This window comes from Mytilus trossulus, chromosome 3 (genome assembly GCF_036588685.1).
Source record: "Mytilus trossulus isolate FHL-02 chromosome 3, PNRI_Mtr1.1.1.hap1, whole genome shotgun sequence".
NCBI classification, from domain to species: domain Eukaryota; kingdom Metazoa; phylum Mollusca; class Bivalvia; order Mytilida; family Mytilidae; genus Mytilus; species Mytilus trossulus.
Window position 1 is genome coordinate 75477085 of NC_086375.1, and position 288358 is coordinate 75765442.

The window sequence follows — 288358 nt, forward strand, 5'->3', positions numbered from 1 at the left end:
TATTGAAATGTAAGTTGTATTTAATGATAATACATAACATATATAAAGGTCGAGGATGAACACCGATCCAGCCACTTTCATTTTTGACAAAAACCATATGAATAGTGACAGTTTTTGGCATATTTGATAGATTTTTCATATTCAAGCTTGAGTGGGAGCGTTTTTAATGAGTGAATTAGTAAAACTCTTTCACAAAAAATAATTGAATCAATTGAAATAGACATTTAAGTGTTTAAAAAGTGTCCAAAAACAGATGAACTTGAATTTGAGGCCTAAAACTGGCCCTAATAGGAACTACTCCTTTCAAAAATAAGTACTACATTTGTATTTCAATAATGAAATATTTATAGAGTCATTATATTATTATTTAAAACTTTATTTATAAATAAAATTTCTGTTTCTGTTTCTGTTTATCTTTAATTTTGCCCTCTAAGTCATTAAATTCAGGGAAATATGACTATTCATGATTCTAAATTAACAATAACTACAATTTCTTATATGAGCAGCAGATTTAAACTATTAGAAAAAAATTCTTCACGTGTATCTTTTTTAAAGAGAGTTGTTTTTGCGTTTTTGCATGTTTGATGGAACTTCATTGTCTACTAACAACTCCATGAATTTCTGAACAAATGTTTTATTATACGATTCTTTGTTTGCGTCCACTGCCTTTTCTTGGTACTGTCATATTCCTCTTTATAAACATCCCTCCATCATCATTGGTTTTCTTTGCTTTGACAACTTTCTTCACTCTTCTGGTCCTTTGGACATATTCATCTTCATCACTTGACTGGTACTATTGAAAAAAAATAAAACAGATAGAAACAAATTTTGCGGAAAGTTCCATCTGTTGGAAAAGGGTAAATATACTTAAACAATTCCATAAAAGCAACATGTGTGCAATTTATCTGTAGATCTTTAAGTATCTCACTTGAAAAATGGAGATTAACAAAATAGGTAGAGTTTTTTGGAAAAATTTGATGAAAAAATCACTAAGTTGGAAAGTTTGAAAAATTCACAAAATGTTTCATGCATATTACGAACAAGAACATATTTAACATGTATCAAAAATAAAATCCAAAATAATAGTTACTACTGTACAAACAGAATGAAATCATGCATGCTATGATTAGATTATACAGTATTAATCTTAATCAATATGCTGATTGTTTTTTTGACAAAAGAATTTGAGCTAACTATGTACTGCCATTTTTTATTATAATTTTATTGTTTGGGCCTAAAATCTGAATTCTTGTTCATGGTTGTGAGGTTTATCACAAGGAATATTGAAAGAATTTTCATTAAGAACATGTAAACAATCAGGTTTTTTTTAACAATATTATAATATTTTCTGATATTAAAAACAGAAACTTTTCTTTTTACCAATCCACAACAGGAGGATAATTGCTACAATCCTAAATCGTCCTTTGCCATAATGATTTGAGTTCTCAATACAGGGGAGATAAATGCTTACATCCAAAATCATCCCTTACAAGAATGATTTGAGTTCACAATACAGGGGAGATAATTGCTTACATCCTATATCATCCCTAACAAAGAATGATTTGAGTTCACAATACAAGGGAGATAATAACTTACATCCTGGTCACTACCATATGTTCTAGCCTGTACTTCATACTTCAAGTCAGCTATTTCTCTCCTGTACTGATCTAGTTGTGCCTCTAACTTCTCTCTTCTCAATCTTTCATAGTCTAATTGTGCTTCTAACTCACTAATAGTCCTAAAAAATATACAAGTAGATTAAAAAGATATCATACTTTCTAGAGAAAATGTCAAATCAAATCATAAGTCTTTCTTTTTCTTTTTCAATTTTAATTGTTTACTTTTTTTAAATGAAAAGAACATTTTCAATATGTATTCAAAATTTTCAAGAAAGTTTGAAGGCTTTGATTTAAATTCTTTTGGAGAATGAATACACAAAACAGATATCCCCTGTTCCATGTATACCCACCCTCCCCTAGCCTTATTGTAAATATACCATAACGATAGATTTGAACTCAAATGTTTTTATTCCACATTCTAATATGACGTCCTTATTACGCTTTGTTAACAAAGCCGTGTTCTAATGAGCACAAAAAATATGTTTGACACATACGCACAGACTTTTTATATTCATGTTATTTCCATCGTTATCCTTTTAAATATTTACAATTAAGCAGCTAGCATAAACTTTTATTATATATTTTTTTATCAAACAACATATATTTACCCTGCTCGTAGTTTTTAAACTTATCAAATATGTAATGTAATATACAGACTCCTTGGGGAGGAAACAGAAACAGCCAAACATTCTTACGGTATTTTCGTACGCTTCGACCTATAAATAAATTGTATTTGTCATGTTAAAATCAAAATAATTCCTTCATGTCATGCTCTATGTTCATTTTAACATGGGTAGTCATTATATTTGACCACATTTTACACCTCGCTAACGCTCAGTGAAAAATATCGACAAATATAATGCCTACCAATGTTAAAATGAGCATAGAGCATGACATGAAGGAATTATTTCTTAAATATTGATTGTTGCTTGTTCCATATTATAATTGCTTTACCTTTACATAATAACCAAAGATTCTATAAATATATTACTTACTTGTCTTTATCTCTTATTTCTTGCAGACGTTTTCTGTCTTCAGACAAACGTCCTCCTAATTGTGTGTAGTTCTTTTTGGCAATTTCCAATAATCTGTCTAATTCCTCAAGTTTTTCTTTTGCCCGTACTATAAAAAAAAATGCATTCCTCTTGATATAGTAAACAAATTTACTACCTTTATCTTTTAACTTGGTCTTCATCCTATCATGCATGTCTTGATTAAAAATCGGTGGCCAAGGTCCTCTCAGACATTTTTCTATTTTGTTACTTGGCTTTTTTGCATTTGTAACAAAAGACATTGAAACAAATCAATTTGCCAACTTGAAAATAAAGTGAAAGAATTTGCTCACAAAACAAGTTAGTGGCTACTTCTATATTCCTTAAACTGATAATGCATTTACTATTGGATGAATTATCAGCACACATTAGAATGCTTTTCATTTTGCAAAATACATCGATTCAGATAGTAAACCATTAGTCTTTTTAGTTTTTTTAAATGAAGGTTTTCCATACTACATGTGTCCGGAATAGTAAGTCTATCTAATAAACAATTTGACATATACCTTTCTGTTGTTTCCTCTGTTTTTCTGTGAGATTAACACCTTTAGAATCAGTGTTACCATCCTCATCTTCTGACCCCTCTCCTGCTACTGTTGATGATTCTTCCTCTAAAAATGTAGCAAATATTACCTTAATGTAAATAACAATAAACATTGCATTTAAACAAGTGTTCAAATACCTTCATTTTTTGTTCTTTAAAAATCAATTACTTTATTCATGCACTTAAAATAAGTCTCTTATGTTTTTTTATTGATAGACATGCAAATGTCTATCAATTTTCATAATAATTTTTTGTTCAGAATACAAAATTTTAATATGAAATACTTTTTCTTATTTCCTGTAATAAATAAAACAAACAAAAAATATTCTACTGATACTGTTTAACATACCAGGTTCTCCCCCCAGAATCTTGACACAAGCTAACTGTCCAAATCTCCTGGCGATGTCACGAGGAAGTTCTCCAGCTTGATTGGCTATCGACATGTTGGCACCCATCTCTATTAACCATTGTAACACATGGATATGACCCTGTCCAGCAGCTAAAAGAAAAGCATGATGTTCATAGTAAAGATTTCACAAGCAGATATGATTAGCTAATTATAACTTTTAATAAAAGAAAATATGCTATGATTGTGCATTAAACAATTCTCCACCAGAGACCAAATGACATTGTTCTAATGCTTGTTTCAAGTCATGAATATGACAGTTTGCTGTGTTTTATCATTTGATTTAACAATTTGATTAGGGACTTTCTTTCTTTTTTAATTTTCCTTGTAGTTCAGTACTTTTGTGATTTTACTTTTTTCATAACAGCACTAGTTTTGGTCTTTGTTTGAGCTAAAAGTTCAATTACATGTACAGTATAAAGTCAGAAATAACAGTATATTGACAATATGTTTATCTGTAATATTATAATTAATTAAGTAAGTTTAAACTTATCATATGGAAACTGTGTTACAGTCTGAAATACTGACAGACTAAAACGTGATTATATGCACTTACAAATATATCTTCAACATTTTGTAAAAAACAATATAACACACCTTTATGTGCAGGTGTAGCACCTTTGTCATCTCTCTCGTTGATGTTTACAACACCATTTTCTATCAGCATGCGTAGATGTCCTAAGTCTCCATTGTAGGCTGCTACATGGGCTGGGAATGCTAAATCTATATGTAATAAACAGTGGTTTGAAATTAATTTCTATTCATGTGATAGTTGTTCCTTACCAATGCAAAACCAGTCATAATATAGCATATGATTTAATGTTAAAAAGTCTATCTAGTTAATGTTCGATTTCTATATCAATTGATGAAGAAAACAACACAAATGCAAGACAAAAACCTCATTAATAGTATAATAAGGTGATTTGGAATATAATAGTGTAAATACAAAATCACTATAACTAATTCTTCCAGATTTTTCTCTGGACAGATCTGAGCAAACATATTCAACATCTTTATATTTTGTTGTAGTTTAATATATACTACCCTACTCACAAAAAGTTTTTGCTTTGGTTTCCTTAATGTGTGTATGTTCTTTAATTTATAGTCTACTGTACTATAGAAACAGTACCAATTGTTTCCCTTTAACATTTTCTTAAATAAAAGTAACTATAACATAGCAGTGACCTACTTTCAGTCTCCTCTGGGTGATCTCTTTCCCATTCTAAACCATTGATATAATCAATGACATTTTCTTTGTAAAACTGTTGTGCCAGATCTTTTGGTGTCTCTCCTTGATCATTCCTGGCCCCTAACACATGAAGTGGTGTAACCCCTATACTGACTAGGTACTTGAGACAAGGAAGCTGTCCTTCTGATCCTGCTAAATGTGCTAGATAAAACAAACAGAAGAAAGTTATTGAGCCATTTCAATATTTGACGGATGAGAAATTAGTTCTCATTATATAAGTAAGATTTATCAAACAAATATTTTTTACTTCTAAAGTGACAAAGTATTGTATGTAGTACTCCCACAGACAGAAATAAATAAACATTAGATTTTATATTCATGGCTATAAATACTTTGCCCTGGATGACTGACAAGGGTTTGATGAAATAGTGTATAAGTGTAGAAGGGAGTTACCGGTCCTGAGAGTGTCTGACATGAACTTTCGGGGGTCCGGAAAAATAGTAATTTAAGTATATTGCAAGCATCCCAGAGTTATGAAATTTGACACATATGCAGATTAAGTGTTACTAACGATGATTTAATATTCAAATCGTCGAAAAAATCGGATTTATGACTTTTACTGATATTGTGATTTGGACATCTATCTGAGGAGTACTCACTACTAGTAGAAAATGGGCGATATCAATAGAGACTTATCTATCCACTTCTCAACAAAGTATTTATACGGTTTAAAACACAGCGAAGTACTCTGTGCAATTGACGATGTGATCTCTAGAGAATCTATTAACTCTATACAACTTACAGAGAAAAACTGTGTTGTTACTGTGAAAGAAAAAAATCAAAGGGATAGATTGATCACTGTTGGAATTAAAATTCGAGACAGGTCAGTTAATTTTGTTGAAATAGATAAACAGTTAACAAATGTCACAATTAAAGATTTGCCCTACGAACTTAGTGACAGTTTCGTTACAACACAAATGTTGCAATTCGGGCAAGTGGTCCAAGGTTCGATCAGGAGAGGTGTCATTAAAGACACCAGTATTGAGAATGGTACTAGATATTTGCAGCTTAAAAACTGTGTACCTTTACTTCCTAATAAGGTATCATTTGGTAAACATGAAATCAGACTATTTGCCGATAATAATAGAACATCCTGTAAATTCTGTAATGGAACTGATCACCCCTCGTTCAAATGTAGAGAAAAACCCCAACAACTTCGTAAATGTTTTAATTGTCATCAGCCTGGACATATATCTAAAAACTGTCTGGAGGAGGTTGTATGCAATTATTGTTTGTTAGCGGGGCATATAAAGCGGGACTGTGAAAAATACAAGGATGACGAGACAAGGCGAGAAATGGGAGAATACGCGGATGAAATCATCGAAGGGAGACGTGGTCAGTCACAAAGCTTTGACGAATCCATAACACCGTGTGACACAGGTATAGAAGACACATATGTGATTCCAAAATCAAAAACTCTAATACTTGGAGCATCAAATGGTAAACGGTTGGGAGATTTCAGCCCTGATGTTATAAATGCGTCTGTATCTGGTGCCTCCTTCGAGAATATAGATGAGCTTCTTAATCATGCTCTGTCCGTCATGGATGACACAGATGCAAGTGTCGAAAAGGTGGTCATTTGTCTTGGGACAAATGATATCACTCGTAATAGAAGTGACCCAGATGAAGTGAATGTAAACGCTACGAGTGCTGTAAAAAAATCAAGATTTCCAACTGCAAAAATAGGTCTCTGCACTATCATTCCTCGTAAAGGCAAAGGACAGAGCATACTAAAATTGAATGAAACAACACACTCTGTAAACAATTTTCTTGCTAAATTATGTAAAAAGGATAGTTCTGTATCTTTGATTGACACCTTCAATATATTTTGTCAAAATGGTAATGCTGTGAGGCCACTCTATGACATCAATGACCCAAGCGGGGTACATATCAGTGATAAAGGGGTAGATAAATATATTGTTGAATTGTCCTCATTTTTTGGTAATACTCATGTCGTTGAGGCAACCGTTCACACACCAGCTCTGCGAAAACGCAATCTGAGTTCAAATACTACCCCTTCATCTACTGAAAAGCAAGGTAAACATCATAAAAGTACCTAGGATGGACTCCGTAGCAGGAGTGATCTGTTGAGTACAGAGAATAAAGGTTTTTCAAATAATACTCTGAAATGTATTTGCCTAAATGTATGTGGGTTGAGATCGAAGCTTAAGTCTCCTGAATTTCAGGAACTGATGCTGATGTATGATATACTTATATTTTTGGAATCAAAGACTGATGAATTTGACATTCTAGGGATGCCTGATGGGTATAAGTATTTTGCTAAGCATAGAACAAAATTTAAAAAGAAGTCGGGTGGTATAATTATTTGTTTTAAGAGTAATTTCGAAAAATTTTTGAAATTTCCAAAATCTAATTCTGAATTTGTACAGTGGGTAGTATTAGAAAAGGGGTTAGTTGATTTTGATAAAAACTTGTTAATGGGATGTATGTATCTTCCACCTGAAAATACTAAGTATACAAGCAATGAGGCGTTCACAGAGGTTGAAATTGAAATGATAGAACTTGCTAATAAGTATAATGGTCAACCTCTAATTATTGGTGATTTGAATGCCAAAACCAAATTGTTAGATGATGTTGTCGTCCCTGATGACAGTCTTTTTGATATACTGGATGATTTTGAAGATGACAGTTTTGTGTCATATTTGTACGATTATCAAAATTTATGTGACAGCAATGTATCATTAAAGCGATGTTCAGAAGATAGCAGTGTGCCCAATAACTATGGGTACAAACTTATAGATTTTTGTAAACGTAACAATTTGTATATTGGTAACAGTAGGTTACCAGGTAATGACCATATGATAGGTTTGACTACATGTAATAGTGTATCTCTTATTGATTATTTATTACTGTCATCCAGTGTATTTCCATTGATAAAAGAATTCAATGTTCTCGAATTCAACCCACTTTTTTCTGACGTTCATTGTGGTCTTTGTTTTTGTTTTCATGCTTCAGTGAACATTTTTACTACACATTCCGATGATAATTGTAGTAGTCAGCGTGGTCATGCACGATGGGTCCCAGACAAGGAAAACCGGTTTATTGAGACACTCGTTAGTGACGTTACTAAATTTGACGAGATATCACTGCTTTTGTCGGAGGACAGTAGTACTGATCCAAAAGAACGAATCAACACCGCCGTTGATAAAATATGTGATCTTTTTAAAAGCACCGCTAATCGTGTATTTAAACCAAAGGGAAGATTCTATCTACCTGGTACTTCTAACCAACTGTGGTTTAATAAACAATGCAGAGATAAGCGAAAGGGTTTCCATAAAGCGAAAAACCGTTACAGTTTAAATAAGAATAAAGAGAACCGAGATGAGATGAAAAAGTCCGGGAAAGTTTATAGAACCGAAATGAATAAAAGTTTTGAGAGTTTTCAACATGCACTAGAATCTGACATGCGCAAACTTTCGAAAAAAGATTCTGGTAAATTTTGGAAAATCTTGAAAAGATTTGATAGAGGGGGGTCTGATAAAGATATTAAAATTACTATTGATCAATTATATGAGTATTTTAAGTCATTAAATAAGAGCGATGTTCCAGATGATGATATTGATTTTGAGGATTTAGCTAAAAGTATAAAAGATCAGGGTTTTATTGAAATTATAGATCAGGAAATCACACAGGACGAAATACTGTCAGCTGTTAAAAAGTTATGTAATGGGAAAGCCCCAGGGGAAGATGAGATTGTCAACGAATTTATAAAAAGCACGGTGAATCAATTTTTGCCTATTTACACTAAGTTATTTAATTTAGTGTTTGATTCTGGAATCGTTCCAAATTCATGGCTTATTGGTATCATTAAGCCGTTATTTAAAAATAAGGGGGATCCAAACAATTTGGATAATTACAGAGCTATTTGTCTTACATCGAATTTAGGAAAAGTGTTCACCTCTATACTTAATTCAAGACTTAATGCTCTGTCAGACGAGATCGGGATTATAACTGATGCCCAGGGTGGTTTTCGTAAGGGATATTCTGTCCAAGATAGTATGTTTATCATGCATGCTTTAATTTCATTATATTTGAGTTCGGGAAAGAAATTATTTTGCGCTTTTGTAGATTTTAGAAAAGCGTTTGACACAGTGTGGAGGGTGGGACTATGGCAAAAACGATTAAAATATAATATTGGTGGGAAAATGTTTAAAGTTATATTGAGCATGTATACAGATATTAAGTCTTGTGTTAAAAATGGAGAACTGAAAACAGATTTTTTCCCGTGTGAGGTAGGTGTAAGACAGGGAGAAAAAATGTCACCTTTTCTCTTTGCCTTATACCTTAATGACTTGGAGGAATATCTGGAGGAAAACTCTGTGGATGGTCTAAAATTTATTAATGGAAAATTTACAGAGAATCTTGATTTGTATATCAAGTTATTTATTCTTCTGTACGCCGATGACACAATCATTTTTGCGGAGTCGGCAGAAGGGTTACAAAAGGCTCTGGATGTTTTTGAGCAATATTGTTTTGAGTGGAAACTCACTGTTAATGTTACAAAAACAAAGATTGTAATTTTTTCAAAGAGAAAGTATAATAAGAATGTTACTTTTAAACTATGTAATGAAATTATTGAAATTAAAGATTCATATGTTTATCTTGGTCTGCTGTTTAATTACAACGGAAATTTCTTTCAAGCTCGTAAAAAATTGGTAGACCAAGCTCAAAAAGCACTTTATGCTCTTTACAAGAAGATACAAAATATCTCACTTCCGATTGATCTACAGCTAAAATTATTTGATGCTTTGGTGGTTCCTATTTTGACCTATTCCTCGGAAATATGGGGGTTTGAAAATAAAAATAATACTGAAAAGTTACATCTACAGTTTTGTAAGCGCACTTTGGGTGTGCGATCATCTACGCCAAATTTTATGGTATATGGGGAACTTGGAAGATTTCCGCTTGAACTGCAGATCAAGTTAAAAATGGTATGTTTTTGGCACAAGCTAGCAACAAATGATAAAAAACTATCGGGTAAACTTTATAAGTTACTTTGGTACATGCATGAGAATGAAGGTTGTAATTTTAAGTGGTTTAACTATGTAAAATCGGTGTTTAATGATTGTGGCTTTTGTGAACTATATAATTTTCCGGAGCAAGTTGATTATAATTATATTAAAATTAATGTAAGGCAGCGTCTCCAGGACCAGTTTATTCAAAAATGGTTCTCAGATATAAACAATTCATCAAGGGGGGAATTTTATCTACACTTTAAAGAAGAGTTTTGCTTGGAACCATATCTGTTAAAATTAAGGCGGGGTCATAGGGTAAACATATGTAAATTAAGGGTATGTAATACAAAGTTTCCCATCGAAACAGGAAGATGGAGAAATGTACCACGAAATGAGAGGATTTGTCCACTTTGTAAAGCTGGTCTTGGAGATGTATACCACTATATATGTAAATGTACCAACTATGAAGTTAAGGATTTAAGGGGGAAGTTCATACCTCCATATTATTTAAAATATCCAAATGAAAAAAAAGTACTTGGCATGCTTAAATATAGTTATAGTAATGTGCTGTCTAAGCTGTCAATTTTTATTCAAAAGGTAGAAAAGATGCTTGTCTAATTTAAAACTGTAATAAACACAAACTTATTTTTGAAGATGCATAATTTAAAAATGTATTATGTTTGTATGATGAACTATGTTGTAATTAATATTGTGTATATAAATATGCTCCTGTTACGCAGTCTTCTGCGGCTGAGTTTTCTCTAATAAACTATAAACTGTATAACATAACTTAGTATTAAATGGTAGTTGATCAGTTAAATGGTAGTTTAATACAAGTATTTTTTTTTGGTTCGTTTTGGCTAATGTTCAAACCAATTTATTTATATATCAAGATAGCTAATTTAATGATCCTCCATTAGGCTCAGTAACAGTACTTCATAGTACAATATATTCACTGGTCACAGCAAATCTTAATCAAACTATGTACAAACCTGGGGTATTTCCACAGTTATCTGTATGGTCTACTTCAGCGCCCCACTTAATCAACATCTGTAGACATCCCAGACGGCCATGGTAGGAAGCACAATGCACTGGGGTCCAACCATTCTTATCTGTCACATTCACATCCTATAAAAAATGTTATATAAATTTGGATAATTTCCTGGTCACTTAATTTGAGTCAATAAACAAAATAAAATGTTAAACTTTAAATTTTTAGGATATGCAATGATAAAAATTTTGTGAATTATTTTCTCTTCTACTATATTTGTATTACCGACCGATTACCGTATTTAGCAGAAGGTGTTTACTGATCAAGGCTTAGGACAGTGTTTTGACATCATATTTTTGATATATACGACTTTATGCATGTGTTTTAAATTCTCATTGGTCATTCCCTGGCTGTATAAATATCATCAGGCAGAGTATGGAAATAACTGCACCTAAAATACTTATCAGACTGTCCTATATAAGTCAGCAGCTCTATAGCTATTCTTTTTGCTGAAGACATTTAAACAACCATAGAAAGAAGCTTTTCCTCAGTTACATGAATATTTTCTAAGTATATTTTTGTCTAAATACATCATTTAAGAATTTTGTTATCTATCACACTTACAACCCCAGCTCGTAGAATGGTACATAATGTGAATGAGTTGCCATGTGCTGCTGCTAGATGTGCTGGTTGACTTCCTCTCACGTCTTTTGATGTCATACTTACACCATTATTTACTAATGCCTACAAGTAATGTAAATAAATAATGATTAATACAAAAATAAATGGGTAATGTGTCCATGGGACATAGATGATGCCCTCCTGCTTGCATATAATGTAATAAAGGGACATAAATCAAGAACTGTAAAAGGGGCGCTACCCAAATTTGTAATTGTTCTGATGTTGTGGTAATAAGCATTGTGCATACGTTTTATAACATTTCGTTGAGGCAAACTCAAGTTAAAGAATGGATACAAAAAATTCAGCAGTTAGTCCATTTGTAAAGGGGCATAACTCTAGAACGGTAAAAGTAACTCAACCAAAAAAAGTAGGTTATAATGGAATACACAGAGCATAATAACTATGGAGTAGTTTGTTATGATGATCAGTTTATATTGCCTTAGCTTAAGTTTTCAGTATTGTCTGTTGTGTATCTGTTGTGTATCTATTGTGTTTTATTATTTTGTTTTCTTCTTATGACAGAGTTTTGTTGCTAATGTAACCTTTTTTAAGGATATGCAATCTAAATTTGTTTCAATTATTTTTTACTGTTACATCCTTTTTTTTAATTACATTTAAGAGGGGGCTGATGGGTTAATTTCGTTCTTCGTGATCCAGGATGTTTTCATTTCGTGATCCGTGAAAGATGCCATTTTTTATCGTGATCTGTGATTTTGAGGAAATTAAGTCGTGATTTGGTAATGTTAATTTTTTGTGAATTGTGATTGATATTTTTTGTTTTCCGTGATCCGTGATGAGGACCCCCATTAGGCCCCTCATTTAAGAGTCTTTGTCTCCTGTGTTGATCATTGACTGAAATATAATATGTTCTTTACCTTTAGTCAATAGAGTACAAAACTCTATAATAATTTGGTATCTTTCTTGTGAATTAAAGACATATTCAACACAACAATATTAAAAAGCGAAAAATCAGCTGCTGATCCTTTTACTTTTTACACCATACACTTGAGTTACCTGCATACAAGCATCCTGCCCTCTGATAGCGGCTATATGTGCTGGTGTCCATCCTCTAGATGTTGCTACTGTAGCATCGGCTCCATGCCATAGCAACCAATGTAAACACTGAAACAAAACAAAAATCGGTTGTGACATAACATAACATAACATAAATTTAACATTTCATGGGTAAAGTTTCAAACTAGATGTTACTACTGTAGCATCGGCTCCATGCCATAGTAACCAATGTAACACTGAAACAAAACAAAAAACGGATGTGACATAACATAACATAAATTTAACATTTCACCGGTAGTTTCAAAATCAATAGTGAAACAATGCTGGTAAAGATACTGATTCATAGGGGTTTTTTTTCTTTAAAGAATAGTTTTAGATTGCTTTGCAATAATATTAAGTGTGCACTTAATACAGACACATATTTGTTTCAAAAGAATCATTCAATTATATTTCAGAGAGAAAAATGAGGTCACTTTTTCAAATTTAGTACAAGTTTAAAAATCTGTGACCCATTAAAGCATTTTTAATTAATTTATTGTTCTTTGACCGTAAGATTATAAATTAAGATAAACTACCTCAAGTGCTCCAGAATTAGCAGCAGTGTGTAGTGGTGTGAATTTATCTTTCTCTTCAACTTCATTGATACTGGCCCCATTCTTCACCATAGCTTCCAGTTCCAGTACATCTCCAACCTCAACTGCTCCATGGATACCTGTATACTTCTTCTTTGCTCCTGTAAACAATGTATCTATTTTAATTGGTCTTTGAAAAAGTAAAATCATACATATACTTTCATTAGGTTTTATTTTGTATGGGTATTATTAATCTAATCAACCATTATCGATATCTAAATTTCTGTGTAATACCTTGCCCTTAGTGGGTCTATTTATACCCCAATTTTTTAATTTTGTTTTGGATGGCTGTTGCCTGTTAAGTATACAAAAACTTTATTTTGTTTTGGATGGCTTTTGCCTGTTAAGTATACAAAAACTTTATTTTGTTTTGGATGGCTGTTGCAGGTTAAGTATATAAAAACTTTATTTTGTTTTGGATGGCTGTTGCAGGTTAAGTATACAAAAACTTTATTCAATAATCAAATAAGTGATAACCAATCCATATTACATCATATTATGTAGGTAAAATGTAGTTCATAAGGCATGTGGCATTATTCAACATTTTAGTGCAATGTCAGTTACACATGCATGTCAGCCGTACAAAACTTATCTTGTGAATCTATTGCTTACTCAACGTTTTTCCAGTAACTTTCAACTGATTCACAGTCATTGCTTATTCTCCTGTTAATATAATCTGGTCTTTTCTTAAATGCAGAAGGATTGATTTCCAGTGATCAGTGGTTTTTTTACTAACAAAGGGGCTTAGTTAAGGTTACGGATGAATTAATATTTTTTCATAAGTTCAGGGGGCAAATTCCTTTTAGGAAAGATAAATAAAGCTACCCAATTATTGACAGGTACATTTACATGTATCTGTGCATGTAGGTCAATTACAGAGTTCGCGAAATCTTTTTTCCCCTGGTGGTCCTTGAAGAAAATCTGCTGGTCCTCACTATTAATCTATTGAAAATACTAAAATTGTGTCAGACCTATGCAAAAATTTGGTGGTGAAATCCTGAGGACTGACACTTTTCACGAACTCTGCTTGAATTACGTCAGAACGTAGTTTAAAAGTAATATTCTGTGTATAAGTAATTGTTGTGAGTTTGTTTATTCCACTTTGGATTAAGGTTTAGGGGAAGGATTGACATTTTAAACAACATTTCCAAAGAAAAGGCCCTCTAGCTTTAAAAAGAACAGTGGAGAACAAACTAGGATTCAGCTGTGTACTGCTCTTGGTCTTGTTGGTACATATTTCTTTGAAATATTTCACATTTTCATTCTTATCTACAATGTTGTGCATTTTATTGTAAAAGGGGCAACACAAATATTATATGATATGTATTATAGAAGTTTGTTTCTTCTAACAATTTCCAGTTGTAATAATGCCATTTCTTAGCTAGTTCAGTTATAAATTATACATGTAAACTTGTAAGTCGTTGGAAAATCTGTAACAACATGGGTTTTCCTCCTTCCTGTTACGAGTCAAACTCTGTAGTAAAGTGTAATTGACTCGGGCGCATCTCAAACAGACAGGAGGCCACTCCTCTGGCCAAAAGTAAAACTCCAGGAAAATAAACGGACGATATTTACAATAAAATATTGATCTTAATTACATCTATGTACACTGGTTATCCTGATGTCTATTTCAGATGTGGCTGGGTCCAGGTAATGGTATTCACTGTGGCCCTGAAGTCCTCTAGAGATCTGGACTCCACTTATTATTATTCAATTCTCTGGTTGTTCTTGGGAAGAATGAGTGGTAGTAAACATCCCTCTTCATTCTATTCTGTCTAAACTTGTGGTTGCCCTTGGTCCTACTGTCATATGATGTATAGTATTTGGCTGGATCAATGGCAACAATGGTGTTGGAGTCTTGTAACACAGCACCAGACTGTTTCCAGCGTCTGTGCTGCAGTGATTGCCATTGAAGTTAAAAGGTTTAAAGTGGAAGAAAAGGGTGGGTAGAGGGATGGTATCCCCAATATTGCACTATTTTTTATAAACCTTAAGACAAATAAGATATTTTTACCTGGCATCTCAACAGCTTGGTTACCAGCACTGTTTACATCAATTTAAAGGCTCGCAGAAAAGAATAATGGATAGATTTTTTTTAATTAAATTTAAAATTATCGTTCGTTCTTGCATCAATTTCAATATAAACATTTTTTATAAAATTTAACATTTTAATTTTATGGTTTTTAAGACATTTTTTAAGCAATGAAGTGCGGACGTCGTGGAGAGCACCCTCAACTATTTCTTCTTTTTTTTTTTATTAAAGCGTTTTAATGTTTAAATTTTTAATAGCTTTAGATTATTGCATATTTTAAATAATAAGTTTTACCATAAAGAGATATATTGTTATCTTAACAAAATGTTTTAAAAATGTAAATAAAAACAAATAAAGCTATTAATTGCGGACAACCGGAAGTAAGGAAATAAACAAACTGGGAGACCTCGTGGGAAAGCACATTTCCAGGAGACCTAGCAGTAATAAGAATACCGTTAATTTTTTAATGCATTTATGCTTTGTAGAATCCGTTTCTTTCAATACAATTGCAGAAAAAATAGCTTATTGTCATAGCTTTACTATTTCGTTAGAATTTCTCATACGTTACTGAAGTCTGAACCAGTTCGACCGTAAGTCGTTTCGGTCACACTACCTAACCAGGTCGGCCATAGACGATTCGTCTGTCTTTGGCTTCACTATTTCATCTAGATAATCATAGATATTCAACAACTAAAAAGTGTCGGTAACAAAGGCAATTTTGACAAAGACAACATCCTCAATTTACTGTGGGTCTCATTTGGGGTCTAAGCTAGTCCAAATAATTATGACGTCTGGCAAGGCTATTTTATTTGTTTTCAGAAAAAAATTAAAATAGCCTTTCCAAACGTCATAATTATTTGGACTAGGTCTAAGCGAGATGAGGGACTACCGATTTTTGGTATCAGGTCCGTTCGCGCCCAATATACTTTCGCACCCTACACGTTCGCGCCCAATTTTAATTCCAATTCCAGTTGAATACTTGGAAAATCATGATTGTTCTTTTTAATTGCTTTCAGGTAAATACTGAATGTATTTATAGCTTAGTATGAGTAAATATTGAAGATTTTAAATGACAAACACAAAAGATAATTGTTTTAAAACAGCTTGGTCCCTTTGATCTGAAACAATGAAACAATAAAATAAAGCAATACACTATTATAACCAAAACATGATCAAACAATTTACCATGATAAAATTTATTCAACACACACATAAAAAACGTAGTCAGAATCTCACTCCATTGTGAAAAAAGTCAACGAAACAAAGTTATAGCAATACACTAACCAAAACATGATTAAGAGTTATTCAACACAAAATAAAACATTGACAGAATCCCACTTTATTTAGAAAGGAATATTATTATTTTTAACAATACACTATCCAAAAAATAATTAAGATTTATTCAAGACAACACAAACAAAATGCTGTCTCACTTTATATTTTTGAGACAACGAAAACAATTATACTTAAAAGAATACTTCTTGCCAAAACTTGATTACAAAGTTATTAACCCAAAACCAATTAAAATTAGGTGCGAACATGTGGGGTGCGAAAGGACTTTGGGTGTGAACATGTAGGGTGCGAAAGTGAAAGGTGGCGAACATGAGTGGGGGCGAACACGAATGGGCGCGAACGGACCCGGATTCCCGATTTTTCGTAAGCGTGAAACGTGGAAGTCAAATTATCGTGTCATGAAAACTGGAAATGAGGTATTGCAGAACCAGGAAATTGACAAAAAATTGAGAATTGCTTATGCATATAATGTTAGCAGGATACGGAAATCTAACAATATAGTAGTTTTTGTCGAGCCTGCAACTTTTGTTGCAGAAAGCTCGACATAGGGATAGTGTTCCGGCGGCGGCGTTAGCTAACTTCTTAAAAGCTTTATATTTTAGAAGGTGTAAGACCTGGATGCTTCATACTTTGTATATAGATGCCTCTTGTTACGAGGTTTCCGTCAGTCACATGTCCAATGTCCTTGACCTCATTTTCATGGTTCATTGACCACTTGAAAAAAAAGTTCAAATTTTTTATAATGTTGAATTCTCTCTTATTATAAGTAATAGGATAATTATATTTAGTATGTGCGTATCTTGCATGGTCCTCATGCCCGTCAGACAGTTTTCACTTGACCTCGACCTCATTTCATGGATCAGTGAACAAGGTTAAGTGTTGGTGGTCAAGTCCATATCTCAGATACTATAAGCAATAGGGCTAGTATATTCGGTGTATGGAAGGACTGTAAGGTGTACATGTCCAACTGGCAGGTGTCATCTGACCTTGACCTCATTTTCATGGTTCAGTGGTTATAGTTAAGTTTTTGTGTTTTGGTCTGTTTTTCTCATATTTTATGCAATAGGTCTACTATATTAGTTGTATGGAATGATTGTAAGGTGTACATGTCTAGCGGGCAGATGTCATCTGACCTTGACCTCATTTTCATGGTTCAGTGGAAAAAGTTAAGTTTTTTAGTTTTGGTCTCTTTATCTAATACTATAAGCCATAGGTCAACTATGACTGGTGTATAGAAATATTTTATGATCTATATGTCAGTGGCGCAGGTTTTATTTGACCGTGACCTTAAATTTGACGGTTCATTGCACAGTGTTAAGTTTTTGTGGTTTGGTCTATTTTTATTAAACTATAAGTAAAAGGTCAACTATATTTGTTGTATGGAAGCATTGTTAGCTGTTCATGTCTACCTGGCATCTGTCATTGACCTCATTTTCATGGTTCATTGGTCTTTGTTTAGTTATCTTGGTTAATGTTAGGTTCATGTGACAGTTGTAATAAAGCTTTATACTTAGGACTATCAACGTAATATCAATGATTAGTAAAGAAGGCGAGACATTTCAGTGTCCACTCTTGTGTTTAGTTTAAACATATTTATTTATAGTGGATTGGGAAACAAGTTTTGCAACTTATATTAATCCCTTTCCACTTTGTGGGTGCAAGTGCTGCCTTGTAGCGGCATTAGCCTACTCTTTTTTTGAAATCTACAAGGGTGTCTTTAATGTGCAAGAGATATGGCTCTCTTAACACGGGTCAGCCATTTATCGTCCCCTTCCGAAGGACTATCATAGTTTCCTCAAGACCATACTTGCAAATGGTGTCAACAAAAATGCATGTTAGCAGTTGTTTATCTAGAAATTTGAATAAAAGACGACAGCTATAATTCTATCCAGGGCACTTTGGCTTCCTCCACCCATAATTACTGGACTGTCACTAAATAGCCATAAAGTGGCGCTTAAAAATGGTGTTAAAAAGTGGCAATCAATTGATCAATCATAAATGCAAATTATTCTACATCTTGAAAATAAATCACTTGAGAAAATAAGGTAGTTTACAGTACATATATAGAAAAAATCTTTCAACCTCTTTGAAAGAATAAAAGAAATGTTGTTTAAATGTTAAAGTGTACATTTTTATATGTATTCAGTTATTCATTACAGGTTTTGACTAAGAATTATGGCTAATAATTCCTATTTTGGACAACAAGTGCCCCAGCAGTCAAATCAGAACTATACATATCAGCCTTGGGGAAGTGGGACTGCATCTCAGCAACCAGCTCCTAATTTTTCTGGCAATGGTAACCAACAACAACAGTATCAGCAGTATGGAAATAATTTCCAAAGAACCAATAGTAATGACGGAAACTGGTATCCAGGAAATAGCTATGGACCAAATCAACCACAGAATATCAATCAAAGAGGAAATTATTATCAAAGCAGACCACACAGTTCAAATAATAATTTAAATCCATCTATTGGTCAGAACAGACCACACAGTTCAAATAATAATTTAAATCCATCTATTGGTCAAAACAGACCACACAGTTCAAATAATACTTTAACTCAATCTATTGGTCCAAATTTTGATAGTACACCACCTCCTTCCAATTACAACTATGGACAGCAGAATTGGACCGATTCTGATTATGGAAATGAGTATAAATTTTACAGTGGAGGAAGTATAAATACATATGGAAGTAGTGATAGTTATTCCCCTCAAAATACAAACTTTTCTGGTAATAAAAGGGGGACTTTCAATGAGAGACCAAACCAGACCATGATGGGAATCAAAAATCAGAATCCATATTCAAATTCAGCTGGCAGTGGTAAACAAAATCCATTTATTAGAAATAACCCAAATTTGGTTGGCAGCGGTAAACCAAATTCATATACGAACAATAATCCAAATCAATTTGGAAAGAACAAGATAAATCAATTTAATAACAACAATAGCCATCAACATAATCCATTTGGAAACAGTAATCCTAATCAACATGATCAGTTTGGATATGGAAATACAAATCATTTTGAAAATAAAAATCATCAATTTGGAACTACTAATGGAAACAATCATAAAAAAAATCCCAAACAGATGCATAAAAAGCAACAGAAACAGAAAAAGAAAATGAAGAAGGCAAGTTTAGCTTTAACATTCAAGGTTAGGTGAGTTTATCTATATCATTTAAGGTTAGGCAAGTTCAGCTATAACATACAAGGTTAGGCAAGTTTAGCTTTAACATACAAGATTAGGCAAGTTTAGCTGTAACATTCATTCATGAACATTATTTGATTGCATGTAACACAATATAGAGAACCTGCAAGTACCACACTGTCACATCTGTTGTTTTAGTAGATAAATATTTAATAACAGTTTATATGATTATCTACCTTTTTAGAGGTACAAACAAAATTTAATTCATATTGAGAATTGTTATCCATTTAGTCATCAGTTTGAGTTTGCTCACCCACCATTATTTCAATATTTTCATCAGTAGATCCAACAATATTTTGTTTTTATCTGTTTTAATCTTCATAATTGATTAATTTTGTTTTGTAGGAAGAAGTTGTCAAGGGAGATAATCCAGAGGCCAACAATTTTTACTGTGACACATGCGACAGGGGATTTAGTCAGGAATGTCATTACACGGAACATTGTGGCTTTCATGAAAAGGTATAAAACTCCTCAAATTAATGATTTGTACATGTAGTTGATTTCTTACATGAACTCTAATAAATATAAGGTACTAACTATTTTTTTGTTGACTTGGCTTTGGTGCCAGTAGCCTTTTTCCCAAAACATCTTGAGTTTAAAATTAATCCTACGATAAAAATATTTAGTTGAAATGTAAAGGAATATTAAGATATGTGAAAAGGGCTTCAGGTCCTCTAGCTTCATACAATCTTTATTTGGTAAAAAAGAGTCAATATAAATTTATTCAGATTTGCAAATTTTCAAAATTCTTATCTTAAACATCAAAATGAAATGTTTCAGTATTGTATAGGATAAATGACCGAGAGATCCTGTTTAATTCTCCATAAATATGATTCCAGAGCTCCAGATAAGAATTCACAAATTGGGGTTTTTACCCACCATTTTCTTATGTATTGGGTGATACAGATTTTTAATTGCATTATCAATTCCAATTCACCCCTCAAGTTAATATCAAATTGGGTTTTTCACCACCAAGCTCCTTAATGTATTGGGTTTTTTCATCAACACACTATTGAATATTTAGGCAATATCAACCCCGGATGTTTTTCCATGTTAAATATGTTTCTTTATTTGAATAATATGTGCTATAGCTGTTTTATTTTCTTAATTCACTGACGAGCAATTGTAGGTTTAATTTGTGTCCCTTTTCAATCTTCTGCCAGTTTTGTTTTTTCTCACAACTTATGTAAACTGTAAATAACGGGTATGTCTATTCCAAGGCACTCGTCTCAGATCTTTTTTTCTCTTATATACCTTTATATAAAAATTCCGAGAGGAATGCCTGTGTGTGCATTCACTCATTAACCATTAATCATTTACAAATTAGTATATAAACTCTAATTATACTTGAATGTTTTTGTTTTATTCAATTTACATAAATCTGGGTTAAGTTATCCCTTATTAGAACTTTTGGTTTCCAATTACATATCATTTCATAATTGATATCGTTTGGCCTTTCACATTTTCTAACGGCAATTAACTGATTCAGTTTTTGACGAAGTCCCGTGTTTATTAGCAATATTCTTGTTAGGGTACGCAAACACGCCCATGCGTTTGATGGACGCTTCCTAAAAACACTGGCTGAGTGTTGTTATCGTCATATCTTTCCCTCAGTTATTCAAAAGAAGCTGAAAACATGCTTCTATTCAATATTTTTATCGGACATTCACTTTCGTTTTAATTCAATGTATGTTACGATAAATCTCGAGCAATTCGAAAAAAATATGACAACACAACATGACACACACTACTTGGATAAACGCTGAGAAGATCGAAATGATTCAAAACCACGTGTACCTTTTGAGCAAGGGAAAATTCCAACAGAACAGGGACCCATTTCAGCTACTTGATGCAGGGAACTATTTTTAGAACGAAAGGACATCTCCAATTATAAATATAATAAAAATAGATTTACGCAACAAGTGAAAACAGATAAGGGTAAATAACGCAAACGGTAGCCAACAAAAGGGTTGAGAACTCATGGTTTTGGCATATAAATTGGGTTTCCTTTGAATTGATGGGGTTATTGAACCCTGCAATGGGCAATTGCATTGGGTTTTCTATTATTTGTATTGCGTGATCACGCAAATACGCAGCTTATCTGGAGCTCTGTGATTCCACTAAATAATCCATTAAACTCCTGTTTTGAACATTTACTCATTTGATTTGGACTTCAATAAAAAAAAAATGTATGTTGTTTACATGGATAATTTGAACTGCACAAGATTTTATGATCCATTCTTATTTCAGGATTATAATGGCACAGCTATTTTTTGTAAGAGAGCTTTTTTGAAAGTGTTGAAACAAGGGCATTATATGCTGTCTTGGTATTGGGAAATGTTTGACCCATATAATGTAGTACAACATATAATGTTGATTTTAAAATTTTATATTTATAGCTGTAAAAATTCAGGAGAAAAACCTTCTGTGAAAGGTACATGCAGTATTGCATATTTAAAATACTGTATAAGAATAGAACAACATATAGTAAATTTCTTATCGCCTACACAAAAAGAATATACAGATAAAAAAATGGTTGCCATTACAATCTGTCCTAGGTCATTTAAATATTTTATAACTGCTACAAAAATTATAGTTATATTTTGTTTTATGTCTTGCTATTTAGAGTTGTCATATAATAATAATATCTTTAAGACCATACTTGAAACTGTACATGTGTGTAATCCTGCTTGTCAGATTGTTTTCTGTCTTTATGTCAAAAATAAACAAATTACAAAAAAGTATGCTGTCTTGGTTAATGTATGGTATATATGTGCATGTATAGATTGTACTTATTTTCATACAAGCAAACTTTACCAAAGGTTTTGGTTTTAGTATTCATTGTTTTGTGTTTAAGGAGTCTTTCTAGAAATAACTATTGCATAAATAGCTTGAATACCCCCCAATCAATTAAATAATTATCCTTTTACTCATTTATCATCTTTTATGGTAAATTAATTATAGTGTCTATTTTAATTACAGTTTTAATGTAAAATTATTTCAGTGTTCCTATACTGGCTGTTCCTTTGTAGCTGCTCCAAAACTTGTCAAACTCCATGTTCAGATGGTAAGTAGCTTACTTTATTTCATTATACATGTACTCTAAAAAAAATTGGGATTGTATGACACAGGGTTCTCGCTAAGACGCGTATACGCGTCCTGGACGCATGGAAATCAAGCTGGACGCGTCATTTTTGAAACACGTGAGTCCCTGGGACGCGTCCTCGTTATATCCCCTGAGTCCCAGACACATCGTTTTCCATAGAAGATTCTTGATTCCGACTTTGTTTTGACAGGAAACTATACCGGAAGTTGACATTTTTTTGATATGCGCGGAACAATATTTTTGTTGACTGATACGATTTTTTTTAAATTAAACGTATTTCATACTAAAATTTCATAATTCTATTCAAAATGATCAATAGATATGATAAAGTTACCTATAACTTTATCGATTTTGTAATTTTACGAGTATTTGAAAGGCTTGACTACTTCCACGTGTTGAACATCATGTACTTATCGATTGAAACATAGAAAGTAAAATATTTATGTGAACTTGAAAGCAAATAATAAAATATTTCGTTAATGATTCTTGGTGTATAAAATACGTAATAAAACAGTGTAGATTAAAAAAAAATACGGATGAGAACAATTTTACTTGTCTTCGAATGATTTAACAATTTTACTTGTCTTCGAATGATTTAACAATTTTCTCGTATTGTGCATGTTGAACATCACGATCGTAAACAAAGGTAAAAATTGATTGGAAAATCTGAATAAAACATAATTAAAATATAATCACTATTTACCCAAGCTCATTATGTTGAACAGAGTTCACTTTATAGTTGCTTGCTTTTATTAAATATAATGATAATTATCATGATTCAAACATCAAAGTGATTATTAACTCAGTGATTAAATTAATTAAAATTAATTAATAATAATTAATATGAACTATGTTCATACAATCGAAATTTCTTATAAATACTGGCTTGACCAACAAAATCATATCAGTATCAAAATGAGCCAGTCAAAGTTAAAGTCCTTCTTTAAAAGAAAACATGATGACATTGAATCATCAGTACCAAGTAAAAGACCAAGAGTCACTGACCCACTACACCAAGAATTGATAGACATAGAAAGATCTGCAGAAACAACTACGTCAGTCACTACACCAACTAAGCCAAAGAAAGAGAGGAAATGGCAGTCTATCTGGGAGACAGAATTCCAATGGTTACGCAAACTCACACTACCAGAGGGTGACCAAGGCTACTGTGAATGGTGCAGAGATAAAAAGAAATCGAACTCTGTTGCCAATGGTTGTACTAACATACAACGCAGTACTTGGGTTCGTCATGAAAATCACCCAGATCACAAGATGGTCACACTAGCCAAACAGCCTAGTAAACAACAGCCTACACTAGAGAAGACTACTGACATTGCCACTACTCACCCATGCAAAGAGGCTCAGCTTAGAACTATGTCAGGGGCGTAGCTAGGATGAAACGATGTGCAAGCACCTACCGCCGAGCGGAGCGAGGCGAAAAAATTTTGGGACCCTTTTATGCAGGAAAATGCGTTTTTTTCGGTTTTCGGTCATAGGGCAGTTGAAAGAGGAGCTACATGTAGATAGGACTTATAAACAATTTATGAATGTAAAAATATTCATAAAGCTTCTGAATAAAGTAAATCATGGTTAATTGAAAACATAAACTACACATTTTTCTCATTCAAAATTTACTCAAAATTGTCCAAAGTCTAGGCAGAAACGAGCTTCTCTATTTATTTGTCAATATTCACACTAAAATCTCGTTGAATATGCAGTAATGCTAGCGATGATAACCTGTCATTATTCATTGTTGATCGTACATTTTATTTCAACAGACGTAGTACACTGATAGATCACCGCGGTAGCCTCGCGAGATGTTATAAACCAGTGTACGTGTTTGCCATCAAGCGAGCTCCCGCCAATTGAATACGTCAAAATTACATACCAGGTCAATTGACAATGTTGAGATTTGTTCGTTTGTTATATTTCCTACAACACGAGGAAGCAGATACGACACAAAGAAGCGATTTTCTGATAATACCAGACGCGACTCCACTCTCCAGTTCCATTATCATATGGTCTATAAACGCAAAATATAATGAGACTTTCCAATACTGTTTTGGCATGTTTGCAGGATGAGTGGATCTGGTAGTCCCTCGAACACATCGCGGTGGCATAATTTCAACGATATCGAAGGGTTTAAAGCTAATGCCGATTGGTACATCTCATTCCAAACAGATAAACCGTACTCTGTAAAAAGTACTCCGAAACTACATGTATTAGACTGAGTATAACAAATTCAAATCTTGTAAAAGATACAAATTACAGTGTCCGATTTTGTCATGCATGATCTCCCATAAAACTTCTATTTTGAAACCAAATGCCGTTATTTAATGACATTTCTTCAATCAAAAAAGTGACAACATATGTGTTTCCTTTGAAATCTAATTTATAAATTTTTAATTTTGCAATATTTTTTTTGCATGCCGAACCGATGTGCACGCAACTGCGTGTTGGCGTATAGTGAGCTACGCGCCTGTATGTTCTTTGTAATAAAGGCTAACTTACCAATGCACCTACTTACAGGCCTACTCAATCTTCAGAGAGGTAATGGTTGTCCACATCTACAAGATACTACTAAGTACTACACCAGTCACCAATCACAAACAGACATGGTAGATGCCATCAATGACTCAGTTGAAGATACTATACTCAGAGACATCAACTTCAGTCACCAACTTGGACTCATCATTGATGAGACCACTGATATCACAGTACACAAGAAACTCTGTATGTACATCAAATGTTTGTCAGAGAACAACACACCAGTGCTTCACTTCCTTGACAATGTTGCTGTACTGGATGGCAAGGCAGTTACTATTGTAAAAGCCATTGAGAACTCACTCAAAAGCAAAGCCATACCAATTAAAAAGATATCTTCATTAGCAACTGATGGTGCTAGTGTGATGATGGGGAAGCATGGTGGAGTAGGGGCCTTACTCAGACAACAACACAACCCAACCTTAGTACAGATCCACTGCATTACACACAGAGTTGCCCTAGCAGCAGGTCAAGCTTGCAGAGATGTACCCTACTTCACAGAATACCAATTGATACTCAAGCAGATATTCAAGTTCTTCAATAACTCAGCCGTGAGGTACAATGAGTTACGCCAACTACAAGAACTACTAGACACTGATGACAACCTCAAGACGTTATCACTCAAGCAACCTGCTAGTTTCCGGTGGCTATCACTAGGGGCAGCAGTAGACGCCATATTCGCATCATACCCAGCAATCTACTCAACACTAGATTCCTTGGCTGCAGGGAAAGACTCACCAGAGGCTAAAGGCTTACTTCAGAAGATCAAGACAGTATCATTCCTCCTAATGACAGCATTCTTAAAAGATATATTGGTTACTGTCAATAGGTTGAATGTCATCTTCCAGAGAGACAACTTAGATGTTTCATCAGTCATGTCACTTGTATCATCTACTCAGGAACGACTCAATTTCTACAAACAGAAAGATGGTCCAACTCTCACTGCTGTGTACAGTCAAATCAACAACTCACAATACAAAGATCTACCACTCAATGACAAGCAAACACTACGTATGCAGTTCCAGAACTCAGCAACAGCCTATCTCACCAACATCAACAACAACCTGCAGCAAAGATTTGAACCTGAATCTCTGAGCCACCTTGGTACCATCAACAACTTGTTAAATCCAGAACACATGCCAACTGACAACACTATACTCACATATGGAGAAGATAAACTGCCTGAGATGTTAAACCACTTCAAGGACAGTCTACCAATAGATGTTGATAGAGCAACATCCAACTACCTAGATCTGAAACTACTACTTCGCCAACAGAAATCTCTCACCCTTCAACAGATGGCCACTCAAATTCTTAACAACTACTCAGATGAATATCCAGACTTTGCTTTACTATATGAACTTTTACTTGTTTCTCCTGTAACCAGTGTAGCATGTGAAAGAGGTTTCTCCTGCCAGAACAGAATAAAGACAAAACTAAGATCAAGACTCCAACCAGAGACAGTATCCAAACTGATGAGAGTTCAACAAGATGGACCACCACTAGATGACTTCAACCCATCATCCTCACTGACAAAGTTCCTTGACCAAAGAAACAGAAGAAAGTAAAGATATTGTCATAGACTTTCAAAATGAACAAAAGTGTTTCAATTATTGTATTGTGTAACTGTTATTGTGAAATATATGTACATATTAACTGTTGTATGTTTTATCTATGTAGTGCTTCTTTAGTCTAAAATGTAGTGCTTTTATATATCTGCTTTGTGTTTTATTAATGATCTATAGTGCTTTTATAATAAATGCTTTATTGTGTATGTACTGTAGTGCCTTTTAAATGCCTGTAATACATGTTGTAGTGAACAATATCAAGATACAATAACATGATTTATTATCAGATATAATAAAAATTATCAATCAAACACGCATCGTTCTAGTTTTATTTCTTCATATTTCTTCATATTGAGACACAAAAAATTACATGCATCCTGGACTCATCAAAATCTGCTGGGACTCACCATTTCTAAAAGTGATGAGTCCCAGGACTCACCATAAAAAATTCCTAGTGAGAACCCTGTGACATGTATGATGTTGTCATCTGCGTCGTTGTCGTTGTCCGAAGACACATTAGTTTCTGGATAATAACTTTAGTTTAAGTGAATAGATCTTTATGAAACTTTTTCAGAAGGTTCAATACCACAAAATGAAGGTTGGGATTAATTTTGGGGATGATGGTCCCAACCGTAAAGGAATAAAGGGCCCCAAAGTGGCCCGAAACAAGCATTTTTCTAGTATCAGGATAATAACTTGGGTACAAGTATTTGAATTGCTCTGAAATTATATTGCAATGTTTAAAACCACAAGTAGAAGGTTTGGATTCATTTTCAGGGTTATGGGGCCAAAGTTTAGGAATTAAGGGGCAAAAAGGGGCCAAAACAACATTTTTCTAGTTTCCAGACAATAACTTGTGTGTACTTTTATGGATCTCTCTGAAATTCTACCACAACTTACCATATAACAAAGGGGAGGCTGGGATTAAGTTTTGGGTTGGTTGCCCAAAATATGCAGGATTTAGGGGCCTAAAAAGGGCCAAAAAGAAGCATGTTTTAGTTTCCAAACAATTATGACGATAACTTGTGTTTAAGTGTATGGATCGCTCTGAAATTGTACTACAAGGTCCAATGCTACAAAAGAAAGCATGTAATTGAGTTTAAGGATTATTTCTCCAATAGGGGTTTCAAAAAAGTGGGGGAGGGGGATTTTCCCAATAAAAAAGGGTAGAGGTAGTTTTGAAAAAAAGCCAACAATATCACTGCAACAATATGTTCTATAAATTTGCATTACTATCAGTTTGATGACTGTTTCAAGAGTAAATCAAGACCCCTAGCAATTTCAAATATAAGTTTTCTGCTCAAGAGAGTTTGAAAGGAAAAAATTGTGATAGATCAATGTATTTTCTATTAAGTTACAACACTATCAGTACATAAACTTTTTAAGATTATTTTCAGGTCCTACTTTTGTGAATCATAGTTCAGTGACTTTTAATTAATTAGTAATTTTCAATGTTAAGGTTTCTTCTTAAAGATAGTTTGATAGGCACTACTTTTGATAGAAAATGATATTTTCTATAAAGTTGCATAACTTTCTATCTTTCTTTGTGTGTCATAATCCAGCAAATTCTAGTTAAAGTAGCCATTTTGCTGTTCATTAGATATTTTTTTTCCTGAATTTTCTACAGAAAATGATGCATATTGCTGCGTCAACAATCTATTAAAAAACAGTTGTTCAAAGTAGACTTAATTATTTACCAACGCTGTAAAATATGAAACCATGCAAATAACTATTCTGTATACAAAACTGTATAACACAGATATTTGTAATTTTCCAGCAACATAAAAGTGGACTAGCTAAGAAGATTTGGAGTGTTGAATCACAGGAGGATATAGAGAAATGGAAGGAAGAGCGCAGAATGTAAGAAAATTATGTGGCGGGTATGGGAGGATAGACATTAAGAGATACAGCATTAAAAGCTTATAACAGTGAAAAATCATTGAAAAATGCTATAGATTTGTTGGAAACCCCTTAAAAGGTAAAAACACGTGGGAGACCATTTTAGATACTCTATAGAAAATGTGAGATACAAGTTAAACCAAAGGCTGTAATGGTTGGTTGCATCCTGAAATATTAGAAAAGAATTTCAGCTGTAAAAGTTACACTTTGAAAGTCAGTAGAACAACCCAAATGTTGTCCGTGCATTTACCCATGAACCCTTCAACCAAAATTTAAATATGTTGTAGTGACAACAAAATGGAGGTCAAGTTCAATAATGACTATATTGACTTTTACTGTTCAGGAGTTATTGTGTTTGAAAGATTGGAAAATGGTGTTTCCAATCGTGTCTGTGCATTTACTCGTGAATCGTTCAACCAAAGCTTTCAAAATTTCACAATGTTAGTACTGTTGTCAAAATGGAGGTCAAGTTTGATATTGATGATTGTAACTTTTACCATTTAGGAGTTTTGGTCCTTGTGATATTGGCAAATGCCAAGACACAAAAGATTGTTAAAAATCTGGTTTTCTGTCATTCTGTCAGTTCTTGTTTAGTAAAACAGAGATATACAGAAAAACTAGGCTATTTTAGATAGTTGTTATAAGCAATGTCTTGGTAAATTTATTTCAGGAAATTTCCAACAACTTTTAATATAGAAAAGAAGAAGGCTATTTTAGAGGAGAAGAAATCAAGAGGAGAGGTTCTAGAGACAAAATACTTTGGGTAAGGAGATCTATACTAGTTTCCTTTGACTGGTATTACTTATATTGCATACTAATTAACAGGTGAAGTGTATAGAAAAGTACCTTGATTACTTCATTTTGTCAGGGGTTGTTTTCTCAAATAAATAATCCTTCATCTCATTATAGTTTTTAACCGGATTTTTGTGACAAAAATGTCGGTTATTGATTTGGGGATGTACGGCAGGCGGTCGGTCAGTCCGAAGGGCGGGAGGCAATCAAATGTTGTCCATGCATTAACTCATGAACTGTTCAACCAAAGGTTTTAAAATTTTGATATGTTGTTACTGAGAACTAAATGAAGGTCAAGTTCAATAATGATGATTTTGACTTTTACCGTTCAGGAGTTATGGTTCTTGAAAGATTGAAAAAATGGAGTTTCCAGTCGTGTCAGTGCATTTACTCATGAACTGTTCTACCAAAGCTTCCCAAATTTTAATATGTTGTTAGTGATGACAAAATAGAGGTCAAGTTCAATAATGACGAATTTGACTTTTACCATTCAGGAGTTATGGTTCTTGAAAGATTGAAAAATGGTGTTTCCAGTTGTGTCTGTGCATTTTCTAATGAACCATTCAACCAAAGCTTTTGAAATTTTTATATGTTGTTACTGAAGACAAAATAGAGGTCAAATTTAATGATAACGACTTTGACTTTTACCGTTCAGGAGTTATGGTTCTTGAAAGATTGTAAAATGGCGTTTCCATTCACGTTGTTGCATTTACTCTTGAACCATTCAATCTAAGCTTTTCAAAATTTAATATGTTGATACTGATGACAAAATGGAGGTCAAATTTGATATTGACGATTTTCACTTTCACCATTCTTCAGTAATGGTTCTTGTGATATTCATACCTGTCAACTCACCCGTTTTTTGCGGGTGACACCCGTTATTTTCACCTCTCACCCAGGAGTTTTTCTTTACCCGGCGGGTCCCGGTAATTTCTAACATTACCCGTTTCACCCGGATTTCTGACTGGAATTGTTTCCGGTATTTAGAAGTAATACGACCTTCGGTTTTATCGGTCTTTTTCAATGTAACCAAAAGTCAAAATGTAGGACTGTTTACCTGAGCTATGTAACGATATTTTCAACAAGCTACAAGATGAGTTCAGTGACTATCAGTTGACCCCATTAGATGAACTTCCACTTTGCACTTCCCCTGAAACTGACATTGGTACATTTTGGGGAGAAATGTCCAAGTTGCATGACATTTTTCTTAACAAGCCAAGATTTTTTGTTTTGACAAAACTTGCTAAAACATTACTGGTTTTGCCAAACAGCAATGCAGACAGTGAGAGGGCATTTTCTTTAGTAAAGAAAATAGCTACATAGTTTAGGGCTGATCTTAATAAGGATACACTGTGTGCTCTTCTTTCTTGTAAAATGAATACACATTTGCATTGCTATGAACTGAAACCAAGTGCAGTTCTTTTAAAGAATGCCAAGTCTGCTACTATGGAATATAACAATAGTCTGAAATAAACTTGTATACATGTTCTAACTGTTTCATATACATATTGACTATATAAATTATATGTAAACACCCATATTTTTGTTCTTCAATTGAGCCCGCAAAATGTCGTACGCGTTATGACCTGAGATTTTTTTTCTCAATGCAGGTCATGACCTGACTTTTCATTTTCAGAGGTTGACAGGTATGGATATTGCCAGGACACAAATGAATATAAATAAATCTGGTATGCTGTCGTTGTGACAGCCTCTTGTTTTTTAATTGAATAAGCTTATTTATTGTCTTTTATTGTTGTGTATGTGAATGAAAATCTCAATGAGACAGCAACTAAACAACACAAGTTAATCATAATATACATCTTGATGTACATGTATTTATACCTTATGCCGTATCACCCTCGACCAATATCATCCCTCGGGACTAAAGGCCCTTGGGCTGATATTGGTGTCTCGGAATGATACGACATATGATATGGATTTTGCCATGTATTATTCTCTATGTTATATCTTTTGTTAGTTATTATTAGGTCTTTCCACTTTTCTGTGGAAAGACCTATTGTTTTTCTTCTGATTATTTTTTTTTTTCTTTTTTTCTTCAGCCTAATTTTGTTCTTGCGATAAACATTTGTTTCGCAATATGTCGCTTAGATATTTGGTATATGATATCGAACAATTGATGCGCTTTTGAAATTTACCATGCGTAACCGAAAACTTTTCTTTGTAGGAGTTATCTCCCCAAACACTGTTTTCCTTGTGAGCGCAACTCCTTCGCAACCGTAAAATATTATGACAAATTTATTTTAAAAAATTGCTCGTTATATCCTTCGCATGATTTGTCCTATTTTGACCGAAGTGATATGAACGCTCCATATGAGAGTTATTTCCCCTTATTCATTTGATATAAGTGAATTGCATTTCTAACTGGTAAACCATAATTGATAGAGACCTAGGATCTTTTGATTTGAGGTCCTTGGTCCAAAAAAATGAAAATTAGGTCAAGGTCAAAGGTGAAGGTCATATTCTAATTTTTGAATATGGCTCATTTCCACTCATTTCCAGAAAACGTATAAGATATCGACAAATTATTTTTTCTAAATTGTTTGTTGCGACATGTCGTAACATGTAAATTTTGATTGCAAGGGTACGTTGAATGTAAAAGGGAGTTTTCTCCCCTTTGGTATTTAAAAATACGCGTATGGTGATATAACTCATTAACTAAACATAATTAAGACCTATGGTCTTTTGATTTGAGGTTCTTGGTTAATGACCTTGAAATTGATCTCAAGGTCATAGCTTAATTTGACGTTCTAGATTGTGACCTTTGCTTTTACCTCATGTGTATACATAATAAAGTCATGACACTTTTGACAAACGGTATCAAACCATTTTACCTTGCTATTTATTGTACTTTATTATAAAAATATATATAGAACAAGATATTTTTGGAATCAGTGTCAAGTAAATAGTCAAATATTATCAGAAATAGAGTTTTTCAAACCGGAAGTAAGAAATTATCTCCCTTATCTAAAAAAAATATTGTTTAGAAACCATATATTTTTGGAATCAGCGTACAATAAGCTATCATTTGACGATTGAAATGACATTTTAAACCTATTTTTACACCTTTCATATTAAAATACATTGTTTTGGTGGAAAGACCTTCAATTGTTCTCTCAACAATTGGTTTTTAATTTATATTTTTTATTATTTGGAATTAGACATATCTCTGAGAAATGATTATTCAAACCTTGAGTTTCAAAATAAATAACTGTTGTTTTATGCTCACCTATTTAAGACATCCTGAGGCTATACACATTCAGTTGAAAGGTGTTAAAAGTTTAGATATTTGTCTATCTGTTACTTGAACCATTTACTTCTTATACTTACAGGAAAATGAAAGGGAAGAATTTTAATGGACAACAAAATAATGGAGATGATGCCTGTCCTGGAGACAAGAATGTAAGAGGAAAGAGAAACAGAAGGAGAAAGAAACCTATGATAGAGATGATGGGAGATGCTAAAGTACCAAAACTTGACCAGTCTGAAGGTCATGAAGGTCACATCTCTGACCAGTCAGATAAGGAGGGGGTAGATAAACCATTCATAACAGACGAAATCAAGGCCATGATTAAACAAAGAAATACACTTCATTATAAAGCAAAAAGAACGGGAGACCAGGACGATTGGAGTAAATACAGGATTATAAGAGCTCAATGCAGGAGATTGACCAGAATTGAGAAAGAACAACTTGGAATGCCAACTCAAAGGACAAAAAGAGTTCTAGGTGATTTCCATTTTCTTTGTTTAAAGACTGAATTGTGAAGCATGGGTTTATAAATGTAAGAAGATGTGATATGATTGCCAATGAGACAACTCTCCAACAGCGATTAAATAAAGTAAATGTAATCAACTTATGTCACTGTACAGCCTTCAACAATGAGCAAACACATACTATGTAGTAAGCTATATGAATGGTCCCAATAACCAAATTTAAAACAAGAAAAAAACGTCCTGAGATATTTACTATGCAATAAATGAAAAATCAATATGACAGACTGAAACCAACAACAACATGCACTGATATTAAGTTATCATTTATGTTATGTTATATGTATGATATATAAAGATGATTCACTCTGTAGATTGATTCCAATGCTCTTCTATAGACAACACTATCTGGGTAAATGAATCAAAGAAGTAATCAATCAGAATTTAAGTAAATCTGATAAAAGCTATGGTCCAGGAAAGATTGTTCTACCAGAAGTTAAAATAATGATCTATAGAGGTAATCTTAGATGAAGAAATTTTTAAGAATTTTTATGTGCAAACAAATATTGATGTTACAGAGTTCATTAAAGATTTGTTCCAGAGTGTGTTTTAAAATGAAAAATTTATGTTTTTCAGAGAAGTCTGAAGCTGGTGATGCAGAGGCTGATGGTATGTATATTACATGTTTAGAAAACATAACTAGGGTCTATGGCTTATAAAGAAAAATGTAAATGAGGCTTTTAAAATATCTTAAAATGTCAAGCAAGAGAAAAATTAAAAATCAATCAACATGAAAGAAGTTGTCTTTGACTGTTTATAGTGTGTTTGTCTTTGATAATGATCCCAATCACGCTTATAATGGGAAAGATGGCTGTCATTATTTTTAGAGGTATAGTGTTGAATATTTTGCAAGATTCAGGGATTTATAAAGATTGAAGCCTAAATAGTCATTATAAGAACAATTTTTTTTTAAACTATGTTTGATAATGCCCTTTTTGGTGAAGGAGACACATGAGTTGTATGTCCAAAGATCAAGGTCACACGCATATTTGTTAGACATAAATTGGGTCATAATTTTATTTTAGGATGATATCTGTTGCATTAAATGTCCCACTTTCAGCAAACAAGTGTGAAATATGATAAAAACTTTTGCTACTGAACAAAACCCATTTATTTGAAGGTCACTGGGTAAAAAATCAAGGTCATATTTGACAGCAGTTTTAGACAAGCAGATTTGACAGTTGATGACTTGACACAATAAAACTGATACCTTATTATTAAAGTTGTAGAGATTGCATCTTAGGTTGTTTGTCCATGACTTTTCTGTAATGAAGTGGGTTAAAGTTATATATTGGGTGAAGAATGGTATATAGGTGACTGACTGCTAACATTTTCTGTGCAATAACTTACAAACCTTTCAACCAATGCTTTTTATGCCCCACCTACGATAGAAGAGGGGCATTATGTTATCTGGTCTGTGCGTACGTCCGTCTGTCCCGCTTCAGGTTAAAGTTTTTGGTCAAGGTAGTTTTTGATGAAGTTGAAGTCCAATCAACTTGAAACTTAGTACACATGTTCCCTGTGATATTATTTTTCTAATTTTAATGCCTAATTATATTTTTTACCCAATTTCACGGTCCATTGAACATGGAAAATGTTAGTGTGAGTGTGGCATCCGTGTACTTTGGGCACATTCTTGTTTAATTTTCATTCAGTAATTTAAGAAACCTAATATTTGTTTGATGTTTTGCTGTATAATTTTCCTTTATAAATATTTTGAAGATGTTTGATTTTAATTCAAACATTAAAACTAAATGCATATGAAATTCATATTTATAAACCTGAAAGTGAATGGCAGTGCCTTCACAATGTAGATGAGTTTGTTTGCAATCCCTCGTTTCTTTCTTTCTAACATGATCATTTATTTCATAATATTCAGATAAAAGTGAAGCACCAGTACATGTTGAAGAAAAGACAACAGATAGTGTGAACAAAGATGTAAAATGTAGCATCTCAAAAGATGAAGAAGGCCTTGAAGAACAGGACAAAGAAAGTTGGGATTGGAAAAGGGGGAAAAGGAAATATCCTCAGAGAAGAAGATCAGATAAAGCTAATAAATTTGGATCAGATGTGAGGCAATCACTTAAAAGTACACCGTCTTTGTTGGAAAAGGTAAAAATTCATGATTTTCTTTGAAAATGACAGGTCATTCTTTGAAGAATCAACCTGAATGAAACCATGTTTCAATGAAATGTGTTTTAAGGGACAATATAATGACATCTGTTTTTATTTTCATCAATTAATAAGCAAACTAAAATTTGTTAAAACATCAATTGATAGTAATACTGTTATTTACAATTAAGGGGTTTTAATACACTTTTTCATCTTAGACATTACTTATAGGTTTTACTCATAAACAAAGCCTTCATTTATTAGATTGAAATACAAGTACCAGAACACATCTTTAAAGGGGAATTAGCTGTCAAATTAATATTGACTCAAATTTTCATACTTGATTTTATAACATAAACTGAAGTGTGTATACAAATGATAAAAAAAAAAATAACAATGCACAGACTATGATATGTATCAGATTTCCTATGTATTTTAGTCTAGACTTCATCTAACAAACGATCCAGATGACCTTAAGTTTACACATACAAAAAGAATTTCCCACTTTACAGTTAAAATAATAAAGCATGCAAACCAAGAATTTAATGCTTTGCTTGCCAACTTTGTTTGGTTGTTTGCTCAGACATTGTAATTAAGATTGACACCTAAATTCAATGGGTAGGTGGAGTATAACAGTCTGTTTACTATACACAAAGGTTTGATTGGTCAATGAATATCAAAATTGTTTCCAATATAATATGCATTGTTCAATCAACTCTTTTTATGCCCCACCTACAATAGTAGAGGGGCATTATGTTTTCTGGTCTGTGCGTCTGTTCGTTCGTCAGTCTGTCCCGCTTCAGGTTAAAGTTTTTGGTCAAGGTAGTTTTTGATGAAGTTGAAGTCCAATCAACTTGAAACTTAGTACACATGTTCCTTATGATATGATCTTTCTAATTTTAAAGCCAAATTAAACTTTTGACCCCAATTTCACGGTCCACTGAACATAGTAAATGAAAGTGCATGTTTCAGGTTAAAGTTTTTGGTCAAGGTAGTTTTTGATGAAGTTGAAGTCCAATCAACTTGAAACTTAGTACACATGTTCCCTTTGATATTATCTTACTAATTTTAATGCCTAATTATATTTTTTGTCCAATTTCATGGTCCTTTGAACATGGAAAATGAAAGTGCAAGTGGGGCATCCGTGTACTTTGGACACATTCTTGAATTTATATAGTAAACAAACAGTTACTCGGTCTCTCCATTGAATTAAGGCGTCAATCTTAATTACAATGCCTTAGCAAACAACCAAAAAAAAGTTAAGAAGCAAGAAATTTAAACTCTTGGTTTGCATGCTTTATTATTTTAACTGTAATGTGATGGATAAAATATGATACAAATCCTGTAAATCCTTGTAGAAAATTATATTTTTGTTGGTATATAATTCGGATAATGCATACTTTAAAAAATAGGGAAGGAAATGGAAGGGTGTTTTTGTGGATAGTTGTAAATGCATACAGACAAGACTAATATTCAAAGTGTCATATATGTTATGAATTGGAATTAGACTTAATTTATTTTTATAGTCAGGGAAACTCCTTCAAAATTGATTTTGAATCTTATAGTTGTGTGTCAATTCTTAGAATTCACGTCACACATATTTTGGCCACACAGAATACACACAAAATACAAAAACAATATAGATATTAAATAGTGGTATCAAAGTACATGTTTTATAACATTATTTGCTCATATAGCCTTAAGGGCCAGTGAAGCTACTGTTACTACTTCTCGTTAACTTTACAGAATCCTTTTTCTCTGACACTCCTTCAATACATCTCAGATGCAAGTATGTCAAGATTTGAAAATATATGAAACTTATTTTTTGTATGTTTAGTGTAAATATTTTTTTGGGATATTTTATCAACATGAAAATTAAGATGTTGATTGAAAGTTTTTGTGAACATAGTTCTAGAGAAGAAAAAACATAATGGTAATACTATCTCCTTTAATAATTCAGTTTACTGTAAATTTTCTTTTTTAGCTCCTTGCCAATGATATCCGACATGAAAGAAATGTCATATTACAGTGTGTTCATCATGTTGTTAAGAACATTTTCTTTGGTATTGGAGACAAATCATCAACCAATGAGATAAATAAACAGTCATCATGTGACAAGTCAGTCACCAATGAAATTAACAGTCAGTCAGACTGTGAGACAGGACCATCTGAAAACAAAGTTAGAAGGATAGATACCAAATGTGAATCTACTAGTGTAAATCATGTAATGCAGTGCAGCAAAGACAATACCACATCCAATGAAACAGCAGAACAGCCTAATGATGAAAAAATGATAACCAATGAAAATACAACTGAGGCCAGTAACAAAACAGTAACCACTGAAAATATTACACAGTCTGATGAAAAAGCAGAGCTGCGTAGTGATGACAAAACAATATCCAATAGAAATACAAAAGAGACCAGTTATAATTCAGTAACCAATGGAATTATAGAACTGTCTAGTGAGGATAACGCAGTATCCAATGAAAAAGCAGAGCAGAGTAGTGATGACAAAACATTATCAAATGGAAATACAAAAGAGACCAGTTATAATTCAGTAACCAATGGAATTATAGAATGGTCTAGTGACGATAATACAGTATCCAATGAAAAAGCAGAGCAGAGTAGTGATGACAAAACATTATCCAATGGAAATACAAAAGAGACCAGTTATAATTCAGTAACCAATGGAATTATAGAACTGTCAAATGAGGATAATACAGAATCCAATGAAAAAGCAGAGCTGTGTAGTGATGACAAAATAATAGCCAATGGAAATACAGATGAGACCAGTGAAAATACATTAAACAATGAAATTATAGAACTGTCTAGTGATGACAATATGGAACAGTCTAGTGAAGACAATATCGTAATCAATGAAAATGCAGAGCAGGCTTGTCAGAAAAAAGTATCTAACCGACAAAATTTTCCTGGAAATCCAGGAACAAGAATGTTACTACAAAATGTACATACATTTCTCAATCTAAATAAATAAGATTTATGTAAGTTAGCATAACCAAAGAACAACTACAGATGTACATGATGTAAAAATATTTCTTCATTAAAGAAAAATTCATAGAATGAAATGATCATTCAAACATTGACAAATGATTAAAGTAGCTTATTTCATTTTTGCAGATGTTTTATTTTATTTTGTGAAATATAGTTCTTTGATGAACATTTTTGGATAAAATATGTCACTGTTAATATGAAACTATGTATGAGTCGACTATCATTCCAATGCTTCATTGAGGTTGCAAGTCTTTCCTTCACATTATATATGTGAGTTTAAGTGCTTTTACAACCATGACATCAAATAAAAAAAGGAGGGTGCATATTCATTACTTTCTGCAGATCTGTTTTATATTATTTTGTAAAATATAGTTCTTTGATGAACATATTTGGATAAAATCTGGTCGTTGTTAATATGAAACTATGTTAAATGTATGTCATGTTTGTATGAGTTGACTATTATTCTAATGCTTCATTGAGGTTGAAAGTCGTTTCTTCACACTATATATGTGAGTTTGATAATAAGTGCTTTAACAACCATGTCAAATAAACAAAAATATGAGGCTGCATATTCATTACTTTCTGTTTGTTCATTAGAATTAAAAAAACAACAGAAGCAAGGCATTTTTAAAATTATTCTTTATATCTCAATAAACATTCATGACTGTAGGTGCTTCTCATCACAAAGTTAAAGCAATTCATTTCAAAAGGATAACCAAACAAAAGCTTGAAATAACTTGTAAGTTCATGGTTGTAGCATAAAAATCTTGTTATTTAGAATTAAATGCTTCTTTAATATTTTACAAGGTTGTAAAATTATTGACTGTGTGCACATTTTAAGTATTAAGTGCTTCCTTACTTAATACAAATTCAAAATGTACCTACCTATAGTTCAACACTTTTAAATACCAAAATAAAATTACAAAAAGAAGCATTATACATAACATTCTCTTTAAAATAATTACCAATAAATAAAATCATTGACCTGTTTTATTTTCCCCTGTTACTAATAATTTTATGTTAGATCTCTTCCCATGTTTACATATAAATGTATGATATTCACAAGCAAATACACATTAAATGGAGAAGTTTAATTTATGATGCATCATATATTGTCAGCATGGTCAGTACACACAGTATCCAATTCAGCTGTATCATCTAACAGACTTCTATCTGAATTTCTGTAATGTATAACAATAAGGAGATTTTGATATGCACTGAGAAAGCTATTCTTAAAAGGCCAATAGATTTGGATGAAAATAACTACTGATACATAAAGCCATAAAAAGTTCATTCTTTGATTAGTTGGGTAATGTATCTACAATACTTCACAAATGTATCTTTCATTTATTGATTTCATGGCTTACAGTATGGCTGTCACATTTGAATTTCAGTCGAATTTCAGTCATGCCTGATTTCAAAATTTTAAAGTCGACAAGTTGAACAACAGACCCCATGTAACTTTATAGTAATAATTGTTTATGCATATTTATCTAGCAGTTATAGTAATAATTGTTTATGCATATTTATCTAGCAGTATTTATGACAAAAAGAATGATATTGCAACAATATGATCCCTCAGTTTCAGTTTGTGAGGATTCAACTGCATATCATGCTTCAAACATATTTTTTTTGGACTTCAGATTTTGTTCAAATGTTTTTTATTTGTTGTCTTTCATGGAAAAAGCTTCTTGACTAAAGATATGTGGTATTCAGGTCATTTAGTGTCCATGTGGTCCAAGACACTGATTACCAATTATTTGAACAATTACTCAAGCCAATAATCAAGACAGCAATGGTTTCTTTCTTTGACAAAGATTCATTATACTGTGACATTAAAGACGGCAACAAAATAGATAATAAGTTTACAAAAACTATATTAATAATTTAATAGATACTGTGTACATTTTGATAGGTATTGGATATGTGTCATTAAAACAGAACACAACATAACAAAACACATCAGTGACATGTGTAGATGTCAACAAACTTCAATCAACACTAGATAGATACATGTGTATAAGAAGATGTGGTATGAGTGACAATAAGGCAATTCTCCTTTCAAATTCACAATTTGTTAATATATAACCATTATAAGTCAAAAGTTATGTCTTCAACACAGAGCCTTTGCTCACACCGAATAGCAAGCTAAAAGGGGCCCAAAAGATGACTAGTTTAAAACCATTTAAACAGGAAACCAATGGTCTAATCCATATAAAAAAAACCAGAACCACTTTATATGATCAACAAACTACAACCACTGGACATCAGGTTCCTGACTTAAAATTCATCAAGATAATATAGCCATTATCAGGATCTGCTCACCCTCCTGGTTTTTGATCAGGTTGGTGTTGTTTAGCCTAGTTTGTCTATTGTCATTTTTATCCAACGATGTAATCAGCTTCTCTTCAACTGGAAAGTTTTGAACTTCCCCTTTTGGTATCTTTAACTTCTTTTTTCACGAAATTAGTTAATCATTTGGTACAGCCAAACCAATTCCTCTAAAGTCATATGAAACTTCAAATCTAAAACATATTAGAGGCTGTTTATACTTTTGCTTTAGTTTCAGAGATATAAGTAAAAAAAAACTCCATTTCCCCCCATGTTTTATGCTTATAACCACTAAAAACAGATCTGATCTGAATTTTGGTTGCATCACTTTTATAGTTAAGAGTTTTGACCCTTTACAAATGGAAAAAATGCTTAGTTTCGTTTCTGTTCTACTTTATTTTGCCTCAACCAAATTCTATGAAACTTATACACAATGCTTATTACTACAATATACAGATCAAGTTTGAATTTTGGTGCCGTCACTTCTGCTGTTCTAGAGTTTTGCCCTTTTTTACAAATTCAAAAATTGCTGGGGAAAAATAAAAAATTTCAATCAAGTACATTTTTTTAAATTGGAGTTATCTTCCTTTGTCCATGATTGTATATGAATCAATAACAGTCCATAGTTATCAAAAGTACCAGGATTATAATTTTAAACGCCAGACGCGCGTTTCGTCTCCATAAGACTCATCAGTGACGCTCAGATCAAAAAAGTTAAAAAGCCAAACAAATACAAAGTTGAAGAGCATTGAGGACCCAAAATTCCAAAACGTTGTGCCAAATACGGCTAAGGTAATCTACTCCTGGGGTAAGAAAATCCTTAGTTTTTCGAAAAATTAAAAGTTTTGTGAACAGAAAATTTCTAAAATTGACCATATAATTGATATTCATGTCAACACCGAAGTGCTGACTACTGGGCTGGTGATACCCTCGGGGACGAAACGTCCACCAGCAGTGGCATCGACCCAGTGGTGTAAATCGTTATCAAAAGTACCAGGATTATAATTTTAAACGCCAGACGCGCGTTTCGTCTCCATAAGACTCATCAGTGACGCTCAGATCAAAAAAGTTAAAAAGCCAAACAAATACAAAGTTGAAGAGCATTGAGGACCCAAAATTCCAAAACGTTGTGCCAAATACGGCTAAGGTAATCTACTCCATGCTTTTAAAAAAAATGAAGTTATCTTTCTTTGTCCAGAATTATAGTTGAATCAATTAAAACCAATGCTTCATACGATGAATTATTCAATTTTACTACCAACTGATAAATTAAAGAAATCTTTACCAATTAGTGCTTACAAGCACTTTGATTACCATTCTATGGCTATGCCCCTTTACAAATGGAAAAATTGCCGATTGTTTTCCCTTCTGTTCTCTTAACTTAAGTTTGTCTCAACTAAATTTAATGAAATTTATATATAATGCTTAATACCACTAAACTTAGTTTAAATTCAAATTTTGGCAGCTTCAATGAGTTATTGAGTTATGTCCTTTTATAAAGTTATATATATGCTAGCGGACGCATCATCTGTGTCCAAATGGACACATTCCTCATTTATTTTAACTAGATACCATAATGGCCAAGTTTGGTTAAGTTTGTCTCAGTTGTTTCAGGAGAATACTTGTTAAAGATTACAAAAAATTACGAGTTGTTAAATTTGACTTTGAAGGGCAATACTTCCTTATGGGAACAATTGACATTTTTGGTCATGTTGACTTATTTGTAGATCTTACTTTGCTGCACATTATTGCTGTTTAAAGTTTATCTCTAAAAGACTATAATGATATCCAAGACAATTAACAAAAACTGCAAAATGGGCAGCCACCCAACAACGGCTTGTCTGATAATTTCAGGACAGATAGATCTTAACCTGGTGAATATTTGTACTCATTGTCAAAGCTCTTAATGCTTAGTTTCAAAGATATAAGCAAAAAACTGCAAAATCCCCTATGTTCTATTTTTAGCCATGTCGGCCATGTTGGTTTCAGGCATGGTCGTAGGACACATTTTTTTAACTTTATACCATAATAAAGATGGTGACCAAGTTTAGTTCCTGTACTGGAAGGGGACAATGAAAATAGGAAGAGGTAAAGATAATATGGAGAGAATCGGCTGCATAAACAAATGAGAAAGAAAATAAAAATTCAAGAACAAAGAGGATTACAAATTATAGTTGGCGCATTTTGCGTCAATCAGACAAGTCGATTAACTGACTTTCAAAATGTAAAATAACAAAAATATCGAACTTCGAGGGAAATTCAGAACTGAAACCAAAAGACAAACACAAAAGCTGATACTCTTCAAACGAACGGATACAACTCTCATATTTCTGACTTGTTACAGGCATTTTCTGACAAATAAAATGGTGGATCAAATCTGGTGTAATAGCTAGCTAAACCTCCCAATGGCATGATAGTAGCATAAATTCCCTTATATTGACAACAATGTGTGATTAAAAAACAAACATACATACCATAAGGTATGCTGAAAATGCATGGTGGATTATAAACCTGTTGTTTTACCTAGCTAAAACTCTTACTACGTACTTGAATGTATGAGTCTGACAGTGGCATAAAACTCCATTTTATCGACAGAATGTTTGAACAAAACAAACGGACATACTAGTATTAGGTTAGATTTTTTTTTAAATGGTGTACAGCCAAGTGATCACAGTTGTCCAAATGCAAATGTCCATTCAAATGAGATGAATGGTACAGTGATCGAGTCTTGTGCCGGTAAATTTGGACATGAACTTACAGATGGAGTTCTTGTACTTGTATGCCAGGGCAGGCATTTGCTGCTGCACTTACTTACATGTACTCCGTCTGATTTTTAGTCTGTTTTTAAATGTTTACTGATTCGTGTTGTCTTATGGCTATTGGGTTTATCGTTATAATCCCTTCTGATAACATATATTTAAACGTATCAGGACATGAAATACAGGCCATTTGAACATTTGAACCCAGAGACGATCATATTATAATTATAATTCAGGTTTTATTTAAAAGAGGTTGAAGTAAGATGAATGGTAATGATAATTTCATAAAATGCAATGCTATATTTACTTATTTAAAAGGAACAGCACTTTGTTATGTATAATGACTTATATTATACCATACCACTTTTCATTCATGTCGTCGGAGTCCTTGGTTATGGCATAGAAGTATTATATCAAAATAAAATATGTTACCAAAGTTTGTATTTGCAAAATTGAGCACCTAACGACAAAGATCAAATATACATGCATTCAAACAAAGGTGACCACTTGACCCAATATTTGGGGTAAGACGTCACATTTGTTGGTCTTGTGCCATCAACATTATCCATATGCTGAAGTTATCAAAGTGCTAAAATTTACCACCAAAAGAAGGCTAGTAAATGTTTTATAGATTAAAACACAATAATTACTCTGCAAACTCGTTTACGGTGACGGTTCTGTAATTCTTAACCTAAGCTAGTTGATCACAGAGACATATAACATTATATGCCTCTGGTGACCAGTAACCCTAATTCCATTATCATTTTACCTAAATAAGGATGAGTTCGTTGGCTAGATCACTGCCTCAACGGAATAATTATTTCTATGGTCTTAACCGTTTCCCTTTTCAATGTTGATATTCTTTTCTTATTTAAAACAATCGAATGAACCACTTTCAGAAAACCCGTGTTCCTCTAAAGGTCAAATTAAGGATTAAACTTTAACTTATACATGGACTTATTTTGGCGAACATTACATGAACTGAACTGACAGTTAAATAGCGAAATGTTATTTCTTTGTGCCACAAAAATGGCAATTGAAACCAAAACAAATATTAGTATGTCCGCGAAATCGTAGCTATTTATCATCGCCAGTATTGCATGAGACCGTCACGAATATCTGAAAATGTATAATTTTTTGTATAAGAAGAAATGTCTTTGAACCAGTATTTTAATAGCTCAAATCGAAGAACGCACATTGAAATATCTAGGAACTTTTCTCTGTAATTCAAACAATTTTTAAATAAAGTAATAATTGCAATTTAAACTAGAGGCTCTAAAGAGCCTGTGTCGCTCACCTTGGTCTATGTGCATATTAAACAAAGGACACAAATGGATTCATGACAAAATTGTATTTTGGTGATGGTGATGTGTTTGAAGTTCTTACTTTACTGAACGTTCTTGCTTCTTACAATTATATCTATAATGAACCTTGCCCATTAGTAACAGAGAAAAATATTTGGTAAAAATTTACATAAATTTACCGAATTAATGAAAATTGTTAAAAATTGACTATAAAGGGCAATAACTCCTTAAGGGGTCAATTGACCATTTAGGTCATGTTGACTTATTTGTAGATCTTACTTTGCTGAACATTATTGCTGTTTACAGTTTATCTCTATCTATAATAGTATTCAAGATAATAACCAAAAACGGCAAAATTTCTTTAAAAATTACCAATTGGAGGGCAGCAAGCCAACAACCGATTGTCCAATTCATCTGAAAATTTCAGGGCAGATAGTTATTGACCTGATAAACATTTTTATCCCTGTCAAAGTTCCTCAAAATGCTTTGGTTTTTGAGTTATAAGCCAAAAACTGCATTTTACCCCTATGTTCTATTTTTAGCCGTGGCGGCTATCTTGGTTGGTTGACCGGGTCACGCCACACATTTTTTAAACTAGATACCCCAAAGATGATTGTGGCCAAGTTTGGATTAATTTGGCTCAGTAGTTTCAGAGGAGAAGATTTTTGTAAAAGATTACTTAGATTTATGAAAAATGGTTAAAAATTGACTATAAAGGGCAATAACTCCTAAAGAGGTCAACTGACCATTTCGGTCATGTTGACTTATTTGTAAATCTAACTTTGCTGAACATTATTACTGTTTACAGTTTATCTCTATCTATAATAATATTCAAGATAATAACCAAAAACAGCAAAATTTCCTCAAAATTACCAATTCAGGGGCAGCAACCCAACAACAGGTTAACCGATTCATCTGAAAATTTCAGGGCAGATAGATCTTGACCTGATAAACATTTTTACCCCATGTCAGATTTCCTCGAAATGCTTTGTTTTTTGAGTTATAAGCCAAAAACTTCATTTTACCCCTATGTTCTATTTTTAGCCGTGGCGGCCATCTTGGTTGGATGACCGGGTCACGCCACACATTTTTTAAACTAGATACCCCAATGATGATTGTGGCCAAGTTTGGTTTGATTTGGCCCAGTAGTTTCAGAGGAGAAGATTTTTGTAAAAGCTAACGCCGGACGACGGCGGACGACGGACGCCAAGTGATGGGAAAAGCTCACTTGGCCCTGTGGGCCAGGTGAGCTAAAAAATGGTACTAACAATATCAGTTCTTTCCTGTTACCAAAGTGAATCAATTTTAAAAAGTTTCTAATGGGTATATGGAACAAGTTAAAGATACTATTTGTTGCTTACTAGTCACATCCTGCAATGGTTTATTAAATGCCAATTATTTATTTTAGCATTTTCAATACAACAGGTTAAGAAATATACTAAAATATAGTCCGATATGTCGATAACATGAAAGATTCATGAGTAACCGGACACGTAACAGGACAGTATTGGTAACAGGAAGGAATTATTATTTTTTTCAAAATAAAGTGCTTTATTTCATATTAAAGGTAAAATACATGATTTCAAATTGGTCAGAATTGGAAGATAATAGCAAACAAGGTCATTTATGTTTTAAATTGTAATTACATTTGCGAGATGGGAAATCTGTCTAGAGATAATGATTTTTTTTAAACTATGATAAATTCCTTTCTGTCACCATCTACTATGATAGAATGGCACAATGTTCTCTGCTGTTATCAAAAGTAAAAAAAAAAAAAAACATTGTCTTTTCATTTAATATACATGTACTATATATTATGTTGAGATTTATTTAATATGATGTTCATAACTTATATCAAATGAAATGGTTGGCATATAGTGAATTAACTTTGTGATACATCAGTAAAATTGTCTTTACATCCTTCCGGCTGTTACTGATTAAGGCTATACTGTTACTTTTTATCAGGTAACATGACAGAACGTAACAGAAAGGAATTACGCAGTGCTTTTTGTCCTTTTATTGGAATTGTGTGGAAGTTTACTTCCATCTACCGTGATATCAATTTAATAAAATACTATAAAAACACATGTACTGTTATAGTGCTGACAACGAAATATGCTCAGAAGGTACACAGAAAGGCTGGAACAGGAGAGAACAACAAAATTATTCTTATCTAAATTCGAAACTTTGGGGAGTTCAGATTTTTCAAACTGGCTGCCAATCGCTTATACATGTGGAGTAATACATTCAGGAATTGATGCTCTTATTGCATTACCAGAAGTAAAATCTTGGTTTTTTAAACATTAAAAACAGCGGTAACAGGAGAGAAATTATCCCTTGGGACAACCTTTAAAAGACCTTTAAAAATGCAAAATTTTATCATATGCTGAAACCAGTAATTTAAAAGGGACAAGTTTTCTATATAGGATCAAGGAATTACTTACTTATAGTTGATTTCCAGTACAGGATCCCTCAAGGTTCCTCTTCACCAGACTCGTAGTTTAATGTGTTTCTTATACTATTTTGACCGTGACTTCCGGATATTTCTGCTCTATAGTCATTATAGTATAATTCTTCTCTGACCAATATTTGTCTAGTCGATTTTTGAATGCATTTATCGATGGTGACTTTGTTATTTTATCTGGTAGTTTGTTCCAGGTTTTAGCAATTCTAACAGAGAAAGAGTGTTTACGGATATTAGATTGGAATCTTTGATGAACTACTTTATTACTGTTGGTCCTACTACTACATCTTTGTTGAGAATCGTCTGCCTTTCTTAAAAATGAGCTAACTTCTTTGTCGTAGTATCCGTTCATTGTTTTAAAGGTTTCGATCATGTCTCCTCTTATTCTCCTATAGGATAATGTAGGTAAGCCTAGTTTTTTTAGTCTCTCTGGGTAGCTCATGTCTTTTAGTCCTGGTAGTTGTTTTGTTACCCTTCTTTGGACACCTTCTAATTTATCTATATCTTTCTTTTTGTATGGGGACCATACTGAGCTGGCATAGTCTAGGTGTGTTCTAACCATGGTTTTGTAAAGTGGCATGAATGTCTCTATTCCCAGGTATTTAAATGTTCTTCTAAGAACTGCGAATATGGAGTTTGCTTTGTTTACTTTTTCACTAATGTGGTTTTCGAATGTGAGTTCTGCATCAATGAGAACTCCAATATCTTTTTCCTCTTTAACTTGTGCTATAGGATGATTTAGTAGGCTATAGATTGGTGGATGGTCAGTGCTATTAGATTTCTTACTTATTTTCATATATTTGCATTTTTCTGGGTGAAATTTTAGTAGCCATTTGTCACTCCAGGATTCCATCTTATTAAGATCTTCTTGTAAAATTTGTCTGTCATTTTGTGTTTTAATTATTCTGAAGATCTTAGTGTCATCTGCAAATAGGTATGCATCAGAATCTACTTGGTCTGGGAGATCATTTATATATAAAACAAATAGGAGTGGTCCTAATACTGATCCCTGGGGTATCCCAGATGTAACGTTAGCACAGTCTGACTCTTCACCATTCACTACGACCTTTTGTTTCCTATCTTCTAAAAAGCTCGTTATCCACCCTACTATATCTTCATGGACACCTAGATTTTTGATTTTGGCTATTAATCTTTTATATGGTACCTTATCAAAGGCCTTCATAAAGTCTGTATAAATGCAGTCTATGTCTAATCCTTGATCTAGTGCCTCTGTCCATTTATCAATCACTTCTAATAATTGGAGACCAGTTGACCTTCCTGCAATAAATCCATATTGCTTTTTAGAGAATAGGTTGTTCTATTTCATATGCTCTATTATAAATTCACGTAATATTTTCTCCATTAGTTTAAATACTACTGATGTCAAACTGACTGGTCTATAGTTTTTGGCTAGTGATTTATTACCCTTTTTAAATATTGCACTTATCATAGCATTCTTCCAATCGTTAGGTACGGTCTTACTTTCAAGTGATTGATTATAAATGATACATAGAGGTTTTGCCAATGATTCAGCGATCTCTTTTAACAGTCTGGGGTGTAGTTTATCCATCCCTGGAGATTTGTCTATTTTTAATGCATTTAAATGCTTCAGCACTACTTCTTCCTTAATTTTTTTATATGGCATATCATTAATTACTAATACAGGCGTTGGTGATGGTACCTCGCCATCAGGTTCCTTTGTGAAGACACTGGAAAAGTATTCTACTAGTAATTTGGCCTTTTTGCTGTTATCTTCCGTTTTATCTGATTTTGTGTCTTCTGTATCCAAATGTAAGTCCCCAATTCCTTCTTTGGTTTTTGTTTTTGACTTGATATAGCTCCAGATAGCTTTAGGGTTTTCTTTAGCTTTCTGTGATAGATTTTTCTCATATTCCCTCTTCAACTTATTTACCTTACTTTTTACTTGATTCCTTATCTTATTGTATTCCTTCCTCACTTCTGGGTCGTTATTATGGGTAATCTTTTTTGACAGGATGTTTTTCCTTTTTATTTTATCTATGGTGTTCTTGTCCATTGGGAATTTATTTTCCCCTCTACCGATTTGTTTCCTTTCTTTTGTTGGTATATACTTTTTGTCCATATCTTGAATTATACTTAAAACTGATTTCCAGTTTTCATTTATATCATTTTCTTTCTGTAGTAATTCTGGCCATTTAATTTTATTTAATTCTTCTTTTATTTTTATGTAGTTTCCTTTACTAAATAATTTAATTAATTTAGGTTTGCTATTAATATTTGTGTAGCAATTGAAGTCAAATTTCATGGTACAGTGATCACTTTTTCCTAGTGGACTTTGGTATTCTAAATTTGAGACCATATTCTCCTCATTGGTTAAAATCAGGTCCAGGGTATGTGGTGTATTGGTGCCTCTCCATCTTGTTGGTCTTGTAACATGTTGAAATAAGAAGTTTTCTTGTAGATTTTCTAAAAATCTGTATTCATTACTTTCTGTACTATCACCTGGTGAATTCCAACTATCCCAGTTTATTTCTGGATAATTATAATCTCCCATTATTAAGATATGTGAGTAGCCTTTTTTACACGCTTCAGTAGTGAGTAAATTTAATTGTTTAGTGTACTCCTGTGATCTATTTGATGGTGACCTGTATATTAATCCTAATAATAGCTGGTCTGACTGATTTAAATTGATCTTAATAAATAAGTTTTCTTGGAATTCTGTATTCATATGGACCTGTGATGCGTCCAGTTGTTTATCTATGTACAATAAAAGACCTCTGCCTATGTCGACGTCTAGGTTTTTACCAAACATGTTGTAGTCAGATACCTCGGCTAAAGAATATTCTGAGATTCCTGGTTTATAACGATTGTTTTTTGGTTTAACCTCTGTGATACCAATTATTTTTGGTTTTTCGTCTCGTGTTCGTACTATTAGTTCAGGCAGCTTGTTAAATAACTGATCTGCATTTGTGTATATACAGCTCAATTTGGGTAAAACTGTAAAATTATCTGTTTTTACATTTTTAAAAACCTTTTTACCATTAAAATTATTTACATCCTCTTTTCCTCTTTTTCCTTTTAGGAGTCTAGCTTCTTTAATCTGACAACCTTCCTTGCCCAAGGTGGGCCCCTTACTCTGAAGTGGTAGTCCCCCGAAATCTCTTCCTCAGTTTGTTTTTTTGCTTGTTCCCATAATCTTTTCTCTTGCTCTCTTTCTGCTTGGGTTAGGTCGTTACTAACTCCCACTTTTGCATATTTTGGATTTGTTTTTATGTAGTGTATATTTCTGAATAAGGTGATCTTAGGCTCTGCACTTGGTAATTTTACTAGGATTGGTCTATTTAGTTTTTCTGTATTAAATTTCCCAAGTCTTTTAATTGTCTTCAAGTTTTCCTTATCCAATTGTATTTTGCAATCTTTAATTAGCTCATTTAGTCTTTCTTTGTCAGTGTTTTCTCTTTCTTCTTTGTTCTCTTCGTCTATTTCCGGAATCCCAAAGATGATCAAGTTATTTTCTCTGGACTTTCTCTCGTTGATTTCTTCAAGGACATTTGTAACAGTCTTATTGTATATTTGAATATATACAATTCCTTGATCCTATATAGAAAACTTAGGCTCGTTTATTATTATTGAAATTAAATAACTCGAGTTGATATCAATCGATATCTAATTCTCACTCGTTATGAAACCTATAAATATCACGTCATGGCATAAAAATCATATGTTTTAAAAATGGCAAAATTGGTGCATTTGGTGCACTCTAGTTAATACTGAAACTAAAGACTAATATTTTCCAAAAATTTCAAATAACAAAAATAATTGCTGGTGAAAGATGGAACATGGAAATTATACTTTTTCAGATATGTTGTCTTTAATATATGTCTGTCTGGAGATAATAATAAAACGAGACAAAAATGCGGAAGTCATTTTCCTGTGTTGACTTAGTAGCTTAGTATCAGTTGCAGCTGGTACCAACCCTACTTGGAAACCAGTCAATATCCACGTTGCACCTGTCACTCTGTTCAGAATGTCATCTTTGTGGTGGCAGTCGTTTGTTCTTCTAATCAGCTTCTTATCCTTTTCTCAGGTATATTTCTTTTTATAAAGTCACTTAATTCTGTCGGTCAGGAATGATGTAGAGGGTTTATAATATAATACCTCATTAAAAAATCCTTTAAGTTGCACAAAAATAAAATCAAGCATAGATAACTTTTACCAGAAACCGAAAAAGGCAGAACGAAACGCCTTTCATTATATGTTACTTATAACTTTTAGCTTAGGGCTCATTCGGGCATGCATATATTTAATTTGTATGTGTTCACCTTATTTGAATTAGCCCAGCTTTGCCAAATTGGGCATGAAAAATGTGTTGACTTGTGTATGTGCATTAGCTTTTGACTTGATTTATATTGTACTAGAAAAATATTGACTTTTATATAGAAAGCATTTGATTTAATTGATACTGAAATAAGTAGCTTTTGACATGTTTGAGAGAAAAATAATAATCCCATCTTGGCTGTGTTGCAGAGACTAAGTACTGCTGTGTTAAAGTAGTCTGAGGATCCATGCCACTGTCTTTTAATAAATTCTTACTACATATTTTAATCATTCTGAGAATGCAACCAAAAACTTTATTGAAAGAGGGTCGTAAACGGGGGTATTTGCTTGGAAGAATGTGAAATAAATTGCACAATGAATGAACAATTTAAATATGTCATGCATGTTGACCTTTTTACCGATTTCATGAAAAACAATGAATTATGAATCTTTATCATGTGATGCATGTTAATAAAAATGGCATAACATGTTGCACGCAAATAACCCTTTACCACCCTCTTAAAAAAATATGAAAAGATAACTGTCATTCGGTAATATAAAGATATTCAAAAATGCTTCAGTATTTGTTTCAAAGTTAATCAAAGTATTACAAAGTATAGAAATTAATAAATTATTCCATTTTTAAGTTGTTTTATTTCTTTAAAAACCATGTTTGTTTTCTGTATACATGTATATGTTTATCTCTTTTTCCACATGTGAATGTGACTGAGTGTTTTGAAATAAATAAAATTGAGAATCGAAATGGGGGATGTGTCAAAGAGACAACAACCCGACCAAATGAAAAAACACAACAGCAGAAGGTCACCCACAAGTCTTCAATGTAGCGAGAAATTCCTGCACCCGGAGGCGTCCTTCAGCTGGCCCCTAAACAAATATATACTAGTTTAGTGATTATGAACGCCATACTAATTTCCAAATTGTACACAAGAAACTAAAATTAAAATTATACAAGACTAACAGAGGCTCCTGACCTGGGACAGGCGCAAAAATGCGGCATATTATATTGTATTGATTAAGGAATTTTTAGAATATTCTGTTAATTATTCATTGAGTGCAACTATCCATGCTCACCATACAAATAAATTGCAAAATAACAATCACAGGTAAAAAGTTAAATCACAAAAATACAGAACTCCTAGGAAAATTCAAAACAAAAAATCCTTTTTGACAAAATCAAAAGCTCAAACACATCAAATAAATGGATAACAACTGTCATATTCCTGACTTGGTACAGACATAGAGGTTATAAAATGTTATGGCATCATTTTTGTTTGAGTTAAATCAATATCAGGGTGGAAATTTAACTGGTGAGTAAATGAAATAATGGGTAGGTTTGAGTTATTTACCTTAACCAACATTTAGGAACCTATATAAGAACATGTAAATGGTTACTTAATCATGTTAATGCAATTAAGTAAAAAAACATTTAATTTACTTGTGGCCCATGCATGTTTGCTTTCTACAAAAGTGATATTTAAATACATTGCTGTGGTTTATTTGCTTTAGTTGCACCTGGTTTTCTTTTATATATAATCATATTTCACTGTGTATTGATTTCCAGGCTGGAGACCTTACAGTTACTAAGAAAGTATTTTTTGACATCTCTATTGGAACTAAACCAGTAGGGAAGATAGTCATTGGTTTATTTGGTGAAGCTGTACCCAAGACAGTAGAAAACTTTGTTGGATTATCAACCCATAGCAAAGGATTTGGATACAAAGGCAGCAAATTTCATCGTGTCATTCCAAATTTTATGATACAAGGTAAATCAATTTTTAATATTCTGTGTCGGTAATCTCAAGTAAAAAATGGCTATATATCTAAGTATTTAGATTCTGGTTAGGGTAAGAATTAATAAGCCTATTGAAACACTTAATTTTCATACAAATACATGTGTGTGTATGCATGTTTTCAAAATAGCATTGGTTCAAACATGAGATAAATTAACTTGCCTTTTCTTCTGGAGAGAAAAGTCAACATTCACATTTTTGTTTTGATATGAGTCATATGAAATATACAGATACTGAAGGCCTGTCTTTACCCTTTTTTCACTTTCACAGATCACTTCTTTCACTATTCCTGCTATTTACAGACATCTGTTTATGTTGATGAACAGAAACCAAGTGGATTATGCCTGCTTGACATCCTGCTTAGATGGAGAGTTTTCTCATTGGCACTCATAGTCATACCACATCTTCTTCTATCTGTTAATAGTATGCCTGTTTTGTTCATACAGGATCAATACATATATGGTCTCTTGTTGTTATAAAAAAGAAGATGTGGTATGATTGCCAATGAGACAACTATCCACAAAAGACCAAAATGACACAGACATTAACAACTATAGGTCACCGTACAGCCTTCAACAATGAGCAAAGCCCATACGGCATAGTCAGCTATAAAAGGCCCCTATAAGACAATGTAAAACAATTCAAACGAGAAAACTAACAGCCTTATTTATGTTAAAAAATTGTTCCTTATAACAAAGTTGATAACTTTATTTTTAAAAACTGTACTTAAATAACAATAACTTTATTTTAACATGTTTAATAGGTGGAGATTTTGAGACAGGCAATGGTTATGGTGGGAAAAGTATATATGGAAAAAAGTTTCCTGATGAGAACTTCAAACTGAAGCACTATGGGGCTGGATGGTTGAGCATGGCTAATTCAGGTATTGATGATAAAATTGAGAATGGAAATGGGGAATGTGTCAAAGAGACAACAACCCGATTTCTACATGAGTTTGATAAAGTGTAGTAATTCATCTTTATTTTAAGCACGTATTATTCTAATTGGGTTTTAATAGTTTTTTACTGTTTTTAATGGGTTTTACTGTCAGAAATTAGCCTGGCAAATTTTTATATGAAAAATGAATTATTGATTGTTGTTTAACTTCAAGTGTGAAAAGTCTGACATGGGGGATGAATTCCATTATGTAATGTCTTGTCCTTTTCAAAAAAGATCAATATAAAAATGTATTCACTACAGTCAATATTGTCTTACTAGAAAAATTGTGCAGATTTATAAACTATATATCAGTGAAAGTCTGTCCTCCTGGTTAAACTACATTTATTTATGTATATATCTCACATGCAAAATATGTTGTATTGTATAAATTACCATCTCTGTAACTACATCAAGCCTAGGTATTTGTCATTGACCTTATCGTACATGGTAAGTTGTGCTGATACTAAAAACAAAAAGGAAAAGATATGAGACTTGTGCAAACCATATTCTTTTTAAAAAATGCTAAGATCTTTTTTTCTTCTTTTTTTATGCAGGTCCTGATACCAATGGATCACAGTTTTTCCTGACTACTGTAGAAACGACTTGGTTAGATGGTGCTCATGTTGTGTTTGGCAAAGTATTACAAGGAATGGATGTTGTTAGGCAGATAGAAAATGTAGCAACTAATTCTGGTGACGCGCCAATTGAACCTGTAACTATAACAGACTGTGGCCTTGAACCTGCATTTACTCCATATGATGAAACACCTACTGGGGTCACTGGTTAGGGATCTTATTGCCTTCTATTGAATTTTGTTTTTCATGCAGTTTAAATTCATTGCATAATAAGAACATGTCAAAATATTTTGTTTCTAATGTATAACTGTTTAACTAGTTTGTTTAATATTTGATATAAGAATAAAAGAACACTTAGATTTGTTTTTTCAATTATTTGTTGTAAAAATTTTCTGAACACATATCGGACTCCAAAAATTCAAAGAAAAAATATGTTTCTTACCTTAAAGCCGCTGCCAGTATAAATATATTTATTTATGTAAATATTTAAGAAAGTTAGGTTTAAATTGTTAGGCAATAGTCATTGGAAACAAGACATTTTATGTGATTGTTTTTTATTTAATCTAGAGCTTTAATTCGGCAGTTCCTATAAATGTGCTTTTGACAAGTAGTAAAATTATTTTTTGTGTGTTTCATAGTTTAATAATAATACCTTATTTAGAACAGAGAGGTGGTCAATAAATGATTTGGTAAAAGAAAATATGGAGCTTGATGGAAGAATCTCTGAATAAACATTTTTCCCACCAATACTAAGTACTGATGTTTTTAGTTTATGCTTTAATTATATCCTTCAGAATGTGCTGCCTTGTCTCAAAACTGTCCAAACTCAGGTGAATAAAATTGTAGATAAACTGAGAACTAAAATAAATGTAATGATATGTTGATCAGTTGGAGCAGGTGGTCAGATGTTCTTGAATTTTTGTTGTTGAAGCATTTGAAATAGTTTCTTGCATTTTTGGTTGGGATAGTTAAGTTCATTAATTGAAAATCAATATTAAGAAGACTTTTATAAAAACTGATTTGCATTGATTTTATTGAAATGTTTATGAGCAGATCTATTTACAAAATTTATAGAAAATGAATGACAAAACATAATTGTTTTTAACTCTGTGAAGTTTATTTAGAATAACCTTTTTTGTACACTTTTTAAAAAAAGCAATGGTAGTCATCACAATTACATAATTCCCTTTAGCAGATATCTCTACTTCTTTACTGGCTGAAAGTATAAACTTTATGGACAAAGTCCTTTTATCAATGTAATTTATCACAGAGTGTTTTTGGTTAACTGCCTATAGCACTTACAGTGCTTTGATCATTGAAATTTATCACAGAGTGTTTTTGGTATAAGGTTGAAATGATTAGTGCCTTTATATTTATTGTGTTCACGTTTGTTTTGTATTTATAATTTCATGTTAAAAAAAGTTTTTATACTATAAACCTACTAGTCCATATGACATATTTTACATGGTGTATGTCATATATTTTTTTACATGTTTTACTCTATTGTGCAAGTAATTTTGTTTTGTTGTAAAAGTATGATTTAGAATAGATAAAAATATAGTCTTGATTTTGTAGAAATTTAATTACCACTTATTAATAGTTCTTTTTTAAATTAGTGATAGTGTTATTTTCGTATTTTTTATTTAAAATATCAGTACATAAATTTCGAAACATGATGATTTTTACACCATTTTTACAACTATGCAATGTATTGTACAAAAAAAAATGGCATTTTATGAATAAACTTTACATGTTCTTATTTGTTGATTATTTGTTGTTTATATGGTCTAACATGAAAACTAGATGTGAATATCTCAATAAGACAGCAACCCAAAGACATCAGTCAATATACAGTGTCTATATAATATCTTAAGCCTAAATCCTCCTTTGTGTAAACAAGTTGTTGGAGAATTCATTGCTACCTTTGCAATACTATGAAAAAATCACCTATGTGTACCTAAGTTCCTAAAGGACATAACCAGAATAAACAAAGGTCAACCACTGACAATGTTCCTCATTATAGAGCTACACTAACATGTGGAGAGGATAACTTTTTTTGAAAGAATTCAATACTCCCTTTTGAGAGTTGATTGCTGTTCCCTTGCACACAGAAATTTCACCAAACTCTAATAGTGGTGACATATTGCAATCACTTTTTCTGTCTGTCTGTTAAACAGATATTTCCATCACACCTTCTTAGAAACTACTAAACAGAATGAGTTCACATTTGATTTATAGCAGCTCCAAGTGAAAGTTTTAACCTTTAGATTTTTTTATTATTTAAACCAGACATATTCTATAACCCAGATTACTAGTGATTTGATTTGATCAACTCCTGAAATACTTGTCATTTACTAGCAATATTTTCAGTGATAAGTTTACTTGTTATGTAATTTTTTGGTGCACCAGTCAAAAACGCTACTTTTTAGCTCACCTGGCCTGAAGGGCCAAGTGAGCTTATGCCATCACTTGGCGTCCGTTGTCGTCTGTCGTCGTAAACTATTTCAAAAATCTTTTCCTCTGAAACTACTAGGCCAAATACTTCCAAACTCTAACTGAATGTTCCTTAGGGTATCTAGTTTATAAATTGTATCCGAAGTTTTGATCTATCAACAAACATGGTCGCCATTGCTAAAAATAGACCATAGGGGTCAAATGCAGTTTTTGGCTTATATCTCAAAAACGAAAGCATTTAGAGCAAATCTGTCATGGGGGTTTTAGTGTTCATTAGGTTAAGATCTATCAGCCCTGAAATTTTCAGATGAATGACACAACCCATTGTTGGGTTGCTGCCACTTAATTGGTAATTTTAAGGATTTTTTGCAGTTTTTGGTCATTATCTTAAATATTATTATAGATAAATTGTAAGCAGCAAAAATGATCAGCAAAGTAAGATCTACAAATAAGTTAATATGACCAAAATTGTCAATTGAACCCTTAAGGGGTTATTTTCCTTTAATGACAATTTTTCACAATTTTTCACAATTTGTTCATCATATTTGCTAACTTTAAAAAATCTTCTCCTCTAAAACAACCAAATTCAACCAAACTTCAACTGAATGATCAGTAGGGTGTATAAAATAAAGTTAGTGTTTTATTTTCTATTTCGTCAAAAAACATGGCCGTCATGGCTAATTAATAGAACACAGGGTAAAATGCAGTTTTTGGCTTATATCTAAAAAAATCCAGCATTTAGAGCATATAAGACAAGAAGTTTAAGTATTTATTAGGTCAAGGTCTACCTGTCCTGAAATTTTCAGCCGAATTGGGTAACTGGTTTTTCAGGTATAATGCCCCTGAATTGATGATTTTAAAGAAATTTTGCAGTTTTTGGTTATTATCATGAATATTATTATATTAACATATCTTTGCGTTCTAATCTTTTTGCTTATCTAAAAGACTATGTACCATTATTTCAGCATCTTGATGCATTCAATAAACTTAAACACATTCTAAACCCCATTCCTGAACTTGTTTGTCATATTGGAGTCTTCATTAAACAGTCTTTAGAACTGAGGGAGTCAGACCCGTGTCAGGCAAGGTTATGATGGTGTTTTTTACATACATTTATAATTGAACTCTAATGTTCTATTATTCCATATATTGTATTGTATTATTTTGTATTTCATTGTATTTCATTGTATTGCATTGTATAGTATAACATTATTATTTCATTGTATTGCTTAACCCTCATGGGTGTTTTTTTGCAATAAAGATATATATTATAGATACAGATAAACTGTTAATAGCAAAAATGTTAAGCAAAGTAAGATCTACAAATAAGTCAATTGACCCCTTAAGGAGTTATTGCCCTTTAAAGACTTTTTTCACAATTTGTTCATCATGTTGACTTACTTCAAAAAATCTTCTCCTTTGAAACTGCCGTATCGATTTCAGCCAAACTTAGGCTAAATGAGTTTCAGAGTATCTAGTATAAATTTTATATTTTATTTCCTTGTATGTCAAGAAACATAGCTTCTATGGCTAAAATAGAACATAAGAGAAAATGATTTTTTTTTTTGAAGAAAATGTGATAATTCAAAGAACATGTAAATAAATTGAAAAGCCAAAATAATCATTGATGAGAGATTTAACCAAAAAATTAAGGTGAGCGATTCAGGCTCTTGAGAGCCTCTTGTTTCTTTATTGCTATCTTAATTCGATGATGGGCATAACCGATTAATTTATCCTGTTATGGTGACAGTTTTATATGACTACATTTTCTGGCATGGGTTTATTAACCCCTGTGGATAACCATGATTGAGATGGTGTGTATATATTGACAACTATGTGTAATGTCTATTTCCAATCTTTTATATAAGTAACATGCTGAGCGACGGCATCTTCTGTAAACAGCATGAAATGTCCTACAAAAATCGTTTAAAGAATGGATTGCGTCATGTACTAAGCTTGCCACCCGCGGGTTTATGCTCTGCGGCCACAGATAAGAGCGAAAACCAGCAGGGGGCCACTTAAGTTATACTTTCATGGTAACTGCAATTACAAATACCTTTACAAAACGTTTCAATTACGGGGAAGAGATAATCTTTAACTAAATTATACAGAGATAAAACAATATGCAATGAAGAATTTGTCGCTAGTCTTTCTTGAATGTTAAAATAAAAAAACAAAAGATTTTTTTTTCAAAATTAATGTCGTATTCTAAAACGAACTTCTTTTTATCAAGAAAGTAAGAATTACACAATTAATATATATTAAAAATCAGTGAATAACTATTTATTGTTGTTGTTGTAACCTTAACCATTGACCCAAAAGTAAAAAAAGGGTTTTTCGCTCCCAAGAAGAAATAAAGCTTAGAACACCGGGGTAAAATTGCAAGCCACGAATGATTGAAACGGACTGTTTTATCAAAGTTAATATAGAGCGTTAAACCATGGAAGTAATATCTAAATATTACTTCCATGGTTAAACTTTACACAAATCAATTGATATTTAAATAAAAGTGTATTTCAATGATTGCTGCTGTAGCTTTTTTTATATTATAAATAGATTGATAGGAACTTTAAAAACCAAGAATAATGACCAAGACTAGATATACAACTATAAGTAAAATTTTGCCGAAATTGACTTATTGGAATGAATGCCCTTAAATGAGTTTCTTTATCGTTTTTTTTAGTGTTATGAGCAAAACTAAATAAGACAGCCAGGGAATAAAAACTGTATCAGCATATGTAAGTTAAAGAATGAGTATTTTGTCAATAACTTTATTCTAGTCTACAATTTTGGAAAGCGTCCATTGTTGAAGGTATCTCGTTGACCATTTTTTAGTAATTTAGTACTACGGTCATATATAATATTCCATTTAAAACATGATGCCCAAGATCCGTACTAATTGTTAATGGTAAAACTTTTGTGAAAAGATTCACAAAACATTTCAACTGCAATTTTAAAGAAACAACCCATTGTTATCTCCAAAGAAAATCCCAATGGAACTAAATCATTGTAAATGTCGGTGAATTGTTCCTAAATTGATATTTCACTGACAAGAGAAGTTCAATATCATGTTCTTAACAATACCTGATTGGAGGTTAAACGATTACATTCAAGAATACAATAAGTATTTGTTATATAATACATTTTTTAGAACCACTCACATACCAACTTGTACGCGTTATAAGTGGCAATATACATAATCATCCCAATACACCGGATATGAATGACTGTCGCAATTATTTAACAGTATTTATAATATATGTAAGGGAATTTATAAATTCCAACAAAGTTCAGTGGTTTGTAAGATGATTTTTGTCATAAGTATTGGGAAGCTGGGGCCTAAACAGGGGTAACTAAACATGTTTTAGAAGTAGAAATGTTTCTACATATGTTTCATGATTTATGATGCGCATCTAGAATTCAAATGCAATATTTGATAAAGTGAGTTTTGACTTGTGATGCATGTATATCTATAATACAAGCAATTTTTGTTTATGCCAACGCAGGTTTACACGTGCAGTCATGTGGCAAAATGAAAGTTTACTAGTCTACTCATGCGCCGATTGCACGGCGGATTATGTTACTCAACTGTTTAGACTGTAAACGTGGCATTCTTTTCACATCAGCATCAAGACATGGCGACTTTCAGTTGGAACCGATCTCTTCTTTTCTTCAGTTTTATAGCTCTTTCACTGGTAAGAATTTTAACATTATTTATTTTAAACAATGCTTTAAGGTGAAAGTTTTAGCATAACTTCTAATTAGTATAACTTCGATGGGATAACTTTCTGTAAGTTATCAAAGTCTGTAAAAGCTACATTCATTTTGCATACGTTCATGAATATATGTTAATACTATGCCTACACGGGATAACTTTGATTGTTTGTTTAAAACTACGAATATGACAGTCAGATTGAAGGGCTATATAAGTGACAAAGATTCAAATTAAGCTATCATTGATTTGCTCCTTATAAGCAACCTTTTTCAACAAATTTCTGTCATATATAAATTATCCCTCTTTTCAATAGGGTGCAATGCCCGTTCTTATTTGTTTTGTTTCTATTTTACGTCCATTTCTCTGGAGTCTCTCTTTCTCTCTCTGTGTTTATGTTTTGGAGTTCCGTGAATAATTGTAAATGCTATCTCTCGACATTAAGCATGTTTTACCGGAAGTGTATACAAGAACCATTATCTGATGATATAAACCAGAGACGTATATATGTCTCTGTATAAACTATATATTTTTTCTGTACTTTTTTTTAATTCACGTTCCCCCGATTGTACGCCTCCATGAACCTCCTACTGTGGAGAAATCTCATTATGATAAATCCTTGTACAACAGCTGATCTGACCAAGACAGCTGGAGAGAGTTCGTGAAATTTAATCTGGTACTATTACACTATTACATTAGTATTATCCTTTATTGATAAATAATCATTAATGAATTTGTATGAAATTAACATGTCTACGTATTAAAGATAAGGTTTGTTCAGTACTTTTTTATACACCAAGTGTGTATGAACAATATTTCAAAAATAAACCCACAAAGCCAACATGGAATTGTGACAATAAACAATCAGATAAGTGCATAAGTACAACCGTAAAAGAAAGAACTACTTGTTGATGTAGAATGTTAAGGAGATAAGACAAAAAAAACATAATGTATATTGACACATATTAATAAAACATGTTCATAATGTTGAAAACATTTATAAAAAATACACTTACTGGCATATATATGTTAAGGATTATATGTTTATTTGTGAAATTAAAAAAAAATCCTCGTCATAGATAAAAAAAAAAAAAATGTGCAATGCGTTGCAAATAACAACATTTTGGCCAATTTTACACGATTAAAAAATTACGTTCCCTTACGTCATCCGCGGATATCCGTTTCATAATGGCTTACATGAGTAAGCTGAGTCGAAGCTTTTTTTGAAAAGCTATTATTATTCAAAAAGCATTATATTTCAAAACTGAATTAGTTTTTAAAAAAGTGCTATTTTGCAAAACTATTAGATTCTCTAAACAGCCTGCATACTCAAAGCTACTGCTTTTGTAAAACAGTGACATGTTTGTGCATGCATAAAAAAAAGTAAATACTTTTTATGCTCACAATTTCTTTTTTAGGTGATATATTATAGATACCTTGGAAAGGCATGTCTTTTTATAAATTACCTGCGTTTTTATAACCTTTTTGTCATTCGGTGTACTTATTCTGCCTTTTGTTTATATCAATTGCAATATCTATCAGATTATATTAAAAAATTACTATATATAGTTTGTTGCTTATATATAAAACCTCTTTGCTTATATTGTGTATGCATTTAAGTATACTAGCAGTTGTTATTGGTATACAACCCTTGTAGGGACTTGGTTTCTATAAAAAATATATGATATCATAATATGTAAATCTAAAGTCATACAAGCTTTTTTGAAAAGCTTGTATATGTTTATGTCTCATATATGTTTCCAAATAGTTCATGTGTCAGAGTTCTTTATCACAACTGATATGATGATTCTTTTTAATTTGATATAAAGCTGCAACTCCATCAAGGAAAGATGACCGTGGTTAGATGGTTGTGGCTTTTCATGTGTCTTTGGGTTATAAAGTAAAACCTCCCTACGTAGATATCTCTTTGACTTACGCAATTGTTTGCTCCTGTCAACGTTAATAAACTACCGGTTTCATGAATGAGTGACTCTTTAATTATTGCTACTAGACATGTCTAAACACAAACGGATTTTCTTATCTCTATCAGCATCATCAGCAGACGTAACTTGTTTAATGGATTAACTCAGATTGTTACAATCTGATATATCTCTTATCTTGGACTAATACATTTATTTATTAATCCCAGTTCCTATATTTTAGAAAGGAGTTTTGGGACTATTCCGAAACTAAAAGACTGTCTTCGTGCACGTGAAGTGGCTTCTGATGACTCGTAAAGTTATGAAACGAGTTTCTTACAATAAATGCTTTGGTTGCCAAATGTTACGGTCGACTTTGTTTGAAAAGACATCAAGTACCACAGATTTTTTTCACGAAATAAAATAATATATATTAACGTCATCCGGAAAATTAATCTTAAAAAAGTATTCTCCCCTAAACAGGTTTAATGGATTAAAACCAAATTATACTGCTTAACTCATATGGTGTCAGCTGATTAATTAGTTTGTGATTTTCATCAAGTTTTAATCAACCAACATGGCCGCTCTTTCTAAAAAACGCTATTTCTACCCTGAAAATTTAAGCGCTATTTGTCTTAATTGTTTTTGAACATTATTTGTGGCATGTTTTGCCAATCATTTCATAAACTATTCATGAGCTATGTTAAAATATTAATTAAAAAAATGGTCAGATTTTACAACTTGTAATCTGAAGTAATTCACTTGTATTGAGTTATTGGCCTGGCATTTTTTTAAACAATTTAATAGTTTTTTTATACCACCGCAAACATTTTAATTTTTCGTCGTATATTGCTATCACGTTGGCGTCGTCGTCGGCGTCGTCGTTGTCGTCCGAATACTTTTAGTTTTCGCACTCTTACTTAAGTAAAAGTGAATAGAAATTTATGAAATTTTAACACAAGGTTTATGACCACAAAAGGAAGGATTGATTTTGGAAGTTTTGATCCCAACATATTAGGAATAAGGGGCCAATAAGGGCCCAAATAAGCATTTTCTTGGTTTTCGCACAATAACTTAAGTTTAAGTAAATAGAAATCTATGAAATTTTGAATCAAGGTTTATGACCTCAATAGGAAGGTTGGAATTGATTTTCGGAGTTTTGGTTCTAACAGTTTAGGAATTAGGGGTTAAAAAAGGGCCTAAATAAGCATTATTCTTGGTTCAATGACTTTAGTTTAAGTAAATAGAAATCAATTGGAGTTATATTTCTTTGTATAGAATAGTAGTTGAATCAACTTTAATCATTGTTTTATACAATATACAATGTATTATCATTTTTAGTACCAACTGATGAATTAAAACAACCTTTACCATTCAGTGATAACATGTTCTTTTTATTACATTTTAATATTGTATGATGTATGTAAATGAGCAGTTATTGTCAAAAAGGGCCCAAATAAGCATTATTCTTGGTTTTTGCACAATAACTTTAGTATAAGTAAATAGAAATCTATGAAATTTAAATACAAGGTTTATGACCATAAAAGGAAGGTCAAGATTGATTTTGGGAGTTTTGGTCCAAACAGTTTGGGAATAAGGGTCCCAAAAGGTCCAAAACTAAACTTTGTTTGATTTTATCAAAAATTGAATAATTGGGGTTCTTTGATATGCCGAATCCAACTGTGTATGTAGATTTTTAATTTTTGGTCCCATTTTCAAATTGGTCTACATTAAGGTCCAAAAGGTCAAAAATTAAACTTAGTTTGATTTTAACAAAAATTGAATTCTTGAGCTTCTTTGATATGCTGTATCTAAACATATACTTAGATTTTTGATTATGGACCCAGTTTTCAAGTTGGTCCAAATCAGGATTCAAAATTATTATATTAAGTATTGTGCAATAGCAAGAAATTTTCAATTGCACAGTATTCAGCAATAGCATGAAATCTTCAATTGTACAGTATTGTGCAATAGCAAGAAATTTTCAATTGCACAGAATAGTTCAATAGCAAGAAATCTTCAATTGACAGTATTGCAATCAATTTTCAATTGGAGTTATCTTTCTTTGTCCAGAATAGATATTTGTGCAATAGCAAGATATTTTCAATATTCTTTGAAAATTTGAGTTATCTTTCTTTGTCCAGAATAGTAGTTGAATCAACTTAAATGATTGTTTTATATAATATACATTGAATTTTCACTTTTACTACCAACTGATAAATTAAAACAATCTTTACCATTTAGTGATAACAAGCACATTTTTTTTTTTACATTTTAATATTTTATGATGTATTTAAATGAGCAGTGATTGTTGCAAACTACTTTAGAAATTTGAATTGAGATCAGTTTTGGAATAAGGGAAAGGGGGATGTGAAAACAAAATTATATTTTTTTTTTGGGGGGGTCAATTTTTCTCATTTCAGATTTTATAACTAAAAAGAAAATCTCTTCAAACACATTTTGAGAGGATTAATATTCAACAGCATAGTGAATTGCTCAAAGGCAATTTTTCATTAGACCACATTCATTCTGTGTCAGAAACCTATGCTGTGTAAACTATTTAATCACAATCCAAATTTTGAGCTGAATCCAGCTTGAATGTTGTGTTCATACTTTCCCCAACCGTTTAGGGTTCAACATCTGCGGTCGTATAAAGCTGCGCCCTGCGGAGCATCTGGTTTGCTATTATCTCTTCAACTGTAAGAACTTAGTTAGCATTGTGAGTTGCAAGAATAATACAGAGTAAATGTTCAGCACAACATGGTCTAACAAAAACATGCGAATTCGGTTAAAATTGTAAACTGCAAAGTGACCAGCATGAAAAGGTGTATTCATCCGGAAATTTGGAAAATGATCCAACCACTTGATTTGGAGTTAATGCCCCTGAAATAATTTTGGCTGTTAATTTGCAAACTATACAGGAAATAGTTTAAAAATAGAAATACAAAAAGATAAACAGCCTTTTTGACACGATTTATCTCATTCGAAAGTTTGACAAACATTTGCAGTTATTTTCCCTCAAAATGTTTTTTTTCTAGTTTTGGGTGTTATTTCAAAAACTAAAGGATCTAGTTTAAACATATAAATTACAAAAAAATGATCAACAACACATGTGTATTATTTGACTGAATATTTTTCCGCCAGATGAGCTTCCAATGTTTCCTTTCGTCCTATGTTAGTATTCGAAGAAATTCTGTCTTTGCTTACACTTCTTTCTTTTTTAAACTAAAGTTTTGCGGAATTAACAGTAGATACATTGGACACGTGGGTTTTTACTCACATGTGAGTATATTATGATATATAGTAATATTGTATCATTCTGTTTATAACTATTTATATATTTGTATTCAAGTGTTTCCCCCCAATGATAATGCAAATAAAGGCATGTCACGTTCAGCGGCGATGAATATTGCAGTCATGATTTTTTTTACCCTTTATACTACCATGCTACACTACCTCATAATTTGAGTAAGAGAGGTGTCTAGCCAGTGAAATGGTTTTCTATGAATCTGGGTGCAACTATATCTGGTGTAGTCGAAACATTATTATTTTTTCCGGTAATAAAACTTCTAGCTTATGTTATGAATTCTATTTGATATAAACCTTTATACGGTCCAATTTGATATTATATGCTCTGTAAACAATCCATTTTTTTTAATTTACACATTTTATAGGTAATTCTGAAATCTATTAAACAAATAATATCTTGATTAACTATGTTTACCATGGTATGTTTTTATACCTTGAAATAGTATTTCACATGGTCACATCCATACCATTTTTTTTTTTTATATAAAACGGATGTTTTTTTGTATCCTATCATTTTCAATTCCTAAAGGGTTTTGTTCCGTTGGCTCAATCTTAAGATAGTGTATTAAATGCTGCTTTTGTTTAGTCACCGCGCTCGTATTTTTTTCTCTTATGTTTAGTTTAGGTAGCACTCCACAGTTAGAAAATAAAGTTAAAAATGAGCCGCAAAATGTTTTATCATCTCCTATTCCTTGATTTCTAATACATTAACCTAACTGTTTGTGTTGTACATGTGCATATGTATGTAATCAGTATCTTCCATAGATTCAATTTTCAAAAGTTAAAAGGATGAAAGTTAATTCCTTTCATGTGTATCCATGGCAACATTCTGCATTTATTTACCATAGAATATTGAAAAAAGGGGGGTGAACATGTCATGTATCCCCCCAAAATTTGGATCAAACTAGAATTTCAATGCCTTTGAGTGATACCTTTTTAGAAACTGTTTTCTTAAATCTTCCTTATGATCAAATAAAAATTGGGTGTCTTTCGCCTCATTTTTTCGTAAAATCCAATCACAAAGTTCGTGCGATAAAAAGTTGGAAAAAAACATTGCAATAATTGCCGGACCAATGTATGGTATGGACATGCAAATACGGACTGTCATACAGAAAACAGCCTATATTACATACATAACATAACCTTGATGTTCATATAAACCCAATACAAAGGCTATTTTAATACTCAGCTATCCAAAAATGAATTTTATTGCACACTAGCTCTCATATTTGAAAAATCCACAGGGGCCAAAATGCGAAACTACACACCTAACTGTGGAGTGCTACCTTAAGGTGAAATTTTTCCCCTTCTGCACCAACATTTTTTATATTTTCTGTGTTCTACTAGCTGTTACGATGAAAGTGGTACCTTAGTTTTTAAAATTGGTTTAGTAATAAAGATTTTATGAAGGTTAGCAGTTGATGTTGAAACGCGACAAAAAGTGATTTAAAAATAAATGCTGGATCATAGTGAAAAACCCCAAGTCTGTCTCATTTTTGGGGTAAATTTCTAAAACTTTCCCCTTTTTTTTATTTGAAATTATAAAATTACCTTATAAGAGGACAAATTGTACAAATTTTAGGTGTTTGAAAGCACTTATAGGTAATTTTTGCTGTGAATAGCATACCTAACCTTGGTTTAGAAGCTCTCAAACAGGGTATAAATTTCTAACAGTACTGGCATCATTAAATTTAATTAATGCCAAATTATAATATAAAATCCTGCTAAAAATGTTTATTTGACTTATTCGCATTCAAACATATAAAGCGATACATTCTGAGATTATCATATAAAGCGCAATCTTTGGTTACAAGGGCAAAGCTTACGGAGTAAAAATTTAAGACCGCAACATGTCTAAGTGTCAAAATGTGTATACTTGGTTGCTAAGGACAGTAAACAATAAAATTAACATAAAATGCATTCCTAGCAGTTTTTTTACCTTCAGAACTAAAACAAGAACATAAAAGACTAAAGATTTGTGGTCAATCTTATCTTAAAAAGTGCATTTCTGTGCTTTCTGATGTGCCATAAGGTAGCACTCCACAGTTAGAAAATAAAGTTAAAAATGAGCCGCAAAATGTTTTATCATCTCCTATTCCTTGATTTCTAATACATTAACCTAACTGTTTGTGTTGTACATGTGCATATGTATGTAATCAGTATCTTCCATAGATTCAATTTTCAAAAGTTAAAAGGATGAAAGTTAATTCCTTTCATGTGTATCCATGGCAACATTCTGCATTTATTTACCATAGAATATTGAAAAAAGGGGGGTGAACATGTCATGTATCCCCCCAAAATTTGGATCAAACTAGAATTTCAATGCCTTTGAGTGATACCTTTTTAGAAACTGTTTTCTTAAATCTTCCTTATGATCAAATAAAAATTGGGTGTCTTTCGCCTCATTTTTTCGTAAAATCCAATCACAAAGTTCGTGCGATAAAAAGTTGGAAAAAAACATTGCAATAATTGCCGGACCAATGTATGGTATGGACATGCAAATACGGACTGTCATACAGAAAACAGCCTATATTACATACATAACATAACCTTGATGTTCATATAAACCCAATACAAAGGCTATTTTAATACTCAGCTATCCAAAAATGAATTTTATTGCACACTAGCTCTCATATTTGAAAAATCCACAGGGGCCAAAATGCGAAACTACACACCTAACTGTGGAGTGCTACCTTAAGGTGAAATTTTTCCCCTTCTGCACCAACATTTTTTATATTTTCTGTGTTCTACTAGCTGTTACGATGAAAGTGGTACCTTAGTTTTTAAAATTGGTTTAGTAATAAAGATTTTATGAAGGTTAGCAGTTGATGTTGAAACGCGACAAAAAGTGATTTAAAAATAAATGCTGGATCATAGTGAAAAACCCCAAGTCTGTCTCATTTTTGGGGTAAATTTCTAAAACTTTCCCCTTTTTTTTATTTGAAATTATAAAATTACCTTATAAGAGGACAAATTGTACAAATTTTAGGTGTTTGAAAGCACTTATAGGTAATTTTTGCTGTGAATAGCATACCTAACCTTGGTTTAGAAGCTCTCAAACAGGGTATAAATTTCTAACAGTACTGGCATCATTAAATTTAATTAATGCCAAATTATAATATAAAATCCTGCTAAAAATGTTTATTTGACTTATTCGCATTCAAACATATAAAGCGATACATTCTGAGATTATCATATAAAGCGCAATCTTTGGTTACAAGGGCAAAGCTTACGGAGTAAAAATTTAAGACCGCAACATGTCTAAGTGTCAAAATGTGTATACTTGGTTGCTAAGGACAGTAAACAATAAAATTAACATAAAATGCATTCCTAGCAGTTTTTTTACCTTCAGAACTAAAACAAGAACATAAAAGACTAAAGATTTGTGGTCAATCTTATCTTAAAAAGTGCATTTCTGTGCTTTCTGATGTGCCATAAGGTAGCACTCCACAGTTAGAAAATAAAGTTAAAAATGAGCCGCAAAATGTTTTATCATCTCCTATTCCTTGATTTCTAATACATTAACCTAACTGTTTGTGTTGTACATGTGCATATGTATGTAATCAGTATCTTCCATAGATTCAATTTTCAAAAGTTAAAAGGATGAAAGTTAATTCCTTTCATGTGTATCCATGGCAACATTCTGCATTTATTTACCATAGAATATTGAAAAAAGGGGGGTGAACATGTCATGTATCCCCCCAAAATTTGGATCAAACTAGAATTTCAATGCCTTTGAGTGATACCTTTTTAGAAACTGTTTTCTTAAATCTTCCTTATGATCAAATAAAAATTGGGTGTCTTTCGCCTCATTTTTTCGTAAAATCCAATCACAAAGTTCGTGCGATAAAAAGTTGGAAAAAAACATTGCAATAATTGCCGGACCAATGTATGGTATGGACATGCAAATACGGACTGTCATACAGAAAACAGCCTATATTACATACATAACATAACCTTGATGTTCATATAAACCCAATACAAAGGCTATTTTAATACTCAGCTATCCAAAAATGAATTTTATTGCACACTAGCTCTCATATTTGAAAAATCCACAGGGGCCAAAATGCGAAACTACACACCTAACTGTGGAGTGCTACCTTAAGGTGAAATTTTTCCCCTTCTGCACCAACATTTTTTATATTTTCTGTGTTCTACTAGCTGTTACGATGAAAGTGGTACCTTAGTTTTTAAAATTGGTTTAGTAATAAAGATTTTATGAAGGTTAGCAGTTGATGTTGAAACGCGACAAAAAGTGATTTAAAAATAAATGCTGGATCATAGTGAAAAACCCCAAGTCTGTCTCATTTTTGGGGTAAATTTCTAAAACTTTCCCCTTTTTTTTATTTGAAATTATAAAATTACCTTATAAGAGGACAAATTGTACAAATTTTAGGTGTTTGAAAGCACTTATAGGTAATTTTTGCTGTGAATAGCATACCTAACCTTGGTTTAGAAGCTCTCAAACAGGGTATAAATTTCTAACAGTACTGGCATCATTAAATTTAATTAATGCCAAATTATAATATAAAATCCTGCTAAAAATGTTTATTTGACTTATTCGCATTCAAACATATAAAGCGATACATTCTGAGATTATCATATAAAGCGCAATCTTTGGTTACAAGGGCAAAGCTTACGGAGTAAAAATTTAAGACCGCAACATGTCTAAGTGTCAAAATGTGTATACTTGGTTGCTAAGGACAGTAAACAATAAAATTAACATAAAATGCATTCCTAGCAGTTTTTTTACCTTCAGAACTAAAACAAGAACATAAAAGACTAAAGATTTGTGGTCAATCTTATCTTAAAAAGTGCATTTCTGTGCTTTCTGATGTGCCATAAGGTAGCACTCCACAGTTAGAAAATAAAGTTAAAAATGAGCCGCAAAATGTTTTATCATCTCCTATTCCTTGATTTCTAATACATTAACCTAACTGTTTGTGTTGTACATGTGCATATGTATGTAATCAGTATCTTCCATAGATTCAATTTTCAAAAGTTAAAAGGATGAAAGTTAATTCCTTTCATGTGTATCCATGGCAACATTCTGCATTTATTTACCATAGAATATTGAAAAAAGGGGGGTGAACATGTCATGTATCCCCCCAAAATTTGGATCAAACTAGAATTTCAATGCCTTTGAGTGATACCTTTTTAGAAACTGTTTTCTTAAATCTTCCTTATGATCAAATAAAAATTGGGTGTCTTTCGCCTCATTTTTTCGTAAAATCCAATCACAAAGTTCGTGCGATAAAAAGTTGGAAAAAAACATTGCAATAATTGCCGGACCAATGTATGGTATGGACATGCAAATACGGACTGTCATACAGAAAACAGCCTATATTACATACATAACATAACCTTGATGTTCATATAAACCCAATACAAAGGCTATTTTAATACTCAGCTATCCAAAAATGAATTTTATTGCACACTAGCTCTCATATTTGAAAAATCCACAGGGGCCAAAATGCGAAACTACACACCTAACTGTGGAGTGCTACCTTAAAAGAATATTCAAATACAATATAGTAGTTTTCTGTATAAGTGTTTGTTTTTGGTATTTTATTAATACCATGTCTTACATGACGACATGCTTTCTTATTTACAGGTTTATTACTTCAGTTTACTTTCAGTAACCATGGTTACTGCTTGCATTCTTTTATACGATACATTTTATGGTTAGATATCTTCGTGTATTGTATGATCTTTACTTTATAATAACTATTCCTTTTTTCAATTCAGGCTGGTAATCTGACAGTAACAAAGAAGGTGTTCTTTGATGTTTCTATAGATGGCAAACCTCAAGGAAGAATAGTGATGGGATTATTTGGGAATACCGTTCCAAAGACAGTAGAAAACTTCGTTGCCTTGACAACACATAGTAAAGGTTATGGTTACAAAGGCAGCAAATTTCATCGTGTCATTGAAGATTTTATGATTCAAGGTAAAATAATAAATATCATCTACATTGTTCTAATTAAGTGCAATAATATAAAAAGCATTTTGCTCCCACAAAAATTTGAAATGCACAAATTTGGGCATTCGTAATAAACACAAAACCTATATTTAAGCAGACAACGCTCCATTTTTATGTTTTATAAAAATAAGAAAATGTGGTTTGATTGTCAATGAAACTACACTCTACAACAGACCACATGACATAGAAGTTAACAACTATTGGTCACCATACGGCCTTCAACAATGACTTTAATTTACAAATAAATTAACATGAACGAAGACGTCAGTTGACTCCTTTTCTGTCATGTCTCTTCCAATTCTATTTTTTTTTTTGGGGGGGGGGGGCACTTTGTGATATTTTCTTGCAAATTATATAGAAAGAAAGAAAACAACAGAATTTATAAGCTTTATCTGATCTTCTAGCTGATTGCGATAAAGTAGATAATAAAAATAAAAATGGCGTATTTTGACAATTGAGCAATTAAGGCTCTTAAAAGCATCATGCTCAAATAATTATGCAATACAATCTATTACCAAAACGTCTTGAAATATACCGAATTTGATAGGGTTGTCAATACCTTACGTGTCTGTCCAACCTTTCTCTTATCTACTATTGCTTTCATTTCTAAGAAATTAACAAAAGTTGAATTGATCAGACATTTCATGCTTTTCAATTATTCTAAAATCCCTTTTTATTTACATACTATATCTGCTTAAACAATGTTTTACAAGAGAATTCTTTGATATGTTATAGGTGGTGACTATGAACTTGGTACAGGTTACGGTGGAAAGAGTATTTATGGAGAATTTTTCCCCGATGAGAACTTCAATGTCAATCATTATGGACCAGGATGGTTGAGTATGGCCACTATGGGTAAGTGATGTGTACTTAAAATATCAACCAGTACAAAAATAAAGGTTACAAAAAGCACTGGAATTGTTAAACAATAGAAAGTATTCATCATGTCTGAAAAAATAAAGATCTGGTCAAAGGTTTAACCAACAAGGTGAAACACTAAAACATAGAAAAAACCAATAAAAGCTTAAAAGATGGAAAACGATGACCAACGGTATTTCAACATGTCAAAGTTATTTATCCAGTTAAATTTAAAAGAGAATATAAGCCAATCGGTGCTTTTTTGAGTGATATTGATAAAACGTCCAGTGACAAATGTTTCATGTTTAGAATGTAAACAAAATCACAAATATAAAAAATGGGTAGGTTCCGAAGTAAAGTTTTGATAACCAGGATAAAAGGCGAGAATTTCGATTGCATTGCAACTGGAAATTTAGGGTAAATTGGATAATGGGCAGAATTTGTTTGACGGAACATCGGGGAGTGTATTTAGTACATCTCGCACAACTAAATTTCCCCTCACTTTTGATGTCAGCTTTTTTCTGTCAGACTGAAGCAATCCAAAGAATGTATGTGTATGTCCCAATCGGGATCAAACATTTTTAGTCTAAACTTTGTTTGACTTTTTGTTTTGCATGTTTCAAGGCTTATCCCTTTTTCTTTTAAACTTGGTGGTTGTAATTTTCACTTGAATTTTATTCCTATAACAATGTTACAACATTACTATTGTAATCTTGTGTTTCATAAGTTTTACCAACATTATGTTAGTTTACTATGTAGCAAAAGTTCTTTGCAATATACATGTATGTAAAATTTTTAAGCACATTAGTGAAAATTGGAATGGGTGATATAAAGTATATACATACACAATACTTAACTGTTGCCATTAAGCTCAGATATTGTTCGAAAATACACATTTTTAGCTAACTAATCGCCCATGAAATATGCATTTGATAAAGCTTTATTAACATACCGGTAGATGATTCAAATTTGAATTCATTTATTTTGCAGGTCACATACTTTTTGGTGTGATATCTCTATTTCAAATTTTACAAGACAATAGGTCCAGTTTTCAGGAAAAATAACAAATCCATGTTAAGTTTATGGGGCTCGGAATTCTGTTAAATTGGGAAGACTGCTGATTTTTTCTTCAATTATTTTACCAGCTTAAGACAGTAGTAAGTATACAGAGAAGTCATTTCTCCACAGAACAGCTTTTAACACCAACTGATAGTCAATACCGAATTAGGGATTCTAAATTCATTAAAACGTTGCAAAGTTTTAGTTTTCTATGTAATTTGATGCAATTTCACTACATATACGATAAAAGTTTCTGATCATGAAAATGTGTTTCTTACTGTAGAATGTTTAGAGTCCTTAATAACATGATTACAAATATGATAATTGATGATTTTGGACCGTTTCCTGAACATTGAACTAAATATACTCAATGGACACTTACGAGAGTGAAACAAGCACATGAACAAATTTCAAAATTGCGGATTTAGTATACATTAGAAATGATTATTTAGATGGTTTGGTAAAAGTTTGCTTATATCTCTTTTACTGGTTAAATTCTCTTTTACTGGTTAAATGACCAATTATGGCTTTTATTATCCTGCATATTTTATTTTGATATGGAAACTACATTTCCTCGCACCCACTTTGTTACTTTATGGATCTCATTCTCGAGTTTAGAATAAGTATGTTCTTTTTAAAAACGACATACTCTTTATTACATAACTTGTAATTGATTATTGAATTTTCCAGGAAAAGACACCAATGGATCCCAGTTTTTCATCACAGCTAAGAAGACCTCTTGGTTAGATGGTAAACATGTTGTTTTTGGAAAAGTCCTTGAAGGAATGAAAGTAGTAAGAAAGATTGAATCTCAAAAAACAGAGGAGGAAAAGCCTTTAACTGACATTGTTATTACAGACTGTGGACTTATAACAAAACCATTTAAACCATACGAAGAAACCGCTGAGGGTGTACCAGACACAGTTTAGAGGAGCAACAATTTATAATTCACAATCTCTCTACAATGTCATAGTTGTTAACTGAAACTTTTGCAGGGATATTTTTATTTTGTTCAGCAATTTAGCTTCATCTTCATCTTCAAAAAACAAAAACTTACAAAATATTGGAGAATTCACAGAGAAAAACAATTACTTAATTATATGTGGTCATTCATACATGTATCATCTAACCGATATATAATTGACATCAACATCAAGAGTTATAAAGAGTGGAAGTTATATCATTTTTGTATTATAACTAATTTCTAGATCTATTCTAGAAGAAAACTATTTTTTGAATTAATAACATTAATTATATGTATATTAAATAAGGGACAAACATTCCTTTTTTTCATTTTTAACTTGCAAATATTGTAGCATTGTTGTATTTTTTTTTAAATACTTGTATTATGTGATATGTCTATGCAATGTGTCATAATGAATTTTAAAAGAACAATAAATTACATATTTTGTTATTTCACATATTTTGTTATTAATAAACTGAAGGAATATCATTAACAGCGAAAAACAAAAAAAATATTTTGGAAAAGGTGTATAAAACATCCTCAAAAATGAGGCAAATGGAAACAAAGCCAAACAAAAATCCTGAAAACACTTTAAAACTAGAGTCGTACACTGAAATGTCTCGCCTTCTTTACTTATCATTGATATTATTTTGATAGTCCTCAGTATAAAGCTTTATTACAACTGTACATAAAAATGACATTAACCAAGATAACTAAACAAAGACCAATGAACCATGAAAATGAGGTCAAGGTCAGATGAACCATGCTAGGCTGACATGTACAGCTAACAATGCTTCCATAAAAACAAATATAGTTGACCTAATACTTATAGTTTTTATAAAGAAAAATAGACCAAAACACAAAAACTTAACACTGAGCAACGAACCGTGAAAATAAGGTCAAGGTCAAATAAAACCTGCGCGACTAATATCTAGATCATAAAATATTTCCATACACTTAAAATAGTTGGCCTATGGCATTGAGTATCAGATAAAAAGACCAAAACTGAAAAACTTAACTTTGACCACTGAACCATGAAGTCAAGGTCCGCTAGACATTTTCACCTTACAATCATTCCATACAACAAATATAGTAGACCTATTGCATAAAATATGAGAAAAACAGACCAAAACACAAAAACTTAACTATAACCACTGAACCATGAAAATGAGGTCAAGGTCAGATGACACCTGCCAGTTGGACATGTAATCCTTACAGTCCTTCCATACACCGAATATACTAGCCCTATTGCTTATAGTATCTGAGATATGGACTTGACCACCAAAACTTAACCTTGTTCACTGAGCCATGTAATGAGGTGGAGGTCAAATGAAAACTGTCTGACGGGCATGAGGACCTTGCAAGGTACGCACATACTAAATATAGTAATCCTTATACTTATAATAAGGGAGATTTCAACATTACAAAAAATCTTAACTTTTTTTTCAAGTGGTCACTGAACCATAAAAATGAGGTCAAGGACATTGGACATGTGACTGACGGAAACTTCGTAACATGAGGCATCTATATACAAAGTATAAAGCATCTAGGTCTTCCACCTTCTAAAATATAAAGCTTTTAAGAAGTTAGCTAACACCGCCGCCGCCGCCGCTGGATCACTATGTCGAGCTTTCTGCAACAAAAGTTGCAGGCTCGACAATAAGGAAGATGCCTTAATATAAAAAAAAGATCTGGTATGATCGCCAATGAGACAACTCTCCCCAAGAGACCAAAATGACACAGAAATTAACAATTATATGTCACCATACGGCCTTCAACAATGAGCAAAGCCTATACCGCATAGTCAGCTTTAAAAGCCCCCCCCCCCCCCCCCCATGGCGAGACATCAATCTTAAAATCAGTGCATGGCCAACTGTAATAAAATTGCACACATCACACTAAGTTCAAGATGGCACAAAAGGCGCTCAATCACTCTTTGATCATTTTGAATTATGTATCCTTCTGGTACACAGCTTTACAGTAACACATGTCTAGATCAAACCATAACGAAAGTCTTAATTTCGACAACATAAATGTTCATTTCTAGTTTTATGATTAATATCATATGCTGTTCATAAATCATTTTCTTGTTTTAAACTTGCCATGGAAGTTGTTGCAAAGGATTAAAATAAACTTATTTTGCATGAAACTTGTGGTAGATAAACTTGAAGCCGTAAACAGTCAACGTGGAGATGATTCTGGACTGTGTAACCTAAACCAAACATTTATTTTCTGATCTGGACACAACACACCTATATGAAAAAAATCCAATAATACTTTTTGAGGCAGATAATTATGAAGTGAACTTATTTGTATCTAAACTGGCCAGAGTGAGATTGTGACACTTTATTTATCAAGGCCTTATCACCTTTCCAGAACACATGAGTTTTGTTTGTGTCTTGTTGCATAATCCTTGGTGTTATGTTTTTTGCTCAGTAGTTTGTCTTTTTGTTTTTGACTATGGTATTGTCTGTCCTTTTTTCTGATGGATTTTGATTTTCTCGTGTTAACTTCCTCTTTTTCACAAAATATGGCTTAGCCTCTAAAATAAAGAAGATGTGGTATGATTTCCAATGAAACAACTCTACACAAAATACCAAATAATAGAGTTATTAACAGCTATAGGTCACGGTACGGCCTTCAACAATGAGCAAACCCCATACCACATAGTCAGCTATGAAAGACCCCGAAATGACAAATGTAAATCAATTTAAACAAGAAATCCAAGCCTTATTTATGTACAAAATAATGAACGAAAAACAAATATGTTAAACAGTAACAAACGACAACAACTCAGTGAAATACAGGCTTCTGACTTGGGATAGGCGCATACAGAATACAGCGGGGTTTAAAATCATTTGAATGCACCAACCCTTCCATAACCCGAGACAGTGGTGTAACAGTACAACATAAAAACAAACTATTATAATAGGTTGAAAAGGGATGGATACAAATAGCAATACATCTAAAAAATAACAGAGTAGATGTGGACAGGTACTGATACATCCCATAAGAAAAAGACACGTAATACATATATATTTTATTTATGTTGTAATTAAGATTACTCGCAGGAGTATCTATATACTAAGGATCTGGAGGAAGCATTCATAAAATATGACAGCTATATGCAGATCGAATTTGAATTTCATTTTCCAGATGGAACTTCTTAAAATATTACTTAAAAAACAGATACGTGTAGTTGTATTTCAGTAATAGAATTGTACATGTGCCGATTGTTTATAGGGTTGAGCATGCAATCTATTGAAATAAAACCACTTAAAGATGTGCTGGTGCTATGAGCTATTTCCCTCACATAAAATTGTTCTTCTTCGTCGATATCTGTTTTGTGTTTTTTTAAGTTCTCTGAAACCGACTACATTCAAACAATGTTTGGCTGGGTGATTTAATGGGTATCTAGTATAAAGTTTGTCACGACCAATCGACCAACATGCCCATCGTTACTAAGCACATGCATTTACTTTTACTTGTGGGGTACCAACTTTAGTAGATGACGTGGGTATAGGTAAACCATTATGTTCAACGGAAGGAAAATTTGCTATAAATTTGAATGCCTTTAATTTTCAAAAAACACGAAATCGAGTACAAAAAACCCCCCAGATATATGCTTAATCCACGAAAATGTAAATTAATCATGAGTATTACAGAATTGTCTAAAATATTAACATTAAAAACATGTATAAATGATAGACACAGCATGTTCATAACATCATGTATATTGAGAGTTTAAGGAGTCAATTGACTCAATGAACGAGACGAGGGAGAATTTAGGGGAGCATAGTGGCCAGTACCCCGCATTGCTGTCAATAAAGTGGATTTTGATGCGACTGTCATACAAGTGAGAGGTTTTGCTAGCTATAAAACATGGCTCAATCCACCATTTCCTACATAAGAAAATGAGTGTACCAAGTTAGGAATATGACAGTTATCCGTTAATCGTTTGATTTATTTTAGATTGATTTTGCCATTTGATTAGAGACTTCGTTTTGAATTTCCCCCGGAGTTCAGTATTTTCGTGATTTTACTTTTTATAGATTCTACATGTTTACCTGTTCCATTCCAAACTGACTAATTCGGGGCCCGCCCCTTTCAAAATCCTGATCCAGATCATGCAGGTTTCCAAATCATCATTCATATCAACTTTAGTCCAGACAAGCCACATGCATCATTTAAGCGATTTAAAAATAGAGTAAACAACTGCGTCATGAGCGCATGAGGCTTCCGTCTTATTATCAAAGAATAAAGTTCAATTACTTCTCAATGTCATATTTGAAATTTATGAAAATCAAAAGGGAGCTTACATTTTTATATATAAACAATTCACCATTTGTTTCATTCTTTAATATTAAAACTAATTTTAAGAGAGTTGCTTAAGAATTTTTGAGTCATTGTCCGAAAACTGGAAAATCACACTCTTTTAATGAATAGAATCCCGTGACTCGGAAATGTAAATAAAGAATTAATAAAATTTTGAATGTAGCTTACATCCATGTATCACCTTTTTACTGTAACATATATAAACAATTCATCAAAGTTTCATGGGTGATATTTGAATTATTGTCCAAATTCTGGAAAATCCCCCTTTTTTATGAATAAAACCCTGTAATTCCGAAACGTAAAATCTAAAATTTATAAAAATCGAAATGGTACTCATGTCAATAAACATAAACAATTCACCAAAAAAGCATTCTTTAGTTATTGTTCGAAAACGGGAAAATCTTCCTTTTTAATGAATAAACACCCATAACTCGGAAACGTAAAAAAAATCCAAAATTTATAAAAAAAAAAAACGAAATGGAGCTCACGTCAATAGATATAAACAATTGTTTGTTTTTCTAACAATTGTTATAATTTTATAAACTTAAATAAATCTTCTAAATTTTTGTGGCTCTTGACCCAAGAAAATGTTACTCTTATGGAGACAGACAGATACCAAGTGAAGGAAAAAGTAGAACTGATCATTTTGCCTTGTTGAATAAAATATATTTGGAGAGACACGACAACTAGTCCGATGCCAAATGAATTTAAGGCAATGGAAGCTCTGAGTCATCGAACTTGTATAATTCAACTTTAACGGAGAGACAGGACAGATACAAAGGCACATACAGGGGAAGGCCTGTGTCCCCTTTCGTTGGAAAAATTTGGTTGATTATATAAGGAATCACTGAAGCATGGCTAGAGCTGGTCCCCTTTTGTCAGTCAGCGGGCTCCCTCTTATGAAAAGTTCTGAATCCGACATTGAGATACCAAGTGAAGACAGTCTTATTTTCGACCCTTTGGTCTTATAGAATAAAACATCAATGAGACAAGACGGGCAGATACCAAATGATGGCAATTGTAGCACTGACGTTTTGGTCTTTTTGGCAAAATATAAATGGAGAAATTAAGAGACATATATCAAGTGAAGGCAGTATTATCATCGATCATTTGACCTTGTAAAATATATAAATGATGGAGATACAAACCTTACAGATACCAAGTGAAGATAATAGTAGCTCTGGCTCATTGATTTTATATTTAAACATTAATGGAGAGACAATACGGGCAGGTACCAAGTGAAGGTAAAAGTAGCACTGACCCTTTATCATTAAAATAGGAAAAACGATAAAGGACTAGTAACGCTGACCATTTTGTCCTGTAAAATTAAACATGTTTTGCAATACAGGACAAACAGATATCAAGTTAAGGCAGTATTATTGAGTATTATTGATGACCCTTTAACCTCGTAGAATAAAACGGAAATTGAGAGACAAGACAGAGAGATACCAGGTGAAAGCAATTAAAGAAGGTTTTGGTGTTGGAGAGTAAACTTAAATGTAGAGAAAAGACAGAAAGATATCAAGTGAAGGCAGTATTAATATCATCAACCATTTGTCCTTACAAGATAAAACTTTAACGAAGATACAAAACAGAAAGATACTAAAATTTAAGGCAATAGTATCTTAGACTCTTTGGCCTGGCTTCTAGTATAAAACTGTAAAACCTTAATGGAGTGACAAAACAGAAAGATAGCAAATGATGGCAATAAAAGCACCAATTATATGGCCTTGTAGAATAAAACATTTAATATGAAAAGACAAGCCAGACAGATACCAAGAAGGTAATGACCATTTTTCTTTGTAGGATAAAAGTTTAAAGGAGAAACAAACAGAAAGATACTAAAATCAAGGCAATAGTAGCACTAACTCGTTGCCTTGAAGTATAAATAACAAGATGCACAAAAGGGTACAGCTTTATAAGGCCGCAGAGGTCGAACACTGAATAGTAATACTCTGCTTTTAAATTGTCTTAATTGTCCTTAAACCAGAAAAAAAACCTTGTTTCCTCCTTTTATTTGGCCCCTAATTGCAAAATGATTTGAGCAATAACCCCCAATAACCATCCCTTAGTAGTATGGAAACTTGTGGTATAATTTCGGAGAAATTTATACACTTAAACACAAGTTATTGGCTGAAAACTGCAGAAATGCTTATTTGGGTCCCTTTTTTGTCCCTCATTCCTAAACCATTCGAACCATAACTCCCAAAATCAATCCCAACCTTCTTTTTTTGTGGTTATAAACATTGTGTTGAAATTTAAATGATTTCTATTAACTTATACTTAAATTATTATCCGGAAACCATCTGTCTTCTAAGCAGATGACGACAACACAGAGAACAGCGACACAATACCAATATACGACCAAATTTTTAAAAATTTTTGCAGTCATATATTAACAACCAAGAGACAAAAAAGAAACTACCAAATGGTGGTAATTATAGCAACAACTCTTCAGCCTGGAAGAGAATAAAACATTAACTTAGAGACAAGACAGGTAGATGGAAGAAATAGCACCGACGTTTTTGGGTTTGAGCTAAAACATTAATGAACAGAAAAAGACAGAAACCAAGTTAAGGCAGTTTTATAACTGACACTTTGACCTTGTAAAATATAACCATTAATGGAGAGACTAGACACACAGATACCAAGTGAAGACAATAGTAGCACTGACTCTTTGGGCTTGAAGAATAAAATATCAATGAAGAGACAAGTCAGATAGATACCAAGTGATATCAATAGTAGCAATGACTCTTTGGTCTTATGAATACTGGTTAAACATAAACCGAGACAACATACAGATACAAAGTGAATGAAATAGTAACACTGACCCTTTGGCCTTGTTTAATAAAACATTAATGAAGAGACAAGACAGACAGATACCAAGTGAGGATTGTATTATAACCAACTATTTAGGTTGTAGAATAAAATATTGATAGAGAGACAATACAGACACCAGGTAAACCAGTAGTAACACCACCTCTTTGAAATTGCAGAAATTCACAAACAAAGACCTTGAAATAATATGTAGTTTAATGGAAAAAATCGTGAAAAAATATAACAAACTAACCACTGAAAAAAATAAACAAATAAAACCACAATAAATACATACATATATAATAGATATATATTAAATATAATGCTGTATATGGCAAACATTAAATAAACAATTATATAACTGCTTTAAAACTCATCAATCTGCAATTAAAGGCAGTTTAAAACCTTCTTTATAGCCTTAAGGTTTGTATAAAAAGTCAAATAAACTCTGAAGTCATTTTTGAGTTCAAATAGATTGATATAAATTATAACATCACAAAGAGAACACTATTTATAAATACCTATTTCTTATCTAGTCATTATTGAGATGTGTGTGAGGCAAATAAGAATTTGATGAGCTAGAAAACTAGAGGCTCTAAAGAGCCTGTGTCGCTCACCTTGGTCTATGTGCATATTAAACAAAGGACACAAATGAATTCATGACAAAATTGTATTTTGGTGATGGTGATGTGTTTGAAGTTCTTACTTTACTGAACGATTTTGCATCTTACAATTATATCTATCATGAACTTTGCCCATTAGTAACAGAGAACTATATTTGGTAAAAATTTACATAAATTTACCAAATTAATGAAAATTGTTAAAAATTGACTATAAAGGGCAATAACTCCTTAAGGGGTCAATTGACCATTTAGGTCATGTTGACTTATTTGTAGATCTTACTTTGCTGTACATTATTGCTGTTTACAATTTATCGCTATCTATAATAGTATTCAAGATAACCAAAAACGGCAAAATTTCTTTAAAAATTACCAATTGGAGGGCAGCAACCCAACAACCAGTTGTCCAATTCATCTGAAAAATTCAGGGCAGATAGATATTGACTTGATTAACAATTTAACTTCTTGTCAGATTTGCTCTAGATGCTTTCGTTTCATAGTTATAAGCAAAAAACTGCATTTTACCCCTATGTTCTATTTTTAGCCGTGGCGGCCATCTTGGTTGAATGGCCAGGTCATCGGACACATTTTTCAAACTAGATACCCCAAAGATGATTATGGCCTAGTAGTTTCAGTGGAGATTTTGTAAAAGATTACTTAGATTTATGAAAAATGGTTAAAGATTGACTATAAAGGGCAATAACTCCTAAAGGGGTCAACTGACCATTTTGGTCATGTTGACTTATTTGTAGATCTTACTTTGCTGAACATTATTGCTGTTTACAATTTATCTGTATCTATAATAATATTCAAGATAATAACCAAAAACAGCAAAATTTCCTCAAAATTACCAATTCAGGGGCAGCAACCCAACAACGGATTGACCGATTCATCTGAAAATTTCAGGGCAGATAGTTCTTGACCTGATAAACATTTTTATCCCCATGTCAGATTTGCTCTAAATGCTTTGGTTTTTGAGTTATAAGCCAAAAACTGCATTTTACCCCTATGTTCTATTTTTAGCCGTGGCGGCCATCTTGGTTGGTTGACCAGGTCACACCACACATTTTTTAAACTAGATACCCCAAAGATGATTGTGGCCAAGTTTGGATTAATTTGGCCAAGTAGTTTCAGAGGAGAAGATTTTTGTAAAAGATTACTTTAATTTACGAAAAATGGTTAAAAATTGACTATAAAGGGCAATAACTCCTAAACGGGTCAACTGACCATTTTGGTCATGTTGACTTATTTGTAGATCTTACTTTGCTGAACATTATTGCTGTTTACCGTTTATCTCTATCTATAATAATATTCAAGATAATAACCAAAAACAGCAAAATTTCCTCAAAATTACCAATTCAGGGGCAGCAACCCAACAACCGATTGACCGATTTATCTGAAAATTTTAGGGCAGATAGATCTTGACCTGATAAACATTTTTATCCCATGTCAGATTTGCTCAAAATGCTTTGGTTTTTGAGTTATAAGCCAAAAACTGCATTTTACCCCTTTGTTCTATTTTTAGCCGTGGCGGCCATCTTGGTTGGTTGACCAGGTCACGCCACACATTTTTTAAACTAGATACCCCAAAGATGATTGTGGCCAAGTTTGGATTAATTTGGCCAAGTAGTTTCAGAGGAGAAGATTTTTGTAAAAGATTACTTTAATTAACGAAAAATGGTTAAAAATAGACTATAAAGGGCAATAACTCCTAAACGGGTCAATTGACCATTTTGGTCATGTTGACTTATTTGTAGATCTTACTTTGCTGAACATTATTGCTGTTTACAGTTTATCTCTAACTATAATAATATTCAAGATAATAACCAAAAACAGCAAAATTTCTTCAAAATTACCAATTCAGGGGCAGCAACCCAACAACCGATTGACCGATTCATCTGAAAATTTCAGGGCAGATAGATCTTGACTTGATAAACATTTTTACCCCATGTCAGATTTGCTCTAAATGCTTTGGTTTTTGAGTTATAAGCCAAAAACTGCATTTTACCCCTATGTTCTATTTTTAGCCGTGGCGGCCATCTTGGTTGGTTGACCGGGTCACGCCACACATTTTTTAAACTAGATACCCCAATGATGATTGTGGCCAAGTTTGGTTTGATTTGGCCCAGTAGTTTCAGAGGAGAAGATTTTTGTAAAAGTTAACGACGACGGACGACGACGACGGACGACGACGACGGACGACGACGGACGACGCCGGACGCCGGACGCCAAGTGATGAGAAAAGCTCACTTGGCCCTTCGGGCCAGGTGAGCTAAAAAGGTGAAATATTGGGGCCTTATAATAACATACATCAAATTCAATGATAATATGCAAACTTCAATTGTTTTGTTTTTACCAGACTGGATCTTCAGACATATTTTTTCTTAGATTAGTTAACACACAGATAATTTGTTTCGCTGGCCTTATATTTTTAATGAAAAATCTGTTATCTTAGTGCAAGTGAAATACATTTGGATGACCTTTAATGAATAGTTTATCAAAATAAACCAAAAAAAAATCAAAATATTATCATCAACTTGAGAAAAATATATGATTTAAAATTGCTGATAAAAATGACCTTTGTGACTGATCTATAACTCTTTCAAAGAGTATAAGAGCAGGTTTGTATAAAATAGTCAAATAAACTCTGAAGTGGATTTCTTTGTTATGCAAACAAATGTAAATACAAAAAACTTGTTGACACAGAGATATGTCTTGCCATTTTGTTATTTTGCTATAGTATAATGCAAACATTGGAGACCCATCGATTCCTAATGGAAATATTTAATAATGCAAAACATTCAAAGTCTTTAAACCATGACTGATGGAGAGGGGCCATATAATATGTACGGAAATGAAACATAGAAAAAGCTAATACTGCAAACTGACCTAATCACAAGTTTAACATGTAAAAAATTTGGCAAAAATTTCAAAGTCAGAATCCGTGACTGAGGGGGCAGGGTCAAATAATTGTGCTAATGCTTAAAAATTTACATACTAGATAAATAAATTCATTGCTGTTGCTACCCCAACCTCAAAAAGTTTTGCTTACAATTCTTGACCTCACAATGAATGTAATTTAATGACCAAATCCTAAATTTGATCAATTTTTAAGTAGCTTATGACCAATAAATAATAAGGACATGCAAAAACCAACAAGCTTATCTATCACTTAACTTGCTGGTATAAACTTAACTCCTTTTAATATAATCAGGTTTTTGGAACTTGCATGTGCTTAATATTTCCCACACACAAATACTGGTTTGTGTCAAAATATGTCATTTTGTATAAATAAATTAATTAAGGCTGTCTTTAGACTGCAAAATGTTAGTGTATGTTTTTAACTTTGTTTAAGATATTAGAGCTTAAAACTTTGCACATACTTTTCAATTATGTACAGCCATAAATTAGCTGATTTTGTAATACCTCAATTTTTAGATAGCAAAATGGGCCTTTAGAACACTTCCTCTTTTACAAGGAAGCAGCTCATAAATTTCCCATCAAAATCGTTTCAGTAACAGAAGTTTGACTACATTTAACATAAAGAAACCAATGAAGATATCTGCGAATCGTGGGACTTATCTACAAGACATTGGCTGAATACAAATGGCCTCAGGAACAGTTGAAGCCAGATTTTCTAATTGGCCTCTATACTTTTCTCGTTTTCTATTTGTCTCCAGTTCAATCCTCTCTAACTGTCTCTCCATGAGTGCTAATTCATGTTCAATGTCAACTGCTGGCACTGATTGTTCTTGTGGTGTCACATGACTTGATATATGGCTAGATAAATTGGATAGTTTTTTACTGTTGTTCTTTGTTAACAAAAAGCGAGTTTCTTTTTGATTGCGTAAAATGTCTTCTGTACTGTCAAGAGCAAGATTTGCCCTCTGAAGTGAAATTTCTGTATTGATAGAGGATAACAAGTTGTCTAGTTCTCTTTCTGATATTGATGAACGCTGAAATGATACAAATTTGTCACTTAGGGTTAATGGTAAAAGCTTTGTTATATTTGCGAAAACTTTCTATGTATCAAGTAAATGAGAAAGATACTGCGTCAATACGAAAACTGAAAACTTCTTGAAGAAAAAAAAAGCAAATTTTCTTTTGAATGACAAAAATGAACATTATATGTATGCATCATTATGCCAACACCCCTCATCTTGATATTATGTCAGGTTAACTCTTGTATTTGGTGGTCTCATTTTCAGCTGTCAAAAACCATAAAGCATTTGTAAACCTTGAACCCTTTGAAAATGCTGACACCTATCGCGACAAAAGATTTAACAGAAATATCACTTATACCTCTACATGATATGTACTATATGCACTTTTAGTATCCCAAAATTGTTTTTGATGTCCGCTAATTGGACAGAGATTTGTTTAATATTTTTACTGATTATTATATCTAGCAAATATGACTCTCCATAAAGAAGACAATGTTGAAATATTAAAGAGATGCTCGATATAAAAAAAAAATCTATGTCAACACAAGTAACATAACTCTACCTTTGATTCCCATATTTCCTCAATCTCCTCAATTATTTGTTCATACTTCATAATGGCGTCCTCTAACTGTTGTTTAGCTGACTCCATCTTGATGACAGCATCTGGTGGTATGTTGTAAAATGTCATCCTCCCAGGACTCATGTCCTCTACTTTATCTTTCAGTTTGTGATCTAGAACACTTTCCTGAAAAAAAATAGAAAAAAATACTATTCTTTTCATATCTTGTTTAAAAAATTATATGTTTTTGAAATTGGTTCTTACAAAATATAACTCCTTAAATATTACTGTTTCGTCACTTAAAGTTTGAAAGTCCTTTTCATTTACAATTTTCTTTATCTTTTATATGGTATTATACATGAAACATGGTTCAATTTAACTGTGCTCATAAATCAAGATGCTCTAAGAAGCATGAATCAATAATCCAGATTGCTTTGGCTAAAAAAAAGATAAATCACAATAGAAACAGTATTTCAGTTTTATTATGGATCCGGTACTAGATACCTTTTTTGTGTAGTGATTTTCAAATTTATATGTTATCTATAATGCATATGATAATTTTCTTTTAGTTTTATGAAGTATTACCATCCATTTCCAAAAGACTTCTTCTTGATCTTTCCATGACAACATGTTTTGTAGTCTTTCATTGTCTTTTTCCAACAACTTTAATATCTAAAATAAACATCAGCTTAAGATAATGCAAGAGATAGATGGGTTATGATCCAACTATATATAAACTCAAATGATCACAAAACAATTATTTATTGTAAATTTCCCAATACAGCTCCACTTCACTTTATGTGAAAATAAAATCTAAAAGTATTTTTTACTTTCATCACTGTTATAAGGTTTTCTACAAAAGATCATTATGATGTTCCAATGAGATGAAAATATGGCCAAAAAGGCATACCGGTATATAAATTATAGTATGATGTGTTGATACAAACAATGTATATGGATAGATAGTTTAACTTTATTAAGCCATAATGACCCTAGTCTTTGATGGACTTTTTAAAATTGTGTATTTTCTTTGTGATGTGACAAGGCATGGTTTTCTTCTCATCTTGCCACAATGATTTAATCAGAGTATCACAATCTTGATGTGATAAATTGAAATTCCACCAATTACCAGCTGATAGCAATCGAACCACACTTTGATAAGAAAAAAGTGTAAATCAGTTAAGATTGTTAGACCAACCTTTTTCATTAACTCGGGGTGTTTTAATAGATGGACCTCCATAACAGACAGGTGGTTCCTCTCTGGGTTCAGTGATACACCATATGTACTATCATGTACCTAGTTGATAAATAAAATAACTTCATAAATATATCATAAAATGTTCAAAATTTAGATACTATGAACTGATGGTTCTGAGGAGTTAGTGGTGAGTCATATTGACAGACTGGTACTACAGTAAGAGATTCATAGTATGAAAATAAGATGCTATGCTCACAATTTAAAAGAAATTCTCTTACAGTTGATGTCAAATGTTAGTTAAACAAAGTGATAAGTAGCTACTAGTAATAGATTTATGACATTTACAGTAGGGAAAAAATGTTTATTATTATAATACATTCATGTCCAACCTTGTTTAGGATATGTACATGGACTGAAGTTAAAATTTTGGCATAATAGCTCACATCTTATATTTTGAACACAATAATATATATATATATTTCCATACATGAAAAGCAGAAATTTTAGTAGCCCACACCAACTTTTAGGGGCAATTGGCAAGTGGGCCCCTGCTAATTTCAAACCCTGATGTGTTTCATTTTCATCTATAGGGTTATATTTCAATGAAACAGTAACCAAATGACAATAACAAAAAATTCCAAAAGTCATCTTTAGAACTTAACTATGCTTTAATAACATTGCAATTCAAACAACTCCTATTCCATTTTTAAATTCATTATCCACTTAATTTTATTTGTGGCTGATCTCAAATTGAAAGAAAAAAACTTTTTTTATTCGTCAACAGTTAATCTATTTCTATTTCATCAAGAGCTATTGAAAAGATTTTCTAACTTTTAAACCAACACTGCTCAGTATGAGCTCAAGTTTAACTTACTTAAGTTGATTTTAATTGTTTCACTTCAGCAATACAGATTGTAATGCCTAAATCTGTATAGCCCAACTAAGTTGTAAAGGTTTTTTTTATATTAAAGTTAACTGCATGAACCACAATATACTGTTCTTAAAACCAATAAATGAAAAGTTGATGTCACTATGATTATATGCAGTAAGTCAGGAGCCAAACCTTAAAAGGCAGTGAGACATTTAGTATTCCAGTAATAAAATAAATCTATCTTAAAATAAAACAAAATAAACCTACCCTGTTTTGAAGCTTTGCCTTTTCTCTCTGTAAAGCTTGCAGCTGCCTAATATTAGATCTAAGTTTACCATTCAAAAGTCTTAAATGTTGAACCTTCTGTCCAGGGGAAATAACTCTCTGTGTTTGCATTTGCTTTGATGGTTTGGTCATTTCTTCAAATTCAAACTGGAAAAAAATGATACCCGTACAGTGGATCATGAAAATATAAAAACAAACACATACATGGTTTCAATCAATTAAAGTATGTGCATGCACTAAAGGGTAGAAATTGCTTAAATTGCAAAAACTAAATATCAGCATGTGCCAGGGGGCATAATCAACATTTATTAATAAATTAAATCACTACCTTTATAAATTATTAACAGTTTACCAAGAAATTAATTTGAATTATTACAATGAACTTTAAATAATAAAAGGGTATTTATATTGTTGTTTTTGTTCTTACCTCATACATAAAAGATGGATCTTCTTCATCTAGAGGTGATGAGCAGGATTCCATAAATTTATCAATCAGACCTTCTTTACAAAGCAACCAAGCAAACCCTAATAATATTTCTCTACTACCACTACTCATGTCATTAGGCAGAGAAGCAAACTCTCGGGACAGGAACCCTTTTCTCTGCATTTCTTGTTTTACATAGACCACCAATTCTTCTACAATGGAAAAAAAACTCAACATATTATTACAATTATTTGTGTGATTTTATAATCTATGTACAATGAGTGCTGGTAATATCTAATTTATTGATCCCCTTGAAATTTTAACTGAATATCTTGTGTGTTGATGAATAATTCATTTTAACAGTATTTTTCCTTAAACCATTAATAACCATGATGACCTCAACCTTGAATCAAGAACTGTAACTATATAAATATATGAGGATACACTATGTGCCAAGTGAAGTCAGTACACAGCATGTGGTAAAACCTCACATTGAAGCCAGTACACAGCAGGTGGTAAAGCCTCACATTGAAGCCAGTACACAGCATGTGGTAAAGCCTCACATTGAAGCCAGTACACAGCATGTGGTAAAGCCTCACAGTGAAGCCAGTACACAGCATGTGGTAAAGCCTCACATTGAAGCCAGTACACAGCATGTGGTAAAGCCTCACATTGAAGCCAGTACACAGCATGTGGTAAAGCCTCACATTGAAGCCAGTACATAGCATGTGGTAAAGCCTCACATTGAAGCCAGTACACAGCATGTGGTAAAGCCTCACATTGAAGCCAGTACACAGCATGTGGTAAAGCCTCACATTGAAGCCAGTACACAGCATGTGGTAAAGCCTCACATTGAAGCCAGTACACAGCATGTGGTAAAGCCTCACATTGAAGCCAGTACACAGCATGTGGTAAAGCCTCACAGTGAAGCCAGTACACAGCATGTGGTAAAGCCTCACATTGAAGCCAGTACACAGCATGTAGTAAAGCCTCACATTGAAGCCAGTACACAGCATCTGGTAAAGCCTCACATTGAAGCCAGTACACAGCATCTGGTAAAGCCCCACATTGAAGCCAGTACACAGCATGTGGTAAAGCCTCACATTGAAGCCAGTACACAGCATGTGGTAAAGCCTCACATTGAAGCCAGTACACAGCATGTGGTAAAGCCTCACATTGAAGCCAGTACACAGCATGTGGTAAAGCCTCACATTGAAGCCAGTACACAGCATGTGGTAAAGCCTCACATTGAAGCCAGTACACAGCATGTGGTAAAGCCTCACAGTGAAGCCAGTACACAGCATGTGGTAAAGCCTCACATTGAAGCCAGTACACAGCATGTGGTAAAGCCTCACATTGAAGCCAGTACACAGCATGTAGTAAAGCCTCACATTGAAGCCAGTACACAGCATGTGGTAAAGCCTCACATTGAAGCCAGTACACAGCATGTGGTAAAGCCTCACATTGAAGCCAGTACACAGCATGTGGTAAAGCCTCACATTGAAGCCAGTACACAGCATGTGGTAAAGCCTCACATTGAAGCCAGTACACAGCATGTGGTAAAGCCTCACATTGAAGCCAGTACACAGCATGTGGTAAAGCCTCACAGTGAAGCCAGTACACAGCATGTGGTAAAGCCTCACATTGAAGCCAGTACACAGCATGTGGTAAAGCCTCACATTGAAGCCAGTACACAGCATGTGGTAAAGCCTCACATTAAAGCCAGTACACAGCATCTGGTAAAGCCTCACAGTGAAGCCAGTACACAGCATGTGGTAAAGCCTCACATTGAAGCCAGTACACAGCATGTGGTAAAGCCTCACAGTGAAGCCAGTACACAGCATGTGGTAAAACCTCACAGTGAAGCCAGTACACAAGCCTCACATTGAAGCCAGTACACAGCATGTGGTAAAGCCTCACATTGAAGCCAGTACACAGCATGTGGTAAAGCCTCACATTGAAGCCAGTACACAGCATGTGGTAAAGCCTCACATTGAAGCCAGTACACAGCATCTGGTAAAGCCTCACAGTGAAGCCAGTTCACAGCATGTGGTAAAGACTCACATTGAAGCCAGTACACAGCATGTGGTAAAGCCTCACAGTGAAGCCAGTACACAGCATGTGGTAAAGCCTCACAGTGAAGCCAGTACACAAGCCTCACATTGAAGCCAGTACACAGCATGTGGTAAAACCTCACAGTGAAGCCAGTACACAGCATGTGGTAAAGCCTCACAGTGAAGCCAGTACACAGCATGTGGTAAAGCCTCACAGTGAATCCAGTACACAAGCCTCACATTGAAGCCAGTACACAGCATGTGGTAAAGCCTCACATTGAAGCCAGTACACAGCATGTGGTAAGGGTGCAATCAACAGTTTTTTTCTATAACGTCATGTTTTGAGGGACCATTCATATGAGACCCATACTGGTGTATTGATTAATAAAGATACTTGTATAAAACTAGATATCACTGGAATCAGAATGTTCTCTTGTTTATAATGAAATAAAAATAATGTGTACTTTTAATATATTATAAAAATTCATCCAATGAACATGGGGGAAAAAAGGTATAATTTTAACATAAAAACCTTGAAATCAGGTCATGTGCACACCCATGAAGACATGATCCATGCACATTTTTTATTATCAAAACTGTATGAATTTTGTAGGTTTTTACCTGGCCTTTCAAAAAAATCTTGTTTCAGGGTACGGTTTCCTGCTCCGAAAAGAGCTACAGTGGCTGCAAATAAGTTTTCAATTTTCACTGCTAAAAAAACAGACTGTTTACAGTGTTGTCTCCCCTCGAAACATGTATATTAAATATAATTTTTAAAATTATTTCAATCATTCAACCTGTTTTAATTGAAAGCTAATTAACTTATTTTTACAATCAAATACAAAAAACATGATACTTTTTCACCAAGTAAGTAAATAAACAGGGGTTTCCCTCCATGGTTATTTTTGGTCGGGGAATAACCCCTAGTTTTTAGTACGAAACTGTTTATAGCACCCTAAAGCCTCACAGTGAAGCCAGTACACAGCATGTGGTAAAGCCTCACATTGAAGCCAGTACACAGCATGTGGTAAAGCCTCACATTGAAGCCAGTACACAGCATGTGGTAAAGCCTCACAGTGAAGCCAGTACACAGCATGTGGTAAAGCCTCACAGTGAAGCCAGTACACAGCATGTGGTAAAGCCTCACAGTGAAGCCAGTACACAGCATGTGATAAAGCCTCACAGTGAAGCCAGTTCACAGCATGTGATAAAGCCTCACAGTGAAGCCAGTACACAAGCCTCCCATTGAAGCCAGTACACAGCATGTGGTAAAGCCTCACATTGAAGCCAGTACACAGCATCTGGTAAAGCCTCACAGTGAAGCCAGTATACAGCATGTGGTAAAGCCTCACAGTGAAGCCAGTATACAGCATGTGGTAAAGCCTCACATTGAAGCCAGTACACAGCATGTGGTAAAGCCTCACATTGAAGCCAGTACACAGCATGTGGTAAAGCCTCACAGTGAAGCCAGTACACAGCATGTGGTAAAGCCTCACAGTGAAGCCAGTACACAGCATGTGGTAAAGCCTCACAGTGAAGCCAGAACACAGCATGTGGTAAAGCCTCACAGTGAAGCCAGTACACAGCATGTGGTAAAGCCTCACAGTGAAGCCAGTACACAGCATGTGGTAAAGCCTCACAGTGAAGCCAGAACACAGCATGTGGTAAAGCCTCACAGTGAAGCCAGTTCACAGCATGTGATAAAGCCTCACAGTGAAGCCAGTACACAAGCCTCACATTGAAGCCAGTACACAGCATGTGGTAAAGCCTCACATTGAAGCCAGTACACAGCATGTGGTAAAGCCTCACAGTGAAGCCAGTACACAGCATGTGGTAAAGCCTCACAGTGAAGCCAGTACACAGCATGTGGTAAAGCCTCACAGTGAAGCCAGTACACAGCATGTGGTCAAGCCTCACAGTGAAGCCAGTACACAAGCCTCACATTGAAGCCAGTACACAGCATGTGGTAAAGCCTCACAGTGAAGCCAGTACACAGCATGTGGTAAAGCCTCACAGTGAAGCCAGTACACAGCATGTGGTAAAGCCTCACAGTGAAGCCAGTTCACAGCATGTGATAAAGCCTCACAGTGAAGCCAGTACACAAGCCTCACATTGAAGCCAGTACACAGCATGTGGTAAAGCCTCACATTGAAGCCAGTACACAGCATCTGGTAAAGCCTCACAGTGAAGCCAGTTCACAGCATGTGATAAAGCCTCACATTGAAGCCAGTACACAGCATGTGGTAAAGCCTCACTTTCAAGCCAGTACACAGCATGTGATAAAGCCTCACATTGAAGCCAGTACACAGCATGTGGTAAAGCCTCACTTTGAAGCCAGTACACAGCATGTGGTAAAGCCTCACATTGAAGCCAGTACACAGCATGTGGTAAAGCCTCACAGTGAAGCCAGTACTCAGCATGTGGTAAAACCTCACATTGAAGCCAGTACACAGCATGTGGTAAAGCCTCACAGTGAAGCCAGTACACAGCATGTAATAAAGCCTCACATTAAAGCCAGTACACAGCATGTGGTAAAGCCTCACAGTGAAGCCAGTACACAGCATGTGGTAAAGCCTCACATTGAAGCCAGTACACAGCATGTGGTAAAGCCTCACAGTGAAGCCAGTACACAGCATGTGGTAAAGCCTCACAGTGAAGTCAGTACACAGCATGTGGTAAAGCCTCACATTGAAGCCAGTACACAGCATGTGGTAAAGCCTCACAGTGAAGCCAGTACACAGCATGTGGTAAAGCCTCACAGTGAAGCCAGTACACAGCATGTGGTAAAGCCTCACAGTGAAGCCAGTACACAGCATGTGGTAAAGCCTCACAGTGAAGCAAGTACACAGCATGTGGTAAAGCCTCACAGTGAAGCCAGTACACAGCATGTGGTAAAGCCTCACATTGCAGCCAGTACACAGCATGTGGTTAAACCTCACAGTGAAGCCAGTACACAGCATGTGGTAAAGCCTCACATTGAAGCCAGTACACAGCATGTGGTAAAGCCTCACATTGAAGCCAGTACACAGCATGTGGTAAAGCCTCACATTGAAGCCAGTACACAGCATGTGGTAAGGCCTCACAGTGAAGCCAGTACACAGCATGTGGTAAAGCCTCACATTGAAGCCTACATCTTTTATCATGGGCCGTGTTCACACCAAACGCCGTGTACAGTAAACATGTTTACAATTAGTTTAACGTAATGGACACTGGTTTCACATTACATTTGTTCACATCTATACATCTTGTTTAGCTACCTGTACATAAGTTTTGTTCACACTTGTAAACTATATGTCATTTAAATGTTCATTACATAGAACAGAATTCGAAGTTTTCGGACAACTTTTCTAGCAGAAAGGGAACGACCATTTGACTTCAAAAAGGGGGATGGAAATATTCCAATCGCAAATTTGATAAAAAAAAAATAATCTGGTCATACAGATGATAAAAAATTTATTCTGAATCAAGAGTTTCCCGTTACATTATAGTGTTAAATATTGAAAAAAAAGATTTTGATCACCAGCATCGAACAAGAAATCGGGATAAAAAAACGTACGTGCGAAAAACTATCTGACTCAGATAAAAAAAAAATAACCCTCCCCCTTTTTGAAGTTAAGTGATTGCTACTTTATGAAAGCCATTTTTATAATTTGCAGTTGTTTGAATATACTAGAGATGTCTCGATTACGCAGTAGAAAACGTTAGCTGCAGCAGCATGCTTACAGCCGAAAAAAATGATTGAGATATAAGGGATAACTACATTGTTATCTTTTCTGTTTGTTTCAAATGGTATTTCTTCTCCAAGGAGTATTTGGTAAGGGAATAGGGTGACGTTTTTTTTTTATTATTATTTCAAGTGTAATTTGACGGATCTGATACTAGACAAACATATCATTTACCTCACACTTTGTTTAGTAATGTATTTATGCGTGAATCGTTGTTTGAGTAAAGACCAGTGGCGAATATTTCTGTGTACGACAAGTCGATTCGGGAAGACCTTTTCAAATGAATCAGGCAGCAACTATTTATTTCATTTGTTTTGATTTTTTTTTGGGGGGGGGGGGGGGAAGGGGATATTAGGCTACAGATTTTTTTCTACAAGTCGAAATCAGTTTTAGCATTAAATAAAGTGGCAGCTGAGGATGAAAAAAAAACCAAAAAAAAATCAGGGACAAAACTGGAAACAAATTTTTTCTCCAAAAAGTAAATCCATAGCCCAGCACCCCACCCCTCCCCCTCCTTTATGTTTTATACTCAACTATAATAGCCAACCCCCCTACCTGAAAATTAATTGGTTGCTGCCTGATGGGTTCGGCAATGGTGCTGCTTTGGGTCTTGATCAGAAATTGATAAAATTGATAAAATTTAGACAACAATTTCTGTAAAGAACTATACTAATATTTATCAAAACTATCAATTTTACTCAAAAATAGTTTCCTCCTTAAATATATACACTGTAAAACTAATGTCCTAAATGCATAGATTTGTGTACACTTAACCTACACAAGGCCTACATTGACTATCGACTGTGTGTAGATAAAACATGATTTACACTACATGTAAACATTGAGTTTTATCAATGGGAACGCAATTGTGTTTAGTTTACGTGTGAGTTACACTAACACAACACCGAATTTAGGTCAATGTGAACGCGGCCATGGTGAATGTTTACATACATGTACTATCGTTTGTTGACTCTTTTCTCTGCTAGTCCCTGGATACTTAAGAAATAATTCCTTCATGTCATGCTCTATGCTCATTTTAACATGGGTAGGCATTATATTTGTTGATATTTTACACTGAGCGTTAGCGAGGTGTAAAATGTGGTCAAATATAATGCCTACCCATGTTAAAATGAGCATAGAATATGACATGAAGGAATTATTTCGATTCTAACATGACAAATACAATATATTTATAGGTTGAAGCGTACAAAAATACTGTAAGACTGTTTGGCTGTTCCCGTTTCCTCCCCCAGGAGTTTGTATATTACATTTCGTATTTGATGAGTTTAAAAACTACGACCAGGGTAAATATATGTTGTTTGATAAAAATATATAATAAAAATTTATGTTTGCTGCTTAAATGTAAATATTTAAAAGGATAACAATGGAAATAACGTTAATATAAAAAGTCTGTGCGCATGTGTCAAACATATTTTTTGTGCTCATTAGAACACGGCTATGTTAACAAAGCGTAATAAAGACGTCATATTAGAATTCCCAATTTGGCCATGCATTATAAAAAGTCAAAATTTTTGACATTTGAACCTTAAAGCATAAATACAGAATGTCTCAATGATTAACTATTTTAATATATTATATATATATTTTATAAGAGAAATACAGTGACCAACTGGTGAAACCTTTTATCAAGAGGAACAATTTTCAAAAATAACATTGAACATAACCAGTTGCTTCGCAGGGCGCAGCATTATACGACCGCAGATGTAGAACCCTGAACAGATGGGACAAGTATGGACACAACTTTTAAGTTTGATACAGCTTTAAATGTGGATTGTGATTAAATAGTTGACACAACATAGGTTTATGTCACATTATGATTTGGACCCTTTGGACCTTAATGTAGACCAATTTGAAAACTGGACCAAAAATTAAGAATCTACATACACAGTTAGATTTGGAATCCCATTTATTCAATTTTTGATGAAATCAAACAAAGTTTAATTTTGGACCCCGATTTGGACCAACTTGAAAACTGGGCCAATAATTAAAAATCTAAGTACATTTTTACATTCAGCATATTAAAAAATTCGAAAGGGTTCCGCGGAACCCAGTGTCTCGCCTACTTTTGCTGTAACTCCTAGGCTCAACAAAAATGAGGAAAACAACCAATAAAAATATTCCTCTTGATACTATCTTTTCATTGTAGAAGCTTCTGTCCAAGTTTGGTAAAAATTTCAGGATAGTTTATGAATCGAATAAATGTTTTAAAACTGCAGACTGTATGTAATGTTAACTGGAAGAAAAACTAAGTCCATTTATAAGTAAAATACAGATACACAGGTACCAAATATTAACAAAATTTCTTATAGATACTAGCTTTTGATTTAAAACAAGCTTCTGTCCAAGTTTGATACAAATTTAAAATAGTATAAAAAAGTCATTAGATTTTTAAAAAATTTAACCACAGAGTGAATGTTTTGTTTCCTGGCAGAAAACCTAAGTCCATTCAAAAGTATAATACGGAATTTTTTTTTTATTTTTTTACAAAATTTACTTCTGGATACTATCTTATGATCATAAACAAGCTTCTGTCCAAGTTTAGTACAAACCCAGGATAGTTAAAGAAAGTTATTAAAATTTTAAAAACTTTAACCACAGAGTGAATGTATTGTTTCCCCACAGAAAAACTAAGTCCATTTATAAATAAAAAAAAAAGAAACAATGGAATTTCATTTTTGCAAACTTTACTTCTGGATACTATCTTATGATCATAAACAAGCTTCTGTCCAAATTTAGTAGAAATCCAGTATAGTTTAAGAAAGATATTCAAATTTTAAAAACTTTAACCACAGAGTGAATGTAATATTTCCCCGCAGAAAAACTAAGTCCATTTATAATAAAAAACAGAAAAAATGGAATTTTATTTTTATAAAATTTACTTCTAGATACTATCTTATGATCATAAACAAGCTTCTGTCCAAGTTTGGTAGAAATCTAGTATAGTTTAAGAAAGTTATTAAATTTTCAAAAACTTTAACCACAGAGTGAATATTTGTTGACGCCGCCGACGACGGAATGTAGGATCGCTTAGTCTCGCTTTTTCGACTAAAGTCGAAGGCTCGACAAAAACCACAAGGATTCAATTTTTGTCAAAATCAAACAAAGTTTAAGTTTGGACCCTTTGGACCTTAATGTAAACCAATTTGAAAACGGGACCAAAAATTAAGAATCTACGTACACAGTTAGATTTGGCATATCAAAGAACCCCAATTATTCATTTTTTGATGAAATCAAACAAAGTTTAATTTTGGACCCTTTGGGCCCCAAATTCCTAAACTGTTGGGACCAAAACTCCCAAAATCAATACCAACCTTCCTTTTATGGTCATAAACTTTGTGTTTAAATTTCATAGATTTCTATTCACTTATACTAAAGTTATAATGTACTGATTTCAATTCAAATTTCTAATGAAGTTTGCAACAATAACTGCTGATTTAAATACATCATACAATATTAAAATGTAATAAAAAGTGCTTGTTATCACTGAATGGTAAAGATTGTTTTAATTTATTAGTTGGTAGTAAAAATGAAAATACATTGTATATTGTATAAAACTATGATAAAAGTTGATTCAACTACTATTATATACAAAGAAAGATAACTCCAATTGAAAAAATTAATTGCTATTTCACAATATTGTGCAATTAGATATTTCTTGCTATTGTGCAATACTGTGCAATTGAAAATTTCTTGCTATTGCACAATACTTAATATGATAATTTTGAATCCTGATTTGGACCAACTTGAAAACTGGGCCCATAATCAAAAATCAAAGTACATGTTTGGATAAAGCATATCAAAGAAGCCAAAGAATTTAATTTTTGTTAAAATCAAACTTAGTTTTATTTTGGACCCTTTGGACCTTAATGTAGACCAATTTGAAAACTGGACCAAAAATTAAGAATCTACATACACAGTTAGATTTGGAATATCAAAGAACCCCATTTATTCAATTTTTGATGAAATCAAACAAAGTTTAATTTTGGACCCCAATTTGGACCAACTTGAAAACGGGGCCAATAATCAAAAATCGAAGTACATTTTTAGATTCAGCATATCAAAGAACCTCAAGGTTTCAATTTTTGTCAAAATCAAACAAAGTGTAAGTTTGGACCCTTTGGACCTTAATGTAAACCAATTTGAAAACGGGACCAAAAATTAGGAATCTACATACACAGTTAGATTCGGCATATCAAAGAACCCTAATTATTCAATTTTTGATGAAATCAAACAAAGTTTAATTTGGACCCTTTGGGCCCCAAATTCCTAAACTGTTGGGACCAAAACTCCCAAAATCAAAACCAACCTTGTGTTTAAATTTCATAGATTTATATTCACTTATACTAAAGTTATAATGTGAATACCAAGAAAAATGTTTATTTGGGCCCCTTTTTGGCCCCAAATTCCTAAACTGTTCAGATCTCAACTCCCCAAATCAATACCAACCTTCCTTTTGTGGTCATAAACCTTATGTTTAAATTTCATAGATTTCTATTCACTTAAACTAAAGTTACTGTGCGAAAACCAAGAAAATGCTTGTTTGGGCCCTTTTTGGCCCCTAATTCCTAAAATGTTGGGATCAAAACTCCCAAAATCAATCCCAACCTTCCTTTTGTGGTCATAAACCTTGTGTTAAAATTTCATAGATTTCTATTCACTTTTACTAAAGTTAGAGTGCGAAAACTAAAAGTATTTCGGACGACGACAACGACGACGCAGACGACGACGCCAACGTGATAGCAATATACGACGAAATTTTTTTCAAATTTTGCGGTCGTATAAAAACATACCTATGGATAGTTCGGCTTTTGCTTTAAATGCCACTTCATCAATTGTACCATATTTACAAAAATACAGCAACTCAAACAACAAACTCCAAAAGGTTTCAGTCTGAAAATAGAAAGATAAAGCTAAATTTATTTATGTAAATAAATTTTCTAGTATGATTTTGAAAGCTGGCTGTGCAACATTCTCATTGGTAGTCACTTGGCCATTAAACACACTACCTTGAAGTAACCCAAAACACTTAATTAAATACACATTAAAAGTGTAAAAAAAAGTATTATTGTTATCATGTTAGAGCTGATACAAGTTCAACCATACAATACAAAGACACATTTATGTGTTTGATACATGCAGTAAATATTTTACCTATTCTCTAATGCAATGATACTGTATACATATTGTTTCTAAGGGGAAATAGTAAATAATTGTCAGGTTCTTTATTTACAAACTCTATGTGAAGAATGCTCTTAACATGTTGTCAATTTTCAAAGAGTTCCTTCTGAGAAAAAATTACCCTACCATTTATCAAATGCTGCAGGAAAAACTAAGCATAGCAATGAATGTTATTTCCTGTTCTTTATTTATATAACAATTCCGGTCATTTTCCTGGATTTTTTTATATATTATATATATTTACAATTAATTAATATATTTCCTGTTCTTTATTTATATAACAATGCAGGTTATTTTCATGCTCTTTGAGTATATAACAGTGTATATAGTTATCATTAGTTATATTACAATGATTTTTATTTACATTTACACATTGCAATTCCTTACCTGTTTTTTATTTATACAAAGTACAACAATGTATGCTGTTTAAGATTTGCATGTTTAAATGTAGGTTATTTTCATGTTATTATTTTAATATTTATTTTATATAACAAAGCATTTCCCTTTTAGTGTGCATCTTAACTTTTGACCTTGTTTTTTAATTAAATTGATATGACTTTAAAAATGTGGACTGTAATGAGCACCCCAATGTGATTTAACTATTTCAAAATATATGATAATGTAAAACTAATTTTGAGACGGACAGAAAAAAAACAGACAATCAAGGGTAACATTTAATACACCAAATGTGCCCACTTTAACCACCTTGAGCCTAGGACATACAAATGTTTATTTTGTTTACAATGTGAGTCATTTTCATGTTCTTTATTTATACAATTGTTTTAAACTAATATTTTACTAAAATGAACTGTTATCACAGAGATAATATGTCTAGCTTTTTTGTAATTTCAACAATGTGAATGTTGAAATTAAAATAGCAACACTTTTAAAACAAGTAAGTTTTGCAAATATTTAGAGTCAAAGAATCATGACTGAAGGTACATGGCTAAACAATCGACCTGTATTTTTGTCCATCTTATAGTTCATTTTTATGTTGTACTTACTGTTATACCACTGTCCCAGGTTAGGGGAGGGTTGGGATCCCGCTAACATGTTTAACCCCGCAACATTATGTAAGTATGTACCTGTCCCAAGTCAGGAGCCTGTAATTCAGTGGTTGTCGTTTGTTTATGTGTCACATATTTGTTTTTCCTTAATTTTTATATAAATAAGGCTGTTTGTTGTCACCTTTGAATTGTTTTACACATTGTCATTTCAGGGCCTTTTAAAGCTGAATATTCAGTATGGATTTTGCTGATTGTTGAAGGCTGTACGGTGACCTATAGTTGTAAATTTCTGTGTCATTTTGGTCTCTGGTGAGGAGTTGTCTCATTGGCAATAATATCACATCTTCTTTTTATATCTATAACAAGTATGTGTCCTCAGTACACGAATGCTCCACTCGCACTATCATTTTCCATGTTCAGTGGACCGTGAAATTGGGGTAAAAACTCTAATTTGGCATTAAAATTAGAAAGATCATATCAAAGGGAACATGTGTACTAAGTTTGAAGTCAATTAGACTTCAACTTCATCAAAAACTACCTTGACCAAAAACTTTAACCTGAAGCGGGACAGACAGAAGAATGGACGAATGGACGAACGAAAAAGCTAATTTTGGTAAAAACAAAGCCATAATTTATTAATCTTAATATTTAAAAGAATTTAGACAAGTACAGTTTATCATCTGTAATTTGATAACATAGTTATAGACAAGTGTCCTTTCTCTATGTCAAAGATGTAACTATGTTTTTTTTCTACAAATTTTAAACAACTGCCCAATTCACAAACGTCAAACATGGACAAATAATGAAAAATCAAATAAGTATAGCTATTTTGTCTGTGAGGACATAATTGACACATCCATAAATGTTTTTACAGGTGTTAATCACTATTTCTATTTTTTAACAAACAATAGGTGAGCTTGGGTATCAAATTTTATTGTCTTAATTGAAATATCAATAAAGTTATAAGTGGTTAATTGTCATAATTTGTTTGAAAATTTTGAATACATATATATATATCATAATACTTATTGAAAACAAAACTATTATAATTGTTAAAATATGAAATATGATTTTAAGTTCTATTTTGAATTAAAATGGCCCCTGCAGTTATGTATGTTGACCCTCAAAGTCAAATTGGAACTAAATGTTTCTGCTTTTGAATTTTATTGTAGTTTTATAAAAATATTGTGCATACTTTCAAGACATACTCTTATATCATAAGAGCTCAATCTCACAAACACTGCAAAGCAAATTCCTTAAGTAAACTGTTAACAAAACACTTGGTTATACAAAACTTTTTATATAGATGATACTTTTTATCACATTAAACAAAGTTTCATCATAGTGAAAACTAGTTTCATGATTTTTATTCATGGTTTACATTCTCATATTGTCTATCAAATACTATTTTTCTATTTACCAATATACAAGATTTGTAATCAGCAAGAAATCATATGAATCATAATGTAATCTTAAAGTAATCATGATTACACCTGTTTTTGGCAATGTAATTGATAACATTACGATTACATGTAATCAGAAATGGCATGATTACTGATTACATAGGATTACACTGCAAAATTTAATCGATTACAGCTGATTACAATTACTGATTATGAATTTACCCCATGCCTGCCATCAAGCGAGACAAAAATGAGGTAGTTCTTCATAAATGTACATCTGTTCTCCTTAGAAAAACTTTTGAGCCCGTTCATTTTTGCCCCCTTTCACTTTTGCACCCTACAAGTCCCCTCCCTATGTCAGTTTTCACTCTTTTTATGGGTTTATGTTATTATTTTGAAATCAAGTTTAGGTTAGTGTATTGCTAAGACTGTTTTTTCTTCATGGTTTCATAATACAGTAAGATTCTGACAGCTTTTTTACTATGTTGAATAAATATTTATCATGTTTAATTACTACAAGAACCGAGTAGGTCAAACCAACGCCATAGAGTCATGGATATGTGGAGCACCTGAAACCACTCACCATTTCCTTCTGGAGTGTCCCTGCTATGAGCAAGAACGAGAAGAGATAAAGAGGTCGGGTCAGAAACCTGAATTTAGCTACTATGCTAACAAGACTGGACGGTGAGAACACAGGAGAAACAAAAGCCAAACTACAAACAGTGGCACCTTACATTGATGGAAAAGGCAGATTTAATACTGCTGTTCCTCAATTCCAATCTTAACCAGCGCATATAAATATAAAGCACAGAGAAGAAAATATGTAGAGGAAAATGCACCAGAAAGGAAAGCTGCACATTGGGACAATTTGTGCCAACACTGAGGCCTTCAGATTGAAGATTGAGGATGTTAGCAGTTAGTGTAATGCTAAAAAAAAATGTTTCAAAATGAGGTGAGATTAAAGATAAGCTTACTTAAATTTGAACTACCGGTAGTGTACAAGGGAATTTAAATAAACAAAATTGTGTGAACTAGTTATAAATTCGTTCATTGCTTCTCAAAGGGGCCAAGCTGCTAAAAACCATTATGTTTCATGTTTTTCATTTTTTAAATGATCTACAATGTTTTACTCGTACATTTGTACCAAGCTAAAATACATGCAATATTTACATCAAAGCAAGTGAAAACAGCAATTATAATTTCTAGTAAATCAACTGATTTAAGATCAGGTGTGAATGTGTAGGGTGTGAACAGACCTCTGCAGCAAATGTTTCTTTGGCATGAACGGAGCTCAGTAACACAGAGGTTCCATGTTTAAGTTTCTAAGTAGCCAGAGACTATTCTGACATCCAATGGCTGTTATGCCAGATAAGCTGGAATTGTGGTGGCTGGGGCCATGGGACCACAGCCTCTATTTTGTCTGGCAAAACAGCCATTGGACCAAGCTGATTTTGTATGTATTTTAATGATCTCAAGTTACATTTGATACCCAACTTGAAACCTAATGTGATAAGAGATGGGTATAAACTAAACTTGTTCACTGTTTCTAAAGTCTATAAATGAGGGTGGTAAAGGGTTATTTTCTTGCAATGTGATCGCCGTTTTTTATTTCACGTTCCACATGATTTTACTTTTTTATTTGACGTTCAGTGGTGCAAGACGGATGCCTTGTTCACATGTTCTGTTTATTTAATATTACGTGCATCATGATTTTCAAAGTCTTATTTAGCGTGCTAGTTTTTTTCAAATAGAATTCAAACACTTGGCAGGGATTGTCAAGAAATACTTTTTTAAAAGCCGTAAACCAATTATATCATAAATATGTATACTAAATCGGGAATATCAAGTAAAACAAAGAGTTAATATATACAAGAAGACAGTGACTCAGTCACAAAAGGTTCACATAAAAGTATTTATTTTTCGTGCAATGTTCATTACAGAAATAATTTCATGTTCAACGGGAAATAATGACTTATTTCACATTTTTTTCGTGCACGCACTTCCCCTATACCACCCTCATAAATGACAATTTGTTAAATTTTCAATGCCTGTTTGGTAGCACCTATGTGTTAGCACAGGAGTTTGAAATCCTATCTCTCTTCGAGAGAAGCTCTACTGTGATAGTCGACTTTGGTATATTTTTACCCCCTTACTGATAGGATTTCAAACTCCTGTGGTGTTAGGGACTTACTGCGGTGTCATTGTTAAATTTAGCAAGTCTAAAGCTTTCTGCTTTTATCTTTGACGTTCCATTTCCTCTCAGAACTTTGACCAAAAGTTCGATTGTTTCTCTGACTTGTGCCATGCATAGATAAGCACAAAAATCTACTGGTAATGTTTTTGTCTTCTTTTTTACCACAAACCGGAAGTTGATATAATATTTGTTTCAACCGTGATATTCCCGATAAAAGTTTTTAAATTTGTAGTAGAACAAAATTTACTTTATCAATTTGATATCCTTATAATCATCTGAAGTAAAGATGCGATAAAGCTATTTAAACAAAATAGCAAATCTAGGATTTCAATTTTGAAAAAGTCACAATGAGGGTGAATATCACGTAAATGATGTAAAATCAAAACCGTTATCTTTATACCACCAAATATAGAAATATATGAGAAACGAGAAGTATTTTGAGACAAAAGTTAATAAGTAGCTAGGAAGAGCAAGTCTAAGGTAAGGGGGAGGGTGGATTACAGAAATATCTCATGAAAAGTTGATTTTATTTTTACTTTGATTTATTCAACCATAATTATGTTTCTTGGGAAATTGAATGCCTGTAAAGTTTTAGACTGCACTTTTAGGTATTAATTATAAAAAAAGAAGATGTGGTATGCTTGCCAATGAGATGACCCTCTATAAGAGAACAAATGACACAGAAATTAACAAATATAGGTACTGCCTTTAACAATGAGCAAAGCCTTTACCACATGGTCCGTTAAGGCCTAGTCCTATAATATAAGACTCTGGAGGTTCATATCATTTACATTCAACGTTTTTTTATCGGATATTTTTTTTTTACTATCAATGTTGAACCCCAGAGTCTTATAAAATTTGTCATTTTTTCTCGTAGCAAAAATTAAAATTAATAATCCACTGCCAAAACAAATAAAATTATTAGGAACAACCTAAATATGAATGAAAGTAACTTCTTACCGTATTGATTGTTAAAAATAATGTTCCTAATCCATCACTTTTATCCTGAGTTGACAAACAATTTTTTTCACGCCATTTTATTTCAAATATATGTGCCGATTCTTTATTTTAAGGATTTCGTGAACGAAACGAATTTGACGATAATATTTTTAACCAGTATAGAACAACGAACGAAAACCCGTCCAATTGTAATGGTGTCATGCAATTATTGAGATAACCATAAAAAGTGCTGAGAGATTACGAATGGGGTTAACAGAATAGAGAACAACATAAAGATTAAAAAAAATTGGCACGGTTCTATTTTAACACCCCCCTCCCCCCCGAAAAAAACGGTATAAGTATATTGTTTACAGTTGAAAAGAACAATGTCCAAAATACAGTTATAATGTATCAACAGATTAGTAAAAAAGTTCTCCAAGTTGTTAATTGAGCATCAACAGAAATCATGGGCGAGTTGTGATAGCGGGGGAGGTTATAAATGTCTTTGAAAATATGAGTTCATGTAACGGAGGCGTGCGAGCCAAATTCACAAAAGAAATGTTCTCTATTCAATAGAACGGGCGATGCGATTTCTTTCGAAATACGAGTTCAAATGTTCATGAAATCTGCTAGCTGCTAACGGTATAAAGTTGAAATGTTCCGTGAGAGTGCACCAGTGTGAGAGCGTGCAATACATGATTTTCCAAGTACAGCTTCATAAAACAGAGGTGAGCTATTCACATTCACCAAATGTTCTTTAGTAAGTTGTTAAGCATCACAAGATATTAATTTTAAGTTATGAGAGCGGGCCATACATGTCCTTCAAAATATGAGTTTATACAACGGAGTGAGCAAGCCAGTTATCTTGTCCAAGTTGTTAAGAATGAACATTAATCAATTGCGAGTCGTGAGAGCGGGCGAGGCGATGATCCTTTGAAATACGAGTTCATACAACAGTGAGCGAGCCAATTCTCATTCACCAAAAGTTCTCTTGTCCAAGTTGTTATTAAAGCATCAGTAGAAGTTAATTTCTAGTTGTGAGGGCGGATGAGTAGATAAATATCTTTCAAAATACGAGTTCCAACAACGGGGTTGAGCGAGCCAATTCTCATTCATCAAACGTTTTCTTGTATGTATAAATAGAAATTAATAATAGCTGGCGAGGCAAAAATCGAGTTGTTACAAAGAATAATAGCAAGTTGTTAGAGAAGGAAGTTCTAGAAAGAATGCAATTTAAATCTCTGGGTGTTTTTAGAAACTCGTCCACTAAATTTGCTCCTTTCTCGACAAGTACATTTTTTTAAACACTTTGCACAACATTTACAAGAAGGACACCGACAGTGCTGAAAATCGCATCGTTCGTCTTTCTTTGTATATGATTTATCTTCTATGAAGTTATCTACGGTCAATGCATTTACAATTTAACATCTGATACAAGTGCTGGTGCAGTTTATGATATCGCTTATATATTGCCGGTGGCTTTAAGCGACAAAGTAAAGTTATCATGATAAAATCAAACTTAATCCATCCCTAGCGCATCTGTCAGCTTATTGCCAATATACGGTAATAGGCCAACACTGATTTTGGACATTTGATATTTAGCAAGTCGACCAAAGCTTTACTCTACAAGCATTATGCAATTAGCCCTAATCAAAATTGCAAGGTGATGTGGTATTGAAGCCGATGAGACAAAATAATGTTACATCAACAAGAGTTTAAATAAAATTGATGTAAGCAGTTTATACCACATGGCCAGTTCCGCGAGAGGAAAAAAAAACGCTGTAATGGCAAATCTCCAACATGAAAAAAAATCTCTAAAGAAAGTAAATCGAGAAAGCCAACTACCTTATTCGTGTATGTAATAATAGTCACCATTTCCAGCTTTGACCATTATTTTAATTACACAGTTTTTCTTTCTTTCAATAACTGAGGGGGGTAGGATCTTTATCGGGACTCCGGGTGTTTTTAAGCTCGGGATTTCGGGATTGACCCTTTCGGGATCCGGGAATTCTTTATTCGAATTTCGGGACCTCGGGATGATGTTGTTTTTAAGGCCGGGATTTCGGGATTTCGTGTTTTTAAGCTCGGGATTTCGGGATTGGGACCCCTCCTACCCTCCCTCATAAGTCTTTGTAGAAATTATCACCGTGTAATTCATGTTATCATCGGGACATAGCATTCATTTATACAACCATCCTTTTACCTTTTTATGAATACTAAATGGTCGCCTCTTAAGGGTTTAGAAAGATTTGATGGTAAGCTTCCTTTTCTATTGATGACGAAATAAAAATGAATTTAATCATTTCAACATTTATAATCATCTTAAAGTCATAACAAAATTCGTTTTCCAATGAATATTCTGAAATATGTACAACTGATTAACATTCGGAAAGACCTGCGGAACTTCTCGTACTTGATCCGCTTGACAATTTGAAATAAGGGGGGACAGTTTGAAAAGTGGCTAAAAAAAAAGGATATAAATCCAACATATGATAAGGTAAGACATTTTATTTATTATTTGAGATGTTCACTTGAAAGGATAATGACATCAGTAAACTTAAAACTTTCGTAAACATTGTCAAATTGTCGTTCAAAGTTCCCACAAAAATTCGTTGGGAATCCACTACGAGAAAATGGATACTTGTTATAAGACTCTGGGGTTCAACATTGATAGTAAAAAAAAAATATCCGATAAAAAAACGTTGAATGTAAATGATATGAACCTCCAGAGTCTTATATTATAGGACTACGTTAAGGCCCAGAAATGACAAATGTAAAAAAAAAAAACCTAGAAGACTAATGGCCTTTTTTTATGTACAAATAATGAACGAAAAACAAATGTGTTGAACCTGATTGTACTTTTGAAAAAGTCCAAAGTAGATCTTTTTTATTAGCTTTTTAACATTTATGTTTCTGGTGGACAGTTGTGAGTTGTTTGATCAACTTTGGCAATGTTTGATCCTAAGGAGTCCTGATTCTTACAATTTTAATTATTCTTCATTTTTGTAGTAATGTAGATATAAACATCTTATTTGTCTTTGTTACTATGCATAGTGTATTGTTTATTTAGTCCGAGATTACTCTGACGTCTGGGGCCTAGCTTGTCTGGCAAACAGCCGTCGGACGTCAGAGTAATCTCGGACTATGTTTATTATATTTGTAAAAGAATAGTATTAATTTATAATGATATTATATAATGCTCCTTGTGAGCCCATTTTATGGAAATAAAGCATCCTCTTCTTCTATAAAGTACAACTTATAAATCATTTTTGTAAATACAGACTGGTGTGGAAACATTTGTTTAGGTATGCTACCCCACTTCTTTGGAATTTTATTCATTTTGCATGCTCTGTTCTTTATAATTAATCTGTTTAAAAACCGGTTTAAGCTCATCATGATTATGTTTTTTATTATATATCTTGCTGACTTTAAAAAAAGTTATGTACTTGATTTGATAATTATTATATATTATATATAAATTTCTTGTAATACATTTTATGATATCATGAATGTCACAGCTATATAATAAATGTCCTTTCTGCACTACAGCAGCAAACCACTAGGCTTATTATTAACATTTTGATGTATCAAAAAGATTGACATAATATATATTAACTACCTAATTATGTTTTTTTTTAGCCATTGCAAATATGGAATGGTCTACATCTCAGTATAAGTCAGAGTCATTAGCTGCAGAATCTTTGGCATGTGATATGGATAGATGGATAACTTACAGACAGACAGATCAACCTTATGAAGTATTTGAACAATGGTTAAATACAAACTTACCATCATGCCATTACAGGTATTACTTGTGAAAAGTGAGTCACATAGTATCAGGCCTCAGTACATGTCCTTTACACTTCTAAGGAGTAAATTTATAATCAGAGTATATGGTAGTGCATGTATAACAAAAAGACATTTTGGCTTTATAAATCAAAGTGATGGAAATCACTCATGGAAAGATTAGAAGAGTAGTTTGAATTACTTCATATTAAGGTATGGTGGGGAAAAATAAACATTTGTAAAGCACTATTGCTGAAAATTGCATTAACAGCAGGTCTTTAGAAGGAAACTTGTTTGATAAAATGAGCTCAATTTATATAATATGGGTCTCTTAATTTGCACAATTTTATTTAAACTGCAGTTTATATATTATCGAAATTATGTTGCTTGTTCTGAACATGTTTAAAAAAAAAACAAAAAAAAGGCAAATCATAAAATTCTTTTAGTAAATGGTACCACCTATCCTTGTAAGACGTACATCTAGACCAACAGCCAAAAACTTTATTAAAGTGTCAACAAAAATAATCTAAAAATGTTGTTTTTGGGCATTTTGTAATTTGAAAGGGAGGTTATATGACATTGAAGATTAAAAGTTTAAGAGTGCCTTTTGATCAATTTTTATAAAGTATTTTTCAACACAGGGCATTGAAAAAGAACTTTTTCAATGAAAACCGATTAAAAAACTTATTTTTTTGCAAAAATATATATTCATTTGTAATAAAAATTCAAATGACTAAAATAGATATAATGATTGATGGGAAATAAACTAATAAACAATGGTTTGTTATAATTTAAAGTTTTAAAATTTAAAAATTGTTTCAGACCAATTCCTGATAAAAAAAAAAGTGAACTAATCTAAATTGTTGATTAATTACAGATGATTATTGGAAATTTATCAAGTAAATTATACGCCTTACTTCAATACCTTTTATATAATCATATTTATACTTACATTTCATTTCTTTCAAGATTTTGTCAATCCATTAATCATTTTTATTACATTGGTTGCAATGAATTACATTGATTTCCCAGTTAGATAAATCCGATAATTTCACATGTGAAATAAACGTGGTTATTTCACTCTCTGACGTCATACAACAATAGGCGTTGTCAAGACGTCGATAACGTCGAAACAAAACATGCGTAGGAAAACCATATAGTTCCTTACATTTTCTACATTAATTTCATAAATAAAAGCCATTTGACAATGTAATAAAAAGTATAACTAATCGCCGTATTTGAATATAAAAAATAAGACAACTTGTAACCGAACGCCGCTATGGATTAAACTCGTGCTGCGCACTCGTTTAATCCATGCGTCGTTCGGTCACGCGTTGTCTTATTTTTTATATTCAAATACGGCGATTAGTTATACTATAAATATTTTGAACAGATATAATTCACTTTATGTAATGTAGATCAAAAGTAATTAGCAATATAAAAAATCTATCATTTTTAAAAATACTAAACATCTAATATACACATTTGTGTATTCAATTATGAGGTCAAATACTTTTGTATTTAGAATTAGATGCATATTGAGTGGTCTGTATAATTATGTAAGACTGAGGTTGATAGGTAATGTGGTCAATTTGATTGACAGTTATTGAGTTAAGGAGATGGGGCATTGTAATTAAAGGTCCACCTTGTCTCTGATTGTTTAGAGATAATGACAGTTGTCAATCATACTAGTACTGTCTTGAATCAATACCCACTTATTTAATCAAAACAAAATTTAAAATACCTGCACATCAACACACCTTAATGACATACATTCTTGAATGAACTGCTCCAATAATATATCTATTTTTTCACAGTTTATATGTGTTTTATGTGCACATACATGATAATCATAGGGAACTATATTTCAGTGTGAATACATTTAGTAACAGTAGCTAACCTGTCCTGTTGTTAGGGAGGCTGGTGCCTAAGTAAAGATTTAGAACAAGTTCTAATCTTTCCAAAAATACTAGAACACACCTGTGATATCCCGGGTCCTTGACTGAATTAAAGTATATAACTATGTATATTATATGATTAAAGTCATGCAGTTTTCTCTGCTTTAAAAAGCTTTCTGTTTGAACCCCCTGGAACTTATCAATTATTGGTAATATTTATTATTTGGAAAACAAAAGTGCCTGGAATGGAGTATTTTTATACCCCTGCTTTAAACAAGGGGGGTATACCCCCCTTTTAAAAGCGGGGGGATATACTGTTTTACCTAGTTTTTGGTGGGGTTCGTGTTGTTTATTCTTTAGTTTTCTATGTTGTGTCATGTGTACTATTGTTTTTCTGTTTGTCTTTTTCATTTTTAGCCATGGCGTTGTCAGTTTGTTTTAGATTTACGAGTTTGACTGTCCCTTTGGTGTCTTTCATCCCTCTTCTTTTACATCTGTCTGTCAGTCCGTCCGTCCCATGAATATTTTTCGTCGCAATTTTCTCAGGAACTACAATACAAGGATTTCTGAAATTTGGTTTCAGGGTTTATCTAAGTCAGCTATACCATGTGATGTGTTTTCAGATTGATCACTTGACAACTTCCTGTTTACCGAACACTTGTATGATTTTACACATGATAGCCAAGTTGAAAATTTTTGTCACATTTTTCTCAGGAACTACAATACAAGGATTTCTGAAATTTGGTTTCAGGATTTATATAAGTCAGCTATACCGTGTGATGCGTTTTCAGATTCATCACTCAACAACTTCCTGTTTACCGTGCACTTTCATATTTTTACACTATTAATATTATCCACTTGCTGCGGGGGTATCATCAGTGAGCAGTAGCTCGCAGTTTCACTTGTTTAATCAATAGCATTGTCCTATATAAGTTATCCCTTTCCTCCATAATGACGCCTTTTGACGCCACCCCCTTTACTACATAATGACGCCTTTTGACGCCTGTGTAGTACCTCAGTTGAAATGATTTGATTACAAAATGTCTGCATCAAACTTAATAAAATTTGTCTTCAATATGAAAAGGATATTCATAAGAATGTCAGACTTCAATTTATTTGATGAAATATTTGTTTTTTGCAATGCATTAATACTTCAATCCTGAGGATTTTATTTTATTGAAAAAATCCTATGCGAATCATGCATCTTAAAAAAATATACCATGGAGGAAAGGGTTAAAAATATTTAAAATAAAGTTAAATTCTTTGATTCACTGTTTTACGTCATGCATGTCATGCTGGCTAACAAATTGAAAACTGTACCTATACGCCTTAATTTAAGTCCAGATTTTTAATATTCGTAACGGTATGGTCATCTTAGAAAGTCATACTTATTAAAATACTACAATAGGGAACAATGTGACAATGGTTGAATTTAGTAGTGTCAATCCTGTGGTTATGACCCGTGTATATATAAATAGCAAAATCCTAAATACACTGTATGGTGGTGCGCCTGTTAAATACGGAACGTACAGATAAGGTAATAGGTAACAGGTGAATAAATTGTACTATTGGTATCGGTATCAGATTCGACCTGGAACTTATTAATTATTGGCAATATTAATTATGTGGACAACAAAAGGGTCTGGAGTGGTGTTATTTTTAATCAACACCAATGTCCTATATTAGCTATATATAAAGTTGAATTCTTTGATTTGCCGTTTTTACCTGATGACGGCTGACAAATTGGACCTCGTTAATTTAGTATTATAGATAAGTTTGACTGGGAATGATTTTTTGAATAAAATTTTCAGTAATAACTCACAACTAAAATTAACCAGATGCTCCACAGGGCGCAGCTTTATACAACCCCAGAGGTCGAACCCTGAACAATTGGGGCTAGTATGGACACAACATTCAAATTGGATACAGCTCTGAATATGGATTGTGATTAAATAGTTGACACAGCATAGGTTTCTGACACAGAATGAATGTGGTCTTATGAACTTAACATGTTTTTTGTTTTTGTGCTTTTGAGCAATTTAGTATGCTGTTGAATATTAATCCTCTGTCAGATATTTGAAGAAATTTTCTTTTTCATTTCTGAAATCTGAAATGAAATTGAACCCCAACAATTTTTTTTAACCTCCCCCTTTCCCTTATTCCAAAAATGATCTCAATTCAAATTTCTTATGGAGTTTTCAACAATAACTACTCATTGAAATACATCATAAAACATAAAATGTCATACAGTCATGATTTTAAGTTAATTTAACTACTATTCTGGACAAAGAAAGATAACTCCAATGCAACATTTTATATTGGCAAATTTTCAATGAAGTTCATTAACCTAAAGTTTTTGGCAAATTTCCAATGGAATTAATTAGTAATAAAGTTTTTGGCAAATTTCCAATATACATAATTTATTAAGAGCAGTTAAGTTTAAATTACCAACCTTACACTGCTTTTAAATTATGTTTTGTAATTGTCCATTAACCTGGAAATCCTTTTCCCCCCCTTTTTACACCTTATTCCGTAATGGTTAGAGCTATAACTTCCAAAGACAATTCTTACCATCCCTTTGTGGTATTCCAATATCCAAAATCTAAATACATGGTTAGATTCATCAAAGAACCCCAAGAATTCAATTTTTGATGAAATCAAATAAAGTTCAATTTTGGACCCTTTAGACCTCAATGTGAACCAATTTGATAACCGGTCCTAAATATTAAAAATCTAAATGCATGGTTAATAGATTCAGCATATTGAAGAAACCAATATATTGATTTTTTGTTGAAATCAAACAATGTTTAAATTTGGACCCTGATTTGGACCAACTTAAAAACTGGGACCATAATAAAAAAACTAAGTAGAGTGGGGCGCTCATATTTGCCGTGGACACGATTTCGCCGTTTTATGATTTTGAGGTGTAAAAACTTCAAAGGATGGTTAAAATGGAAGAAATATGCCGTTAGATTATATTTTTTATGACAAATATGATTATTTTTGAAAATGAGACTAAATTTCGGCACTTATGCAGGACCACAAAATGCACAACGATTTTCAGCCAATTTCCTGAATGAAAAAAACGATTTCAAGGTGCAATTCTTAGTAATTCTTTGACTGATTGCCCTAAATTTCTTTTTTTTTACACTTTTCAAATGTCTGCTATTCGTCTATAATGAAATTTATTTGATAAATATTGTTTAAAGCTGCAGTTATTTGGTTTTAAATAGATATGTAAAAACGGCGAAAATGTGTCCCCCGTTGACAAAAAAATAGGAAATTTCAAACACCCTTTAATCCAACTTTTCAGATGATTTTACACAAACCAAACACGTTTTCAAGCTAAGAATATTTTGCATTTGAAGTTATCTTCATATAGAAAAATCAGTATACTTCAAAAACATAAAGAACTGAACATAAACTGAAGAAAACATGGAAAGATATGGCGAAAATGTTTAGATTCAGCATATCAAAGAACTCCAAGAATTCAATTTTTGTTAAAATCAAACTAAGTTTGGATCCTTTACCTTAAATTAGACCAATTTGAAAACTGGACCAAAAATTAAAGAATCTAAATACATTGTTAGATTCGGTATATCAGAGAACCCCAATAGTTCAATTTTTAATGAAATTAAACAAAGTTTAATTTTGGCCCCTAATTCGTTGGGACCCAAACTCCTGACATCAATCCCAACCTTCCTCTTGTGTTCATATACCTTGTGTTTAAATTTCATTGATTTCAATTGACTTATACTAAAGTTATTGTGCAAAAAACAAGAATAATGCTTATTTGGGCCCTTTTTTGGCCCCTTATTCCTTAACTGTTGGAAACAAAACTCCCAAAATCAATCCTAATCTTCCTTTTGTAGTCATAACCTTGTGTCAAAATTTCATACTTTTCTATTGTCTTAAACTAAAGTTATTGTGCGAAAACCAAGAAAATGCCAAATTGGGCCCTTTTTGGCCCCAAATTCCTAAACTGTTTGGACCAAAATTTCCAAAATCAATCTCAACCTTCCTTTTGTGGTCATAAACCTTGTGTTCAAATCAAATTAAAAACTAAAGTTAGAGTGCGAAAACTAAAAGTATTCAGACGCCACAGACAATGATGCAGACATGATAGTCCAATATACGACCAATTGCTGATTCAAAACTGGTAAAAAAATAATTCAAAACACCCTTGTCACAACCCATTCCTTTGCCCTAAAGTTACAAGTACATCATGAGTGTTAACATTTCCTAACCAAAAAAAGTAATACAAGAATGAAATTTGATTAATATTTTGACTATATTTAGCTATTATTATTTTAGATCAAAGGGAGTTGGTTGGATATGTGTCAGGGGAAACCAATATGAAGAAGATGAAGAGGATGAAGATGAAGAGGAAGGAGATGAAGAGGATGAAGATGATGATGATAAGGACCTTGAAGGATTACATCAAATGTGGGAGGATATTCAGAAATCTAATAGACCCATAAATGTGGAGACAATTTCTGATTTAGCCAGAATATTTAAAGTTACATGTGGAAAATGGCTTTTCCATGCTGAAACTGGTGCAAAAGCTGACCATTTATGGAGTATTGTAGCTAAGGCTATTGTTAAGGGGGAAATTCCTTGTCACAGTGCCAAGGTTTCTCCAGTTGAAGACTGTGGTGAAAACAAGAACAAGTTTGAACATGTAGTATGTGTATATAATGATAATTATCTGAATGAGGAGGAAGTTATGGACTGTGAACATGGACTCAGAAAAATTGGTATAAAATGTCCATTGATGTATAAACCAGATGTATACACCTATTTAGGAGTTTATCGTAATAATCCATGGGATCTACGACCCTCACTGTATCGTAGTAATTATGATGTCATATCTGGAAAGTCAAAAATTGACTTTTCTAGTGCTCCAGGTCACAGATAAATGGAGATCCAATTGACACTTTTACTGAAGTAAATGCAATAGTCCCTACAACAGATGCCATTTTTACTTAGATCCTTCTGTACATTCAAGTATGATGTAACGCATGTCATCTGTGTTGAGTTTTAGCTCATCTGCCTGATGCAGATTTTTGGAGGATATATACGTGCCATTTTAGAGTGTTTGCATATTAATTTGTAAACATGTTTTTTTCTGATGTTTATGCTTATTAGTTAAATTGTTGTAATTGTTGAAATTAAATAAATAAATAAAAAAAAATCTAAAAGATTAAAAAAGTAGATAAAAGAAAAAATTTCACAGAAAAGTTCATCAGCTATATTAGATTTACAGATAATATATAAGAATAAGAAAATGTGGTACGATTGTGAATGAGACAACTCTCTGCAGGAGACCAAATGACAAAGAAATTAACAACTATAGGTCACCATAAAGCCTTCAACAATGAACAAAATATGTACCCCATGGCTATAAAAGGCCCTGAAATGACAAATGTAAAACAATTCAACCAAGAAAACTAATTGCCTGACAAGATGATATCAACAAAAAGTAAAATGTGAAACACTGTTATGAAGAAGTTTATTTGATAAACTTACATGCATTGATACATTATACCAAAGACTTGGACGAATACATGAATATTTAATTGTCCCAGCCTAAGTTTATAAAAATTTCAACTGCATCAAAATATAAATGTAGAAATGCAGTTTTTGTTTTAATGAATATAGCAGATATACACCAAACATTTAAACCAAATTTTTGTATCAAGAAGTCCATTACTACACAAATAATTACCATAGAAATAAAAAAAAATGACGTCAGACATGTATATTAGGATCATTTTGGAAAGCATACAAACATTAAAAGAAAGAACCTATAAAAATGTCCTTATTTAGGGGGGGGGGAAAGTGAATTAAATATTTGTAATACGGAAGCTTTGTTAACAGAATAATAAAGTATAGAATTATCTATTGAAAGAATAGACAAAATGAATGAAATTAGGCCAAGAATTATCAGATATAAATCTATTTAGTTATATCCTTTTATAGATGTTTAAAAGAGATTTTAAGTCATCAGCTGCATTGGATAAAAATCAACCTTATGCAACAAAAAATCAGTTTACTTATTATTTCTGGTTAAAAAAATAATTCTCTGCAAATTTTGTGACTCTTTGAAAATCTATTTGTTATAAGAACCCTGCAAATTAATTTTACAAAATCAATCAGTCTTAAACATGTAGATTTAAGAAGATGTGGCATGAGTGCAAATTAGACAACTCTCCATTCAAATTCAAATTTGTTAGAGTAAACCATTATAGGTCAAAGAATTGTCTTCTACACAGAGCCTTGTCTCAAACAGAAGTGCAAGCTATATAGGGCCCAACAATGACAAGTGTTTAACCATTAAATTGTAAAAAACAAGTCTAATCTATATAAAAAAGTGTGCACAAATGTCTCGCCTTCTTTACTTATCATTGATATTATGTTTATAGTTCTTAATATGAAGCTTTATTATATAATTACTACTGTCACATAAACTTAACATTAACCAGGAAAACTAAACTTTGACTATTGAACCATGAAAATGAGGTTAAGGTCAGATGACACCTGCCAGCTAGACATGTACACCTTACAATCATTCCATACACCAAATATAGTAGACCTATTGCATACAGTATAAAAAAAAACATTAAAATACAAAAAATTAACTATAACCACTGAACCATGATAATGAGGTCAAGGTAAGTTGACACCTGCCAGTTGGACATGTACACCTTACAGTCCTTCCATACACCAAATATACAAGACCTATTGCTTATAGTATCTTGAGATATGGACTTGACCACTAAAACTTAACCTTGTTCACTGATCCATGAAATGAGGTCGAGGTCTAGGAAAAACTGTCTGTCGGGCATGATGACCTTGCAAGGTACACACATACCAAATATAGTTATCTATAACTTATGATAAAGAGAGAATTTAACATTACAAAAAATCTTAACTTTGTTTCCAAGTAGTCACTGAACCATTAAAATTAGGTCAAGGACATTGGACATGTGACTGACAGAAACTTCTTAACATGAGGCATCCATAAACAAAGTATGAAGCATCCTGGTATTCCACCTTCTAAAAGATAAAGCTTTTAAGAAGTTAGCTAACGCTGCCACTAGATCACCGTCCCTATATCGAGCTTTCTGCAACAAAAGTCGCAGACTCAACAAAAACAAGTATCAAGAAACACTTTATAAGAACATCAACAAATGACAACCAATGAACATAATGATCCTGACTTAGGATAAGTGCAAACTAATGCAGCGGGTTTAAACGTTTTAATAGGTACCAACTACTTTGACCTGAAACAATAATGTAACATCACAACATAAAAAGACATACTATGAAATATCAATTAAACTGGCTTAACTCAACTTAATGATGACCTTGCAAGGTACACACATACCAAATATAGTTATCTATAACTTATGATAAAGAGAGAATTTAACATTACAAAAAATCTTAACTTTGTTTCCAAGTAGTCACTGAACCATGAAAATTAGGTCAAGGACATTGGACATGTGACTGACAGAAACTTCTTAACATGAGGCATCCATAAACAAAGTATGAAGCATCCTGGTATTCCACCTTCTAAAAGATAAAGCTTTTAAGAAGTTAGCTAACGCTGCCACTAGATCACCGTCCCTATATCGAGCTTTCTGCAACAAAAGTCGCAGACTCAACAAAAACAAGTATCAAGAAACACTTTATAAGAACATCAACAAATGACAACCAATGAACATAATGATCCTGACTTAGGATAAGTGCAAACTAATGCAGCGGGTTTAAACGTTTTAATAGGTACCAACTACTCTGACCTGAAACAATAATGTAACATCACAACATAAAAAGACATACTATGAAATATCAATTAAACTGGCTTAACTCAATCAAAAGACATTAACACAAACAAGTGAATATACCATGTATACACTGAACAAATAAATTCAATCTATGACACAATGTAAATACGTATACAAAATCAATAAAATAATGAGATATCTTAAACAACCATAACATTGGACAAAATGCCACAAAATTAAAAAAATGTTCACGGGTAAATAAAAATAATATTGTTGTAAGGTATACAGTAAATGAGTGATGGAGAACGGAAATATTTTTTACAAAATCAGTACGAAAACATGTACATGTATTAACATCCTAAAGGTCCATTTCTTTATGTCCCAACTAATATCAAAATGAAATATCAGTATCATAATTTTCAATTCTGCTTTCACCTTAAAATGAAATGATGTCCATGTCAATATTATCAAGTCAATTAAATATTCATTAATAAATAAATATGCATGCAATACTGTTGAACCTTGCAGTTTATTTTAACTTCAATCCTTTTTATACACCTGCTGAATATATTATGGGATAGCTAATTGTCCATCTACCCATATGTCCTACCAGTACAAATGTAACATATATATATGTCTCTGGTCCTACACAGGATCTAGGGAATGCTCTGGTCAAATTTTATGAAACTGTTCAAATTTACTTTTTTCATATTGTTGACTTTTGACTTGGGATTATACAATTTTTCAACAGGTTTTTCCACTTATAATAGGTTCTTGTAGAGGGGAAAGTTCACTGTTTTCCAATGATTTTGTCCTGTAAAGAAAATTTGAATCTGTTTATTTTCTACCAAAGTTGTACATATTGAAAGCTTGATTTTACTTCTTTACATTGCTCTTACTTGACTTGGTACCAGGATGTCCAACCACAGAGTAGGTATTGAAAAAATATAAACTTTGGAGTCAAAAGTCAGTTATATGAAATTAGTCTACTTGTTTTCAACTTGAACTTCTACATTTATGGGCCTTTAACTCGGGCAAATATTCCTATACCATACACAGATTTTGTTGGGAATGTTAAAAATAAGATCGAAATTTTGCTAGTTAGTCATTCAAAAGTAGTTGGGACCTCATATTCAGATTTCAGGCACTTTTTTACTTGTTTATTCTAGTATCTTTTGATTTATAAATTTACTCCAAACTTTAGTTGATTGTTGGAATAGCCTCCCGTTATATTTGGAAAATTCAGAATTTTCATCTCAGAGTTCTGGGAATTTTAATGTAAGAAAATATTTCACATGCATTTGGCTTGTATATATATCTCAAGTAAGGATACCCCTACAAGTTTTTTTCTGCAGAGCTTTATTACTGACATTTCATTTAATGTGCTCTACCAGTCTCTGTTAGAACAATTTAAGGTCTAAGGTTTGCTGCTCAGTTTCAAACTAAATAGCTTTCCATAACACTAGTCTATATTAATAGGGGGTTAATTGCCACATACATAATGTAAAAGATATCAGAAGAACTAAATAAAAGTGAAGCAAGGTGGTTTTTTTTTATTTGATATTCCATGAAAAGTTCTGAGCCAAAATGTAGAAATTGAGCATTGTAGTTAATTATTTGATATAAATTCAATTTATTATTCTGAAAATTATCGATTTTTGATCGGTCTGCACAAGAGGGTGACATTTAAAAAAATGTCTCCCGTTCATCCATGGAATAGAGTAAATTATTTTCCTCCTATTAGCCAATAAAAATCTGGTATTTTAATGTGAACTATAATAATATGCTGATATAGTATAATGGTTCTAGATAAATATATAAACCAGATGCTCCGCATGGTGCAGCTTTATACAACCGCAGAGGTCAAAGCCTGAACAGTTGGGGCAAGTATGGACACAACATTTAAGCTTGATACAGCACCGAATTTGGATTGTGATTAAATAGTTGACACAACATAGGTTTCTGAGACAGAATAAATGTGGGTTAAGAACTTAAACTTAAAAACTTAAAAAATTTGAATTGGACAATTACCTTTTAGGTAAGATCATGGTAGTAATATTTAGAAGGAATAACAACGACTAATTAGCATGTATTTATAGCATGCTGAGCTCTGTACTAAAGTCATACAATTTTATCCAATTATAGTCTCAGCGGTAAGACCCCTTTGGTTACTATCTGCGTTACCGCGGTTGTAAAATGGCATCTGGAATTTCTTATCAGTCACATGGTTTTATCGAGTCCGTTAATTATAAAGTACCTGTGTGACATCCGCGGTTTATTAATAAGAAGGTGGCGCTGTATCATATAAAACATCTACCTTCCAAAAGAAGTCGTATGACGTAAAAAACTTGAAAAACGGACGAAAATTGTTCAAACTACAGCAGTTTAACATGGAAAATTGTATTTAATTTAGCTTATTTTTGCTTTTTACCGTTTGTTTTAAACTGTTCTAAAAGTGTTTTCCGGTTAAAAGCGGATATTACTTCCATGGTAAGATTTAGCATATTGAAGAAACCCATATATTCATTTTTATTGAAATCAAACAAAAAAGTTTAATTTTGGACCCTGATTTTGACCAACTTGAAAACTGGGTCCATAATCAAAATTCTCAGTACATGTTTAGATTCAGCATATCAAAGAACCCCAAAAATTCAATTTTTGTTCAAATCAAACTAAGTTTAATTTTGGACCCTTTGGACTTTAATGTAGACCAATTTGAAAACAGGACCAAAAATTAAGAATCTAAATACACAATTAAATTTGGCATATCAAAAAACCCCAAGAATTGAAATCAAACAAAGTTTAATTTTGGACCCTTTTGGCCCCTAATTCCTAAACTGTTGGGACCAAAACTCCCAATATCAATCCCAACCTTCCTTTTGACGTCATAAACCTTGTGGTAAAATTTCATAAATTTCTATTTACTTTTACTAAAGTTATTGTGCAAAAACCAAGAAAATGCTTATTTTGGACCTTTTTTTGGCCCCTAATTCCTAAACTGTTGGGACCAAAACTCCTCAAATCAATCTCAACCTTCCTTTTATGGTCATAAACCTTGTGTTTAAATTTCATAGATTTCTATTTTCTTATACTAAAGTTATAGTGCAAAAACCAAATATCTTCGGACGTCGACAACGAACGAAATTTTTTCAATATTTGTAGAAAAAGAAACAATTCACAGTATATATACCAACATTTTTATCACACTAAAGTAAACAAATATACACATCCATGGTATTCAATATTAAATAATGTTAACATAGCTATCACAGTTATAAAAACAAATCTTCATAATATTAGACTACAACTTTAATTTGATTAAATAATGTACATTTCTTTTGCCAATCCCCTAGAGTCACATGTCTAGAATAATAAGACATTTTCAACTGATTTTTACACGTTTATGAGTTGTCTTATAAATGTTTTTTATGTAAGATATCTTGTATATTTTATAAGATATCACATATAGTTTATAAGGTTTCTTATATAGTTTATAAGATATCCCATATAATTTATAAGATATCTTAAAAAGAAAATTATATAAGAATAAATTGTGAAAGAGCTTGCCATAAAGATGTTATTTATAAAAAAAAAAATACCAAAAAATGAACCTCAAGAACAAGGATAAAAAGTATTGTGACTGAAATCTACTTCAAATCAAAAACAATTAATTTGTACGGGAAACATGGTGGATAAAACTAAAAATAGATTTCACCTGCCAACAGACTTTCCTACTTATACTTATACAGTAAACATGTGCAAAGTCAAGCAGATGAAATAAAAAATTACAATACAATTGATTGCATACATTGGTTAATTTTAAATAAATAAATCAAGTGAAATATAAAATCTAAATATGCATAATGCCCTACAAAATTATCAGATTGTTTCCTCCATTATCAACAACTTTCAAATTAGTGCTTTTCCCTGTACACTTCTTAAGTCACAATCAGTATGTTATAATGTCAGAACAGACTTCTCCCTGAGTGACCTCAGGTTAAACAGTGGATACCTCATTCATAAAAGAACTCCAGATTGGTGTATATATATTCTTACACGAAACTAACATCCAACAATTTTTACTTGTCTATTACTTAGAGTACTCAATTTGTTCCCCAAATAATAACATATCACTGTGGGGTCCAGTAAACTGATCAAATATAAAGAAAGAGTTACTGCTTCCCAGGGTTGACACCAGAAAATACTTTATTTGTAACCTGTCACCTCTCTGTAGGATGGCGGTGGGGCTGATTGTTGATGATTGTCATGTAAACTATTTTGCACATTTGAATCTTGGAAATCTGAATTTCCAGAGTGTGTCCTTTGATTATCAGAGAATTGTTGTACCATTGGTTGATCTGGAAATATATACATTCAAGTTTAAAAGCAATTCTAACTAAATACTGTAAACCAACTTATTTAAGTGGATACTTAATTTCCTGTATAGCTCTTTCTAGTGTACTTCATCTGCAAATTAATGTTGTGATTTTTAAACTCACTTGATGTACATGTAGTTTGATAATTGATATTCTCGTTAATTGTCTACTCGCGAAAGTTGGGAAAAATCAGTTGGTTTACAGTATATGATGCAATGGAATTCATTCTGAAACGATCCTTGAAACAACAATGTTTCCTTATACATATTGAAAAGGTGTACTGTAAGTTCAGAAATTATTCCGTGTGTTTATTATATATTGTGAATTTTTCATTTGAGACTAAAATGCAATTCAAATTTTTGCAATATTGAGAAAAATCCTACAGTCTAATTCATAAAAATTATTTCAAAATGAGAGTTTAAATTATTACATTTATAATTCCTTGTTGCATTTTTTGCAATAATTTCTGAATTTACAGTATTCAATAAAATTAAGATAGAAAATATATCTACATAGTAACATTTCCCAAAGGTACCATGAAAATAGATTGTGGTTTTCAATTCTCAGGTTTTTTGGATTAATATTAATTTATTAAATATAAAGGAAATGTTGCAACTCTCTCTGGTAGAGATGACCATATACTATTTTATCATTTTATCTATTCATGACATTTATTGTTTTAAATTTCAGAAAATTAAAATTTTATTTGGCTTGCAAAATATTTTAAAAGGGGTCAGTTGACGATTTCAACCATGTTGACTTATGCAAATACCAATGTTTCGATCAATTTAACTGTTTAAAATCAAAAATTTCTAGATAATAACAAAAATGTCAAATGTGCAAATGAAATTACATTTCCGAAGCAATAACTCCAAACCATGATACCCAGTTTCTGGAAAATTACACAGAAGAAAGAAATTGACTTGTTTAATCTCAGTCACATAGCCACTGGAAAATAAACTGTAAGCAGCTGAACAATTATGGTGAAATTCTTGTTGAACAAAAATTTCTAAAACTATTTGAATGCAGCTACACCACTGAATCTCTTTTACCCAATGTAAGTTTCCCCATAAGGTATAACTGTTTTAGATTACTTAATTGACCTACTGCTATAAATATTTGTGTTATTATTTGTGCAAACTTTGCAGATGTGTAGGACAACTACTAACTAGCATACATTTTTGTTAATGTCTTTTCTGTTGAACTAATAGAAGAAATATAGGTAATATTGAAATAAAAAAAGAACTAAATTACAGAAATGGCTCAAATGTTACAATTATTTAGTTAATGTATAGCTTATTTGAAAACAATACTAAAAAATATAGGTCACCGAAGACTTAAAAAAGATATTTCAATTTTAATGCCAAAAAGTGGCATTTTTGCACCAAAGGCAGATAATTTGGAGCTTTTTCAATGATATAAACATTTTAAAAGTTATCTGGGGCCAAACCGAGTCGATGTTTTTGGTTGATTTTTGTACCATATCATAAAGTAATAACTAAGAGTGTGATAAATAAAATTTGTAATGAAAAAACAAATGTTTAATTTTTTTCTGAAATTTTTGTACCCTTTAAATTGGTACAATACATGTACAGCTGTTTATGGATGCACATGCAAAGGGACATGCAAATCAGTGTATTTAAGGATAATTGAATCTTCTTGTGAAACAAAGTCAATGTGTCGTAATCTGTTAACATGTACCCTGAAAAGGAACAGATACATCATTATTTGCATATGTAACAGGAGCTGCCATTATAACCATATTTCCTTGTCTTCCAAGAACAACAACTCCTCCAGATTGTTCCAATTGTCTCAATGCAGCTTGCCGCCTTTTATATACACAGTAAAAGACAATCACCAAAAACACAATCATTGCAATACCAAAACATACTCCTACTGCTATACCAGTACCTGAAAGAAAAATTATTCTATTCAATACCTATATTATGCCAAACATTTCAAACTGCTATTAATTTAATTAAGTTTTTTCCCATCATTCAGGTTGAATAGAATACTATTTTCTATTTGTCGATATTTCTTACACTGTTTATTATTTAAATTTCATGGCATTATATTTTAGTGTAGCCATGGCACTCACAGCTGTGTTTTCCTTGATCAAAGCAGATAAATTAGAGCTTTAGAAAACCACTGACTTTCAGAGGTAAAACTGACAATTCTAGTCAATTAAGATTAAGCCAAGTACACTTGCCATGTGCAGTGTTCAAACTTGCAACATCAGTGTTGACAGGGAAGTGCTACTCAGTGGTTAAATTGGCTTACTACGTCTACTTGGCCACTGAGGCCCCTCATATTAAATGATGTTAATAATAAAAAGTTGTTGGCAATACATGTACATGTTTTGCATCTATGTATCTATTTTGGTCCAAAATAAGATGGAAATTCCCCTCAGCAGCAAGTTCATATCAATGTGAAGTTTACCTTGTAAACACATCAAAAGTTATCTCCCCTTTTACATGCAGTCAGGTACAATGCTATAAATTCTGGACCAGGATAAAATATACCTCTTCTGAATTAGTGTTATAAAAGGGTCTAGCTTTTAAGGACTTAAGCTTACTTGAGACTACAAATATTCCATATAAAAATACCAGGTGTCCTTCCATCCAGACTAAATTGTTTAAGCGCTCTCAACTGTGTACTTCTTGCCAGATTTTCATGAAACTTATATCATTGATTTAAATTAGTGATGGCTCTGATGAAATCAAAAATCAGTGTTGATCAATAATTTTTAGAGTTATGACATAAATATTGAAATTGTTTATTAATGCCCTCTCCTGTAAACAATTCTTGCTAGTTTTTTTTTTATAAAACTTATATGTTCACATCACCAATGTTTTGAATAAGATTGAAAATAGGTCCTGATTAATTATTAAAAAAAGAGTTATGCCCTTTACAAACATTAATTATATTGAAAATAGCATCATAAGTGCTCTATAAATGTGTACAATTATTGACATGTTGTATAAAATTATTTTTAAAAGAATCATGCCCCTTGGCAACAGTTTGTCATTGCAACTCCTCTGAAACCACACAACACAATTTCATGAAACTTTGTAGATAATAAGGACATACTAAGTTAGTATGCACATCGACAGGAAATTAAGATTCATTTTTTTTTCTTAATTTTTAACTTGGGGTGGGGGGTATGTGAGCTACTTACTAAGTTCCTTTAATTTTTTACAAAGTTAGCACTCTCACATGTACATTTCTTGCCAGAATTTTTATGAAACTTGTATCAAAGATGTCAGCAATGTCTTTGACAAATTAAAAAATTAAAAAATAAAAAGAGTAATGCCCCTTAGAATAATGATTATATGGGATATTGCACTCTCATGTGAACATTTTATAAAACTTTTATCATAGGTTAATATCAACATTGTCTTTGACACTTAAGAAGTAAGTGCTGATCAAGTATTTTTAAAGTAGTTATGCCCTTTAAAATAAATTGCTTCGCTGAGTGCAGCTGGATACGATCACAGAGGTCCAACCCTGAACAATTAGAACAAAATTGGACACAGTATTTGTGCTTGATACAGGTCTGAATTTGGATTGTTATTAAATATTTGCCACATACAGTTGTACTAGTATTTCTGACGATGACGCAGACAACAACACAGACGACCACGAAGACATTGATACCATTATATGATGCAAAAAAAAAATTGTGGTCATATAAAAATAATTAGAACAGAAATCTCATTGAATTTACTCTGAAACCTTCAATTCTCATTTATAAATTGATAGAACCAAGAAAATTTGTTTTAGTTATTGCCCTTGAATAGATAAAGTATGTGTAATGCAGGGGACAATTGAACTCTCTTCTTTTATTAGTTTCAGTTCATACAAAAATGTTTTGGAGTTTACTGTGATGTACACTTTTTTTACTGAACTACTGTGGATTCATTAATATTTGTTGGATACCAATTTTCATGGATTTCATGGGTATAGAGATACCATGAATTTAAAATGTTTAAAGAAATGTATGCAAACTTTGTCAAAACCACGAAATTAATTATCCACGAAAATATGCAAGTTTTCCTCAATCCACAAAATTGGTACCAACAAAAATAAATGAATCCACAGTATTACACATTGCACCTACAATTACAGGATTTTAAAGCTATTTTTGAAGACCCATTGGTGGCCTTTAGCTGTTTTCTGCTCTTTGGTCGAGTTATAATCTATCTTTGACATATTTCGCCATTCTATTCTTGATTTTAAACTGTTAAAACACTGCATAATTCAACATACTTTTGTCAGTGAACACTCTTAGCTTTCAATTACCACTAACTATCAACATCAATCAATAAATTGCTTTGCTGAGCAGAGCAGGATATGACCGCAGATGTCCTACCCTGAAAAGTTGGGACCAAAATGGACACAATATTCACGCTTGATATAGGTCTGAATTTGGATTGTAATTAAATTTTTGACACATAATAAGTTTCTGACACTAATTAACAGTAGTTAAGAAATGTGTAATTCACTATGTTGTTGCGAAATTAACAATTTTTTCCCTTATTCCAAAAAAAAAATTCTGTCCCTCAAGATATAGCCAGTATTTCAAATCAAATTTCTAATGAGTTAGCTACTATAATTACCCAGTTAAATATATCATAAAAGTTTAAAATATGGAGACATACATAGTCATGGCTAAAATAAATATTAATCAATAGTAACTGCTAAAATTAATTGACAGCTAATCATCTCAAGACCATCATCATTTCTTAATACATAATTTACAAGCAGTGTAAGGGAGGTATTCAAACATTGTTTTCTAAATTGATTTGGATAACCTCCCTTACACTGCTGTAAAATTGTCTCAATTGTCCTTTAACCAGAAAACCCCTTGTTTCCCCTTTTTTTGCCCCTAATTCTGAAATGACTTGTTTTATAATTTCAGAGAGATTCATACACTTTAACAATAGTAATTGTCTGCAAAAATGCTTATACATAGTCATGGCTAAAAATAATATTAATCAATAGTAACTGCTAAAATTAATTGACAGCTAATCATCTCAAGACCATCATCATTTCTTAATACATAATTTACAAGCAGTGTAAGGGAGGTATTCAAACATTGTTTTCTAAATTGATTTGGATAACCTCCCTTACACTTCTGTAAAATTGTCTCAATTGTCCTTTAACCAGAAAACCCCTTGTTTCCCCTTTTTTTGCCCCTTATTCTGAAATGGTTTAAGCCATAAACCCCCATAGTCAATCCTGACAATCTCTTTGTAAAATGGAAACTTGTTTTATAATTTCAGAGAGATTCATACACTTTAACAAAAGTAATTGTCTGCAAAAATGCTTATTTGGGCGCCGCCCCTTTTTTGGCCAATAATTCCTAATCAGTTGGAATCATAGCCCTCAAAATCCATCCAAACCTCCCTTTACTGATAATAAACCTTGTGTTTAAATTCTATTAATTTTTATGTCTTCAAACGACACTGATGACGACAACATGAAAGCAATATATACAACTACTAGTTTTTTAATTTTTGCAGTCGTATTAAAACAAAACAAAAGCTTACATATATGATTATTTTCCCTGTGTTAAAATGGTTTTTACCCTATAATACCTATCTAGTGCATTTCATTGAAAGTTAGTCAACATTCACATAGGAAATTTGATATTTTTTACCAACCTTCATTTGAATCTTCACCATATCTGCTTATTAGTGTAGCTGTAATGGTTATTCTTACTTTTGAAGCATAATATTCTGTGTTAGCAATTTCATAAGGGGCTAACTTCATATATATAAAAAGATCATCACAATATTCATTCACTGGTGGCGAATCAGTACAGGTGTAACTCTAAAAGTAAAAGAGGATAAATAATGTATAATGGTCATGATGACAAACAACCAAAATAGAAGTAAACTGTACATACCAACCCTAGCTTTTGTGATCAAATTTGTGCCGTCATTCTTCTCTCAAACTCTGTTTTATTCATTTCTTGAGATGAAACATTTAAAGATAAACAGAAGCACAACTGTCAATTTTTCATAGCAGTATAATGATTATTAAAATGTTAAGTACAAGAACTGCTTATAATAACCTTGTTACGGCTTGTACATGTATACCGGTAATGTGATGTAAACTTATATGACAATATCTTACTTTACAGACATACGCCTTAATGTAGATTCAGAACTGATCTAAGGGGGATCACTCTGGTCATGCTTCAGTGATTCCCTATATAATCAACCAATTAGGAGGGGGCAAGCAGCCCAGTCCCCATCCCTGGATCCACCTATGCTTCTCATAATCGGTTCATAAAAATGACATGTTAAAAATGCTATTTTATGCAAAATTTGAATAAGCTAAAAAATGTAATTATAAGTATTGAATTACTTCATAGGGTTGTAAAAGTGTTGACCGTGCCCATTTGCTTTCCTGCTTCATACAAAATGTACTTTGGTCAGGCCACACTTAAAAATATTTTGGTTTGCCCAAACCCTACCCAAAGGTTGAGACAGTGGGTAGGTAGGTAGGCATTTTCTTTTTTTTTTTTTTCAAAAAAAGAAATTGAAGTATCAGATGTTAGTAAGTCTTCATGCCTATTTAATTAAAAAAAAACTTCTTCAAATCAGGACAATAAAAGAATTTGAGTAGGCAGCTTTTTTCTGGGTAGGTAGCGTTTGGGCAAACAAACCTATTTTTTTATTTTGGCCTCATCACTTTTACACCCCAATGAAGTTACAAAAAGAAGCATTCAATTCTTGAATGCATAGGGCTGAGTAAAATGTCAATGGTAATATAGATCTGATGCAGAGCCAGACATTTTGAAAAGAGGTTGACAGGCACTGAGGTATTAGGCGGTTGCAGCACTTTTTTCCATTGATAAATATTGACCTAATTCCAAGAAAGGGATGGTAACCCCTCCTGTTTATGGATTTGTCAAATATTGATTGTCCTGTACTTTGTAACTGTACACAGAATCTACATGAAAAAGACTTTAACCCCGTCACATTATGTATGTATGTGCCTGTCTCAAGTCAGGAGCCTGTAATTCAGTGGTTGTCATTTGTATATGTGTCACATATTTTTTTTCTTTCATTTATGTAAATAAATAAGGCTGTTAGTTTTCTCGTTTGAATTGTTTTACATTGTCATTTAGAGGCGTTTTAAAGCGGACTATGTAGTATGGGCTTTGCTCATTGTTGAAGGCTGTACAGTGACCTATAGTTGTTAATTTCTGTGTTATTTTGGTCTCTTGTGGAGAGTCATTGGCAATCATACCACATCTTGTTTTTATATTTGACCATATATCATGATCTGTGAAAAAGGAAACTGGACCTGAAAGTTTCCTATTCTATTGACCTTCAATGTAAACCTACCTTTTTATCTGATGCATAATAGTATGCAAGTTTAGGGCCTTTACACGGTAAATCTAGAGTTGTTATTTTAGCACATATCTTGTATGTATCACCTCCGGTCATTAGTTTAAATCTTAGACTACAAAAACTAGGATAAGGTTCCCCATCCCAATGCACTTCATACTGATCATCTTCTGATTTTAGGTAGTGTCTGTATTCATCACAGTCCTCATCAGTAAAATGAACCACTGTAAAACAAGAAATCAATATATACATATCTTTTGTCATTCATTTATATACAAAAACCTTACTTATACCATTAGTTAAAAAAAAAAATAATATCTGGATTTGGAATTTTTCAACCTTTTTTTGTTTTGAATGATGTAAAATGAGACGTTACAAGTTGTTTGTTTATGATACGCCAGAATGTTATCAATGAACTATCAAACGCTAAAGTTGACTGCATTTTAGTATAAGTACTAACGAAATTTTCAAAAATCTTTTAAATTTTTTACTAAATTAGCGAAATATATAATCATCAACAATTTGTATGAAATACATTCATACATTTATACGTATATAAATGTCAAGTAAAAATGTTTTTTTCTTTTCTTTTTTTTTTTTATACCTGTTTAATAATTTTCTGTCAGTAATATAATTGTAATCATAAGCAACAAAGTAAAACAGTCAGGAATCTGATGTTCAGTAGTTGTCCTTTGTTCATGTGGTTCATAAGTGTTTCCTGTTTCTTGTTTTTCTATAGATTAGATCATTGGTTTTCAACTTGAATAGTTTCATTCTAGTAATTTTTTGGGGCCTTTATAACTTGCTGTTGGGTGTGAGCCAAGGATCTGTGTCGAAGACCATATTTTGACCTATAAGGGTTTACTAACTTTACTTTTATAAATTGTGATTGTGATGGAGAGTTGTCTTATTGGCACTCATACCACATCTTCTTTTATTTATTTTAACTACTTAAAACATTGTATCATATATCATGTATATAGCTTTTTAAGGGCAACTAAACATTGTATTTTAGTAATTATTTGTCAGAATTCTGCAAAATATTGTTTCCAGTCTATGGGAAGTCTTCAGCATGACATCATACAGTTTCAGTGTCAAATGTGAAATATTCGAGTCTGGATTTGGAATTCTTTAAGCAAATTAATCTTTTGATGTTTCAAGTGATGTAAGAATGAAAGTTGTAAGGCTCGCATGTTTTAAATTTTAGTTCATTTATATGTTTTTGAGTTTTAGTGTGGCATCCATAATCACAAGACTAGTGCACATTTCTGTTTAGGGGCCAAGTTAAGATCACCTCCTGTTTGTGAGTTTGCACCCGACATGTGATAGCTGTGGTTGACTCCAATTTTAATTAACAAGGATGTCAGTTTTCTTGCTGCAGTTAAGTGGTTCTCTCCAGGTTCTCCAGTTTCCTGTACTACTAAAAACTGACCGCCAATGACTTTTTTAATCACATTTACATGAACTCTAATACTACATGTACTATTTATACTAACAACCCCATTATGTTTACATACCTTTGTTTATTGCATGTACTTGATGATTAGTAAACAATCCATCACACAGGAATACCACAAGCAGCAATTCTAATAGTCTTGATGGATAAGACATTCTATAATAGAAATTAAAGAATTATTACTAAGAAATCAAATAACATAAATTACTTGTAATAGGAGTGCATGATTCTCACTAGAAGTATGAAAATAAGAAGATGTGTAATATGATTGCAAATGAGACAATTCTCCACAAGAGACCAAAATGGCACAATAATTAACAACTATAGGTCAATGTATAGCCTTAAACAATGGGCAAAGCTCATACTGCATAGTCAGCAAATCATATTGTCTTCAAAAGAAACAATAATCCAGGACCTCTGAGGGTTACAAGCCATTGCCCTGTTAGAACATGATTCTTGCTAGAAAATCATTTTCTCTCCCCTGGAATTCATTTCCTTGCAGCTGGCTTAGTATTCATGGTATTGATCATGTTTATCACACTTTTCTTCTTCAGGAAAACATAATTTGCATATGTTTAAACATGTGTAATAACTACAGAATTTTCTTATTTGTATTTATATAACCCTGGTCAAATGACTTGTTAAAATACCCTGTGTTTACAGATGCAGCATCATGAAAGTTGAAGACAGAAAGTGTAAGCTATGTAAGAATGCTGCTTAAGACGAACTACATTTTCTTTTAAAATGTCCTGTTCAAAAGATACAAGATTTCAACATCTATCTTATTTAAATTCTAAATTCATCTGAAGATTTTATTATTCCTTCAAACTAATCTAAAGTAATGCACACCTTTTTTGACATGTTTGAAGAAGGAAAGAAACTCGTATATCAAACCCCTTAGCACCATAGTCAGGTGGTGATGTAAAGGGATTGTAAAAGCCTGACTACTGAAAAACAAATAAAAAAAAGAAAATCCTAGAAATATCAACATGCATGAAGCTATACCTGTTTAACATAAATAGATCATTTAATATATTTGTTCGAATCTTTTGTAAAAGTCTGAATCTACTATGAATTCTATGTACTTTTCTTATATTTAATTAACAGCAATTCACTATCTGCTCAGATTCAATATGCTGTTTGTATTTTTGTCAAGTCTGTGATTTATGTCCCAAAAGCGACCCAAAGCGCAAAGCAGCGTCAATATTTAGGTTCCGAATGAGGATAAAGTCTTTTGAATGACTCTTCATGAAATTTTATGAAAGTTGAACAGAAACTGTTAATGATCAAAAGAGTATTCAGAGCAATATAATAATGCAATTATATCTTTAATTTTTAAGGACGAAATGTATTTCTTTCTGCAATTAATAAGTGGTCGCAGTTTAGGCTTACATTTTGTTATTTCTCAATAACATTAACTATACTTGTCGAACCTTCATTGAATTTTATGGAAATGCAGAAGAAGCTTTTTCTATGACTAATGTCTCAAGCTAAAATTTTTAAAGCATTTGCTTTTGGTTTTTTTCTGTTCTTTTCTGATAGACAAATAGCCAGACTCTTCTTTATGCAATTAATTGTTTTACATGCTTAATTTATAAACCTTCATAGATTGTAGTAAAAAATTCAAGATCAAGAAAAAAATATCAAAAGAAAATTTTAGATTTTTTTTTAAATCCCTTTAAAGGACTGATAAATTGATTCACTTTTTGTGGGAAGAAATCCTAGGTGGTTTTTTTGGGGTTCATTAAAAGGTGCTTTTGTCGATTGTATGCTCACTCACGGCACTTATTTAAAAGTAATATTGGTTTGGACGTTTTCTCTAAAACTAATGACCATTAGGCTAGTTTCCAGTATAACAAGATGAATAAGTTAACATATTACAAATTTAACCCCCAAACAAATAAACCATTTATTTTAGATTCAAAAGTATGCTGTTATCAATGATTTTTTACTGACAGGAATCATTATGGTATCTCATTCTCGATAGCTTTCAGGGGCTTCGCCCCTTTGAACTCACCACCAACAGGTTCTTTGACATTGAGCGGTTGGTTCCCCTCATATCCCTTGTAAAGGTTTGGGCATACACGTAAAAATAACCCAGCTACGCCACTGATCAATGTACTTTAAAAAAAATCGAATAATATAAAAACTAGACAAACCATGCCCCCACACTCCACTCTGAAGTAACTTTATTATAACAAAGTCAATGTATTACTTTCTTTGAGATATCATTGTGTCTCATGAAGACATTTTAAAACAACTAAAACATTAAACTGCTTATACCCCAAAAATGACAAAGTTCAACTATCTCCCAAAAGAGCAAATATTAAAAAAAAATCAAAACTCTGACAGTGACCACATGAACACCTTCAGCTTTAATATAAGTTCAAACAGCCAGCAAAGTGAAAATTTCCCAGGATTTAAACTGTAGGAGTTAAGCTGAATTACTATATGCCCAAAATGAGAAGGACAGACAGACAAGGATAAAACAATATCCCCTCCCCCCCTGAATAAAAGATAAACAAGGAGATAACTCCAATAGGCTTAGAGCTGTAAATTGATTAATAAATGCAATTTCTCCTGATCAGTGGCTTCCAAAATGACTTAATTTTTTGTCATATATACATGTATATACATGTACATGTTTTGTTTAAATAAACTCATCATAGATACCATGACTAAATTTAGTATAGGCCAGACGTGCGTTTCATCTACAAAAGACTCATCAAACGCTCAAATCCAAAAAAGTTTAAAAAGCCAAATAAAGTACGAAGTTGAAGAGCAATGTTCTTTATCCTTGAAATTTACTGTTCTTTAATTTGTAATTCATTTTATTGTATATTTTATTAACCATGATTGGTTAATAAAAATCAGAGTGGAATTAGGAGGGACATGGTGCACATCCACACTTTTGTGGGAAAATTTTTGTATACTTCTTGTAATTTTATTGGGGTGTGAAAGTGTTGATCGAAGCACAATTTGCATCACTTTTATATGGCAAAAAAGTGGACAAAAAGAGCTATTTTTTAAGGGGCTCGCGGGTCTAAATAATTTTTTTTTATTTAATATAGGATTTCCCTAATTTTTTCTATAAATGAACTTTCTCTTATAAGTAGTGTTGTCAATAAAACCGGTCGAACGACCAAATACCGAATACCAAAAACGCTAACCGGTTAACCGGACTTTGTTTTAAATTTTGATAGTTTTGATATAAATTTGCATGGAAATCATTAAATAGTTATGTTTTATTTAAAAATTGTCGTCGTGGTTAATTATTTGACAGATCAATTGTCCAGTATATTGATTGCTATTGTTGATCCTAAATACATAAAATTAATAAGAGCTCGGGGCAGGACCTTAAAGAAACATGATTGATAAACATGTTTTTTTAACGATAACTTTAAATCATAGATGTGATTAAATTTTACTAATTAGTTCATTATTTCGTTTTTGATCTAATACTGTGTAAACCAACATCTAAATGTGTAACCTCAGTAGTGCAAGGTTTAGTCTTTCTTTAAACGAAATGCTACCTTAAAAATTGTGAAATGCAAACTAATGTGAATGTACTCAAGGTGTACGTGATAGTACGAGTAACATGCTTTAAGAAACAAGCAAACAAAGTAAAGAAACAGGTCGTATATTGAGCTATAGTTATTAATTTCTGTGTCATTTTAGTCTCTTGTGGAGAATTGTTTCATTAGCAATCATACCATATCTTCCTTTTTTCATAATTAATCATTTCAAATTGAACCACTCCACATTATTTTCGAAGACAATAAAAGTAATTAAACAATGATCGGTTTCAGACAAATTCAACGTTCAATTCTACGAGATCAAGACGTTTTTTTTTTTTTTTTTCAATTTGAAATTGGTACAAATGCTATAGTTGATACGGTGTATTTGTTGATTAAAAAGTAAACTTCTCCAGGAATCCTCACAGACAAGCCTTATAATGCCAAAGGACAAACTTCAATTCTTTAATCGTAGTATTATGACTTGGACGAAAGGTTGTCAAATTGACACTTATACCACATCTTATAACTATGTGTACATGTATGGTACTATTGAAAAGGCTTTCAAACGACACCTTAAAACTACCGGTTAACCGGTTAATCGGTCGAACGATTATCTGAGTAACCGGTTAGTCAAAAGTGTACTATTTGACAACACTACTTATAAGTAATAGAAAAATGAAATAAAAAAATGAGGTCACCGTTCATTTACGCTCACAATCTGCCTTCGAAAGAAGCATACATTTTTGTCAAATGTTTCTATTCTGTTGAACTAATAGGAGAAATACTGGTAATCATTGGTAATATTGAATTAAAAAAAGAACTGAATTACAGAAATTGCTTAAATTTTAAAATAATTTAGTTTATGTACAGCTTATTCAAAAACAACAATTACAAATATAGGTCACCAATGAGTTAAAAAAGATATTTCAATTTTAATTACCAAAGGGAGATAATTTGGAGATTTTTCAATGATATCTACATTTTAAAAGTCACCTGGGGCCAAAACAAATTGAATTTTTGGAATGATTTTTGTACCATATGATTAAGTAACAACTACTAAAGGTAATAGATAAAATTTGTAATAAAAAAATAATGTTCACTTTTTTTCTGAAAATGTTATACCCGCCCGCTTAATAGTAAGAATTATTTTTTTTAACATTAAGAATTTTATTTTTTAATATTAAGAATTCATTTTATAATATTAAGAATTTTTTTTTAAATGTTAAGAATTCATTTTCAAATATTAAGAATGAACATGCTTGTAATATTAGAAAATGAATTTCTAGTATTAAAAAAATCATTTTTTTTACTTTTAAAATTTTTATTAAAAAAATTAATAATATCAGAGACATATAATACATTATTACATTGTATTATATGTCTATAAATTATTACATTGTATTATATTTCTCTGTTAATATTAGTATTTAAAAAAAAAAATCGAAAGTCTTAAATATTAGTAATAGGATATAAAAAAGGGGGGTCCACCCTTATCTCCCATTCAAAAACATTGCCCCCTCTAGATCCGCCACTGACAAGGTAAATTTCGAATGAATTGCATAGTTGTTAGCCAAACAAACTAATGAATTCTCGTCAAATCTATTCATGCTATTATCATCATCATACATGTCATATCAAAGGGAGATAAAAGCACAACATTTTTTAATTTAAGAATTAAATTCGTGTAAATGTCATAGTTATAATCAACTCACTGTCAGTCAGACTAACCTTAGAAAGAATTGCACTGACTTCTATCTGGTACTTATTAGTTGTAGATTCCAAATAATAAACACCGATCAACACTATATATATATAAAGTGTATAACATAATGATACAGAAATATTGCGATATAATACCAACCTCTATCCCTGGTATTTACAAATATGATCTTACTCATTCAAGGCAGAGTTTATTATACAGTGGAACCACAGTTAATGATCGTTAAGATCTACATCTTCGTCAAATAAACATTCTGCTTTATTGTCCACAATGTTAAAAAGTGGTTGACCTTATGGTATAAATAAATACGGGTCAATGGTGGCCTTTACTAAAACAAGGAACGATAAAACGGAACGGAAAGGGAAAATATTGGACACATGGGCTGTGTCATTGTAAAACAGATCAACACATAAAAACCTGTGTAAGATCGTTGTGGGGCTCATATGGATGGATCCTACCATTTTTAAACCACCTTATTGTTGTACTCTTTCAAAACTGATACAAACATTTAATCCTGCATGGTTTGGTGCAATATTTTACACAGTTAAAAGTATTTAAGAATTTAATGCTTCTTATTGTAACTTCATTGGGGTGTAAAAGCGTTGACCGAAGTACAATTTGTATGAAGCGCGTTCCGCGCTTTATTCTTAGATCATTTTTAATATAAGAAATTGATCTTTTTTTAAATAACGCAAACCGTCATTTGCGTAATTACGCAAACCTTTGTTTTGTAGCGGGGATGCTTCCCCCTAGTACAGGTAGAACATATATAGCCAGTCTTAATCAATTGAGCTAGGGAATCAATTCTTTGGCTCAGTGGGTTAAAGTACTGACTGCCACCCAGACGACCGGGGTTCGAATCCCGGTGGTGACGATATGAATTTGTAGAGTAGATACGTGCTCTCCGGTTACATTTGGCGCCCAACTAAAAAAATCCACGTTGGTTATCTGGAGTATAGCCAGGGTTTGTGTTGTTAAGAGTCGTATATAAGGATATGTTGACTCTTGTGGTGGGGGAATAGTGTAGCGGGGTTGCTCCCCCTAGTACAGTAGAACATATATAGCCAGTCTTAATCAATTGAGCTAGAGAATCGATTCTTTGGCTCAGTGGGTTAAAGTACTGACTGCCACCCAAACGACCGGGGTTCGAATCCCGGTGGTGACGATATGAATTTGTAGAGTAGATACGTGCTCTCCGGTTACAGTTTTATCTTATTTCTTAGATCTTTGTACTCATTGCAAAGTAAAATTCTTGAATATTTAGATCATAATTTATCATTGAGTAATAACGAGCAGCATAATATATATAAAAAGATATGGTATGACGGTGCAAATAAGAAAACTCTAGGCTAACAGGGGCGAATCTAGGATTAATTTTTGAGGTTATTTTTTTTTTTAAATATTCTTCTAAAGGGGTGCAATGTAGGCATTTCGAACTATTGTGAGGTACAGTCAGCAAGAAATTAAAGTTTCAAGTAGAAACCACCTAAATCCAACCTGACAACAATCTACAATCACTAGTATCATGGACGGGCAGATGTAAAACAATATGTTACTGTTCCGCCAAAAACCTCTCAGCTATGATGGCAAGGTCTCCTACAAACTTGAAAAATCTTCAACAATCTCCTAACACCAATAACTTACGCACTACATGTAAGAGATTCATTCTGCATATCTATGATAGAGTTTATAAAGCTGCATCCCAAAACTGAAGCTGAGGATCATGCGAACATGTCTCCTACAAACTTGAAAAATCGCCAACAATCTCCTAACACCAATAACTTACGCACTAAATATATGAGATTCATTCTGCATATCTATGATAGAGTTTATAAAGCTGCAGCCCAAAAAAGAAGCTGAAGATCATGCGAACATTTTATTTTGATTCTGTGTTCCTATGCAAACCAATCTACACTCAAGACCCCATGGCAGCACTTCTAAAATAATCTATATCAATATCAGGTCAAAAATATCTGTCAACCAATCCTTTAAAGACATTGGTGCTGGTAGTTGTGATAAACAGAAAACAGAAAGATCACAAAAATAAGAAGTGTTTGTTTTCAGATCGTCAACGTGTGTCTTAGCCATTCATCATGGTTTCAATTATGTGAAATGAAACCGGTTCACTTAAGAATTACTTTAGCACTCCATAACACCATCCTCGACAAACTTGGTTAGTTCGATGGAAATGTAAAGAGCTGACAGATAGACGGGCGGATCGACGGAAGCAAAGTGAGACAAGACAGATCACATCAGCTCACATGACCAATACTAGATACTAGAATTAGATTTTGTAAACGAAAAATTCCATTTTCGCCGTGATTTTCAATTGTCCTTTCATAATGTTTTTACTTTTTGGATTTTCGGAGGTCGTGCCAGACTTTATATATAACTTGTGTTCCCCACAAACGACTAAAATCAGAATGAGATGCATTTACGAAGTTATTTTTATTTTGTGGGGATCCCGGGCATGCATGTTATACGGTATACAGTAACATAATTCGGCACTTCGATTATCAAAGAAATTGATTATAAAAACGGCAAATACAATGAAACAATTTTTTGTACTATAACTGCTTAAACATTTTTTTTATTTTTCAGTCAGACACCTTCCTTTAAAGTATATAATATTTATAGAACTTGAATAAATCGTAGGTCAGTTGATTAGTAAACACGATGATTCTGTTACTAAGTTACTTAGTATAGAAAGTCCCTGGTTAAACTGACACTTTTATATACTTTGAATGTTAAGAAGGAATGGTCTCTTCTGATACTGAAACAAGTTGATGACACCCATACTTCGCAAATTTTAGGGGGGTGCACGCCCGCCACGCCCCCGCCTAAATCCGCCACTGGCTAAGTCACTATTCGTAAAACTAATCCATCATAGGTCAAAGTACGGTCTTCAACACGGAGCATTGGCTCACACCGAACCGCAAGCTATAAAGGCCTCCAAAATGATATCCATGATACTCATAGTATATATATTGCACAGGAAATTGAGTAAATTGAAGTTATACCGAATAAAAATTTTAAAAAAACCTGCTAAAGTAGCTACAACCGAATATAACTATACTTCCAAAGTCAGCTCTCGTTTGAGGACTGTGTAAATCTGGTTAGATTCAAACAAGCTATCCTTTGTATAGAATAAAGATGTTTTATTAATAAAATTATGTTCTCTCCATTCAAATTGCTACCCAAACATCTTTTAAATACTTCACTATATTAAAATGATACTTTAATGACTTTCTATCAGAGAATCTTTAAATTATCTTATTCTGAGATTTAAAAAAAATCAAAAATTTTAAAAAAAGTTTCTTTATTAATTATAATTCATTTTAAAGCAGAAAGACCATTTCGTCTATTTGACTTGGACGGTTTCACAATTGTACGACATTGGTTTTTTTTTCTTTCTATTAAAATATACCTATATACTTTATCTATTTTTGCTTGTTAAATTAAATACTTTTCTGATGCACAAATCATTCCCAATTTATGTATAATTGCAAATTTAAGTATCCCCTTATTCCTATTGAAGATTCATTAAATTGTTTGGCCTTGAATGTTTCTTTTTTTTTGTCTACTAGTAAATCACAACCGAAATGAATGACAGACGGGCATATATTATATATACAAAATGTAATGCATAATTGAAGTGAACATATTTGCGTTTTAACGCAAAGGTTGGCGTTATATATCGCAAATGTTTGCGTTATATATCGCAAAAGGTTCGCGTCATATAACGCCAATGTTTGCGTTAAAACCCAGTTTTGCGTTATTTCGCAAATGTTTGCGTTAAAACGCAAAGATGTAACATAGGGAGAAATATTTAAAAAAAAAGTTGTGTGGCGCTTATACGCTTCCGTACATTTTCGACTCCATTGATATCTTTCCTCAAATGCGTATACCATATTGTGTTTATTCCAAGTGCGGTTGTACTAACGCAATTTCCAGTCTTAAAAATGTAGATTGATCTTTAAAGCTAACTTGAATATAAAAAAAAGAAGATCAAGTGGTATGATTGCCAACGAGACTACTCTCCACAAGAGACAAAAAATTACACAGAAATTAAACTCTATGTATCTCCGTACGGTCTTCAACAATGAGAACAGCCCATGTTTTATATTTGTGATTACGGGATTTTTTATAGTCAGCTATAAAAGGACTCAAATTTATACAAACGAAAAAAACTAACGACCTAACTAATGTACAAAAATATGAACGAAAAAAATGTATGTAACACAGGCACATACACTTGTATTCAAAACATTTCTGGCAACTGAAAAAAACCTCCTGGACAAAGAAACTGTATTCTAATTTAAACAATCTAAGATTTTCAAACCTAGCTGGAGAAAAATTTCTATTTAACAATGTTTACCAAGTGTTAAACAACGAGTGGTTGATCAGTGCACGCAGGATCAATCATCAAAAATTCACAATTCTCCAAACTAAAATGTTATCAACATTTTTTTACTACAGAATAAACTTTAAAACTATTATATCAAATATACTTGTCTTCCTACATGTTGTACTGCATAACACAAGATAACTAAAAGGACACCATAGCTGTCAAAATTATAATCGCCGATTTGACTCAAATTCTCATATTTGAAAAACCACAAGACCACAATTATCGTCCCTTGATTTTCGTTGTTCTCGTTGTTCTTATATAGTCCCTAGGCTAGTGTTGACAGTGGGTTACTTACCATTAATTTTTATACCCCTTCCGAATTTATTTCTCAATGTTTTATGCCTCTAATTGCAAGTAGGGGGTGAAATTACACTGTAAAATCCTGTTCGTCAATCAGCTTTAAAAAACTATAAGTTTATGGAAACTGTTTTCTTTTATTTCAATAACATTACAACATCAGATATTTGATAACAATAACCATTTAATAGTTGCATCAGCACAATAAATAACAATAATAAATAATACATAGTAAATAGTTATTGATTTATATAAACTGTTATATTGAAGCCGTTGGTATGTAATTCAGTAGCTGCAATCTAAGCATGCGCAATAGATTTTAATGTATAATGTTTATCCATCTTTCCTTCATTGGCAACGGAAACGTCCACACTTAGTCTGCTAATTTCTGGAGTACATTTTCTCACTTCAATACCAACCATCATCATTTCGAAATTAATCAATTATTCTGGGTCTTTGCGCGAAGTGTTTTCGTTTGTTTTCGTTTGTTGTCTTTTCTGTTTTTGGCTAAGATTTGTATTGATATATGAAAATCAAGGGGGCGGGGTCCAGACCCCCTTTTATGGGAAAATTTTTGTTGATTATATAGTTAATCCCTGAGGCATGATTAGAGCGGATCCCAGTGGGCACCCCTAAGAAAATATCTTGATCTGCCACGGGATATTTTTTCACTATAACACCATGAAGTAAATGCATAGATGTTTGGAAAAGCACTTTTTAAAAAAAGTCGCTTATATCACTGTTTTTTAAACTATCCTTTCGCGATTCAGTCTGTGTTCCTGTGCATTGCTTACAACTATTTTGTAATATAATAGTATATTCAAAACATAAAAACACATACACTGCGGTTGATACAACACTTGGAATGATGTCCTGATGTAGAAAACCATACATGGAATAAATAATGATTACCCCAGGTCTGATAATGTATATACATAGTATATATGCAGACAAAACTGACCGGCAGACATAATTCTGATACTGGCACGATCCACATACGTTGTCTTCATTGCAAGGCACAAAGAAATACATTTCTTGCTGCTTTTCTGAAAAAAAAGAGATACATTAATATTTTGCAAATGTAAATACTTCTTGCTAGATTAACACGATCAATAATAAAAAGAAAATTGCATCATTGACTGCACATTAAAGAACCTATGTAATAAAATTAACGTTACCAATTTTTCTTGCACCAGATGTATTTATGTAATAATTCTTTGATTAGACTTTTCATATATTTAACATGGGCACCTTTTGTCGTTTAAAAATGTTGAAAAAAATAACAAGGATTTTATAAGATTTTTAAAGATGACATTTTAAACTATATTTAATAAATTAATGGAAATAAAAGTAGGGGTTTAATAATGGGCATTTTTTTTTAATGGCACAACATGGATAAAATCAGAGGAGCGAACTTCCTTAATTAACACCCGTCCGATATTAGAAATGTATGCTGATCATGGAGTAGGAGTTCCTAATTGCTTAGGTTCGGGATGTATGAATATACAGTCATGTCCAATTGGATTTCGAGCGAAATGAAGGAGCGTGCCATTTTCTCTAAACTTTCAAACAAAAGTTTAAACCTCTTTTCCAATACATGTCAAATTATCCGCCGTTTATCTCGGAAAACCCACTTTGATATACCTACCTATTAGATTTATTGTCAATTCGATCTTTCATGAATCTATAAGGAAATATTTCTAAAAGGACGTGAATCAAAGAAAATTAATCAAATATTGAAACTATAAAATGTTATTTTGTTTCTTTCTCTCAAACGATTTGTGCATTTTGTATTTCTATGTTATTGTAAATAGTATGGCATTGCAATCCGTTTACAAATTTTAATTTTGATTTCTTTTCTTTACTGACTTGGATTACTGTTAAATCCACTATGGTGATTTTTACATGTGACGTATCTTTCTCGTTTGTTTTTCTCGCCTTTAAGTTGCTATATCATTGACATGTACCCCAAGTCTCCTTTTATTGATATATTAATACTAAATTAATTACCTGTTGTCTTTCTTGATCGTGAGTACACCACTAACAGCGCAACTCCCATAGGTATGTATAACAAAACATATTCACATGCTATAATGAGAAGGTGCTCATTCGGGTTAAGACCACAAGCCATTGGTTCTAGCTGAAGGTTTGATGTCAATTCGATTCCATTCGGTTGGTAAGTGGTTGTCATACTTTGAAGGGCAATAACACATAGCGTACAAAGAATTGTGTAAGTGAAAAACACATATTTCAGAATAACAATTTTTGAATTTCTAAAATGCACACCAATAGCGGAACCAACAATTACAGCTATTGATAAAACGCCACAGAACATTGGAATTGAATAGAAGTCACTGCATTGTATTGAGTCTTGTTCCGGTTTTAAGTAGGCGTGTCTAGCAACAATTACAGTAGCTGAACAGTAGCATATTTGGATAAATCCAAACAAATTCGTCCACCATAGACTCCAAACTGTTGTTCTTCGTCGCTTTTCATAAAGTGGATATAGGAGGAAGAAGAATCCAAAGAACAGCGATAGAAAAATAACGATCATCTGTACCACTTCAAACATCTGCATTAGATCATAGTCAGCCTTTAGTTTTCGTATTATCTTGATGATAAGGATGTGGATTCGTGGATTGTCAGGAATAGATGGAAGATCTGTGTGATTCATTTTCGAAGTGTTGTTGTTTTTATTCTGTGTTGTTTTTATCTGTGTGATCTATTGTGGATGCTTTGTCTGTTAACTCTGTGTTTACCAAAGATAAAGTGGGAAAATCATGTATTATCTTCTGTCGAATTTAATTGGTTGAGTGGGAACTCAATGATTTTGAATGACTGAAAAGAGATAAAAAAAAACAATGCGAATTTCATATAAACAATAACTCACTCCATCATATTGTCTTACAAATTGTTGCACGTCTATTAAGTTTAAGTTAGTTTATATTTTATAATGCATGTGCAAATGAAAGTATACGTTCATTATACTCGCCATCGCTAGTCAATGGTTATGATCTAGGCCTCTCGTGTGAAAAACACAGCTTTTCTGCCATATTCAAGGAGTTTCTGTTATAACACATTATATTTGCCATTAAAAAAACACTATTCCAAGATAACGTAACGTATCCACGTATTTTCTGGTTATCATAATACAATTTCTTATAGTTAAATATTCTTCAAACAATTTAAAAAAAAAACCAACAACATAACAATTTTTTGATTTGTGTTATATTAACACTAAGTTACCAATTGGCGATATAGACATACAAAGACACAAACATGAAAGTATTCATAAATGTTTGTACACCAGATACAGTTTCTTTAAAAAACAAATAACCATACCGTCAGCGTACATTGATTCTACATTAACCTCACCATGTACCTGTTAAGGATAGGATTCGGTCCCAGTACTTTTAAAAATCGTTCAATCCTTTATGGATGGATTTAACTTAGATAAATAAAATCGTATAACTAAAAAGCCATGAATGAGGTTTTTGAATTTTATAAATGCCTTTAAAACCAGGTTTAATCAATCCACCATGTTCTAAATAAGAAAAATCCTGTACCAAGTTGGGAATATGATAGTGGTTATCTATTCGTTTAATGTGATTGAGCTTTTGATTTTACCTTTTTGCTTGGGGACTTTCTGTTGTGAATTTTCTTCGGAGTTCAGTATTTTTGTGATTTTACTTTTTGTTAATTAAGAACTATTGAAAAATCAAAAGTTCCTTTATCTGTAGATTATCGATATTTTTAATTTGACAATAATTTTTATTCACATTTTCTTGAGCAATTCACATTAAATTCATATAATAATCGCAACTTTTGCCTGTGATAAACATACTGAAAATTAAATTGTTGCTTCATTGTATTGTCAATGCATCGTATGCCATCAGAATCAGCATTAAGTGCAATTAAAACTGATGTCTGAAAAAGGCTAAAAATAAGACAGGACACGAATCTGTTTTTGAAAAGTGGTAAATTATTGCTATTGTAAATGAATATCAAAAATACATTGGAATGATTGTATTGCATACAACTGGTTTTAAAATTAAAAACATAAAAAAAAAAAAAGAATACGTTGATTTATGCTTAGTTTACAATTATTCTAATATTAAATAAAATAAATAAACAACATACTTTTTATCGTCCTGTTTTTTTTTCTTTCGAATCTTGTATTTCCTACCCAATGACAAGTAAAACTGATACAAAATAACAAGGTGTATATCTAACTGGTATACCCGGAAGGTGCCAAAGGCAAATATAATACAAGAAATTATAAATAGTACCTCATGTTTTTAATCAATCTTGTTAAATTTAATTCCTATGCGGTCTAGAAGATCGACAGTCCGATATAAAAAAAAAAAAGGAGATGTGGCATGATTGCCAATAAGACAAATCTCCACAAGAGACCAAATGACACAGACCCCGCCACCCTAATTTGAGACAGTGGTATAACAGTACAATTGGGAAAACTATAAGCTAAAAACCTTTGAAGAAATTGTTTAATTGTCACTAAAAATTAGTTAAAATGCCAATGTATTACTTTCAACTTATCATATTTTGCGTGGGCAAAAGCTGTAAATTTTGTCCGGTAAAGAAAACCAGTTTTCGATTCCAAAAAGGTGTGTTACAACAGCATCAATGCGGCAAATGGACTATTTAAAATCATGTACAAAATAACGAACAACAAAAATGTAAAACAGCAAAAAAGAGATAATCGCTGAAATACAGGCTCCTGACTTTGGACAGGCACATACATAATTTGGCTGAGTTGAACTAGTTTGTTTTGGATGCTAAACCCTTCCCATACCGGGGACAGTGATGCAACGGCAAAAGACAAGAACAAACTATGCAAAAAAAAAAAACGAAAAACAAATGTGAGAAACAGGAACAACCACTCAATTTTTGTTGTTCGTTATTTTGTACATGATATTGAGATCACGTGTTGGTGATTAAAACTTTTGTTGCAATTCGTTTGGTACTGGTATAAGTGATCATAGACCTGTCATGACAGGCTCATCTTTAAAATAGTGAGGTATTTTCGAGTGAACTGATTTATGATGGAGCATATTGCCCAACGATTGATGGAATCGAGACCTTTGTTGGCAAAGGAAAGGTTAAGAAAGGATCCTTTCCCTTTTATATTTTCCAATGCGAACTGGTTTTAAAAGTTTGTAAATCGCAATATCTCAAATGATAGCTATCAGTTTGTATTGGTTTGAATGATGGCTAGTTGCAGTGGTTTCGAAACATAAGTTGTACAGACAATGTTGTATTGTAAGGAGTAATGAATAATACTTCGTTTTTATCGTGTTCTAATATAGCAAAAATCGAAATCTATTTTAGAAAGGGTGAGAGAAAATATGATATTGAGAAATGGTATTATAATAATCAGGAAATAAAAGTGGTAGATATTCATAAATATCTAATCTTAAGATTCAAATATAGAAAAAAAATCAAAAAGTGAAAGAACAACACATTACGAATGCGCGTACGGCATTAGTTTATTATCGGTGCTGTTCGGTCACGAAGTGTATATTTTTCGATGTTCGAATTTTACTAAGCTTGTTGTTCCGAACTTAATGACAAGTAAACACAAGGTTAATATGTCACCTTACCCGGAAGCCGCCAGTGGCAACATGTTATTTACTAAAAATAAAAAATGATACTAACTCATCTTTAATCCAAACAACAACCTCTCTTACATTTGACACATAAACTTGATATTGATAACTCTTCCGGACTTCACGTTCCACTGTGCGGCGAATTATTTGACAGATAGAGGCTAAAATCTTCCATCTCTTACTATACACCACAAGCAGAAAAGCGACCGTGACAAATGTAGATAACAATAGTGACGACAAAGTTAACCACATTGTACTCTTACAGTCAGCAAACAAGCCATATAAAGAGGTGTACGCAATAAGTGTACCAATAACTGTTCCATAAGTTAATTTACATATATATGATCGGCTGTCAAGATTGACCTTAGTTGTTTGAATCCACCGTATAAAGGCTATATTATCACAGTTGCATTCAAAAAATGGTACTTCAAGTGTATAATCAATCTTGATGATTTTTTTCTATTCCGGCGGTATTACTGGTAGTAGATTATATATGATTATTAAAATAAAGTCATCCTCTATTTGTGTAAATGTTCAACCCAAATCCGACTAAATGCAAGTCATTTTGTTTTATTAACGAAAGACTAAAAGTCCTAGGACAGGTTTACATTTCCTATTTCGAGGTTAACATTTCTCAGTTCTAAGTTGACATTTTCCAGTTCCAAGTTGACATACTCAGTTCTAAGTTGACATTTCTCAGTTCCAAGTTGACAATTCTTAGTTCAAATTTGACAGATGTTATTTCCAACTTGACACTTCGCAGTTGTAACTTGACACTTCTAAGTTTCAACTTGACCCTTCTCAGTTGTAAATTGACACTTCTAAGTTTCAACTTGAACACATCTTAGTTGTAATTGGCACATCTTAGTTGTAACTTGACACTTCTCAGTTCTTACTTCTATCGTTTTTTATATTTAACAAAATAAATAAAACTGTGGATACAATGGTTCGTTGAATTACAAAAGAATATATTTATCAAAAACTTTACATTGATAATCGAACAATTGACATATCGCTTATCGGGATGAACGCATCTTTGAAAATAATTCTTTTATGATTTGCCTATTAAGGAATACGTTGATATGATTGGTCAAGAAGACTTCCGGTAGTTGAACTTGACGTTGGTTATTTTTCGAGACGACGTTGACCGAACTTCTTTTCGTAACTAATGGCGGCGATAATAACAACGACGTTAACAAAATTTATTTTCACTTCAAGTTAATCGTTAAATAAAATAATACACAAAAATATTCGTTTGAATGATAATAAGACTTTTTGCAGTTAACTTTTTATCAGATAGCAAATTTCACTACGTACATATTTTTGCGTTAATCAACAAATATATTCATGCGCCAGGCCTATTCAGTGACATGAATAAGTAGTTTACATGTGATAGAGGTAACGAAAGTGGAAAACAGATATTCCCTATCTCCAATATGAAAGAATTATAAGGATTCAACACCTTTTTCAAGGAATTTATTGGTGCATAAAATGGACCAAGTCACTCACAAACATATTATAAAATTCCGTCTGGACTTAGTGAATTGGTTGAGTTTATACATCATCAAATTCCTTTAAAAAGGCGTTTAATCCTATAGTATTTCTATTAAATATTGAATATTTAACTTTTTACTCAAGAAACATACCGACAAGTAAAATGTTGCTTAATTATATTTGACAATGCATCAAATGGCATAATAATCAGTATTAAGTCCAATTATAATTGATGTAAAAAAAGGCAAGAAATAAGACAACACAATCCAAAATGTAAAAAAATACTGCTGTGTTAATGAATATGATAATTAAATTAAAAAAAAAAGATGTGGTATAATTGCCAATGAAACAACTTTCCTCAAGAGAAAAAATGACACAGACATTAATAACTATAGATCCCCGTACGGCCTTCAACAATGAACAAAGCCCCACATAGTCAGCTATAAAAAGCTCCGAAATGACAAATGCAAAACAATTCAAACGGGAAAACAAACGACCTTATGTACAAAAAAAAATTAACAAAAAACAAATTTCATATAACACATCAACAAGCGACAACCACTGAAATTCAGGCTCCTGAGCTGGGACAGGTACAAACATACAGAATGTGGCGGGGTTAAACATGTAAGCGGGATCCCACCCATCACCTGGGACAGTGTAAAATTACAATATTAGAACGAACTATAAAAACAGTTGAAAAAGACTTAACCCAACAGATGGATACAAATAGAAACAATACACAGAATGGAAGTGAATAAGTACATCCAAAAAGCATTTGAACAAAAGTAATCCATGCAACCAGAAAATTCGAATATAAACAAATAAAAACAAACAAAAAAACACACAAAATATTTTCAATTCCTATTGAATAATATATAAATAACACATAGGGCTTAGAGGGTGATAGAGCAGATGGTTAACCCGAGAAAACATTGTCAACCGCGGCGAAGCCAATCACGACAATGTGTTTCGGGGGGAACCAACTGTTATAGCATCCTCTCAGCTATGTGTTATTCAATTTATTATATCTAATGTCCTAACATATATGTCTTTTTAGTTGAATGTTATTTAAAAGTAATTTCTATGACGTACAGTGGAGATAACTTCTAACCTCTCATCAAATCTGTCAGATTCTGTCAGGAGAACTGTTCTAGGACAGTATGTAGAACTGTCGTCATGACAATTTTTCGACAGATCTAGCTAGAACCGTTCTAACCTAGAACCAATTTGGTCAGTTCTTCCTAGAACTGTTTTAAACAGTTGTACCTAGAACTCATCCTGACAGATCCACTTTAGAACAGTTTTAGACAGTTGTTACCCCGATTTTGTTTTTTGTCCATGGATTTATGAGTTTTGAACAGCGGTATACTACTGTTGCTTTATGTATTTAGAACTGACCACATCTTTGATCAGTTGTATGACTAGTACCGTTATACGGCTAGAAAGTTCTACTTATAGACCAGTTCTACGATTAGAACTGATTTACTTAGTTCTACGGCTAGACTTGATTTACTAGTAGTCAGTTCTATCCATAGAACAGTTTAAAGAACTTTTTGTCTTGAATATAAATTCCAATATAAAATCCAAAGAATATAATATATATTAAACAAATCTGATAACACTGAATGGTGACCAGTGAGATTCCCTTTCTGCAGTGACGTCATTATTTAGAACTGATCTACAATCCTGGCAGCTTTAGTCAGTTCTACGGCTAGAACATTTTAAGACAGTTCAGCTGATAGTTCTACTGTTAGAACTGATTTATTCAATTCTACTGACAGTTCTACGGTAAGAATATATTTGGTCAGTTCTGCGGACAGTTCTACGACTAGAACTGTATTACACAGTTATACCCTAGAACTGATACTGACAGTTCTTCCTAGAACTGATCTTGAAAGTTATACCTAGAACTGATTCTGATAGTTCTTCTTATAACAGTTCTAGAGTAAAATTGTTTGAGATAGAACTGTTCTAGGACAGTTTAGAACAGTTCTATGACAGATCATTCTAACTGTTCCAATGAGATGTTAGAAGTGATCTTCACTGTACATAGCAACGGTACGGGTATTAGAAAAGTCAACACAACGGAAGCAAGATGTTTTATTTTTTTTATTTTGACAGTCAAATAATAAAATCTGAGCCAAAACTTATTACTTTAGCATTGTCTTTAATTTTTTGATGCAAATTTGATTAATTGTCATTTAAAGTATCAATTTTTGATTGGTATGGACGAGAGGCTGACATTCCAAAAAATGATCTCCCGCTCAGCCATTGGATAGAGTATAAATTGTCTCCCACGTATTAGTTAATCAAAATCTAGTATTTTGACGTAAACTATAATAAAAAAAAAACACCATAAAATTGAGAATGGAAATGGGGAATGTGTCAAAGAGACAACAACCCGACCAAATAAAAAAACACAACAGCAGAAGGTCACCAACAGGTCTTCAATGTAGCGAGAAATTCCCGCACCCGGAGGCGTCCTTCAGCTGTCCCCTAAACAAATATATACCTTGTAACGTCCTTTCTTTTACTAAGCTTGTATTTTAAATCTTAATGACAAGAAAAAAAGACAAGGTGAATATATCACCGTACCCGGAAGACACCAACGGCAACATGTTATTTACTAAAAATAAAAAAAATGGTACTTCAAGTGTATAATCAATCTTGTTAAATTTGTTTTCTATTTGGTCTTACTGGTAGAAGATTCGAATATCAGGATCTTCCATCACTGTATTAAATACATAAACTACATGTACATAAGTATCCATACTAACAACGGTATATTGTTTAGTCTTCGAAGTGCTCAAAACGAAACCTCTTTCTTAATTATTAATTTTTTTTTAGCAATCAAAGTTTTTTAAATTACCCATTCTTATCAGATTTGGATACTAAAAAATTCCAAAGATCTTTGAAAGTGCATAGATTCTATGACTCTCACATATTGCAATAGTAATAAAACATTTCACTTTTTATGCACTTTACACTAGTATTCCTAAAAGACAAATTGAAAGAGATGGTATTGCTTTGTTTTATAAAAAGGTTTGGTCAACGTAGAAACAAGTGTCTTGTCTTGAGGAGGGATACATCTAACTTTGTTATGAATTACGTCTGGCGTACTAAATTATAATCCTAATACCTTTGATAACTATTAACACCACTGGGTCGATGCCACTGCTGGTGAACGTTTCGTTTCCGATGGTATCACAAGCTCAGTAGTCAACACTTCGGTGTTGCCATGCGTATCAATTATATGGTCATTTTTTTAAATTTCCTATTTACAAAATTATGAACTTTTCGAACTACTTCGGATTTTTTTTTTATCCCAGGCATAGCTTACCTTAGCCGTATTTAGCATAACTTTTTGGAGTTTTGACTCCCCAATGCTCTTCAACTTTGTACATCTTTGGCTTTATAACATTTTTGATTTGAGCGTCACGGATGCGTCTTATATAGACGAAGCGCGCGTCTGGCGTACTAAATTATAATCCTGGTACCTTTGATAACTATTTACACCACTGGGTCGATGCCATGTTATGGAAAAGTGGCAACGCTCGTGTGTGTTTTCTTAACATTTACTTTCACTTTGTTTCGAAACTAAAATTTTAAAAGTCATAATGCACTTTTATAAATTTCCGAATTTAAAAGTGGAAATGGATTTATAATCTTTTCTGGCTATACAAAAGACAATTTTTGCATACAATAACTAAATTGTAAAAGGTGCAAATCCAATGAGGTTATTTTTAGTCTCTATGCAGCATACAAAAAGAGACAAATATAAAAAGACGATGTTGCCAATGAGACAACTCTCCACAAGAAACCAAATGACACCAATATAAGGTCAACGCACGTCTTTCAACAATGAGCAAAACCTATTGTGCATAAAAAATCACGGAAATGAAAATAACAATAAAACTAACTAACGGTCTAACTTGTATACAAAATAATGAATAAAAAAACCCAGAACAAATGAAAACCACTGAATTACAGGGTCATGATTTGTGACAGGTACATACAGAGTAGGCGAGATTAAACTCGTTTGGAGGTGCCAAACCTTGCCTAAAGTGTGACATTGATGTAATAGTAAAACGTAAGAAAAACCTATAAAAATCAATGGACAACAGCTTAACTTATCAAATGAATAAAGATATAGAAAATGTTTAACTAAATTAAAAATGGACCTGAACGGTTACGTATACATCCCTACAACATGTTACAGATCTGAGGCTAACAACTAGTTCAATGCCAATAACAGCATAAAAAATATCATACATATTAGATTAAAATATCGCTCACTCCACATCTAACAGTCAATATTTTAGTGTAAAGACAGCATTAACCGTCAGAGAAAAATATGTTATTGTGAAATGGTAAAATGCAGATATCGAAAAATGGTTGGACCAAAAATATGTATATAAAAAAATTATTTAGTTGATTGAAATTTACTGATAACAAAATCAAAATTGATACCCAACATATAATATATTGAAATGTTGAATTGGTAACATTTGAATAAATGTATTCTAAGGATCGGTGATTGTTTCAAACTGTAATAATATCTTTCAATAATGTTTTTTCGATAAACATAATCATTTTGTTATCAATAAATCAAAACCGTAATTGTCCTATATTTTGATGAATTTTATTCAGGAAATTTTGTCCCCTTTTAAGATAAAGTCCAGGGAAGGATCAATTACCATTTGAAACTTTGTCCATATATATACAATATTTCCTATATGGATAGTATGAAATTTTGTCTTGTAAAAGGGAGGTTATCCAATTTTATATATTGTGTACATTGAAAGTAAGGAAATAATCATTCAAATTTTAAATAATGATAATACAATTTTTTTTTTAATTTAAATTGATCATAACTAACCTTCATAACTAGAATGTAAGAACATTCCAAACGGAAAATCCCTTATCAAATAGCAAAATATAAAGCTCAAACACATCGAACTAATGGATAACAACTGTCATATTCTTGACTTGGTCATCCCAGTTTTTGGTGGGCTTCGTGTTGATTATTCTTTAATTTTATATGTTGTGTCATGTATTGTTTGTCTGTTTGTCTTTTTCATTTTTAGCCATCAGTTTACTTTCGATTTATGAGTTTGACTGTTCCTCTGGTATCTTTCGACCCTCTTTTAGTACAGGCATTTTCTTAAGTACACTGTAAATCTACCTGACGCCTGACGCGTCCGGACGCGTTCAAAATTTGTACACCGAATGTTCAATATTTTAACGTCATATGTTCATGCTTAGAGACGTGTTCAAAGTTTTAACGTTTGTGTTAAAAAATAGAACATGTGTGTTCAGACACAGTGTACACCGGTGTTCAAATTCTGATCTGAAAAAGAGGAAAGTTCTTTGTCCGATTTTCTATCCTTCTAATTGGCAAATTTACAAAGAAACTCATTTAAAAATATGAATATACACGCAGGATGATGATCTTGTGATTTTTTTACCAATAATTTAGTAATTGTGAAATATTAAACTTCCAAGCTGGCATACATGTACAGTTTATGAACTTATTTTATCATTATTACTAGTTTTACTCATAATTATGCATATCAATGAGGCCTGTTATGATAATATCGTAAACAAAAAATATGTCGATGTTTATCATATTTCATGATCCGTTCAGTTTATTAACATTACATGTTCAATCAGTGTTCAAATCGCTCGAAATTTTGAACACATCGCGTTAAAAAAAATATACCAGGGTACCAAATACCGGAAACAGATATCGGCTGGTGATTTAGGCGGTTAAACGAAGAAAGGATACACATACATAAGGAAGAGAGCTGGAGAAGGGACTTCTATCCCACATGAACACGAAAGAAGTGAGTAACAAGTTAGGATAATCTCCATAGGTAGTTCGATGGCTTCCTTGACATTTTCTCATGTCTGATATATATTTGTCAAATATTCATAACTGTTATATCCAAATTTTCAATATTCATCATAAAAGACGAATTGAAGAACAGTATTTAACGTAAATAAATGTCAGCTTTGTTCTGGTGATTTTTTAAACTGCTGTATAACCAGTCTGTGATCGTCTGTCTGTTTTATAGAATAAATGATGATTTTTTACATCCACGTATATTTAGCTGAACACTAAGTGTTAAGAACTCTAACATCAAGTGTTCAAAAATGAAACACAAAGGCATTAAAAACTGAACACCACATGTTCAATTGATGAACACAAAGTGTTAAGAACTCTAACATCAAGCGTTCAAAAATGAAACACAAATGCAATAAAAACTGAACACCACACATTCAATTGATGAACACTAAGTGTTAAATAACTCTAACATAAAGTGTTCAAAAGTGAAACACAAAGGCATTACAAACTGAACGCCACACATTCAATTGATGAACACCAGTGTAAACATATGGAACACCATTTTTTACTTAGAAAATGCTTTTTTTTTTTATTTGCAGGAATCGTTAAATTATAATGTTTGAATTAGAAACCGGTAGCAAATAAGCCCACGAAGGCCATTTCTGCATGCTATAAAGTGTTAGGAAAAAAGAAAGATGTCAAAAAGGTATGACAATATATGTATATTAAAATAGCTTAAGTAGGTGTATCATTTCTATATCTGTATACCTTAGGTCAAGAAATCGACTTATGTAATTTCAAAACTTGCATTTCACTGCCATAGAATATCAATTTGTACTCTAGTACATATCGAAATTTAAGCATAACAACTATTGCATAATTTGATGCTTTATGAAAAACTCTCTTCTATTAATTTAAAATTTTATTTTGCAGGATATATAGGCTCATAGACATTACTTGTTGTGGAGGATTTTGACATTGGAAGTTGATGATAACACATAAAATGTCACCCAGTTGATAGCTTTTAGTGAAGATGCACTGAAAAGTTGAGCGTGCATTGTGTGTGATCGTACAAGAACTGTTGGAATTTGCAAACTTCACTTTCATTGTGACAAATATCTTTATCATAAACTATCTATTTATCACATTGACATGCTTTTTTGGTTAATATACACATGATGTAGCAACTATATCTTGTCATGTAGAAGAAAATAATTATTTGTGATATATTTAAGTCGGTTTGAAAACATTATGTATGTGATTTCACTAACTGTTTCTTGTGATATCATAAGGCATTCTTGTGCACTTTTCTTAAATGTATGCTCATTTGATTATATAAAGAATTACTTGTTAAAATATGTTTTATTGTTGTATTTTGCCTGATTCAATATAGTTTTTATAACAGTTTAATTAAGTTTAGAACTTATGGAAAATTATGTACGCTTAACAATAGAACATGTTCCACATTTGAACACCATAAATTTGAACACCTATGTCAACTGTTCTGAATGTTAACGTCTGGTGTTCTGAATCTTAACATTTTGGTTTTTGAACATGTTCTGTGTGTTCAAAAAGTGTTACATGGCTGTTGAACGCGTCGACGTATTAAGATTTTGAACATTCGGACACGTTAAATCGTTGAACACTAATGTTAAGGTCTTTAACATCAAGTGTTCAAAAGTGAAACACAAAGGCATTAAAAACTGAACACCACACATCCAATTGATGAACACTAGTGTAAACATTTGGAACACCATTACACGTTCAAAAAGTGTTACAAAAAAGCGTTCAAGCAGTGTTCTATTTATTAACACTTAGATTTACAGTGTAGATAATGGTGGATTAACCAGTATTATATAACTAGCTTAACCTCTTAATTGTATGAAAGTCGCATAAAATTCAATTATATTGACAAGGATGTGTGAACAACACAAACCGACATAATAGGTAAAACTGTTAAAAATAGGGGTACAGCAGTCAACATTTTGTTATAATTTTAATCACTAAGAAAACAAACAAATATGATACAAAGATCGAAAAAATGCCTAAAGACAAAGCGTCAAATAGAAACATAAAAAAACAGACTAAACAGTAAAAATATGTATTCATTGAGACAAATAAAAAAAATACTGTAACACGTTATTAAGATGATAACCACTATCAGTATCCAAAATCTATACTTTAAGACCATCGTGTATTATTTGTGAAACTGATACAAGAGAAGAGAAGAGAAGACAAGACAATTTATTACATTTTAGACACACGTATGGTTCAACAAGAGGATAAAAATTATGCATTAACAATTACAATCCTGGTATATATGATGAGTTCATTTACAACCACCGGGTCAATGCCATCGCTAGTGGAGTTTTTATTCCTCGAGGGTATAACCACCAGCCCAGTAGTCAGCAATTCTTTGTTGACATGAATTATCATTAATATGGTCAAGAATTATAAATTAACTGTTTACAAATCTTTGAATTTATTTAAATACTTCGGCCCTTCAACTTCGTAATTTATTTGCCTTCTTTTAACTTGTCTAACTTGTATTGATTCGAGCATCACTGATAAGTCTTTTTGTAAACTAAACACGCGTCTGGCCCAAATACAAATTTTCCATCCTAGTATTTATGATGAGTTTATTTGCATAGCCAGATGCCATTAACTTGTGACTGAAAAAAATACACGGCTTTGCTTCGTTTAAAAAATATTCATATCACACGCACAGTTTGCCAAAAAAAAATCACATTGCAATTTTAAGCAACATTTAAACATAATAGAATTTCAATGCAAGTTCAATAATACACCGCGTTGTTACTAAAAAATTGAAAATATCACGTTTAATAATTTCTTGCGTCCGAAGCGCTTTTCTTAATTACACTACATCAAGGACGTTCAAATCAGAAAGTTGAAATCAGAAGATGTATAAGTACCGAAACCGTTGAAGAGGTAGATGTCAAAAATACCTAGAATAAATAGCCAAATTCATCTAAAGCCAACTTTGCCTGAGGGAGTTGAAACCTTGATTCTTAATAATTTCAAAGTTTATAAACGGACAATTTAGTAAAGTTTGTGAAATCATGTCAGTACCGGAGTACTGACTACTGAGCTGATGATACCCTCGGGGACTGATAGTCCACCAGCAGAGGTATCGACTCAGTGATGTAAAAAATTGAAAACAACACGTTTAATAATGTATTGCGTCTGATGCGCTTTTTTGGATTTACCTTCATCAGGAACGCTCAAAAGCCAAAAATATTTGAAATCCGAAGATGTATAAGTGCCAAAACCGTTACTAAATGTATAGATGATATTCTGTACGTTTTATATCAGATTTTCAAACTTTTTGAAATGATTTTTATGAGCTTTCAATTCATGGAAATTGTTCATAACTCCTTAATATAATTTTACTATTTAAGTAAATAGTAAATGCTATTTATCGTATTTATGTTTAAAACTCTGTAGTGTATAAGGAAGATATTTTTGTAACGAAATATTTTAGCATGAATTGTCCAAAAAACCTTTTTCTTTCTTCATAACCAACAAGGATATATACGTGAAAAAAAATTATCATTAATTTGTTTGTAATATCAAACATTCACATTTAAACACATATTCAACCATTTACATTACATGTTGATGCTGAATATAACAAATTGAGTAAATAAATTCCAAATTAATAATAATAATCATAAAATCCACTCTCTGTTTTACTTTTTAGGAACTAATTTGTATTGATGAAACTGACATACAGTTACACATTAATGTGTCATAAAGTTCCGCCCATGTCTTGTAATTTCATTGCTAAATCGTCCAATTGTCTTTGATTTCCAGGACAGCCTAGTAATATCGAGTAATCTGAGCATTCATTAGCCAATAAATCTTCAATATCATCGCTCAATTAAGAAGTGTCGTCGCGATTAACCGTTTTATCCAATGATGGTATTCAAGATGCAATAAAATAGAAAAGCATAGCACTAGACACAAATGACAATCTTACGATTCATTTGATAAAAATATTTTTGTAAAAGTTTCCAATTCAATATTTCGGGGAAAAAAACTATCCGAATTTCAGACAGCAGTTAGAAATTGAGTCGCAATTTGACAAACAGTATATTACATATAAATTTATCAAAAATAATTTAGACAATCTTTTTTAACAAAAAAATAAATAAATGGATATGTAAAAAAGTAAAAATGGAAGGATTAGCGGCATTTGTGACAAAATCGTTCAATTCGGACTCAAAGGGGAGTTCTGAAAAAGAATTACAAACAGAGATGAAGGAAGAATTGCCGATTCCTGATGAACCAACCGATTTAAGTTTGAAATCGAAAGAAGAGACAGACATTATAACAACACCGGAAGATGTGACGAAAACAGAATATATAGAGACCAATGAATTATCAGATAATGGTATGTATCAGTTTCTTGTCTACTCTTAAATTGAGATATTTCTTAACTGCAAAACAGTTATTCTATATTGGTATTGGTACTTTCTTAAACATTTTTATTATAGTATAAAGGTACAAGCATCTACAATAAGTACGTATATTTTTTAAAAAGAAATACAACAGCGGATGGTTTCTGTTTCTTGTACACCTTTTCAACGTGAAAAATCATACTAGAATATTTTTTTTTAATTGAGCTTCTTATGCATTTTCGAGATAACATAATCAGCCTCCACTTTGTCTCCTATATACCATGTTTTTATTTTTTTATTTTCGTACAAAATATGCTTTGAAAGACTAACAATTTTAAAATAAACGCTATCAACGAAATAGGTCCGATTTCCCAAATTTATTTCGTCCTTTTTCAAGCTTTTCGAAAATTCACAGTACATTTTCATGTGTTCACATTTAGTCTCTATTTAATATTATGACGTATACCTCTTAAATAGACCAAATTATGAATATTTAGACATTTAGTTAGTTCATTATGAATAAAATGTCATTAGATGCAGATTATTTCAACATCATGAAACATGTACAAATTTGTTTTAAATTTGTTTAAAACAGCGTTGAGTAAGATTGATAGTCTATGCTCAGGAAGACGTAGAATTGTTGATAAATGTTCGAAATATATAAAGCAGATTAATTAAGTTCCTATAGGTTTAAGCGAAAATCTGGTGTTGGCCCATAACTTGAATGAAGTAATTACAAAAATGACGTAGTCCTATTATAAAAATATGTATCTACATTCTGCTTCATTCATTCTTAAAACTGAACTTTTTACAAAAAGTTAATTTAAAAATATAAAGATTTCAAACCTTAATGTTTAGATTGATTCATGTTCATAGTAGGTGTTGCCATTGACATTATTTGTGTAATGATTAATGAAAAAAAAAAATTCATGGGGGATGTCTTTTAAAATTATTCAGAAACCAACTGTTGTGTTAACAACATACATTAACACCATTAGTGTTTAATCACTGTCTATCTTTTAATTTTTTTTTTGATAAATTACATAAACCAGCAATATAAATGTTCCTTCAAATTGGTTATTCAAACATTTAAAAATAAATTGAAACAATTTCGTTAAGAATACAAGCCAACCACGAAAAAATAGATGTCGGTACCTAAAGCAACTTGTTTTTAATATCTGTGTAAGTCCAGTAAAAAACAAAATTAACAACGAAACGTCATATTGAGCCAAGGAAACCACGACAGATTTTATATGACAATAATCATTCTAGAAAATGTTTTCAAAAACGAAACCAACATGAGTTTATTCAATACGATTTTTAGTTAATATTTTAAAATATCTAATTTTTACTTTTGTGGAAGTGTAATGTAGGCTTAATACTGGAAGTTCAATAAAGATATCTTATAGTTGTTGTTGACCTAGACGAAAAAAAAAACACTTACTTTCAATTTCATTAGTTTCATGAGTACAGTTATCTAAATTTTAAAACAAAATACTGTCCATAAGTATTTATAATTACTCTAAACATCAGCACAACAATGTTAAATCTGCAATGTTCGCTCGTCCCTCGTCGGGATTTGAACTCATGCTTTTAATATATCGAGACAACACTGCCTGCACTGTGTCTTGCACTCAAGACCATTCGTCTACGTAGACTGTAGTTATAATTCAGCTTTCGGTAGCCTAGTGTTAATATATATAGCAGTTAGTCTTGAATGATAACTAAATCATTTCGAGAAGATAGAAGATAAATGTTTCATTGATATCTGAAACCCCTACAAGACAGGAACATGTCAATCGCATTCATTTAATACCATATTTAAATTATGTGTACCTGCGTTATCAGTTGTTTTGATCAATTTAATAAATATCTTTTTGCTACAATATATTTTTGTTGCAGTTTAATGTTTCAATTGGTTTGGTATAAATTGGTTTGTATAAATTTGGTTTAAGAACCATAAGAAATAGACGACTTAGTCATAGCACATTTGTTTTTTTTGTCTATCTCTTCTACTTCGTTATAATTCATACCTTCCAACTGGTTCGACTAAATGAGTCTTGTGTAGATTAATTGCGCGCCATCGGCATTACATCGTATACGTGCTACCTTTGGTGTATTTGGTTTTTTTTTTAAATCATAGCTTAAGTTGACGATTTTTTTATTTTGCCCTTTTGGTGCCACCGATAGATATAACTGATAATAAAATGAAATATTTGCTTGGATATATAAGGTTTCATGTGTTGAATTGTATTGACTGTTTTGTTTTTATTAATATTCCAATCACCAAGTCTTTATATACATGTATATTTTTTTATGTCTCAATTCGTAATCATGACGATTGTGTTATTGCTTAAAATAAAATTTCCTGTATTTTATTTTTAGATATAGTTATAAAAAAATGAAATGATAAAAATTGTAAAGTCGGAATGGTCACGGTTTTATTTTTTTATAGTGCAACGATTTACAAAATTCGAAATACATATCATACATCTTGTTAATACTTTGTATTTCTTTATGATTATTGTAAGTTGACGACCATTTGATAACCTGTGAGTGGGGAGGGTACAGTTGGAAACACAAGGGTTTTCCGAATCGACTTATTCTTTTCATCTATTGCTATGCATGGTAATTTTTCTGCGTGCAACAATCTATTTTCACTTTTTACAATCTATTAATGTTTTTTGTGTTGCGAATTGTTGACCAAATCAGTTATCTAAGTTCTTACTCTTTCCAGACAAGGACATGCATTTTCAAAAGCCTCCTACCCAGAAAATTAAAATAGTCGTACTCTTATAATTAATAGAGTGAAAAATAAATAATGGGTCATAAGCTAATAATAGGCTTGCTCGTGTTTGTAAGACCGTATTATATTTTAACGAAAGAAATTCCTGCATTACCGAAAAATCATCACACCAGGGTTTTTATATCACAAACTTTTCAAATCATTTACAAAATTATATGTTCGGAAAGAGGACACATCGTAATAACAAACCAACTTGCAGAAAAATCTTTTGTTTTCTTATCCAACCATCTTAATATTCTATAATAAGCACACAAAAGTCGTCCTTTACCTAAAAAAAAAACCACCTAACCAAACCCTTAAACAGACTTAGTCCAAAAAAAATATAATTTCGTACTGTTGCCAGGTCTTTAAAGATGGCATATTTTGGTTTTAAAATTGATTCACCTATAGGATATTTGTATTGGAAATGAACACATGGATTACACAGCTAGTTGTTGGCATGATACGGCTTATATTCTACTCGTATATCCATGATGTTATGCTATTAAACGGAAAGGATTGTGCCTGATTTTCATATAATCTTTCAATCAGTTTAAATGAGATCCGGAGCTGGCATGTCAGAAACTGCTACTATTCCTTTTTAATTCATGTATCATACAAATATCATTTAAGTGCAAGACCTCGATGTCTCGTCGCATTTTTTTAAAGTCAAAAACAAAGATATATATATATATATATTTCAGTTTAGTTTTTTAGAAAATTGATACAAATTTCTATAAATGTGACTGCAATCTCTAAAAGTGTATTTTCAATTCGACTTAATTCAAAATTTTCTTTTTTGTTTCCTCGTGGTTACAATATTACAAAACCCCTACAGTCATTATTCTTTTCTTTTAAAATTGAGTTTACTAATGTTAAGGATCTCTAAATTTGCATCACACCCTGGTCATGCTGAAAATAACAATAATTTATTATTAGTTGGTATATTACATTCCAGTATCACTAAGGTATTACATCGAGATGATGAAAATGAAATGTAAGTTATGGTACGGGACACAATGGGGGAACGTATTTCTATTTTCACTTAAAATAAATCTCGTGATTGTTATTGCAGTTTGAGTAGGACTAAAAAATCTTATTATGAACACTTATTACGAATGATAATGGGGAGTCGTTCATGCTATGAACGTAGCACTCTCCGAATAAATTAAGAGCAAACACGACGGGTGCCATATGTGGAACAGGATCTGCTTACCCTTCCGGAGCACCTGAGATAACCCCTAGTTTTTGGTGGGGTTCGTGTTGTTTATTCTTTAGTTTTCCATGTCGTGTCATGTGTACTATTGTTTGTCTGTTTGTCTTTTTCATTTTTAGCTATGGCGTTGTCAGTTTATTTTAGATTCACGAGTTTGACTGTCCCTTTGGTATCCTTCGTCCCTCTTTTAAGACATTTTAAACGAAAAAAAAATAATAGTTCAATTGCTATAAACATGGGTTTCTCTTAATTGTTCCGGGAGGTTTGTAAATATAGTGTATAATATTTTTTCTATGACAAATATAAATATTAAGATCCATTTTGTTACATCTTGTGATCAATTTTATTTGGCAATCGCCAACGGCAGTCAGCAGGGTTAAGGAACATCAGTTGTTCGACCTGTTAGTCTACAACGAAATTTGTTTGACATGCACACGTATAAAAATTGCGGTTTTTATCCAACGCAATGATAGGTTTGAACGTAGTTTTCAATTTAGACTCGTATATATATATACATATATACGTCTGAGTCAGTGACAACCCTAAAACAGATGTATCCATCGGATCGCCATCAATGATGGTGATACATGGCTGTGTACATAATGTATATACAACTCGTCTAAACATCAACCCAACAATGTTAGATCTGTAAATTTGCTTTCGCAATTTTTTTGTTCTTCCCTCGCCGGGATTCGAACCCATGCTACTGTGATATCGTGACACCAAATCGCCTGCACTGCAGCCGTCCCGCTAGACCACACGACCACCTGGGCTCTCAAAAAAAGAGCTTTCGCTGGCCATGTGTTACCTTTCCACGTCAGTTTTAATCTAGCGGCGTACTACAGTACATGATATATAAGGCATGAAGATGTTATTGTTACAGATCAGCTAAATTATCTATAGTAAAGGATCCTACAAATTAATGTAAGATACAGTCACAGAAAATAATTATATTCATAAGTACGTCTGAGTCAGTGACAACCCTACAACAGATGTATCCATCGGATCGCCATCAATGATGGTGATACATGGCTGTGTACATCATGTATATACAACTCGTCTAAACATCAACCCAACAATGTTAGATCTGTAAATTTGCTTTCGCATTTTTTTTGGTTCTTCCCTCGCCGGGATTCGAACCCATGCTACTGTGATATCGTGACACCAAATCGCCTGCACTGCAGCCGTCCCGCTAGACCACACGACCACCTGGAAAGCAAATTTACAGATCTAACATTGTTGGGTTGATGTTTAGACGAGTTGTATTTTTACATATATATACATATATTGTTTAGTGAAATACACTGATTTAGGTACCGTTCATATTATGTAGGGCATAGATTTTAATTGGGATAGTTTTCCAACTTTGGAAATTCAAACAGTCTATTTCCAAAAACATAGTGGAACGAGAAAAATTGTTTAAAAAAAATGTTGTTAGTTTTACCAATTTTCAGATGCTAACCATGTTTTAACTTTCAATCTGAAACATTTTAATTCAAAAAATTAAGAATCAGTTGATTTATAACTAATGGTATTTCTCTCTCATAAGATACAAACACACAACATATGAATGCGTTTTGACCAATCAGCTGCTATTTGCCACGTTAGTTAAAGTTTAGCGAAGACATTATATTCTTTCACGTTTGCATCGATGGACCAGGATAACGAACATGTAGTATAACTATAATGTGTCTTGGAATTTGACCCAAATTATCATTATCAAAATGTTAGTTTTAATTTCCTAGGTCTTCATTTTTAAGAAAAGTGAAAATATTAATTACTCTACTATTATAACTGGAAATAACATGTTTTTGCTCATTTAATATACAACAGCTCAATAACACTCTCTTTCACCTAACTGTACCATTCCCAGTGCGCTGACATAAATGTACTTCATAATACCACTGGATTTTACATCGTTTAACATGCAAGAATTTCTGGAGTTTTGAATTTGTAGCAATTGTCTGAAATGATCACAAATTATACGACTTTGATACAGGTATATTCCATAATAATAGACTGTGTTAAGAAGAAGCAGATTAAATTAATTTCAACATCTTTTTCACAGAGAGAATTGCAATTCACTTGAAATGTTTAATGAAGAAACGTATAATTTGTCACTCTCTGATTTTGTCTGGCGAGTGAATCTTATGACAGTAATGACACATGACGTTTTCTCTTCGGTGGTCAATTATCGAAATAGATAGCATTGCTCTCTAATTTGTCTTAATAAGATAAGATTAGAGTAATCAGCGCTGATTTTCCTCCAATCGCATTTAAATCTACAATTAACTTCGGAAATACAATGTGAAAGATTTTCTTCTTTGTAATTATAATCAAGCTAGTTCTTTATTTTACTTCCAAATCTTTAAAAAGTAAGGGAAAGATCAATTTTGGTTTTATCTATTTCTGAATAATTGTTATCAATTGAAACATATTCAAAATTATTGCTCCGTTTTGTCAATTGCTAATTTCAATGTAGAAAACCTGGAATTAAGGCAGATGTTAAAAAGAAGGATAAAGATGAGGAAGTCAGCATTGATATAATGACAGATACATTTTAGTAATTGATGGAATAATTACAGTAATGTCCACCAATTTTTCCATGTTCGTTCTAAAAGTCAATACGATACAGTAAGCAATGTTCTTTCTCTGCCATCACCGAATATATTCTACATTATTTTTTTTTATTCGATTGAGGAAATTAAAAAAAAACATAACCTCATCATAGATACCAGGGGCCAGTTTCAAAAAGTTGTCTTAGAATGATCTTACGACATATCTTTGTCCTAAGTGGGTTTCAAAAAGATGTCTTAAATAAGGACATTTTTAAAGGTAGGTCACAAAGCTTATACTACAGGAGTTCAGTATTTTAGTGATTTTACTTTTTTCTACTGTTGATGTAGGACACGTGTGATATAGTGATTTTTGTCCGACATGTTCTTTTGGACCATTATTGCTTTTTTCCGATTACACTGCCGTCCTAAACGCTCCAGTAGTTTCAAATTTTTGATACGATTATGTAATTTTTCAATTTAAAAAAAAGGTTCGTAGACGAAACGCGCGTCTGGCGTACTAAATTATAATCCTGGTACCTTTGATAACTATTTACACCACTGTGTAGATGCCACTGCTGGTGGACGTTTCGTCCCCGAGGGTATCACCAGCCCAGTAGTCAACACTTCGGTGTTGACATGAATATCAATAATGTGGTCATTTTTATTTAAATTTCTTGCTTACAAAACTTTGAATTTTTTCGAAAACTAAGGATTTTCTTATCCCAGGCATAGATTACCTTAGCCGTATTTGGCACAACTTTTTGGAATTTTGGATCCGCAATGCTCTTCAACTTTGTACTTTTTTGGCTTTATAAATATTTTGATATGAGCGTCACTGATGAGTCTTATATAGACGAAACGCGCGTCTGGCGTACTAAATTATAATTCTGGTACCTTTGATAACTATTCATACATTAATCACATCCTTTACTAACGTTTCCCTGTGATTTTTTAGAATCTGATAGAGTACCATTGTACGAAGATGATCAACCAAAACTAAAGCAGAGACGAAGTAGAACGAACTTCACACTGGAGCAGTTAAACGAACTGGAAAGATTATTCGATGAGACCCATTACCCTGATGCTTTTATGAGGGAAGAACTAAGCCAGAGACTAGGACTATCTGAGGCAAGAGTCCAAGTTAGTATAAATAACCGTTTTACATTTATTTTCTATAATTATAAAATTTGAAGTAATTTTCTTTCACTTATGGTTGATAAAAGAGTGGCGAAATATACCAGAGGGACAGTCAAATAAATCGTATCACCAAATGATAACTATAAATAGTTCTGGTATATTAAAGTGACTTTGAGAGTTCATGCATGTTCAATGCAGATATTAGATATTATTATTAACTCTGTAAACGATTTAATCAAGAGTGCCTCAGCCAAACATCCAGTATTGGTATTGACTCAGTGTTTGTATGTACTGAGAGTCCATAACCTAAATATAGTATTTACCAAAATTTAGTATATCTTCAGCTATAAGTCCACAATCGAGCAGTGGTTTTGACTTTAAGAATCTTTACATTACGGTTCTACATACAGCTGTGGCATTATCTTTGTGGTGTTATATTTGTTTTAACTACCGTTTAAATTAATCTTGACCTCAGGTGACAATCTTCCACGTTTTATTTAAACTAAAGCACTCAAAAGAAGTTATGTTTCCTAAATCAAAAACTTGAACTCAGAAAGTTATTTATCTTAAATCAAAAACTTGAACTCAGTCGTATTGGGTATGTTCTATGTGCATGTCGGAATTAAAATGGCTGCTAGTAGAAATTTGTTTTTCTGATTTGTACTTCAATACAAATAAGATTAAAATATCAAAAATAAGTTTTTTGATATTCCAGGATTATTTTAGGAGGATCATAATTTGTTCTAAATGTCTAGTAAATAGTTATCAAAGGTACCAGGATTAGTAAAATATAGGATATGACTAAAACTTAGTATCAAACTGTATTGTTTATATCTGCTACTAGAAATTTATTCCCGATTTAATCTATTTAAAATCGGAAAGAAATCTAATTCTATTATCGAATTTTGAAATTTGAAATCAAGATTTGCGCAATGAGGACCCTTATTTGTTTTGAAATTTCTGGTAGGATCTAGGATATTACTAAAAATTATAGTTAGTATGATTCTGAATTGCATTGGTTGCTGATTTTGTTATTGCTGATTACAATTGATCAACATATAAAAAAACTCGTGGACAAATGAAACTATCAATTTATTACAAACGAAATCGGGTAAATTACAAAAGTTATCAAGAAACTAAGGTTCCCATCCCTTTAAATTGATCTTAAACTAATTTGACAAGTGTAAGGTCTCTCTTGGTCATATGTCACATAAAACACAGGAATTTAAATCTCATTAAATTTGGCTTCTAAATGTTTGGCCGTTTCTGATTATGGTAAGTTCAGAAAAGGGGTTTCAGAAACACTGAATTCATAGCGTTATTTTCATTTTATTGAAATTGTTTTACGACATTTCCTTGATAATAACAGTAGAGTACAGATATAGGGTCTTCATTTTTCTCATGTTTTGTTGATGGCGTTTGTAATTAATTCAACTGAAAAAGCATCTCCAAAAGTGTTTTTTTTTATTAATGACAATTTTTATTTTAGATTATTTTATTATGATGTAAAAGTAAACTAAAATATTCATGTTATGCATATGTTCCGGACCATATGAGTATTGGGACCATACGCGTATGGTCATGATCGTATGGGTAAATACTCATATGGTCGGGGTAATTAAAAAGTTTACATTTGATACTTAACTTTTCATTAGAGAAGACCCATTGAGTTGTCACGTCATTAAAAAGACGATATCAAAGGTCATTTTAGTATATTGAGATGATAAAAATATTAACTAGTCACAACTATATTAAACACGTTTTATACCTAGTATGGTAATTATCGAATGTTTTTTCTAAAATGGCAACATGTCGACTTGGGAAGATATTTTTCAAAATTTCTTAAAGAAATGTTATGGAATTCCCAAGGGCTTAGTATCACTGCACGAAGCGTCTTAGAAGGTTAACTTTCACTCCAAGGCAAAAAGTGTCACTACGAAGGATCGTGCACAACCAAGACGTGTCAATGCAGAAAATCTATGATACCGTTACTACTGTGTGGAAATAAATTTCACCCTACTCATAAATACAAGAATACTATTAGCGATGAAAACTAACTATGGAATCACTATTTAATGTTTATGTAGCCTATGAATTACAAAGTTTATGGTATTATTGAAACTGGTCTAATGCATATATGAAAAAATACTTATATGGTCAAAATACTCATATGGTCCGGCTCGTTTCTATCCAAACGAGTATATACTCATATGGTCTGACCATATGAGTATACGCATATGGTTATGACCATACGCGTATGGTCCAAAAACAAACTTATATGGTCTGGAACACATATATATATCGTGTCTTTTGATTCGCCTTGAACATTCCAGAAACATATACGTACAAATATTGATATCACAATTTCTACTAGAAATAATAAAGTTATTCTGTATTTAAATTAGTATGAATTGTACTAGTAAAAGTAATATTTTCACTAGGAGTATTATGTAGATTATACTGAATTTCATTTTAAAATATAACCTATATACATAGCTAAAAAGTAACACAAAAGAATGACCACTTCTTATATCAAAACCGTTCTTGAAGGAGTTGAATTATAAGTTGTATTATAATATCTAAGAACTACAAACTGAGAGTTCATATGAAAAAATAATAAAAAATGAAACAATTTCATGCTTTCGAGGCGCTTTTCTGGATCAACCTTCAACAAAAAATATCGAAGGTCAACTTTGCCTGAAGTAGTTTATTTCAAAATTGATATACGCAATATTTTAAAAAGGTTTGTAATAAATCATCGCAGTACCAAAGTATTGACTACTGAGCTGATGATACCTTCGGGGACATATAGTCCACCAGCAGAGATATCGATCCAGTGCTGCAAATAAAAAAAACGTTTTTATCATGCATCCAAAACGCTTTTTTGGATTTACCTTAATCGGGAACGCTCAAAGCCGAATAAAAGCCAATGATGTTTAAGACCCGTAACCGTTAGCGAGCTGTATGATCAAAAGGCCCTAAACAATAGACAAATGCATAAAAGGTGGAGCAGTTAATAAAATCTGAAGGGCTAAAGTCTACCTTTGCTGTAGGAAAAATGTTCATTGATTGAAGGATTCAGATTCAATATTTTATTAAAGTCGCATCATGGATGGACACGGATAAAAACAATCGTGTGATAAAATAATACTTTTTTTAATAATTTACTCTCAAACTAAATGTATTATATGTTGTTAAGTTAATCTAATATTTTCACTCAGACTAAATGAAAAAAAAATAAGATAACTTACATTAAATGCTATTATGTAGTGTGAACGTATATATTTCGATGTTCATTTTTTACAAAATTATTTGTTAACATATTCTGAAAGGTTTCATGCTATGAATACAATACATGACCACAAACAGAATCATAAAGATTTAGACAAATGTTTTTATCGGTCATTACTTTAATGGACCTTGTTACTATGTTTTTATTTCAATTTTCTTGGAGACATGGACACATTTAAAAATCTCTTTGTTCATAAAGTGATCAGGATATTTGATGACGATACCGCCAATTGCTCTTAATATGAAGATTCTTTGCCGGTTTTTTTTTTCTAAATTGTTAGACGTTTACCCATTAAGAAAAAGAATCGTATTAGCATGCATTTAGATTAGTTCAGTAGTGGACATAAGTATAAGAAACTTATAATTAGTATTCTAATACCATGCCGACGAGGAGAAATGAATTCTTTATACAAATGGTAAAATTCAATTTAAGTTTATAACTAAATGAAATTTGTTGTCTAATAATATTATGGATTAGTACAAAAGGCAGAAAATTAAATTTCTTTTAAATTTAAGTGAATTGTATTCATAGATGAATTTAATTAATTTTTCCAATAACGTCCTATTTCATATAACACGAATCGCTTTATTGAGCGATGAGTGTTTCAAGGAAAAGACAAACTTGGAAAGAAAAATGTAAGAGGGTAATACGATGTGTGAATCTCTTCAAATACTACAACAACAGTATTGCAATAGATAAACGTCAGTATCTTGTACTTTTCATTTTAGAAAATCCAAGAAATCTTATTTTATGGTCATTAGTTGTCAGAAAAAAAGCCCTTTATCAAAATATGGATTCTTTAAGACCAAAACCTTTCGAGATATATACCTAATTCCCAATTCCAAGAATGTCTTATATAAGGAAGGGGTAAAAAAAAAATACTGTAATTAAAAAAAAATATATCTGAAACTGACATTATCAAAATGCTTGATTTTGTAATTGGAAATATATGTTTCATGTTTGAAGGATGCCATTGTTTTCTCACCCAAACCATTTGCATTCCTATGGGAATCAACTGAACCATATTCAGTTCCTTTACTCATATGAGACTGACTTCATACAGGAGATTCTTTCTGTATAGATGATGTCTTTTCACTAAATAATAGTGTTTTGACTATGTTGAACGCGTCTTTCTCATTGAACTTGGAATAAAGTATACACCAGAAACATTTAAGTCTGACTCATGTTTTGACTTACATCTAGAAATTGACAACGAGGATCGGTTAGGAACAAACTTCACGACAAAAGAGAAAAGTTAAGCTTTCATATTGTGAACTCCCCTTTCCTAAGTATGAACATTTATGCAGCGCCGGTAAATGGAGTATAAATCTCCAAGTTGATATAATATTCCGCCGAGACTTGCGTTTGCTATAATGACTTTCGTGATAGAAGGTTGCTGCTCACACGGAAGATGATCAACCAAGAGTTATAAATGGTGAAGTTGAAATCATCCCTTTAAAAGTATTTTTCAGTTCTCTTTTACACTGTTCATACATTTGTATTACCTGCTCTCTATCAATCATTCTGAATATTAATGACTAGTGTAATATGTTATTATTTCCTTTAAATTCTTCGATTATTGGTTGCAAAAAAGGTCTAGACAATTAAATCAAGTCAATTGTTGATTTTTCAAATGATAGATAAAGGCAATAGTAGTATACTCTTAGTCGTAAATCGATTTAACTGGAACGGATCAGGGTCACAAAAAGTAGATGTGCGATATACGTAAAACATATCACAAATATTCCCAACACATATAGAAATCAAAATACTGTATTCAACAACTAACAAACGTCTGAACAATACGACATGCTCTCATATATCCATAGTGTTAAAAGTTTGTGAATGTATAAAACAGACACTATCGAAGATTTGTCATCAACACCAGATTCTCCAGATTCTATATTTCTATATATAGTAATCAATCATCGCCGACGAGATTCCAGTATATTCACGTGAACACGTGTTTTTTTTTTATATATAACCTCTCACCCTTGTGTGCTCGACCAGTGGAATTTGCTTTGCCATTCAAAACAAGACGAAATAGTGTAACCGAAATTTATGCAATGCCGTTTTTATACTTAAGGCGTTCGTTAAAAATTGTGGAAATGTTTTATAAATAGAACAGATAGCAATCTAACTTGCCCTAAAAGTATACCAGCTTATCCGAGATATCAAGAGAATTCAACACAATTCAACATATTGATGAGATATATTAAAGTTGTACGATTCCTAAGAATTGCATTACAATTTGAAAAAAATGTTGTTATACGAACCCGGAACCTATTTTTCTTTAATAACATTATTGACTCCGACGATCAAAAACTTAAAAACTTATCTATCATTGAATTCGTTTCTTGACACATAAATCATTTTTTTTGTTTTATTGTTGTAAATGGCTATCTAATTGACGTTTTCCACACAATTTTGATATTGGTATTATAGACAGTTATGATCATATTCTTCAATTTAAATCCACAAATAATTTACGTCTTTTTCAAAACTTGTCGTAAAATATGTCATTTATCGGAATAAAAATGTATATAATCAAATAAAAAAAGCAATTACTACAATACCCTGTAAAGATGAACAAGGTCTTCTTTACTGGTACCCTGTGGATTGATGGGAGACAGAAAATCAAGGAAGATCTAAAACCGCTTGTCAGTCACTGTGAAGATTTGAATTAGAATGCATGTGACCCCCGTTCGCAGGTTGATACTCAATAATTTCCTTGGCAGTCTTAAGAAAGGAATGCTCGATCTTTATCCTCAACGGAATCTGCCATAATTGGTTAACAGTGTCTCAAACGTTTCTTAAATTACTATGAGACTTCAATGCTTATATAATGGGTATTCTTAGGGCATATTCAAAGCGCAAGATAATCGAATTAATTAAGAAGTGAATTGATGAGACTTAGACAATTGAAGTCTATAATAGGCTAAAATTGATGGTGTGCATTCCCTTGTTAATACAGTCAACACGGTTAAGGTTATTTCTTGTCCGTCAAGTAAAATTTCTCGGTTGATTACCACGAATTGTGTATCTAACGTGATAAAAGCAAATGCCCTTGTAAAATAATGCACGAATTAGGAAGAAGTTATCCTGTTGTTAGCACTTAATTTACATCTTAAAGTTTTATTTTTAAAATTGTCTGTAATTTTTAACGTCTGCTAGTGTCTGGCTAATATTCAACAAAAAAAGGATTTAAAGTAGTTTGCACTTATCGAATGTGGTGTCCACATATCACATAAAAACGAAAAGATAGGAATTAACAGGAACTGGAGGTGTTTTATGGCTTTAAAACGTGACGATTTTATACTTATTTTATTTTTTTTATATTTTTTTGTTATGCAGAGACCAAAATCAGTTATGATCTATTTTTATGATTGTCGTTGAAAAAAATGTAAGCAAGGCATTAAGTTAAATAAATTATATTCATAATCATAAGTTATAGTTAGAATTCTAACTCATTCTGTACCATTTATTGTCACATGACAGGATATATCTTTAAAAAGGTGATTATAATAAGATAATAAACAATTAGTTAATTCCGCTTTAATCTGATTATATCTAGCCAGTAAACTTGTCGTGTAAGGTTAAAACTAATTCTACAAACAGCCAAACAACAATGTAACGATGTCCAAGAAAAAAGTCTGAACGGAAAGTCCTTTAACAAATGTCAAAATCAAAATCTCAACCACATCAAAAGATTGGAAAACACCTGTCATATTCCTGACTTGGCGTTTACTCATTTAGATAATGGTGTGTTAACCGTGTGTATGACAGTCACATAAGTTCAAGTCGTTCTTTTTCAAAAGGTTCCTTAACCATGTTGGCTATTATGCTTGTTTGTTTTTTTTGTCAACATTTAATTTTAATATATTGACAACAAAACAAACAAACACAATAGGAAACATTGTCAAGGAACCCTTTGAAAACGAACGAATTGAACTTTCTTTATAAGCCATGGCGTTGTAATTTTTACTTTGACTGATGAGTTTAATTACAACCGCTGTGTCTATTGGTGGAGTTGTGTTTCTGTTGTGTTGTGGTTCTCCTCTTATATTTGATGTGTTCCCTCAGTTTTAGATTGTAACCCGGATTTGTTTTCTTCTCAATCGACTTATGAGTTTCGAACAGCGGTATACTACTGTTGCCTTTATTTTCCACGTTGTATCAAGTAGTCGGGCACTTGCGTGTTAACATAGATTATCATTGATATGGCCAAAACTATAGATTAACTGTTTACAATAAGAAATACTAAGTATCTTATATCCAAGGAATAGACAACCTTAGCTGTATTTGGCGAAACCTTTCAAAACTATATACTTTATTCTTATTTATTTATTCGAGCGTCACTATTGAGTATTTTGTTGGTGAAACGCCACTCTGGCGTACATAATTTAAATCCGGTACTTATGTTGATCGAGTTTATTATGTGCTTTGAATGTCAATTTAGTATTTTCCACTTTTCAAAGTCCTTGATTATTATAAGAATTTTATTTTTATTTAAGCTGGCAATCATTCAAACTTTACAACTGCATTTACCAATTCTTAGATTATTGTTAATTTATAGGGTAGTTCCTGTTGAACGTTGATAGTTACTGTTAAATCATTGCATATTTTTAAATACCAGGGGCGACGGACGCTTTATATCGTATGTTTACCTGTTAACGTTTTATAATATTTTACAGTCTCATTGACTTAAGTCCCAAATCTTCTTGTATCCATATTTAATAGCAGACAAGTGGGTAACCTTTATGTCAATCACAAAATCCCCTATAGTCTAGACAACTTTTGAATTAATTTAAGAGACTATGAAAGTCCAACTATGAACAAATAGTTCTTAAAGGACAAATAATTGTTGAGGTTACATATGATATATGTATTTTTGCATGACAGGTTTCCTATTTAAGATATTGACAAATGGGAAATACATATAATAGTATTCCGATGTTCAATTTAACCTCAAAAGTCCATATATGAAGATAGAGAAAAATAATACATGAATAAAACAGCACACTAATATCAAATAAAAAAGGTGCATAATTAGGAAAGGGATTCTGCAAAGGTTGACACAATTCACAGTCATGTCTTTTAATTAGTGTCAAACGGTAAATATGTGACAAAGAAATGTTTTGTGCATGCTGCCTTTCGATGGCACTCGGTCATTACCGTCAAACTAAAGGGTATAATTTATACCGTCGTCATATTGTGGTTGAAGTTAAATTTACTATTCAATCAATCAATCAGAATAAAATTTGTTTATATTTTATTTTATTATAAATAGACGACCATAGTACACATGACGTTTCTAATGTCAACTATTGTTATCTATAAATATTGTAAATTTTGTAAATATTATTTTTAAGTCATGTGTACTATATACTGCATTTTAAATAAACAGGTGAGCAAAGTTAATAAAGAATTATAACTTGGATTCTATATTCTATCAGGTTTATTTAAGTAATAAAACAGCAAGCAACCGTTCCTTGTCCATAGAGAATGTTATGATTTGGATTAGTGTCATCAGCAATTGATATTCTTTACTCACTGATTGAATCAATGTCTCTAATTTGGACATATTCCCTTGTTATGGATAATCTCTTTTCAGATAATTCTCTTGTTATTTCAACATATTGTGCTCTATCCTAAAATTATCTTAATTTCGATGAAAAGACATTAATAATCTGTAGTAAAAATTGATAATTATTTGCTATTTGTCTTATTTTGCTTCCTCTACAAGCTACATCACTTGACAATTACACAGTAACAAAAAATCAGAAGATTAATGGAATAATTAGGAAAACAATTATTAGATTAGTTTCTATATTGTAAATGTTCTTTACTCACAGATGGGACGTCGACAGGTTTAATATACTTATACTAGTGATTTTTTTAAAATATTGCATAACCAGCGATATGCTAAATAATTCAACCCAATAAAAAATGAATCGCCGATAATAAGACAAAGCTGAACAAAATGTACTTGTTATTTACAACAATTTGCAAAATTAAGACATAGACATGAAAATTATCTAAATTAAATATGAACGGAGTACATTAAAGAACCGAAATTTGTTCAAAAAATTAAAAGATTTATGTTTTGACTCAAAAAATTAAACTTCAAATAAGGTATAAATATGATGATAACAAACTTATTTCGTAACCATTTTCATTTATACGTTACAAAAACAAATCATCCAAACTTAACGAAAATATTTCTTCTTCGTCTTGTTTCTTTTGTCAACCGTTAATTCATTTACCATCATTTCGACAGCCACTTGAAACACAATCAATTATATTTCCCCAACAGTGTCCATACAAAAATCCTTTATACTATTAAGCATATGAGAACTCACTTCTTTAACGTTGTATACGCGGAGTAATTAATTTAATCCCGAAAATGAAAATCTAATTTGAAGGTTAAGGTGATGAAATAAACAAACAAATCTAATTAATTTTATTGGAAGTACAGATTATAGTTGATGAAAGTAATGTAAATTGATTTAATTTATTTTTTGTCAGGTCTGGTTCCAGAATAGGCGAGCAAAATGCAGAAAACAAGAGAGTCAGATGCAGAAAGGTAAGGTTTCCAAAGGACATTTTTCATTCCAAATTTAATTTGTAGTACCGTCATTCTTTCCCTCTTGTTCTTCTTTGCTTTTTGTCTTTGTTTATGTTAATATATTGCTGCTACTTTATCCATATCTTTGTTGGTGTAGTTTTGTCTGTAAGAATATAAACAGCAAACTAAAAGAAAACCTTTATTGTACTTTAATTCATATTAATAGATAATCTTAGACTAATACATTATTAATCATTCGATCTTATTATGGTGTTAAAAGATGCTTTCATCAAAACATTATCTAAATTGCTTTGAAAAATACATCTAATATATTTGGCAAAAGTTAATTCTAATTGCAATTTGTCTTATATACCGTAGACCGTCGTCGATCTAAACATTGCTTATTCACAAATATGTCAAGTTGCTACCAAATTCTTTTTCTGATGCATATTCAGTTTTTTTTCTTGTTATAAAAGTAGCAACTGGTGTTGACTAACTTTTATCTGGAATATGCACTCACTTTCAATATTCGACAAAGCCATTGCCTAGGTCGTTGTCTCGATGCCATTAAAATCTCAAATATTTCGGATGGTCATTTAAAAAAAAAAAGTTAAAACATGTGTTGGACATCAACGGTAACAGTGTCCAGTTCTTCTTTGAGCTCAATAGTACTGCATAGAGATAATTTGACAAGTATGGATTCTTAGACAATAAGACTACGTAATAGTTTGAACCTCTGATGTGTCAAGTTTCTTCGAATGAAAGACACCACACATTGGTTCCATCAGTTGTCGTCCTCGTCCAATAACGAAATGGCTCTAGAAACGGTTACGATGATATCCAACATACGCTTGTCTCTTAAAATTAATTTTCCATGTGTTTTATTATCATTTCATCTTCATAAGATAATCCAGGAATGGTACGATCTTTTTAAAGAGGCGAATGTAAACCACAGTCTCCGTAGACACTTTCCAGTTGGCAAACTTTTGTGTACATGGTTGAAATGTTGATTGCTGTAAAAATGTTTTAGCTTGGTGATCAAAGGTTTTGGTCAGAACTAACGGTCTCTTTTTTTCAGCTTTGAATACGGCTATGTTCGACTTAGTTGAATGCGTCTTTTTTGGTTTCTTTTCAGAGAGGATAATGCATACTGACTTCTGTTTTTTTAATTTTATCAATAGGAATGTGATCATCCATCAACATTTCAACCATGTACACAAATGTTTGACATCTGGAAAATTGTGCAGACCTTGTGGCTAACATTCGATTTTCAAACATTAACGAATGTGCATTACTTTCTGATTTATTTTAGCCATTTAACGCGTGCTCTATTTTTGACCTTTGTATCAGTTTTCCTATACAGTCTGTTCTTCTAATGTCGATTCTCTTTAAGGATAAGGACTATGGTTTTTGTCGCCAATTTACTATATCCCATCAAATTGAAAATTCTTTTCTGACAAACCAGACAGGTTGTAGCTTTTTAACAGTACTGGTGCTATTCAGTTTAATCCGACGATTGGTTCAAGGCAGAACAAAACTATCACGAGTTGACTTTTTATTGTTCAAAGTTTTCAAAAATACGGTGAAATAATTTTTAAGTTATATGAATGAATCACGATGTGGTAGGTGATGTCATTGGGTTTATTTACAACCACTGGTTCGATACAACTGCAGGTGGAGTTTTAATTCCCCGAGGGTATCATCAGCCCAGTAGTCAGCACTTCTGTGCTGACATAAATTATCATTGATATGGTCATATTTATAAAATAACTGTTTAAAAGACATTTTTTTTTTTGAAATACTAAGGTTTTTCTACCTCAGGAATAGATTACGTTAGCTGTATTTTACAAAAACTTTTAGGAATGTTGGTCATCAATGCTCTTAAACTTCGTACTTTATATAGTCTTTTTAATTTTTTTGGTTTCGAGCATCACTGATGAGTCTTTTGTAGACGAAACGCGCGTTTGGTGTAAATACAAAATGTAATCCTGGTATCTATGATGAGTTTCACAACTCTATCACAATGTAAAAAATAAGTTTCAAGGGTCAAATAAAGTACAAACTTGTTGAGCATTGAGAGCCAAAATTTCCGAAAGGTTTTGGTAAATACAGCTATGATGATATTTTTCTAGGGAAGAAATTCCTTAGTTTTATCGAAAAATTCAAAGTTTTGAGAACAAGTAATTTATGGTTCCGACATTTAAACTGACGATGCAACCAAAAGTGTTGTCAACCCAGAAGTTGCAAATAAACTCTTAATACGTTCATCATATCCTACGAATAAACGACTTTAAGAAGTCCATGCGAAAATATATGCTTACGTTTTCCAGTATCTCGTGATGTGTTAAAATTTGTATGAACGAATGCAAGACATATGTATCTTAAGACAATTAATAGCTTATTCAAATATTATCACACAAGTAGTGAACCTATATGTCGATGTTTGTTCGTGACTTGTATTTCCTACGTGGTTTCCTTGATAAAGGTTTGCTGCTCACACGGAAGCTATGCAACCAAGATTTCAAAGTGGTGTTGCTGAAAACGCCTTCGAACATTTTACGGACACCATCACTAATCGTCATGGAAAATCTGATTTACAGGTGATGACGGATACGTTAAAATTGTCGTAGATTCACTCCCGTCCCCTTTCTCCCGAATGTGACCTACCGAAGTAGATTTAATGGGGTTGTACTTGCATGCATATTACGGCGGAGGCCACATGTGGAAAATGATCTTCTTACCCTTTTGGGGCACCCGAGATTACCCCCGTATTTGTGGGGTCATTGTTGCCCAGTATTTAGTTTTCTATGATGTGTTTTATATACTATTTTTTGTCTGTTAGTCTTTTTCTTTTTTGTCATGGCGTTGTTAAAATATTTTTGACATGAGTATTGAGTGTCCCTTTCGTATCTATCACGTCTCTTGGTAAAGGGTTGCATCTAGTAAATTATGACTCTTGATAATTATCCATTCCTAAAGTTTCCTAGTGTTAATATAGTTTAATATTTAAACATATATACATGTTTTTGTGTTGGGAGAAAGAAACATGCCTAATGATATCAAGCGAAATAAAGGGGTTTACTTACGCAAACTTATTGAACAAGACTATCATCAATGTCAATCTATAAGTATCATCATTTTAAAGGTTTTCAGCATTTTGCGTTTGTATGCATTGTGTATCTGCTTTTTCACGACATTAGTTGCACATACAAATCAAATGAGACAGAGAGTAAACCAATATGGAATTATACAGGGACTAGTTAATAAAATACTATCTTATGAGACGAAATTATTCTGAAACGTGGTCAAAATCAAGCAATAGTCATGTTAATAATGCAATATAGGCAACAGTAGACTACCGAAGTTCAAATCACATGAACCGATTAAGAATATCAAAGGTTGCCTATTTTCAATTATGCAACTAAACTATCTGTCAGGTAGGATCGTCAGGGACAGGTAATGTACACCAGTGGAAATATTCAAATCTCATAAATCAATTGAGAAGATAAATCAAGGGGACTCTTGATAACCAATTAACTTCCAATTTTTGTTTAATTTTACTTCAATATAAAAAAAATATGTGGTATGATTGCCAATGAGACAACTGTCCACAAGAGACAATCTTCATGTTTTAGGTATTTGTGTCTGATTATGTATTGCAGGTTTCATATTCAGTTTTATAATCAAATAGTTATCAAAGGTACCAGGATTATAATTTAGTACGCCTGACGCGCGTTTCGTCTACATAAGACTCATCAGTGACGCTCATATCAAAATATTTATAAAGCCAAACAAGTAAAAAGTTGAAGAGCATTGGGGCGCAGACAGTACTAGTAACTAGAAGTTACAGTTAAAAGTAAAACTGAAAAACACCTCATTTAATAGAATATTCTGTGAAATAAAAGTTATCTGAAAAACATTGTTATAATTAAACCGGGAAAAGGATCTATAACTATATTTGATTCGAAACTATAAAAAAAAAGTGTTCGCTTCTTTTGTACTTTCCTTTTTCTTTATTATTTACATCTGATATTAAGTTTATGGTTCCTATAATTTTCGATCTGTCTGTACTTTAATCATAACGTTTTTTTATCATCTCCCGCTTCCTGCTTTAATAAACACTGTTTTCACAAACTATCAAAACTGTGACTTTACACCTTGAGTGGAAAAGATGACACCATTCGATTTCTATCATTTGTACAAGTCCAATAAGAAACCAGATTAAATTAGCGTCTCTGAAATTGATTTTATTAGTATTGATTGTATTACTGAAGAATAGAACTTTATTGGAAATAATTACTGTTATTAATCTGATTTACACAATTTGATAACGGTTGTTTAATGTCTTTGACGAACGACTCGCATTAACAGTTCAATGCTATTTCATTTTTATGAAATAGTGAAAAAGAAATGTGATTATCTTTATAAAAATGAATACTTGCTTTCCTTTACTTGATTTCTATGAGTTTATGGTTGTGGATTAGACTTGATAATTAAGTATTTTGAGCATCCGAGTTCATGTCTAATCATGGAGTTCGCGTGGAAGTTAATTTAGTAAGGAGGAATATTTGTACTTCCTAACAAAAACTCTATATATAAAAAATCAATGGAAAAGGGAACAATAATATAAGACTGAAGGTATATTGGTAATTCCCGAGAGTCACGATTTATATACAGTTGTCTTTTTAGAACAGTCGTCAAATGGTCACACCATTTAAACACCGGGAACACGCACTTACCGCAATCCTGTCATCTTTTCCTCGAATTTGACTTATCTAATTAGTTTTTCTAATTTCTTTATCTTTTCTTTTTGTTGTTTTGCCATGGCATAGTCAGTTCATTTTCGACTATGGAGTTTTATTTTTCCCTTGCGTATCTTTTGCCTCTTTCGATTAACACTTTGTTGGAGAAACATAGTATTTGCAGTTTTCAAACTAACATTGATGATGACCTAAGTTTGAGTATGAAAATGGTGTTCAAAATATAATTATCGTAGGAACTGCAACTGATTTCAAATTTTTCGTCGGAAAATCCATATCAAGGGATCTATTTTACTCAAACCCTTGGACTTTTCTACAATGTTTCTCTGTTCAAATGTAGATCAACGATTTGAGATCTCGGTCAACCGAATGATGCTGTTGAAGGAGGAGCGGCATATACATCCGAGTCTCTGAATTGAGGAATAGAAAATCTAAAAAAAAAGAAATAAAAAAAAAGACCGAAAAATAATTAGTTGCATTATGATCAGTCTTTAATACAAGCTAAATGGTAACCATCAAAAATAGTTAGATGCATATTTTATTTTCATCTCCAATGCTCCTTGTCAATGACGAGAAATCCACCCAGGAAAACAGACTATCACTATTGTTATTTATTCAATTTACTTTTTAGTGACAATAACTTGATTTTTAATCTTTTATTTTTCATAGTTTGAATGCAATGTTTACGTAGGAAAAAGCTTCAATTGATTGCATATCTATTATACATGCGGAATGATCAAGATTAATCTCTATTTCATTGCTGGTGATATAATATACACGTTACCATATATGGTTCATTTGAAAATAAGAATTTGTGCAATGTTTGATTAACTATGAATGGTTAACCTTAAATCGACAGTTTTGGGCAACCCTTGTGTCGAGTGGAATGACAAGCTTGGTTCCTTGATTAAACCTCATCGTGTAGAATTACAAAATAGCAATGTATAATCAACGCTAAATTGGCTTCATCAACTATTTTATTAGAAAAATTGTGAACAAATATTGCTTGCTGTAGCCTCTTCTGTTGACAAAAGAACAACTACAGAAAATTTGAATAGCTTACGCGATGATAAATTACCCAGCACAAATATTTGTCTATAACAACGAATTTGTATGACTCGGCCCCTCAATTTTTTCTCTTTCAAAATACACGACCTTATGCGAACTATGATGCTTCCTGCCATGAATCTATAGGATAACGTATTTGACGTATTCAATTTTCAAAAGAGCAAGGGACAGATTAATTAAAGAGAAAAACGGTTGCAGGGTGATGTTCTCTTATTAGAGATCATTAACAAAACACTTCATCAAGTCTTGGATTTGGTTATTTAATATTTTCTGTCAGAAGATTGTATATTTAAAGTAAACACTTCTCCCTATATTCAATTATTGGCTAGAAAATTTGTCAGATTATGATAAATTGCGGAACAGATCCACTGTTTGATATCCATAATTGGTATCTGAAATAATCGTAAGATCTTCACAAAGTCTCTTGTCCTATATGAAAGTGACTACGAATTATGTAATCGTAACCAAAATTAAAAAAGATATCTGCTAATAACTGTTTTTGATGGAAAAGAGGAGGTTCTTCGAGTTGATTCCAACAAAATTTACGAAATTAATGACATTACCAAAAGTGTGGAAAAACATGAAATATCATCTAATGGCGTAAATATGAAACAATATCAAAAGTACTATAGTATACAAAACGCAATAAAGACTGAGCAACACCAACACATGTCAACACTAAAAATATAAATGAATCAAACACACATGAAATTTTGCAACAAATACATGTAGACACTTTTCAGAATAACGTTGACACCAAAAGATTAATCATTAGAAGATATGAATATGATTTCAACTTAAGTTGGGGTTTGCTTAGATAAATCCATATGACGGTTAACAAAAATCCAGTGGAGTGCTTCAAACAACTAATTCGATATTTTCCTCTTAAATTTGCCATCCTTTGGACGAAGCTACTGACGGTCAATTTGATTATAAAATTTATTTTTTTAAATTGCAAGCTTTTTAGTTAAAACATATGTCTCTCTGACAACCTTTTAAACTTATAGTAAAATAAAAATAAAAAATCACCTATAAACCGTGAAAACATTATATTGACAATATGATCATTTTGGTTATGTCCTTTTGACCTCGTTCTGTACTTATGCATCCTGCCAATATATTGTGCTGTGCTCATTTTTGTTTTGTTTGTGTTCTTGTCTTTCATCTTTTATTATGTGCCTTGTATATGTGCCATTTTGTTTTCAGTGTTCACATATTTGTTTGTTTTATAGTGATTAAGATTATAACACAATATTAATTTTGTTTACTATTTGTTGTAAATAAAAATGGAATTTGATGCGACTGTCATATAAATGAGAGGTTTAGCTAACTACAAAACCAGGTTTGATTAATCATTTTCTACTTAAGGAAATGCCTGTAGTAACTAAGGCAGGAATATGACAATTGTTATCCATTTGTTTTATTTGATTGAACTTTTGAATTTGCCATTTGATATGGGACTTTCCAATTTGAATTTTTCTTAGAGTTATTTCTATTTATTTGTATTTTCGGTATTTTTGTTGTTTTACTTCATACTCTAATGATTAAGCAGACTCCTAAGTTAATATTCATATCTTGTATTTGCAAAAATATATATAATGTGTCAGTTGCTTGTTCTTAAATGTAACATTTTTATCATTCAGCAGGTATTATGATGCCAGGACATGGAACTCCATTGGACGCTGTACGAATAGGGACATATGTGACGTCTCCACCAATCAGAGATGCAGTTGACAGACTTCATTTTCAACCCTTTCTACCGTACTATCCTCTACACACAGCTCCACCGACGCCACATCCGCCGGCTATTCATCCACTTCTTCTATACCATCATCACTATGCTACAGCATTAAACCTTGCAACATTACATGACAGTAATTTGAAAACATCTAAAAATTCTAGCATTGCTGATTTACGACTAAAAGCGAGACAACACCTTGCAACCCTTGGAATTTGAGTGATAAATATAAATCGAGTATGTATTTAACAATGAGTAAAATATGTAACTATTCAATTGATATGAAAATGGAAAATTGGAGGAATACATGAAACATATATTTACAGACTCACTGGATGCGACATGCATACAAATCAATATACATTTATATATGAACTATTGATATATATTTTAAATTGACTAACAAATATATTCCTTATATGGTCCTGTGTACCAAAACTAATACCATGGGCGTGAAATATAGATATTGCAACACATAGACAGTATGAATACAAACAATAATCAAGTGGTATGGTATCAATAATACACTGTTACTAGTATTATACGCTTTGCTTTTGAAGTGAAGAAAAGCAACTTAAATCTGTATACTGGGCAGTTGCTCGGTAAAGCAGGAGTTCTTGGTGAAAATAAATCCAGAAATGAGCCTCAGACGCATGCTATTTAAAAAATGTTGTTCTCGGATCTTTTTTTTAAAGAATATTTGAATAACCTTTCTCACACTGACTGAATAAACTACATTACAATTAATTCATAATATGTACATGGTAGATATGGGATGACCGACTAAATATGGAACTTTCAAGTATGGACACTATTCATATTACTTAGTTTATATTGTTATTGTGTATATGACAATTATGTAACGTATCTTTATGTAACCCTACTATTGCATTCCCTATTATATGGCAACCAAATATGAGGTTGATCATAATTAAATTATATTGGATGATATGTATTCACTTATCTATCATATCCTTATTTTACAGTTAAATTTAATATGACCTTGTTATTTTTTTTATTGTATTATCTTGTGTGTATTCTTTGCTGTGGACCACTATCCGGAATAAAACAGGAAGGGTAAACATCTACAGAAAGAAGAAAAAAGACTAACCCATCTGAATGTTTACGTTGCGATTTCCAAGTTAGGAATCTCTTTAGCAGTTGTATATTTTCACATTTTATTGTCTCAGAATGTGATTTTGACAATTTGGCGTATATGTACAGATATTGTATTGTTTCTATTGATAGCATTTGCTGCTTTTCAAATCTTAGGGCGATAGAGATCGCGACATGTGCTAGAGACACATTTCTATTCTTGAAGACAATATATGGTATTTAAGCAATTATATGAAATCGTATCCAAAAACTGTTCTTCAATTTTCACCAGTCATACTTTTTTGCATTTGATACCCAAAATACCGAATATTCTAACATTTTATTAACAATGGTCATTTAAAATAAAATCCTGTTACAAAACTATTTAAAAAAAACTAAGGATTTTCTTATCCCAGGAATAGCTTATGTAAGTCGTATTTGGTACAACTTGTTTTGGAATTTTGGGTCCTAAATGCTCTTCAACTTTGTACTTGTTTGGCTTTGCAACTTTTTTTGATAGAGCTTCACTGATGAGTCTGACGTAGACGAAACGCGCGTCCGGCGTCTTAAATTATAATCCTGGTACCTTTGATAACTTGATAACTATTTTAAATTTTAAATCTGTAATATTTCAGTCTTATGTGTTCTTTCTCATCGAACCCAAATAAATGGGTTCACCTACTGGTCATTTAGAGGATTTTACCAAAAAGGACTGATTTTTTTGGTAGGTGTTTTTTTTTTACTGCACTGGTTATTAAAGATAACAGACAAATTCTTCAACAAAATTCTTAAATGAAATCATATACTAGTATATACAATCTTTTAAAATTTTGTTGCAATTTGTCATTTTAAGAATTGAGCTGTATTTTATTTTTTTTTGAATTTTTATTTACTACAGCCATAGATTAGTCCTAAATATATTTTTACATTAAGGACGCCTACGATATATTGAAGAGGGTGACGGAAATTGGTAAAAAGTATAAAATATTACCTCCTATAAAAACTTTTCTAAACAAATATGATCATTGTCATATTATTCCTGTTTTAATATTAGAAATATGATCGTAATGGAAAAGTGAAACATTTAGACTGAAGCTTTATTGAATAATTATAATATTATCAACCACAATCGTCAGAGTTGTCATATACATTAATATTTCAGAAACCGTAATGTAATCTGCTTTATGAAATGAAAACTGTCCGTCTCACGATTTCACACCAAACATTAAATTTGGAAATTTCCCTTTTTATTTTGGAATCATATTCCAAATACAACCTAATATAATTCACACTTTCCAAACAGATTCCTGTCTACAAGATTAATATGTATTGGTTCAAATTGATATTTTTAAAGAAATAAATGATGAATAAACTTAATTATTATATAACCAATTTCTCATTTTTCAGGAAACAATGTCATTACAAGACAGAAGTGTGAACTAAAATGAAATCAACATCGGACACTTCAGTGTAAACGATAATAAAATCAACAATAAACACTTTATGATAATTGATCAATAATTTTTTCTGGTCATATATAAATCATGAAAACTATACGACGTGACCAATAAGATTAAAAAGTAATGCGAGGGTTAACATAATAGAGATGACAACAAAAAACGCAAGGTTACCAAAAAAAATATATCCCCAGATGTGTCATGTGCGTGGTCTCATAGACGAGTTAGGGTATCAATCGTACTAAGTCCAGACAAAAATGAGATATTTTTGTACAATACTTACAAAAGGCTTGTATGCAATGATTCTTATGAGTTGCCAACGACTTTATATTAATTTGAAACAAACATTGAAACTAAAGAGGACCATACATAGAAATGGAATATGAATTTAGAGATTCCTTTTTTTTCATTTTCAAGCTATCTGTGACTATTCACAATTATCTATACTCAATATTAGGATATCTTTTCTCTTTTTTCAATGGTTATTCTGCATACTCAACTATATGGCAACACACACGGTCGTACTATCAGTTTAAGCTTTGGTCTGTATGTTCCAGGTAGGACAGGTCAGTTCTACCAAAAGTGCGGGTTTTTTTTAATTCACAAGATCCGGATAGAAGAAACTTTGTTAGTATAAAACATCCATTAAGACAGTGGTTTGAAAATAAAGCTGTGTTGCACAATATATTCTTCATACAAAATTATTTCTTAAGGTAAAAACAACCATCGCCAGATAAGAGCGAGGCCGAAAGTTTACAAAAAGCTTGACCAAATGCGTCTGAAATAGCAGCATTCCAGCTGCTGAGCTTTTATCTTTATAAATCAGATTTTCCCCGCTTCCCCCCAATTATGGTCTACTAACTTTGAGGCTTTTACTTAATTAAAATGTGTTTGTATCAGCCTAAAGGGAACCACCAGTTGTAGGTCAATGCTTGTTGGTATATATGCAGAGGCATTATCATTGTCACAGTTTATTTCAATGGATATCATTTGGCCTAGCCCACCCAGTTAGGATCGATTGGCTGTGGAAGTTTTTTTTTAGATTATATGTTAAAGATCTATATTGTATCAGTTTGAGAAGAACCTATAAGGTTTAGTTAATGATATTATTCGCATTTGTAAGTCTTCTTTCCATGGAGAGTATTTGGCCCCACCCCTGTCAAGGTTATTGACGACTTTGAAAATGTTATAGTGCTAATACAAGATATATATAGTAACAGTAAAAGTTTGTGTTTATGTTATACTTAGTGCTTAGATATCACTTATGATAAGTCCATTTTATTTGGTGGGCAGTTTTATAAGCAATGGCATTTCTCATTTTCCACAGAAGTTATTTTGTTCAGCACCTTGATTCATGGTTCATTGACTTTAAATGTTTTGCCTAATTTAAATGTTTGCATATTGCCATATGAATTCAATATTTACAATAAACCATAAAAAAAATACAAAAAGGTGAGACATGTCAACAGTTTATTCGTTTAGTGTTTCCTTATTCTTTCTTTCTGGATTTTTTTTTTATTTTCTGGCAATCAAAGGCGTTTTTCTTCAGCTATTTGCTAATAATTTAGTGCCTGGTTGATTGTATTTGCTGTTTACAGTTACTTAACTTGAATTATATGCTATTTATTTTTGCTTTATGTTCATAACATTATTTGTGCTTTTGTGTCATTGATTTTTATTATCGGGTTATCGCACACTTTTATGTTTTCGTTTGCGTAGTGCATTATCATATATGTGAATTTATGCACATTTTTATGTAGTTGGTTGTACAAAAAAAACGATGTAGCAATATATCAAAAGTTATCAAAATTAGTAACGTCCATTTATTTTTCATAAAATTTTTTTTTTTTTTTTTTTTATGCCATTTCAAAATGGCCGCCTTGAGCAGCCATTTCAAGTATTTTTCTGAATTGGGTCCATAGTTATGACCTCAACTAAAACTCTGCAAAGTTTGATGCTTTAACCACAAGTAGAACAATTGTTTCACAAATCGACTGGACTACAATTCTGTTGTTATTCAAAGTAGGATTAAAAATACAGCCCGGGAGAATACTATAGGATGAGGACCTCTCTCAAACGGACGAAAATAAAGACGAATATTTTAATGAAAATACTCGTATAACATAACTAATCCGCCTTGAAGCAATTATTCTTCTCTTAGTTACTCCCATAGAAGTATTTCTTTTTTTATCAAATATTGGAAAAAATAACCTGAAACTTTTTTTTACTTTATGTATATTCAATTTTTACACTTTGGGACTAGAATAAGTTCTTTTCTATGGTTACCCTGGAATATAATTTACTGTTGGTATTTGTAATGCTCATTCAAGTTGGTAAACAGAACAAATTGTGAATTTCTTATCCCTAATCTGTCTCGACTTTCTCGTTTTTGTTCCAATTAATAGTTTAATATATATATATATATTTCAAGAAATACATTGAACAAAAATTTAGAGATGTTTGTTTCTCAGACATATATAGTCTTCATGGTCTCTAGGGCTTCTATCATTTTAAATCTTGATTTAAAATATATTACACCAGTGCCACAATCTCAAAAGCAATTTGGGAATAATTCAAATCTAATGTAAAAAGTAAAAGATAAATTTCAAACTATTAAAACTTTTTCCCATCATTAACGAAAGACATAAAATCGTAACAATAAACGACGATGCTGTCTTCATTAAATTAGTCAGTTCTTTTATCCAATTAAATAATGGGTCTTCGGGAAGAAGCTACGCAAAAAGCGCCATCTGAAGGTGTCAAATCACATTTCAGACTAAAAAGATTAAAATATGTAATTGGTCAATTACACCTAATAACAAACTATAATGTATCATTCCAACATTAATTTAGCTCTTGATTGTTTCTTTTCTCACCCTTTTTCTTCTTACGAAATAGAAAAATGTGTCAATTTGTAACAAGTTTATGACTTGACATACACTGGAGGTTAATACGGAAATTGATATTAGCGGTTATTATTTCTACTGAGATGACGACCTCATAAAATATAAAAATAGTCTAATATGAATATGATTAATAATAGATTTGATGATGATTTGGTTTTGAAAATAGTAATATAATCCAATTTTGTTTGTTTACGTTTTTTTTTTACTATTTTTTTGTACATACATCACTGGAGTGATGGAGTTTCTTGTGAAAGATTTCGTATAATGGACCTCATTTTACTTTCAAAATATCCTGTCGTTTGAAATTGGGCTCATTAAGTTAGTCTTAATCACATAATTTGAAATGATAATAAAAAAAAATACTACTAGTAATTACATATCCAGTTCGAATTTGACCGACTTCACTTTTGTCTTTTCGGAGTTGTGTTCCTTGATAAATGGTGGGAAATAGCATAAGCCACATTTGTGTGGTTTCCATGCCGGCTCCACCACAATCAATTAAAATTTTGAAGGTCTATTAAAGACTTCTAAAATCAGTACCTTTAATTCGAATTGAATTCGAATCGAATGCGAATCGAATTCGCTAATCGCGTTCACACACTCTTCTTTTTTTATTCGAATTGATTCTAATTGGCTAATTCGAATTAACTAATTCGCATTAATAGAAATACGTTTTTGTTACTCCGAATTAAAAGTTAACATAGTTGGGACGGTAAAGCGAATTTGACGCGCATTCCAATTCGAATGCGAATTAAACTATAATTCGAAATAGTTAATGCGAATCGAATTCGAATTACGTGTGAACTCAGCATCAATTCGAATTGATTGACTTAATGATTCTGAATATCTTCTACTTGATAAAGAAGAAAAAGCTAAATTTTCAATATTATAATATCTGGTTTCTACAGTTAAGCAATGTCGGAGATGAAAATGTATTTATGCAGATGAATAATTTGTATATACTACACAACGTCAATAGATATAGGAAGATGTGGTCAACTTTATTAAGAGTCGGTATAAGCATTGCAAGTACGAACATAAGCAGTCTGAAGAGCTTTTAAAACCGACATAACAACAAGTAAAACAAAACATACATATCGAGTCATGCACACAAAATTAAACATATAAAGCAAGAGTTCATATCAGTATATAAACATGCAGCACAAAAGTTCTTTCAGCATCTTACAAGTTAAAAACATATTGATACATGCAATTATTTGTATTAACCTCACCACAAAAGTGCCAAACTAGTGAGCAGTAATTAAAGTTGGACATTATGAAAGTATAATAAATTGTTAATTTCCCGAGTTTAGTCAGATGTTTACCTATTCTTTTTAGTACATTTATTTGTGTGGATGCTTTTTTACATATTATAGAGACATGTTCATAAAAATTTAGTTTAAAATCTATTGTTACATCTAAAATAGCTTAACGTTATCTCCACATTCTATTTCATTACCTTCTAATTTTAATTTAAAGTTTTTGTATTCTTATATAATATTATACTTATCTCGTATTTCAACATTCTATAATATATCTATTGTAAAATATTGGGATTCCTTCATATTCACAGTAAACCATTAAGTTACCATAAAATCAATGTTTGAATTCTTAAAATTGAGGATATGTGTTTCAAAAGAAGCTCAAATGAACCTTCCGAGTCAATTCCAACTGATTTGTATAGTGTATCAAAACATAACAACAGTTTAGGATGCTATATATACACATGGAAAAAAGTATTGCAACACCAAATTGAAATTGAATTAAAAAAAAACACTCTTTATTTTTTTGTGATATAATTTGGTAAAATAGAACTAGTTTAACATTGTTAAAGTATCACCTGAGTTTAATCAATAAATATCGACTCGATATAAGTTTTTTTATCTTCACATGCAGCTACTGTACCCGTAAACAGCAAATCAGATGTTTTTATCCTCATTGTTTTCAACACTTTAGATAACCAAGTTTTTAAAGTTATGTGATTGACACCTTGTAATGGGTCCTTGACAACTCTTAACTGCAGCAAGATGGCAGATTATCAGCATAAGAGAAACAGGGAGGTCGCTGTAACAACTGCACGTATTGTTGGTCATCGCCATTCCACTATAAGTCGTTTTGAGGATAAAAATCAGGCAATAAACGCTGTTAAAGACCTTCCGAGATAATGAAGACCCCCTATACCATTTGCTATTAAAAAAATCGAGCATAATGAAGGTTGGTCAAAAGGAAACCCATTGCATACAAGACAATCCTAAAAAGAGAGTGGTGGTCATACAGGAGCCTTTTAACAAGAACTGTTCGAGATCGACTCATCGCTCGTTGGTTATCGTGCGATTAGACCATTTCGGAGACCTTTGCTAACGAACAGACACACAGTTTTCCGTATCCAATGAAGTGGAGAGCTCGCCAAAGTTGGAAATCAGCATCGCGGAGAAAGATCCAATGCTCAAATGGAATTCGGTTGATCTTCCTTTGCCCGATCGTAGCCCGGATTTGAACCATATCGAGCATAGTTGGCATACTTTTAAATATGTTCAAATTAACAGAACTGTGTTTTAACGAAGTTTTAACATGCCTTGTATATGATTTTAAGATGACTGAAGTCTGAGAAATATGTTTTATAATACCGTACTTATTTTTTAAAGTGTTTTCTGAAGAAAGAAAAAAACAATTTACCTGTATTATGGCGCAAATGAAAGGTTTTATTTTTGGCGCAAATGAAATATGGTTTGTGGCGCAAATGAAAGTTTTTTGGACGCAAATGAAAGGCCAATTGGCGCAAAAGCAAAGCACCGCTGCACATGACACAAAAATATACAAATTAGTCACATGAAGTTCGATTAGTTCACAGTAGTCTATATAAGTACACATAATTCTATTATTTCCCCTTTTAAAAATCACATATCATTGGCCGTCTATTTCTTAATGTTTTCATCTCACACATAGTCCGAGATAACTCTGACGTCCGACGGCTGTTTTTCCAGACAAGCTGGTGCCGTTTACGTCAGAGCTCGTCCCATATCAAAAAGTGGATATTTGCCCACCCAAATAGATGCGCTGCTTCGTCGCTTCTGGGGCCGACTGAGGGCCTTGGAATTACATAAATCGGGCATCAATCTCTTCATTTTTCATTTATCTCTTCATTCATGTAAGTTTCACCTACCTGCCAACCTTTATTTTTCTATATTTTAACAGTTTTCACAGACCCATCGATTGATGCATTTTGACTTTCACTTTCAAATTGACGTCAAGTTACGAGTGAGTTCGTGGCCTCGAGACTCAAATATGCAAATATTTATATTTGTTTACCTTCTTTACTTTAAACATATTTTATTTCAAAAAACCATGTACATGGCATACACATATAAATACAGTGATAACATATTACTATGAACGAGGTGTTACATTATGGTCATTTGCACTGTTTTCTCGTTGTCACGTGATAATCATTGAAAATGAAAGGCAAAATGCATCAATCGAAGGGTCTCTGTGAAAACTGTTAAAATATAGAAAAATAAAGGTTGACAGGTAGGTGAAACTTACATGAATGAAGAGATAAATGAAAAATGAAGAGATTGATGCCCGATTTATATAATCCCAAGGACCTCAGTCAGCTCCAGAAGCGACGAAGCAGCGCATCTATTTTGGGTGGGCAAATATCCACTTTTTGATATGGGACGAGCTCTGACGTCCCACGGCCCCAGCTTGTCTGTCAAAACAACCGTCGGACGTCAGAGTAGTAATCGGACTACTCACACAATGATCATAACTATATAGTATTAAAATAATTACGTATTTTTCAATTTATTCTCCATTTGAAAAGTTCTAGACTTCCTACTTATTTAAACCATCCATATTGTATATAGTTCAGATATTTAAAAATTATGATTTACAAACTATTTTTAAGCACTTCGTATAAACTGTACGTTTTTAATTAATACGTAGTTAGATTGACCAAGAGTCGCAGTAAACAAGTTTAAAAAATTGCAAAAAGAAATCTTCAACTGCACAGTAATTTGCGCAATAAATTTACAAGATCTTTGACAACATTGTGTCAGAAACCTACAGGTCTCAGACTACTATAACTGACGGTAAACGAATAACTACAACAGAACTACAACATCTGAAACATTTTTGTAAAATTCTCGCAACTTTTAATCTGTTGTGTTTGCGTTATAAGCGAGATAACTGAAACTATTAAAAAAAAAAAAAAAAAAGAAAAGAAAAGAAAAATGTCAGTTTTGATACTGTATTTTCCAAATCTCTCCCCTAATGACCGCTTATTGAGAAACGGCGATTTTTTTCGTATCAGTCACCGCATTAATACATCTGTTCCTATGTAAAGTTTGAAATCAACTGTTTTAGACGATTGGTGGTCTCGTGGTAGCGTTACAATCTTGCGTAGCGTGTCGGTCTATTACAAGGAGGATTAATATTATTATAACATGTTCTAGTCTTGAATATGCATATTAATTTGTCGCTGGACGTTAATCAGACACCCACCATTATCGACATCATCATCAACTTTTTCATGAATGTATATATATATATATATAAATATGTATATTTTCTTTTCAATAAATACAATACGATTTTTATTAATACCATATATAGTACTACAGCACATATTTCACATTTCAAAAAATAAACTTTAATGAATAATTTAAGCCATTCTAAAAATAATTACGATATACGGATTTAAAAATAGAATACGTCCAATTGCACATTCTGAAAAAGATATTTAAAAACGTTAAATCATAAAATTACTTTAAAGTATTCAATAAAAAATAATGTATATCAATGTTGTCATCAGAAAACACACGACAAAACGAAAATAAAGAAAAATTTAAACCGTACGTCATTAGACCAAAATAAAATATAGAATTTCGCAATACAGTACTTCCCAATATATGTTGTCATTGAGTATTTTCATTTTGTCATATGGAAATTTCCATTGAGATATTCATAACAAATTTCAAAATACGTTAATTCTTTATTCTAACATTTGCTTGCTCATAATGTGCTGTTGAAATTCTCTTCTAGAAAAAGTATGTAGATTAGTTTTGTCTTTTTCTATTTTAAGTTTTTATATGAAAATAATCTTCTCTAGTATTTAATTTAAATGTCTGTGACATATATCGTGTATTGTATTTCATAATTTTAAAACACTGTTACATCGTAAAGTTGTCTTAGTCGTCATTGAAAAAGTTCTGATGAATTGTAAATGTATCCTCCTATCAGACAACTATTATACAAACAACAGGTACACAAATAAATTTTTGCTAAATATTTGTACTTGTACAAATAACGTCTCCTGTTACTCCATTATCACGTTTTGCAAGCGGTAATGTGGATATTTATGTGTCATACCAGTTCATTTTGGGGTCCTCTTGGCGTTCCGCGTTTAAACTATAACGATTTCTTTGAAAATTGGAGACAATGATTTAGATTTTTTAACAATAAAGGTTTATCCAGGTATTAACAGTATTTGTACATTGTCGGAAAATTAAAAAAATATTTGTACTCGCTACATAAGCTCATAAAAATAATTTTTCATATTATCAGACAATGTTCGTATCTTCCCCATTCTCATTCTTATTTTTATTGTATATTTATACTGCGAATTGAGATGTGGTAGTCGATGGCGACGTGTGTATCCCTTCGTTAGGCTTTTTTTTATGTTTTCGACCCAAATGTGTTCGGCGATGACTATTTATACCGATAAATGACTTTACAGAACTGCAATTGTTTCTTTAAATGATGCAATAATCTCATTGTAGAAAAGGGCACGGAATTTTTATGAAAATTACGTGATATATATGTAAATGTCCTCCAAGATGAAAAAGAGTATCACATATGTTCTTGTTTATATAGAGAACATTGATGCTATGTGTAATATAAGGACTAAACGTCAACGAAACAACGTCTTACAACGCTGTGACCATAAACAAATAAGAACATGTGTGATAATCTTTTTCATCTTGGAAAAAAGTGTCAATTTAGAACTGCATTATTATCAAGTTAAGGTACATCCGTGTGGGTACATCATGCCTTATGCCTTGAAAACTATCGTTCCCGAAATAATTAATTGCTTGTGTTGTGGAAAGTTAGTGTTACAATGAGGCTTATACTTTTCCTTTCAGGCAATACATCATGAGCTTAACAAAAGTTCTACAGAGGACAATTCAAGGTCAGACACATCGTCAAGTGTCCTACTTTATGCCAGTATACGGAACTTTAAACAGAAGAACGGAAGAGAAACCTAAACAGCATGTCTTCAACTTTGCAGAATACGCCTATTTTAATGTGTCTACTGACTATACACCACAAAAGCCCTCAAATATTAATACAGAACAGAAGAAACGGAATGTAACTGTAAATAACGGAGACGACGGCAACATCAAATGTCTGCTTAGTACGGTTTATCGCTTTTATAAGATAAACCAATTTAATTAAAGAGAAATGATTATATTGCCTCATTCGGATCCGGTTCTTGTTTCCCGCCAATCAACGTCACATGACTCGTCAGCATTACATTGCACTAGCCAATCTTGTAGATATGTAAAAGTTTCAAAAAATGCAATCGTAAAAAATCTTTGACATCCGCTTATCATATTCTTATATTTTGAAATGAAACTATCGTAGAGACAAGACAATTATCCAAGAATGGATTTTCATTTGCAAGGGTCAGCAAACGACGATATTAAAAGGTAAACCGAACTGTCACCATACGATCCGATGCCATCAACCGAGCCATCAACACGAGGAACACATCCAGCTTCTTTCGACATGTTTATGTTTGTGAGATTATTAGAACAATTTAATAATATATCTTCGCCATAAAAGTTATACAATGCTCGAATGACAGGGACAGCATCCAATTTGTCAGTGGCTCATTGACCGGTGATCAACTTCACACCAGGAGCCCCCGTTTAGAATTCCACACAGCACAAGATGCACTTGTAAGGAAAACACGATTTAAAAGAAGGAGATCCACTGATCCAAATAATTCACTACCTCAGTGGTTCCAGCGGTTTGCAGATTTCGTCAAGCTTTAACCTCGGTATGTTGAATTTATATATATATTATAAAGAATAAAGTTGATGTTTTGTGGTGTATAATTATTCTAATTGATATTTATCTCATTAGGATTAAGATAATCTGATGGTGATAAGATAAGATTACTGAAAGGATTATTTATTATTATAATTTGATGTCATATATTTAATTCGTGGCCTTTTTTACATGTCTGCTTTAATGTACATAAATTATATAACCATGCAGTCGTTTCGAAGACGCACCTACAGCGCTATTATACACAAGATACACACGAGGGCAATAAGTGCAAATTCCTCATCTTTATTTACTTTATAGATTCTACCACTATTATACACAATTTTACACTATGTGTTAGATGGCTCAGCTGACGTGTAATAGATGAAATACACTATATGAGAGTTAGAAGACAACTTTTGTGGCGGATGGCGCGATAGCTTTAGATTAAATCCATCAGAGTCGATGGCTTAGATTAAAAAATTTACAAGTGGAAATCCTTTGAACATGTACAGTCTTAAATATTTCCTAAACTGTTTGAGACATTTGAAATCGGCATTACTATATAAAAAAAAAAAAAAATTTACATAAATTATGCCTACTGTTTTCTCGTTTGACTTGTTTTACATTTTTCTTTTTGATTTTTAATTGCTCTTTAATGCAGTATCATGGGCTCTGCTCATTGTTGAATGCAGTACAATGACTTCGTTTAATGCAGTATGGGCACTGCTCATTGTTGAAGGCAGAAAAGTGACTAAATGTTATTAATGCGACTTGGGCTCTGCTCATTGTTGACGGCAGTACACTGACTTATTGATACTAATGCAGTATGGGCTCTGCTCATAAATGAAGGCAGAAAAGTGACTATAGTTAATGTGGCATGGGCTCTGCTCATAAATGATTATAAATGAAGGCAGAAAGTGACTACTAATAATTTTAGTTAATGTGGCATGGGCTCTGCTCATTGTTGAATGCAGTAAAATGACTTTTTGTTATTATTTTATTTACCGTTTGTTCTACTGTGAAGAGTTGTCTAATTGAATCATACCAATTCTATTTACACGAGTGAGCTTCTCAGTTACATATATATATTTATACTTTTCAATTTGCGTTTTTTTTTTTTTTTTTTTTGTTAGCTTGCTTGTTTTAAATTTTGCATGTTTGCCTAGCTATTTACATTATGCATGTGTTCCTGTTGTAAAATATGCTTATATTAAGTTTGATATTTGTTTTTGATATGAAATATCACGTCAGTTGAACTTGTGAGAGATTTGCAGAGCTCATGTTTACGTTGTTGAATCCTACATACCAAGCCCGACCCTAAATTTTCTGACTTGCGTAAACATAGTTCATATAGTGATACAAGCAAATATAGATATACAAGCAAATATAGTTATACAAGCAATAGTCTGTAAAGGTTTCAAATAGCTTACTTATGCTCATGGACAGGACAATTAGTTTACCAACAAGTCAACTTAGAGCAAATAAGAGAATTATGTGCACTATTCACACAATTATCAAATTACTTTATAACTCACGAAGCAGCAGACAGAGCATGGTACACAACATCCTCTAAACTTTGAAGTGCGATAATGTTATTGTATATATACACATGATACATGTACATGTATTGTTTAGATTATTTTTGATTGTCTTATCTAACTCCGATATGTGAACATTGATGTTTTAATACGTCTGTATTTTACTATATTTATTTACATGTCGGCACGTACTATGGGCTTCCCCACATCTATTTTTAGAAACAAAACAAAAATATGCGGTATATAAGTTACTGTTAAGGACTTTTACAAACGAACACGCATATTATCCAGATGGGAAACTCGATGAATTTTTAAATTTATTTCAAATACTCTTGATCTATTTCCTTCTATCAAAAGGAACATTTAGCATTCTTATCTATTTACAAAGCTGATGGACACAATCTTTTTAATTCTAGTCGGAATAAATCAACTATCCATTACTTAAGTAATACCATGGAATTTTACTATAGCACCTCGTTCTTTTAGGTCACAAAATATATTCGACGCAAAACTATTCAAGATAGAACTTTCCAAAACATGTATTCGAATTTTTAAGTACTACTAGGAATGCATGGGGTAGCCAGTTTAGTACAGGAAACGCCTAGTTCTTTTAGGTCACAAAATATATTCGACGTAAAACTATTCAAGTTTGAACTTTCCAAAAAAGCGGCACATACTGCTTAGCCGTATCCGAATTCTAAGTACTACTAGGAATGCAATCACATGCAATCTTCATGTTAGTACTGGATATGTGGTACTTTCAATGTATTGATTGATATGATTTTTTTTTTTTTTTTTTTTTTTGTGTACGTTCTACTCCCTTGGTTTCTAAAATATTGGTCACGTTACGTGTTTAAAATTAATAAATAGATTAGCCTATACAAATGTACACGACTTTGAAGGAGTGCCTAGGATAGCACTTATATGTACAGGTAATGTATTTTCGTAAACTTTGTAGAGGATAATAAAATTGATAATGGAAAACTAATATTAGTGCATATTACAGATTAACAAAGCAATTGAGTAGATTCATGGCATACCACCATCTTGCATTGTACTTTTGCAGTGACCAATCAGTCTAGTTATTACCCAAATCTCCGAATGTGTACACAGATGTTCAGTTTTATTGATTATACTGTTTATTTTTATGAAGAAACTTCCAGATTTATCGCATTATATCTCTCAGAAATATTTAACAAGTTCCAAATATGTATGCTTTAGAATACATTTTGTTCAACTAAGCCGGTTAAGGCGAGATAACTCTTTTAGTAAACCCATGGATAATTCATGATCGGGTTATCAGTGGATGTATTACTGCTAAAATAATGCGTTTTATGATGATAAATATATATTATATATAACATGGATAATACAACGAAAGAAGTGAAATCTTCAAAACAGCACCTTTATAACAAAGCTATTACAAAAGGAAAAATATGATTGTCTAAGATTCAAACATATTAACAAAGAATAATGCCTTCTTAGCTGGACCTTTAGGTTGTAGGAAAAGGGGGGGGGGGGGAATTCTGGTGAGTGTGTATAGACACACTCAAGTGGCAAGATTAAGGGGTTATGATCGTTTCCCGTAATTGTACGTCGGATCATATTAGGTTTTTACTTTCCTGCGGTACCGCAGGAAGTTCTGTTGAGACCATCTCATGTCTACCCTGAGTGGCCGGTTCTGAATTGGTACCAGTTCGAGCTTGACTGTTAATGATACATAGTATGGCCTATGTATTCAGTGTTTTATAATATAAAAAATGTTAATCTTTACTCCCCTGAAACCAGGGGGTGATGCGAATAAGACCCGACCTATTTGGGGATCATAACCCTCGTTCTCTTTAGAATTTAACCTGGAGGAACTTGAGCATCCATTGCTACCAATGGTGCACAGATTTGTCAGTTAAAACTAGCATGTCGGCATTCTGTAATCATGTCAGACCTCGTCATTCTAAGTGAACTGTGGCCGTTATTTCCACAATAGTTATTTGTTTGTTATGTTTTTGCCTAAAAATGGATTCTGTGATTAATACGGTTTATCGCTTTTATAAGATAAACCAATTTAATTAAAGAGAAATGATTATATTGCCTCATTCGGATCCGGTTCTTGTTTCCCGCCAATCAACGTCACATGACTCGTCAGCATTACATTGCACTAGCCAATCTTGTAGATATGTAAAAGTTTCAAAAACCCACCCACCTCCCCTTGCAATCTGCCATCTAATAACAATTCTTGTGTCTGCTGCTGTTTTATTTATCTTTTCAGAATGACCAGAACATGCCGGATCCATAACTTATTGGACAAAAAAGAGGAGACAATCAATCCGATGGATTTGCTAGCTGAATCATACGTTCGAGAACTATAATTATTATGTCAATGCTAATTTTCATGAATGGCTACCACCTTTATCTAAATATTTAGACACATTCAGTGTGAAAATGGAATTACCAATACCTGGTATTAGATCTTCGCCTAGATGCATTTAACTTTTGACTTTATTTCAAATGGATAAAAATCATGCAGCATTTATATTAATAACTCGATTCTAATTGTTCATTGTTTTGTAATAAAATCTTTCGTCACAGTCAAAAAGGGTGTCGGGATCTGGCAAGATTAAGGGGTTATGATCGTTTCCCGTAATTGTACGTCGGATCATATTAGGTTTTTACTTTCCTGCGGTACCGCAGGAAGTTCTGTTGAGACCATCTCATGTCTACCCTGAGTGGCCGGTTCTGAATTGGTACCAGTTCGAGCTTGACTGTTAATGATACATAGTATGGCCTATGTATTCAGTGTTTTATAATATAAAAAATGTTAATCTTTACTCCCCTGAAACCAGGGGGTGATGCGAATAAGACCCGACGTATTTGGGGATCATAACCCTCGTTCTCTTTAGAATTTAACCTGGAGGAACTTGAGCATCCATTGCTACCAATGGTGCACAGATTTGTCAGTTAAAACTAGCATGTCGGCATTCTGTAATCATGTCAGACCTCGTCATTCTAAGTGAACTGTGGCCGTTATTTCCACAATAGTTATTTGTTTGTTATGTTTTTGCCTAAAAATGGATTCTGTGATTAATCGAGGAATTAAATTTTAGAGAGGTATTTGAACGTCATGACGTTTCATACTCTGATGTCAATCTTTCTTCAAATGAAATCATTCTTGTACATATGAAGTGGATCATTCCTACTCTAAAAAGACGATCATACGATTGAATAAAACAACATAGTATACGATATCATACAGTTCAAAATGACTTCAGCACGAACTATATTGCTATAGTATCATCTAATGGACAGTTTATGAATGATCGGTTGATCCTTGGTTTTACACATTATTTATAGAAATGTCATTTTTGTGTTCTGTTTTTTAACTCATAGACTTTTATACATTTCTGTTGTACTAGTAACTGTAAACTCAAACGAATTGCATTTGTGTATAAAGTTGAAACAAAGGCCCTTATACAAATATATATAAAGTGTATGTAAAACCCAAATTGTTTTGTTTTTAAGTATAGATTATCAGCTTTGCATATTAAAGCACCAGCCGCGAGCCACTATGGGAAGTTTTGGTGAGCTATCACAACAAACGAGTAAAAAACGTCAAATTGTGTCGAGCGATATCGAAACGAAGAAAACTCTATGATAATCTGTTTATCGTTCTTTTACTGTTTATGATAGACATCAAGCTTGATAACGTCTTGTGACATTTCGTGAAGTCGATGTTAATGTTTGTATAACCGGGCGTTTTCCGTGTTATAGTAATGCAAAGACGGAATACCAATACTTTAAACTTTATTAGCAAGGTCCGGACAGTACCAGACCTAAGACCTAAACTGACTACCAAATGACATACAAAAGCATACATAAAAACAGTTTCTATAGCAAATAATTAGTGTCCAACGGATTAACTTGTCATGGTCAGAGTGATTTCCATCACGACAAACATATATTTAACAATAGAATTAATTACACACAAAGAAATATAAAAGGTTAGATAGACGGATTAACAAATTTTCACTTTAGCACTTAAAATATAATGTCTGATCTTAATTTATTTGTAATCGCAAATAGTCCAAATCTTCCTGGTTATATTCGCCACTACTCCACCTAAACTCGGTCTCCGAGTTTGCCGAATGAATTTTGTTATCGTCGTGGGTATCCTCCTCCTCGCCGATGACGTTGCTGCGAATTGCCACGCGAGCAAATTGCATAGGTCGAAAACGCACCTCGGTTTGAATGTTTAATATCTAGATGTTGAATCTCGTGTCTACTGTTTACGTTCTCTGCCTTAAGTCTCTGAATTTCGTCTTCCATATCATGTAAGATGCGAGTGTACTGCAAGTCAGTATTTTTGAACTCCATTGTTAAGCGTTGTCTGGAGTTCGTTAAATTTAGGTTTTCCTCTTTCAGTTGAACTATTACTCTTTCCAAATGTTCAGTTCTATTTCTATGTTCGGCTAACTCATGTTCGATCTTTTGAATTATCTGGTCATGGTGTAAACGTTCTGAATTTAAATTGTCCAAACTGTTCCTTAACATCACATTATGTTTGACTACGGTGTCCAATTTAGAATTTTCAGCCTTAAGCACAGCGATTTCTTTGATGAAGTTTCGGTTAGACACTTTTAACTTGTTAATGTGCTGTTTTGCGGATTCGTCCTGTATGGAGCACGTAAATGAAGAAATGTCCTTGTCCTCAAGTCCTTGAAACGGAAATTGAGACATTTGTTTTTTCTCAATAAATGTTCTCATGCGGTCGCTGTCTCTTCGCATTTTAGATTTTGACTTCTTCTTTGGTTTCGGGTTTTCACATGATTTCACGTGAAAACTACACATACGGGCAAAATGTCCATGATGTCTGCACTTGTAACAATGAGCGTTAGCTGCATAACATCGATGGAAGGTGAAAACGTTCAATGTCTTACCGCAATATTTACACAGAAAGTCCAAACAGGTATTTTCTTTTCTTATCGGAAACCGATGTCCATTTCTGCAAGGCTGGTAATTCCAGGTTCCTTCCATTCTGTTGATTCTGAAGGTATCCATTAACCAGTTTGGGGGAACTAGCTCAAGATCGTGCCGCGGGTACCTCAACCAATATATAACCGGGCGTTTTCCGTGTTATAGTAATGCAAAGACGGAATACCAATACTTTAAACTTTATTAGCAAGGTCCGGACAGTACCAGACCTAAGACCTAAACTGACTACCAAATGACATACAAAAGCATACATAAAAACAGTTTCTATAGCAAATAATTAGTGTCCAACGGATTAACTTGTCATGGTCAGAGTGATTTCCATCACGACAAACATATATTTAACAATAGAATTAATTACACACAAAGAAATATAAAAGGTTAGATAGACGGATTAACAAATTGTCACTTTAGCACTTAAAATATAATGTCTGATCTTAATTTATTTGTAATCGCAAATAGTCCAAATCTTCCTGGTTATATTTGCTCATGTCTCAAAGCCGTGATTACTCGACTCTCAACAGTTATGGTTTTTTTTTATAAATATTTAAAAAGTTCGGCAAGCCTAGCAATAAAAATTTTGAAATTTAAGTGTCTCGAGTGGAGAAATATTGTAATTCACTTGATGCAGTGGTGGGAACTCTGTCGGATTAACGTTACCATTCCGATTAGTCGTGGCTGAGTATTTATAAATCCCAAAGAGTTCCGACAATGGATGATGCAAATCTTCCTCGTCCTTTAAATGTTTTCATATGTTTAATCGACTTGTTTGTTGCTAGTTGTCAGAATTGTGCTACCGAAACAATATGTTACGGATGAAGCTATAGTCATCTACGCTAGCCAATGATTACGATACACTCCCGCTGGAGTGGATCGTAACCCTTGGCTAGCGAAGATGTGCTATAGTAGGCTTACTGTCCGACATTGTCCTTCGGTATGTGTATTATGATTAAAACACTATCGGGTCAAGTTTTTTTCTATACTTTTTTATGTGTATGTCTCTTTATAGTTGTTGGTCGTAAATGATTAATATTTGACATCAAGTTTTTAACAAATTATTTTGGAGTTTATAGATTTATCAACCAACTACAGTAATGTTAAAACTTTCATATAAAAGCTTTTGTCATGTGGATAATTTTTACTGAGAATTGGTGCAGTTTTGCGTCAAATTGGTTCGTTGTTTCATGGACATAAATACAACCAAATGTTCCTTTATCTGTAATACTATCAATTGACATAATATTTCTTGTTATCGCCATTTTGTGACGTTTTCCTTTGATCTTTTTTCGTGATATTTGTCATATCATGCAACTCGCTTGAGATGGAAAATTATCGCTATTAACTAAGCAGACACCTGGCGTTGCTAACGAAATTGACATGAAATTGACCGGCAACGTCGTCATAGGTGAAATAGCGATAAACCGATTACCATTGGTCATCTCAACTCGATTGGGGCAATGCCCCTCTCGCTTTCGCCGTCCCGGAAAATCAATGCCGTTTAGATGATCAACGATAATCTATAAGTATCGGGCTTAGAAATTTATTCATAAGTCTGAATATCAATATCTCCGAGGCAAACACCTGTAATAGTATACAAATGTAACAGTTTTCGATAAGATAAGATCATTATCAACATAACATATATAAATACTTCACACTATTGTTTTAAACAGGAACATTGTTTCTAAATATATATTCACGTCTCTTGCCAAAACATAAAAGTACTGCAGTATGTCGGCGACCTAAAGGTGTTAAGGTTTCTCTAACACGGTAAGTTTTAAGATTGCTGTATAATAATACATTTCTGATAATTATCTTGAATCTGGAAAGCGAAAAGACAAAATTCTTGAATTTGTCTCACTCACATGACCATAGTCGTTAAATTCTATTTGAATTAGAAAATAAAGAGTTTTATTTCATGAAGTTAACATTTTCACAATTAAACAAATTTTATATTTAATCAAAATTTTATTCAGCATATAACTGGTGAAGGCAATACACATTCTACATGTTTTTGTAAAAAAAAATGCATGAAGGGAAGACTCTAACAAACTGAAATAATAATCTTGATCGGTATACAAATTATATCATGAATCAATACGCTGGTAATTATTTTGCAATATTGATGTTTGGGAGCAGGATTAAATTTCAGAAAACTGTGAGAGTCCTGTACTGACGCCTGAGTTACAGGAAAAAAGTGACGGTAGGGACCCATTCTATATGTTTTTCATTAATGACATCTAGGGAAACTATCCTTAACCTGTTCATCAAAAACCTTTCCAGAGAAAGTCTGTTGGATCTTTTATTTTGCAGTGTATTGTATCATAAGTATATGATCAATCGCCCCGTAAGATTTATCGTAAACTATTATTAGAACATTCTGCATTTTACATTAATTTGTAGGATCCTTCTAAATATATAATTGAGCTGATCTGTAACAATTTCATCTTCATGCCTTATATATCATATACTGTGTTGCGACGCTAGATTAAAACTGTGAAGGAAAGGTAACACACGGCCACCGAAAGCTTTATTATTGTTGAGCCTGGTTGGTCGAGTGGTCTAGCGCGTCGGGCAAAGTGCAAGGCGATCTGGTGCCACGATATCTCAATAGCATGATTTCGAATCCAGGCGAGGGAAGAACATTCTTTCGTCAAATTAGGGGATTAAACAATTCTTCGTCTAAGTATATTGTACTTTCAACTTTTACATGTGTGTTGAAGCTATGTGTTATTGTTCGTAGTTGAAACTACAGTTATTGGCCTTATGGCATAAATCAAAACTATCGCGGGAGCATCAAATGTTTCTTTTAAACATTTCAAATTATGCTTCAATATCATTTTGCTGAATGTACTATGTTCAAATGCCCCGCTGTCACGTTTATTTTACCTTTTTTTACTGCTTGCTATTGTGTGTAGAGATTCTCCCCTTTTTATCATGACAACCCCATTGAAAAAAATCAAACAGAACAAAAAACGAAGAATTAGAATTAATTTCTGAACTAATGGTCTGAATCAACATACATATATATCATTATACAAGAGCATATATATACATATATCCTATAGCAATATTTGTTTAATTGTTTTAAAAAATTTGTAGCATTCATAAAATTTACTTCCAATAGGATTAAACTGAAATGACCCTTATATATAATCTGGAACATCTTCCGTTTACAATTTACTTTCTTTTTGATTCAAATTATCCCCGTTTAACATTGAAATTTACGTGTAAGTATATTTAGATATACATGACGTCCGTAAAACTGTTTTGGATTTCGTCCATAGATTATCTTTGTGTGTCAGGGTTATTGAAATTTGACCGATTGACAAAGTTTTAAATTTAGAATATAAATCGGCCAGTATTTAAATCAGGATTGATATTATTAAGTTTCAACCAGGATATAGTATATCAAAAAGAAGCTAAGCTCAAGTAAGTGTTGAATCCTCTTTTTTTTAATGAAATGTTATTTTACAGAATTGTACATATTGAAATATAAATTATTAATATATACACGTTAAAGAAGTAATCAAGGGCGAGCAAAGAAATAGAACAATAATTTGAAGAAGAAAAAAAAGTAAATGTTGGGTGTAATATGTGCAAGCTTTTATTTCAATTAAAGAACATTATTTGCAAAGTTCCAAGCAAACAGACACAACTGTCTGTTCCTTTCTAATCAGTGATGTCAACATTATTAGTGGACGTAACTTTCGGGTGCTCTTATTGCCGTTTGAAAAAATAACTTAAATCTTTTTAAAAAAATGATTTTTTGTTTGTTTGGTTAATTTAAAAACTGATTTAAAACAAAAAAAGTCTATATCATAATATGCACCAGTGTAAAAAAAAAGCGGTAATGGTGTTCTCTCTAATTAAAACACAACCACGTCTCCCTCTCTTTTTAAGGAATGATGGAACTGGCACTTGTCTCAGAATTGTTTTCCCTATATACCATGATATAAAGGTATATAGGGGGGGGGGGGGGGATCTGAGACCAGTGCATGTGAATGATGGGGGGAAAATACTTTATATAATAGATGATAGCTGGTTTATTTTGTCTCTCGTGTCATTTTAAAATATTACATGGGGAGATAGATCAGAAAAGCAATTTTCTATTATGTAGTGGAGTTTTAAAATAAAATAACTTGAAATCTTTTTTGACTTGCTGGGGGTCAGTTTTCGCCGTAGGCTTCCGGCCTTTTCAGTGATAGGTTCTTAGATATTCTTATGTTCATACCGCCCCTTTTAATATATCCAACCGTGAATGTTCTTGAGAGAAACAATTACTTATGATACTATATCATAACGAGGTTATACATTTCTTTTCAGGTACAGCATCATGAGCTTAACAAAAATTCTACAGAGGACAATTCAAGGTCAGACACATCGTCAATTGTCGTACTTTATGCCAGTGTACGAGTCCTATAGCAGAAAAACGGAAAAGAAACCTATACAGTCTGTGTTTAACACTGCGGAATTCACCTATTTCCATGTTTCCTCTGCCAATACGAGATACAAGCCTGTAAATAACAAAACACAACATAATAAATGGGTCACTGTTAATAACAAAGAATCCGATCGGCGACAAAATATGCCAACTGGACGGACCAAAAGTTAAATTTTCAGAAAAAAAATTGAAGAGTCCTTTACCATATTTCCGATAATGTTTTTCCGTTTTATTAGGCATCGGAAATTTCTTTTTCGTACAGATAAAGACAATATCTTGGAAACATTTTTTGTGTGCTTATAATTGGACAAAACAAGAACAAAATGCATTCCTCGTAATGCTGTCAAATTCGTAAATACTCTCAGTCTTTCAATTGTAAATCATATTTCTTTGTATATACATGTAAATTTAATGTATTTGTTAGTACGCAATAGTCATGATAGTTTTGTCAGAGTCTTTATGACAATGTATGATGAGTTGTTATTTATAGTGTTACCATGTTGTCTTTTTAAAATATGTTAAAATATGTGTTATTTATAGCTTTATAGCAATAAACTTGTGTGATTGAATTAAAAGCATTTATACTGTACTTGATCAATTTTTTTGATACACCTCACAAGAAACAATTTTGTGAAAAATAAATAAAGAGGAAGAGTAGACAAATAAACAAATATAGATTCAAATTAGTAGGTATAACTCAAAGTAATAGCTCGACAACATTTGATCTGTACATATACGCATCTATTTATGAGCCATTTTTGTATTTTCACTGGCAAATAAATTAATAAACTTTACTTGCAAAAAAAACTAATTTTCCTCCCGTTTACAGTGTTTGAATGTGTATCTGGGTGGTTGGATTGTCCTATAAGGGAATGTCTTGTGATGGTGATAGCATGTCCTAGTCGGAGCTGGTGGTCGTTCAAACATTTAATAATAAAAAAAAAGGACAACAAAAACTAATATGATTTACACGATTATTTGGATAACAGATTAACAGAAATACATTAGTCGAGTGACAAAGCCAACAATTGTTTTTAACTTTAATGGACCGCCCTACCTGCAGGCTAAATTATGACTTTTTGGAAAGAGAAAAGTTCATTCTTTAATTTTTGCCTAGTCGTAGAATTGAAATATGGTCATTCTTTTTTTTAAATAAGGTCAAAGGTTAGTGATTGAGTTTTTCACTGTTCTCAATTTATTTCACAAGAGGTTATGAAAAGTCTCTAAATAAAATCTGAATTGTTTCTAAACAAAATTCATAATGAAATAAAATATAACACTTCGTTTCTAACTAATTTTAAAATAATGAAACCACCAAATGCACATTTTAGAGGGAATTCAGACTAGCAACAAAAAAAAAAATAGAAGATGGATCAACCGACTCTCAATTCATTTTATTTTTTTACATCGCATATACCTCTAAAGATATATTTCTGAATTTTACGACTTATTAAAAAAGAATCCAAGTCAATTTGTTTTTTGCTCTGTTGTACATTTATTACCAGTCACGGATATTTCACAAGGCAATTAAATCAAATGAGTTAAATGATGGACTAAAGTATCAGCGTATATTCTACCTCTATAATTTTTTTAGTTTTTATATGCCTTTGCCTTACAAAAACACACATTGACCCTTCAGAAAGAGTGGTTGAATGGGGTATTTTAACAAACAAAGGGCATGACAACTATCGAAAACCTGACATCAGTTATCGTTTTCATCATCGTCTTCTTCTAATATTGCTCGGTGAGGTAAATAGTTTCTACAATTATCACACATGAACAAACATTGGTATACGCGGATTTCTGTAGGATGCATACACAGTTGTTATTGCAAGCTGTTTTCCCTTGTCCGTATACGTACAAACAAGGTATTGAAGGAAATCTACTGACGTAGGTTCCTAAAAAAATGAGAGCTAACCCTTTTTATCCTCTTTTGCCAGAGTTTTTGGAAAGTAAGATCACTAGCTTAGCAATATGGATTTCATTAAAACTAAAACCGAGAGTAAACCCTTTTTATCGTCTTTTAACAGAGTCTTTTGAAAGTAAGATCACTAGTTTAGCAATATGAGAGTTCATCAAAATTTGAATTTGAAGCATTATATACGTGGGATGTGCTGTAAAAACGTGTTTTCACATGGGGAATTTTCATACAATGAGGCGATAAATACACTTTCAATGTTTTGGACGCCGATTCCTGAGCTCCCGTTTGAAAACTTATCGGAAGAGAATATCACCAGCCCAGCATTCCGGTGTTTATGCATATGGTCATTTGTACAAAATACCGTTTGCAAAAGTATTAATTATTTGAAATACTAAGGTTTTTCTTATCCCAGGCATAAAGTACTTTAGCCGTATGTAGCACAATTTTTTGGAATTTTGATCGTAAATGCTCTTTAACTTTATACCTGTTTGGCTTTCTTACTATTTTGATCTGAGCGTCACTGATGAGTCTTGTGTATACGAAAACGCGTCTGTCAAACTAATTTAACTTGGTTTGTATGTGTATTAACAAAGTCAACTGATTTACACTTGAGTTTTGAGGTCTTGGTCGTATCATCGAAAGTATTGAGAGGAGACCTCGAAATAGGACGGTGGGTTTCAGACTCATTAAAGCAGCCTTCCACAAAAGATTTAATCATCTGGTTCAGGAGATTTGAGAAGAGAATCCTGAACCTTTATTTAGGCTTGCATTTCTGTAGAAATATATTTATCAATGACTAAGGATGCTCGGCAACGTTAAATGGATCGGTCATATTTGAAGGCATAGTACCATATCAAACCAGAGACATTTTTCTTGTCGTGTGTCATTGTCGTTGACTTTTTTTCTTAGTGTTCAATTTCTGATCTTGATCTCATTTCAGAACTAAAATGTGGACTAGGATGTGTCTTGTAAGCATCCATCGAAGTAAAGCGTTTTTCCTTGTAAGTCCTATGATGCCTCTTCAACCTTTGGAATCTTTAATAGTAGTTTTCTCTGTAGCCATATCACTCCCGATACTATTTAAGGCTCCATGTTTATTTCTGATTGAAAACTCACCTGACATAAAGACATATTTTTTCCTTTTTCAGACAGATTCAACAAATCCAATATGTACACCTAGCATAATAGTTTGTCCGATTGGTAATGAAAAAGCATCAAAACATTGCAGCTACCATTTTCAAATGTAAAAGTCACAACCCATTCCGTTCAGCCCTAATCATGTTGTTCTGAAACAATATCTCAACATCACGAAGAAACATATCCAAAAATTCGAAGGTTGGTGATAGTTTACAAGAATGTATTCTGAATTCTTCAAACAATGGCAACGCATGTTCTTTAAAATTAGGAAAAACAACTGTTCAATTTCAGTGCTTTTGGGTGTTTCGGCAAATGAACTGTGACAGTCAAGGAACGCCTTCCATACATTTGGTTTGATATATATTAATTAACCGATTTTCGTCATTACAACAATTAAAAATTGCTCTTAAATTTAAAAAAAAAAAAAAAAAGCTATGAGAGCCTCATTTACCAAAGTTAATCTTCGAACACGTCTGATATAGACCATTTTACATTTGGACAGTTCGTTTTGACATCTCTAAACCTTGTTTCATAGTTGTAAATACTATTGCCATTTCGCTAGACTTGACATCTATATTACCGGAGCATAGGCTACAGACGAAATCGCAGATCATAGTTCAGCCTTTTGTAAGAACCGGTCCAAAATGGAACAATTTGTTCAGTGCTTTCTGCAGAAAATTGAATCGAATCTAAGTTTTGTCTTGAAAAAAGTCGCAGAAATATCAAAGATATGCAGGACAGATATATCTCGTTTTTCAAACGAAACAAGACACAATCTTCATATAAACATCAGAATAATTGAGAGGTCCATACCGTTCCGTTGGTTTGTCGAAAGGTAAGCATACCATATGATTGGTATTCGAATCATTCAACGTCATCAAAGATCTTTCTACTCCCGGTTTAATATTTATGGAACTTAGTTGAACGTTTGATAATTCGTTTTGATACTGACACAACTCTAGGCATGGAGTGAAATCATCGATTTTTTTCAACATTTAAGTCAATATTTTCTGCTCCCTCTTGTATAATACGACCACCTTTTCTAAATAGAGCAATACCATTAGGTACATAGGACATGTCTTGGATTCTGTCTATTTTCAAATTTGTTAAACTAGTCCGATATATAATTCTAGATCGCGTTTCCGGAATTCGTCCAAAGCATTCCCTTATTTGTTTAGAACATTAGAATTCATCATGGCAGAAAAAAGAGAGTCGGGTTAGAATGTTTTTATTTTTTTGTGAATAGTGAACTATTTAGTGCGACTTAAATGAAACCAATTGCATCGTAACTCCGGGAAGTTTTACACTTCTACCTAGGAGTCTACTCCCGTATTCGGAAGCAGAAGAACACGACTTTCATTTATAAAAACAAAACCTTTGCTTTTAATTCGAAAATTTTATTTATTAAGAGAATCTTGCACTATTGAGTCTATTATTTCTTGCTACATTGTGATTCTATAGTCGACGCCCGGCGAATAATCTTCAATAATTGAAGGATCGCTAGAAACTTTAAAGAAGAAGTACTCAGACATTGAGTTTTAGCGGTAGGTCTTTTCACCACCGAACACCACCGCACACCGCCGAACACCACCGAACACCACCGAACACCCCTAAGAGTTCATTATTTTGTCTTTTATCGTTATCAATGTGAATTAAATATAATATTCAAGTGATTAATTCAACAATTCAGAAGATTAAAAGTCCAAATATCTACAGAAAACAGAAAGGGAGAGTCTTATAACACCCCACTTTTTGAACTCCGCTGACCCTCATAGACACCTCTCTTCTTCTAACTCTTTTATAAAATAGTTGTACCAATAATAAAAGAGAAACATATCAAAATCTAACCAATGAACAAAGATCCAGAATACTTGAATTGATAACTATAAATTATGAATATATTATAACACACACAATCGATGTAATCCGGAAAGTGATGAATCCGGAGACGTTTTTCCTCATATTGATTTTCGATTTTAACATAAAAAAGATGCCCATAAAAATCGAAAAATTGTTAAATTATAAGTAATTTAATTTATTTTATCGTTATATTGTATAGTATCATAGTTTTTCCAAGTGGTTGGTGGTTTTTGAGGTGTTCGGTGGTGTGCTGTGGTGTTCGGTGGTGTGCTGTGGTGTTCGGTGGTGAAAAGACCCACCCGAGTTTTAGAGGGTATAAGTCAAATCGGCACCCAGTCAATTTGGCACCCATAGAAAAAAGTCAAATCGACACCTGGTTAAATCGGCATCTAGTCAAATCGGGACCCATTTAAAGTCAATTCGGCATCCAATATATACAACTCGTCAAAACATCAACCCAACAATGTTAGATCTGTAAATATTGCTATCTTCTTCCCTGGCCCGGATTTGAACCCATGCTACTGTGATAATGTGACACCAAATCGCCTGCACTGCAGCCGTCCCGCTAGACCACACAACCACCTGGGCTCTAAATATATAAAAATCTATAAAGGGACCAGCAAATTTACTATGTACCGGATCGTCTAGAATAGGCGATACTATGCAGATAAGGAAAAAAATATATCAGTCTAAAGATTTGCACAACAATATAATATATATATATAACAACTATTCAAAAAATGTATAAATGAACTTTATTTTTAGAGTTTTCAGTGTACATGGTGTAATTCACAAAAAATTTAATGAATTTTTTTTTTGAATTTTTGCTGTTTTTTTTGTACACTCAAGCCTATTTTTAAAAGACATGCGGTGCAGTCCGGTGTATCCGCGCACTTAAGACTTATGACTTCACTTCATTCGACTGATAAAACCAATAATTGGATAAAATTGTGTGAATACATTCATAACATACTTTTATTTCATAAAATTATTAGTTTGGAGAGTTTCACCCTCAAGATTTTGTGTAATGTGTGTCCAAAATTGGGGAAACCCCTGTTCTGAGAGTTCCTCCAATATCAGGTGATTTCGCGCATGCCTTCCAAAAATAGCTTATTTTGAATAGAGGAAAGATTTGCTGCTACTTTAGGTAGCTAAATTCAAACCAAGCACACTGCCAAGGATGCAGAGCAAAAAATATTTCAATCTGATAAAAATTTGACTTCAGTAAAACAAATTTTATCTGATGCTTTATTTTTTTTAATGGACATCAGTGGCGGATCCAGAGGGGGGGTTCCGGGGGTGCGCACCCCCCCTTTTTTTTTGCCGATCAATGCATTTGTATCGGGACATATGTTTTGCACCCCCCCCTTTGCCCTGGATTAGCACCCCCCCTTTCGAAAATTCCTGCATCCGCCCCTGGACATTGGCCAAATATTGAAGATCACGGGATTGCAGTTCTTATTTCAATCTGGAACTCTTCAATTTTATTCTTTTTTATCCCTTGGGAATGCTAAAACAATAACAAGAACAATTTTATTTGCGTTAGAGTGTTGATATAATGAAATCAGCTAATGCGCGGTATCACCGGCCGCACGGACACCGGGTACTCCACTGTACATGACATATTGACCATTTAAGCCACAATTTGAGATTATTTTTTTTTTCATTTTAAGCAGAATATTCACTATAAAAAAATTAAGAAGGGTTACAATAAATTTTAAAAAGTAAATAATTTAATAAATTAAATTAAATGTAATCAAATTTTTTAACAATAAAATACTGAACATACTGAAACAGAAAATGAAAGTTCACTTAAACATGTTAAAATATATACATTTTTTTGTTTCTAATTCCTATCATGATTTATCATAAGAATGGTCAGTGTTAAGTATCTTACAAAAATTACTAAACTAAAATGATTACTTAAAGTCATATGAAACGAGGCTGGTGAAAAATAATGTTTATATAATTCTTAAAACAATGCAGCAGCATGTTTATATCATAAACTTAGTCATATGGTGTGTGCAATATATTATTTTTTTATGCAAACATATGGTATAATCCTTTTTTTCTCTTGTCTGTTATGATGTGAAAATATGGCAGCTAATCAATTGTCGTGTTTTGAAGCCGTAGTTTACCGATTGTCACCTTATAGTAAACATTCAACAAAGAAGCACGGATATTGAGCACATGTATAACATGTACAATCAGATAATAGTTTATTTCAATGACAGATTGATACTTATTGCAATCACAGGATTTTTACCAGAATGGTCACACTAAGGTCACTTGCTTCCTGGAAGCAAGCAATTGAAAAAAGGTAAATTTCTTCTAAATGTGGACAAATTAAAGAATTTTCTTCAGCATGTTCAGACAAAAGTATATGTATAAAAGTTTTAAAATTTGAATTTGAGGTTTTATATGACTTTAAACTGCAAACTAGGTTTACACCAAATTAGAACGTGTTAACTACATATAGAATCACAGGCATATTTGGACAGCCATATATTTTTTCATTTAATGGACTAGTCTTTTATTGTAGGTAGAGTTAAAGAAATTCAGCAAAAAAGAGTCCTTGATGATGCTGCCCGTAGAAGAAGACAAAGAAAAGCATTGGAGGCACTGGAGTCTGATAACTTTCAAGATGATCCACATGCTGATTTGAAAATGAGCAAAAAAGCTCCAAAGTTTGAAGAGTCAATGGAGGCAGGTAAATACTCATACATTGTACATTGTATGTTTAATAAGATTTTGGTAGTCCTAATATTCAAAATGCATACTCTTCGTTGAAAGTCATTCATGGCTATTACATGTATATAAAAATAAGATGTGGTATGATTCCCAAAGAGACAACTTTCCATCAGAGACCAAATGACATAGAAAATAACAACTATAAGTCACCATTCAGCCTCAACAATGAGTTAACCACATACAGCATAGTCAGCTATAAAAGCCCTGAAATGACACAATGTATATGGGTTTACATGTACTTGTCAATCATGGTTTGTTGTCTCTTGTACTCTTGCATAGTTATCATATTAAAAAAAATTATAAGGTCAAATTAAAAACAAACACTTCTCATAAGTAAATGATATTTGGTATGTACATTGTTTATAGTTGTATCTGTAGCATTAGCACAACTGATATCCACGGAGACTACATGGCTCTACCCCTTAGTCTTTATAAGTATATTGACTATGAAAATACTGTATAGTTTTCATGTTAAGATTTAGGACAGAAACTTGTTAGGTCATTGGGAATATTTGCGATACGAAACATTATCACTGCCTTATGTAAGTTTCACTCATCAAAGGTAAACATCCATGATGGTATTTGTTTAGTAAGTATATACATATATATATCATATCCTTTTGTAACATACATTTAAATGCAGTTCATATGCATGGTGTTCTTTTTTTAATTGTTCACATTTCTTTCTGACTATACAATATGGGGTTTTCTCATGGTTGAAGACTGTTATGTTGCCTATAACTGCTAACATTTACCTCATTTTAACTGCGGTGGGTAGTTGTTTCATTGGCAAACATACAACATCTTCATATTTTAATATTATTGTTTTATCAAGTAATGTGTGTGTATAATGTACAAATGTATCTACAAACATTTATTTTCAGTCCAACAACAGGGATCAGGTACCAAAAGACAAAGGAAAAGTAGGAGTGACCATTTCAAATTTAGATACAAGAAAAGTTTTGCCGCTCTTTTAGAAGAAGATGTTAGTATATACAATGTATTGTGCACAGAGTAATTATTGAGACCATACAAAATTAAGTAGCACTTTTTTTTCTTCAAAAGTACACACAAGGTCTTAAAAAGGTGAAGGTTATTCAATCATTTTACACATTTTTAGCTGGAGCGAAACAATTATGATATTTATACTTCTGTTTGAATTAAAGGTCCTGAAAATTATTACTACAGTTTTGTCCTTTTCCATTGATTGATATTTAAATTTTATGTAAAATAGAGTTCACTTCAGACCCCTTTTGAGTTTTTTTTTGGTAGTGTACATGTGCTTCCCAAGTGTATTGGGAGGTTGTGGGTTTGATTCTCAGATGAAAGACTTTAAAAGGAGTATGTTCACCAAGGCTTTATGATGGACCTTTAATTCTGATAAACTTAATTATCCTGATTTAAAGTAATTTCTCGCAATTTGATTGGCTGATATTGTCCTAATAAATTTCAGTACAATTTTTTATTACGTCAATAAGAATTATCTCCCTTATTTATTACGTCAATTAGGATTATCTCCCTTCTACCATTGACCTAATAATATTTTTTTTTAAATGAGTTGCTTCATCAACAAATTTGGTTGATGTTGTCATTATATTTAATTTAAATAATCTGATGTACAGTAGTTGGCGTTTGTTTATGTAATATTTACGTGTTTCTCGTTTCTCGTTTTGTTTATATAGATTAGACCGTTGGTTTTCCCGTTTGAATGGTTTTACACTAGTAATTTTGGGGCCCTTTATAGCTTGTTGTTTTCGGTGTGAGCCAAGGCTCCGTGTTGAAGGCCGTACTTTAACCTATAATGGTTTACTTTTTAAATTGTTATTTGGATGGAGAGTTGTCTCATTGGCACTCACACCACATCTTCCTATATCTATAATAATATGTAATATAACAAAATCAGGATAAATTCGTTACACAGTGTTCAATTGTCCTAATACGGAATTTATCGGGTCAATAAAATTCATATCAGGTTCGGCTTTGCCTCACCCGATATGAATTTTATTGACTTTGCCTCACCCGATATGAATTTTATTGACCCGATAAATTCTCGTATTAGGACAATTACACACTGTGTAACTAATAATACAGTAATAATACCAGAAGTTAACATTTAATGACAAAATATTAACTATCTGACAAACATATCAACAAGTTCTGATGCAATTTAATACTTATATATGATTTCATTATAAAATCTATTAAATTATTTCTGGTGTCTCAAAATACAACATGTACAACCACAGCAAATACCAGATTACAACAAAGTTACACTGAGAATGCAGCAGAAAAAATTCAGGTCTGAAATGCTAATATGCTAAGATGACTTACAAAAATAAACTCTTTGCTTATATTTATATAAGAGTTATGATTTTCTTACTTTCCATGATGAATTCCAGCAAAGATTTGAAAAAGAAGGACCTTCATATCTATCTGCACAAATTCCAGCATCCAGATTTCCGGAGAGACACTTTTGTGCAGTCTGTGGATATCCTTTTTATTATCAATTGTTTTGGATTGAATAGTACAATCATTCATTTGGAGGAAGAACATTAGAATTAACAATTTGAGAAAAATACATTTAACATTTCAACAACAGACATTTTTATTGAGGATTTCCAAATACTTCAAAAATACTTTTTATCATAATGGTTAGTTTTTGTTAGTCCATCCTCCCTGCATCATGTTAAAGTTTTGGTTTGAGGTAGTAAGTGGTCTTCAATGTTCATTTTTGTGTAAAATGTTTAATGTACTTACAGTGAGTTGCGTATAGGTGTTACTGTAAAAGTTTACCTGTAGCTCAACCTGTTTTTAAAATTGTCAACACAATAGGGACATTTAAATTGACCAGTTGGTATTGTTAGATTTAAATCTATCTTGATGCTACCTGTAAAGATTTTTATTCACCTAACCCAAAGTTTCAGCATGCTATTTTCCTGAACTTTTTCTTACCTAGGATTGTTCTATTAAAAAATTGATAGGGAAGAAAATAGTTTTTGGTTTTAATTGTTTTAAATCCCTGATATTTATGATTTATCAAATTTTTACCTAAAATTCTAAATCACTAAAAGATTAAATTAAATACACGGGTGTCATTCGGTTTATCGAGAGAAATGAGCGTGAAAGAATATCTAACGGCGGTCAAGTATTGAGCGACGATCGTGAAATCTCTGGTAACGGATCGTGAAAGACATTTAATGGGAATTGTAGGTCAAAATCTTTAAAAATATTGCTTATTTTTCAAAACGCGGAACAAATCCGAATAAAAAAATATGTCTGTCAAAATGGTTTAACTTCCCCAACATAACTGTGAAATAAGAAAGAGAAAATATGCAGTACTTTATGAAATAACACAAAAGGCGCAATGCATGTATATGCAATTAATTACAAATAACACGCTTTTTGTTACTATAATGGTCATGTTTCAGTTCATCGTGATATATTTGAAATGTAATCTTTGGTGTATCTGATAGTACAGTAACATTAAGGTATGTTCTCCTCTTAAAAGCATTAATTTGTATATGAAAACCTTGAATTTGTTGAATATCCATCAAACTTGATCGTGAAAGATCAGGCAACGCATTATTTTGATCGTAAAAGATAATGCGTGACCAGACTTATTACTAGTAATCAGAAATCAGTATTTCTTTTACCATTTGATAAACCTGAAACTGTTTGAAGCCTGTAACTATTTTGATAAGGATGAACATTAAAGCTTTTTTTTTATTCAACGCTTTATCTCGAAAGTTAAAAAAACAACAACTAAAACATCTCTAGATAAGTTTGAAAGATTCAGCTCCGCGAATCGGTCAAGTGCAATTTATGCAGACTGACACTATTTTCTTATAGCCAATAATATGGATATGCAACGTTTAAACCAAAAGGATATCCATCAAACAAAAAATTACAGCAAAAAGCATCTTTCATGAGTAATTTGAGATTGAACGAGAACCTACATTTTGTGCAACAGTACTTTCTTAAGTTCTGTATATACAACGCAGATGTGGATTGATTTAACTATATACTACAGACTATAGAATACCAAATCGAAAATGCGGTAATTTCTTGTCTGCTTTACTTATGATAGTTAATGTTATGGAACGTCTATAATATCAAGGGTTTTACTAGAAGTGTCAAATGCGCTTAATGCGCTTAATGTATTTTTGTCCATCTGATGAATTAAGCCTTCTCAATTGATTTTTATAGTTCGTTCTTATATTGTACAGATATACCACTGTCCCAGATTCGAGGGAGGGTTGGGATCCCAGTAACGTGTCTAACCCCGCCACATTATTTATGTATGTGCCTGTCCAAAGCCAGGAGCCTGTAATTCAGTGGTTGTTGTTTGTTTATGTGTTACATATTTGGTATTCGTTCATTTTTTTTTTATACAAATAAGGCCGTTAGTTTTATCGTTTTAATTGTTTTACATTGTCACTATGGGGGCCTGTTATAGCTGACTATGTGGTATGGGCTTTGCTCTTTGTTGAGACCGTACGGTGACCTATAGTTGTTAATGTATGTGTCACTTTGGTCTCTTGTGGATAATTGTCTCTTTTGTAATCATACCACATTTTTTTTTTAAATTATGATTGTCAATGGTTAATAAAAAGAGTGCAAGGTCAGATGAACCATGACATACAGATCTCTACAAATATCCCGTAGACCAAATAAATATGTTCCGATCCTTACAGTGCCTTAGAAACTGACAAATATAAAAGTTTTGCTGGCCAATTAATTCGAAACATAAGGTCAAAAGTATTTGAACCCTGATCGACAGCCAGACATAGACATCTTTCTATCATTCAATATAATATCAAATACAATTGACGGCATTATGGTCATGTATGAAACATGCAAACAGACATGTACACCATACACGAAATACCATGGCGCTATAGCATACAGGTATATATCCAAAGGCTAGACAACATAAAACGAGCATTGCCGAATGATGTATGACAATGGGTTCAATGTCAGTTGAAACCTTGCAGAAGTTGAAAATATACACCTCACAATCATAACAACAGACACTTATCCTAAAGCTTAACGAATCCGCGATACGGACTTGACCACAAAAATGAATCTTCATCCATGAAATAAGGCAAATTCGGGGTCAGGTGAATCCTGTCTGACGGACATGTAGTTTATAGGATCCAATATACCAAATGTGGATATCCTATAACTCGTGATAAGTGAGTACTTCACATGACAATAAAAAGCTTCATCCTACAATCATCCAACTATTTTACATTTCATTTTCTGAAAATATTTTTACTTTTGAAAAGCTTAAACCTATTGAGGATGTTGACCTATATAGCTTTTCTCAATATCAATAACAAATATTAACTACGATATAATTGAAGAAAAATTTGAACGTCTTCGTAGCATCAGATCTTTCACGATCCTTTTCACGATCTTCAAAAATATGGTACATGATCTTTCACGATCCAAAAAATCAATTTTTGTGTAAATAGTTCTTTATTTACCAAGTTTCATATTATGTTTATACAAAGTAACTATAAAAACCATTTGATTAATTCAAATAGAATGCCCTTATTCGTAATAAAGTAGGTTTTCTAGTCAAATTCTAGTCGAATTTGTGAAAAAATCATGTTTGTTTACATTTTTTATGTCATTGAAATGTCGAGAAGCAATCTGCCTTTTGTTGTTTTGTAATAACTATGAACTTTTAAAACTGGATATTCTGACATACTGATCATAATGTTGAACCATTTTGACAGACAGTTTTATTTTGTCGTAAATTTGTCTGTGTAATTAATTTAAATAGAATATGTATAGACCTTCATATGTCTTCTCGATTAAATGTCTTTCACGATCCGTTACCAGAACTTTCACGATCGTCGCTCAATACTTGACCGCCGTTAGATATTCTTTCACGCTCATTTCTCTCGATAAACCGAATGACACCCGTGAAATATGTATTACTATGTTTGAAAATTTAAACTTTATTTACACACTAAATGCTTCTTTAAAATTCTAACCCTTATACATAGTATTGTCCAGCTGCCAGTGAAACAAGAAATAGCTGTTCAGGTGTTTACAGTTTAAATTTTCAGAGGGATATGTAGTTCATTTCTTCACATGACCCTTCAATATTCTCATTTTGGATTATTATTTGCAATGTTTGAAATCTTTTGGTGTCATTGTGCATACAATATTGGATTTATTTCATTTGAATTCACTTCTTAGATTTTTTATGGCAATTTTGCTTCTTAAAATCATGTGATGTGTTTTTTTCAAGATGTTATTGTCATGAAGGACATCAAGGAGGAAATAATTCATTCAAACTGTTTTGTGGGGCTTACATATATTGTTGTACATGTAAAATTAGAAAATAATTTTGGAGTATACCTTGCTGTGTTTTTTCTTTGAAATCTATTATAATATCAGTGGGACTTTTGTGCATAACATTCTGTGTTCAATCAAGGAAAATCAAATTTTCATACGATGGGATTTAGTTATGTTAAAGATTAAACAAATTCAAAACTGGAATTCAAGTAAGAGATATAGTGCAAGTTCATCCAACATGTTTCTGTGGCTTAAAACGTGATTTTAAAAACATTCATTATTAGTTTTGGGATCTATTACAAACTTAAGATGATTTACCATTTAAATGGGATCTTGGAAATGAAATAAAATGTTGAATTAATGCAGTGGATATAGTCTAATCTAGTGATAAAGTGAAAAATGAAAGTAAAATATAATATTCCTAACGTGAGGAAATGTTTTAAGTGATTCATGTGAAATTGGAAATAGTAATTATAAAATTCTGGATCAAATATTGTTTGATTTGGAAATTTATCATAGGAAAAGAAATAAAATGTTTACTGTGGATATAGTAAAATCAAGTGATATATAGTAAAAATATAAATAAAATATTACAAAATATTTGTAAAGTGAGGATATCTATTTGGAATATAGTAATGGAATTGATAACAAAATAACAAGATTCTGCACCTGTTAAATTAGGTTGTATATCATGGGAAGTTAATCAGAATTTAAACTATGGATTTAGAAAAAAATCTAGTGAAGTAGTGAAAAATGAATAAAATTGGGAATTATTTAAAATCTTTGGAATTCTGGATGAGATTTCAAATATTAGTGTTAAAAAATAAATAAAATTGTTTATTCAAATATGATTTTGATGTTTCATAAAGTGAGTGAAATATTACGACTGGAATATTTAGGGTATAAACACTGCAAGTAGTGGCTATACAAACATTAAGATGAAATGTAGTGCATTTAAGGCCATGCAATTTTAAACAAACTGCAAGAAAATATCATATATGATATAGTCATTCTTGTTTGGCTTGATCACTCCTAATATTTTGAATGACAGTAAAATAAAAATCTCTCAATAGAATAATCCTAGGTAAGAAAAAGTTCAGGAAAAAAGCATGCTGAAGCATGCTGAAACTTTGGGTTTGGTGAATAATTTTTTTTACAGGTAGCATCAAGGTAGATTTAAATCTAACAATACCAACTGTTCAATTTAAATGTCCCTATTGTGTTGACAATTTTAAAAACAGGTTGAGCTATAGGTAAACTTTTACAGTAACACCTATAGGCAACTCACTGTAGTATATGTGAGATACAGGTTTTGATAAAGATTTTACTGTTGCCTGAACATGGAAATTGGATAATACCAGTGCGCCATGGTATTATAAAGACACATATTCTTGTTTATCAGATACATGATTTAAGCTACCCTTTTCAGGAGTAACAGTCAACTATATACACATACATTGTCATTCACTTTTAATTTCTCTGTAGTCATGTGTTGAACATAGACTTTTGAATTAAGCTAAAAAAAAGTTTCAGCATAACTATTTCAGTTCTATTATATACTTCCTCAATTTGTTTTAAAAATAGAGTTCTAAGAAACGATTAAAACAGTTTTACAAAAGCTTTTATATCTTGATATTTATCATCAACAAAGAATCATATTATTACTATATATTATTAGTTTTCCTTGACTATTGTAACATTTACCTCCAATTACACATGTGTACAGTGTGGTGCAAGGTACTGTTGTGTGAGATGTTTGGGAACACATCAAGATACAAGGTGAGCATTGCTAAAATTGATTGTTTAGGGACAAACAAAGATGAGAATTTGTAAAAATAAAAGAATGTAAACACATCAAAGAATATTTGAGATTATTAAGATAAAATTTATTCATATATACTGCCTTATATATAACTATGATAAAATAAAATAGATCTTAAAGAATTTCACAATTTGCTGCCACAGAAACAAAACCATATCTCAAGTGCTGCAGGCAGGGGTATCTGTGATCAATAGCTGATACAAAGCAGCACTTGCACATGCAAAGTAAAAAGAGATTAATAAAAGTTGCAATAACTTGTTTCCTCAATCCACTATGAATAAATACGTTTAAACAAAATTTCTTTAGTTTTGCATTATATAATTTATATTTACAAGAAACTTTTATTTTGTTCAGGTGTTTGAAGTGGACAGCTTGAGGAGTGATTTGGGAACTACATGTATGTGAAGAATATTCCTGATAGATATGATGAAAAGCTGAGGATCAAATTAGTAAGAGTCAAGCACTGTAAAGGATGCATCTGGCCAAGCAACATTCATGGGTTGAAATATTATTTGTGACTAGATGTATAAAAGTGTACAGATGACTCAACAAAACAGTATAATGACAATTGTCATGTAAACTATTTCATATATCAGCTGGTCTGAATAAATGTATGGTGTACAGTAAAATGTTGTTTCTTGTGTTATATGAGTACTGAATATTAAAAGAAAAAGATGAGGGTAAATGTAAATGACATAGCAATGAAGTAACACAGATGCAAACCTGATGACCATTTTCTATATGACAGACACACAACTGCTTTAATTATAGTTCTTTCTTATTGACTTTCTGCAACATAACACATGGGTAGTAATATTGCTGGTCATCTTGTTCATTCTTTACTTTTTTTTAATTGACAATGTTTGCCAGGGCCAAAATTAAAAACATGTTTGTTTCCCCTCCCCCTCCCCCACCCCCACATGGGTAAACAAATTATAATAATTTTTGAAAAGTGCTTGAAAGCAATAGGATTGATAATTGAAATAAATACTCAAATTGAGCACAAACAACTGATAAGTTGCCTTGACTGGACAAGTCAAACCATTCATGCGACATAAAAAATAACCTGCCTTCCTGGTCTGTTCACAAAGGATAGACCCGGGGAGGGGAAACCAACATTCTTTTAAATCTGGCTCAGAGTAGTTGGAATTGCTTATATTTTTTGTTTCTCCTGCTGTTCAAGTTAGAGAATGTCTGAAATAGGGATGCCAAACCTGGCTGCATAAACTATTTGTATAAAGTTTTTGTTCAGAATGTAGAAGACCTGGATGCTTTGGCATATTAATGCCTCATGCTATGAAGTTTCCTAATGTGCAAAATATCCATTGATTTAAGCTCAGTTTCATGGTTCAGTTTTATGTCATGTGAATTTCTCACTTATTAGTCCCATACCAAGAAAGTCTAAGATGACTTAAGATTTAATTTGCACTCCATTGTTCTGTCAGACACATCATATTTCCACTTTTTTATACATGCTTGAAGATATTGATTTGATATTTGGCGAATTATTTCATCACACCAAGTTACAGATCATGTTCAAATTTTGTTCCAATCAGGTGATTATGTGCAGAGTAACTGTATTTTACTTAATTTGTTTTCAACACTTTTTTGGTCATTCTTGAATAGAACGATTTAATAACTGGCATCAAATTTTATCAAAAAAAGGTTACAGAGTTATGGTCCTTGGACTTAAAAAATTACTCAAATACATTGTATGATTTAAAATTGATATATAGTTTTATCATGACAAGTTACAGTTCATGTTCAAATGTTGTTCTGGTATGATTTGTGCAGAGCTAAGGTCCTCTTGACTAAGAAAATTTACTTACAGTTTTCAACATTATTTTTTAGTCATGCTTGAAGATTTTGTCTTGATATTTGTTATATAGTTAACACCATGGCAAGTTGTAGATCAAGGTCAACTATATTTGGTGAATGGAATGATATTAATGTCTATGTCTGCATGGCAGGAATCCTCTGACCTTGACCTCATTTTAATGGTTCATTTGTCCATATGAAGTTTTTATAGTTATGCCTGTTTCTCAGATACAAGTAGTATTGCAACTTTATTTGGTGTGTGGAATGATTGGAAGATAAACTTATTCCTCTGATAGGGTTCATAAGAACTTAATTTTCATGGGTCATTGATAGTCTTGAAGTAAAACCTTAATTCTACCGACTTGCACCATAAATTCAAACATTATCAGGTGAGACCTTCCAATGTATTCACTTTTATGGTCATTGCTTCTTTTCTAAGACTATTTCTGAAGGTTTCATTCTTAGTAGGATTGTTTGTCATGTATAGGTCCAAGACCACAGTTATCGTCTTTTGATTTTCTTGTTCACGAAGATAGTCCCTAGTGTGGACAGTGTGCGACTTGCCATTTTTTTTTAATACCCCTTCAAAATATATTTCTCGATGTTTTATGCCTCACAAAGCCAGAAGGGGGGTGATATGACATTGTAAAAAAAATCCAGGTCATGAATTGTAAAGAAGTCATTTGGTCCAGCAGAAAAAGGTTGAAAAATTAGCACTTCTGAAGCTCGCAAAAGATTTCAAGACCCCCTTATCATAAAATTGTCCATAATTTCTATAATTTTGATATAATTTGTCCCAAAAGTAGTACATGTACAACACACTGTAAAAAATCATTGAGAAAGCGCAGGTGGTTTTTTTTAAAATAAATTTTCAAGAAATGCACTACGAAAAAACTATGGTCTCTTCCCATATGAATAAACAGAGATGTTGAAAATAGCACATGACACAAACAACCAAAAATATATCTAGAAGTCAACAAACAGTAATCAAAGATTGACTAACCTCTATACCACATATCAAGGTCTAAAATAAATTTTATAAATATGATCAAAGATTGTCTCCTTCACCAAATTTACAAAAACCCTGAAGTCTGATATGTTGTCCTGCTAAGTGTACCCCTTCTCTTTACTAGACATAGAGAATTTCTTACTGTATTGTCAAATAGGGAGTGACTCACTGGCAGATTTGAAAATGTCAACAGTGACACTGAACATAATAAATTTTATACCGACCAAATATCATATCAATTCTTGATGCAAAAACTCAGAAATTTATAAAAGGGCATAACTCTAATACAGTTAAAGTGACTCCACCAAAATTCAAAACTTAATCTGTATTTTGTAGTTATAAGCATCTTGTATAAGTTTCATAACATATGGTTAAGGCAAACTTATTTAGAGAACAGAAACCAACTGTGAGGCGTACGAATAGACATACAGATGGTTTATGGTCAAACTTAACGACCTTTCTGTTATGGCTGGGGTATAAAAAATTAAAACACATTAATCAAACTATTGAGAATCTTAGGCCTGTTTTACAATTTATAAATCTGAATGTACATTTAAATTTATTTACTTTATTTTCAAATTATTTTAAATAATAATTTTACATTCATCCATATTGTTTTGTCTACAAGTCATGCTTTAATTTCACTACTTTGTTGCTTTATCATCTCCATTAATAGCAAATTCTGACTTATTTCGAGGAAACTTTTAGTCATATTTACACAACAATTCACTTATGTGCTTTGGATTTTGTTTTCACAGCAGTTGTCTTTAAAGGACAAATTAAGCCACGTTTGTCCTTAATTCAAGATTTTTGCAAATAAATTTCCCGGTTTATTTCACTTTTCTCCATGACATATCTGTGACATCATAGTTGTAAATAGAGACATCAGTTGTAAATATTCATCAGCTCCGTCAATTAAACATTTGTCTACAACCTACAAAACATCAAAAAGCTCACAAATAAAGATGTACAATAAATATTTTATAAACATACAAATAATTAAAGGAATACATTGTCTTTGATATGAGTTCAGATACTCTGTTAAACATGCACTGAGCATTAGAAGAATCAATTATTTTTGGCCCAGTACCTTGATGATCACTGCTGGCTTGATATAGACGACTATTTTTTTTTTAGTTTTTTTTGAAGGAATTTGACTATCTTCATTTAGGTCAAAATGAAAGAGGAAACAGGTATGTTACCTTCATAGATCGTAATTAATAAGACACAGTTTGTAAGTATGGTCTTGAGAAATGAAGATAGTCCAACTAAAGGGAACAATAAATGGCTGACCCTTTACAGAGAGAGACATATCTTTTGCACATATAGACACACTTGTAGATTTTGAAAGAGAGAAGGCTTATGTCACTACAAGGGCAAAGGCAGCAATAGCACCCGCAAAGTGGAAAGGGATAAATATAAGTTGCAATAACTTGTTTCCCAATCCACTATAAACAAATATGTTTAAACTAAAAAGAAGTGAATCAGTAAAATTGATAGGGTAATCATAAGTAAGATATTACAAAGAGTATGTTCTCTGACCCTCAATGGCCTAACTGTGACTTTGAGATGAAGAACAGCAATAAAAGCACTGTTCCTTTGCTTTTTGTGTATTTTGTGCTGTGTATGTACTGATTTTGTGGCATGCAAGAATACCACATATCCTTTGTTTTTTTCTATTTGTCTTTAAATAATGTCCAGAATGAAAAATATGCTAGAAGATAAGCTTGTACTATAGAAACAAAATTATTATTTACAGCCAGTTTTTCCATGATGACAGATTTCTGTTTGTCTGTTAGTGCCTCCATTTCCACAAGTTTATCATGCAACTGTGATATCACCTGCATACCAGAGTGGCCTTCCATCATTGCTACCTTAAATTACAAAAAATAATAATTTTATACATTTTTTTTTTATTTATAGACATTTTTTAATCTCAAGTCAGGGGGAAATTAAACAAAACCTGTAAAGCAGAAAGTTGATAATAAAGACAAAGAAACTTATATTTAGAAGCCATATTAATTTTTCCAAGATCCCAACCTTCTCATTTGAAAATTATCAAAAAGCTATAACAAACCAAACCCAACCTTACCTTTATCTCTTGTTCTAATTTTTCATACGAATCTGTACTGCACACTTCTATTAACCTGTCTATAATTTCATCATGAATAACCTGAAAAAATAATAAGTATTTAACCAGTGCAAAAATTAGCCAGACCTCAACTAATTTACTATCAATAATAGTTTTTTTAAACTAATTTCATGTGTGTTTTCTGTACAATGAAATCTAAAAGTCAGTTTTAATACATGAAAATTTCTATACGGATTTATTTACATATATATATATTTTTTTTGGCGGGGGCTTTCCAATCACAGCATTTGATAAAACTTTTAACTTGCCCTGAACAACTGTGCCTTATGTATGCCAGTACCTCCTTGTTACATTGGTTTTTCTTTATTTGAATTTCTGTCAATGGTCTATCCCAAGTGTATGTTAGGGTTTGTGTTTTTGGGGACGAAATTGTGTGGCAGGGAAGTACAACTTAAACTTGGCTATCTGCTAAGGATTGTAACTTGTCCTTAAATAATACTGTATTTTGGTTTAATGTCTGATATGTTCTTTGTTATATCTAATACAAAATAAGAAAGACTTACAATGATAAGGAAAAGAGAGGGAAGGTTTAACAACTAAAAAGTCATAAAACAAAATCCAGTTTGAGACAAGGACACATATAAAATATTCCAAGATGATGAGCATCTTACTCAAACCACTACAAAATAAATAATACCAATACCAGATACACAACCAAGCAGATAAGATTTGACACTGTTATATTAGGCTTATAACTATCCCATCCCAGATTATGTTACAGTCATGCTATTCAATATTTGATTTCCTGTTTTAATTCTATCCAAATTTATTCATGCATATCTAAAGCCGAGTATATTCTTGGCCAGTACTAGTCTTCAATGTGTATGTAAAGATTTGTGAAAGACTCTTTTTATCTTTACATAATTGACAATTTCGTGATTTATATTTACTTACACCAGCAATTTCATAAATATCTTGTTTATTTATTTCATCTTCTCCTTTTAATCTTGCCGCACTCTGTAAATATGTGATGGCTTTTCTCAGATCTCCCTCAGATGTATACATTAAACCATGTATTGCCTAAAAGTATTAGTAGTTAAATGCAGTTCTTGGTAAAAACATGTATATTAATTTTATCCAATTCTCATGTATTTACATTTTTTCAAATTACTTATTGTTGTCTTAAAAATAAAACCAATGGGACTATAAGATTTTAATCCAAATAGCCTTGAATTCTTTTCTTTTACTCATTGAAAGAAGAATGTTGCTTTTAGATTTTAAAATGTTTCAATTTAGAATTCCTAGATCAAATGATCAATATATTTCCTATATACTTTTTTTTGTCTTGGAATCATGACTTTTTGTGTAGTTGTTATTGGCTTTGAACTAGTTTTCAAAAACTTCTAGTACTCGCAGAAAGACACTTTATGCATCAATAAAATGAGTCAACATGTAATTGACTTTTATATTTTGTCCAGGTTAGGATATCTTTGGAAACATCCAAATATGTTCAACTCCACCACTTTGTATGTGCCTGCCTAAAGTCTGGAACCTGTAATTTAGTGGTTCTTTGTTGTTGAATACATGGTTTGTACATAATCACAGAGTTGGTTTTTTAGTTTGAATTGTTATACATTTGATTGCTTGTAATATACTGTATGTGTTTTAGTCATTATTGAAGACTATACAGTGACCTGAAATTGCTAACATTTACATTATTTGGTCTCTGGGGGATAGTTGCTTCACTGGCAATCATACTATATCTCCTTTTTTTGTCAAGAAGCTACATAAAGACAGACAACTCACTTCAATTTTGCCACAGGTTTAGTATTATTTCAATTTTGAACTGATTTGTTTAAAAAAATATTTTTTCTGACAATATGTTTTAATTAGCCTAATCTTTTATTCAACAATATTATTATTTTTACTTGATATTTGCATACCTCATCATCACATTTAATATTTTCTTTCACACAGATTTCACGTAATCTTTTGGATAAGATGTCTTCTGCTAATGGTTTGAACCTAAACTTTGCACACCTAGATGTAATAGGTTCTATTATTCTACTGACATAGTTACATATCAAACAGAAACGGGTCGTTCTCGACTGCTTCTCCATTGTTCTTCTCAAAGCTGCCTGAAAAATTACATACAATTTTAGACATTATCCTTCAATAATAAATTTTTAGTCAAAAATAAAGACTTGAATTTCTGGAGTACTAAATTTTTTTTGAGTACTTCAAATTGAATGAACTTTTTATTTAAAAAAAAATAAACAAAAATGTGTGGGTAATGATAAATTGGTATGAAGTATTTTTATTGTATGTGACCTTCTAACAAGAGGTTATACACAAATTTAGATTTTGTTTTTATATTCATTGAATAAACCAATAATTCTGAGATTAAAAGAGATGCAACTTGTGCATTCACAAACTATTGTTTCTTTTAATTATGCCTCTATCCTTCTTTCTGGAATCTAAGAAAACTGCGCACTATTGGCTGCAAAGCCCTCACATTTTTGGCCAATGGTCGTTTTCTTTTTAATCAGAGGGGACTTCTGTATAAATAAATTGTGAAGTAGTGGAATATTTTCTTCCTTATCATTTACCTGAGCTGGCTTAGTCATTGAGTCTGCTTCATCAAGAATTACTATCTTAAAAGGTGGACATGGCTTGCCACTGAAAATTTAACAGATCTATAATAATATTATAAATAAAAGCAACTAAAATACATATATAAAAACGTATGGTTATCTTATTTTTTTCTTTCTTCAGATAAATTTTAGTGAGGAAAAGTAGATTTTTGTATGGTGATATTCTAATAAATGGAACTCAGGTGACATTGGGCCAGGTCACCCAAAATAATTTTTGTTCATTGATTGCCTCCCATCTAATGTTTGGCAAATTACATTTCTAACAAACATTACGTCATTGAAATCAGTAGTCAACTCCCTCTTACAATATTAAATTTTAACCTAATAAGATAAAAAATTGCAATGTTATTAATTTAATAATCAAAGGCAATGAATGTCAAATTCCTGACTCAGTAATTAAAGCAGAATTATACATCAGTATTTATTATGTTAAATATCTGTCAAAAAACCACCCACATAGTTCTTTTAACTTTTCATTTTTATTGTAATTTTCAAAATAAATTTTGCTTGGCCTTTGTTTTCTATTTGGTGTATGATATTTACTCAGGTCTTATTCCACTAGCTGTTAGCTGTGCAAATTTCTTCACTTTTTCCCTGACAACGTCGATTCCTCTTTCATCAGATGCATTCAGTTCTAGAACTCTGTCTTTGTACATATCCCTAGAATAGAAAGACAATTATAAATTTAAGATAGGGGTTTATAATATTAAGATAGATGAAAAGAAATAAATAAGCTCAGGACCAGTTGTAGTCGATAGCTCATTTATTTTAACATCAAATTTACTTCATTAAAGAATCTCTTGAAAGTCCCTAACAAAGAATAAAACATTAAACCAGTTTCAACTTCTGTGCAGGTAACTTTAAGGTTTTTATAAAGATTTTTTATCAATTATTTGCATTTTTTCTAATATTAAAGTAAACATTAATTTTCAAATTCTTCTTTTTGTAGTAGATGGTCATTTCACACAGTGGAACAGAAATAAATTTAAATCATGACAGTATAAATGTAGTTAAGGAGGCTCGAGGGTATAAAAATTTCAGAAAAAAAATAAACATTTGTTTTTCATTTCAAATTTTATTTGTTACCTTTTGTAGTTGTTACTTATCATATGGTACAAAAATCATTCAAAACAAACAATTCATGTTGGCCCCAGATTACTTTTAAAATGTATATATCATTGAAAAAGTTCCAAATTATCTCCCTTTGGTGGAAAAATGCCATTTTTGGGCTTTAAAATTGAAATAATTTTTTTAACTCATCGGTGACCTATATTTTTTAATATAATTTCCATATAAGCTGTACTTAAACATTGTAAAATTTGAGCGATTTCTGTAATAATTTTTTTTCTTATTTCGATATGACCTTTATTTCTCCTATTACTTCAACAGAAAAAACTCACCTTTACAAAAATGTATGCTTCTTTAGAAGGCAAATTGTGAGCGCAAATGAACGGTGACCCCACTTTTTATTTTATTTTTCTATTAACTATAAGATAAAGTTTATTTATAGAAAAATATAGAGAAATCCTATATAATTGATTTAGACCCGCAAACCCCCTTAAGTCAAAAGTTTTCTTCTTACCCAAACAGCTCCCTAGAAGCTGCTAAAATAGTTGATGTTTTCCCTGTTCCTGGTGGACCATAAAACAACAGATTTGGTAACTGGAAATTTAAAACATACAAAAGATGATTACATATTTACAAGTTTTTCACTCAATGTGAGCATGCAACCCAGAATTAAAACCCAATGAAATCACTATTTAAGGGCATTTGATACTGTTTCAGGGAAGGTTATGACGTTGCTAACATAAAATGTAATTTTCGCACGTCAAACTATGACATGTAGGGAAAAGATGCATTTTTCGACTGATTTTTATCGTCCAAACTGATTTAATTTGAAAACAAGTGCATGGACCCCTATTTTTTAAAACGACATTTTGTTTCATTTTGCAGGGAGATTATGTGGACCAAATTTTATAAAACTGTAAATAGTGTAATTTTTTAAATTTTAATAAATATACAGCAAAAAATCACGTTTTTTCTCTCAATTCATGATCATTTGATAAATATGACTTATTTTTGAATAAAAAATGCATAAAATTTTTAGGATACTTATAAAATACATTTTAAAAATTATTTAACAAAAAAAAATTGTGTTTACCTTTCAAAACCAAAAAGTTATTGATTTCTTTCGATAGGGAAAATACGGCCAGATATCCAAATTTTTTAGCAAATATACAAAATTTCAACCTCATTTAACTCAAAAAGTAGCACATGAAGGTATATTTTTTATTACATATTTGATTTAATCTGACAGGCAAATTTAGCCTATATAGAAATTTTCCTCAAACTGTAAATACAGGATCAAAACTGTATCGTATGTCCTTAAGATGGTCTGGTAATGAAAGTGATATTTTTAGAAAGTTAAATAAACAGTGTTTGATATAATGAAAATTTAATTTGGCTTTGATTTTTTTTTACTTTCAATGTAAAACAGGTAAATCAGAAATTGATACCAACTCTGCAGCAACTGAGTTTAAACCTGGTTTTTGGTGAGATTTGTTTTCTTTGATTACCCACTTAGTATTGTCTCTATCCTTTTAAATCAACATACGTACATCTGCATTCTGTAAAGATTTCTTTAATACAGCTACTACTTCATCTTGGTAAGCGACATCATCTACACATTTTGGTCTGCTGAAATGGTATCAAAACAAGAAATTATATAAAGAAAATGTACAACAGTGAATCAGTCACTCTTAATCCTTAAAAAAAAAAAAGAACTGTTGGACAAATTTCCAGGCCTGAAATATATGTGAGAACAACAAAATTACAATAAAAGTAGATTTGCATGTATATTACTATCATTCAAAAAATTATGGTGATCTTCGTGCAGACAGATTTGTTATGAATATCTTCATTTTTTTCTCTCTCAAGTTTTATAAACATTTAAAGCTGTTCCTAAAAACAAAATTTGATACAGCCAAAAAATATCTATTTTTTATCCAATATCTTCTGTATCTAAAATTTAGAAATCCCACATCATGAAATTTCCTTTCATAAAGAGTTGAACTAGTCTTTGTAACTTATAAATATCTTTGAATGAAAGTGTTGTGCATCATTAATAATATAATAAATTCCATTTCCATTCTTAATTTTTTTTATTTAAAGAGGGTAAACTCAGTTAGTTACAATAAACTAATCTTCCCTGAAGCCCTCACATACAAATTACAATACAATCAAAACAGATATTTACACATAGTTAATTTACAGTCATGTAGTTCAATGTATTGTTATTAACATAAGATATAATGCTGTTTAAGATGTATACATGTAGTCAAAAAATTAAATGAAAATAAAAAAATATACAAATCCATTGTAGCAAACATTTCTTATCAGGATTGTGTTAGGTACTTCTTGATACTTTGCTTAAAAGTAAAAGTGTTTTGAGCTTTATGCATTTTGTGTGGTAGTCCATTCCATAATACTGATCCAGAATAAGCAAAGGTCCTTAATATTTTTTTATATAATTTTAATATCATTAAATGAGACTTTTCAGGAACTATTTGGTGAACTCTTGTACAATATATTTATCAAAATATTGCAAATCTAAGACTCATAGCCTCAAGTTTCCCACAAAAGGTCTTGATCATGCATAATCCTTTATTTTAACATAAATGGCAGAAGGATAGAATTCATCCTTAGATTTGTTTGAATTGTATAGATTTCTCATGCAAAATGTACTTCATTAACATAATTTTGTGATGGAGAATCAATCATGTTGTCAAAGAATACCACTTCGATTAATGTTGGTGGTCTCCTTGTTTTTTGCAAATTGCTTGCTCTTTTATTTATTGCTGAAGACCTTCCAGTAATTGACAAGACAACAAACAGAAATAAAATGGCTGATCCTATAATTAGTGAACTGTAATTATAATATATAATTATTTGATGCATATCTTCCCAATATCAATACTTTTTAAATTCTGTGAATTTCTAATTTTTGTGCATTTCAACACCAGTGGGTAAGTAAGATTATGAATATGTTTACTTATTAATTAGTAAGATTAGGAATGAGTTGAGAAACTTGTACAACAATCAATACAGTAGATTCCGGTTATTTGCATAGCCTATTTGTCAGACAAAATTATGCAATAATGCGGAGTATGCTTATATCCGAAATGCCAAATGACAGAATCAAATAAAATCGATAGAGCAGATCAGGAAATCCCTGGAGAAAGATGAACGTCTGTAATCAACATATAACATACTGAATGTTGATTTAATCTAATAAAAATTATTTATCTAGTGTCATATGTGTTATTTTATTTTGTTTCTTTAAATAAAGATTATAAAGACATTTTGTTTTAGTTTATTTTGGTTCCGACTTTCCTTTACCTGTGATACGAAAATAAACTGTTCTAAAAATAGATTTGATTCTATGACCCATATGTACAATGTACATTGCTATGCTTTTTATTAAAATATACTTTTAAACAATACTTCCCAGTTTATAATTATTTTAACAATAGATGTGTAATGAATTGCCTTTGATATGCAGTTGGACATTCAAGTAATACCTCGTATATACGAAACTAACGAGGTGTTATGCAAAGCAGTAATGGGGCCCTGTACGGGTTATTTGCTAGACACAAGTGTTGAAAGTGAGAAAATATAATAATTAAAAGTAAAAGCTCTTTTCATAAAATATCAGCAATAATAATTGATGTCTAAAATTCTTTAACCATATATAAATGCCCTACAATATTAAACATTAAAGGGAAACTTCGCAAAAAAATCAAAAATTGATATAATGTCCATTCTGTATAAAAATGCTCAAATTTATAAATATTGAAGTTTTATTCCGCTAGATAAGAGATCACCATCGATTTTAAATTTTGAGTATCAGTTCTCTGCGTTCCGCCATTTTGTTATCTTGTCCAAATAAAAATGAAGATATGTCTATAAACCACAACGAAACAAAACTACAGTAACCGATGTAGTCGTAATTACGTGTCGATATCTTGTCAATCGTACGGTTGTTTTATCTGACTAACTAATTTGATACGGAAAATGTTCTTATTTTTTTAATAACCATAATAGTCTGTTATTTTTAAACTGTTAATATTGGAATTAGTTAAAAAGTCAAAGTTCAAATCATAAATAAGTGTTCCGTGAAAATTGTTTTCGAAAATCTAATTCGTTCATAATTCTTTAAAGTAATATACTTTATTCAAATAAATTAGGATCTTCGCTCCACTGATCACCCGCATGGCTTAAGGTATTACTCCCAAAGGTATTGTGAGGGGTGTAAGGTGACACGTCCAGGTATTCAAGCGATTTCCTGTCGGGCTTGCAAGTTCATGCATCGTTTCACTTCTGTAGGTATTGATCAGTGTACACGGCCGATAACTTATAACTTTCCATTTTGAACTATCAGGTGCATGTATAATATACATCTCTGTCTTGCGTGTCCGAAAGTGATATAATATACTAGTCATTACTTAACTCATACGCTTGTTTATAAATAAAATTTCTGGTGTAAAGAATATTATTTATAAAAAAAAAATGATACCAAAAAAAAAAAAATAAAAAAAAAATTGAAGATGTACAAATATACGTATTTTTTCCAAGGGTTAATTTGGGAAAATCAGAGACATATAATTGTATTATATGTCTCTGGGAAAATGAATTTTTACTCGTTGTCAATAGTAAAGGACATAGTTGGATCATTCCAGAAATGTTGATTAAAAAAATGTGCGCACTTGTCGACGATTCGTTTATACGCCCGGATAGAAAGTTACGGAACTACAGCGCAATTTAAAATATATACATGTATACATTGAACATAAGAAGGAAACATACATTTTGTGCAAATTGGGGTAAAAGTTTTGTAAATAGACTAGTCCACGTATACCAACAGTATGTAATCATCCAATTCGATAGACTATTGTATACCAAAAGAAGAAGAAGAAGAGGACCAATTTGATTTAAATACAGGTCGATCTATAACTTGCTTTGGTTCATCGAAGTTATGAACATAGTAAAATCACAGATTTATATATCAATTAGATTGTTCTCGAATAAAGAAAGAAATTCGTCATCACCACAATTGTTCCGACATATGCAACTGGACGTACACTAATAATCCCCGAGGGATGTGAATATTTTCTAGGAAAGCTATTGAGTATTAAAGTTTCAAATCATTTTCGGGATTTATTTTCTTTCTTGATATTCAATGACAGCAAATTTAAAGAATAAACTGCTTGTCAGATATTTGTCCGCTTTAGGGGTATTCTTGCCAGTTGAACAGACTTATAATTACATTCAAAAATAGGGAAAGATGACATTAAATTCGTTGTCTTTTGTTTTTAAACATCTTTGGTCAAATAGTTATTAAGTATTATACGTTGTGAGACGAAGACTATTTTAATAAGGACGTCCCCGATTATGATTAAATTTGATTGACGTTTTTCACACTTGATAAAGTATATCTATTCGTAATTTTTCGATTCAATTCCAAGAAGACCTTAAATTTGCTGTCAATGTTTTAAAACTTCTCAAGTACAAAAGATTTTTTTCTTTATTCGTTCATATTATATTCCGCCTTGGTAGAGTTATCTTCAGTGAGTTCCAGTTATTAATTTATACATGGCTTTTAAAAAGTCTAAATCTAAGTGTTCTCATTCATTTATTTGCCTAATAAAGACAAATAAAAATACTTTGGTAAAGCTATTTATAATTTCTAAGTTCTCCTTTTTATTTGACATCAATCAAGGACAAAAGGTGTAAATCATTTCAATCGAACATATGAATTAAATTTCCCGTCTTTAACCGAAAATTGTGTATTTCTTAGTAAATTAACTTATTTGAATTCAAATAAATAATAGCACCTAACATAATTAAATAATTCCACGGCGATCAATTTTAATTTGTCACCAACTTGAATATATATTTTAAATATGTGTATTGAATGCTCCCTTGTCTTATAATTCACTGATCCGAATAGACAGTCACACCTGGCAAGGTGTGCCCGAGAGGCGTGGTTAAATACCGAAGTGCAAATAACAATTTACCTTTCAACAAGCCATCTACGAGTATTGCCACAGAACCGTGAATACACACATCGTATCAACCAAGTCATAGCAGAGATAGTAAAAGGTCAATAAGAGTACACCAACATATTGTCTTTACAGATTATTGTACTTTACTTTGTTCACCTTATCAGTCCGAAAATACATTAATTAAAAATAAATTTATAACTTTTTGAGTTGTCTACAAAAATAATTCGAATTTATACGTTTAACATAGAAAAATTATCTCATGAATATGTACAATTGTACATCTGTGCGTTTTATCTTCTTATTATCGGATGGTTATTAGATAAAGCATAAGTCATCGGCGCGCTTACGATTACGTTAAAATATGATTAAAAACCAAGACTTTTAATGATAGTATTTTAAATCCCAGCATGCAAAAACCAGGAAAAAACGTCATGACCTACAAGAGTAGTTAATATTTTTTCATTAAATATTGAATTTCTCCTTTATTACTGCACATATAGCGATAAAACTTTGTGAATATTTATATTATGTCATAATGAACATATTTAAACCATAAGTAACAAATAGTGAATTTTCCCTTTAATACAGATTCCCCCAAGCCCAATTGCAAGAGTTCACATTGGTTATGTCATGATCGATAATTAGCAGGAGTAATTGTTTATAAAATTAACCCAAAATGTAATCTATGGACAATTGTTTCAATCAAATCAATTATTAACACCCTTTCAAGTTTGAGATAGAATGGTCAGTGTTTTTACAACAATTATCTGTTTGACATTTTTATGACCTTGAGGCTTAAAATAGAACATTGGAAACTTTACCTGTGTAGACATCGAGGTTTATTTTGAAACCAAATTCCATAATATAAACTGTTTTAAAACTTTATTTGAATAACACAAAAGTAAATATGTAATAATAACGAAAATAAGGATGCATTCAAGCAAATTATACTTACCAAATTGCCGTTTCCGGTAAAAAAATCTCGTCAGTTTTAACTAAGCATATCTAGACGGCAATAATTTTCTATGCTATAAACCGAAAGGCTAGGGCTATGCATATAACCGGACAATTTAACACTAGATGAATGGGAAATGGTTTTGTGCAGGAGAAAACTATGCAATTAACCGAATTATGCTATTAAGCGGTATGCAATTAAGTGGAATCGACTGTACTTACTATTTCTCCACCCATGGGACATGTTTACTTTTTTCTCTTGTTGTTTCTTTTGAAGTTTGGTTATCTTTTGTCTTGGTTAAACCAGATTTTCCAGTCAAGAACGCTTGCATTGTAGAAATCTGAAATGACATACATATTGCATATATTCATTAGTGTCATGATGATTACAAGTTTGGATATGTAGTTTAGGGGTGCTTTGCATGTTTTTCCATATGCCTGTGCTGTTATATATATCTTGTCTGTATTTTGTGTGTTTTAAGTTTAATTGTAATTTTATCTCCGGTGAAAAGCTCTCAAGAGCTTATGTTTGTATTGTTATATGTAAACCAAATCAAAATAAAACTTTCATAATCGTATAAGGCCACACCAATTTGATTTCTTGTTCGACGGACCCGCCCGCACCTATTTTTTTCAAAACAGATTTTTTTTAATTTTTTTATATTCCCGCTTCCCGCATCCGGATATGAAATCATGTCCATTTCCCGCACCGTTTTTTTTTATAAATATTATATAAAGATCTCAACATTTGTTTTTTAAAATCACAGTCTAGCCTTTATATAACGATTTTAACCCTATCAGCACCCCACAACACTGTAAATATCTGCAAGAATATTTGTTTCAGCATTAAACCAATTTATTCCAAGCGGGAGTGCTCCGATATAAATAGAAATACCAGTACAGAACAAAACGTTGGTTTCTTTCCCTCTAACTTATATTCCCTATAAAGAAAATGTTCGTTGTTAAAATAAAGTACAAAGAACTTCTGAAGGATTTGCCTTCAACAGCAATTATAATGTATGGTGACGGTCATATCCGCTGCAGGTTTGTGCACCTGTCCTGGTTGATTCAGGGACCTGTCGTTCAGCAGTTATAGTTTGTTGATGTGGTTCATTGGTATTTCCCCGATTGGAAATATAATTCAGATCGTTGTTTTTCCTGTTCGAATTGTGTACAATACTAAGTTGTGGTCCCTTATAGCTTGCTGGTTGGTCTTGATCAAAGCTCTGTGTAAAAGGCCATACTTTGACCTATGTTTGTTATTATCAGGTTGGGACCAACCCTCCCTCAGACAAGGGCCTTGAAGGGGTCATTTTACCATGTTTACTGTTGTAGAATAGAAAATCGAAATACTAAGGATTTGTACAGTGCTTCTATACAAAACCTTTGACAACTTAGAATTTTTTACTCAAAAAGAGGAGAAATGCATTATATTTTAAACAACTTTTCTAAAAGAGGGATGGGTCCACTTATTTTGAATATTATTAAACTGTTTAAGTAAATGTGTAAACATTGTTTAAGTCCAGGAATATTACAAAATTCTTGGACATGTTTTGACCATTTAATACCAAATATTTATAGTTCTTTTGGAAAATATAAGCCCTTTTGTACTTAAAGTGTTTTTACAAAAAATATATACCATTGACCATCACTTATTTTGACCCCTCATAAAAGGGATATATTCATAACATTAAGGGGTTGTTCTGAACCTGATTATGACTTGGATGGAGAATTGTCTCATTGTCAGTCACACATACATAGACCAGATTTATGTATTCAATTAATTCTTGTTGAACAGGGAAAAAATACTTCATAACTTAAAGAGATGTCAAGGTACAAGTGATAAATCAAGTTTTAATATAGTCAAAACCTACTATTTTATGTTTACCAAAAATAATTATAATAGCTCGCCTTTACTTTTTAAGCTTCACCTCAAAAATTTGCAAATTAAATATTTTTTTATTAAAATTTTCAAATCGCTCGCTCGCCCCAATTTTTGGAGTCCAAAAATCCGTAGAACAAGAAATTAAATTGGTGTGGCCTAAGTACATAATCATAAATAAACTACGAATTCAATAAATATTTACATGTACACGTAGGATGTGCTAGCGCTAATTATCAAGTCTTGGATACAAAACTTCAATTATGGTAATCAGTTACGATGTTCTAATTATCAAGTCTTGGATAAAAAACTTCAATTATGGTAATCAGGTGGCCATCCCAATGATTGACATTTAAAAAAGATATTAAACTTCACTTTCGATGTTCTGACATTAACTATAAAAAGGCAGTGCAGCATTTGAAGTGTGCAACATCAGCAACAGCATACTAATATCTGTTTTATACTCTTAGAAATGCAAAATAACGTTGTCAAGAACTTTACTTTCGTTTTTAAAAGCACATTTATTTTAGTAAAAGTAGCTCTATTCATGTTATAATAATTCTTTCAGATAATCGATATGAACTTTAGATAAAGATATCAATGATAATGATAATTTGAGCATTTTAAATTCAATTCAATTCAATACTTTATTGGAAAGAGCACAATAGAGGCGTGATCCAAATACAGACAATTATAATATTAAGACAACATATAAATGAAATAAAGATTCATGTAACAAGTCATGAGCCAATTCTATGTATACAAATACATTATAAACTGATATTGATACCATAGACTTGTATGTCAGTATTATTGTAGATTTACATATATTTACTTAAAACACACAATTTAAGATATTTATTTATAAGAAAATTAAGATGCATTATGTAATTAACCAAAAGATATATCGACCTAGGACCTTGTATAGACCACTTGTGTGCCTAAGAAGGGCTAACACAAATGGGACCAGATTTAGGGATAGTATCATCACAATTCAAAAGTTGATTTTTTTGTTAATCATGATTCACAAAAAAAAATTTATATTTCCATGATCACAGATCACAAAAATATAAATGGGCCATTCACAAAGAAAGAAAATAACCCATCAGTCCCCTCATAATTTTAAAGTACTTTTTTCCTCAATATTTATGATTTATTTCATGTGCTTCATTTTTCCAGATTTTTTGTGTGTACTTTTTTGCAATTTGAACAACAGAACAAACATCAATAATTATTTTGTGCTTGGTAGACATAGAGGTGGGTCTCATAATTTTGAGTCTAAGTGTGACGTGTGATTGCCGGCTTTTTTTATCAGAACAACAGTCAACACGTAAGTCAAATTATCAGGGATGTCATTAGAAGCCGGCAACCGGCGAAATGCGCCGGGTATTTCTGCTTTGGCGCCGGCTACTTCAAAATTGTCAAAAATAATATTTTCAAAAAATTTTCAATTTTCGATGAAACGATCATGAATTGATCATGATAGAAATTAAGACATAAACAATTCATTTTCTAAAGAACAAAGATTTAAGCATTGACTTTACAGTGTGAGGCAGATTATTTAATAAAAAGACAACTTTTTATCACTTCCGCAAGATTTAGCAGTACTTGTTGACAAGAGAAGCGTACATTGATCTAAGTTTCGGCGGCAAAATAAGTTTGTTACTTCATTTGAACGTGATGAAAATTGTCTCCGGTTAATGTGTAAACCATTTATTGCATTAAAAAAGTCCTATTCCGTTCCAAAAAGCTTGTCAAACATCGTTTATTTTTGTAAATTTTCCCGGGACTTCGTCCGCCATTAATGTGTAAACTAGAGATCGGAAACGGACCAGCTATGACCGGAATCCGTACTTTTACAATAATAACTACGGCCCATATCTACGACCCTCGAATGGAACAGCTGAAACAAGGATTTGTATAGTTAGACTACTACTATACAAATCCATGGCTGAAAGAAGAAATTTTATCCCAAATGGAAAAAGTACGCATTCGACACAATTTTACAGACTTTTATGTTAGATTTTTCAAAAGCACTGAACTTCATAAACATGATAAACAAGAGTTTTTTTCTTATTGAATTGTAATTTTTATATTATAATTTCTTTCCCTTTCTCAGTGTCATTAAAAAAATCTTTTTAGTGCTATATCTTGTTAGTAGTTTCTAACTAGAACCTTAACTTAAATAACTTTGAATTTGGACTGTTACTTTAATTGTTTACTCAGATATAAATTGAACAATATAAAAAGAACATTATTCACATATGACCCTTTGTACTATACATATTGGTAGCAAAGAACAAACATTGCAGCACAATGTTCGAAGGAGAACTTCTCTTTCAAATCTCACCACTCCTCCCTATCAGTTCCAGAAAGAGAAGTCACGTCTTACTATGATTATAAAGTAGTGTAAGCCTTGCATTTTCATTCAAGGATGTACTTTGACCAGGTTCTGGAATTTCTGTCAGATGTTTGATCTTCGTTGTTTTCCCCTATGATAGTGCAGGGTAAAATATGTTGACCCATGACCATGATGACCCCATTTTTCCTTTCTTAAATATGAGACTCCAATTAATAACTCATAAAAAGTCATTTTAACACCAAAATTTAAGCAGATCTTAGATTTCTTTCTTTCCTTTTGTTTGCTTCTTAACTAATGCTCTTCTGACTTATAGTATCAATTTTGAATTCTAGATTATTGTGATTTAACCAAAGTGCATTTTTTTTTTCCTGAAACAGTTCATTGAATTAATCATTTGATTTATTGTGATTAGTATTGAAATTATTAATACTGAAAAATGTTTTCTATGGGTTAGAACTATTTGAATAATTGCATGTCTACCATGTCTACAGTTGTATTAAAAATATTTTCAACTAATAAAATCAAATTTCCTGAATATCACCATGTCTTAAAGAGTAACGCCTTCATCATTTTCCTCAAAGATCTGCAAACAACTTCAGTAACTTGTTAGCTGAAAGTCTTGATGATATTTATGTGATCAACTTTATAGAAAATATGACCATCTTGCTGCTCATTTACCTTATCATCATTATAAAAATGGTGTTTGCAAAGAACAAAATTAGAGTTCAGGAGCACCCCAGAGTGCAGGATTTTGCACCATTTTAAAAAAAATTTCTGGGGGCCTTGAGCAGCCCCCAGACCCCTCACCGTGAAGGGCAACGAGCAAGCTCGTCGCGCCGAACGACATTGTTGCCTCCTACTTTTATGATTTGGCCTGCTACAGCTAGGCAATATTCCCCGATCGGGAGACAGTGTCCATATCTGGAGACAATCTCCCGATCTGGAGACAAATTGATTCAAAACACACCAAAGATCATGAATATAGTCAGATGTATCTCGATTTGGAGACAATGTTAACATGGTTAATGTCCAAATCACTTAAGGTTCATGTGGACCCTATGGCTAAAATGGCCGTGTTTTCACCTCAAAATATTGTCTGAGTACAGGTTAACCTGTGCATCTGGACAAGTTTTAAGGCATAGCATGCCCTAGATAAATAGAATTCAAATGCATTGTGTGATTTAGAAAATTCATAAATTAACTGGATTTTGCCATACACTTTTTTTCGTTTCTGCAGAAGATGATAAAATTAACAAACACTTGAGTTTACCTTGATATGGTCCACTCAGGTACACAGTTTAAATAACCAATTATTGTCAGGTATCTATTGTCCATCTAATGTCCATGTCAATTAAAAAAGCTCACTTTAATTTTTAACTGAGGGGAAGTTCTCAAACCTGTTTCCCAACTTAGTTTATTTTGGCACCTTCTGGAGAAATGAAAAAAAGTGCACTGCAAAATCCTGGTAAGTTTTTATTTTTTTAAAACATAAAACATACTTAAAATTCATTTATCTAGGGCATGCTATGCCTGAATTTTTTTACAGATGCGCAGGTTTGTCTGTACTCAGAGTAAATTTTAAGGTGAAAATACGGCCATTTTAGCCATTGGGGCCAAATGAACCTTAAATTATCAGGATAACAACCTTTAAATTTGAATACTACATGTAGTTATACTAGTTATACACTGTACATTTAAAAGTTTTCTGGCTATTTCGTACATGCAGATAATGAGATAAGGTATTTTGAAAAAGACATATATATTAGATACGTTTCCTCTAAAATGACAGTATGAAACAAACCTTTATTGTTGGGAAAAAAAAACAATTTTCTGTAGTTATAATCACAATTATATGATTAATTATACATTCTGTCATTTCAACCTCAGGGGGGTGGGGACACTTCAGTACTTAATTTATATGGGGGTACATACCCGTAGCCAGGGGGGTTCGGACGAACCCCTCCTTGAAAACAAATAAGCACTGTTCAAGTGAATGTTCTGTTCGAATTTGGACTGATAAAGTCGAGTTTGTGAGTCCAACAAACCCCCCTTTGGAAATTCCTGGCCTTGGGCCTGGGGTATCGCTGGCGTTCTGGTACCCCACCCTTATCATAAATGTATAATATAGATCTAAAGATGTATACCTTTTCATATATTGAGTTGGTAAAATTGTAACCTTTAACCGTATTTGGTTGAGGTTCATGGGGTGTGTTGGAAAAGTGGAATATTTGAAGATAAAATTTTATTTCATATATACATGTACATGTACATGTATTTGGAACTTTAGACCTTATCATATATTTGAGTAATTTCTGATAGTTTTCCAGACCTATTCCCATATTTTTAAGTTGAAAAAACCCCATTCCAGTGGCAAGTCCTATCAACTTGTATATAGGAAGTGCCCCCCTTTTAATACTTTAGTATATACTTATTGAATTAATATAAATATATGCATCTTATATGCATGGTAAATTTGGTAACATTTAAAAGACTCATTTCCACTTTGGCTAAGTAAATCTACTTGTATACATTGTACTTTAAAAACAGAAATAGCCGTAGGATGCCAAACAGTTGTGCATTTTCATATGAGAAGCAGTTGTCAGGAGTGAGGAGAGAGATATTAAGTTCAACCTAAAGCATTTCAAGTACATGTATAGAAATATTACATGCCGTAAAAGAGCCTTTTGAACTTTTAATGTTACAAATAAACTTTGGTGCATCATGACCAATAGTATGGTCTATGATTTGATGCACGTACTGCTCAATTAGAAACAATCTTGTTTCAATATTAATTATGTCGGGAGCAGAATGTGGTCAATACTAGGTGCCACATGCACCATCCTAGCATATCAGTCAAATTTTTATGTTGGTTCAGGAATGCAGTTCATAACAAAGGATCTTCTGGGTAGTTGCTTCTTTTATATGCATGGTACAAAATGTATCTAGAAGTAACAATTCAAGTTGATATGATATTTACTGAAAAGGATTGTATGAGACAGAAATCTCATAAGCTGATAAGAGCAGTACCAAATTTAAAGACAAAGATAGTGAAGAAATCTGAGGTAGAAAGTATCATAGTCATATATAAACCAAGCTTAATTATGATTAAAAACTATAATTGGACATATGTATTGAGTTATCAGGTTTAGTTTTAACGAATTATAAACAAGCAGTACTGTGTCCCCCTGAATAAGTTCTTTTTGTCTTTGTTGTTGTTGTATATATTGTATATTTATGTTTATGTAGTTAATATATTGTATTATATATGCATGTCTTCTCTGTACCTATGTACTTGGTGATGAGAATAAAGATATAACATTTCATTGCTCAACAAGGACAAATGGATTAGACAACAAGTTTTTCTACCAAGAAATGTCGTTTTGAAAAAGTTATTAAAAAGACCAAAAAAACATCAGCAGCTGTTCCCAATGGAGACCCAAGCACAAACATATATATATATATATAGTAAATCAAATTGTATGGATTTTTTTCAGATGGACAAGTTTTATTTTCCATGTATATATGTATAGTGAGAAGGCATAATAAGTTAACCTGGTTATATATATTTCATTTAAGGCTTATTTTTATATGGATTATGATGGTTCATCATGTTTGATAAAACTAAAGTATTAAAATAAGCCTGGTTCAAGTTTACAGTTCAAATAAATGCTACAGGAACAGTAATTCCTCTGTTCGATCCTCAAGTATGCTTTACTGATTTAATTTCTTTATAATTAGAAATAATTATAATTGACATGTTCAATAATCATGATAACCAGAGACATAAATACCTGGTATGCTTGATTTTATTTTGTTTCACAGTCAATATGGAGCATTTGACAAGCAGGAAAAAAATCTTCAAATGTACATAAGAGGTACATGTAATTTTAATTAATAGTAAAAGTGGATTATAGATACATGTATAAGAAGATGTGGTATGAGTGCAAATGAGACACCTCTCCATCTAAGTCACAATTTGTAAAAGTCTATTACAAATACAATAATGTTTTCATTATATGTATGAGAGTTTAAATGTGTGGGTTCATAACTTCATTTGTAGGTTTTACTATAACAATGCCTGGCACCAAAAACAAATAAAAATGAAGGAGGTAATTTCTTTTTTTGAAACAATGTGAGTTCAATATTCCATGATGATGAGACCTCTAATGATGGCCCACCCTCTTCAACATAACCATTTGTAAGAAGATTAAAATTTCATTATGAAATAACTCAACAACATGGAAAAGGATATAATTAGTTGTCAATATGCACTAATTCTATTTGCCATGCCTGCATTTATGAATTAGAGAATGGCACCCACCAACCAGTGACAGTGTTGCTTTGTTGTGATGATTTGGAGAACTTTGAAAAGTTAGTGAGAATACTGAAGCCAAATTGAGCAACCAAGAAGCATTTATTCTCTAAGGAATGACTGTATTCATATTCTTAGCATATTGAAAGCATACTAGACAATCTGATAAATTGTTAGCTCATAGACCTCCAGAACATAATAAAATATTTATTTGGAAACCCTATATACAGGAAGGAGACACACCATTCAAAGTAGCAAAGGCTGATGAGTATATTTTTTGATGTCGTCATTCAAAGCTAAATGTAACCATTATCATTCCAAGAAAATATTCAATTTTTTTCTCTCTCTAGAAGTTAGAACTTCAGGATATCATAGTTTTCCAAACTTAAGCCATTAATAGTTATGCATGATTCAGATTGTATGTCAAAATAAATGTTAGATCAATTAAGTCTCATTTCCAAAGACATGTGTCATTAGGTGCTGTCAGGTCAATGTTTCTAACACTTAAAAACCAGATGCTCCGCAGGGCGTAGCTTTATACGACCGCAGAGGTTGAACCCTGAACGGTTGGGGCAAGTATGGACACAACATTCAAGCTGGATTCCGTTTTAAATTTGGATTGTGATTAAATAGTTGACACAGCATAGGTTTCTGACACAGAATGAATGTATTCAAATGAACTTAAAATTTTTGTTTTCTCTTAGAGCAATTCACTATGCTGTTGAATATTTAATCCTCTCAAAAAAATGTTTGAAGAAATTTTCTTTTTATTTATGAAATTTCAAATGAGAAAAATTGAACCCAATTTTTTAATCACATCCCCCTTTCCCTTATTCCAAAACTAATTTCAATTAAAATATTCTAATGGAGTTTGCAACAATTACTACTCATTTAAATACATCATAAAATATTAAGATGTAAAAAAACTGCTTGTAATCACTGAATGGTAAAGATTATTTAAATTTATCAGTTGGTAGTAAAAAGTAAATATACATTGTATATTGTATATAACAAAGATTTAAGTTGATTCTGGACAAAGAAAGATAACTCCAATTAAAAAAATTCTTGCAGATATTTCTTGCTTACTATACTGGACAAAGAAAGATAACTCTTAATTAAAAAAAAATTTGCTATTTCACAATATTGTGAAATTAGATATTTCTTGCCATTGCACAATACTGTGCAATTGAAAAGACTTGCTATTGCACAATACTTAATATAATAATTTTAGATCCTGATTTGGACCAACTTGAAAACTGGGCCCATAATCAAAAATCTAAGTACATGTTTATATTCAGCATATCAAAGAGGCCCAAGAATTTAATTTTTGTTAAAATCAAACTTAGTTAAATTTTGGACCCTTTGCACTTTAATTTAGACCAATTTTAAAACTGGACCAAAAATTAAGAATCTACATACACAGTTAGATTTGGCATATCAAAGAACCCCAATTATTCAATTTTTTATGAAATCAAACAATGTTTAATTTTGGACCTCGATTTGGGCCAACTTGAAAACTGGGCCAATAATCAAAAATCTAAGTACATTTTTAGATTCAGCATTTCAAAGAACCCCAAGGTTTCAATTTTTGTTAAAATCAAACTAAGTTTAATTTTGGACCCTTTGGACCTTAATGTAGACCAATTTGAAAACGGGACCAATAATTAAGAATCTACATACACAGTTAGATTCGGCATATTAAAGAACCCCAATTATTCAATTTTGATGAAATCAAACAAAGTTTAATTTTGGACCCTTTGGGCCCCTTTTTCCTTAACTGTTGGGACCAAAACTCCCAAAATCATTACCAACCTTCCTTTTATAGTCATAAACCTTGTGTTTAAATTTCATAGATTTCTATTCACTTATACTAACGCTATGGTGCGAAAACCAAGAAAAATGCTTATTTGGGTCCCTTTTTGGACCCTAATTCCTAAACTGTTGGGACCTTAACTCCCAAAATCAATACCAACCTTCCTTTTGTGGTCATAAACATTGTGTTCAAATTTCATTGATTTCTATTTACTTTAACTAAAGTTATTGTGCGAAAACCAAGAATAATGCTTATTTGGGCCCTTTTTTGGCCCCTAATTCCTAAACTGTTGAAACCAAAACTCCCAAAATCAATCCCTTTCTTTCTTTCGTGGTCATAAACCTTGTGTCAACATTTCATAGATTTCTATTAACTTAAACTAAAGTAATAGTGCGAAAACCAAGAAAATGCTTATTTGGGCCCTTTTTGGCCCCTAATTCCTAAAATATTGGGACCAAAACTACCAAAATCAATACCAGCCTTCCTTTTATGGTCATAAACCTTGTGTTAAAATTTCATAGATTTCTATTCACTTTTACTAAAGTTAGAGTGCGAAAACTAAAAGTATTCGGACGACGACGACGACGACGACGACGACGACGACGACGACGACGCCAACGTGATAGCAATATACGACGAAATTTTTTTCAAAATTTGCGGTCGTATAAAAAGCCAATGTATAACAGATTATTGAGATTCAAATGGAAAACATGTTTGAGTTTTTTTTTTAATGCTATTTTAAAAAATACCTAATTAAGTCTGATTCATGACTATTCAAATTATTAAAGAATAAACATCCCCCATAAAAGAAACAGAGAATTTTAAATTGTTAACATAATCAGAAAAAAAAGTTCCCCCACAAAAGAAGAAGAATAAAGAAGTTGAAAAAAATCAGAATAATTGTTTTAAAAGTTTAATAAACATGACATCCAGCACTGACTTCCTGGCCATGTGATTGGCTGGTAGTTATATATGCCACACTGATTGTAATACTGACCACATTTAATACAGATCATGAAAATGCATGTAAAAAAAATATTTTTTATTCACACCCTTTTAAAATTTTGGGCCGTATTTGACATCAATTCCGGAATTGTTTTTTATTTATATACAATTTGCAATATGGCCGACGATCAATAGGGGGGACAGAAACTTAGTAACATGTACACAAATATTTGAATGGAAGTAACAAGATACCAGAGAAAATGTTTACATTATCCTTTTTTATGTCTTTGGGAAGCAATAACTTGAAAAATCTACGGTGCACCTTTCTGGAACAACGGTAAATTACCGATCTTTTTTCGTCAGCTTTCTGAAAATGTTATTTAAAAAAGCCGCCGATCTCTACTTTTTTGCGCCAGCACAGTTTTATATAGTATATCTTATATTGTGTCTCTTGATTGGGAGAAAATCTCCTAATCGGGAGACAAATTACATTATTCCATGTCTCCCAATTTGGAGACATCTCTAGATCGGGAGACTGTCTCCCGATTGGGGAATATTGCCTAGCTGTGCTACTTCAAATCTTATTGACATCCCTGATTATTGTGCCATGAACAGTTCAAAACAGGAAATGTTATTTAGCAGGACACAGGAAATTACAAAAAAAAATGAGAATTACTTACGTACAGTGTAAGCAGGATATGGGAAATTATCTGACAAAAGATCCAGCAGGATCAGACCCCTCCCCTCCCCCCCCCCCCTTTTTCAATGAGACCCCCATAAAGTGATAAAAAAATTTGACAGGACTTAATGCAGAGGTGTATTATAGATAAATGCAATACTTCTTGGATTGAACAGCTTTGTTTACTTTGAATATTATAATTTTGATGTGAGCTGGTGAATGAACAATCGATTCTCAGCTATTCCACAATGAAAGTTTTTTCCCGCTAAAAAAAAATGGAGTGAGTAAAAGGAAGATTTAATAAGACAAATTGTGATCACGATAATTTTGGTTGAATCTTGTTTTTCAAAACAATGACTATATTTTTCATCATATCAGATATCTATGATTGCCCACTAAAAAAAACTGCAATGAAAGACAGATTTGATGTCAAAATTTCCGTACAATTTAGCTTTTATTCACAACATTTAATTTTTGTACCTTCACGTTAAAGAACTAAACATTTAGCTGTAATGTCTATGCCCCCAGAGTTTGAGAAGGCTCATACTCCGAGAGATGTAGATCTTAATGCTGCAGGAAGGGGTGTATGGTTGGTTAAGGTAAATTCACTTGTTACATCATTTATTTGTGACACACAGCAGTGAAAGCATAGTCATGATAGTCACTTCTGAGATTTTTTTTTATTGTTTACTTTGTTGTACCACAGGAATCGGAAGTTCTATCAATAAAATTCTGTAAATAATAAGGTCGACTATCAATAGAGCTTCTTGATAGTCGACCTTATTATTTACAGAATTTTATTGATAGAACTTCCGATTCCTGTGGTTGTACAACCTGCTACTGTTGTAAAATTTCCTGTAGACTACAGTACAAATCAAATGATCATACAACAAGACAAAAAAAATAATTGCAATGGATCATGGCAGGCACATGTATACACCTTATCGCTAATCCCAGCTGACCCGGTAAACTGGACCCCTGTTGAGTTCACTTATCTCTACACTGACAACAGGTATGGCCTAAATCCCGTGGTCAGAATTCTGACCAAGGGATTTAATAATTCGACGAGACTAGTAAATCATGGACTATATTTAATTATGTATTATACTGATAGCAAATCAAAGAAAAATTAGCACATTTATAACCCTACTGAGTTCTTAAGGGAATAAAAGATACCGCTCAGTTTGTCAAGAACATGTTAACACGCTCGTTGGTCATTTATCTGTGCTACTACTGTGGGGTTAATTAACATATACTTGTTTCTTTTTGCGCCATCGCAGTATTAACATTTGAGGTCAATTTCCTATCACATTAATTGGCCAATTTTATTAGCGAATCGTTGAATTTGTAAGATTCGTCCAATTAATGCCAATGTGACAATAGCTCCAACCCGTTCCTTCGGTGCGAAGCTATAGATAGAACGGCGGACCAGTTTACTGACCCAGCCGCTTGAACTTTTGACGCAAACAACAATCACTTTCTATACACTTAATCGCTATTTATTCCATTCTTGATAAGTTCTAAAATTACACAACTTTTTCATCCAGTTGAAGCTAACTGGGACCCTGTTTAAACAAGTCACCATGCATGATACTTTTTAATGAGACCTGTTTAAACTACTGTAAATACTTCAAACAAAATATTTTTTTACTTCAATTTTAATTTCGAAAAAAGTGGATCATACTATATCAAAGTTACTTGATGATCACTTTCTAAAGTTTTTTCTCCCTCAGCTCACTACTGGTGACCTCCATTTTTCGGCCGTTGACCCAAACAGGAAGTTGTATAAAAGAATGTTTGTCCGGGAATGGACTAAATAGCGATAAGGTGTATTGTGGCGTGAGATATTTTGTTTTATGACATCAAAATTTTACGGGAACCTGTGCGATATCAAGTAATGATGGCGGACAAATAGCAATAAGGTGTATACAGCTACATATGTGTTTGTATTTGGAAATCTGTCCAGCATCACCTGAAAAATATGCTTTTTAAAATTCAACACAGGCTTTTCTATAAAGATAGAGAATAATATATACTACCCAATGACAGCCAGACCAGAGGTATAGGCCTCTTTTACCAGGAAAGAACAAAAACTGACACCTATGGACAGTCATTCTTCTCAAATTAAAGACCATCAGGGATTGGAATCAACTTCCAGCTAAAACAACATCGGCTGACTTGATAGAGGGATTCAGAGCTGCTCTGAAAGCAGGCTCTGGAAGGAAGTGAACAGCATAGAATGTATATAATTTTAATTTTAAATGTAATAACTTTGAGAAGACTTGCTGCCTTCCCCGGCACTGCGCTAAATTTTAGTGGGACCATACACATTCAATATGAATTTGGTTCCTTACTTGGAAGAAGAAGAGTCTGTCCCACTTGAACTTTTGACTTCTTACAACAATCACTTTTCCATTGTGGCGTCAAATTTTATTTATTATGACGTTAAAATTTTCAGGAACTTATACATGTACATGTGATGTCCAGGAATAGCAGACAGATAGGCTAGCAATAAGGTGTATAATAATAAATGTAGTCAGGACATAATTTATCTACTGAAATGTAATTTACTGTTTTAATGTTTGCCAGCAATCACCTTATCACTATTTGTCTACCATTACTAGATATCTCAAAGTTCTAAAATTTTGACATCATAATGGAAAATTTTACAAAGTATCTGAAGCTGTAATGGAAAGTAATTGTTGGAAGATGTCAAAAGTTCCTTCAAACAAATTCTCAGGTCATGTGGGACAGACTTCCAAATAGCAATTAGGTGTATTAATTCTGTAAGGAATCTGCATCCAAATGTTTTACAATTACATTTTGGCTGCTCTCAAACAAATAACAATAAAGGTTCAATCTACTTGATGTTTGGTACAAAAAAGGTGGACATACATGTACATGTACAACCACACTTTAAATAAATATGTTTAAACTAAATACAGGTGACACAATTTTTAGATTAATATTAATTTTAATGATGTTTTCAATTTTCGAATGAGGGATGTATTTTGGGCATGTGGGGCCAAACAGTGTCCATTCATTCACATGAAAATGCTTAGATGATTTTTTTTCAAATTCAGATATGTTACTTATTATGTGATTGAGTTATTGCCCATTGAACAAAAAATAATATTTTTTTGAATTTTAGAAAACTATTTTGTAAGTGATTAAATCATATCTTATTTTAGATTATGTAAATATTATTGTGTTTGAGTTATTTCCCTTTGAACAGAAAATTTCAGAAATAGTTAAATTCATTCAAGTATTTCATAAAAAAAATAATTTTGGGGTTCTTTGATATGCTGATTATAACAATGTACTTAGATTTTGGAACATAATATAAACTTTTTGGAATTTTGGGTCCTCAATGCTCTTCAACTTTGTATTTGTTTGGCTTTTTAACTATTTTGATCTGAGCGTCACTGATGAGTCTTATGTAGACAAAACGCGCGTCTGGCGTATAAAATTATAATCCTGGTACTTTTGATAACTATTAATAGGTAAATGTTCATTTTCAATTTTTGTACTGCCTTGATGGAGTCAAAAAGTGAGATGTACATGAAGGTATGCTGTTTCAAACAACGGCGATGGCGTTAACAATGGATTAGTTTGTGATTAGATCTAGTATATAATGAACGGCAGGTGGTAGGTCAGTCATATTTGGTATGAAGTTGTATAAGCATTGGCACATCTTGTTTCCATGGAGATTATTTGGCCCTGCCCCCTCAGTCATGGTATATTGACTTCAAAACTTTTGCTTATTTTACATGTATTACTTTGTGATTAGGTCAGTTTATAAAAATGGGGAAACACAAGTTTTAGATCAATGATATTTGGTATGCAGTTTTATAAGCATAGGCATATCTCTTTTCCATGGAGATAATTTGGCTCCATCCCCTTAGTCATGGTGTATTGACTTAAAATTTTTGTAAGTTATCATGTATTTCCATGGAGAAAATTTGGCCTTGCCCGTCAGTCACAGTTTAATGACTTGGAAACTTATCTTAGTTTACATGTATTAGTTTGTGATTAGATCAGTTTAAGATGAACTGCTTATGTTAAGTCAATGATATTTGGTATGCAAATTTATTGGCCTTGAAGTATTGTTTCCATGGTTCATTGACTTTGAAACTTTTACATAGTTTACAAGTTAATGTTTGTATTTAGATTTTGGAACGACTTTTAATAGGTCAATGGTATTTGGTATGCAGTTGTATAAGCATTGGCACATTTCATTTAAATGGAGATTGTTATGCCATATAACTCAGTCATGGTTCATTGACTTTGAATATTTGCATAACTTATGTAAGATGTTAGAGTATTGCTAATCAAAATGACAAAAAGGCGAGACATATCCCTGTGATAACAGTTTATTCAAATTTTTATACCACATTCATTATGTGTCACATACCCATGCTGTATCAAATATTCAATCACAAATTTACAATCCAAAATCAGAGCTGTTTTAAGCTTAAATGTTGTGTCAATACTTGCTCAATTTCTCTCAACAGCTTGTTGTTTAAATGTCAAATGATTTATTGTTTGTTGGTTGCAATTTTTTTTTAGAATGAGCAGTTAAGCAATCAGAAATCATCATAATTTTTTTATGACTTGTCAGCCCTATAAAATGTCAAACACCAGCTGAGCCCAAACACTTCTCAGCATCACCCAAGTAGTACTTCTGTTACACATTTGTAGTGAAGTCAGTCAAAATAGTACAGAATGACAAATAAATAAACGAATAAGCTTTTTTGAAAGTAAAGTCAGCACAGAAGACTTACAGAAAACATAACATGAGCTCCATTGATCTTTAAACTGAAATGCAAGACAACAATTTTACCATACAATACATGCAATAAGTTACATAACACAAAATAATGCACTTTTAGCATGGTAGTATTAAATAATAAGCTGGTTTTAAGCATGACAAGCTAGGCATTCAAGTTTAAAGCATATTAAAAAGGTAAACTAAGCATGATAAGAAAGATGTTAAAATGCATACATGAAAGCATAAGATATGAAATATAAATAGGATATGATCTAAATGGTAAAACTTTTGACCATTTTAGGTACCAAAGTATTTGTCAGAAAAATGGAGTCATGCAGATGGTGGTGAAGTTGGAAAGCTCAAAATCACAAGATCAAAGTAAGACCTTAATTTGAAGGGGAGATAAGCATTATTCTTCTTTAATTTTTTCTCATTCTTTTTCTCATACCTTTACAAAATGTTTTTGTAAGTTCTTTCTGAACAAAGAGTCATGAGGCATTTTGGTTTCACCTTTGTCCATTTTCCTTCTGTAATTAGGTAAGTTAATTCTATTTAGAATTTTCACATATTTTCAATCAACAATAAATGTTAGCTAAAGAAATCTTCTGCAACCAACTACATGTATAACATATATATATGTAACAAGATTTGATTTCAAACAGAAGAAGACCTGGAAACTTCATACATGTATTTTGTATAGAAGACATGTCTTTTGTTCTACGGTTACAATGTTTCTTGTTTTTTAATTGTCCTTCAATGGCCTTATTTTCAGGCGCCAAGAAACTGATATATATATCATAAGTACATTTTTAACCGGATTTTTGTGACAAAAATGTCGGTTATTGATTTGGGGATGCTCGTCGGGCGGGCGGGCAGTCGGTCGGGCGGGCGGCAATCAAATGTTGTCCATGCATTAACTCATGAATCGTTCAACCAATGCTTTTAATACATGTGTATGTTGTTAGTGACAACTAAATGAAGGTCAAGTTCAATAATGGCGATTTTGACTTTTACCGTTCAGGAGTTATGGTTCTTGAAAGATTGAAAAATGGTGTTTCCAGTCTTGTCCGTGCATTTACACATGAACTGTTCTACCAAAGCTTCCCAAATTTTAATAAATTGTTACTGGTGACAAAATGGAGGTCAAGTTCAATAATGACGATTTTGACTTTTACCGTTCAGGAGTTATGGTTCTTGAAAGATTGAAAAATGTTGTTTCCAGTCGTGTCCGTGCATTTTCTCATGAACCATTCAACCAAAGCTTTTTAAATTCTAATATGTTGTTACTGATGACAAAATAGAGGTCAAGTTCAATAATGACAATTTTGACTTTTACCGTTCAGGAGTTATGGTTCTTGAAAGATCGTAAAATAGTGTTTCCATTCACGTTGTTGCATTTACTCACGAACCATTCAATCTAAGCTTTTCAAATTTAAATATGTTGATACTGATGACAAAATAGAGGTCAAATTTGATATTGACGATTTTCACTTTCACCAATCATCAGTAATGGTTCTTGTGATATTGCCAGGACACAAATAAATGCTAATAAATCCGGTTTGCTGTCGTTGTGACAGCCTCTTGTTGTACTTTATGGTATGATTTAAGTACATGTTTGTCTTTCAGTGTTCATCTGAACTTAACCTCATTTTCATGGATACATTTTTGTGTTATGTCTTTTTCTCAAATGACTTGAGCATTAGACATGATAGTATAACTTTATTTGTTGTATGGAATGATTATAAGATGTAAATATCTGTTTCATGGTTCATTGATAAAATTGAGGTCATGGGATACCTGAAGTAAGACTTTTATGTAAAGACTTTAAAATTTCAGTATTTCCAATCTTGATTTTCATTGTGTAATTTTTATGCCGCCAGTGATATTTTTGGCTTTTTTCAAAACTACCTCTACCCTTTTTTATTGGGAAGATATGCGTCATTTTCATCAAATTGGGAAATTTAAAATTAACCATGAATTTGACTGAAACTTCATTTTACAGAGCCATTTTCAAGAGTCAAACCCTGCTTTAAAATAAGACCTTATTTTGTCAGTGATGATACAAAATAGACGCTCAAACCTGCATATATTGTCATTTTAGGCATGAAAAATGTTTAAATGAGTGTTTTTCAGTTTGAATTCATGCACTATTTCTACTGAGACAGTACTGTTAAAGTGTTTGGGAAAAAAATGTCCTTTTCAATTTTGGGAATAATTTTAAGCCATTTTTTTCAAATTTGGATTCTTCTCGAGGGGAAAAAGCCTTTATTCTCCATTAATTTAAGGCAAACAATATCACTGGCCGCATTTATGGGAATTATGTTTTCTAGTCTGTGCATGCGTCTGTCCTTTCCTTCGTCCGTCTGTCCAGCGTCAGGTTAAAGTTTTTGGTCAGGGTAGTTTTTGATGAAGTTCAAGTCCAATCAACTTGAAACTTAGTAAACATGTTTCCTTTGATATGATCTTTCTAATTATAATGCCAAATTAGAGATTTTATCATATTTTCATGGTCCACTGAACATAGAAAATTATAGTGAGGATTGGGCATCTGTGTACCTCGGACACATTCTTGTTTATATCTATATATTAAGATATTATATAATTTTTATATATCTGCTTCATGTTTTCTTGATTTAAATTCATGTTCACCTTTTATAAATTTTCATTCATTGGTTGGGACATATATACAAATTCATATTTTTCCAGGACACATTAATGAAAATTGATGTATGTTTGACTGTAAGAACTTTTTATTATTAGATTTCCAGGCCAGAAGCCAGATGTAGTTTTCTCATTAAATGACAAACTGGTAAAGAGTGGTGATACTACACAAAGTCCAAAGGACCATAAAATGGTTTTAACAGGTCTTGGGAATCAGAACTTGGTTGTATTCTCTGAGACCCCACCAATGATTACAGCAGGTAGGAACTCCATAAACAAGGCTTTTATTTGGGCCAAATTGATAGCTTTTATAGAGACCAAGAAGCCAATAAAATTGATAATGGCCAAAATAAAAGTGTTAACATTCTGTATTATAGAATGAAAACCCAAAAGCAATTAAATATAGGAACACTATAGTTTCAATGGAAAATGGATAAACCACTAGTGGTAGGTCAATGATAGTTGATATGCAGTTGTATTAGCATTTGTATGTCTTCTCCAAAGAGATTTCTGTATAACTTGGCTCTGTACGTCTGTAATGGTCTTTTGACTTTAATAACTTGACATGTATTAGTTTGTGTCTAGATCAGTTTTATAAGGTGAACCACTAGTAGTAGGTCAATGATATTTGGTGTGCATTTATATTAGCATTGGCATTTCTCATTTCCGTTAAAATTAATTAATAGTGATAAGATGTTTATTGTGGGAAGTTTTCAGATCTTTTTAGATGCCTCAAGCTCATTCCTGCTACCCTTAATTAATTTTTTTGATTACAAGTGGTGGAATGCTTAGTACAACATGTGCATTATCATTCTATAGAACTTTTTGAATATTTGGATAGAATAGGTTTCCAAAACTATCAACTCTAGTGTCCTAGCAAGCTTGAAGTAGAGGGCCACAGCTTTCTTCTGCCATTAATTTGCTTTCTTTGTCCATTTTGTCCTCCCAAACAACTTTGACCCATCTAACATTCTTTTATTTCAAAACTAAATTTAGCTGATAAGTTATTAATGATTTCATTTAAAAATCTTTCAGACAATTTAGAATTTTTACATTAATAAAACTCAGTTCTTCAGACTGAATGTAGATTGATATTTAGTATAATTGTTACAGAGCCAAAACATTGTAAAATTACAGATGTCAAAAGTAGGTGAATTTAAATAATAAATTGATATTATACGATTTGTTACTGTTCAATCAGCACTGTTTATAAAAATGTGTTAAAACACAACTTTTCCCACCCAAAATATATTTAATACATTAAATGCATTATGTGCAATTGCTGTTGCCTTGATTTAAATGAATGAACATTGTTTATTTGTTTTTTGTAGATTCTGGTGCTAAACCTGATCATTTAGTTGGTAAGTTTCAATAATTAAGACAACACACATAAACCTGATCATTTATACGGTAAAATTCTATGATAATTTTAAAAAATGTTTTAATTTTAATCTTGTTTTTTGCGGAAAGATGTTTGCTATTTTTAAAGATCTTACCTTGTCTTACAATATGACTTGCATGTAAGATACAAGACAAAAGTTGAAACAATTTCTTTCAGAATGTATAAAGAAATTGAACTATCTTCTCATTTTATTACAGATAAATTAGGAATTGAGGGAAAAGTTATTCAGAGGGCAGAGTGTCGACCTATAGCAGATAACAACTACCTCAAATTAAAAAGGTATATTTCTCCTCAGTTATTTTGAGTACTTATATCATAGTACACACAAAATGCAGAAACTATTTCTAAATCGAACCATTACAAAACAGATGTAAACAATTCAATACTCTTTTGTGTACCCTACCTACGTTAATGTATCTGAATGATGTGATTGGACTCAAAATACAGTATCAACTGAACATACTTTCCCAAACTGAGGGATGAATCAGGTGTAGAAAAATATTGGTGTTGTTCACTCCTAAAGTAAAAGTGGTGATGTGAAAAAAAAAAGTGAAAATCTGCCAGCTGGTGTAGGGGTGTAATCTTTCACTTATTTTTGGCAAGAAATAAGTGTAGACTAGTATTCTTTATTGTAATATGTAAGAAGTACTTACCTGTACAGCATTTTTGTACAGTACTTGGCCAAACGTATTTTGCTATATATTTGATATAAAAACAAAGTTTTTTCCAAAAATATTTGAAGACATTTCTTGACGGATTTTTACAAACCAGGTGTTTAAAGACAGAATTCTATAGTATATTCATTCATTATTTGCTCCTTGGTCAGGACACATTCTCTATTTTACCTCTCCTGGCCCAAAGGGCCAAGTGAGCTTTTCTCATCACTTGGGGTCTGTCGTCCATCGTCGTCCATCGATGTCCATCGTAAACTTTTACAAAAATGTTCTCCTCTGAAACTACTGGGCCAAATTTAACCAAACTTGGCCACAATCATCATTGGGGTATCTAGTTTAAAAATTGTGTCCAGTGACCCGGCATACCAACCAAGATGGCCACCACAGCTAAAAATAGAACATTGGGGTAAAATGCAGTTTTTGGCTTATAACTCAAAAACCAAAGCATTTGGAGCAAATCTGACAGATGTTAAATTGTTTATCAGGTCAAGATCTATCTGCCCTGAAATTTTCAGATGAATCCGCCAACCTGTTGTTAGGTTGCTGCCCCTGAATTGGTAATTTTAAGGAAATTTTGATGTTTTGGGTTATTATCTTGAATATTATTATAGATAGAGATAAACTGTAAACATAAAAAATGTTCAGCAAAGTAAGATCTACAAATAAGTCAACATGACCAAAATGGTCAATTGAACCCCTAAGGAGTTATTGCACTTTATAGTCAATTTTTAACCATTTTTCGTTAATCTAAATAATCTTTTTGATTTTTTTTTTTATCTGAAACTACTGGGACAAATTAAACTAAACTTGGTCACAATCATCATTGGGGTATTTAGTTTAAAAATTGTGTCTTGTGACCTGGCATACCAACAAAGATGGCCACCATGGCTAAAAATAGAACATAGGGATAAAATGCAGTTTTTGGCTTATAACTCAAAAACCAAAGCATTTAGAGCAAATCTGACAAGGAAAAATTGTTTATCAGGTCAAGGTCTATCTGCCCTGAAATTTTCAGATGAATCAGACAATCCGTTGTTAGGTTACTGCCCCTTTTAATTGGTAATTTTAAGGAAACTTTGCTGTTTTTGGTTATTATCTTAAATAAAACTATAGATAGAGATAAACTGTAAACAGCAATAATGTACAGCAAAGTAAGACCTAAAAATAAGTCAACATGACCAAAATGGTCAATTGACTTCCTAGGGAGTTATTGCCCTCTTAAGTCAATTTTTAACAATTTTCATTAATTGGTAAGACCACCTTTTGGCCCCAAAAAATAACAGTTTTACAAAATTGTTAAAATGTAAACTTTTAGTTATTTATTGGACAGTTGAATGCTTCTGCTACATAAATATGGACTTTTTTTGACAATACAATGCACATATATCTGGTTGTAGCACCATTAAGTCATGCTAAATTACTGAAATCTTCAAAATTCTATCATTTTAGTTAAATTTTAGACGGTTTCCGTGTAAAACGACAGTGGCCGCATTCGTGTTCATCCTTAATATTGAAATGTAAGTTGTATTTTATGATAATTCATAACATATATAAAGGTTGTGGATGAACACGGATGCGGCCACTTTCATTTTTGACAAAAACCATCTGAAAAGTGACGTTTTTTGGTATATTTGAGAGATTTTTTATATTTGAGCTTGAATCGGATCGTTTTTAATGAGTAAATTAGTTAAAATCTTTCACAAAAACTAATTGAATCAAGTGAAATAGACACTCAAGTGTTTAAAAAGTGGTCAAAATCTTTCGTCAGATGAAAATGAAATTTAAGGCCAAAATGAGTCCTTACCTACTCCTTTGTTAATTTTTACTATCATTTTCCACTGAATCTTTTGGGCCAAGTTCATTATAGATAGAGATAATTGTAAGCAGCAAGAATGTTTAGAAAAGTAAGATCTACAAACACATCCCCATCACCAAAACACAATTTTGTCATAAATTCATCTTTGTCCTTTGTTTAATATTCACATAGACCAAGGTGAGCGACACAGGCTCTTTGGAGCCTCTAGTTTCTATTTTCGTTCCCTTTTCTATTGTTTATTTGTTCCATAGAACTATACATGTTTTTTCAAAGTTTTGTCATCAATAATTTTTGATTTCTCTGAATATGAACCTGTACAATAATATTTTACAATTTAATTTGGTTGAAAAATATAACAAATGTTTATGAACATAAAATAACACTTTGGTTTATATAATCAGAAATTGAAAACACTTCACCATAAAAATACAACCAAGTACACAAATATTAAGCTGGTGCCTATTCTGTATCTATTGGTACTAGGTTGATTAAAATGTCTCGTTCTATATGAAATATGTATTGAAAATTCTCAAGTGAGCCAATTGTAGTTGTCTCCCCTAGATAGGATGTTTAGAAGTTGCACTTCTGTAAATAAAGACAAGCAATTTCCCATAGGAACTCCTTTACTGCTAAAACTATGCCACAATGAAGTTTCATAAAAAATTATATTATTGAACGGAAAGTTTATATGCATATTTTTTTTTGCAAAAGTCAAAACATAATTGTGGTATTTTTTCAATATTTATATGCCTTTAACTTTTTAGAAGTTAAACTTATACATGTACTTTAATTCTGTACTACACCTCCCTTTACTTTTAGTTTTCATGATAATTTAGTTTGTCTGCTATTCAGCAGTATTTTTTTAAATTTTATTAAGACATGTACGTTTGTGATTCCACTGTATATACAAAATGTAACTTATAAGAAACCAAATGGCTGTGAAGTGGTTATTGATATTTATACAAACAATCATTACAAGAACAGATTGATATAATCATGAAAATTAAAAGGCAGTATTGAGGACGAAATTCAGAGCAGGACACCTGGGATATCAAATAACTCTTAGACTTCTTCTTCAAAGTAGCAAACTCAAATGTAGAAAGCAAACTATTTTCATAAATTTTGGTTTAAAGAAAGTCAATTTATAACCAAGTGTTTTGTAAGTACAGGAAAACTTAAATGCATTGTACTCAAGAAATTTAAAATATGTATAAAAGGAAACAAGAACAATGACCCCATTATTTGATATTATTTCATACAGTTATTAAAGTGTTGGGATAAATGGTTGTTATGACATCAGAGACTTTGTCAAACCACCGTAGAATGTTATGATTTTTATGCCCCACCTAAGATAGTAGAGGGGCATTATGTTTTCTGGTCTGATCCTCAGTTCGTCCATCCGTCTGTGCGTCCGTTCGCTTCAGGTTAAAGTTTTTGGTCAAGATAGTTTTTGAAGAAGTCTAATCAACTTGAAACTTAGTACAATTGTTCCCTATGATATGATCTTTCTAATTTTAATTCCAAATTAAAGTTTTGACCCCAATTTCACGGTCCACTGAACATAGAAAATGATAGTGCGAGTGGGGCATCCGTGTACTTGGGACACATTCTTGTTTATTTAGTTTTTAAAGTACATGATAAAAAATACATTGCAGCAAAGTTTGAAAAATTCCTATAAATTGGTTTTTACTCAGCAATCATCTTTAAAAAAATAATTAAATCTGTACAGAAAGCAAAACAAATCCAAACATAAAGCAACACAAATCGAATCTTCAAGCACACTAAATTTAACAAAAAAATCATCACTTTAAAATGAGCAGAACTTTTGTGTAGAATAAATTTTTTTTTTCAAATGCAGGTATTTTTAAAACCAATATGGAATATAATGAATATGTTATAAGGGTCATCGACTTAAGGATAGAAAATCCTTGATGAAAGGATATGTAATTATAATCTTTAACAATATAAACTTTAAAATGAAGAGTTTTGCAGACTTAATGTTAAGCAAGATTTTTTGTGCATAGAACGATTGTCTTTATTATATGTAGGAATTGAAATTTTTGGTTATATCAGAAGAGTACTAAATAAACATCATTATGATACCATTTAGTGAAAGTATAGAATAAACAACCTTGCTCTAGCCCAGTATTTGATTCATGTTGTAAAGCTAGTGTCATGTAACAGACAGAATCAAATTAGGTATTGAATGAAACAAGGGGGCAATATCTATACAACAATGGACATTACAAGGCTGTCAATTTGCTAATGTCAAGAAGTTATTATCTGTTGTTATATTAAAGACTTTTAGAACTTACCAAACTGTTCTTTCTTTTATTTTAGATTGCAAGTGGAGGCACAGAATAAGCCAAAAAGGGAAGTAATTCAGATTTCAGAAGTAGTTAATGCATACAAGCCAATCAGCGATCATAAGTTCAATGTAAGTTTATTTCATGCAGATTTTAGAAATAGTGATTTATTCAGTATTTATTGGTCATTGTTGAGTGAATAACTTGAAGCTGTGAGTTTAATTAAATCTCAGTGAGAAGATGTTAAAAAGGATTTTCTCCTTTTGGTTTAAATAGGCTTTCAAAGTTTAAATAAGGGAGCTGTTGTTTCTTATCAACTAACTTAAGTTTTCACTTACAATATTGTGATTGAAATTAATATCTTACAGATTGAACACAACCAAAAGTTGAAGAATGAAGGAAAAAGACTGAGAGATTCCAAAGATGTTGTTATGGAGAAGTTGTTTGCAGCCTTTGAGAAACATCAGTATTACAATGTTAAAGATTTAGTACGGGTGACTAATCAACCAATTGTAAGTTTAATAAAAAAAAAAACTGCAAAAAAGTTTTTAGGGGTATGTACGTAGGAATCAGTCTGTCTGTCTGGACCAACTAGTACTCCTTTATTCATTGTTTGATTCATCTCAAACCTTGTAGAATAAATGATCATGATATGTATTTTGATTATTTTGATCAGAATTATGTCCCTTTAACATTAAAAAATATGTCCCTTTTCAAAGCTAAAGTTGTCAATGCAATTCCTAGAAGGTTTATTTCATTTACATCATACTTTGTACATTGTGAGATCCTAATATGCAGATGTGCAAGTGGGTAAGATATTCAGGTTCATAGAGAAAAAAATTTCAGCTCCTATCGTAGCAGATGGGGCATTAAGTTTTACCCTTGTCGGTACATATGTACATACATACGTCCAAAAAATGGTTTCCGTTCTCAACTTAGTTTGCCTCAACCAAATATTATGAAACTTGTACACAATGCTTATTACCACAAAACTCAGATCGAGTACAAATTTAGGTGGTGTCACTTCTACAGTTCTTTTAAAGTTATGTGCCTCTTTAATGTTATATTTAAGCAGAGGCGTCATCTCTGGATCAAGTTTGAATTTTGGGAGCGTCACTTTTACGGTTTTAGAGTAATGCCCCTTTACAAATGGGAAAGCTGCTTAATTTTATATTTCACTTCTGTAACTTAAGGTGGTACCCAACACTTTCACTAAAATCAATTTGGCTCGTTTAATTTTCATAAAACTTTGTCCAAGTAATTTCTTTGACATTTTAACCAAAAAAAAAAATTAAAAAAAAAATTTAACCAACCGTTTTGACAGGAAAATTACACTGGTTATATAGCAATTTGACAAACCCCAATTTTGATCACTGAATCACTTAATATTCCTTTTGCAACACAACGTAATTAAAACGTTTAGATGACTTTACAGAGTTATCTCCCTGTAGTGTTAGGTACCACCTTAAGTTTGCCTCTACCAAATGTTATTAAACTCAAACACATTGCTCATAATAATTACTAAACATAGATCTAGTTTGAATTTTGGTGAGGTCACTTTCATTATTCTAGAGTTTCAGCCCTTATCAAATGGAAAAACTGCTGAATTTTTCATTTTCTTTCTCTAACTTAAGTTTTATTTGCCCCAAATAAATGCTATGTACCTGATAGCCATAGCTTATAACCACAAAATGTAGATTGAGTACAAATTTAGGTAGTGTCACTTTAACAGTTCTTGAGTTATGTCTCTATATATTGTTATATGCAAGCAGGGGCATTATCTGTGTCCCATGGACACATTCCTAATTTATTTAGTTATGCCCCTTTGAACTTAGAAATTTTGAAAGAACAGGCCATGTCATCTCAACTCCTCATGATTTTGTGCAGTTATGGCCCTTGGCGTAAATAATTAGTTTTTAATCATTTTTTTTGTCATTCTTGAAGATATTGACTTGATATTTGTTATATATAGTTACACCATGGAAAGTTCTAGATCAAGTAAGAATTTTGTTCCAATACAAGGAATTTTTAACCTGTAGGCGACTTTGTATTGCTATGCAATAATCACATAATGCTTGTTTTATTAATTGTTCAAGTTAGTGGTCATACTGTTGGCAGCTGTACTGTTAAGATTTTTATACGACCACAAAAATTGAAAATTTTTTGGTCGTATATTGGTATCACTTTGGCGTCAACTTCTGCCCATCGTTGTCGTCAATGTCGTCGTCTGAAGACATATGGTTTTTGCACTATAACTTGGATTGGTTTTGGTCCCAACAGTTTAGGAATTAAGGGCCAAAAAGGGCCCAAAAAAGCATTTTCTTGGTTTTCGCACAATAACTTTAGTATAAGTAAGTAGAAATCAATGAAATGTATACACAAGGTTTATGACCACAAAAGGAAGGTTGGGTTTGATTTTGGGAGTTGAGGTTCCAACAGTTTAGGAATTAGGGGCCAAAAAAGGGCCCAAATAAGCATTATTCTTGGTTTTCCCACAATAACTTTAGTATAAGTAAATAGAAATCAATGAAATGTATACACAAGGTTTATGACCACAAAAGGAAGATTAGGATTGATTTTGGGATTTCCAAAAGTTTAGGAACAAGGGGCCCAAAGGGTCCAAAATTAAACTTTGTTTAATTTCATCATAAATTTAATAATTGAGTTTTTTCTATATGCAGAATCTAACTGTGTATGTAGATTCTAACTTTATGTCCTGTTTTCAAATTGGTCTACATTAAGGTCCAAGGGGTCCAAATTAAACTAAGTTTGATTTTGACAAAAATTGAATCCTTGGGGTTCTTTGATATGCTGAATCTAAAAAAGTACTTAGATTTTTGATTATTGGCCCAGTTTTCAAGTTGGTCCTAATCGGGGTCTACAATTAAACTTTGTTTGATTGCATCAAAAATTGAAAGTGGTTCTTTGATAGGCCAAATCTAACTGTGTATGTAGATTCTGAATTTTATGTCCTGTTTTGAAATTGGTCTACATTAAGGTCCAAAGGGTCCAAAATTAAACTAGTTTGGGGTTCTTTGATATGCTGAATCTAAACTTGTACTTAGATTTTTGATTATGGGCCCAGTTTTCAAGTTGGTTCAAATCAAGGTCCAAAATTAAACTTTGTTTGATTTCAACAAAATTCAATATATCGGTTTCTTCAACATGCTGAATCTAACCATGCATTTAGATTTTTAATATTTAGGACTGGTTATCAAATTGGTTCACATTGAGGTCTAAAGGGTAAAAAATTGAACTTTATTTGATTTCATCAAAAATTGAATTCTTGTGGTTCTTTGATATGATGAATCTAACAATGTATTTAGATTTTGGATATTGGAATACCACAAAGGTATGGTAAGAATTGTCCCTGGGAGTTATGGCTCTAACTGTTAAGAAATAAGGTGCAAAAAAGGGGGGAAAAGGGTTTCCAGGTTAATGGACAATTACTTAAGTACAAAACATAATTTAAAAGCAGTGTAAGGTTGGTAATTGAAACTCATTTTAATATATCACCTAACTGCTCTTTAATAAACTATGTATATTGGAAATTTGCCAAAAACTTTATTATTAATAAATTCGATTGGAAATTTGCCAATACAAATGTTGCATTGGAGTTATCTTTCTTTGTCCAGAATAGTAGTTAAATTAACTTATGTTTTATGATATATTTAAATGAGTAGTTATTGTTGAAAACTCTTAAGAAATTTGAATTGAGATCATTTTTAGAATAAGGGAAAGGGGGAGGTGAAAAAAATTGGTCGGGCTTAATTTTCCTTATTTCAGATTTCAGAACTGAAAAAGGAAATTTCTTCAAATATCAAAGGATTAATATTCAACAGCATACTGAATTGCTCAAAAGCAAAAAAAAATAAATTTTAAGTTCATTAGACCACATTCATTCTGTGTCAGAAATTTATGCTGTGTCAACTATTCAATCACAATCCATATTAAGAGCTGTATCCAATTTGAATGTTGTGTCCATACTAGCCCCAACCGTTCAGGGTTCCACCTCTGCTGTCATATAAAGCTGCGCCCTGCTTGGCCTAGTTTCAAGTTGGTCCAATTAGGGGTCTACAATTAAACTTTGTTTAATTGCATCAAAAATTGAATAATTGGAGTTCTTTGATATGCCAAATCTAACTGTGTATGTAGATTCTTAATTTTTGGTGCCGTTTTCAAATTGGTCTTCATTAAGGTCCAAAGGGTTCAAAATTAAACTAAGTAAATTTTTAACAAAAATTGAATTCTTGGGCTTCTTTGATATGCTGAATCTAAAAATGTTCTTAGATGTTCTTAGACAAAAATGTCGGTTATTGATTTGGGGATGCTAGCCGGGCGGTCGGGCGGGCGTCAATCAAATGCTGTCCGTGCATTAACTCATGAACCGTTCAACCAAAGCTTTTAAAATTTTAATATGGTGTTACTTACAACTAAATAAAGGTCAAGTTCAATAATGGCGATTTTGACTATTACCGTTGAGGAGTTATGGTTCTTGAAAGATTGAAAAATGTTTTTTCCAGTTTTTCCAGTCCTGTCCGTGCATTTACACATGAACGGTTCTACCAAAGCTTCCCAAATTTTAATATGTTGTTACTGATGACAAAATGGAGGTCAAGTTCAATAATGACGATTTTGACTTTTACCGTTCAGGAGTTATGGTTCTTGAAAGATTGAAAAATGGTGTTTCCAGTTGTGTCCGTGCATTTTCTCATGAACCATTCAACCAAAGCTTTTGAAATTTTGATATGTTGTTACTGGTGACTAAATGGAGGTCAAGTTCAATAATGACGATTTTGACTTTTACCGTTCAGGAGTAATGGTTCTTGAAAGATTGAAAAATGGAGTTTCCAGTCGTGTCCGTGTATTTACACATGAACTGTTCTACCAAAGCTTCCCAAATTTTGATATGTTGTTACTGATGAAAAAATGGAGGTCAAGTTCAATAATGACGATTTTCACTTTCACCATTCATCATTAATGGTTCTTGTGATATTGCCAGGACACAAATAAATGTTAATAAATCCGGTTTGTCCTGTCGTTGTGACAGCCTCTTGTTATTTATATGATTTCAAAAACCCAAGTAGAGACTCAGTCAGGTGAGCCACACAGGCTCTTTAGAGCCTCTAGTTATTTATCCCCCCATGTAATAGTGATTCTTTACCTAAACAAACACAAGAATTTTTTATCTGCTCCAGTAAATTAACACCGGAAGTTTTTTTCTGTTAGATATGCACAATCATTTCAAAGATCTTACTGTCAAAAAATTAAAGTGACTAATACCTAACAACATTGACAATGATATACTTATTCAATCAACCCATTAGTAATAAATAGCCTAGGGTTATATGTGTGATTGTCATTAATCGATAGTTATAATTAGATTGGAAAATTACAATGTTTATCATTTGTATATATATATTAGACATAATTAGATGTGTATTCAGGTCAACTTGCAGAGTGTTATTAACTTTTACCCTCCTTCAAAGAATTAGGACAAAGAGGTTTAGGTTGATTAACACTATCATTCTTTGGTCTTAATTATCTTATATATACAGGTATTAGATGTTAATGATATAATTCTGTGATGATTTATCAATGTTTCTGTACCAAGTCAGACTGAACCATGTGTTGTTAGTTTTTGTATCTTTATGTTTGTATGTCTGGTGTTTTTTTCTGGAGGAGTGTCCATGGCATGTTGGTGTGATTGTTATCATTTAATTATAATTACATATAGTGGTTCTCCAGTACATGTAGTGGTGATTTCTTGGGATTGTTGCCTCATGTGTATTTTAGTTACACCGTTTTCTTTGGATTCTTGTTTTGAAATACGATTAATTACTTGTCCAGTGCTGGACTTTATTGAACATCAGATTTTAGAAAAAAGATAAATGACATGTTTAACTATTTGGTTTAAATTATTTAAATTGTAGGCTTCAAACAGTTTTAAAATAACAGTAAATTACAATAAATCATCAAAATTATAACATATTCCACATCTTAATCACAGCATTGAAATTTTGTTTTTATTTGATAACATAAGGCAGGTACTTTTTATTTATAATTTTTGAAATGAATCGGTGTGAAAGAAATACATGAAATATCTCTTGAGAATTTATTAATTCAAAAGTTTAAATAATTACAATGTATATATTATTAATGGACTTGATAGTTAAATTGATAGTATTATTTAAGATACATATTATTTAAGATACACTTAAATTATTATTATAGAGATAAGTATCAGTATCTATGAAGTTGAACTTTGGTACAATTGACATCATTTAGATATTATATTTCAACACAGTCAATGACCAGGAACTTATTGTAGGAAGGTCTACAATATCTGTCTGTCTATATTCATCTTCCTGAAACACATTATATACTGAAAAGAGTCTTTTAAATTCCATAAATACACTGAACCTTTATTAAAATCTTTGGTGGGAGGTGGGAATTTCTTTGCAGGGGACAAATGTTTCCTCTTACAGTAGAAATTTAATAATTGTTTGCATATTTCATTGTAATTCAAGAAGCAAAACCATATTTTATCAGTTCAAACAGAGACATATAATACATTTATATGTCTCTGGTTCAAATATAATCTATTTTGATAAAGTTATTTATTATGCCTTTCTACTTCATCAATGAAAAGTGACTAGGATGTTTATATTTACTCTTGCTTCATTCTATTGGTTAAGTTTTAATGCAATTCTTAGAATCATCTGAAAGTCTACCTGCTATTTTAACTTTTGTAAACCTTAAATAAAAGAGGAACTACCATACATTTTGTCAAAATAAGCAACATTTCAAGATTGATGTACTTTTGTCAAAATTTTGTATTGGTTCTTTTCCAAAATAACCTGTAAGGATAAAGCAATGATAGGTTGATATCCTTATAATTTATATGTCATATATGATCAATGCAATTTAACTGCACAATTGGCACACTTGCAGTACATGTATATGCATAAAGAATGATTACAAGGTGTACGTCTCTAAGGCATCATTGATCTGACCCTGACCTCATTTTCATGCTTCATTTATTAATGATAGATTTTAGAGATTTGATCTGATTCATATTCATTACAAGATACATGTATATCTCTCAAATATTTGAGTATAGAACAGATTTGAGTGTGTACTTATCAGTCAAGTGGGATTCATAAAAAAAATACCTTGACCTCATTTTGATGGATAATTAAACTTTGGTTTATAGTAAAGATGATCTGCCTGTAATTTAAATAATATATGCATTAAAACTTGTCTTTTATAGTTCATATTTAGCAAAATATAGATGTTGCCTGTGTTTTCTCAATTCATATTCTTGGTAAATGAATTTAAGATGAGTGTCTGTCAGCCTGATGTTTCTTTTAATGAATGCAAGTCTTTTTAGTAAGATTATATTTTGATGGTTCAGTCATATGTGAAATTATATTTCTGTAGGATTTCTAAAATCCTTTTTTATTTCATTATTGAAAAGAAGTTAAGCAAAATATTGAATTAGTAAAGTATTTATGAAGATTTCCCCAACATATTTTATATATGTTTAATATCAAGATTTATGAATTGTATTATTGTTGTTGTATAGTTAACATAGTTCTTTTCTATACTTTGTTATATCCTAAACTCATTCAAAATTTGATGTGACATTGATTTTAAAATTTGCAAAAGGGAAACTCGGCTTAAAGCAACAATTGAATGGTGATGACTCTCTTACAAACTTCTAACACAATGCTATTGTCAAACTTTTACCCTGAAATCAAAAGTATTTGCATGTATCTATGACAAAACATGAACTTGACTGTAATTATGCAAATAAGGCTGAGTACTCTTGGCAACAGGTCAACTATATTTAGTGTATGGAATGATTGAAAGGTGTACATGTCTGGCAGGTATCATCTGACCTTGATCTAATTTTCATAGTTCATTAATCAATGTTTAAAGTTTTTATGTTTTGATCTGTCTTTCTGTTACCATATAAGCAACAAGTTAACTTCTTTTGGTGTATGAAATAATTGTAAGGTGTACATGTTTGTTGGATAGGATTTATCTGGCATGGAACTCATTGTCATGGATTTTTAAAAACGTTAAGTTTATGTGTAAAACCTTTATCTTTATAAAGACTTTTCAACATAAATCAATGGCTTTTTAAGCAGGCGAGATATTTCAGCATGTGCACTCTTGTGTAACATAAGGGTACACAAATTGCACCTATTTAGAAAAGATAGCAATGGAAATCTTGTAATATTTCCTAGAGACTAAACAATTTGTATTTTTATGATTTGATACTATACACGTCCTTCAACATAGGTAAGCATATTTAGATATACACAAAATGTTCACAGTATTTATCAACAGATGGACTGTTTACTGAAAAAGCAAAATGTACGTAAACGTCACCATGCGAGGTCATCAAAGCGTCATATTTTTAAAATTAGCAAATACAATATATTATATAAAATCCATTTCGTAAAATATGGAAGAGTAAGCATGGACTAATATCAAATTGTTCAAAATATTTGAAGAAATTAAACAACAGCTTGGTTATAAGACTTTTGATGATGTGAATTTTAGAATGGATGCAATTTGGGTACTCCTCATTACAGAATCATGGGTAGTTTGGAGGTTGATTCAAACCAGCTTTTTATGACTCCATGTGGATTAAAAATCAAATTGGTGTACCTATACAATAAAGAAGGATGGGCTACAAAATAAACACAGTATGGACATTTTATTCTTGATCATAAAAAAACGTAGGTGAAAAAACTGTCAAAATAGGTGCAATTTGGGTACCGTTACGTTAAAATTATTACACAATTTCTGTCTCACCTATTTACAACAGAATAGTGACATTGCAGATATGACAAGGGATGCTTTGAAACTTAATGTGAGAAAAACATATTTGGGGAAAAATGCAAAATATGTGCAGTTATTGTAATAACATTGAATGACAATGTACTCTTGATAAAATAAGATTTTGATTTATTTTTGTCTTGACTGTAACATATGCATCTAAATGCATCGTGGGTACTAATTTTTGTGGATTGCTGAAAACTTGCCTTTTCGTGCATATGTAATTTCGTGGTTTTGCCAAAGTCTGCATACAACCTGATAGAAAATTTGCTATTCGTTGAACATTTAAATTTATGGTTTACCTGTACAAAAACCACGAAAATTGGTATCCAATGAATAGTTATGAATCCACAATAAGTCAATACCTTGATATATCAATATCATCATATATACACAAAGACATCAATCTCTGGACTACAGTCACCTTGCTTCACACAATATAGTATACTGCAATGATTTACCTGTTTGTAACAACTCTAAAGGGACCTGTTTTTGTAAAATGTTCAAAATTGAAAATCAGATCAGTTTGAATTGTGTAGTTTGCTTAAGAGTCATTTTGGTGACCTAAGCAAATTTTAAATGTGACCTTGTGACTAAAGGGGTACCCTTATGGAGCCCCATCTTGGATGTCTATCCTTCTTCCTTTATCATATTATTTTTAGTCCTAAAAAGGGTTGAAAAAAAGGCTGATGTTTATCTTTGCAACAATATGAAAACTCTTACACCTTTTTTAAGTGGAGGAAATGGCACTTTTAATGTGAGCAATGATATCGAATATTTCTCAATTTTTAAGGCTGTATATGATAAACCAAATGAAATGCCTTTATAAAATTGTGCTTTGCTCACAACACATTTCATTTTATTAATCAAATCTGGTTTAATTTAAAAATGCCAGAAAAAAAGTACTAAAAATTTTTTTAAAATGAAAAAAATGAACACATTTACGGAAAACAATCGAAAATTCAGTATTTTTCAATGGTCCTTGCATAATTTCATCATTATTAAAATGATTTCAGTCACATAACTTTTAGGAAGTAAAATTTAACTGAGAAGGAAACTAAATAACATTTTATAGGAAATGTGTATGACATTTCTTCCTTTGATCAAACACATGACTAAGTACCACTTTATCTACATTTTCTCTAACTATGTCAGTATTCTAACTTTATTTTATCTCATGATCAGTTAAGGAAAAAGCATTTGAATATAGAATATCTTATTGGATCTTCTTTGTATTCTAGAAGGAAGAAAAAGTACTTTTTTTTGTGTTATCAACTCTTCATCTACTCAGTTTGAAACGGGATCTCTGAAACTTCATAAAAAGATTGTTCTGATATAAATATTGTGCACTATTAATATGGAAATGTTGAAGAATTTGTTATGCCTCTACTGCACCAGAGAGGCATGCACATTAAGTGCTACTCTTGTGTCTGTCCTGACATCCTAAAATTCATTTCCATTGTCTAACTTTTGATTGCTGCAACCAAATGTTTAATATGAAACGTAAACACAATGCTACCACAAAACACAAATCAAGTTCAAATTTGGTTGACATCACTTTTAACTTATTAATGACCCTTTATAATATTATATTGGGCACATCATTTGTGCCACATGGACACATTCTCCATTTATTTTATTTTTAAAGACTTAGTTATTTCTCAGCAATATTTTGTGTTATGAACTGCTCTTACACTGTGTGTGAACCGGTGACAAAATATTATCTCCCCTGTAAACAGTGGGCTCTTCTGACTAGAGGTAATCGGTAAAGAACAGCGGAAAATGGTGTACATTGTTTACGAGCTTGAAATGAGCTAAAACAGACGAACTGAGACGTGTCAACGTAATGTGAATATGATAATGCACCAGGTAAATTATTAATTGTTATTGCGCACCCTATTGAACCTTTCCATAGATTCACCTGATAGTTACCTGTCCATTTAAACTTTTGGCAGTTCTATTGTCCCATCTAACAAATACAACAGGTATTGTTCTCTGTATAGTTTATTCACCAGGACCTTTAAATTAATCTATCACTCATTGATTAATCTACCAGAGTAAAAAGTTTATCTGTTAAACTGATAGAAATTACATGTTAAAAAAAAAAATGCCTGTGGTTTCAGGTTTATTAAACATTTATAATTTTTTTTTCAATCTAAGTAGATAATAATTTAATCATAAAAAGTTTGTTTTAAAAAAAAAAGTATTGTTCGTATGAAAATTTGCATCTTTCAGATTTTGTTTAGTTATAGAATACTTTTAAGAAGGCCTTTATATTCAAAAATCACAATTTATAGAGTTTTTTTATCAATTTTTTGGTGGAAATAGGAATAATGTTGAAGTTTTTGAGAAATCCACTTTTATTCATGTTTGAATCAGTGTTTACATTCAACAGTTTGAAAATATAATACATTCAAACTCATATACAGTTTTAATATTAATAGTAAACATGTTATTTCCATCAATTAAGCAGATACATTTTTTGCTCAGGTAGATTAATCAATGAGTGATAGATTTCTCTTAGAAGAAATTTAAAGGTCTGAGTGAATAAACTATACACAGAACAATACCTGTTGTATTTGTTAGATGGGACAATAGAACTGACAAAAGTTTAAATGGACAGGTAATTATCAGGTGAATCTATGGAAAGGTTCAATAGGGTGCGCAATAAGTTTATCACATCATCGTATCTTCATATGATAGGTAAATAAGTGAATTTTCGATTTTAAGTGTCGTCAGGGTTCAAACCTGTAATCATGCCAACCTTTCATTATTTTTTTTTAATACTAACCTATAGTCGGAACATCTTGATTTTCTCCCAATTTGTAAAGTTAATTATGATGCTTGACATATATTTTTTTTGGGAAAAAAAAATGATATGCAGTCAAATGTGGCAGTTTTTAATATTTGTTGCTATGTGAAATAAAGGGAAGTAAATTAAAGTAAAAGAAGGCGCGCTTTTTCAAATAGTAAACAATTTAATTCAGATGCATAGTATTTTGTCAAATGATAAAGAATATCGTAGAAACTTGCTAGAAATTCATCTAATTTATAAAAGATATACAACATGACAAACTGAAATCTGAAAAGGGGTAAAACCACCATACATTGAACAAATTCAGTTTAAAAAAGGGGGGGGGGGGGTAAAATGCTACGAAATTTAGATTTTATTTATTTTTTGTCGACAGCCAAAAGATGATTTGACATGTAACTAACTACTTTTTCAATTTCATTGTAAAGTAAAATTGGCTTTTTGGGGGGTCTGTTTATTGTGGTCTGATGTTTTCAGGTTCTCTTTGGATTGCCAAATAATATTATAATCATCTAATTGAATGTTCAAATTATTTTGCAGCGATGGTGTGTATGGAAGGAAGACTGTCATAAAACCCAACAGTTCCGGATGGCCCTTTAAATAATTGCTTAACATCAATAGCGATGTAAGATTCAAGTGTTTGATTTAGCACAAGTTTAGCCAGGTTTTCCTTGTAATTGTGGCAGAAAAACCACTAGACAGTGTCATGCATTGAAAGGATATCAAACGGATATTTTATGGAATGATTCTCGTACATATAAAATAATATGCATAGGAATGTGGAGCTAGTGTCTTTCATGCAGCAATTTTTAATTTCCAATATAAACTCTGAAAAGACAAGAGCATAGAAATGTATACCAATGAGAAACATTCTTTGTGAATAAAATCATTCCAAAACTTAAATGTGTCATTAGTGTTGCATTATTTATCAGTAGAGATAATCAGATTCCAGTAAGATTGTCCAACTGATGGTTTTTGTTTGTAATCATTTTTGTAAATCTTAGTTGTTTTGACAATCCGGGCTGTGCATGTTGCCCGGCTGCCCCTTTTAGTGTGAGACAATATTTTGTTTATGATAAACAAAATCACTGATTCAAGACTGGAGCGGACCCCTTTTAGGCAGTTAGTGCAAATCCTTTAGGTTTAAACCATTACATGCAATACAGGGGAGGGAGAAGATTTTTTTTTTACCGAGTCAAACATTTTTCCTAATAATAATACATTGAGATTTAATATATACTTTGCTATATGTAGTGTGTATATTGAAGTATTGCCAACAAAATTCATCAAATTTGGGATCATAACATTGTTTAAGAAAACCCCTTACCCCCTGTACATCATAAAAGTTCAAAATCTTCTATAACAGACGTGCATGGTTAATTCGGATCACATATTTTCTATTCCGATGTTATAAGAATTCGAAGGTTCATATCATTTACAATATCATTCAAAAAATTTCTGGGATTTTTTTTTACTATCAACGTTGAACCTCAACGTAGTAAAAAAAAATCCAATAAAAACGTTAAATGTAAATGATATGCACCTTTAAATCTTATATTTTAGGACTCATGTTGTTCAAACATAATGTGTTGATCAATTATGTTATGATGATTTTGATAAACTTCACATTAGGTAATCTTTCACGTATATTGATTACATTATATCGAGTTGTCCCAACGATATACTTGTCGGTGTGCTCGATCATACGAATTTACCGACATTCATATAGAACAGGCTATTATTTGAATTTCTTATTATTGAATTTTTTAATAAATTCCATGTTTATTCTGTACTGAAATGTTCTGTGCTGCGCACAACACTTTCTATTACAAAGAAAATAGTATATTTTCAATAGAATGTACTGTGCCGCGCACAACACTATCTAACCAAAATGCATAGTATGGAAAGTGTTATTAACCACTCAAAAGATTATAATATCAAATAAACATGAAATTTATTATAAATTTTAAACACAAGAAATCAAGCAAATTCCATAATTAAAAATAATTCCAGGTTCAAATAATAGCCTGTTATAGACAAAATGACACAACTTTGAAAAATTCTTGTGACGAAACTACATTTCGGAACACGTTAGAAATTGGATACCCAGAAAGCTACATTATTAAGGTTTGATATATATTTAAAAAAAAAAAAAAAAAAAATATGCAGTCAAATCTGGCAGTTTTTTACACACCCCTATGTTGAACAATAGGTTGTTCAATTAACAGCATGTTTGGCAATTAAAAAATCATATATTAACACATTTAGCTTTAACATATACTTTATTTATAGTGGTTGTATAAAAGTTATATAATGGTTTTGTGTTTTAAGAGATATTCATCCCTATGCATATCGGGTTTTATGCGTAAATTGTCTCTCCTGTTTTTAGACTTTTTCTATCTCTTTCATAAGAAGAGTGACTTTTCTATTGTTCTAGTGTCACCGGTAATCCCACTGTACAATTTTCAAACTGGGTCTTTTAAACTTCATGGAGGGATTGCATACAGATTGAAATGGTGCATCTGCTATTATTGCAAACTAAGAGGAATCTTTTCTATTTTGCCATGTCTGGGAACATAGACTAATAAAAAAAAAAAAAGCTTATGGATGGAGGGATTGTGTATGTATTGAAGATTTGACATTGCTATTACAGACTTTTTGACAATTTTCTCCCTAAAAAAAAACAAACTTCAAGTTGGGAAATTTAGTAAATTGTTCTGCTCCTCTTCTTGCAGTTTTCAGCACAGATCCTTTAGTTTGACATATTCTACATATTATACAATATCTGACTAATGATATCCCTGTTATTAGTGATTAAGTGAATGCACTTATCTATAAAGAACATAATCAGTGATGTCAGTGTCCTTTTATCAGCAGATATCTATCTATCAATTAATGCTTTCTTTTGACCAGGGCTGATGAAATGCCTATCTGTACTTGTATGTCAGATCTATAATTAAAACAAACATACAGAAGCTTATATCTATACCAGTATGTCTTGAACTATCTACAATGAACATCTGGTCAAGATAAAAAATGTTCATAATTTTCCTGGAATCTTTTGGCTGCTGGGGAGGTAGAAAGGCACAAACTGAAGAAAATGAAAATTGGTTGAATAGAATTATAAAATAACATTCAATTATTAACCAAACAAATAAAAAATATCTTTTTTTCTCTTAGTTACACCCCTTTTTTCTTCCTGTTTTGTAAGTAGTAGCAGTATGCAATGTCATGTAGGTATATATAAACTTTTGTATTAATCTCACATAAATCAAAAGTAGATTTGAATTTTGAACTGTTTTCCGTAACAAGATGTTACTGAGAATATATATTACATGTCACAGGTGTGATTTACTATAAATTGCTCTTTTACAATAGAAATAAGTGAAATTATACTATTATCCTTGTGTTAGGGTGCATAATGTATAGGTACAAAATTAAATTTTCTTTCAGATAAAGAATACATTGTACTCTTCAAACTGATATAGTGCAAACTGTGAAAATAGATATGTTTTTAAAGATATATAGATAAAATCAGAAAGTACCCATTTTTACAATCTGATAAATTATTTTTTTATTTGCAGGATATGTTTTATATATATATAGTTGTTTCAGGAATCTTCACTATTTTTGAACTCTGATTACTAAAATATGCAGAACTGATAAAACTGTAAAAGTCTGACAAATTTACATTTCTTAAAAATTAGTCATATTTTCCACACACCTTCAAAATTTTACCATGTCTTTAAATGAACAAGTCTTACAAAAAGTATGAAAGTGTTTTAAGAGTTATAAATTAACGATGAAATTTATTATGATTAAGTCAATTAAGTCATTCTTTATGTTGAAATAGATAAGAATGCCGCCCACAATTAAAGTTGTAATATTTAATTTATTTATTAGTTCAAAATTTACGTTTACAACTACTAATTACCTGAACATAGGTAAAGAAAATGTATAATTGATGTTTGATGTTCCAATTGGATTATCATCCTATCAGTTTTATGAGATCAGACATTGAATCACTGATGGGAATTCCATTCATACAGTACATACATTCTTGTATGAATATTGCGCTGCACATTTACCCTTACCTACCTCAAATTTGTCTAGATTTTGTGGTTTTTGTCTTGCCTGCGATGAAGGTTGCAGTGTGGGAGACAAAGGTATTCCTATCTGGCATTGGAGTAAAGTATTTGTTAAAAGCTTTATATTTTAGAAGTTAGAAGACCTTAATGCTTCATACCTTATGTTTTGAAATTTTCATGGTTTAGTAAGCTTTTTGAAAATTATCACATTTTTTTTGGTCAAGTGAATTTCATGATAAGTAGGATAACTACAAGTATATTTGGTATATGCTTATGTAAGGGGAACATGTTAGTTTGTGCAGGTTTCATCTGACCTTGACCTGATTTTCATGGTTCATTGGTCTATGTTAGGTTTTTGTATTTTATTTAGTTTTCAAAAAAATATAGCAAAAGGTCAGCAATGTTTGGTGTATGGGACAATTGTAAGGTGTAAATGTTTATCTAACAGTTATTATTAACTGACCGAGAGCTCATTTTAGTAATTTTGTCAGTTTATTAAATACTAGAAGCAACAGGTCACCTAAATTTGGAGTACAGAATAATTTTAAGGTGTACCTTTTTTTTTTTAGAAAATAACAAGTACAATGAAGTTGATCTATAAATTGAGCATTGTCTCCATTTCCATTCTGACTCAAAACATTATTCTGAATTTATTCTTTACTTAGTCGCAATCAGAAACATTTTCAAAACAAGTACTAATGAATTTTTACATTTGTATTTTCAGACATACCTCAAAGAGATACTCAAAGAGATCTGTGTATACAATATGAAAGCTCCTCATCGAAACATGTGGGAGCTGAAACCTGAGTACAGACATTACAAAGATGACGAGAAGACATGAATTTACACTTCTTTGTATTGTTATGTTTACAGTTTTTATGCAAAAACGATAAATATGTGAGAAAATTCAAACACAATGCATAAAATTGATGTCATCTATGTAAGATGCTAAGTATTTACTGTCTCTAAAACTTGCAGCATGATTTTAAAAATCAAGCTGATCAAAAAAATGTGTTCTTTTATACAAAAATATTATGCTTTCACTGTATAATAAAAATATACAAGCGATAGAATGTATTGCAGAGTTCCAGGGAAGGCAGACATAATATGATGGATGCTGTCTAGTTGTCAACATTCTATTTATAAAATTAAATCAACCAAAAGCAATATATTCATCAAACTGAGTTTGATAATGTCTGATGGAAAGGTTTCTGGATGGTACTTTTTAGACTATAATACACTGTTTGCACTTCTGAAATTTTTGGTTATTGGAACTCATGAAAGTAAAATAATGTTTTTTAAAAGTAATATGATCTTTTAAGTATACCAATAAGATTAAAAAGAATAAAAAATACTTTGCAAATTTACAGACTATTTACTTCATCTATCATGTTACCATTTACAGCCACTTCGATTGTCTTCCTTGACGTCTCAAGATCACACATAATTATTGGTCTCCTGCTCAACTAGAAAACGGGAGGTCTAAGGTTTGATCCCCAGCTTAGAAAAAACAAAATATTAACATTATTTGCTGTTTCTCCACTAAGCATGTGGCATTAAAGAGTAAGAGCAAAAACTGGTCTTCCCTAAGTCAGAATAATGGGAAAAGATAGAAGAACATATCTTCCTGCAAATTGTGTGTGTAATTTTATGAGCTAAACCATTAAAAATCTGACTCAGTTTAGAACAAAATAGGTTATCGTCCTAAATATACATGTTAACTTGCCACCAGACATTAATCAGCAATCAAAAAATCAATCTATAGATAATCCCATTTTACTTTTTACTGTCAGATTGATACAGAGGTTTTTGTCATTAAATATCTACCTGTAGGACAAAGCAGTCACAGTCAATATTTGCATTTATAATTTTGATACATTTGTATTATTGTTTATTAATAGAAGATACTGGTCTTTCCCTAAAGTTACAAGTCTCACACAGTATAATATCTTAGAACTTGATGGATCTTTTTCTTCATGTGAAGAATGTCATTATACCATTATCACGTAAACTTGACGAACAAATACCTGCAGAACAATTTCAGTAGAATTCAATTTGAACTATTTTTGGAATATGATTTGACCCTGATAGGTGAACGTTGATGTTACTTCTTTTATTTGTTATTCGTTTTTCACCTTGTTTTGCCATAGCCCACCCACATTGACTGGAGGTGTATTGATGTCATTGTCTTCCTAGAAACATTTATGACAAACCAAGTACCCCAAAATGTCTGATTTTCAAAAAATCTGGCAAAAGAAAAAGAACAAAAAGAGCAAAATTGATCAGGCCAAATAATGCTTCCTTTAATTCTAAACTACCTGCAGATTTATTTGAGAGATTACAGTTTATATCTATGGTCTATACCATTGATATTATGACAACTAAATTAGCTCCACCCACACTTTCCTACCAAAAAAGTCATGCATTTTGACACTTTCATATAAGCTCATCTAAAAATGTATATTGACAATGAATTTTAAGATTGGACTAGCAGCTCCAGCTATTAATTAAGTTTAGCATGGGCATTCTTTTTATAAAAGTGCTAAAGGGAGAAAATCTAATAGAAGTTTCTATCATGCCTTCAGACAATATTAGCTGCAAATAATTACTTGTAATTTTTAATTTTCACAAAATTAACCTGCTGGGTTTCAGGAGAATTTTATGGTACAAACTGACAAAACAAAATCCTTTTTGATGTTTAAAACAAAATCAGAGATTTTGATATTTTCCTTATTGAATTTTAACATTTAACAAAAGTAATACATGTAGTTTTGGATTGGTAACCAATGAAAACAACTTATTAGATGCCTTCCTTTTGAGACATCATGTGGAAAAATATAGTAAAATATTTTCACTTATTATTCAAAGACAAATAAAAAAAAATTCATGATGATATATGTGTTGTAATAATTACTTCAAAGTTTAAATGTCAAGTTTCTTTTACATTATGTTGAAGAGAACTACAGAATGTTTCATTAAATGAATGTTCATAGAAATATTGTTTTGTATTTTATTCCTTGTTAACATGTTGATGAATGATATCCAAAGAGTCCTTGCATCTTCCGTGAAAAAGTTCAATTTATGTTCATTAAGGGCATAGGATACAGTTTTGATCCTGTATTAACATATTGATAAAAATTTCATATAGCCTATTTTTTACCTGATTAAATCAAATATTTAATAAAAAAGTTACCTTCATGAGCTACTTTTTGAGGAAAATGAAGTCCAAATTTTGTATATTTGCTAAAAATTTCGGATTTGTGGCCATAGTTTCTCTTTTGAAAGAAAGACAGCTTTTTTTTTTATATTAATAGATAAATACAAATTGTTTTTTGTTAAATAATTTGTAATTTTATGTATGTTATAAGTATCCTAAAAATTTATACATTTTTTATTCAGAAATAACTCAAATGTTCATGAATGTAAGAAAAAAAAATATTTATCAAGTTTAAAAGAATTGCACTATTTACGTTTTCATGAAAATTGGCACACAAAATCATCTTGCGTAATCAAACCAAATGTCAAAGAGGGGTCCATGAACTCGTTTTCAAGTTAAATAAGTTTCAATGATAAAAGGCGGTTGAAAACTGAATCTTTTTCTGATAAGTCATAGTTTGACTTCGCTAAAATAACAATTTACATTAGCAACTTCATTACCTCCCCTGTAACAGTTAAACTGTATTGTATGCCCTTAAGGTAGATCATAGGTAAATGTTTTTAGCTCACCTAAAGGGCCAAGTGAGCTATTCTCATCATTTGGTGTCCGTCATAGTTGTCTTTAACTTTTTACATTTTGAACTTCTTCTAGAGAACCACTGAATGGAATGGAAACAAATGTGGCATGAATGTTCCTTATAAGGTGCTTACCAAGTGTTGTTACTTTGTAGCCGAACCAATATCCAAGATGGCCACCAGCAAAAGAACCCTATAGGAAATACATACAAATGTCTTCTTTTAGAGAACCACTGAATGGAATGGATCCAAACATGACATAAATGTTCCTAATGAGGTGCTGACCAAGTGTTGAAGAGTTGCCTGCAGGGGACTTAGTTTAAGTGGGTCTCATTGGGGTCTAAGCATGATGTGGGATTGGCTGATTTTTATACGACCGCAAATTTTGAAAAAAATTTCGTCGTATATTGCTATCACGTTGGCGTTGTCGTCTGCGTCGTTGTTGTCGTTGTCGTCGTCGTCCGAATACTTTTAGTTTTCGCACTCTAACTTTAGTAAAAGTTAATAGAAATCTATGAAATTTTAACACAAGGTTTATGACCACAAAAGGAAGGTTGGTATTGATTTTGGGAATTTTGGTCCCAACATTTTAGGAATTAGGGGCCAAAAAGGGCCCAAATAAGCATTTTCTTGGTTTTAGCGCTATAACTTTAGTATAAGTAAATAGAAATCTATGAAATTTAAACACAAGGTTTATGACCATAAAAGGAAGGTTGGTATTGATTTTGGGAGTTTTGGTCCTAACAGTTTAGGAAAAAGGGGCCCAAAGGGTCCAAAATTAAACTTTGTTTGATTTCATCAAGAATTGAATAATTGGGGTTCTTTGATATGCGGAATCTAACTGTGTATGTAGATTCTTAATTTTTGGTCCCATTTTCAAATTGGTCTACATTAAGGTCCAAAGGGTCCAAAATTAAACTTAGTTTGATTTTGACAAAAAAATAATCAGTTGGGTTCTTTGATATGCTGAATCTAAAAATGTATTTAGATTCTTGATTATTGGCCCAGTTTTCAAGTTGGTCCAAATCATGGTCCAAAATTAAACTTTGTTTGATTTCATCATAAATTGAATAAATGGGGTTCTTTGATATGCCAAGTCTAACTGTGTATGTAGATTCTTCATTTTTGGTCCTGTTTTCAAATTGGTCTACATTAAAGTCCAAAGGGTCCAAAATTAAACTTAGTTTGATTTTAACAAAAATTGAAATCTTGGGGTTCTTTGATATGCTGAATCCAAACATGTACTTAGATTTTTGATTATGGGCCCAGTTTTCAAGTTGGTCCAAATCAGGATCTAAAATATTATATTAAGTATTGTGCAATAGCAAGTCTTTTCAATTGCACAGTATTGCACAATGGCAAGAAATATCTAATTGCACAATATTGTGAAATAGCAATATTTTTTTTTAATTAGAGTTATCTTTCTTTGTCCAGAATAGTAAGCAAGAAATATCTAATTGCATAATATTGTGAAATAGCAATATTTTTTTTTAATTGGAGTTATCTTTCTTTGTCCAGAATCAACTCAAATCTTTGTTATATACAATGTATATTCACTTTTTACTACCAATTGATAAATTAAAATAATCTTTACCATTCAGTGATAACAAGCAGTTTTTTTACATCTTAATATTTTATGATGTATTCGAATGAGTAGTTATTGTTGCAAACTCCATTAGAAATTTAATTGAGATTAGTTTTGGAATAAGGGAAAGGGGGATGTGATTAAAAAAATTGGGTTCAGTTTTCTCATTGGAAATGAAATTTCATAAATAAAATAAAAATTTCTTCAAACAATTTTTTGAGAGGATTAATATTCAACAGCATAGTGAATTGCTCTAAGAGAAAACAAAAATTTTAAGTTCATTAGAACACATTCATTCTGTGTCAGAAACCTATGCTGTGTCAATTATTTAATCACAATCCAAATTTAGAGCTGAATCCAGCCTGAATGTTGTGTCCATACTTGCCCCAACCGTTCAGGGTTCAATCTCTGCGGTCGTATAAAGCTACGCCCTGCGGAGCATCTGGTTTTAAAGCGTGAAAACGGGAAACCAAGGACACAGGGAAATTACATGTGCTATTTTGGCAACGAAAAGCGGGATACAGAATAGTCACTAAACAATAAGTGGGATCCTGGATCAGAACCCCAATATTAAACCAAATTTGGCCTCAATCATTATTTGTGTATCTGTTATGATTCTTATATATTTTTACATGATATGCAAAACCAAAGATTAGAGCCAGGTGAGTGACACAGGCTCTTGAGAACCTCTAAGTACTTTTTTAGGAAACTTGTTTTTCCTTGCATAATTAGTATGAAAATTATACAGATGGAATATAAAGGACAAGGGAAGAAATTAATTTATATTTTTGGGGTTCAAGGTTTCTGTAACTAAAATATAAAAAAGTTGGAAATA

The 288358-nt window shown here is 32.1% G+C and overlaps 14 protein-coding genes and 2 long non-coding RNA genes across 23 annotated transcripts; 9 read left to right on the forward strand and 7 right to left on the reverse strand.

The window, feature by feature from the left end:
- Window positions 1-629: 629 nt before the first annotated feature.
- Window positions 630-15393, reverse strand: LOC134712427 (ankyrin repeat domain-containing protein 42-like). Its single transcript, XM_063573961.1, has 12 exons — window positions 15179-15393; window positions 13108-13265; window positions 12533-12640; window positions 11462-11581; window positions 10839-10974; window positions 4811-5011; window positions 4219-4344; window positions 3565-3714; window positions 3178-3282; window positions 2615-2741; window positions 1597-1738; window positions 630-793 (listed from the first exon to the last, which is right to left on the reverse strand). Exons 1-12 carry the CDS (start codon window positions 15183-15185, stop codon window positions 638-640), a joined length of 1536 nt encoding a protein of 511 aa, XP_063430031.1. The 5' UTR covers window positions 15186-15393; the 3' UTR covers window positions 630-637.
- Window positions 15394-15503: 110 nt separating this feature from the next.
- LOC134712426 (putative uncharacterized protein DDB_G0282133) lies at window positions 15504-38764 on the forward strand. 5 transcript variants are annotated; one of them, XM_063573955.1, is made up of 10 exons: window positions 15504-15636; window positions 18649-19625; window positions 20049-20158; window positions 22704-22766; window positions 28695-28777; window positions 29487-29579; window positions 32959-33353; window positions 33974-34006; window positions 35277-35509; window positions 37494-38764. In XM_063573955.1, the coding sequence occupies exons 2-10, from the start codon at window positions 18665-18667 to the stop codon at window positions 38502-38504; spliced, it is 2982 nt and encodes a 993-aa protein (XP_063430025.1). In that variant the 5' UTR covers window positions 15504-15636; window positions 18649-18664; the 3' UTR covers window positions 38505-38764. The 5 variants fall into 5 exon arrangements, with proteins under 5 accessions (XP_063430025.1, XP_063430027.1, XP_063430028.1 ...); XM_063573957.1 differs by having other exon boundaries at window positions 15561-15650; XM_063573958.1 differs by having other exon boundaries at window positions 15619-15786.
- An 8664-nt stretch (window positions 38765-47428) lies between these two features.
- Window positions 47429-50170, reverse strand: LOC134711037 (uncharacterized). Its single transcript, XM_063571465.1, has 2 exons — window positions 48862-50170; window positions 47429-48657 (listed from the first exon to the last, which is right to left on the reverse strand). Exons 1-2 carry the CDS (start codon window positions 50168-50170, stop codon window positions 47429-47431), a joined length of 2538 nt encoding a protein of 845 aa, XP_063427535.1.
- Window positions 50171-50282: 112 nt separating this feature from the next.
- On the reverse strand, window positions 50283-51285 carry LOC134711038 (uncharacterized). Its single transcript, XM_063571466.1, has 2 exons — window positions 51211-51285; window positions 50283-50919 (listed from the first exon to the last, which is right to left on the reverse strand). The coding sequence occupies exons 1-2, from the start codon at window positions 51283-51285 to the stop codon at window positions 50437-50439; spliced, it is 558 nt and encodes a 185-aa protein (XP_063427536.1). The 3' UTR covers window positions 50283-50436.
- Window positions 51286-51304: 19 nt separating this feature from the next.
- LOC134712428 (peptidyl-prolyl cis-trans isomerase B-like) lies at window positions 51305-55363 on the forward strand. Its single transcript, XM_063573962.1, has 4 exons — window positions 51305-51445; window positions 53258-53459; window positions 54250-54369; window positions 54980-55363. Exons 1-4 carry the CDS (start codon window positions 51386-51388, stop codon window positions 55210-55212), a joined length of 615 nt encoding a protein of 204 aa, XP_063430032.1. The 5' UTR covers window positions 51305-51385; the 3' UTR covers window positions 55213-55363.
- Window positions 55364-60916: 5553 nt separating this feature from the next.
- LOC134712429 (peptidyl-prolyl cis-trans isomerase B-like) lies at window positions 60917-75713 on the forward strand. The gene is made up of 4 exons (XM_063573963.1): window positions 60917-61149; window positions 72143-72344; window positions 73113-73232; window positions 74985-75713. Exons 1-4 carry the CDS (start codon window positions 61090-61092, stop codon window positions 75221-75223), a joined length of 621 nt encoding a protein of 206 aa, XP_063430033.1. The 5' UTR covers window positions 60917-61089; the 3' UTR covers window positions 75224-75713.
- A 6895-nt stretch (window positions 75714-82608) lies between these two features.
- On the reverse strand, window positions 82609-106094 carry LOC134712430 (tubulin epsilon and delta complex protein 1-like). Of its 2 annotated transcripts, XR_010106283.1 has the most exons (9): window positions 105891-106094; window positions 100902-101001; window positions 90315-90523; window positions 89870-90034; window positions 88732-88830; window positions 88119-88205; window positions 87537-87719; window positions 82932-86986; window positions 82609-82771 (listed from the first exon to the last, which is right to left on the reverse strand). XR_010106283.1 is itself a non-coding variant. In XM_063573964.1 (8 exons), exons 1-8 carry the CDS (start codon window positions 106002-106004, stop codon window positions 86609-86611), a joined length of 1335 nt encoding a protein of 444 aa, XP_063430034.1. In that variant the 5' UTR covers window positions 106005-106094; the 3' UTR covers window positions 82609-86608. The 2 variants fall into 2 exon arrangements, 1 of the variants encoding a protein (XP_063430034.1); XM_063573964.1 differs by having other exon boundaries at window positions 82609-86986.
- Window positions 106095-110115: 4021 nt separating this feature from the next.
- Window positions 110116-117703, forward strand: LOC134712432 (UPF0696 protein C11orf68 homolog). Its single transcript, XM_063573965.1, has 3 exons — window positions 110116-110137; window positions 110472-110637; window positions 116831-117703. Exons 2-3 carry the CDS (start codon window positions 110483-110485, stop codon window positions 117432-117434), a joined length of 759 nt encoding a protein of 252 aa, XP_063430035.1. The 5' UTR covers window positions 110116-110137; window positions 110472-110482; the 3' UTR covers window positions 117435-117703.
- Window positions 117704-121995: 4292 nt separating this feature from the next.
- Window positions 121996-139048, reverse strand: LOC134712433 (uncharacterized). Of its 2 annotated transcripts, none has more exons than XM_063573966.1 (6): window positions 138879-139048; window positions 133561-133655; window positions 132041-132267; window positions 130346-130514; window positions 126381-126590; window positions 121996-124661 (listed from the first exon to the last, which is right to left on the reverse strand). In XM_063573966.1, the coding sequence occupies exons 2-6, from the start codon at window positions 133652-133654 to the stop codon at window positions 124510-124512; spliced, it is 852 nt and encodes a 283-aa protein (XP_063430036.1). In that variant the 5' UTR covers window position 133655; window positions 138879-139048; the 3' UTR covers window positions 121996-124509. The 2 variants fall into 2 exon arrangements, with proteins under 2 accessions (XP_063430036.1, XP_063430037.1); XM_063573967.1 differs by lacking the exon at window positions 138879-139048 and adding an exon at window positions 138746-138828.
- A 4573-nt stretch (window positions 139049-143621) lies between these two features.
- On the reverse strand, window positions 143622-147701 carry LOC134712434 (uncharacterized). Its single transcript, XM_063573969.1, has 3 exons — window positions 147586-147701; window positions 145456-146283; window positions 143622-144491 (listed from the first exon to the last, which is right to left on the reverse strand). The coding sequence occupies exons 2-3, from the start codon at window positions 146117-146119 to the stop codon at window positions 144163-144165; spliced, it is 993 nt and encodes a 330-aa protein (XP_063430039.1). The 5' UTR covers window positions 146120-146283; window positions 147586-147701; the 3' UTR covers window positions 143622-144162.
- A 12910-nt stretch (window positions 147702-160611) lies between these two features.
- On the forward strand, window positions 160612-186825 carry LOC134711039 (short stature homeobox protein 2-like). The gene is made up of 4 exons (XM_063571468.1): window positions 160612-160828; window positions 168350-168534; window positions 178352-178409; window positions 185863-186825. Exons 1-4 carry the CDS (start codon window positions 160612-160614, stop codon window positions 186174-186176), a joined length of 774 nt encoding a protein of 257 aa, XP_063427538.1. The 3' UTR covers window positions 186177-186825.
- A 19640-nt stretch (window positions 186826-206465) lies between these two features.
- LOC134709727 (uncharacterized) lies at window positions 206466-209539 on the forward strand. Its single transcript, XR_010106027.1, has 2 exons — window positions 206466-206762; window positions 209319-209539. It is a non-coding gene; the product is annotated as an uncharacterized LOC134709727 (long non-coding RNA).
- A 4092-nt stretch (window positions 209540-213631) lies between these two features.
- On the forward strand, window positions 213632-225765 carry LOC134712435 (zinc finger HIT domain-containing protein 1-like). The gene is made up of 6 exons (XM_063573970.1): window positions 213632-213710; window positions 216897-217064; window positions 217990-218090; window positions 219505-219593; window positions 225116-225196; window positions 225594-225765. Exons 1-6 carry the CDS (start codon window positions 213689-213691, stop codon window positions 225613-225615), a joined length of 483 nt encoding a protein of 160 aa, XP_063430040.1. The 5' UTR covers window positions 213632-213688; the 3' UTR covers window positions 225616-225765.
- A 2925-nt stretch (window positions 225766-228690) lies between these two features.
- LOC134712436 (replication factor C subunit 4-like) lies at window positions 228691-253122 on the reverse strand. Of its 2 annotated transcripts, none has more exons than XM_063573972.1 (11): window positions 252984-253103; window positions 241053-241171; window positions 235431-235509; window positions 234395-234474; window positions 233356-233472; window positions 232768-232837; window positions 232102-232296; window positions 231113-231238; window positions 230159-230239; window positions 229824-229940; window positions 228691-229000 (listed from the first exon to the last, which is right to left on the reverse strand). In XM_063573972.1, the coding sequence occupies exons 2-11, from the start codon at window positions 241160-241162 to the stop codon at window positions 228902-228904; spliced, it is 1074 nt and encodes a 357-aa protein (XP_063430042.1). In that variant the 5' UTR covers window positions 241163-241171; window positions 252984-253103; the 3' UTR covers window positions 228691-228901. The 2 variants fall into 2 exon arrangements, with proteins under 2 accessions (XP_063430042.1, XP_063430041.1); XM_063573971.1 differs by having other exon boundaries at window positions 228692-229000; window positions 253010-253122.
- Window positions 253123-253237: 115 nt separating this feature from the next.
- LOC134712437 (general transcription factor IIF subunit 2-like) lies at window positions 253238-285202 on the forward strand. Its single transcript, XM_063573973.1, has 8 exons — window positions 253238-253422; window positions 257896-257972; window positions 260355-260515; window positions 261587-261616; window positions 261855-261936; window positions 266488-266584; window positions 266822-266965; window positions 282931-285202. The coding sequence occupies exons 1-8, from the start codon at window positions 253336-253338 to the stop codon at window positions 283045-283047; spliced, it is 795 nt and encodes a 264-aa protein (XP_063430043.1). The 5' UTR covers window positions 253238-253335; the 3' UTR covers window positions 283048-285202.
- On the forward strand, window positions 277051-279021 carry LOC134712438 (uncharacterized). Its single transcript, XR_010106284.1, has 2 exons — window positions 277051-277175; window positions 278659-279021. It is a non-coding gene; the product is annotated as an uncharacterized LOC134712438 (long non-coding RNA).
- Window positions 285203-288358: the final 3156 nt, after the last annotated feature.

Bases quoted from the DNA above. Each gene is read 5' to 3' on its own strand.
- LOC134712427 (XM_063573961.1), bottom strand. The intron at 10,975-11,461 runs GTAAGTGTGATA...CATTTTTTATAG, and splicing joins CCATTCTACGAGCTGGGGTT to GATGTGAATGTGACAGATAA. The intron at 3,715-4,218 runs GTGTGTTATATT...CTTTTCTTTTAG, and splicing joins TGCTACACCTGCACATAAAG to CTGCTGGACAGGGTCATATC.
- LOC134712426 (XM_063573955.1), top strand. From the start codon at position 18,665: ATGGCTAATAATTCCTATTTTGGACAACAAGTGCCCCAGCAGTCAAAT. The intron at 22,767-28,694 runs GTAAGTAGCTTA...GTAATTTTCCAG, and splicing joins TCAAACTCCATGTTCAGATG to CAACATAAAAGTGGACTAGC. The intron at 34,007-35,276 runs GTATGTATATTA...CATAATATTCAG, and splicing joins TGGTGATGCAGAGGCTGATG to ATAAAAGTGAAGCACCAGTA.
- LOC134711037 (XM_063571465.1), bottom strand. From the start codon at position 50,170: ATGTTTGGTAAAAACCTAGACGTCGACATAGGCAGAGGTCTTTTATTG. The intron at 48,658-48,861 runs GTAAGACCGTAC...GATTTATTGCAG, and splicing joins TTATAATCAATCACTTGAAA to GAAGGTCAACTGGTCTCCAA.
- LOC134711038 (XM_063571466.1), bottom strand. From the start codon at position 51,285: ATGACTTCCGCATTTTTGTCTCGTTTTATTATTATCTCCAGACAGACA. The intron at 50,920-51,210 runs GTATAATTTCCA...ATATACAATAAG, and splicing joins AAGACAACATATCTGAAAAA to ACTGTTACAAATGTCCTTGA.
- LOC134712428 (XM_063573962.1), top strand. From the start codon at position 51,386: ATGTCATCTTTGTGGTGGCAGTCGTTTGTTCTTCTAATCAGCTTCTTA. The intron at 51,446-53,257 runs GTATATTTCTTT...ATTGATTTCCAG, and splicing joins GCTTCTTATCCTTTTCTCAG to GCTGGAGACCTTACAGTTAC. The intron at 53,460-54,249 runs GTAAATCAATTT...CATGTTTAATAG, and splicing joins TCCAAATTTTATGATACAAG to GTGGAGATTTTGAGACAGGC.
- LOC134712429 (XM_063573963.1), top strand. From the start codon at position 61,090: ATGGCGACTTTCAGTTGGAACCGATCTCTTCTTTTCTTCAGTTTTATA. The intron at 61,150-72,142 runs GTAAGAATTTTA...TTTTCAATTCAG, and splicing joins GTTTTATAGCTCTTTCACTG to GCTGGTAATCTGACAGTAAC. The intron at 72,345-73,112 runs GTAAAATAATAA...GATATGTTATAG, and splicing joins TGAAGATTTTATGATTCAAG to GTGGTGACTATGAACTTGGT.
- LOC134712430 (XM_063573964.1), bottom strand. From the start codon at position 106,004: ATGGCACAAGTCAGAGAAACAATCGAACTTTTGGTCAAAGTTCTGAGA. The intron at 101,002-105,890 runs GTAAGTCCCTAA...TTCTATTTTCAG, and splicing joins AATTTAACAATGACACCGCA to ACTGAAACCTTTTGGAGTTT. The intron at 90,524-100,901 runs GTATGTTTTTAT...TTTCCATTGTAG, and splicing joins AAAAGCCGAACTATCCATAG to AAGAATTGGTGGTCTATGTA.
- LOC134712432 (XM_063573965.1), top strand. From the start codon at position 110,483: ATGGAATGGTCTACATCTCAGTATAAGTCAGAGTCATTAGCTGCAGAA. The intron at 110,638-116,830 runs GTATTACTTGTG...TTATTATTTTAG, and splicing joins TTACCATCATGCCATTACAG to ATCAAAGGGAGTTGGTTGGA.
- LOC134712433 (XM_063573966.1), bottom strand. From the start codon at position 133,654: ATGTCTTATCCATCAAGACTATTAGAATTGCTGCTTGTGGTATTCCTG. The intron at 132,268-133,560 runs GTATGTAAACAT...CTTGTTTTACAG, and splicing joins AGTACATGCAATAAACAAAG to TGGTTCATTTTACTGATGAG. The intron at 124,662-126,380 runs GTACATGTTAAC...ATATATTTCCAG, and splicing joins TGTATCTGTTCCTTTTCAGG to ATCAACCAATGGTACAACAA.
- LOC134712434 (XM_063573969.1), bottom strand. From the start codon at position 146,119: ATGAATCACACAGATCTTCCATCTATTCCTGACAATCCACGAATCCAC. The intron at 144,492-145,455 runs GTAATTAATTTA...CTTTTTTTTCAG, and splicing joins ACGATCAAGAAAGACAACAG to AAAAGCAGCAAGAAATGTAT.
- LOC134711039 (XM_063571468.1), top strand. From the start codon at position 160,612: ATGGAAGGATTAGCGGCATTTGTGACAAAATCGTTCAATTCGGACTCA. The intron at 168,535-178,351 runs GTTAGTATAAAT...ATTTTTTGTCAG, and splicing joins TATCTGAGGCAAGAGTCCAA to GTCTGGTTCCAGAATAGGCG. The intron at 178,410-185,862 runs GTAAGGTTTCCA...TTTATCATTCAG, and splicing joins AGAGAGTCAGATGCAGAAAG to CAGGTATTATGATGCCAGGA.
- LOC134712435 (XM_063573970.1), top strand. From the start codon at position 213,689: ATGGCAGAAAAAAGAGAGTCGG. The intron at 213,711-216,896 runs GTTAGAATGTTT...CTTTTATTGTAG, and splicing joins GGCAGAAAAAAGAGAGTCGG to GTAGAGTTAAAGAAATTCAG. The intron at 219,594-225,115 runs ATATCCTTTTTA...GACTATTGTAAC, and splicing joins CACTTTTGTGCAGTCTGTGG to ATTTACCTCCAATTACACAT.
- LOC134712436 (XM_063573972.1), bottom strand. From the start codon at position 241,162: ATGCAAGCGTTCTTGACTGGAAAATCTGGTTTAACCAAGACAAAAGAT. The intron at 231,239-232,101 runs GTATGCAAATAT...TAATACTTTTAG, and splicing joins ATATTAAATGTGATGATGAG to GCAATACATGGTTTAATGTA. The intron at 230,240-231,112 runs GTAAGTAAATAT...TTATTTTTTCAG, and splicing joins ATATTTATGAAATTGCTGGT to GTTATTCATGATGAAATTAT.
- LOC134712437 (XM_063573973.1), top strand. From the start codon at position 253,336: ATGTCTATGCCCCCAGAGTTTGAGAAGGCTCATACTCCGAGAGATGTA. The intron at 261,617-261,854 runs GTAAGTTTCAAT...ATTTTATTACAG, and splicing joins TAAACCTGATCATTTAGTTG to ATAAATTAGGAATTGAGGGA. The intron at 261,937-266,487 runs GTATATTTCTCC...CTTTTATTTTAG, and splicing joins AACTACCTCAAATTAAAAAG to ATTGCAAGTGGAGGCACAGA.